The sequence below is a fragment of the Semicossyphus pulcher genome, unplaced genomic scaffold (genome assembly GCF_022749685.1).
Source record: "Semicossyphus pulcher isolate SPU_LCO1_2020_fin unplaced genomic scaffold, fSemPul1.0.p SCAF_12, whole genome shotgun sequence".
Classification (NCBI taxonomy): domain Eukaryota; kingdom Metazoa; phylum Chordata; class Actinopteri; order Labriformes; family Labridae; genus Semicossyphus; species Semicossyphus pulcher.
The window spans coordinates 10932013-11175805 of NW_027211626.1; the positions used below are offsets into that span (position 1 = coordinate 10932013).

The 243793-nt window shown below is 41.8% G+C and overlaps 7 protein-coding genes across 7 annotated transcripts; 5 read left to right on the forward strand and 2 right to left on the reverse strand.

Annotated features, from left to right (window-relative positions):
• Positions 1 to 36775: 36775 nt before the first annotated feature.
• Positions 36776 to 60698, forward strand: insyn2ab (inhibitory synaptic factor 2Ab). Its single transcript, XM_069659077.1, has 5 exons — positions 36776 to 36861; positions 44124 to 45294; positions 49492 to 49563; positions 59685 to 60126; positions 60269 to 60698. The coding sequence occupies exons 2-4, from the start codon at positions 44129 to 44131 to the stop codon at positions 59866 to 59868; spliced, it is 1422 nt and encodes a 473-aa protein (XP_069515178.1). The 5' UTR covers positions 36776 to 36861; positions 44124 to 44128; the 3' UTR covers positions 59869 to 60126; positions 60269 to 60698.
• A 3684-nt stretch (positions 60699 to 64382) lies between these two features.
• Positions 64383 to 68273, reverse strand: LOC138588796 (indoleamine 2,3-dioxygenase 2-like). Its single transcript, XM_069659048.1, has 10 exons — positions 68184 to 68273; positions 67496 to 67591; positions 67290 to 67409; positions 66072 to 66190; positions 65947 to 65961; positions 65727 to 65826; positions 65451 to 65568; positions 65283 to 65334; positions 64911 to 65059; positions 64383 to 64759 (listed from the first exon to the last, which is right to left on the reverse strand). Exons 1-10 carry the CDS (start codon positions 68271 to 68273, stop codon positions 64383 to 64385), a joined length of 1236 nt encoding a protein of 411 aa, XP_069515149.1.
• A 49786-nt stretch (positions 68274 to 118059) lies between these two features.
• Positions 118060 to 206281, forward strand: adam12b (ADAM metallopeptidase domain 12b). The gene is made up of 23 exons (XM_069658479.1): positions 118060 to 118452; positions 132803 to 132924; positions 135315 to 135388; positions 156787 to 156865; positions 159819 to 159895; positions 160621 to 160810; positions 162671 to 162736; positions 163465 to 163536; positions 163958 to 164127; positions 164846 to 164930; positions 167717 to 167865; positions 179325 to 179502; positions 183765 to 183854; positions 185820 to 186015; positions 186125 to 186233; positions 186682 to 186880; positions 189587 to 189664; positions 192213 to 192321; positions 192719 to 192857; positions 194453 to 194561; positions 196669 to 196920; positions 203582 to 203757; positions 204465 to 206281. The coding sequence occupies exons 1-23, from the start codon at positions 118338 to 118340 to the stop codon at positions 204514 to 204516; spliced, it is 2886 nt and encodes a 961-aa protein (XP_069514580.1). The 5' UTR covers positions 118060 to 118337; the 3' UTR covers positions 204517 to 206281.
• An 8553-nt stretch (positions 206282 to 214834) lies between these two features.
• Positions 214835 to 221787, forward strand: dhx32b (DEAH (Asp-Glu-Ala-His) box polypeptide 32b). Its single transcript, XM_069659022.1, has 11 exons — positions 214835 to 215116; positions 215329 to 215522; positions 215942 to 216317; positions 216402 to 216638; positions 217543 to 217636; positions 217725 to 217874; positions 218617 to 218808; positions 219643 to 219783; positions 220317 to 220507; positions 220795 to 220985; positions 221480 to 221787. The coding sequence occupies exons 1-11, from the start codon at positions 214835 to 214837 to the stop codon at positions 221643 to 221645; spliced, it is 2214 nt and encodes a 737-aa protein (XP_069515123.1). The 3' UTR covers positions 221646 to 221787.
• A 1836-nt stretch (positions 221788 to 223623) lies between these two features.
• edrf1 (erythroid differentiation regulatory factor 1) lies at positions 223624 to 231917 on the reverse strand. Its single transcript, XM_069658519.1, has 25 exons — positions 231818 to 231917; positions 231338 to 231546; positions 231113 to 231179; positions 230887 to 231012; positions 230667 to 230791; positions 230433 to 230580; positions 230211 to 230312; positions 229999 to 230120; positions 229608 to 229719; positions 229314 to 229461; positions 229090 to 229201; positions 228841 to 228952; positions 227990 to 228289; positions 227793 to 227864; positions 227556 to 227703; positions 227229 to 227420; positions 226840 to 227040; positions 226530 to 226748; positions 226212 to 226438; positions 225966 to 226124; positions 225592 to 225741; positions 225124 to 225277; positions 224905 to 225020; positions 224642 to 224814; positions 223624 to 224454 (listed from the first exon to the last, which is right to left on the reverse strand). Exons 1-25 carry the CDS (start codon positions 231914 to 231916, stop codon positions 224292 to 224294), a joined length of 3756 nt encoding a protein of 1251 aa, XP_069514620.1. The 5' UTR covers position 231917; the 3' UTR covers positions 223624 to 224291.
• Positions 231918 to 233224: 1307 nt separating this feature from the next.
• On the forward strand, positions 233225 to 237154 carry LOC138588799 (autophagy-related protein 16-1). Its single transcript, XM_069659050.1, has 6 exons — positions 233225 to 233312; positions 233404 to 233429; positions 234110 to 234183; positions 234851 to 235102; positions 235191 to 235315; positions 237081 to 237154. Exons 1-6 carry the CDS (start codon positions 233225 to 233227, stop codon positions 237152 to 237154), a joined length of 639 nt encoding a protein of 212 aa, XP_069515151.1.
• An 850-nt stretch (positions 237155 to 238004) lies between these two features.
• tex36 (testis expressed 36) lies at positions 238005 to 238888 on the forward strand. Its single transcript, XM_069658062.1, has 4 exons — positions 238005 to 238055; positions 238146 to 238286; positions 238416 to 238490; positions 238586 to 238888. Exons 1-4 carry the CDS (start codon positions 238005 to 238007, stop codon positions 238886 to 238888), a joined length of 570 nt encoding a protein of 189 aa, XP_069514163.1.
• Positions 238889 to 243793: the final 4905 nt, after the last annotated feature.

Sequence of the window (243793 nt, forward strand, 5' to 3'; positions counted from 1 at the left end):
TTTTGCGTGAGTGGGTTGCACAGTGCCCCCTGAAAGCTCACTGTTAGCTGCGCTAGTCTAGATCTTTATTTCAACCCACTTGTAAATCTATACAGACGTGCTGTAGTTCACTTGATCACTTTATAACTGCAAGAGGCTTTCCAAACCTCAGGGACTCATCCGTCTTTGTGCTCTTTTTGCACGTCGAATACATCCTAATGACAAAATGACTCATATCTAAATCATTTAGTCTGAAAACGACCTCAACTCAAATGAGCATCAGCTTCATCCTGACTCTAGATTACGCTGTGTATTTCACTGCCCTATTTGTTTGTGTGTACTTCTGTTAGAGCTGGCCAACTGACACAAGATTTAAAGGAAAACTGGCCTCATTTAGACATTACTAAATAAGAGCAAGGCTTCAGGGGAATTCATGATACACTATATGGAAATGTTCAGAGAAGTCCCTGAAAATCTAACCAGCTTTCTAACTAAACCCCTTGGCTGGTTCTAAAGTAAAACCTGGTGTTTGGAGTCACATTCTAAGTGTCTTGAAAAACCCATTCAGTGAAAATACCTTGTAAACATCTCCATGTGGTGTTCTTCATGTGCTACAAGACATATCAGGGTCAACATAAGCAGTCATCTCCATGGCTGGGCCTGTCTGCTTTTAAACTGCAGTGTACCAAGGACAGGCTGAACAACATGTTTTCAGATTGGCCGGGTTTGTGACGTCACAAACCTAAGGAACCAATCCCGTTAATGGACGAGGTGACGCTATGCATATCATTATGTGCAACCTATGGCAACCACTTTGGCGATGCGCGAGCCAGCTGTAACCGACATCCTAATTTTAGCAAACTCACTCCTGACTGCTGATGTTAACGTTTAATGACTACATTTTAAGCTAGCTAAGTTGGCACGAAACGATAGCAGAGACGTGTGTTTTTTTTCACGATGGAGTGGGGTGGTTGCAAACTTGCATAGTGGGCGGGGCCTATGCAGATTTAGGAATTTTTGATGAGGGGAGGAGGAGATGCTTTGGGAGGATTTTTACAAGGTAATTAAACGTATTTCGCAGAAAAAAAACACATCAGACACAATTTATTATTCCAAGCAGAGCATTTTATATGTATATTAAAACATGACTGGAGCCAACTCTTCCGAGAAAATATTGGATGCACAAGTAAAATGCATAGAGGGAAAAATTGGTAGCTATTTTTAATCTACTTTAAACACCTAAAGTTCAACTAAAGTTTCTCTTAGCCAGCATCCAAACACTGCAGCTGTGCATAATTACAGGCCATGTGCCCTGTCACAGTGCTCATCTTTCCCCTCAAACTGGGTTTTTTACATTGAGACGGCATTTCATACTTAATGTGATTTCACTTTGACATGACTCATACAAAACAAGCATACCTAACCTGCAGGGCATGTTTACGTATGAAAGTACCAGAAAAATCTAAAAAGGAAAATGTAGTGTATCATCTACATATTAAGATCTATTAAGAAAATGGATCATTTTAGGTTAAGATAGGGTAGGCAGTATTTTAGCAGCTTTTTGTATGTTGACATTCTCTTTACATCCCAAGAGCAATCACAAATCCAATACTCTGAGTAAAAGAAGATAAAAAAAAAACCCAAGGTGCATGATGAGGTGAAGGTGGGGCTTTTGAAACTGACAGCAATACTGGCAGCAGTGACACTGAGCAGCAGCATAGCTTTCAGGTGAGCAGTGTGGCAGCTTAAATTTACGACCATGATTGAAAAGGTGTGTTAGATATGTGTGGTGTGGTACTTGAGTTTGGCTGCTCAAACCGGCTTGCGTGATTGAGTTTGGTTCAGTCTGCCATCTGATGTGAAACATGTTCAGCATTAATGTTTGGCGTCTAGCCTCGACCTTGTCTATACTCAAGATGAAACATCAAGCCAACCACCATGATTGATCTACTTTTTTGATGTACTTAAGGTAGTCTTTTTTGCCGAAGATGAGCAGCATATTATAGAAAATGTGACTGGGCCAGGTTTACATTTCTCGAGCTACATGTACTAAATACTGCCAGTGTCATTAACTCTAACTGACCAAATCCAACACTCCAGGAAAAACCTAAGAGAAGAGCTGGTATAACCTTTTATTTGTTATTTTTAACTGGTGCAGATGCTCCTCTCCTCTGCACCCCCAGCTGGATGTTCATGACTCTCTTAACGATCGATAAAAAGGTGCCACTTAATAGCAGCTATGAGGTAGATGCCTGCTGAGAGAAGCGTAAGCAGAGGAAGTGGCACTATAAATGGAAAGTAATGAATTTTGCGATAGGAAGTTCAGACTCAGAGGAAGCTCTTTGGTCTGTGTGACCTGAGCGGTAGACTTTTGCCTCTTCATCTGTTATTATCTCTGCCACTCACTTTCTAATTCACTCACAGTTTTTAACATGGTTTGTAACATACATTAAGAAAGCAAAGGAAATAGTACAACACAGAGGCGTTAGTGTTGGTAGAGTAAAGCTTAAATTAATTTTGAACATGTTTTAACAGCAAGATTACCTAATCACTAATAATTCACTAATGTGGTGTACCTCAGGGGTCAAGTCATGGCCCACTGTTGTTTTCACTGTACTAGTTTCCTCTTACACACATAATTCAGAGGTGCTGTATGGTGTCTACAGCCAATATTATGTGGATGACACACAATTATACTACGTCGCTTTCCAACCCAATAGCTCTGGGAGTCTAGAAAATACCTTTGCCTCCCTTAGAGATTTGTAATGTTGTCAAAAAAACTTTTCATGATGAGGTCACAGACGTTGGTCCAAACAATTCTATCAGCCTTTTTAACAATATCTTGGTTTATATTTTTTATTATTAGTTTATATTTGAGTAACCTTGCTTGTTTCTAAAAGTCTGCTTTATTTTAGTCATTTTGATGCATAACTCTGTTTTGGGGTCCGGCTGAAGTATGTTTTCCGTTGAGGCTTCTTTCAGCTGAAGGAAATCTTTAGAAAAACAAACTCACTCTTGTCTCCTAAAGATTTACAGAAGGTCATACATGCATTTATTTTCCCCCTCCTGGACCACTCTAAAGCACTTAACTGTGGTATCACTCAGAGCTCCCTTCATCGACTCCAACTTGTGCAAAATGCTGCCTGAGAGACCAAGAGACACGAACACATAAGTCCTGTGCTAATTCACACTGGCTGCTTGTTATTTTAAATGTAGATTTGAAAACTCTACTGACCACTAAAGCTTTAAATGACGTCTCTCCAGATGTTATCAAGGATTAAATGATTCCTTATGTGTCTGTATGCCCCCTCAGATTGGTGAATGAGGTTCTGCTGGTTATTCCTAGACAAAGTCTTTTGAGCAAAGTGTCCGAGCCTTCCTTGCTAGAGACCCCAGATTGTGGAACACTTTGCCTTTCCTGCTGGACTCAGTAGGAACCTATGCCAGGATCCTGTTTATGGATTTCAGCTCTGCCTTCAACACGATCATCCCGGGATGACCCAGGACAAGCTCTCCCAGCTGCATGTGCCCGACTCCACCTGCAGGTGGATCACAGACTTCCTGTCCGACAGGAGGCAACACGTGAAGCTGGGGAAACACGTCTTTGACTCCAGGACCATCAGCACCGGCTCCCCTCAAGGCTGCGTTCTTTCCCCTCTGCTCTTCTCCCTGTACACCAACAGCTGCACCTCCAGTCATCAGTCCGTCAAGCTCCGGAGGATCGCGGACGACACCCCCCTCATTGGACTCATCACTGTGGAGCCTTTCCGCTTCCTGGGGACCATCATCAGCCAGGACCTCAAGTGGGAGCTGAACATCGGCTCCCTCATCAAAAAGGGACAGCAGAGGATGTACTTCCTGCGGCAGCTGAAGAAGTTCAACCTGCCAAAGACAATGATGGTGCACTTCTACACCGCCATCGTTGAGTCCACCATCACCATCAAGTCTATGTTCATTAGTGTCTTTTAAATCCTTTCTTAAAACTTTTAAAACTAAAATGTTATAGGAGAGTCTTTATGAATATTTAATATGTTTATGGACTTTATCATCCCACTTTTTAAACTCAAGTGTTTCATGATCCCTGTGTTGTGTTTAATTGTTATGTTTTGGTCTGCTATATTGTTTGTGAAGCACTTTTAAAATACATAGAAAGCCAGCGGTTTCCAACATTTTTGGCCTTTGACCTTTTGAAGAAAGCAGTGCCTGTGGGTGGGCCGCTTCTTATGTTCCACATACATATATGAGTTATCAGCAGCTTCACTAAAGAGACATTTAATGCAAAAAGTGGGTTTATTTAAGTAACTGTTTGACACTTAAAAAAGGTCAAATTATCCATCATTCTAAAAGCGCAAAGGTCAGAGACATTGATCCATTGCATTAACAAACTTATATATTAACAGTCACTGGAGGAATGTCTTTAGAGCAGTACTTCCCTTTTGATACTTTAAGCATCTCATATTCTTGTACTTTTACTTTGAATATAAGACTTGTGCTTTCTTTGAATATTTTCCCATTGTCTTATGGGTACTTCTAATTACAAAGCAGATCTTCATCCACCACTGACCGTCTGTAGGACAGGTTAATGAGATCTAAACTTAATCCCCCCCTCCACTGTTAGTTTAACAAAGGAGTTAAATGGTAAATGGACTGCTTTTATATAGCACTTTTCTCTTCAGACCACTCAAATCGCTTTCAGACTACATGTCACATTCACCCTTTTACACTCACACATTGATGGCAAAGACTACTATATGCCTGTAGCTGTCAGGGACTACTGTAGCAGTCAGGGATCGAACTCCTAACCTTCTGATTGAGAGACGACCAAGTCTACCACTGAGCCACATCTGTACTGTTGCTAAAACCCTGTATACCTGTAGCACCTAAAATTTAATATAGGCTTGGCATTGATCTTTTACAAAATTGAAACAGTTCAAGTTCGTCCTTTGACCCCTGACAACTAGAAACAAGCATTTATGTTATACATGGTAAACATTAACCCGTTTGAAACCACTGCATTATATTTAACACTTGTGGATGTACTATCATTTTATTTGTTAAACTGCTGCCTATTTGTACTTCAAGCCAGTAATCAGAACAACTGTTTTCGGTCTGTTATTAGAAACATGCACACACACACAGGCCATAAATACACACATGCACAAACAGGATCCTCTGGACGTGCATTGATGGAGAGATGTCAGAGTGAGGGGGCTGCACATGGACATGCGGATGCGGTGCCTCGCTTGTGCCCAGGAAATGACACGTCACCTCACCAGCTACCAGTCCCAATTTCCATCCTTGGTACTTGAACCGGCTATCCTCCGGTTCCCAAGCCAAGTCCCTACTGAGCTACTGTCAACCACTGATGGTATGGTTTGATATAAGAACACAACATATTGAAAGAGCAACACACACACATTTTTATATTGATGATGGAACATTAGCAGTACTTTACATGAAGGCAACAAACTTCCTCTGTGTGAACCAGAGCCTGCAGCCATGCCTGGCCGACTCCGTCAGAGTCCCTCATGCATCCACACAGGAACACATTGTATAATTCATCTGCTGTTGTCTTGATAGAGAAGCCCTTGAAGTTACAGTGAGTGATTTATGAATTGCAGCACAATCTCCGAGTCTTGTCAAACGCTATAATATATTACTCAGCGTTTGATTCAACCAAGAACTGTGAAGGTATGATAAGAACTCATCCTATCCGTCCTCTGGTGTGTCAACAGGAGAGAAACTGATCTAAAAATCATTAAATCATGCGATGGACTGATTTGAATATACTTGAAAAGGGCGTCCATATGTTAGGGTCTGTCGCGCAGAGGAAGCGATGAGTTGTCACTTCCTAGAAATACTATAGGAGGTGTAGGTATGTCTCCTGACACATAAAGAGGAGACAATGAGAATTAATTTCTAAATGTCAAGGGGAATTGAAAAGGCAAAGATGGTGTCTTCATGTATGAACTGAGAGAGAGGTGTGGCCCTCCGTTTCAAATATATGAGCTTTATATGAAATGACTCAGGAGGCAAAGTAAAGGCTGAAGTCTCTCTGCCTGTTGACATAATAATATAAGAACTGCTTCATGTTGTACGCTGCTGTGCTGCACTGTAAACAAGACCAACAGTCTCCAGCCACGCTAGTGCTTCTGTGATGTTGATACTTTATGAAGTTTACTATAATCACCATTTTTGGCTGACCGCCGGGGTCAGCCGTACACACAGGTCTGTATGTGAGTGAGTGAGTGAGTGAGTGAGTGAGTGAGTGACGGTACTTTCACAGCTGTAGAGAGAGAGAGTTGCCACATCGCAATGCCGGATCATGGCGCATATTGGACCTCCACTGACACGACTCTCTGTCGCTACGGCTCTGGATACTTTGTTCGGGGAGTCGGCGGAGCTGCTCGTCCGCTTTCCTCACCTACGTCTGCAGCGTGCACCTGCTTTCAAACACGTTGTCATCAGCCTCATAAGGACAGTCCTTGTAACACATTGCCCACAAAAGCGCACACTGACCTGATGCGGTCAGCCACATACCAGGTTTTGACCTAGTCTTGTTGTCAAAGGTGTTAGCACACCAACATACGCTAATTTGCTAGCTAACACGCTAATTAACAATAAACAATGAACAAAATGTGAACCTTATGATGGCGATACAGGCCCAATCCCAGTCTCCACACTCACAGACTTTGAAGCGCGATTGAGGGAAATGTGTGGGTGCTTACTGCTGTTGCACTGTCAAATCATCAAGTGCCTGAGGGCTCTGATGAGGACTTTTCAACGCCACTCGCTTTCAACGGCTTTCTGTGAGTCGGCATATCTGCAGACTTCCCGGCGGGACTTACCCAGAGTTCATAGCAAACTTTGTTGTCTTTTACAAACGTTATTGTTCAGCCCACTATATATAAATACTATACTATCTAATAATGCCTTTCTGACTTTTTAAGTTTGTTAAAATAGGTAAACCCTGTAATGTAAGACAAACAAATACATACTAGGGGTAGTTTTCTTTCTAATTAGATTTAATGGCGTCTTGTTTCCAGGCAACGTGTGAAGCCATGATAGTGTGTCCCATTCCTCAGTTTTATACAGTTCTCAAGCCCTCACTGCTAGCTCACTGCTAGCCTGACGTCATTGAAGTCCGTGAGGGGGGCATGCTGGTGAAGCTCAGTGGGTAGAGCAGGCACCCCAATATACAGAGGCTTCAGTCCTCAGTGCAGCGGCGGCAGGCTCGGCCCCCTTGCTGCATGCCATTCCCTACTCGCTTCTCCCCATATTTCCTGTCTCTCTTCAGCTGTCCTCTCAATAAAGGCAAAATGGTTTTAGATTGAGATTGAGATTGGGCCAGAGAAAAGGTCGGTGGGTTCAAAGGCATGAGGAGGAATCACATGGGGACCATAGAAGGTTTGGCTAGCAATTGTTGAGACACATCGCTCGGTAAGAGAGCAGCTTGACCTGCTGGTGGTGCTAGTGAAAAAGTCAGTCATCATCAAAGTCAGCAGAGTGTACCATGGAAATCTGTACCAAATTTCAAAGCAATCCATTTCAAAGTTGTGGATATAATTCACTTATACATGGGCTAAAGACCCAGCTCTTTCATGAACACCTCTGCAGTTAATGATGTTGATGATGATGACTTTGAGGATGTTGTTGATGTTGATTAGGATAGTCATGATGATGATGATGACTATATTGACCTTGTTGATGCTGCTGCTGATAATTATAAAAAAAAGAAACTGCACTGCTTGTCGGCAGCTGTGTCCGATCGCACTCGAAGCTGTTTGTTGGCCCTTACTGACTTCGCTCCCTCCTGTCTTGGTCGTTGCTTGTGTTGTATTAACTCTCAGATGTATGTCGCTTTGGACAAAGCGTCTGCTAAATGAAATTGTAACATTGTTGTGAATTAAAACAAATCAAAAAACCGGCTCAAGGAAAAGATAGTAGGGTTCTTCTTCTTAATTCTGCAGATATGGCAATATGTCCATGGCTGTTGAGACATTTCAGCCTGCACCGAAGTGGTGGACTAACTTGTCAAATTGTCAGGAAACTCTTTGAAGCATCTTTTGTGTTGTGTTTGTATCACAAACTGTAAAACTGCATCAAATGTCAAACCAAGCACGTCAACAAGGCACCCAGTTCCTGCAATCAAGTATCATGCTCTGAGTTTAGGGGCAATGAGGTATACTCCCTGTATACAGTGTTCACTGCTCGTCACATTTACACGATAAATAAAGAGACAAGTCGTTTCTGGATCGTTAACCATGTGGATACAGTGTTCGGTTTCTGCGTGTGGGTGTGTGCGCGAGCATGTGCTGTATATGACTGACTGACTGAAGAGTGAGGCATCTTGCAGCCAAGAAGAGGAGCTGCAGTGCTGCTTTCTGGTAAGCTCTGCTTTTGTTGCACTCAGAGAGAGCGTGTCTGGCTTAGGAGAGGGATCAGACTGTTGTGCAATTGATCTCTTTGACTGGATATCCAAAGCTGCAGCATCATCAGTAAAAAAGTCACAAAAAGATGGAGCACGGAAGGACAGAAAAATATATGAATGCTTCTAAAAAGATAGTCGGTGAGTAAGATCTTAAAGCAGCAGAAGATGGATGTGGTCAGAGGCAATTAAAGGAGGACCTACAGAGTCTCACGGTTGTAGCCCCCACCAACAAGTCAAGTTGCATTTACATCCACCCGTGTGTTACCACCTGAATGACTCGCTGTGGCTGGGACAGGAGACTTATTTGTATATTGAAAATATCAGAAAGACCACATTACCCTAAAAACAAAACAACGGCAAAAGTAGGCCTGGATTAGGGAGGGAGGCTGAAACACAATCCTTTAAAAGGAGGGACATAATACCAGAGAATCTCTCTCTCTTTCTGTTTCATAGTGAAGTATGTGATTGTCAGTAGACCCTTCTTGCAACTTCAGGACGAATGAAGCACCAGAAGTAGAGTGAGAGGGGAATGGGTTGGTGGCACATTGCTTTCATTTAAATGGGCCAAACCAGGGTGCAGCCCAGCGGTCATATACAGAGGCCACAGTCGTCCATGCGGCGTCCCCAGGGTTTGACTTCGGCCCTCTGTCATCCCCACTCTCTCTTCCCCGGTTTCCGACATTATCCACTGTCCTCTCTCTCTCTCCGTCAATAAAGGCATAAAAGGCCCCCTAAATAAATACATTTAAATGGGCCGAACCTTAAAGCCAACATGACTTGACCTTTGATAGTTGTTAGCATAAACTTATCAATTAATCGTGTAAGAATTGGACTGAAATAGTGGCCAGGACATGATGATGTCACAGTGCAGTTGACTTTTCACCTTCGGGGGAAATATGACAGGACTCACATTCCCGCTAGACATGTGTGTAAAATGGGCGCTAGTTTAGCTCAGCTGGTAGAGGTAGAGGTACAGAGGCTGCAGTCATGTCATCCCCCACTCTCTGCTCCCCACATTTCCTGTCTCTCTTCAGCTGTCCTATCAAATAAAGGAAAAGGCCAAAAAACTTCTTTTTTTTTTTAAGAAAAAGATGTGTGAAAAGTCTTATGGCCATAAAACGCACAGTGACCTTGACATTTGGCCACCACATTTTAATCAAGAGTTTTCCTCCAGGGGTTCCTGAGATATTGCGTACAAAAGAATGGGACATACGCAGGGAAGTATAGACTGATGGATGTACCACAAAAAAATAACCCCTCCTGCCAAGGCAAGAGATTGCATGGAGGCCTAAAAAACTTTGTCAGTAAAGAATGGGTTTAGATTTGTTTTCAAGCAAGACATTCTTGTGAATCTAGAGGATGAAGGAAGCGCAAAAACAAAGACTGCAAAGAAACCAGTGGAGCTGAGGTCTCCAAGCATCCACTATGATAGTCATTAAATGCAATGCATGTTAAAAACTTTTCTTTCAGCAGGCGATCAGAGAATCTCAGATTTGGAAGCGAAGCTGGTGAAGAGGCAACAAATATTCTGTTGGACATTTCAAAACACAGATTATCACGACCACAGGGTTGTGCAGTGTGAAATTGCCGAGTGGTGTAGTGTGAACGGCTCGGCAGCTGAAGAGACCCTCACTCTTATCCAGACGGTGAAAATAAAACGCCTGTAGTTGCTTCGGATGATAAAAGTTCTCAGAGATAGCAAACAGCAGTGATGTGCAACAGTAAACACAAACTCAGGACAACATCTGCCTCCCTTGTCTGCAGTCGCTGCTATTTTTCCCCACATGAAGGGTCATGCACACGGCTCACCAGAGACAATTCAAAAAAGCAGATAAAAATAACAAATGCCTAAACCTCTCCTCCATCTTTTAAGAGTGTTATTTTAAAATCAATAGAGGATCTCGGCAATGTAATATAAAAATGTATTATTTCAGACCTCATCAGAATGTGTGACACGCTACAATGAATCTTTCTCCTGCAACTGCATCACATTATGGGGAAGCAGAGTCGTCTTTGCTAAATGTTTTATTTTCTTGCTTGATTATTTGCTGAAAAGGAAAGGAAGAGCTTTATAAAACTTCACCCCCCCCAAAAAAAAACATTCCAGAGAGGCCAAGTTTTAAATTAAGACATTTAACTGAGGCCTGCCCAACCATGCTACCAGAGGGGTTTGCTATGAAGTTAGTTCAACACACACTGGCTTCCTTTCCTTTGGTTGCCAACTTTCTCTGTTAACCCAAGCTTTATAAAAGGGTGCGTCATTTGACCCTTGTTCCAGAAAAAGGATTGATTAAGTGCTAGTCAGTTGTTATAATGAAAATAAATGCAGGATATTAAAAAGTTATTACAGCAAAAACCAAAACTGCTGCTGCAAATGAAGGAACCCTGCAGACAATTATCAAGCTAATTCATTAACATTATACCACCTCCCATTAGCATAGCAGAGCTCTTAAACGTCAAACATGATACACATGTTTAGTCAAAAATTGCATTTAAGTCTGACACTGTCAACTAAGTGGTCAGTAGTTGTTTCAACTTTCATTATGTGTTAAGATGATCCACTGTGTGAAATTTAAAGGGTTAAAGGTGGGGTATTATGCTAATTTCAAGCTTCATATTTCACTCTGTGATACCTGTGGACTAGCTTAGCTAGAAAAAAACCTCCTAATTTTTCTCTCTCTCTCTGTGCAGGCCCTCATACAGCCTCTGCCTCAAACGACTCAGTGGGCTCTGTCCCTTTAAGAAACCCCGCCCCTACAAGCCCTGCCGCTGAAACCTGGCGTTCACAGCAGCCTGCAGACTGAGCTGAGAAGCCTGGGGATTACTCCAACATACTTTTACCTACAGATTTTAAACTTCACCCACGTTTAGTCTGGACATCCAACATTGTAAAATTATTTATATGTCTTAATATGTGAAACAGCATAATACCGCCTCTTTAAGATTACCTGAAGCAAAAAGTAAACAATGAGAGAAGGAAGACTGGGCACCAACTCGACGCATTGGTTCCTGCATTCATTTTATGTTGCTTTAATTGCATGGCTTCGTTTTGTGGCATTACTAATGTTAACTCTACAGAGAATCTCGCAAGGAGAAGAAATAGTAAGGACGGCGCTTTACAGCTGAATAAAATCCAAAAGTCTGAACAACACCTCCTCCCCACCAGGTTAGGATGGCAGCACAAGTAACCTTTGCAATCTAGCCAAGTTAAAAGAGAGCAAGACACTGGTGACTCTGGCTTTAGGCTCAACATACCACGCTTATCCATTAATCTCGCTTCTTAGTACACCCCTCAGGACACAGAAGCCTCTTTCTGTCCCTGTATTTTGATATATACACCTGCATCAGTGCTAATGCTATCAGTGCAGTGAACGACTAAAAGAGTAAACCAAACTTTAGCATCATTTCCACACTCTCTTCTTCCTCCTTTTGTTCCCCCCCCGTACAGTACTTTGTTCAATTTACTGCCTGTCTGCATTTGACAGAGAATCCAGCCTTGAACTTCAAAGATAAAGGGACAAATCTGATCTCCTATTGCTATGCCAGGCGAGGCTGTAAAACATTGGTTCCCTCTGAAGTGAAACACTCTCAGCTGCCACGATTTTGAAGTCTTGAGTAAAGGACTGATGGTTTATGAGAGCGCACACGCCTCCTTGTCTCATGTCAGAGGGAAAGTGTCACAGACTTACAGGTAAATGCTTTTCCTTCGGTGCGTCCGCCTGTTAACTGATGAAGTCATGGTGGTGACAGTCAGTTCTCCTGGGATACAGCCACACTTACCTTTGTAGAGGCTTATTGATCTTCATCCCTTGTGAAGTTAAAATCTATCAGTCCGTTGTTTTAAACTAGAAAAAACACAGACTAAGATATTTTTATTAGATTATGCATCTAAGCACAGACTGCACAAGAGCGCAGAATGAAAAAGAGCATTTCCATCTGCAGCCATACTTCATATAAACTGCAGATTCCTCCCTGACATTTGACAGAGTCCATCACCCTGGGCTATCACAGTCAACAGCAGAACCTCAAAGAAAAAAGGTCACAGTATCTAAATTCATTCACGTTCTTTAACACCAATCCACATCCGAAGTACTGAAGCCGTCCCCTCTGTGAGATAACCTTTATCTAGTAATGCTGAGTCAATGGCGTAGTATATTTATGTGCTCTGTTGAGATGGTGACTCCAGCTTGAGGCCGAGTCAGACGTTATAAACCATCAGCCCGCACGGCAGAAGCAGAGACAGTAGGCTTTAAGTGTGGGAAATTTTTAGACACGAGAATGTTAGAAATGTTACAGAAAGAGAAACCGTTTTCTTGTGATTTACTTTAATCAATGGGGCTTACCTTTGCTGAAATTCCAACATCATGATGCAGATTTGTAAGAAGTAAAAATTCTGGGGTCTGTCCTCAGGAGGGGAAGAAAACTTTTTAAATGCTTGTTTGTTTAACTGAGGTCGGATTGATCTGACGCATTCGAGGAAGTCGGGAAATCTGAATGGCTTTCGTGACACGGCATCAAGGGAATTCATCTTAAGTTAAATTTTAGATCTAGAATGGATTGTTAGCTGAATTTACATGTAGATTTCTGTTTATAGAGATTAATAAGAAGCTAAATCATCGTCAGATCACGCTGCTTTTGCTCTTCTCACGGACTGTTTTTCCTGCATACGCCGCAGCCTGCCGATACGTGATTGGACAATATTATTCAGACTACAAGCGTAGTTCAAACGGTAACCAGAACACATGCCTTCCTGGACATCCACGTCCCTGCCTAGAGATTATGCATGGAGAAATATCAATCTAAATGTATTTCAAATTTTTACAGAATTTTCCAGAAAACCTTCAATAGAAAATGGTGATGCAATATTCCATTCGATACACGATACAAAGATTAAGCGTGCTTTCACACCTGACAGCCTTGGTTTGGACTTTGCTCCAAAAGTGCGGTTCGTTTGGACAGGTGAGAACATGCACTCGAACTCTGGTGCGGTACCAAATGATCAAACGGTCCGGTTTGTTATAGGCGAGAACATAGTCGGACTTCAAATAGGACAGGAAGCAAACCAAAACACAGTGCATTCTGGGTTGATAACAGATGTTGACTCTTGCAGAGACAGCCTCGCAGCCAGGCAGCAAGATGAGAAGATCAAAACTTTTGCTCTGCTGGTAAAAGCTGCCACGTGAACACAAACCACACTCGAGGCAACATGCGACTTTTGGTGTGAAAGCACCCTAAGTAGTTAAAAGAGGGCCAGTTCACTCGTCAAATGACAGGAAGCATTGGAGAAAACGCCTGTTTCATGTATACATTTGAGGAAGGTTAAAGTCTCCTCCAAAGGTCCTATATGTGATGTTTTTTTCCGCTATCATTTTTAGTTCTTTGAAGAAAAAGTTTGAGTTTAAGTCACATGCTTCATGAGTGCCATTACTTATATTCTAGGTCCATTTCCTTTGCTTTTTGGTTTGATCAGCGTGCCAGCCGATCCACCTCAGCCAAGCATAAAAACTTGGTAAGTAAATACATAGAGACATTTTGTTTTGGAACTGTCCTAAAAAGTGCGGTTGAAGCAAAACGACTTATTTATGTAACAACATTTTTGGACTGAAGATTTTGTATCTGAGGGAAAACGCTTGTTTTTGGCGTTTGTTACATGTAACAGGCCTAACTTCACTTGACTCAGGACAGCTTAACACAAGACTGGCTAGCACACACACACACACACACACACATTAGCTTCAGTTAAACACATCCTAAACAACATGAAATGCAAAGCTCAGCCTCATTTTGTCTTTCTTGCCGGTGATTCTTATGTGTACGTGTGTATGTGTGTATGTGTGTGTGTGTGTTTGTGTTGATGTGTGTGTGCCTGCAGCTCCAGCCAAGAGAAAGCCTATTTATCAGGCTGCTATTTATCAGACTGCTAATCAACCTGATAACCTGCAGCTGTGCCGGCTGCCTGGCTGAGCCACCCTTCACTCCTCACCCGCAGCCAGTGTTCAACCGCAGCCCTCTGCAACACTCTCGTATTTCTTTTTCACAATTACACAGTAAATCCTCCAACAACCTCAAAGACTTAATATACTACCCGACAGTGAGAGGCAGATTAAAGCCTGACTTTTTGCAGATTACAGCAATAGAAAAGAGATATGTATCCTGATTCCTGTAATTAACCTGCTTAAATTACACCATAATATTCAGATTTGTGGCACAAGATCACAAAGTAGCTCCCACTTGGCTTTGGGCAGAGATTTGAATCCTAAACTAATGACTATGTTAGCTGACTATCGTGAACCACCTGTTATGTGAGGAATCACTGTGATCCCGCACCATTTTTAATGAGGTAAAACATTAAATTTACCAAACTTTTGGTGATTTTTTTTCACATAGATTGTGGCTTGTTGCGCTGTGAAAGCACCAAGTGCAAAAACAGGATCCTAAGACTGCAAGCAGCTCAATGGAAGTCAGCCGTCATTCATTTTGATATTACTGTGATTTGCTTCTCCTGCCGTGACATGTCAGCATGTCTTGTGTTTAAAAGGCCTTTTATATGTAGTTACTAACTGCACCAGGTGAAAAAACAAGATGTAAGTTGTCAAGAGTAAGCACGCTGTCAGTTACAGGAGGCCTGTGGAGATTTCTTGTTAACAAAAGTATTTAAAATTCAGTGTTACTTAAAACCCATCATGCGTATCCTTGAGGTTGTAACAAACATGGTGAGTGCATTTTCATCCTCATCAAACCAATTTAAACCCTGAATTGTTTACATCCATGTTTATTAGCTTGCAGTCTTCTTCTTCCCTGATTTTATTGCCGCATTAATGCAATTCTTGGCATGTAAGCACCACCTGCACATCAGCGAAATTCATCTGCGTACCTGCATGCATGTCCTTATGCACCTGAATGAGATAAACAAAACAGATACCCACTCAGAGAAAAACAGCTCCATGGCTCTCCTGAACTCCACAGGGGACCCACACACTCCTGCGAAGAGGTCTAATCAGCTACAAGTGAAAACACCTGTGGGGAGGCAGCGAGGGCAGAAGGGCCCAAAAACAAATGAATAAAGTTGACACAAAAAACAAGTCTGATCCCAGATGATGAACAGATGATTTAATATGATCTAAACAAAAATTGCCAATCTCGGCTTCTACACACAGCCAAATATGTCGGTTATCTTCATCTTAAAGGGGAAGTGCACCATTTTTTACAAGTCTGTATGTTTACAATTCTTAGGGGTGGACTTTTGCATATGTGAAAAAATTGTTGTATACTGGTCTTGTGGCTCCAGAGGGAACTGTATGACACCTGATGACAAATTGCCTCACGTGATGTCACTTGAGGCAGTGTTGGTTGGGGGTGAAGACTATAATGAAAGAAAAATAAATCAGTCAAAGGGTAGCGACTTGCTCAAAGCAAAATAAGCTTTCCTTTGCGTAACACGTTTATGTTTGCTAACAAGCATCAGTAGTTCAGTTGCATTGTGGGTAATGTAGGCCCCAGGTTCGGACAAATATGAATGTGAATAAAGACGATCGAATCTTTTCCACTGCTGTGTTGATTTATACTTATTCAATCAGAGCACAAGCCATCATTTGTGTCTGTCTAATTGTGTGTGTGTGTGTGTGTGTGCGTGCGTGCGTGCGTGCGTGTGTGTGCGTGTGTCTAAATACAAGTGATGTCACATGACACAGCGTTGGTTGGTGCTGAAGAAGTGGGCTCACCGCCAAATTAGCTCTCCCTAGCATAAACGTGTTTGCTATCAAGTATCAGCAGTGGAGTTGCATTGTGGGTAATGTAGGCCCCAGATTGAGACAAATATCCAAATAAAGATAATTATATCTTTTCCACTGCTGTATCGATTTCCACATTTTCGATCAGAGCACAAGCCATTGTTTGTGTATATGTGTGTGTCTGTGTGCGCGTGTGTCTAAATACAAGTGACGTCACTTGAGGCAGCGTTGGTTGGGGGTGAAAACCAATATATTGAAAAAGTACATTTAAAATCTGGAGGTGGTGAGTTACAAAGAAGTGGGCTCACTGCCTATGTGTATAACACATAAATGTTGGCAATGCAAGTATCAGCAGTTGAGTTGCATTCTGGGTAATGTAGGCCCCAGGTTTTGACAAGTATAAATAAAAAGGATATCTTTTCTTTGTTCTTTTTCGGTCAGAGCATGAGCCATCGTTTGTGTCCGTCTATTTTTGTGTGTGTTTGTGTGTGTGTGTGTGTGTGTGTGTGTGTGTGTTTGTCTAAATAAAAGTGACATCACTTGAGGCAGTGTTGGTTCGGGCTAAATAGCAACGAAAAAAAAATATTTCTTTATTATCTCCGAGGGGGCATCTGTTTTATAGCCAGCAGTACCACACAACAATCACACCAACAAGAAAGGGTTAAATAAGAAACACTTCAAAGGTTAAACAAAAAGGCAATGACAACAGATAAAAAACATCACTTTGAGCTATTTAAAAGGCTGATGGCAGCTGGGACAAAAGAGCGTTTCAGTCTGTTTGTCCTGCAAGGCGGTACAATGTAACGGCGGCCAGAAGGAAGCAGCAAGAACTCATTAAAAAGAGGATGGTCCGGATCATTCAGGATTGACTCAGCCTTTTAAGAGAGCCTGAGTTCAGACCTCAGTGAGGTCATTCAAAGTGGTGCCTGCAATTTTGCAGCAGGTCTTGACCATGCCCGCATCCTGTTTTTACTTTTTAAATTACGAGATCCATAAAAGCAGATAAAGGAGAATGTAAGAGCGTCTCCAATAGAACATTTTCATAAAAACACGTCAACATTAAAATTGCGCAGCTTGCGATAAACGTAAATTCTCTGGTGAACTTTTTTGCAAAGTGTCAACCTGAGGTTCAAAGGTCAGTTTATCGTTCCACAATGTTACTACGGTATTTATATTGCCTGTCAGACTGTACATTTTGACCACTAATGAAAGCTGGAGTGATGTCAGTGTTTTTTTTTCCTAAAATCCATGTTTGCTCACGAGTAGTTTTGTTGCATTGTGGGTAATGTAGGCCCCAGGTTATGGCAGATATGAATTTTTAATAAAGAGGATATATTTTCTTCTGCTGTGTCAGTGTACAGTTTTTCTGTCAGAGCATGAGCCAGCTTTTGTGCCTGCGTGTGTACGTGTGTGTGTGTGTCCACGTGCATTAGTGTTACATGGCTGATAATATTTACTTCAACCCATATTTTACAGCGTAATTGCAAAAAAGGGAACTAAAAGGAAAATACAACAAAGAATAATAGACTTGAATTCCATTAGTTGCTTCAACAATGCGCTGAACAATTTGATAGACACAAACACAATTAACCCTGTGCTATCCAGACAGCTCACTTCATTACAGAGTAATTGAGAATCAGTCCAACAGAGCTGTTTCCACACACTGTTTAATTAATGTCTATAGCGTCGGAGTAAAGCAAAAGTCATCAGGAAAAAGGCAAATTAAGTCGGACAAAAATCCTCACGGAGCAGTTTATTACAGCTGTATTACTGTGTGAGGATAACATCATGTGTCTGGTGTTGCATGAGTGCCCTGTCACACAACACTGAGAGGTCATTCAGTATTTATGAGAAATATTGCATTGCTGAATAAATAGCTTTTGTCAATGTGTCGCATGTTGCAGGATGCTATTGTGCTCCTTGAACGTCTCCATGAGGAGGATATTTATGTAACTTAATATTCAGGTGCTGCTTTGCACATGCATCCATCATTCCCCACATACATGCATTTGGCTGAGGGCCCTATAGATTCTAATGTCCTTGTGGGTACCCTTGTGGGTGCAGTCAAAAACAATATGGCAATCATCAATTCTGTGTTACCAGTGTGATGCCGAGAGACATATTTGAGTGGGTGCATTCATACCAGTACACACCATCTGGTGCCTTACATGGATGACGCGTCAAACCGCAGACAAACAGTCCATCAACAGATTGACAGGACTCACTGGCCAGCGTGATGACATTACATTCAACATGAGGCTAATCTCTATTTACAGATTCTGCATAGAAATGTAGAATCTGACGGCAGGGACGTGGATTTTAGGGATGGCAGGTGTTCTGGTTTCCGTTTGTACTATCCAAGTAGTATTGTCCAATCACGTATCAGCAGGTTTTTACAAATCTGCATCATGATGTTGAAATTTCAGCAAAGGTAAGCCCCGTTATTTAAAGTAAATCACAAGAAAAACTGTTTATTTTTCTGTAAACAATGCAGCACGCAGAAAAGGAAGTCGTTTATCACTAAGCGCTGGCTACACGCCCGGCATGTTCACCTTTGACCCCAGAGGCTATATCGTTGTCGGACTACAGCCGATGGGATCCCAGATGGACGTGAGGCAAACACATCCACAGGGAAGAAACATGAGCGAAGCTTCTGTTTTCAAAGAACAATCACAACTTTGTCAAACATCTAAGACTCTCAAAAGCAAGTTCTCGTGTCTCCGGCGTCTTTGATCGTTTGACAGAAACTACACATGACATTGTAATAGAATTTGCCTTTCATAAAAGATTAATTTACCTCCGCTTTAAAGTTCTATATGATAATGGGATGACCTTAAAGAACTTGCCGTGTCTATCTGCAGTATCAAAGACAAAGATGCATGATTAATGTCTGGAAGAATAAAGTGCAGTCACGAAGGATTCTTTAATAACGTCAGCCTTCCCTGCGTTTGTGTTGAGGTCATATTAAGTTTTTGTGATGAACGGCATTAAAAAGTGCTGCTCCTTCGAAAGGTCAAAATGAGTTTATACATAAACAGAACAGCACGATGGAAGTGGTACAAAGTGGTGCTTTATGTAATAAGTGTACACATTGATTTTAGCCTCTGAATAATGAAAACTCAGTCAAACATTCATCATAGTTTACTAAAGTGCAGCTAATATGTGCTACAGGATTTAACAGGTTTTTATGATATAGAATATCTGTCACATCCTGTTTATGCACATGCCGTTACAGTGCAGCCGTTATATACAACCTAATCATGGTATGGACCTGACAGAATTAAAGGCTGAATAACGAGCTTTAATGGCTGAGGAAGTAGATTTCCCCTGCTATTATTTCAAAGAAACGTATCTTTGTTCAGTCTTTGAAAAACTGCATTTTCCTCAGGACCTTTGTGACTTTGAAAAATGCCTGTGGTGTTAATCCACAGCAAAAATGATGTAAATACCTCCCAGGGGAAGTAATGAAAGGAGTCTCATAGTACCTCCATTGCTCTTAAGAGACCCCAGCGCCCCAGGCGGAAGCACTTTTTCTTATTCTTCAACTTTGTGAGCTTTATATTTCAGAATTTCAGACATACTGAGAGCAGAAAAGAAACATTACAATTAGTCGTATTTGAGCGCACCAGTCGAGGCCGAGTCTTAGTTTGTGTTTGCTTTTCCTGTAACTTCCCAATCAGTGATTAGTTTTAGCCCAGAAGCTAAAACACAAACCCACTGCAACATCATCAGCCCGGGCATGCGATAGCTTTCTCCACAATTGGCTCAAATGGACTCGAAATTGAGTCATTTGGCTCTCTCAGGCTGTCCAAGCACATGCCTGTCTCCAGGAGATGGCTTGAGGGGATTTTTAAGTCTGTCTTCCATTGGGCAAATAACGATAAAAAGTCAGCTCAATCTCAACTAAAAAAAAAATAAAAAAAAAAAAAGGAACACATTGAGAAAGGAAGCTGTAATGAGACGACTGGCAGATAGTGTAATCCATCGCGGTTGTCCAAACAAAAAGAGGTTAATAGCTTAAGTGTTTGGAGCTCTTAACAGGAGGAAAAAGGGACCTGTCACAAACCGTCTGGGGCAGGGAACGTACTAACGCAATTTCCTGGCGACTGATCAGGACGGGATTGCATCAACTTCACTTGATGTAGGTCAACAGAATAGCAATGTGGAGGCCGAGGGCGGGTCAGTTCATATTAGACCCCACCTGCAGACGCCTGTGTAGTGCTACTGTTTAAATCTTCTCATCAAATCCATAATTATTCTGAATGTGACATCCTGCTTCTTTCACCTTGCTGCAGATAGCCCCTGTCCCAGAGGCCGACTGTAGTACTCAAAGTGACTTTTCATGCAGATTGTCAGACATCCTGGTGATTTAGGAGAGAAATGAAACACTTAGCAAATATAATAAACTGTAAAACAGATATTTGGCTATAAATAATAAATGCACCTCTCATCATGCTGCTCGACTCTTATCTTTCTTCCCAAAGGGCATCAACACCATGGCCATGATGAAATGTCTCATTAATTAACTCAGATATTAGTTGGCTGAGTCACATAAAACCATGTCTTGGCAAAATGTGCTCCAGTGACTCAAAGATACAAACAGAAGTTTTTTGTTGCCGATTCAAGGACATACAGTGAGCCAACAAAGAAGTGAGGGGATGGAAGCAATCAGATCACCCTTATACTTGCAAAAGATTGAAGTTTCCAATCACTTCAAGTCAGTATAAGGCAGTGGAAGCTGTTCATACAATATACTTTAAGTGAAGTTGCCCTCTTTGTGAACTTAAGGTTTCACGTTAAGAACAGTCTGCGCGATGGTGGGAATGTTTATGGCACACAGACGCTGCCACTGACGGATATACACAAACTAAAAAAAGTCCCAGCCCCTGCAAGCAAAACTTCTCCCTCCTGTTTGATAGTGTTGCACCTAATAGGATTATACAAGAAGAGGCTGCGTGTGATGGAGAGGAGGGTAGACTACCATGATTTACAAGCCTGACAGGAACAATTAGGAGGGTACGCTCAGTGGGCTATTACTCAACGCAGACTAAATGAAAAGCCTGCCTTTCATTTACATCAATGCAGCCACGAGGGGAGCAAGTGGAAGAGGAGCTGCAAAGGGAGGCTCTTTGTTTCCATCTAGGGAGCCTATTAAAAGCTGAAATAGCCTCTGCCTTTATATTTTGCATGATACAGTCAAAGTTTTTTTTGGCACAGACATGACCGCTGCTCTTTTTCTCCCTTGGGAGCTATCCGGATGATGGACTCTTGGCAGAATGCATGCAACAATATGCTATAAATATTAAAGTTAATAGCAGTTGCACATGATTTGTGTAATTGCAATGCAAATTACTGTGCTCTATGAAAAATAGCAGAGTGCAGGACCGTCATTTTCTGTTCCCCACAGAAGAGTGTGTGCTTTAGGGATGGTATAGTCTGGACTTCAAAGTCTAAAAATAAGATGAGAGGATGGGTACTGATGCACAGCTACAGAATGATATTAGTGTAAGATGATCCTGTATCCACGTCCATTATCGTTCTGTCTATATAACATACTCAGGCTGTATTTATTTCTGTATGAGGGAGCGCAGGTAGATAAGAGCCTACAAACAGAACAGCACCACAAGAGGCAATTAGAGCAGCTGCAGTGTTTCTCGGCCGGCCTCGTGGGTCACGTGTAAATGCAGCAACGAGGGACTTCCCGCAGCTCCCCGTCCCCCACATCTGCTGAATAAATGAAGAGATCTCTGCTAAAAAAGCACAATATTCTATGACAGCTGATCAGAGGAGTGGGGGGTTGATGCTTCTTTATGTGTTTGTGTGTGTGTGTGTGTGTGTGTGTTTGCAAGTTGAACGGTTGGAAAGCCGAGTAGCATACTGATCATTTTGGAAACCTGTGTCTGCAAAGTAAGTACAAAGACCTGAGTATACTGATCAGGAGTCTGTGCACACTTTCATTTTTGTCATAGAGTAAGGAGAGGAGACAGAGTTTTAAGCAAGCCTTTTTTTGTTTAATCCCTCTCCCACTTGCTAATGCAGGATTTTGGGCTATTAGCTTCTGAAAAGCACCAGTCCCCCACGTTCCCCCTGAGCCACCTTCCACAAAGTTTTCTGGCTAAAATCTTTATACCATCTCCTACAACGGAGAGATGACAAATGTAGACTTGAATTTCATATTTGGAAGATATGAACTTTAAACTTGTAAATCTTAGCTGTGGTCCAGATTTTAAGGTTCAGTTGAGCGTTTGTCATACATTGATGTGTTTGTGGCAGCTAGGAGTCAGGAGTGTTTGATTTTTCCAGCAGAGACGACAGCGGGCCAAAGTGATGACAGGACCAGTTGTTACACAATTCGTGCTGTTCAACCGACCCTTGCTCTCCCTACAGTGATTCAGGCTAGTGAGTGACAGGTCTGACAGCTAATAAATAAACAGCTACAGCAGCTACCACTTCAAATAGTATCAGTTTTTTTGTTGGAAACAAAGTGGTTAACTAGCTTATTTGCCAGATAATGAATTACCCACGGGCTGCATGGTGGTGCAGTGGTCACCTCATAGCTAGAAGGTTCCTAGTTCAGATTCGACCTGTTTGCCTGTTCTCTTCGTGCATGCGTGGGTTCCCTCCGGGTACTCCGGCATCCTCCCACCGCCCAAAGACATGCTCATTAGGTTCACTGTTGACTCTAAATAACCCGTAGGTGTGAATGTGAGCATTAAAGGTTGTCTGTCTCTGTTACCCCGTTCCCACCAAAATTAGCGCTTTGACGCAGGTTTTTCAGACCCGGGAAGACCCGCTAATAAATGCCGATTGTCTCTTTTCCCATTGCCAGTGGAGTATACTGCTTTCGGTCTCGTTTCTGCTACGCAGCACGTCACAAACGTGCCAGAAACGGGGTTAGTAAACAGTGAAGATGTTACGGTGGTTAGGTCTTTATTGCATCTATTACTCATTCAGTCTCTATATCAAACTCGGTGCCGACAAATTTGGAATGATACTCAAGGGCTGCTGGGACGGAGATGGGCGAAATTTGCAGCTGAGATGACAAGGAGTCGCAGAAGTTACTGAAAGAGCTTAGCATCGTGAGATTAGCGTGTCGACACAGGTTTTGTTTTTCCCATCAATGCCGATCGGAGCCGAGGCGATAATTACCTGGGTCTACTGCAGAGTCATTTGACCAGGGTCTGAATGCCTTTTGTAACCTTTCCCACTAAGCAAAAAAGCCGGATGTTAGCAGGTTTTAGAGGGTTTTTTGGACCAGTGAGAAAATGGCTTATGTGTTAGCGCTGTGATTGACTGGTGATCAGTCCAGGGTGTACCCCGCCTCTTACCCAATGAGAGCTGGAATAAGCTCCAGCACCCACCCACCGCTGCGACCCTGAACAGGATAAGGGGTATAGTTAATAGATTGATGGATGAATTAGCCCCGCTGTAGACTGAATAGCTTTGATAAGCTTTTTTTGGCCATCGGGACCCAGCCCCGAATTAGCAGGAGATAATGGACGGGTGGAACTTTTGCGCCGCTCACTTCTGCCTCTATAAAACCAACATAGCGTTGGCAAAAGGGCTTCAAAGAGATATTCATGAAACCAATTGCGACGTCAAGGTGGCTTAGTCCAATATTTATAGTTATCTTGTTGTCAGTTCAACTGCACATTTCTTCCTTCTAAGAACTCTTCACTCAAAGTTGCTCGGTTGCAAACAACAAATTCCCTGCACGGCATGTAGACTTCGGTTTTTTGGGTGCAGGTTCATACTATAAATTATGTATTTGGTGCTTTTGTATTTGGTTTGTTTTGAATTGTATATCTAAAATATCTGGATGGAGACTATCTGGATCTGCATGCACAACAATCATCTTGACAGACGAGAAACATTTTTCAAAACGACCCAAGATTTTTTTAAAAAGAATGCCCTCGGGGGCGTCATGAATACAGTGGTTACATAATTTCTTCTTAATTCTGTTTTCCTTCCATTTTAAATGCTTGATGTTCTTACTCTGAGATATCATTATACTTCAGTAACACTCTGAATCACATGAACGAACATCCACAGATTTTAAATGACGTATAATGAACCGTTGCAAATAAATTAATATGAGCAACATGATTTGGAAAACTGTCCACTAAACTGTTTATTTATGGCCCTTATTTATGTGACACAAACTCCAAGAGAAACGCAATTACAGCAGGAAAGCAATTTATACAGAAATGTCATCATTGCTGAAGTAAAACTTTCAGAGACGGTATCATTAGTATGCAGGCTGAAGCTCAAATCTCTACGGATTTATGTCTGTTGGACCAAAGCTTAAGTGAAGCACCGTTTTAGTTAGCATGATGCCGGTGCTTTTTAAATTGGGAATCTTTAAACCACTGGAACAGTGTCTAAAGTTATGATTATTACGCCTTACTGTAAATACAATCCCTCTGTACAAAGGGGCAGGAGACACACGGCAAAGGCTGGGGAAAACACTGCTTTTATGGTTACATAATTGGAAACCTCCTGCTTCTCATGCCGGAACAGCCAATTTGCCTGCGACCTGTGTCGCACAGCTATAATTACCTCCAGCCAATTAGAGACAGATCTTTAGCTCAGCCTACAGCCGGTACCTTGAATTTGCTTTGGTAGGAATATTCCCCTTTTGATTTTAGATCTCTTTTCATCAGGATGATGCCTCCCATGCATATCATGGTCCCTGTCACCCAAAAATTAAAATGAGTTAGTATTCTGCTGAGTCACAGCAGCTGGACCAAAAATGTAAATGTGTATGTGGGTGAACATCTGTGGCAAGCCCTTTTCACATTTAATCAGCAGGGCTGCCTAGAAGCTGTTTAGTTGCACTGGTGGAAAATATATTTTAATGTTTAAATTTAATTTTCACTGTTAAGGGTTGAATATATTAAGATATATGTAAAATAGTCGAAACATGTTCCATATTTGTACATGTAAAAATTACATTTCAACCTGTGGAAACTTCTTACAGCTATCTTTATTTAAATGAGAGATATCCAAGGTATCAGTAGGGCTATAGCTTTGGTGGTCACAAAGGCAAGGACACGGTCGTGGGGAGGCTATGGAGAAGGACTTTCAGTAGTACTCAAGGAACTTCTGGCCAATACGTCCTCTGATACAAAGGCAGAGTTCGAAGATTCGGGGTAAGTGGCAGGTCAGTGGCAAAGTGCCAGGATGAGATGACATGCCTCTTCTGTTTCATATGAGGGTTTAAAGGGTGCCCAATAACAGGTGGACTGCAGGTTATGCTCCAATTATCTGTAAGAGTACTGGGGTACTAGGGTCTGTCCATCCAGTCTTTTTATAACCAAAGTGAGAGCTTCGTCTGTATCATTGGCACAAATGAGATCATGTTTCGGGTGGGTGTTGGCCTCCACCAGGGTTGTCCCTTGTCAAGGTTTCTGTTTGGGATTTTCATGTAGAGGATCTCCAGGCTCAACCAGGAGGATAATGTCTGATTTGGTTTGCATCTCTCCTTTTTTGCAGATGATGTGGTTCTACTGACTTTATCAGACTCAGACCTCAAACAGGCACTGGGCTGAGTCTCAGCTGAGTGTGAAGTGGTTGGGATGGGACCAGCACCTCCACGTTTAAGGCAATGGTTCTCTACTGGGAAAATGACAGATTGCTCCCTCTGGTGTCCAAGTATCTTTGGTTCTTGTTCATGAGCGAGGGTCAAATGGATCATGAGACAAATAGACGGATTGGTGCAGCGTCAGCAGTTACGCAAGCGTTGTACCAAACTGTCTGAGAGCCGAGCCGGAAGGCAAAGCTGTCGCATTACCTGTTGATCTATGCTCCAACCATCACCTGTGGCCACGAGCTTAGGGTAGAGACAGAAAGGATACAGAGTTTCCTTTACAAGGTATCTGGGCTGAGCCCGAGAGATCCGTAGGGAGCTGGGGGGTTGAGCTGCTTCTCCTTCTGATCAAAAGAAGCTGGCTCAAATAGTTTGGGCATCTTTATTAGGAAAACTTTGCTGCTCAGGGTGATGTCTCGACTCACTTGCTTACCTTGCTGCTACCGTGACCCCTGTTAATGGACGCACGGATGGACAATTGTATTGCTGCGATCTGAAATGCAACTGTAGATATCATGATTTACATTCTAACTAATAACGGTTGTACATTTTTAAAGCCTTCCCTAACCGTAACCATAACTTTAAAAAATTGAATTGTAGATATTTCTGCTTCTGATTAAATGTTATGGAGGCTTGCTGTAGTACATCTTTCTGGATTACGAGAGATTTGAGGCCAACATGAGATCTCATTGCCATTTGCCAATTTAAACAGGCTGCCTTTAAGAAACCTGCCAGCAAGACATAATTAGACATTAAAGCTACGATGCAGTGCACATATTTTGCAACAAAGATATCAATGGGCATTAGACTTAAAAATTTAATAAGTGGTGTCCGCGTGTCCAGTCTGTTGAGAGCCCAGCAATGGGTGTTCAAGAGCACACTGTGTAAACCCAGTGATGAGTAAGCACTTCCACTATTGCTCTTGACAGATCTGACAGCTTCTCTCCAGTAATGCCGCGCAGCAACTTCATCTCAAGGGTGTATGAATTTAGACAGATTATTTGGGGAGTGATTCAGACCTGTCATTATTAAGTCCTCAATGCAATCTGCTGCGATTCGATTGGGCTGTCTCGAACTGACGTTCTGCGAGACAAAGTCTGGAAACTAACCCAGCTAATGTAGCCAAAGCAAGGAGCATTTCTGAGTAAAAACCAATGTTCCTGTACATGTACATGAGCATTCGGGAAGTGGATGCAGATAGATGGAGGACAGGGGGGGGGGGGAATGAAGAGGTGGCAAGTGAGCTAGAAAGGTGGTGGGGGAAGTGGTTTCAACCCTAGAGCAGCTGATATATTCATGCAGCACCGTGATTAGAATTTCTATTCTGCTGCTGCAGCCCTGACAGCAATGTCTTCTGTTCCAGGTAATGTGTATTTGCAGGTCTGTGTATGCATATGAATCACAGAGGGCATGTGATATGATATTAAATACAGTCTGTGATGTGAATGTGGATATGTTTGTGTGCTGTTGGTGTGTGTGCCCAATGCTCACCACGTCTTAATGGCTGGCTGGCTGGCTGCAGGTCATCACGCATCATATTAAGTGTCTGGTTGAAACAGACTGCCATATGGTGAGCTAAATGTGATTATTATAACTGTGGAGACATCATTTTATTTATGTTTTTACCTCATTACAAATTACATTGAAAGTGTTTTCATGCATTTGTTCACTATTATTTTTGAGCACCAGCTGCTTGAAAGACTGCTGTACCACCCCTAACACACTCCATTGACTTAAGCTGTTTTCAATTTCACAAGAGACAACGGAGAAGCTAAGAAAACTTCCCTAACAGTGTAATTTAGCCCCCAAAATAATTGGCGCTCTATGTGGCTGAGTAGCACAACAGTAATGGCCATTTGTAACAAGAGCTTGAGGGGCTTAGCAAACAAAAAAGTTCAGATGCTTTGCCAGGATTTAATGGACAGGCAGTTGTAGATGATACAGTATGGTTTAGTGACCTGTAGGCCCTTTAAAAATAACATTAAGCATAAAACATCATCAAGAAAGGCAATTATATGGTACTTTGTTTAAACTTAGTGAAGAACAGTAGCCGTTAAAGTTGAAACAAATGAAAATATTGTAAGGCTGGGTATAAGTTACTGTTTATGTTGCTGTCGTTTATTGAGGGAGGTTTCCACCGTAGTGGGTAATAGGCTGAGAAGAGTTTCGTGTTCTGGGAAGAATAAGACGCATGTTGAGCGAGTGACAGCTAAGAGAGAAAAGCAGTAAGCCAACCTGTTTGTTGTTTTACCAGGGACACCTCAACCTCGGGTTAGCTGTTGCCTCGACAAGGAAATCAATCTGGGTTCTGTTGAGCTAGCAACGCACATTGCCTCTTCCTCATTCTTCCTCAATCCGTTTAGCTACAATATCTTAAAACAATAAAGATAAATTGAGTTTAAAGAAAGATATCAAATTAAACAAAAGCATAGGGCGCCGGTTTGGTTAGGTGGTGAGAGCATGTGCCCCAAGTACAGAGGCTAAAGTTCTTGACGGCACGGCTGGGGTACGACTTCGACCCTTTGCCCTTAGCTCCGTCATTGTCCCTCTTAAGCCGTCTTTTCAATCACGGTGAAAATGGACCAAAAATGTGGGGGGAAAAATTACTTGCATGGAAATTGCCAACATGTCTGAGTGACACACTAAATCTAATGTAAATATTCACCCATGCTTATGTGACCTACAAGGTTAAAAACACTTTATGTGGGAGTGGGAGTCATGACATATTGCATTCCTTGGCTAATAAAGCATCATAACTCATGGCTCAAAGATGCAGTGTCAAGGGGTTAATCCCCTGATATACCAGCACCATACAGTACAGTCTGTATGTCTGGTTCCCTAAATGGCCAGCGGGGTTAGTTACCACTGAGATAGCATATGAGCTGAAATGGAAAATCTGATGAGTAACAGTGATTTAATTTGGATGAGCAGAGATGACATCTTCACGCATGAGGAAACTTCAAAGCCATATTTGGTGACTCACAGATGAAGGCCCAGTGAGAGGGCTGTTCTGGAGTTCTTATATTAGCCAAAATATATCAAAGTCCAACCACACATGTGTGATTAACTTTTTCCCCATCTACCCTATTAAAGATTGTCCAGAGTTTGTGTCTTTTACGGAGCAGCACACATGGCATATCTTTTCACTAATTCCGCATAATATGCTCTGCTCTTCTGTGCTATTCCGAGAGGCATGCTTTCTTTTTGATGAGATAAAACCGCTGCAAAGCTAATTCATATCTGAAAATATCTGATTAGTCACAACAATATGGGCTGCCATGGAAACAAACATCTTCCAGTTTGAAGAAGTGTGTGCGAAGAGAAACGAGAGCCAAGCACATCCTGCATCACTGGGGCTCCGAGATCATTTCTCACTTTGAAGTGTGTTGTCGACCAGAGCCTGCAGTTGGTGTTGACACACACTGGGAGCAAACAAAATCTGGGCCATTATGTATTTAATGACGGAAAATGAAGAGGAGGTACACTCCTCCAACCATAACCCAAAACTCCCCATCCCCAAGCTGTTACTCCCTGGGCTCTGTGGACAGCCTGCTTGCACTGCTGCAGGGACTTAGAATAATTTGCCAGTATCCATACCAATATGTGCGGAATGTGCAAACATTGTAGTGGCTGCTATGCAGAAAAACTCAAACGCGACAAGACTTTGTGATTGGGCTGCAACATTGAGTATAACTTTGTGTTTTTTTGGCAATATTGTGATTTGGAGTGAATGAATTTAAATAGTTTTCTTGTTTGCCTCAAAGATTTTTTTATTCTGAAAGGATATCAAGCAAGAAAAACTCCAAATATTTAAAGAACCGAAATAGACTAGGAAACCTGTCATCAACTCAAAATGCTGGTAGATTTACAAGTAAAGTAAAAATGAAGAAACAAGATCCTAAGAGTAAGTATCTCAACTGCAATCAAATGTTCTACATTAATTCCTGGTCCCCAGAGGATAAAAATTACCTCCAAAAAACTCTGACCTTTCCTCTAGTGCCACCATTGCGTTGACCTTTGTCTTTCATTCTGAAATGTCTCTACAGCAATGTAGAAGTTGCCACAGATATTCAGGGTCTCTTATGAATTGCGATAAACAAACTACCGTAAAAACCAGAAAATACGTTGCACTGAAATATAAGACGCAGTTGGTTTCGGGGGGTATTTGGGGGTTTTGAGGGGTTTCTACAGCTATTTATTAATACATGTCTACAAGTTATTTCAACGCTATTTCAATTCATTTTAATTTAAAACACATTTAAAACACACATAAATTACAGCCCACCATCTGTTTTCGCCATGTCGAATTTAAAATCCTGCTAGCTAGTAGCGGTAGTTGAGCTCAGCCTACGGTAACGTTGATTGTGGCGGAAAAGGTGCTGGCTGCACTGGCGATCATGACGGCAATATGACGTGACGGATCATGATGGCGACGTGACAAAGCTTTAGCTAGATTATAACGTCATTGAGTAAAATACCGTACTACAATGAAATACCTCTCTCTGCATTTTATACTGGTATATTGGTCGCACCAGTATAGGATGCAGTACACTATGTAGATGAAAAAATATATATATCAGAGGTGTGTCATACACCGAATTGTACGTGTACTCAAGACATAAACTTATTGTCTATGAAATACTTCAACATCTACTGGATGTATTGGCACAAAATCTGGCACAAACGTCCATGCTTTGGATACATTGAATCCTACTGAGCTACGGTGAACCTTTCTATCACCATGACGCTGATATTTTGTAGTTGAATATCTAAAAATTGGATGGATTGCAGTGTAATTTGGCAAAGCCATTCATAGTCCTCAGAGGATACATTGTAAAAACTGTGGTTACACGCCACCATCAGGTCAGAATGTCTGTTTCTGTTAGACTTTTACCAACATTCCTGTGAAACAACATTCCCATGAGCCACAGCTGTCTGTTTTGTGCGATGTACAGTTCATATTTTACCTGTTAAAATGCTAGCTTTATCGCTGACAGCTTGTTAGCACGCTAACTTGGTCATTCGTGCTATACTACTAGCATAGCTGTAGTTTTCTTATGGTATTTTAACACTGAATGGAAAGGCAATCATTGTAAGTATCTCAAAGATGTATTCTCTGTATTCAGTCAGCTATTGCTAGCGTGCAAACATTATAACTCTCTGAGAAGAACATTGTTTAAAAATAACAGTTACTCATCTGTATCTGTCGTTTGTTGAACCAGTGAAAGCATGCAGCTCACATGCAGCTCTGAGTCCCCAACGCCAGATTAGCTGTGTTTGAATGTGGTCTCAGGAGGACTGGGCACACAGTGCATATGCAAATAGATTTACAGACAACCAATTACACTGAAAACTCTTCAAACAAGAGTGGGCCGCAGAGGAGAGACCTGTCATTTCTGGATGGAGATGGAAGTTAGAGAGAGCAAAGAGTCAAACAGGGACTGGGAGTCAGAGGCAAAGTGAATAGAGGTTTGGATTGTAGTGTGTTGGATGATGAATTATATTATATTCTGACTGAGTTGTGTCACTGGTATGAGTGAGAGGCACACTAAGAATACTATATGATGATGGATTTGTCATTATGTATATGCACATTAATAAAGAGTTACCCACTAATCATCTGCAGCCAAAAGGGAAATTATGTGCTGTATAAAAATTCTATATTGCATTGATTATTTGTTCCTTGTTTACGTGCCTGTGTTGTATAATGGAAATGAGTTAAGCAGCATTAGCGTTGGCTTCTCTGTGGGAGTTTTTACAGATAGTTAAGCCAATTTTCCAGAGACATTAATAGTGATTAACGGTGCCTTGTTTTTAATGCTATTTGTTGGGATAATACTGGAGTGGCAGTTTGATAAAAACACTCCTAAAATAGAGCAGGAGTCAATGCATTAAGACCCCTTATCTGCTAAACAAGGACAATATCATTTAACACTATGGCAGTTTGGAGAACGACCCCAATCTGTGTTCAACGAGCCGTGCAGGCGTGTGTGTATGTATGTTTTAGGAGTGGGAGGTGGATGATACATGTGCATGTGTGTGTCCATGACTGCCTGTGTTCCCATATAATACGATTACTCTGGACGGCCGAGTGTTCGGTGATCAGTAGAGATGGATCATCTGGCAGGACTAAAGGTCTAGAGCCTTGCTAGTGGCTTTGTGAGGCTGTAAGCTGTGTCGTAAGCAGTGCTTTGAGCTAAATGCTAACATCAGCAGGCTAACATTCATAATGGCAATGCTAACAATTCTTATATAGAGAGATCTTCCAAAACCATTTTTTTACATTTTGCTGGATTAGGCTAACGTTACTCTCTCTGCTAGCACCACACAGTTGTTGCTTGTTGTCGCCTCAAACCAGTTAATGTTTGGGAGCTAACTAATTATGGTATCGGATCACTAAAATAACTCGCACACTCACTGGTACCTGATACAACATTTTAGGCTGTATCGGAGGCCAATAATGACATCAACTTTAGTTTTACCCAGAGAGTTCACCAATGTCGTCCCCTTAGGGATACATTTAGCTAGCTTTGGCTAACATTACACTCTCTGCTAGCGTCACACTGTTGTTGTTTGTTAGTGTCACACGATAATTTAACTGAAACTAGTAGATTGTTTAGAGCTAACTGGCTATGGTATCAGATCACTGCAGTGACTGGCACACTCTCTGATACCCGACACTGATACTAATAACAGCTTTAGTTTTGGCCAATGTTTACCATGGTTAGCCCCTTAGGGACACATTTTGCTAGCTTAGGCTAACATTACACTCTCTGCTAGCATTACAATGTTGTTGTTAGTTATTGTCAGAAGATACCTGAAAAGAGTTGATATCTGGGGGGCTAATTGGTTATGTTTTGGCATCCCTACCGATTTTTAAGCAGCATTGGAGGCTGATACCAGTAACCCCGTAGGAACACATTTTCTCACCAGCATTGAACACAAAGTAACTACAGTTGATGGCAGTATTAGTTTGGCAGGTATTTGGTACTTAACAAGTATTTGAATCATCAACCTGATTAGAATTCTCTCTGACAGGGGCATTAATGTCTCAAGGACTAGGGTTAGATCAAAGCCTCATGGTGGCGTCGTAGAGGGAAAGTCGGGGGATCATCAGATACATCATCTGGCAGCCAAACAAAAGTTTGGGGCCAGCCTAGCCAGAAAATATTGAGATATTAGGAGACTTTAACCGCCTTGTTGCACAAAGGGAATGCAAGGGGGTCACTAAAGTCATAAGGATACATCCTGTGGGGCTGTCTGTACAAACACTCTGACAGTTGATCTAATTGTTTTTGATATATTTCAGGTTGTAACAAAGTGGTAGAATGACCAACTGACTGAGAAACTGACCTTGCCATCCTTAATACCTTTGAGGCGTAAATGTTTGTCCAATGCCTTGCAACTTGTCCCACAGGCTCTGAATCATTCCACACAAACTTTTTTTTCAGCAGGTGCAGTCACTACGTGTGGCGCCTCCTCTCATAGTGAGAAAGTCCTTGTTAATTCACGGCTATATCCAGTGATCTCACTTGTTCCGATCCCCATGTGTTTGCTGCATACAGTGGGAGAATACTCATGAATAATTTAGATAAAAGATAAAAATGTATGTTTACTGCTTTGGCTGTTTCATATGCTAATGCAAACATTCCTCTTTCACCGAGGGATGCCGTGCAGATCTGAGAGAATCACTTGACAGTGCACACTTCCCTCACCTTTGAGACTCGGAAGAAATCAGAAGAGATTGAGGAAATCAACCGAAAGAAATAGAATAGGGTTTGCAACATTTTCCCTAAATCTTTTATGCAACATCTGCTGTTTTCCGTTTCACACATTATCACTTTCCCGAGCTTTCATTCAAACACACACATCCCCACTTTCAATGAAGTATGACCGCTTTACAGTCTCTGCATGTACTGTGGCCCACAGGCTCAAGCTGTCCTCAGGGATCCCAGCATAATGGATGGTTAAGCTGACAGTCATCGGCGAGCAGTGAGGGCTTTTTTTGCATAAATCTGGACACTCCTAACGCAGCCTTTGGCAGGTCAATAAACGGCATAGTAGAGAAGGGATTGAGGAAGGCGGTGGAGGGGGGGGATTTTCCCCTGCTTGTCAACTCTGTGTTGTTCCACTCATTAAGCACAGTGAGATTACGCTGGTGTTGAGACTGAGGGGGAGCTGTGGCTAGTGGCGGGTTGGATCAGTATGCACGCAGTGGGCACAGTCAGAAGCTCGTCATAGAACTATGAGCAGGCAGGACCGGGAGGAGAACAGACAATTAAATCAATAACACAGCAGTCAGCAGATCACTGCGCTGGCTACCGCTCCCCCTTACTGTTCGAGAAGAAAAACTCATTTCTCCTGTTCAGCTTCAGGTTGCTAACATGGGCAAAGAAAGGTAAAACTTTGGTCCTGTGGTGGAGTCATCTTCAGCATATAAGTCTAAAGTTAAATAAAGTTTAATAGACTAAGACATAACACAGTGCTTGAAAATGTTAAATTGACTTTGTAACACTTGTAAAAGCAGCTCTATGATCTTCTTTCTGCAGTAAGTGACCCAAGCTGAAGCGGCTCTTGGATTAAGGGTACAATGGCAATAATTTGTCCATCACAGGCTTCAATTTCCAGCGCAAGTTTATGAAGAGTGCAAAACAATGAAACTCGGTATGACTTCTGCAGAAAGTATAAGTAAATGGTATAAATGGACTGCATTTATATAGCACTTTTCTACTCTTACATCCACTCAGAGCGCTTTTACACTACTTGTCCCATTCACCCGCACACACTAATCTCACACACACACATTCACACACTGATGGCTACACCTTTAGGAGCAGTTTAGGGTTCAGCGTCTTGCACAAGGACACTTTGACATGTAGACTGCAGGAGCCGGGAATCGAACCGCCAACCTTCCAAAAAGGGGATGACCCACTCCACCTCTGAGCCACAGCCGCCTCAAATTTTACTCAATTTATTGCCAGCTCTCTTACAGTTACTTCTTGACATATTCTACTTGTTTTTAAGTGCAAGTACTGAGATATACACATACACGGTTTATGCCAAATAAGGAATATACAGCCTGTTGACAGGATATCAATGGTGGAGGTGGAGGACAACTTTGGCTTAGATTTCAGGTTCAACTCCTGAGAATAACTTATTTGTTGAATGCAGATTTTCTTCACCAGCCAAAAACAGTAGAGGTCAGTTGGGATTTAACCAACAAATGTTCAATACTGAATTTCAGGGGAACTCCTATTTCACACTACTTTCTTGCTTTGTGGGGGGAAAAAAGTTCATGTTTAACTGCAAACAATCTTAGCTCAAAGCCCCCTTTGTGGTGTGTGTATGCCAACAACTTCAAATTATTCTAGTGGCATAGGTTTTTGTAGAAAAAACATTGGTAGAGTCTATGTTGCTTATTTCTAAGAAAAATAACAGCATTCATAGAAGAGCAAAGATTTAAACTAAAGAATGTTGGTTAAAGCTCAGCTAGTATCTCAATAAACTGACAGACCTAAATAAATAAATAAAAGCTTTCTTTATGCATTTTCACATAAAAAACTTGTTTGCATGTCAAGTTTGTCAACCCAGTGAACACAAACTCACATGGCTGAAAATTCGCCCCCACTCTTTCTGAACTGCAAGTGGCCGATCCGCTTCTCAAAGCATGCTGGGACATCTAGCAATGGGTAACAGGCAAGTGGCGCCACTTTCTAACAGCTTTGCTCCCTCATTATGTCATCATCATGCATTTAAAGAAAACTGTGATCTGTTATTTAGTAAATTAACCTTGTGGCGTGTTGGTTTGATTGAAAAGACTCCTCAATTCTCCCCGATGAGTGACCGGCGAGGCTGTGCGGACGTGAGTATAGGCGAATTGGTCGCATGCAGTGGGTTGTGATTGATTCTGATTGATTACTAGGTTCTTACATGTGATTTTTAAGCAATTTCCCCCTTAAAAAAATCCTTCATCTCACACTGTGGCTTTCATTTGAATGATATCAGTTCCCCGTAATAACAGGACTTTAAACATCATTCAGCCATGAACTTCTAAGTAATTTAGAAAAATCAAAGAAACTTAAGACGTTCCCAAAATCAATACCGCCGTTTTCCAGTGAAGTACATTCCTCTCTCCTCTCTCTCTCACTGTCTGCATTACTCCCTATCGTCATTTCATTTTCACTCCCGTCTCAGATTCTCATTAAAACTGCTGCCCTGTTGGCTCTTTCGCCTCCTCTCCCCCCCCCCCCCTCCCCTTTGTGCAGCCACACACCACTTCTCCTTTCCTTCGCTCCATTCAGCCCCCTTCATCACCTCTCATAAACAATGTGCGAGATGTATGAAAGTAACGGGGGGTAGGAGACATCCAATTAAAAGCACAATGCATTATTATTGCACAGCTCCCCCTCTCTGCCGTCTCCAGAAGCCCTTCAGATTATATAACAGCTCGGTGTCAACACAGCACGCCAGCCCGTGGAGGACAAGTTAAGGGGGTCTTCTTTCTCCGATGATGCAGCTCAGCGACTCTGGACTTTCCCCAGCAGCTTGCGTACTACCCCTCACTCCTCCTCCTCCTCCCTCTCCCTTTCCTCCTCCTCATCCTTCCTCCCTTTGCCATATCCACCCACCCATCCACCCACCAGCCCACCCTCTCCCTGCCTCTCTCTTACACACACATACACACATACACTCAATCACGAATGCACAGGGATTGCAGCAACAGCAGCAGCACCGCGAGATGGAGATCTCCCCTGCATGTGTGAGTGCCTATTCCCGGTGAGTGCGGGGACGAGAGCGAATGAGTGTCAGTAATGCTTTGAATGAGGTGTATGAGGGAGAAAAGGGGGGGACAAAGCAGGAGGGGGGGTATCAGTGAGGACCTTATGAGGTTATGAGGCAATGTCTTTCTCCTTTTTTCCCCCCATCCCGATAACCTGAATCTTTGCCGGATGTGTCACAACTCCTCCAGCTGTCACTGCACCGGCTGCCTCTCACTCTGTCCTCCCGCAGCCTGCGAGAGCTGCTCCAGCGGCTGGACGGTCCCCTGGCGCCCGCTGAATACATGGATGAACACCGGCTCTACAGGGGATCTGCGCTTTCTTGTCCTTTGCACCTCTGATCTGTTTCTCAAGGTAAGAAGTATGCTCCACGTCTTTTTTTTCTTTGGAGTTGCACACAGGTAACGCAGAAAGAGTGCGAGATCCGTCTCCTCTGAGCTCTAAAGCCTTAATTGAACGAAGAAAGATGCATTAATTATGATGAGATACTGTTAAAAGTCTTTGGGTAGTGATGCATGCATGTGTATGATCCCTGCATGCATAAGATAAATCAGGGAGGGGGCATCTCTGCATCCAAGCAATGAAAGGTTTAATGACTAATCAGGAGAACACGTCAAAGGTTTTTCTTTGCAGTTTAAAAAGAAAAGATGAATCGTGATGTAATTTGACTTTGATTTATACTCTTGATCATAATGCGTGCCTTTGCAGGCTGTGACAGACATGCAGGGTTTATCTGATGAGGCAGAGGGCTGATTTCTTTATTTATTTCTTTATTTTAAAGATTGCTGTACTTGTGAATTGTCTGGGTTTAACAGTGAGGAATATTGATGAGCGATCACTAATGGGCCCTCGCATATTGTGCTGTCGGAATCATGGGAATTTATTGGAAAACACCTCGCGCATTAAGTGGCGTAGACTATATGACGAATTCGTATGCGAGTGAGTGATGCGCTCCTCGACGCTGAATTTGACGAACGGCGGATTTTCGGACTTATCATGACTAATGACATGTGTGATATGGGAAGCTCTGGAGTACTGCATCACACAGAGGAGCTGCACTTATATCTGCTCTCTCTCTCCCCCTCCTCTCTCTCTCTCTGTCCCTCTATTTTCCACACGTCATTCCTTGACTCTCTGAATTTACAGGAAACACACACACACAGGGCACAGCTCTAAGGTGCCAAACACGCTTCAGCTTGTCCATCTCAGCATCTTTTTCACTTATATATCATCTCCTACATTACACCCCGGTTAATCATCAGTAAAAACCAGAGTACACATGTATGCCAGTAGCCCAACCCCTTATTAATCAATGAACTCATCAGGGTGATGCACTATAGATGTAATCTGGAAAGTGTTGAAGGCTGAGCCTGTCTCCTCCATTATTTGATACAAAAAAAAAGGAAAAAGACGCACACTCGCAGGACAGCATGTGATTAGAAAGAGAAAAACTGCCCTTCTGCATATCAGCCTCTCCAAACTTACTCATCCCAAAGATCCATTTCACAGCCACTGCTCTCGTGGAGGAGATACAGGGGATGGGAGCTTTTTAAAAACCTCAAACTATTCCACATAACAGGAAGTGCAGCTCTGTGATAAATCTTTTAAGCCAATGTCATAAAGCAAACTTTCACAGGTGTAGCCGGCAGCCTCGGATGGATACAGATAGCTGTGGACGACAGCTGGAATGAGGTGGTGTGTGTGTGTGTGAGTCAGAAATGCCTGGGATTGTTTTCAAAAATTGAAGAAAAGACAATATAAAAGTGGTGAAAAGGGGGGCTTAGAGTTGATGCAGGACGAAGGGGGTGATGGTGTAGGGAGCGAGTGTGTAGGGGCTGATGCTATACTGTACTATAGGAATGCAAATTGCTTTTAACGCACACAAACTCTCATTGGAAAAAGGCGGTGATATCTCGCACTTTACATCGTGCTTTTACATGCACACTTGCACCAATTATGGCAACAAAAAAAAAGGAGGGTACAATGCACATTAACAATGCATTAGACTACATAAGGGATGATGAGCACATGCAGCATCAGCCTGTGCATCTTCACCTTGTACTACACGCTTGTTTAAGCACATATTACCAAAATAATGAGCTTGTATTGAACAGCATCCCATGTTTATCGTGCAGTCAGTTTGTATTGATGGTGCAGAGGAGATAACTGTGTTTGAGGAGTGGGAGGACGCCATAATAACATTACTTAACCATTAATGAGAGTGGCTAGACAGTGTTATCCTATGTAAATATCCTGCAGATGCACTTCAGTAATTATGGCGTTGACGCGAGCTGACAAGGATGTAAGGCGATCCGAGCAGAGCCGTCTCTCTCCCTCTGCTATGCGAGGTGCATAAATCATGAGTCAGCAGTGTTGTAGAGCCGCTATCGCACTGGAAAAATAGATCCAACCACCCCCCATAAACATTCTTTACAAACAGGCACATTTCCACAACATTGTGGTCGTAATAAATCAATCATGATACTGTAGCTAACAGTGTTTTTTTTTTTCCTCATGCACGCAGCATTTTAGCGTGAAGAACTGAAGGGCAATTGGAACAGACAACGTGGTCTGCCAGGGTACATAAGGAGATTTCAGAGGATTACTTTTGCAATTTTAGAGTCAATGCATTATTCATAATCCTTTGGATAGCTGAGGCCAAATCAGGGAAGGACCTCAGGTCATTAGCAGAGATATAGCTCGCTTTGAGTAGAGAAGGAAGAGGAGGAAGACGACGACGAGGCGAAGGAGATTCTCGCTCAACTATCTGAATCTATCCGTGTGTCGCATCACACTCGCTCTCGCTCCCCGACTTCCAACAAGTCATTGAAGAGCTTTTCTTGCCTCCCCTTTGTGTGAATTACCGTTTAGCTGCTTTACATGCCTTACATGGCTGCTATAAGAAATTGCACGCGCATTGAGGAGACTTCCTGCAGATGTGATTACCTTTTCAGTGGTGTGAGATTGCTACTTCTGAGTGTGAAATAGTATGATCCCGTGTGAATCAGCCTGGAACAAATTCTTTTTTATCCGCCGAGCCGCTTCCGACAAACAACTTGCGCTAAATCAAAGTGCATACTAAGCTATGTTTCAGAACAAATACCAGCCCCCCAATAAAATTCTGCTGCTCCAAATTCTTAAACAACTGTGTGTAAATTCATGACACAGCACAGCATATTGTTTGCGTATAATGAGATTGAGCTAGTTGCTTGGGTTTTTTTCCCCCTCATCTGGCACCGAATGCAGTGCAGTGACTGAAGTGACACCAGAAGCTGTTGGCATGCAGTTTTGTTTTTCTTGTTTTTTTTTCTCCAAGCATTAATAGGATGCGGGATGAAACACAGCTGCCTGTAAATATATTCAGTTTTATCAACAGTTTGGGCCGAGGGTGAGGTAACTAACAGCGGACAGTCTGCAAGGTGAATCCAACAGGACTCCTGAAAAATACAACCTCATGATTTTTATTATCAGAGCTTGTCGGCTGTTGTGTTCGTGCACACGCTCTTTTAGAGGCTGGCAGAAGCCTCTCTTTCAGGTGTCAGCAAGGTGTACACACACTAATGCCAATACACACACCAAGATGACCCTCATACACACATAGAGATGTGTAAAAAGGCCCACAAGACAGTGTGCATCATTAAAAAGAGTGTACTCTTTCTCCCTTATTACGCATTTAATGATGACGTCACCATACACTGCAGATGTAGATCATATGCAGATCAGAAATTAACATTAATCTCATCTAGCCATGCTTTTCCTATTACAAATTTCTCGGGAGCACTGAAAGTGACAGTAAGGAAATGTCTCCTCAGTCTAAATTTCCCCACTAGAACAATTACATTGATGGATTTACAATGTCTCCGGCTGATAAAACATGATTACTTTCAGGGAAGCTGCGACACCATGAATAGCTCGCTTTTGTGTTCTAATAAATGATTCATTGGAGTTTATTTATCGTGTGGTGTCTTGTCATATGAAAATGATTAACCAGCTCTTTCTGATGTTTCCTTTCAACCGTATCAGACATCATTTCATTTCCTTGTGCTGCGTGATATATTTCATGCACCAGCTATGAAATTTGTTTCATCGCGGATGAGACGGAAAATGCAATATTTCTCATTTGATCATATGGACCTTAATTTCAAACTCTGCATGGGGACCGCCTATGAACCGGCCTTACTTTGTTGTAGTCATTTTTAGTTCCTTTCTGTGATCAGAGGAGTTTGTGATTTATTACATAATCAATCAAACGCTACCACTGGAACTTTGTAATAATGATAATAATAATTATGACATTGACAAAGATGAATTAACCATAAAAACATGTTACTAACTACAGGAGAAATATGTCTAAAAGATTGCTGTATCATCAGTTTGAGAGTGCTTCATTGAGCTGGGCTATTGATAAATGCTAGCTAAGCATAGCGCTACATTTACAAACACTACAAGTAATTTTGTTGATATTCTAGAAATTATTTGCGTATAAAAGGTTTGCTTGGAATGCGTCAAAGCAATTCTTGTCTTAGTCTATGACTAAAGTACTGCTAGAGTTGTTTCCATGCCGATACCAGATTTGGAAAATACCTCCGATACCACTAAAAACAGTAGCCTACCCAGCAAGCAGCGCTGTACTGCCACTGTGGAGGTAATATGGCTGCCACTGATAGATACTGTTTTAGAGAAGCAAAGAAGAACTGGATCATTTATCTCGTGACAACAACAAACAGCTAGGATAGTAGTAGTAGGCTAGTGCTAGTGCTAGCAGAGAATGCAACGTGAGCTTCACTCAAGTAAACAGTTAAATATTTCAAATCAACGTTTCTCTGACGCTTCAGCAAACGTGCCAGATCAGAGGGGCTGAAAGCCTAGCTGCTGCTAACGTTAGCTTAGCTTGTATGTAGCGATCTACCGGTCTTTAGATCAGGATTCCTTTACAGTGTGTCGTTTTTAAGGTTTGTAACGAGAGCAGTATTAACCGCAGAGGTCTTTCCCTCTCCAAAACAGACTTACCCGCTAATTAAAACCGGTAAAAACACTGAATAAAGCAGCTTCACGCAAATAATCCAGGACATTGCGATGCTTATTTATTCCTAGATTTATGTATTCATGTTTTTTCCCAGTTGTGACTGGCTGTCAAAGTACATGATTCAAAAAAGTTCTCTGTCATTCACTCTCTGAGCTATCGCTGAGCTCGTGTACCATCCATACATGGTTAGTGGTATACAGCGGCCATTTTTGTTAAGCCTAAGGAATTGAAATCGTTATCCGAAAGGAAACAATGGTACTGGTTCATCTCCAACTATTGCAATAACCCATGAATTGTAAACCACAGGCTAAAACAATTGATGAAAAATACCTTTAACATTAAACTTTCTTCTCTACAGTGAAAACTTTTTCTCGTTAACTGCTGTGTTTCGGTGATTTCACACCATTTTTGACACATTTAAAGTTTAAGGTCATATCAGTCTGCCGGCTCACCTGGAACAAATTTATGATGTGATTCCAGAGTAAACAGGGTTTATATTTGTTGTCTTTGCTCTGACCTCGTCAGTCCGCTCAGCTCAGCAGAGATTGGGGAGTGATGATAATAAATTCCCCTTAAGGGACTCAGAGTCTACAGGTGGAGGAGCACCAGCTATTATGTAGACTCTCGTATGTATGGTCCATCTTCTCTGCTAGGGGCCTGAGACCACAAGGGGAATATATTAAACAGTAAACACCTTCTACTTATTGGTAAACCACCAACCACCTAACAGCCACAGCAAAACACCTCCAACCATTGCGGGGAAAACACTGTCCAGCAACCAAAACACACAGAATGTTCCAAAATATATCTTATGAAATGTTGTGTAGCACTGATAAGGACCATAAGTGGGTGTTCATACAGTAAGCTTAAGGTTGGCAATGAGTGTGACTGAGTCTATCAGTGCTGAGCAGAGAACGGGAGCTCAGCAGTTCAGATGTAATTATGATATGAAGAACGGTAAAGCGAGCCGTCACATAAACCCATTTGCTTGAGTTGGAATGTTTCCCTGATGTACGGCTGAATATGATCTGTGTGGACCAAATGTAAATGTGTGCTACAAGGGACCTACCCATGTAGCTAAATTAATGAGCTGTGAGCAAGGCAGCAGTAGAGAGTAAATCACTGAAGCTACCCTGAGTTTGCAGTGGTCCAATAGGAAACCCCTCCAAGATGACGTCAATCAGCAACCCAACCAATTGAACACCATAATACTCAACATTAGACTTGCTATTTCAACACTACATTAATCAGTAACATAAAAGTGTCATCATTCCACCTATCATTCACATTCACACCTTTGGGAGAACAGCCAACTGCCTTGGCAAGTATTGTCAAGCATCTCTGTAACAAAGCAACATTACGTGATCAAGCGGTGATCAAAAATTGTATCAATAATGACACTAACATCTAAAAGTAAATCTGTGCTTCTAGCTAGAGGTGACAGCTGATAAAGGGAATAGTCTCTGAATATTAAAAGCAGCAGCAAGGCTTGTAGCACAAATGGTGTCCTGAGAAAAGTGATCAAACTCAGGGCAGGGCTTGCTTATAGAAAACTAATTTACATAACTTGCAAAATGTTGGCAGAGAAATGAGCAAGGAGAAACCCTGGCAGAAAAAAGTGGGCGAGGCGTAGAGCGGTGACCATACGTTGGAGGAGCTATTTCAGGCGCCGCCTGGTTCTGGAAGTAAGGAAACAGCTTAGAAGGAAGAAGTTCAAGAGAGAAGTTAGAAAGATTAAGACTCTTAACTCCTGAAGTTGAATCATTTGCACAAAAAAATCTGTATTCCTATTATGTGGTTCTTTGATTTCAAGTCGTGTGGTTGTTTCCTCACGAGAAACGTCCCACCACATAATCCAAAACTCTGTGATATGTACCATGAACGGTAGATGTAAGCTAATTATTCTTGCAGCTTAAAGGAATTCAGTTTTAGATTAATTCTACAACCATGGTGCAATGGTTTGTTCCTGCTAAATCATAAGTATTTTGAATTACTGCTCTCATTTGCCACTCTGACTGGTTGCTTCTCCATAGCCCTGCTGGACAAGGCTCATCAGTAATGTAGTACGGGGAGCCATCTGTACCGATAAACTAATGAACAAAATATGATTTGTCCGGAAAAAATAGAAGAGTAAGAGTCCAGGTTATATAAAATTCACGTTAAAGGTAGCTTTATTGTGCCAGAGGGCCCTGTGTTCCAATGCTACACCAAGCTGAGGATATCATTAAGAGCACAGAACAAGGAAAAACACTTCTGAAACATCCCAATCAATAATTTGTGCGACCAGAGAAAAATGTTCACAAACACAATGGGAGAGTTTGACTTGAAGATAAAATGATTATTTTTATCTTTGTTGTGTTGTGGTTTTCAGGACTGTGTACTTTCAATTTTGGATTTGGGATCACAGATTTGGACCTTAATAGAGGCTTATAATGTGTTAGCAGAATGTGAAAATATCGTCCCAGATGGGGTGGGAGAATCAGATCATCTTCTGTAGTAAATTACTGGAGTGCTTATTGATAAAATTCTTTCCCACTAGATAACAGACTAACACACAAACTCTGATTTCTTTCTCTTTTACCTTTTTCAGGAAATATGGTGAGCAAAGAGGACACCAAATGCGTTATTCTCTCAAACTCGGATGATTCAGATTCAGACACAGGCCAATCACACAGCCTTGACGCACAGTCTGGACAAGAATCCGGCAAGCAGCAGGTGAAGAAGAGAAACAAGGCCTTACAAGTGCGTTTTAAGGATATCTGCGACGCTCAGAATGAGTTTCGGGGCAGACGCTCCAGATCCATATCCTGTAAAGTGACACACCGAAAATACATGACCATGCCTGCCAGACGCTCTATTCCCAACGTCACCAAGAGTACCGGCGTCCAGACCTCGCCGGACCTCACTAAGAGATACAAGACTTTTCCTTTTGAGAGGAAAAAGGGACATACTTTTAAACATACTGCTTTGGTGGAAGATTACAAAGGACAAAACAATGGGTTTTTGAGTGATATAAAGGCAGGAGGAGAGGACGGACAATCTCTTGGGGAGTCCTCAAAGTACAAGGGAAAGATTGTGGGGCAGACAAAAGCACTGCTCCACCACACTGATGACAGCAGTGATACAGAGGATTTGCTTTCCAGTGCCAACTGTGTGGATGGACCCTCTTGTCCAGACTCCTCGCATTTCTCGGAAGAGTGCCATCCATGCAGCCCTCCTTCCAAAAGAGAACCGGAGTACCAGGTTTGTGGGACACGTACCAAACACAAAGGATTACCAAAAGAAGACATGGATGCTGGCACTTCCTCAAAGCGCCAGCTGGCTAACTCAGAGTTTTCACAGGACAAGTCAAAGGGCTCGGGCCCCATTGCGTGGAACTCTTTGACGCAGGTGGATTCGTTAGGAAGCCCGTCTGTGAGCTGCAAACGGAAAAAGGGTACGCAGCTAAGCGAACAGCAGTCACAGACACTTCCACATAGTGCCAAATGTTCTGCACAGTCACAAGGGCAATGTCGGACAAGGCATGTGTCAGCCTCCTCTAAACTCCAGCAAACAGTTGGGGGGGACGAGGGCTTTCCTCCAAGAGACACAGTAGCCCCAGGCATGGGGAGCAGCCAGCAGATAATGCCCTTATCTGGAGACAAGGATATCAAAGCACAGCTACAGGCCATGGAGACCCTTATAAACTCGAGCCAGGAGACCATCAAGGTCCTACTAGGAGTTATACAGGAGCTGGAGAAAGGTGAAGCACATAGAGAAGGGTGAGTACAGTGGGCCTTACAGTGCTGACCTTTAGACAGGCAACCAACGCATACATAATACATTGTTTGAATCCTATTTTTGGTGTCCTCATAATTTCTATTGGCCATGACAATGCTGTACCATCCAAAGTAATTGCTAAGATCTGGGAACATGGCAACATCAGCACAACAGAGTTCAGTGCCAAGAAATGCCTTACAAACTGGTTGAACACAAGCCAACAATTCAGCCATATTTTTCATCTGCTCCATCTAAAATTAAAACCAAAAGATAAAAAAGATGTTGAGAATTAAGCTTCAAAACTGCATTCACACAAATACAGGGAGCAGGGAATGAAATTTAAACCAGGAAGTTGGCCTTTTAACTATTACTGTGCCGTTTTTTATTACTTGTTCTACCTTTGGTTTCTCTAAAACATAACTTTGGCTATAACCTACAAGTTTCTTTTAAGCATGCAGGAATTTGTTTTCTGTCTCGTCCAATTTCTTTTTAGCAAAATCCCTTTTTTTTCCACATTTAGCAACATGCTTGGTAAGAGCAGTGATGTTATGAACAATTACAAAGATGGCCTTATCTACTAAACCCATGGATCTATCCTTAAACAAGACTCTCAACTTAAGCACAGCGACGCACTGTTTATGCTAGCATGCCCGCAATTAAACTGCTAGCTTGTTAATGTTTAGCAGCTGTAATGTTTACCATCTTCTTTTAGCGTCTTAGCTAGCTAACATCTTCTTAGTATCACCAAAGCGAAGCAAATCTGAGGCTGATTTTAATGCCATTAGCTTAGCATATAATCGGACATAATCGGAAGTATTGGGCAAACAAAAATGTAGACATCATGACGGAGCTAGATGAAAGGTCAGTGGTTTAATGTTTTTTTGCTCCTCCTCTGTATAAAATGAAGGTTTGTACCAAATTTCACAGATTTCCATCCAATATTTTTTTTAGACATTTTAATAAAACCAAGATAGTTTACACCAAAGAAGTTTGAACAAATATCAGGGGATCAAAAAAGTCAAAAGTGTCCGTCCTCTGGAAACCATGAATATCCATATAAACTTTGGTGCCAGCTAAATGAATGAAAACCTTGGCAAACCATGTTTCAAATTACAGAGCAACCCATGCATCCATATTTTTTGAGCTATATAAACTGGTGTTGGAGAAAAAGTCATGGTGCTACTATGATTAAGAATTATATTAGTGCTCTGATACGATAATCTCCCACTAAAGTCTAACTGGGCATTTCAAACACATGCTGCAATACATGTGAGTACTGGTTGTGTAATTTGAATACAGGACCGTGTGCCTTAACATATGTACCTCTTAAAAAAAGGAAAAGTATCAGCAAGCTTTTTTAAGTCCATAAGCCGTGTCTAGAGTCAGACTCTTTCAGCAGTGCAATTGTAAGACTCCGTACACTCCATCTCTAAAACCCACAGCCACTCAAAGCAAATTGTGTTTAAGTCCATATCCAGTAGAGAACAAGGCACCCTCGTGTGGCTCGGTGGAACTTTGTTTTAAAGGCCCAATTAGTGCAGCCTCATAACACTTTGCCTTTCATCTCTACAACACTGAGGCGGCTATAGTGCCTCCATTCTGTTGTGTTCCATCTGCATTATTAGAGAGGTGCCGATAAAGGATGCAAAGCCTGCTTTCTATAGTATGTTCCCTAATGCTCATCCCTTTTTACGAAAGCCTGGGTAGTCAGATAGCCTTCTTTAAAACCACACTTTGATACAATCAAGGAGCAGCTAAAAGCCTCCCTGTTCACACTGGGAATAAATACATGATTTCCGAGCTATTGGTGCAGCCAGGGTACAGGCACGATGTTTGTAGGAAGGCGTTTTATTCATGGGAGTTATCTTCACTGCACTGTTTACACTGTAAATAACATTATTACACATTATACAAACTTCTTTCTTTTTCTTTTCTTTTTCCTTATGTGTCCAATTCAAACGTGACAAAAAGGAAAAAGTCCAACAGGAACTCAAAAATAATGCATGTGTTTGTCAGCTTAAGTTTGACGAAGTCACACTGCATGTAAATTACTGGTCAATAACATCCTGCAAAGAGAAACTACAAGCTTAACTTCTTTTAAAGGGGGGATATTATGCTAACTTCAAGCTTCATATTTCACTGTGTGATACCTGTGGAGTAGCTTAGCATTATTCTCTCACTGGTGCTCTGTGCAGCCCCTCATTCAGCCTCTACCTGAAACGACTCAGTCAGCTCTGTCCCTTTAATAAACCCCGCCCCTACAGGCTCATACTTTGTGACGTCACAAAGTGCAGCGTGTAGAAAAAACTGTGTGAAACCTGGCACAGCAGCCTGCAGACTGAGCTGAGAAGCCTGGGGATTACTCCAACATACTTTTACCTACAGATTTGAAACTTCACCCACGTTTAGTGTGGACATCCAACATTGTAACGTTATGTCTTAATTAATATATCTGAAACCTTAGTGTGTGTGATTGTAATAGTAAAGCCAGACAACTGTTTGCAATCTCACTCAGAATATGAGGCTTTTGCTTGACTTCATATATAACAACAGTCCATACTGTGTTGCATTTTAACCCTAGGTCATCTTCCAGAACATCATAATATACAAATATGTATGCATGGTCGTCATGGCACTGTATCATATAATGTTACTTACAAGATGATGCGTGCAGATCTCTGCTGTGTCGATATACAAAACATGTGTATTACATAGGAGGATCTGACTGTAGCTGTAGTTCACAGGTCATCAATAAATAATACACAATATCATGCAGTGCTCAGGCAGGCAGAGCAATGGTCACGTAGGCAGGAGGGGGGTGTGGACAGTGAAACGGGAATGACGAGGGCAGGACATATCCCAGGACAGCTGACGTGGGCAAACAACACAGCGCTGAGTCTCTGCCAACAAACATTTAGCTGAGAGAACGTCTATTTGAAATGTTTAAACCCCTTGAAGACGAAATCGTGTCACGTTCTGTGCTTTAAAACAATGCCCTTATATCGGGTCAGGAACATTTCACCCTGTATGGGAAAAACATTCAGTACATTCAGTGATTATAAATTTAGGTTAATACGCTTTGATTATTAGAGCGAGGCTTTTTAAAGGTTGCACATGAAAAGCCAGGCAGCAGCACAGCACTAGCGCAGACCTTGTCTGTGCAGTGAGTTACCGTCCTTGCTCACAGCTGTTCAAAGAGACTTCATTTGAGAAGCGGGCAGGATGGATGAACTCGCCGACCTTGAGCTCCCATCAGCATTTTCGATCCGCACGGAGGCTGTTCTTTCCCCCCCCCCCCCCCCGCCCATGAGGTCACCTCTCATGTCACCGGCAACAGTTGAGGTCAGAGCCCTGCACATGTCATGGAACAGGGCGAGGGGGCTACCGTGACAGCAAGCAATTACATGTGTGCCTTTAACACGGCCCCTCCCATCATCATCATCATCCCCGTACTGCTGCAGTCTGCTACTGCATGCAGGGACATATAGCCTGCATAACAAAACGCAAACCTGCATGTTTATGTAAGCTGAATCAGGAAAAACGCATGAAGAACTGCAACACCAGAGTTTTACATCCAGCAAAAGGCGGTGTTTAATTAAGGTGTCCTCTTTGACATATGTACACATAAGCCTCTGTTTGGCCCCAAGAGGCCGCTTTAGTATCTTCTTTGGCGAGGTTTCCAACATAACAAATCACAACTCTTTTAAAGACGACAGACCCTTGTGGCTGTGTACCTATGATATAAACAGAGAAGCTGCAATTTGTCTTGTTTTGCTTTTTTCTTTTAGCCTTGATGCTCATTGTGTTTGCAGCAAATTGAGTCGAATGAGAAATATAAAGAGATGTACAGCGCAGGGCATAATGTAAAGGCATTGATTTTCCATTACACATGACTCATGCAGCATTTAGCTGCTACTTACTTCCCATTGCCTATAGAATAGAGACGCAGATCATATTTTAAACTAAGTCGCGGCAAAGCGAAGTAATCCTATTACGTAAAGTCAGCAAGTCTGCACACTTTATTAACCAAATCTGAGAGAACTGCAGGATCAGAGTTCCTGCTGCATTTTCAAACTGTGGGGAATAAACAACGTGGGGTAAAAAAAAAGAGAAGAGCTGAACAAATGTGGCTGATAGCTGATGCCCACAGGTGTTAAAGTATGAAGCTTACATGTATCTTTTCATCTCTCTGTTCTCAGGCTCTCCTACCGAACGGGGCAAGACACGGCGAACTGCGACACGTGTCGAAACAGCGCGTGCATCATTTACAGGTGGGCCCTTTACACAGCCGGTGTCATTAATGCTGCTTTAAATGCTGTTTTCTGTCTGATTGTTTTGTTCTGGGACGCTTATAGGAGGGGGTTGCTGCATTATACAGACTCAAGTAAGACGGCTAAATAAAATAATAATGTTGGATAAAGCCACAAAACAAAAGATTTTGTGTGCAGCAGTAAAGAGAAACCAGAAAAGAGTTGTAATAAAACAAGCTAAAGGGACGTGAGAAGAATATCCAAGAGATACAAATGTGCAGCTTCCAGCAGTACTGTATACAATATATAGGGTGGTGCACTATAGCATGTTCTTTTTTTTACAATGGATGGAGGAATAAATAATACCTCCTGTATCATTTGCAAGGGTTTCTGGGGGATGCACAGCCTCCCTCTCATGAATAAGTAATAACACACAGCGGAGGGAGGTGAATTAGATATGATAGGAAATAGAGCTGACCGTGTCACAGAGTGCACGAGGACCTGGAGTTTCATCATTTCATGCTTTATTTATACACATAAGGACAACGCACATTAATCACCATTTCTGCTAATGTGCCCCGCGTAAGCTAGCCGGTTAATTTTCAACGGCCTTGGGATGTTTTAAAAAGCAATTAAGCAGTTGGATTTCTTCGAAAAGAAAAAGTGGATTAACTCAGCATTGATGTGCCTCTCTTTAAGACACACTGGTTTTTATGTGGCGTAAGTGTTCTCGTATGGGCTGAGCTGAAAAACGGCTGAGAAGCAGGTGGGAAATCCACTCAAGCTGTAACCTTGTGTCATTTGTCACTTCAATCCAAAAGGCCTCTGCTGCTGAACCCCCTTGTTACCTTGTTCTCTAAAAGGCAGCTGTTTGGAAAATACTCTCAAGCCCAGAATATACACCTTGTACAGTGGGACTTCAGTTGTTTCCATGTGGGTAGAGTGAAAGAGGCTTAAAAAGCACAAATTCATAGATTATAAATGTCAATTTCTGTCCTCTCTGAATGTGAAAGCGTGCTGTAGTAAAGGGACCTTCTTCAGCGCTCCTCTTTTTAAACAATAGCAGCACTGTAATAAAAAAAAGGTCTTTTAACAGAAAGGTAATTAGGAATGTTGCTTTTGATGAAAGGTTTCAGTTGGACACATTTCTGTGAACATTTTTTACTGCAAAGGAGCAGGAAAGTGGCCTGAAAAACATGTCCAGGACAAGGACACAGTTTTTCAGGATTTTTGCTTTATATAACATTTCAAGAGGCCTCTCCCTCTCCTCCCTTGACAAGTGCATTGTGTCAAGCTGACCTAGATTGTGGTGTAAGACCATTGTGGAAAATGAAAAAGCAGGATCTACATTTCCTATCAGATACAAGGGGGATGAAAAATCACTGGGCCTCTTGTACAAACAGATTTGCTTGAGTGGCACGTACGAGTGCAGCATTCAGCTGTGTTTGTGATGGTTGGTTTTCTTAGATTCCCAAAGTCGACCAGGCCGTTCACATGAGTCATGTACATGAATTTATCCACAGGGCGATAAAATTGGTTTGACGTAGAAATTTTAATTCCTTAATCCGAATATGAAACCTCCTCTTGTACACCTGACAACAACAATTAGGAATTGTATTCTCTTCTTCATCTCCTTGTCGCATCCGCTTGACCCGGCTCCAATCTTAGTCATGGACTTCGTTGTTATGTAAGAAGACATTTTTGGCATCTAATTTCATGTCAAACCATTCTTTACTTCTGTCAATGCTGCTAAGATGATAGACTGTTGACAGCTAGAGCTATACTTTCTTATTTCTTGGTCTCCTAATGCCATTGCTGTTGTGTTAAAGCTCCTCCATTCTGCAGAATGATCAAAGTGGAGCTTCTCATGATCAGGTGATTTTTATTACAATGCACTTTGAAGCACTCGTACAAGGAAGCTTCCAGGTAAACACGAAAATGTTCTTGAATGAGGCCAATTGACTCATCATGTTCAAAGCATCATGTGCAATGGATGATGGGATACATTTTTATGACTTTTTGAGCAGCACGCTTATCAAGAAAAACTGGTTAATAAAAACACAACCGAACCAGACATGAGCTGCCGGTTACTTTTCAAGTTGTGCTGAACAGGGGCTTCGGTCTGCTGTATTTCCAGGTAGAAGCGAGAACAGAAACAAAAGTATGTCCTCCATCGATATCTCTCCAAAAACACAGCAGGACAACTGAGACATGATGCTATAGAGTGACAGCAGCTCTCACTCCTCCACACCGTTTCAAAACAGAGAGCAGCTGCAGAAATGAGCCTGAGTTGCCACCAGAGAATAAGATCACCATTGAAGAACTAGAAAAAGTCCTTAGTCAGGGAAATCAAACATACCAGATCTCAGCAACACCAAATTATTGGACCTTAATCTGATTCTGCACTCAGAGGCATTGACAGATGTCAGGCAATGGCTTTAAGGATGACCTGTTGTTTTACCTAACCTAAAAAGATCCTCCAAATCCTGACGGCCTACCAATCTGGAAAGACTACCGCTGTGCTAAATGATGTTATTAAAACAGATTGAGTTTAACCTCCAATAATCCTTCACCCAGCTGTCCCTGCCACAACTACGGAAGTAATCATGGTTTGTGATTAAAGAAGAATGGCTCCTGTCTCCTAGACAAATTACCGCCCTCTTCCATTTTCTTTGCTCCAACTTGACCAAATCTTGTCAAGTTGTCCGGATCAAAAACTATTACTATCTCCATAATAATGGTCTTCCCAGCATCAATTTTCCAAATGCTTTATTTTCTATCACGGCCTCAAGGACTTCACTGAGCCATAAAATCGGAGATGAGAAAGGAACTAAGGCAAAATATAGCTTTCTACAAACTAGCAAACTTCTTGTTCTTATTGCTGCATTTAGTAGAGTTGAGCTAACACTCCTTGGAATTGTCCTAATAATTCAATAGATCAATAGAATACTCCTTTGTTGCCCTTTTTCTTGCGGTGTGCCACAAGGTTCTGTTTCGGGCCCCATTCTATTCTGTTAGTAATTGCTACCATAATAAGCCTTATCTATAAACATAGTGCCTTTTTGCATTGCTACACTGATGACACAGTGCTCTATGTAACCCAAAATAATGTGAGGACAATCTTGGAAATATTATTCTTAAATAGGTTATTGGGTGCTTCAAAAATGTTACCAGTAATACAGGTTTTGGTTTAGACATTCTTGCCCGTGATTATCTGAGCATTACATCTCTAGCTAAGGATCTGGAGCTAATATTTAATATGGATTTAGATTTTGAGGTACAAATTTGAAACATTACAAAGTTTTCTTTTAATTCTGTAAAGAATATTGCCAAGGTCACTATTTATCTTACAAAACAACTTGTGAAAAAAGTATGAATTCACTTTGTTTTACTGCCTGTCTTAAAATAACAATCACTCTGATTTAAATGTATTTTCTTTCAATTAAAGAATACAAGCAAGTAGAAAAGAAGGTCATGTGGCAATGCTCAGATTAGATTGTAGACAAAGACCAGAACCTTTATTCTCCAGCTAGAGAAGTAATTTACATTAATGAACTTAATGAGCCCTACCTGGAAGTCGTGCAGTGTCTATTAGAGGCAACAAGATTGAATGGTTTATATTTTTTTGTGAAGCTGAATAGTCTAAAAAAAAAACATTAGCCCGCAACACACCTACAGTATCAACCCTGGGAATTTAGCGTGGGAAAGACCAGTTTTCAGTGCCAGGAAATAAATGATTATTTTTACAGCACAAGATTATGATGATCATAGATTATGTGAATCTTTAGATCACAAGTTATCTTACAAAACATACGAGGCAAGACTCTAGAACAGCATTCATTTTTTAGTGTCTTCATCCTCTCTTATTTGTGTACAGCACAATAAGGTGTTCTCTATGTTATAGCCAGAATACTTCAGCGTGTCCACTTGTGTCCTTATTGATCAAACAGGCCTTGCCATTGATTTCTTTTCATAGGTTTAGCCATTACTATAACTTAGTGCGGGAGTGGGTGAGAATATATAGAACTATGTAAATAAATGGTTACACGAGTCTGTGTAGGGTTTTATCTCTCATGCGATTTTGATTAGCGCTATTGTTAAATTATGTCTCACTGCAGATAAATGGGGGCAATGGAGTATATTTTTGTTTCATCTAACATCATAGATGTAACAGCAACATAATTTGTCTGACTGAAGCAAGAAGCCGACTGTCTTGATAAGACAAATTCTGCCAAATCTGTATGTCAGGGAAGCAGCTTGGCTTAATTAGCAAACTCTGAGGAATTTCTGATGGCAAAAGAAATGCTTTCAGTCTATTGTAACTAAACCGGAGCATGTGGTATGCTAATAAAAAGATGCACTCTGCAGAGTACTAATAATGTGGAAGATAATCATTTCGTCTGCGCTCTGTATCATTAAAAAGCCGTTTATTTCAGTTCATCCAACTGGTTCTTTACAGTCTTTGAATAGAGCAGAGCTGTATTTGGCAAGCAAGGTTGAAATCTATCAGAGTCCTATTTATCTCTGCCAAAGCAATTGTACTAAATATCTTAAAATCAGGAAGTGCTGTTTAATACTTTTCGGAAAAACCCAACTGCACAAACCCTCAAAGGCTCAATAACGTTTTTAAGAGGGAAAAACATGATTGTTTAAGTCTGCTCTCTTTTTCTGATACACTTTTACTGTCATATTAAACTCGCTACTCAGACTGCTGTATGATCCCACCGCAAGCATCCCTGTTGTTATAATAGTCTGTTAATCCAGTGAGTTAAACTGTTGACAGGGCAGCAGTAATCACCTTGCCAGACAAACCGCTCTGTGCGACACCTTGATGAGGAGGCCACGAGTACAGTGAAGCAAATTAAAGCGAGCAAATAAAAGCAAGGAGGGAACGGAAGACCAATTACCCTTCAAAGATAGACAACAACTGCATGTTGCAGCTGTAACCAAGATTAGCAGCCCCAGAGATGTAGCCCTTAATTTCAGAGCAGTCCAGCCTCTCCGGTGTGTCCGATAAATTCAGGACTCAGGCAGCTGCTGAGCTAAGGTAGTCAATCTATGGGTCTTATCCAGACTTCAGCTCTCCCCTGACTGTCTCCACCCACCCCCTGTATACTGCAGCATCTCATACATCACTGTAACAAATAGAAGAGAGGAAGAAAGGGGCCGGATGTATGGGCAATAAATTAGGGGAATAACTATATTGATGCTGTCCATCACGTACGAGGAGAGAGGGATTCTTTAAAGGGTTCATCCATATTATCACCTTCATACATACCTCTAATGGAGTCTGGCTTCAAGCCGTTTTTGGTTCATCCACATTGTTAGACTTGTTTTAGGGAACCATCTGTGAGAATTCTGCTTCAACCCCAATCAAAGAAAGGTCAAAGGGTCAACTTGCAAAGTGAGGGGAATCTTAAATTTCCCTATTCTGTATTTTCATTTCAATTTTTATTATTAAATAATCTAAAATATTACAAAGCATAGCAAATGGGCCTCTCCTCTGTGATTTAACAATCCTGTACGCATACTAAAGGCATCCGTAATCAGTTTTTAAGAAATCACGCTTTGTCTGTAACTTGGTACGGCTAACTCTAAACACTACAATTCCCATGAGCCTTAGTCACCACTGACGTTAAGAATATGCCATTAAAAGTGGTACAGAATTCAAAACGCTTCATCTTTACAGGTTAGAACAAAGGCCACCATCATTGTTGCTGAAGTCCCTGCCCAGGGACTACGAATTAACTGATGTGTAAACTGATATTTTAATTACTGTTTATTGCCCCTGGTTATGATTAAATAAGTAATTTAACCAAAATGTAACTAGAATTTAAATGTTTATTAATCCAAACCACAGCAGGTTGTGTTTTTAGTGTTCTAAATAGCGTTATCTTTACCTTCCGCTTGTTGTTAGCTTCGTACACAACAGAACTTTAAGCTAGGTGACGATGTTTTTTGCCGAACCGCACCTTGGTAGTCGTTAACTTCTACCTTGTTTTTTTTGTTCACAAGCTTGTACAAAGAGCCAGACATTTGGGTGGTATACATCTTATGAATGATGACTTAAGGAGAATTACAAGCCTAGTCAAGCAGCAGAAGTGCTTCAACTATGAGTCACATAACATACATGGGAACGATTAGCTCGTCCCGCTTGCTTTAGTATGAATTGAAATATTATGGGCCCGTCCTTATGGAGGTTTTCCGACTACGTCCAACTGGGAGGAGACCCCAGGTTAGACCCAGAGCCCGCCGGAGGGATTGTATATCCAACCTGGCCTGGGAATGCCTCAGGGTTCCCCAGGAGGAGCTGGAAAATGTTGCTAGGAAGAGGGACATCTGGGCTACCTTGCTTAGTCTGCTGCCATCGCAACCCAACCCCGGACAAGCAGAAGAAAATGGATGGATTTATGGTTATCACAGCACTGAGAATGCAAAACAAGCATAGCTTTTCATAAAGCTCTTTCTTTATCCTGAAAGAAATTAAAGAACCTATTGTCGCTTTTAAGCTATGCTGCATCTTAGCTAACTGAGTTAGCAATTTGGCTAGCTCAGAGAGTTTTTCTGACTTTATAACCCTTCAATGAATGAAATGCCAAGGGGTATACTGGTCATTTTTTATCAATATCACTATTGTAGTTTTTATTATTTAACAGAACCAACCTTCTTAGCTCACCAAAACAATCAATCGTCTTCTGCTCTTGCTCATTCTCTTCAATGCTTATCTACCTCGTGTAGAGCAAATGAAGATGAAAGCATTATTTGTAAATCACTGTATATGTGGCCTACCACTGAGTCCACCTAGGGTACAGCAGGTAGCCCAGTTAAAAACATGCTCAGATCAAAGCATGAGAGGAGTTTATTCCTGTCATGCTGTGTTGAATTAGAGCCAGAATTTTAATCAAAGACTACAAGGAGTGTTTCCAATTTGGAACAAACAATGACTTTGAAAAAACAGTTAAGTTCAGGGAAAGACAACTGCAAGGCAATATGATGAGACGCGAGCAGCTAATTAGCGCTTGTGTCCCACACTGGGATGGCGGAGCTGTGGTTGTTTTGGTGAACGATTGTCACGATTGCCTATTTTATTTTGTTCTCATTAATGAGATTGGGTTTTTCTCGGTGTGTCTGTGGAGCAGAAAGTCGTGTAATGGCTTTTATAACAGATATACATGACAGGGGAAGAATTTCTGCATCTGATTTACATAACCTGTGGGGAGTTTCCGCTTCAACTGCTTCCTGTCAGTGGAGGAAATAAGTGTCACTCTCTGGTGATTTAATCTACTGTGCTCCCTCATGTAGTTCTGAAAGATGTTACACTATTCTGGGCCTGAACCACTCATCTTGTCAAGCGCAGATCTTGAACTGTGAATGGCCAAAAGGGAAATTCACGGCAGATGGAACAATGACAAGTAGCGAGCAGGTATGCACGGTGGAAAGAATCGAGTATGCGGTGCTAAAGAGACATCTCACGGCAGCAGAATCCCTCCCAGGAGCTACAATCATTGAATGGCGTTCGGCGCACCACGACCGCAGACAAACAAACGGCTCGCCACTGATCACAGCAACAGCTACTCACACTGCATAGCTAAAGAGGTGATTAATCTGCTCTGCTGAATGCCCTAGAAAAGCCTCCCCGTCTCCAGCGGCTTCAATCTGTTTGTGTGCAGAGATGATCTTAGATATAGAGCTTTTGTTTGCTCAAGCACCTGCTGCCCAGTTGCCACCCGCATCGTACATCGCCGCCTCTGGCGTCCCACCGAGGCGTTTGTCCACAGCGTACAGTAATTGCTGTGATCTGCCAAGTGATTAATTGCTTAATAATTGCTGAGGCTATTCTGTGTTGCACCGGATTCTGCTCGCCGTTTTCTGTCAAGTCAACATTTTTTCAGCAGCAGTTGTACGAGCGCGAACGTATTTCAACATTAAACGAAAGATACAAATAGAGATAAAAGAGGGAGGAAATGAAACAATGGATGATATGAATAAGAGATGTTAAACAAGTGCTTCACGTACTGCAAGAAACAGCAGTTCTGTCAAGATAAAGGCTTCTGTCTTTGCTAAAAAAAAAATGAGCTCCTTATTGTCAGGCATTCAAAGAAGTGAGAGGGAAAAAAAGTGCCTATTTAGAGACAGAAGAATGTGCAAAGCGGTGTGCAACAGGAGGGTTTCTTCTGATAAAACGTGCCTGAACTCACTTTATACATCAAACATGATTGTTTCCAGAAGCCTTAAACCCACGCTCCTGTGCATTTCTGACTTGCTCTTCATTTAATCTAACATTGATTCATCGGGAGCCCCGGCCTGCCAAACTACTATCCAGCCCTCCATCCTGTTTCTGCCCTGAAGGCTTTAATAGAGCTCTGTTCTTAACTGACACTTATCTTAAGGGTGAGGACAGTTCCCAGGATTCATTATGTCACTTTGAGTATAGCATATCCTTCAGCGAACTAATTACACTGCCCATCAAAGCGGCTTCACTATCAGGCCGAGCTTTGTATCTCAACGTCTATTTGTGGAGAGGACCGGCGTGTTTGACCTTGACATGTCAGATGTCGCTTCTTTTTGGCAGCGTCGGTTCTCCCTTCTACCTTTTAATCCTCTTGACTTTGAATGGCAGGGATGAGGATTGTAAGACGTAGCGTTCTCTGTGCTTTTTTTAAATTCTGTGTTAAGTAATCTTGCTGTGGGAAAAAAAAAAATTCATGAGGATGAATAAAAACCGCCCGAAAACCAAAAGGCAACAGAAGGTTTCATTATCAGGTACGGTTTGTTGAGGAGCGTCACTTTGGCAGGCAAATAGCAGATGATTCATTCTCCTTTATTTCCTCTGTGATGCTCTCAAAATTTATCGAACCGCCCCAGGAATAAATACATTAACAGCGCACTGCAAATCAATAGTAATAAAGTGAAGGGAGATGGTTTATAATAATGCATTTATCCCTTGCTTGAATACAGGCAGTTAATCAGGGTCTGTTTGGCCTCTCGATGGTTTCATTTGGATGGGATTAAGCCCCACATTTCTCCCGGGCCTGAGAGATTTAATCGGAGAGAGAGTTCAACTACGGTGCCGGGACAAAATCAGACGATGACCAGCCTGGGATTATACTGGCGTTATGTGGTAGTCTGATGTCAGGAGCAACCCACATCCTGGCTCTTTTTTTTTTTTGGAGACGAATATAATCTATGCAGGAAAAGCCCTTTGACTGCATGGGAGAGAAATAAATACAGAGATGATGCAAAGGAACTCTATTACGCGGAGGAGTCTCTGAAATGTGCCGCGAGAGATATGTGCTGCCAGGGTGTCTGTCGGTGCATTTGAATCCTGTGCCTTCCTCCCAGCCTCCATCTGGACATCAGTGGTCTGTTAACATAAAAAATAAGGCAGAGACTGAGTCATAAATGTTAAGGCCACGCAAAAGACACAACTCTAAAAAGGCTCAGATTGATGCGGATGATGTTTTTAAAGGGCCGGTTCGCCGATTTTCAACCTCAGTCCTATCTTGCTATTATGGGGAGCTAATGGCATTATGGTAGAAAGAAAAATGCAATTTCGCTCTGTGACTTTGGAGGACGCTATCCGCTTCTCTAATGGGCCCTGAAAAACCTCCGCCAGACTACGTAAAACGCATCATCTGGCGGAGGCCAGAGAGCTCGCTAAACTACACTTCCTCAATCTAGACGCCCGCCTCCGGTGTCATGTCTCGTTCAAAATCGGCAGGTTTGAAATGTAGACTGCAGACCTGAAGATTTTTTAGACGATCCACCGGTATATTCTCGTCGTACTTCAGATTCTGTACCGCTCTGACCCATTGCCTGAAGCAATTAATGTCCTTGACTGGAAAACGGTAGTATTTCACTCCAGCGTCTCTTACTGGGCCGTTCCTTTCAGAGGGAGGGGCCCAATGCACGCTGGGTGTTGTAGGAATGAAGAATGGGCGAAACCACAAGCTGTTTGTACAACTTTCTCCACAGCTATGGCGCCAATTTCAGATATTATTGCTTCCATTGAGCTTTGACTGACAGTGGCTTTTTCCAGGGACGAATTGCTACTTTAAGTAATCTGAAATTCCTTTTAGGCACAACACTCAACTGAATAATCTCATCATTGTAACATTCTTCCTCCATTTTTTGTCTTACAGTGTCGAGCTGGATTTCAAGCAGCAGGAGGACAAGCTACAGCCCCTGATGAAGAGACTTTGCCCCCTGGACAGCCGACAATGCCCCGCTCTGCCTTACTCCAATGAAGTGTTCACATCCACCCCCAAACGCAAGTCCAAGACTGAGTCCAAAAAGCATGCACGCTGGAAACTCTGGTTCCTTTGAATTAAACAAAAGGGCTTTGGAAACGGCCATTTGTGTTGGGCGCATTAATACCCCGTTATCCCCAAAAATGGATAAAGGAGTATTCAGAGGGAGTAATCAACATAAGAGAATGGATGGCGACAGAAACCGGATCATACGGGGTTCTGAGTTGAGACTGCACGAGGGGAAAGCAGACACAAAAAAAAAACATTTTAAATTCTGTCAAACATTTTCTGGCATGTTTGCTGAAGAGGATCGACACACACCTGCAGAAACGAGGTGAGCTTTGGGGTACATTCTGTATTTTTAAAAGAAGGATGTGGTGATTTTTACACTGGATAAATGCACCTTTCACTTTATATTTATGTGGTTTTTATCGCATCCTCCAATGCAATGCACTTTTGGTCTTTTCCCCCCTTAGAGCATATTGCTTGGCAACAAGAGGAGGCGCCATGTGGAGGGCCCTTTTATGAGTGAAGCGATAATCTTTGAATGGACATCAGCCCCACCTGCGGCAAAGCACAAACATTTGACTTTTGAGAGGAACATGCGTAAAAAGACTGAACCACAGTACACGGCAGTGTGTCAGCACTGTTCTTATAACCCCGTCTATTCTCTCCCCTTCCTCCTTATCTGTTAACATCCTGCTCAGTTTGTCTGTGTGACTGAATGTCTGCCTGCCTTTGTTAATAACCCCCGTCTCCTCCTTCTCTTTGTAACTCCGTCCCTTTATCTCTCTCTCTCTCTCTCTCCATTTAGCTCACTGTGCAAGCGAACAACTAGCCAGCCAACTATGCCTCGGCCATCCTGTCCTTTTCTGTTGGCTACACTGACACACAATGTTCAGAATCTATATTTTAGAATATATCTGCATATTTTTAGCAGAGTACTGTGAAATGAACATTTAAAACATGTGTGTATGGGTGCCTCCTCTTGAAGCAGGTACAATTGTTGTAAATGGAGAACAAGTCCTCTGGGTTAGGCCGGATTTTTTAACAACCTATATAATGTTTTGACTACTTCTAAGGCAGAATATTTTCTATAATACAATGTTTGGTTTTGAATTTCCAACAAAAAGTAAAGGCTATTTTGACATTTCTCGTGGAGTCCATTAATAGTTTGCTTTGCTTCTCAGTCACTCCTTGTGTCACAGCAAAGCGCTTGAATCTATTTGTTTCGTGTTCGGTTAGCTAACATCGGAAATGATTACTTTGTCGTTTAACTAAAAGATCCATCTTGTAAATTCAACTACTTCTTTTTCTCTCAGAAGAAAATTACAGAACACCAAACATCTGTCTTTCTACCAACCCACACAAACAACTGTGCACTGAACTTGCAAGAGTAGAAGGGCTATATACAGTGCTAAAGGAGAATGGTAGCAATCTTACAGCAGAGATGACTTGTAGCCACCAGCTTTGGACAAGTGCAGGAAAAGATTATAAAGGACAAACATGATAATGTAGCAATGATACTGAACTTGCACGCTGTTACAAAGCAGGTATTTGCTGAATACTTGAAGTAATTTTATAGCAGTGGCTCTTATGTAGGTTATTGTACTGTTAAATGTTCAAGAAATGTCAGGAAGACTCATACCGGCCTCCCATCGTTAGACAGTAGATCACATTATTCAGGTCACCGATTTCCATGCAAAGATCTGTACCTTGAGAAAGTGCAATTTAGTGAAAATGTGCAATATTATGCATTTTTGTACTGTTTCTACATCACTATTAAAACATTTTCAACTGAAGGTGATCGAGTGAGTTCTGTTTCAAGTTTAATCATCAGTACAAAAGAATATAAGATGAAAAGAAAAGGTTAAAACGCACAGCTCACGGTAACCGACCATTCCCGTAGCGGCAATTTTCCTCTGACGTCTGCGTGGGAAGCTCAAATGCTGCTATAATGTAGCACTGCTGTGTTCCAGTTTGTAATCAGGGTATCTGACAAATCATTATCATTACACAGCCCTTCTATCAAGTTAAAACAACATATATGATAACCCCTTAGCTACAGTCCAACGACAGTTATCGTTAGCTACTTGCTAGTTAATATTAGCATTAGCATTAAGGAACCGGCTGAAAGCTAATATTGGTAGTGTTACGCAATAAAATAGGGAAAACAGAAATTCCTAGCTAACATATTGTTAGTGAGAAATGCACTTTCTAGCTAATGTCATGCTAGCTAATGTATTGTTAGCTAAGAAGTGGTTACATGCTAGCATTGGTTGTTTTCTAACAGTACTTAATGGATTACCAAATATGTCCCTCAAGATTTACACTTTCCATTGTCTTTATAGTTGCTTAACTGATTGTCAGATAACCTACATTTAACTTACAACACCGGTAGCTACATGCTAACTGTGAACTTTTACGTGCCTCTAGGTATGGGGTTATCAAGCATGTCGTTTTAACTTGATAACTCTTTTCCGCTGATGTGCCCATTGTAGGCGCTTTCCATGAAACCATTTTCCTGCACGTTTGTACCTTTACTTTCATAGCTCTTTTAAAAGTTATTTTGAAAATGCATGAAGCAAAATATAGGCTGCACGGTGGTGCAGTGGTTAGCACTGTCACCTCACAGCTAGAAGGTTCCTGGTTTGAATCCTGTTTTGGGCATGCATTTGCGGGTTCCCTTCAGGTCCTCTGGCTTCCTCCCACAGTCCAAAGACATGCTCTTTGCGTTTATAGGTGACTCTTAAATTGCCCGTAGGTGTTAATGTCAGCGTGACAGGTTGTCTGTCTCTATATGTCTGCCATGAGATTGACTTTTTGTTCATTGCCTTCTCAGATGTGTATTCATCTAGAGGTTGTGAAATGGTAATGATTGTCAGATAACCTACATTTACATCTTACACAAAGGAACACAGCAGTATGACCTTAACAGTGAGCGTGACATCAGAGGAAAAGCTGCCATATGAATCTGGTGAATGGGCGTTGTGATCGACTGCAACAACAAAGCATTTTTAATTCTCTGCTGATTGGTTTGCGTCGCTGAGTGACTTCTGCTCCGTAACAGAAGCTGATGCTCATGGATATTGTAGTATTTAGAAGTAATAAGTCATCTTTCATGCAGAAATAGTTGTTAAAAAGCATGATTGCCCTGAAGCAAAGTTGAGATATTTGGAAGAGGTGGTCTTATGATAAACTTCATTATCATTACATTCTCCAACACAGCTCTGCTTTCCTGTTTAGAAAAACTGCTTTTATCATCAAGACTTCTTTATAAACTAAAATGGGAATGCCTTCAAAATGAATTAAAACATTTCCAAAGCCATGACCCCTCCCACTTCCCCGACTCTATGCGACAGCAGACAACTACACCAGGACTGGCTGCAGTCACAGCCAGACCTGCATTCACCAGCTGTCAAAGAGCCCACATTTTACATCTTTTGTGCTTTAGTGAAGCCGGCTTGGACCATGACCAGGGCCCAGCAGCAGTGCGGTTCAGCTCCTTCTTCTCCTTTCTAATGTGATTAGTCCTCAATAGCGAGAAGAGACACAACCTTCAAGTCAAGACCGGGAAGCAAGCGGGGGTTCCAGCCCATCAAGATGAGTGACCTGATATTAGAGCCATCCCTCGACCCCGATTCCCCGTATACTGTGCCTGTCTCTTTCATTCTCCTCAGCTGATTCTCCTGTGCTTTATTTTACTAATGTCGTGTATCATCTGATTCCCTCAGCATTTCCTTCCTCTTTTTTTCCCACAGCTCTTTCTACATTTATCTCCCTCCTTCGCCATCTGCTTCTTACTGTGAGGCGCTGAGGAGATCCCATTTTCACTTTCAGTTTACCGAACCCAAATTAGGTTAGTCATCAGTATGCTTTTATTCTATTATAGGCTTTATTTGTTTCATTACATACATTCACGAGTCTGTCCTTAAAGTAGAAATGTGCAAAACGGGTTAAAAAAACATCATCATCAGGAAATGTAATAGTAATTGATATAAAATGTAAATAAAAATATATATTTTTACATGAAATATTTGCACAAACTGTATAAAATTCCTATATCTAAAATTATACAAATATTAAGTGGTGTACAGATTCATTTTGACTAATACAAAACGCTACAATAAATATATTCCCTCCCTGTAGCGTGGTCTGTAAACAGTCAAGTATTACGTCAAAGTATAATGCAGTTAAGGAGACAAGGACTTATGGAAGCCCATATGTGCCAGAAAAAGTAAAATAAAAGCATTAATTATTGATCATTTTTATTTGTATGTAAATATTTTAGCTGTAGTAAGTAAATATTTTTAATTCTTTCCATGTAGAACTTTTTTTGCCCTGGCAGAAATAGGCTTCAAATGTCGTCATTTTTAAGTAAAAAAACATGAAGAAGAAAGTCTGACCACACCCAACAGTGATGTCACAGTGTACTGACCACACCCTCAAGTACACTTTAACATCACTGCAGCAAAATAAGTTAAAATAAGAAGTTATAGCTTCATAATTTGTTAATTTGTTGTTCATGCTGCTTGTTTACCTCATAAATACAACCCGAAGAGCATGTCGCTTCAGAATTTGTTATAGAAATTAAATTTCAGCTTCCAGTGACACAGACGGCCTCTTTAAAATCAGAGCTTTCTGGGTTGTGTCGCGAACACTCTTAAGGAAGACCATGAGGACAGATCCGCCGGCCCCTGTGTTGTTCAGCGCAGTACCGACACCTCTGAACGGGCAGCCCATGGCGCGGGCTTGATTTCCTGGTATAACGATGTACTTGGTTACGGTGTTGAGGTGGTAGTTACGTAAATCCACCAGCGCTGAGACGCAGGATTTGTAGGCCTGGCAGAGGTCAGCGCTGGGGTGGGACAGGATGAAGTCTCGCAGAGACGGACCGACAGACAGAGTTTCTATCAGATGACGGTGGGCGGGAGGCATGCAATCCCTCATGCGTGTCAGGTAGGCATCTGAATTGGGTGAATCAATGGAGAGAAAGAAAGAAAATAACCTCTCCTGGAAACATTTTCTGTCAGAGCTATCAACTGACTGCACAAACAGGGTGATTCATTCATGAGAAACATCAGGGGGGGTCAAAGGTTGAGGCAAATGCATCTTTACCTGTCTCGTCCTCATGCTGGATGCACAGCAGAGCATCAAAGCACTGAATGGTTGAACTCTGGGCTGCACTTCCTCCTGACAAAAAAATGGGCTCATCGCTCACACCTTCATACAGCAGCCCTCTCGGAAGCAAAGGGTTGCCTTGCCACCTAAAACAGGTCAAACATGTTCATAGATGCACATTCAAAAACTATTAGAAGAACATGGCACCATTTAACATGCTACCCATACATACACAAAAAGGTACAATGCAAGCTGCATAGGAGAAGCAGAAGAGGACTTTGATGCCTTACAGTGACTCTATTCTGCACCTGATAAGATAAGTATGAAAATAATTAATGACTGGGACATTGTAGTGACCTTTAAACTCACCCTGAGAGAAAAATTCTCAATTTTCCATGAAACACAGTTGGATCCACATGATCTGCAAAGAGAACTAATTTCGTTACTCTAATCACCTTGATTTTCTCTGCCTTCGTAAAATGCACAGCATGTAAATTGATTAAAATTCAGATTGGCCTATGTTTCATTCAAACTCACTGTGCATGAGTTTGAAAGTTTCCTTCATCTTCCTCAAAGAATGAGTCACGTTGGCGAGACCTTTCTGTATGCCGATGAGGTCGGAGATTTTCATCGCATGTATCACCTCCAGAGCCCCCTGGAAATGGTTGAGAGATGAAAATTTAGCACTAAATTACGAGGTACAAAGGTAAACACATCATGTGGAGTGGCCCCAAAAAAGGCACAGATGGACAGGCTGAGGTCCAGAAAGAGTTAACATGAAAAAGAGGAAGAGTAACCGCAGCCAGTACTAACCGTTATGCCTGAATTGGCAGCCATCTCCACCAACTGTGACACTATGAAAAATCCTCTGCAACTCTCTCCACCAGGGAGGGAAAATATCAAGTCCATGTTCCTGTTTTCGAAAATAATGTTTTGAAAATATATGAGCTGAACGTCACGTGAAGATGAGACGACACAGATGATGTGAAAGTGCAAGTGATTCAAAACAGACTTTTGTTTTCCTTCTACTCACCCGATTTCCATTTCCCTAAAAGAAAAGAGTAACAACAGTTTTTAACAACAATAACAACACAGTCAGGTTGTAATGTTCTCCTATAATAATGAAGAAAGTCTAGGTAACAAAACAACCTTACTCACCCTGTTGGATCCCTTAACTTCCAGTTGGCTAAAACACAATCTGCGTAAGTCATGATGGGTGGAAGGCCAAGCCTGTGAGACACAAGCCACAGGGGCAAGGACAGCGCTTTCGGGAGAATCTGTCAAACAATCATAATAGTTAAGTTTCAACCTAGTGCTTCTGCTTTACTGACATTTCTGAGGCTTTTAGTCACTCTAAACGTATGCCTTCAGGGATAGCAATGCCTGCTGGTAGGTCACACTTTGGTCCAAACTGGCTTTTTCGCAAGCATCTCTAGCAGGTCGATGGTACGCAGAATGTCTTCATATCAACTTAAAGGGCCAGTACGCCGATATTGAAACTCAGTCCTAACATGCTATTATGGGGAGCTAATGCCATTATGGTAGAAAAAAATGCAATTTCGCTCTGTGCCTTCGGAGGACGCTATCCGCTTCTCCAATGGGCCCTGGAAAACCTCCACTACTACGTAAAACACGTCATCTGAGCTTGCTAAACTACACCACCTCAGTCTCGTTCAAAATCGTCAGGTCTGAAATGTAGACTGTAGACCTGAAGATTTTTTTGACAATCCACCGGTATGTTCTCGTCAGATGCAGTGATCAATGTCCTTGACTGGAAAACGGTAGCATTTCACTCCAGCGTCTCTCGCTGGGCCGTTCCTTTCAGAGGGAGGGGCGCAATGCACCCTGGGTGTTGTAGGAATGCAGAATGGGCGAAACCACGAGCTGTACAACTTTCTCCACAGCTATGGTGCCAGTTTCAAATATTATTGCTTCTATCGATTACAGTGAACACCAGCTTTGACTGACAATGGCTTTTTCCAGGGGTGATGTGCTCCTTTAATTGATTGGTGCAAAAGTTTGGACAGACATTCATGGTTCCCACTGAGATTAACATTTGTAGTTTTAATTAAAATTCTTTCAGCAACTGTTGGATTGATTGCCATTCAATTTTGGTTGAAAGCGTCATCTCTGACTTGGCTTACAAATTTAAATTATTCCTATACTTTCATTTTTGACCAAAACGTTAGCTGACTGCCTTAACGTTAGCGTGTTAGCATGTTTACATTAGCATGTAGCTTTAAGCAGTACTGCGCCTTAGTACAGCGTCACAGAGCTACTAGCATAGTTGTACTCGTAGTCTAGCAACACTGCCTATCCACCATTGACTGCAAGGTTTTTGTCATAATCCCTTCTTCCAATGAATGTGTGTTTTACCTCAGCAGGCGCATGTTGTCCTTCCTGCCATACATATCCCATGGTGATGAACCCCAGAGCTAGATGAGCTAGCCTGAGCTCCCGATGGGAAGTCAAGAGATTGGTACTCAAGATCGGCATCTGGATGGTGATCAGACATACTGTTAATATTTACGCTTCCATGTCCACATTCATATGCATGGATCCTTCAACACTTATGTTCTCACCTTATGAACCAGATCCCGTAGTTTATGCGAGTCGACCAGCTGTTCCAGATTATATGCCAGGTCCAACCACGGCCGATAATAGTCTGGAAGGTTAGTCTAGACGATAACAAGAACGCAATTACTTATTTATTTATTTATTTTGCATGGGGGGGGGGGGTTAATGTAGAGTATAATCAGTAACATCATCAGCTCATGTTTACGGTGGTGCCTGACCATGTCAGGGAATGACTGCAGCCATCAATCACAGACAGAAAGCAATTTAAAGGAGGAGGCAGTGGAAAAGTGAGAAAATTAGCCGAGCAGAAGACGGGGGATGCCCTGGAGTGAAATCACTGTATAAACAGAGACCAGGGCCGTGTTTAACATGGATTTTTAATTTTATAGAAACTTCATTATTAAAATCAAGGGTGAAATGTTAGCCTGGCAACATTTACATATTTATAATTCTGTCTCCAAATTTACAGTGTGAAAATTTACTGAGAAATCAGTGAGTAGGTCATGAAAAGCTGGGTCAATAACCCTTTATAACCGCAACAAGAATCATTATTTATCACAGCCAAGAGGCTCTATGGCTCTATAAAGATAAGAGTCCTTAACAGTATGTATAGTAATGTCTCACCTGTTTTGAAAAAATACTACACAGATGTGTAATTTCTGTTGTATAAGAGAAAAAATGAAAGAAACTTACCAGAGGTTCTTCAAGCAGAAATCCAAGCTCCTCCGAAATATCAAATGTTTGAAAGTCAGCCTGCAGTGCTTCTCTGCTGTTGGTATCCATATCTTCTGATCTAGTAGTAGCAGCATCTAACGCAGATATTCCTTGTTTGACTAAGCCGGTTTCCCCCTACCTTTATCTCATCCCTTCATGCCCCATCAAAAGCAAAGAGCCAATCAGATTGCTTATGTGTAATGACAGAGTTCACAGAGCCAAGTTGGCATGCCCTGTTCTGTATGCAATGGAAAAAAACATCTTGTCATTTCTGACAATTGGTAATAAACTGAAACAAAAGCTGCCAAATGACAATGGATGGATAATATTGTAACGATGTAAAGTTTGTACAAACCAGTGAAATCATGTTTGTAAGTTTGCATGATTCAGCCCACATGATTTGAAATAGTGATGATTATAGAGGAGTACGTCATTGAGGAAAAATGTCTAAATATGTTGTAATACACTATTCAAACACAATGTAGAGTGATGATTCATTGATGTAACGGTGCTTGAACGTGTTTCAAAATAAAAGTCTTTGTGGGAAAAGATTTAGATTATTCTCCGTTTGGCCCACCATGCTTACATGTTCAGCAACAAGACTAGACCTCATCAGGTCAATGTGCGCTTTTGTGGGCAATGTGTTACAAGGACTGTCCTTATGAGGCCAATGACAACGTGTTTGAAAGCGGGTGCGCACTGTGGACGTAGGTGAGGACAGCGGACGAGCAGCGGACGAGCAGCGGACAGGCCTACTCCCCGAACAAAGTATCCAGAGCCGTTTAGACAGAGAGTCGCGTCAGTGGAGGTCCAATATGCTCCATGATCCGCCACTGCGATGTCGAAACTCTCTCTCTCTGCAGCTCTGAAAGTACCGTCACTCACTCACTCAGTCAGGCAGTTACTCAGTCAGTCAGTCACTCCCATACAGACCCATGTGTAGGGCTGACCCCGGCGGTCAGCCAAAAATACTTCATACACACACCAACCTTTTTTACATAGGTCCCTCAATGGAACCAAAATCCTGCAAACGTAACCTAAATAAGTCCGAGTCATAACCATCCTTCCAGCTCATGAGGTGATGGAGTGCTTGTGTTCTGTTTTTCCTTGCTGCACTGGTGTTCAACAACCGGCATGACAGAGGGTGCGTGTCTGAGATCGGGTCAGGCAGTGTCATGCAGCAAAACACCCAAAACGTGACATCAGTGTAAATGTATGGCGTCAAATATGATAAGCAGGACCATGTTGAACTTTGCCACAGATTATAACGTTTTACTCGTGAGATCATATGAGGTGAGAAAAATCAATATCCGAGTGCAGACTAAAGATTCTGTCATTCATAGAGTGCAACACTGAGCTTGAGTCAACATGTGGGTGAGCTGTATATGATGAAATGAGCGGCACATTGAGCAGACTTTACCCGTGCAGCTCTATTTTACAATGTACATGTGTTTAAGCAGACTGGAATTTGGCTGGAAATTTTGTGACTGGGCATGTTGGTCATGTTGCTTTGTTATCTTCTCTGCGTGCCTGTTTTTTGTTGCACAAAAACATGTCATCATGTACCAGTTCTCCTCGGCTCCACCCAGGTGCCACTCCTTGCTTAAACCAGTTTTTTTCCAATGTAGGTCAGACTGCATCTGACACAATGTCCCGTTATGTGCTGCATATGTGAAAGGGCAACTCTGGCCAGAGTCTAGACCTGATTCTCCAGACAGTGTTTGCAGTTTAAAGAAGAAAATGACTCAAGAATAAGGCTTATGATATGGTAAGGCAAGAATGGTTCATAAACAGAACAGCAGCCCAATGCAGGTAAACAAATTAAGGCAGAACATCCAAAGTCCAAAAACAGGCACGTTCCAGAACAACAAGTACAAAAACACTGAATGAGCACAAGGAAAGGGAGGGAGCGCGTGACACACGTGGGGACAGGGAGAAAGACACAGCGCATCCATCTCAAGCCTCTTATTTTGCGTTTTCTCCATCCTTATTTTAAATGGAACTTGTCCCGGACCATCCATCCTGCAGGTTGTCCCAAATTTCACAAACCTGCACCAGGAAGCAAGGAGGGGTCTCTGAGGAGGCAAGAGGAGAGCAGCCTGCAGAAGTCATTTACTGGCAGACTCTCCCTCTTTATTGGATATTTGCAGATAAAACTCCGCAGGAAGACTGACTCATTTGACTCATTATGACGCAACTGTAGTCTCTTACAGGAAGACACTGACAATAAAACTAAACAGGAACTGCCGTAGGTATCTGTATGAAGACTGATAGTGTGAGGCTGATAATTCCTTTATGCAAGGTTTGATAAGAGTTACTCATCATTTCTCTTTTCCCTGAAAGATTAAGCCAAATAAATTACTCCCAGCATACGTAAGACGGCATAATCGTGTTCTGGGTTATAAAATAATGAATCAGAATTTCAATAGTAATATAAATGCATTGTGCCTGTAGAGGGTTTGTGTGCACTCGATACGCAGAACAAATACAGACCGCAGGTTGTTGCTTTTTACAGCTGATGTTTAACAGGTTACTTTTGCAAGAGAGACAACCCCACTGCTCTGCCTGCCACTCCTAACTGCGTGCCTTTATTGCTAATATAGAGTGACTTTTAGTATGAAAAGTGCACACACAGGCAGCTGCTAAAGCTGACCTGACAGCTGATCCAGCTGTGATCGTCTGAAAAAACAGACGCTTCAGAGGAAAGGACGTCTCATTTCTCCTAAAAACATGTCCACGTGCAAACCTGGTGGGAGGGACTTCGATGCGAAGAAAGTAAGTGAGGGAAAGATGGAAGCAATTTATGAGACTTGGGGATGAACCTGTTGACCTAATGCACTGGGGAGGTGAGGGTACTCAGGGACAGGTATAACCAATCAGGGCGGGGCACACAGTCGCATTTGTCCACTTATGAGGACGTCCCAGCAAAAAATCAGTATTGGTATTGATTGTACGCTATATTTGAATAATTGAATGAAGGAAAACATGTCCTCTGGTCTGCACCATGAACGGCACTGTCGTTTCCATAATATAGTATTTTCTTTAGTTTGTTGTCTCTTCTTCAAACCGCTGACACAGCTGATCCGACACAGTACGCTGCAGGCGTAGTAACACGTACGTGTTGCGGTCCACACAAAGTAGTCCCAATTGAAGAGCCGTACTGAAAAGTGAAATATTCAAATATAGCGTACAATTGACACCACAACTGATTTTTCGGTGGGACGTCCTCATGAGTCGATAAATCCCGTGTGGAATGGACCCTATCTGCAGCGGCATATAGCCAAGCTTCCGCACCGGTACTCCAGCCGGTTTCTCAATACAGAGGCCGTGCTGGCCGTATCTCATACAACCCCACTTCAAACAAACCGAACTATCCCTTTAAGACCAAAATCTGAGCTGCATCACAGCAATGTTAAGAAAGCACTCGCCTGCCCTCGCCTATCATGCAAGCCCCCACACCTCCCATTGTCGGCATGCTTTACTGCGGCTGCCAGCAATCTCTTAAAACCATTTAACCCTCTGAAGCAGCCGGAGAAGGAGACAGCAAGGAGAGAGGAGCAGGAGGGATGAAAGCGGTGGTGCTCAAATTAATTTCAAGACCACCTACCAAGTCATCAGACACAGGGGGCACACAGGGACAGTAAATTTACTCTGCAAAGGGGAGAAGTGGATAAATAGTGAGAGGGGGACTTGAAATCAGGACAGCACCGGTGCAGTGTTATACTTCATGGAGGGACAGTGAAGTACTAAGAGCAGCGCTGTTTGGAGCTGAGTCCATCTTGTAGATTTGTACACTGTCTCAGACCCTCCTCCTGCAGTCCATCATTTCTTTTTCCTCGCTCATCGTCTGCTGCTACAACACTTGTTTTATTTATCAGTCACATTGTCTAAAGAAAAGAATGATGTCCAGCTTCAGCTCAGAGAAATGCTCTCCTCTTTTGCACAACTTATGAGTGTTACATTTTCTTGAATGGGGGTCTGGGAAAAGCAAGCAGAAAACAGTACGAAGCCCCTTATTTCCATGCAATATCATCAACCTGGCTGCTGTAATTCCCCTTACATTGATCTATGGGCTCAAATGACTTTACACAAACTTTGTACTACTGACTGTTTAACATCTGGGTCAACTGATAAGGACATTTGCATTCTCACATAAGATCTTGTGGGTTATGTCAGGCTAAGTTCAGGGTTGCAGTCTATTTGTAAAAGGGACTATTGCCAACTAAATAGCAGGTAGTAGGAAGCATTAAATACCTTCTACATGTCACATTTTTAGATGGAATCAGACTGATGCATACTGTTTCATTAAACATTGTGGCAATGAGGTGGGCAAATTGTAAACCTGTCTTTAACAAGTTTAGGTATCATTTTTTTGTCTTTCATAAAGTGTCAAATTTATAATTATTTTTTACTCATTTGAACATGAACTCCTGTTTTTAATTAACAAAGAGGTCTTAAAGACTCTTTGGCTTTGCTATCGCATTTGGCTGGTTTTGCAAATTGCCCTTCCCTTTATTAATTCAAAATAATTCACCATACAAAGCTCTTTTGTCTTGAAGCAAGCTCAACAAAAAAAACCCTAAGGTTACGGTCTGGTCTAAATGTTGCCAATAAAATGAGTCAAAAGATGTCAGACATGAGCCTGGTTAAGTCTGACAGTGTTCTCTCCAAGCAGTTTTTATTAACCCACAGTACAGTTGGTCTATTTCACAGTAACTCACTCCTGCACACTGCTCCACTTGGCGTTTAACCATTTAAAGTGAATGTGGTATTGTACCTCAGAAAAGTCTCCTGTCCTTCTTGCACTGGGGCTCATTAAAAAAACGGACAAATGCTTCTGGACATACACAAGTTTTTCTGTAATCCGTCTAACTCCTCAGCTCCTGTCTTAATTGGCCAAGTTTAAAGACGTTCGTATTTTGAGAAAGCCTTTGAGAGCTATCCCAACCTGAGATTTAGAGCTTGACCTTTCCTGCCTGCAGAGGAACCGTTAATTGGGGCTAAACTGGGTCAAATAAGGGATTTTGTTCGGGCAAAGTATGAAGAGTTAAGATGTCAAAAAATGTGAAGTACGCTGATTGTAATGAGCTTCATATGACTTTGAAAAAGCTGGTAAATTTAAGTAACATATATTTTTTATTCAATAATTATTCTGTTTAATAAATTAATATAACTGGATATTAAACAATTTTGAAAATGTAAAAACCCCGTTTCCAGCCCTGTTCACACAGGACTATTTTGACCTTGGGACCTCATGGGACATAATGTTGTAAAATTCCTCACATCCAATAAAGAGTCAGACCAACCTAATGATGTCAGTCTGAACTGAAATAGAATCCAAGACCTTGTCCAACACATTGGAGGAAACCACACATCGGTCATTGGATAGGTTTCCAAATCGTGAACAAGACTAACAACCAAAAAACTGCAGTTCCTTAAATGGCCACTTGAGGCTGGCACCAAAAGTGAGTTATTGCCCATAGACCCCCATGTTAAATTCCATATCTATTCATATTTCAGATTTACAGCAATAAATGTTTCCGAATTCAAACAAAGGGGAGAGAGGCAGGACAGATTAGATCAAATTAAGGATTTAAAATATGTATATTTACAGGTGTAGTCGCTTTGAGTGACAGGTGTGTACCACAAGTTGTCAACTACACATCAACTCAGCTAATTCGAGCAAAACAAGTCTAACGTGACTTGTCTGCTATGTTTGTGATGTTACCTATTGGAGAACCCTCACTTCTCTCCTACTCCATTGCTGTGTTCGAAATGCCGTACTATACTAGCAGTACGTCCTGATTTGACATGTAGTATGTAGTTTGCAAACAAAAGCAAAATGTGCAGTATGCCAAAAATACCCAGATGTCGTACTGATTCTGAGAAAATCTCCGGTAGACTAGTCTAACTCACCTATCCCACAATGCAAAGCGCTGGAACGTCACAGCGGCAGTTGAAATGACAGACAGCAGCAGCATTCCAGCAGAAGCTATGGCTAAAGAAGCGGCGATTAATGTTTACTTCCGCCTGGCGTAGCATACTGCAAAATGTATCTGAAAAGTTCCTCCATACTTCACACGACTGCCAAACGCAGTATGCAGTATATAGCATGTAGTATATAGTATGTAGTATGTAGTATATAGTACAGCATTTCAAACACAGCCCATCATCTCCTAAAAAACAGGATGTTGACGGCCGAAATGACGAACTAAAAGCTGGGTGACATCCCTGTGCCTACATCCAATTTCTGAAGGGCAGTTTTCATAACCTGTAACCCCACAAACAACTGTGAATTAGTAATTAATGTGTTTCTTGGCATAAGAAGTAACACCGGAATAGGTAGTAAGCTAGTTAGCAGGACATGCTAACAATTTCAGCTTAGAATAGAGCAGACAAACACCATTTAATTTATTCCTTACACATTTCCGCTTGTGTATTTGGGTTTTGAAAGGCACGCTACTACAGAAGCTATGGCTGGATAAAAATGCAAAAGTGGTCTATAAACACGATGACAATAAGCAGGTGTCAGTTAGCTTGGAATGCTAACTCTTATAAGTCAGCTAATGATTTAGCCATGGGCTTATGTAGACTCAACTTTATATCTTGATAAGCAATTTTGCTAACCCCTGGCTTCTCTCCTACTCCATCATCTTGTCCCAAAAAACAAATTCTATATAAGGGGCAACATTTTTTCACAAAACAGTTACCCCACAAAAAAATGTTAATCAGTTTGTTGAAGATGTGTTCGCCGGCATGGAAGTAATACTTGGATTGGTAGTAAACTAGTTAGCCTGACATGCTAACTGAAGCAGCTAAGAATAGAGCAGACAAAAACTGGTTTATATATCCCCTACACTTTTGCTCTTGTGTTTTTAGAAGGCCCACTGCTGAGGAATCTATGATTGGGCAATCATGTCAACCTGGTCAATAAACAGCAGACCTTTACTTGTCCTTATAAAAGTAAAGTAGGCTTGCGTATCAAATCAGAGCATTTCTGGATCTTGTTTTTATGTACTGCATCAATAATGAATACTTTTTAAACATACTCTTTAAAGTAATTTAAGGCTCTAGGCCAAGCAGTCATTAAACATTTAGTATGTTGTTGCATTATTCAACACATATTGGTTAGTTTAGATTATTTTGTTGTAAGGCCTTTAAAATGGCATTATTCTGCATTTGGTGTCTTTTTCTCTCAGTTGTGGAAACTATGACTCTGCTGAGGAATGAGAGGTATCGCAAACTATGACAGCCGATTTATCAGTGTCCCTTGTAATCCAGTGTACCTGAAGATGTCACATAAGACAAGCACAGGAGCCACTGTGCTCCTGGTCATGCCTCTAACATATGGGACATGTCAACAGGGAGGGAAAACAAAGACTAAACGATTGGGATAAAAGACACGACCATTTGTAGTTCTTGTCATCCGACTTCGTATTTATAGTTTCAACATATCACCACACATGGATGGACACACACACACACACGCAGCCCCCACTAAACCACTCACTTGCTGTGTAAACGGACAGAGCACAGGGTGGGTCATCAGTCAAAGCTGGAGGATGAGTGGATGGGGGTGTGTGGTACCAATTCTGCAGCACAACAGGATGTCCTTCTGTATTAATCGAGAGCTGATGCCGGGACAGACAGAAGACTCAGTTTTTTTGTGCCTCTTGAACAAAATCCATATTTCAACTGAACTGTCAGAGAGCCAGGAGCTGAGGGAACTACTGGAAGCAAACCAGTCAGTCACAGAGAGAAGTTGCTGCTGCTTCTGTAACAATGGGTGTGGGAAATAACCACCGAGTGAGTTAAATAAAGACGGGGCAACTTCAATATTTAGAGCGTATAGTCGAAAATAAAAAGTGACATTTGATCCAAGTTAATAATTGATGAGTCTAGACAGAGTGAAGCCAGATTAGCTCCAGCGAGGTTAAGGTTACAGTTCTGGAGGTTACTGTAACTCGCACTGGGCCTCATTTATCAACATGCTCAGAAACATGTCTAAGTTTATTTGCAGCAAATGGTGTGATGGCTGCAGCAACACAAAAAAAACATTTACACTATCCTACCACAGCAGATTACTACTTTTACATGGTCATTTTATTTGCAGTTTGATGTGAATTGAACCAATTAGCATGTAACCATACAGTGTTTCATATGGAGTGCAAACATTTCAACACTGCTGGCCTTAAAAAGCTGCTTTCTCTTATCTTACTTGTTTGTGTCTTTGAGTTACCTTAGTTGTTGGGGTGAGCTCTCTTCCTGGTGGAACCAAAAGGCGGGGCCAAGGGTTGAGCACCCTTAAATCATTGGATCCAGCTAGTTGGACCGAACCATTTGCTGTCATGTCGTGGGGGAGATTGGTGTTAAGTAGATTTTTGCTTGATATTAAATTGTTGTTCATCTTGTTTAACACATGTGTTATTTGGTTTGGCCAAGCCACTCTATATGTTACCTAAAGTGTGTGTTGTGTTGGAAGAAAGCTTGAGAAGTCCAAGAGAAGGTAAGAACACAAGTAGGAAGCATGAGGAGTTCTGTTTCTGTAAGGAGGTGACCAAGTTCTGGCCTTTTTTTTTTACATTTGTGTTTGATTGTGCTGCTCTCTGAGAAAATAGAAATGATTGTTGATGCTGCAAAACAGTTTGGGAATTACTGGAAATGAAGTGCACAGGGTTGTTGAGAGAGGCCTTCAGGCCTTATCAAAGCCTTTGAGTAAGCTAGTTATTAGCTTACTCAAAGGCTTTATATGAAGTAGTCAAGAGCATTTAGGCTTATTTTTAGTCCAGTAGTTGGCAGATATGGAACACATGAATACTAAAGGCCACTAAAAACCAACGAAGAAGAAGATTATAAATGTGTTTGTGTTGTTTTTCTTCTTTTGGTTTGTATTGTCAAGAGGGTAGACGATGTGGATAATGCAGTGATGCACCGGTCGCCACCTGCCATAAGAGAGACATGAAAGGAGGAAGACTTTTGTGAGATAAGTTTTTACACTTTACATCTTATATAGTTATATTGAGTATATTCATCTTTGTTGACCTCTTTTATGGGCCTAGTTATTGGATTCTTGGTTCATAAAGTTTTTGTATTGTTTGGGTAAATTAAACCCCAGGTTTTTATCAGAAACGTCATCAGCAACTTCCTCACTGTAGGTGTTAAACACTTGGACAGCTTATGTAACCATTTACTTAGCACACAGGAACACATGCAAGAACTGCAAACGTAAAAACAATGAAACCATTTTGCTGCACGTTTGTATCTTTACTTTTATAGCTCTTTTAAAAGTTATTTTGAAAATGCATGAAGCAAAATATAGGCTGCACGGTGGTGCAGTGGTTAGCGCCGTCACCTCACAGCTAGAAGGTTCCTGGTTTGAATCCTGTTCTGGGGGCCTTTCTGTGTGCAGTTTGCATGTTCTCACCGTTCATTTGCGGGTTCCCTTCAGGTACTCTGGCATCCTCCCACAGTCCAAAGACATGCTCTTTGGGTTCATAGGTGACTCTTAAATTGCCCGTAGGTGTAAATGTCAGCGTGAAAGGTTGTCTGTCTTTATGTGTGTGCCATGTGATTGACAGGCGTGTCCAGGGTGTACCCCGCCTCTCAGCCAATGACAGCTGGGATAGGCTCCAGTCCCCCCTGTGACCCTGAACAGGATGAGCAGTATAGATAATAGATGGATGCATAAAGCAAAATGTATTGAGCAGCATTAAAATGTGAAATTTAATGCATTAATGTTGACCACAATAAATTGAACACAAAGAATATTAACAGAGGTTAAAATTTGTATCCTATTATTAATCAATACTGCATAATTTCAATAAAAGCAAGACTTAAAAGAGTGGCTTTCAATAGAGTATTAAATAACATACAGAGCTGGTTTGCTGCTTGCCGCATGGATCTCAGGCTTATTTCCTTTGAGGCCATCAGTCGTAAATTGAGAAATGAATGCTATATACGCCTTAAAGTGCTCATTAAAATCTTAAATAAACAACCAGGGTCAAAATGCATGGAGGACAGGAAATGTAGGGTCTAAGTGTTCCATTTAAACCTACACGTCCAGAGCCACGACACATTTCTGAATGGATAATCAGCTGCTCAGGGGGACACTGAGGCACGAGCCGCTGAAAAGGTTAAGTGTGTTTGTTTATATAGTCCTCTCGACAGCGCCATTAGCAGTGCGTGTGCTTTTTTTTTTTTTGTCTTGAATGTTTATGCTGCGTTAAGCTGTTATGATGCTAACCTTTGCATTATCAGAGTGGAGCCTTTCTCATAGTAACACTTGACCGTGATACATTGGAGAGGGTGGATCTGCACTGGGCAGGCCGACCTCACTGCTTACAGCAAAGGGGAGAGATTTTAACCTGAAGGTACTCATACCTGTCGTAAATGTCACTACTGACTTAGAGCATTTAATGTAGGTTAATAGATAGCCTGCAGTCATTACTGCCACGCCTAAATGTGAGGTTGTATGTAGATTAGTGGGTCAAAATGTTCTTAAAACAAATTTATGGTCATGATGCCTGTAGAGTGATACGTAGGGATGCACGATATTATTGTCACGTTCTCGGTGTCTGCAGATAAGGGCTTGTAAATGACATATCAGCATCGGCAGATAACAACATCAAACACACAGGAAATACACTTGCGGCCAAAGCTGACGTTCACAGAGTGTGACATAAACATCAGTGCAAAACTAACTTCCGTATCCATGGACGCACACACGATAAAAAAGAGTCAGTCTGCGATCACTGATGAGTCCTTAGTAGGTGCAGTGAACAAGTCCGGGCTTGTTTCCCTCACTGCCATGTTTCATGGGGGGATGCTGCATTCAGGTGCGCTCAGAAACGTGAGTGATCAGATATGTGGCCTTTTGTACAATGCCTCTTGAAGGGTGCAAGATGTCTGCGGTATGGCAGTTTTTGGCCACTACAATAAGCGTAGGCATGATATCAATTCCACTACAGGGGAGACTTGATGTTCTCTGCAATTAGGTGGAAAAAAACGGGCCTAATACATCGGTATCGAAATCAGCAAAAAGGGTTGGAAAACATCGGCATGTCGGGCATCCCTAATACAAAGTGTGTATCTTTCAAAACGTACAAGAAATAGAGCATCACAAAGATTAGTATAGCATGATCTTGGTAAAGATGATCTACTATTGAGCATAACATAACTGTGCTGAACATCCTTAATTTCCATAACTTTAATATTTAGATGTCCCATATTCTAACATAACTGCTAACTGGACAAATCCAAGTAAGTCCAGTATAGTTCGTATGCATGCATTTTAAAATCTGCTGGTGAGGCAAAAATCTCTGCATGCAGAAAACTAAAAACATGTTAATCATGCAAATTATACATGAGGGAAACAATGCCTACAGATTTTTGTCTATAAAGGCCTTATGTGTACAGTACACGTCCTAGACTTTGATATATAACAAATGCATCTGGACGGCCCAGATTCTGCAGCAGCTGATAAATGCAGACTTAATAGTTGCCCTTGAATAAACTCCCTGACGTGCTATAAGAGTGCGTGATTAATGCATCCAGAAGTCACAGTGTAGCATTGATTGTAATCCACTGTGTGAAAAATAAGTTTTCTTCTCTCAGTGCTTCAAAAGTGTTCTATCTAATGGCTGCCGGCTGTGATAAAGCAAACATCACACAACAAGATTTTTGGCTGACTTTCAAAAACATACATAGCTGCTGCAGCAAAACAGAAAATAACACAAAGCAAAGAGGAAGCATGTGTTGAAAAAAGCTCTTAGGGTAAAACATCTCTGGATGACCTTCAGGGAAAAGTAACACAGAAGCACATTTAAGGGGATCATAAGTTCCACCTTGAGTACGATCTGTTTATCCAGATTTCCAGATCTCATTAAAATGCAATCAGTATCATCTGGTCCGGGTCGCTCAACTTAGCAAAAGATTACATCTGACGACAGCAGTGCGTCTTTCCAAATTTAGTGACACCGTCACTTAATCCCCAGATTCTGTTAACAGGTTTAGCTTTCGACTTAATTGTGCTGTTTGTCTGTCTTCAGGCAGATGGAGAAAAAAACGCTCTTAAACAGAAAACAGCTACTTTACTGCAGCAAAACTAAGAGGAACTATTTGCATGGACAAATTGCACTCTGGCCGATAAGGCCAACAATCAATGTCATACGTACTAACTGGTAGTAATAATTGAACAGGTAGGCTGATCTTTGCTTCGTCTTTGGGGGAAACACCAGCTCCGAGCTGTTGCATAATGAAAGCTTGTTGTCTGCCAGCTCGCACAACTTTGACAAGAAGCCTTGTAGAGACTGAGTGACAGCAGACACAGTTGTCTGACTTTCATCAGAACTGCAGGTAACCTTATCAGTACTAACAGCTAAACTTATCAAGGAAAAAAAGACACATGAGAAATTTCAGGTTGACATTTATTCCCAAAGAAGCAGATGGTTAGCACTTCAGGTATGTGAAGCATTCTGGTTTCCATTTGTTGTATCGTCCACTATGGCAGCGTTTCAGCGAGCTTTGGCTCTAAGTCCGTGTGGAGAACAGAGGAGGCGGAACCATAGACTGATGGACGACATGACAGCTCCCTAAAAGTGAAGCCAAAACATTTCGAGCACCCCCTGCTGGCTTGCTGCAGTATAGCTCGTAAATCCTGCCTCCTCCATGTTAACAGATGGGACATGACACAAATCAAAAATACACGCCAAATACATTTTTCTCAAACATGGTTTCTGTCATTATAGTTAGTTCTTATCATGCTGATTTACATCCAAGTGTTCATTTTTCTGACAAGTTTAATTTTAATTAGTTATCTGATTCTGTAGAGAGGATGATTGACAGCTCTGTTGACCAATACGGCTCCTGCAGCCGATCTGTTCCAGACTAGCAGAGTAGAGGAGACGTAACTAAAACAAAAACTACAGTCAACGCAGGAAGCTGTAAGTCGAACTTTGCCTTTTTTCTGTCTGTTAAATCTGTGTTTTAGTTAGCAGAAGGGGTGGGTTACTTTGGCTTCATTTTTGTACAATGACAGTAGGTGGTGACATCATTAGGCGGAACGCAATCCATCTCCGGGCATCTGACAACTATTTAACATTTTATGAATCTCTTTAAACAGACATCTGCATGCAAGTGCAGCTAACAATCTGTTCTTAGACATCATATCTCAACTTTATCTCCATTCTCGTTCTCAAGTTGCTTGTTGGACTGTGAACAATGCAGCGCACGGAAAAGGAAGTATTTCCTGGACGTCCTTTTTCGCTAACATCTGGCTGCACCAGAAGAAAAGTTGTCCAATGCTCACAGAAGCTATATTGTTGTCAGACAATAAGCGATGGGTTCCAAGATTGGACAAGAAAAATCATCAGGATGAATAAAATCAAATGAGAAATAATGACAAGCATTAATACAACATAACACAAGTTGTGTTTTCAGTTTTAATTGGATCCTGGGAAGATTAAAATCCAGAACGTGGTTCTCATCTGGGAATCAATAACTCAAATTCATCCATGGAAGACGTGCAAGTAGATTTCTTGCACCTCATGCAGTCCAAACACTCGAATGAATTTATTCATACGTTCTGAGCCGACAGCAGGCTGTAAATAATCATTTGGCTCATACAAGTGGTGGAGGAATATTGTCTGAGGAATAGATTGCTGTCGGAGCTTCCTCAGCTGTCTTCCTGTTTTAATTCCCAGACAAATGAGACGTACGCAAGTTTTGACAGATTGTCTGTCATTTGCTATTTGATAGCTTTTGGTGCGTTCGGCTCTGTGGCGTGTTTGTGTGTGTGTGTGTGTGTATACTGGGACAATGTTGTCACTTCACAGCAACGTGTCGGAGAATATTCCCTCCAAACAAATCGAGTCGAGTGTTTTTAAAATGTTGGCAAAGAAATTGACCGCTTGCATCCTGGAAAAATCACCTTGAACAAGACGTGAGTCAGTTCCAACATGGCACGGGTCATCAATCACTTATCTTTATGGGCTGTTATCTGACCCAGCATACAATAAAAACTCCTTACAAGTGCTTACATAACAGCCTTTAACTGGAAATACATAAAGACTGTGTGATCAACATTCACGCTCCTGTAGTGCTTCCGTGTTCCTTTTCACATATTGACTTTTGTCATTACCTCACTTGAGCGATGTTAAATGGAAGCAAATGGTGCAGTGAAATGTAAAAGAATGATGGCCCCCCTGCAGGCCATGAATAACTCAGAGACCTTCACAGTCACTGAATCTATCTAAAGCGTTCTCGTGTATATTGCAGAATACATGGAGGGAATGTAACGTAGGGTAATGTGCTCACATATTCCACATTTACAGGCCTTCGCACACATGCACACAAATGTGTTTACGGCTGTTTTGTCCGTCCAGCTCTTACAAATTGATTCCAGTATGTTTAGACCCTGGCTCCGGCTCGAACCCCGTCTCCCTCACCGATTGTCTGCCACCGCGTTGGCCGCTGCTCTCTGACATGTGGGCTGCAGATGGCCGCTCAATGTAGCGCTGCCAGGACAGGGGCAACTGTTCCCCGTGCAAAACAATTGTCACAATTTGACACTTTCATTCTAAATAGTCTCATTCACTAGAATTAAAATGTCTTCCAAGGGTACATAAAAGGCCTTTCACGACATTAAACTCAGCAGCAGAAACAAATAATAAACTATCTGTGTGATGCGTTCAAAGGAAAGCAAGAAAATAGTAACAAATTAAACAGAGGCTAACTCAAACTCTGCTCTAGCACGGCTCTACCTACAGTTGATCTTCCTGTAAAGCACATTGACCACATGGGTCATTTACCTGTCATGCACAGTGTCTCTTTCTAATGCGCTCTCGTACTCCATCACCATTACAGAGCCTAAACTGTAATATAATTGCAGACCATATGGCCAGATGGTCCCTTAACTGCATGTTTATCATGTCACACTGCACATTCAGCGATCTTTTAATTTGCGAAACCTCTGTCTGCGTGACCTACATTATGGGGTTTAAGCAATCATGATTAGCCGGTTCCCATCATGGCTACGATTTGTGTTTTTTTTAATATGATGCCGAATGCAGCGAGAGCAATTACAGTAATGCCATTCTGAGTATCACAATGTCATCTGCTCCTCAACTTCGATCTTAACTCTCCAAATCCACCTGTATCTCATTTAGTTCAAGGCTCCATGTTTCGCATGAAGGAAGATGAAATTCATTCTTTAAACTCCAGAGAGAAATTGACGTTGAATATGGAAGAAAATTATTATCCACTTTGATTGACCTTCACAAGAGGGATTTTAAAGTGCCCATTGAATATACACCTGATGGTGAAGTGAACATTGATCATCTTGTTACAATGGCACCTGTCAGTGGGTGGGATATGTTAGGCAGCAAGTAAACATTTTCTCCTCGGAGCTGGCGATAGGGTCGTGGGCGGCAAAGGCTCATTGATGCGCGTGGGGACCGAAGGCTAGCCCGTGTGGTCAAATCCAGCTGAAGCTCAAATTGCTGAAAAAGTTAATGCTGGTTCTAATAGAAAGGTGTCCACACCACAGTTTGTTGTGTACAGGGCCGCGTAGCAGCAGGCCGGTCAGGGTGCCCTTGTTGACTCCTGTCCACCGCTGAAAGCGCCTACAATGGGCACATCAGAACTGGACCCGGGGGCAATGGAAGAAGGGGGCCTGGTCTGTTACATCATGTGACTGGCCGGGTGTGTGTGCATCTCGTAGCTGGTAAAGACGTCGCCCCAGGATGCACTATAGGCAGAAAGCAAGCTGGCTGAGGCATGATGCTTTAGGCAATGTTCTGCTTGGGTCCTGCCATTCATGTGGATGTTACTTTGACACGTACCTAAATATTGTTGCAGACAAAGTACACCCCTTCATGGAAACGGTATTCCCTAATGGCAGTGGCCTCTTTCAGCAGGATAGTGCTCCCTACCACACTGCAAACATGGCTCAGGAATGGTTTGAGGAACACGACAACGAGTTCAAGGTGTTGACTTGGCCTCCAAATTCCCCAGATCTCAATCCAATCGAGCATCTGTGGGATGTGCTAGACAAACAAGTCCGATCCACGGAGGCCCCACCTCGCAACTTACAGGACTTAAAGGATCTGCTGCCGACGTCTTGGTGCCAGATACCTCAGCACACCTTCAGAGGTCTAGTGTAGTCCATGCCTCGACGGTTCAGGGCTGTTTTAGTGGCAATAGGGGGACCTACATAATTTTAGGCAGGTGGTCATAATGTTATGGCGGTGTAAAATGTTGCCTAAATAATGCAGCTTTTAAATTGATTTAGGTCTGTGAAAGTATAACACAGCTCATTGTATCCTGGTGTCAGTCGATGCATCATAAATCATGTAAAGTGTTATAACATGACGGACTAACCGCCAGATTTATGACAGACACGCTCTGTACTTTAACCTCCGTGATCACCATAATAACACTGAGATAATGTACTGTATAATGTGATGGATTCACTGGCTTGGTGGTTTTATTTGGAGGTTCATCAGTCAAATCAGCTTCCAGTAGATTACTTCCTCTCAGCAGGCAGGAGGTCTTATTAAGGCCGACAAACTGATGAGGAGCTCTCCTGCCTCCCTTATGCCTTCAGTGTAATTACTTCTGCCACTGAGGTTATGTCTGCTGTAGCTTTGTGTTTGTCATTTTGCTCGTTGGAAGAGTATCTAGAAAATGTTAGATTACTGTCAAGTTTGGTGAGAAGGTAATGTTGGATGTGAATACAAATACAGATTTAATAATGCAAGACATTTTCTTCTTTATTGAACTTCCTGTGCATTTTCTATCATAGCAACAATATTCTGTGCAGCTTTGGCAGAGGTCAGTGTTACAATCAATCGATCAACTGTATCTATATAGCAGAAAATCATGACAAAAGTTATATTTATGCCTGTATTAGAGAGAGAGGACAGTGGATGGTGTCGGAAACGAGAGAGAGAGAGTGGGGATGACAAAGGGACGAGGGTGGGAGTGGAACCGCATCGAGGGCTGTAGCCTCTGTATATGGGACGTGCAATTTAACCACTGAGCTAAACCAGCGCCCCTAGACTGCACTTTGTGTTTTACTAGTTAGAGAGACTCAACATTAATCAACCATGAGAAAGTACTTTGCCGCGACCGGATGGGCCGAGAAAGTGGGTTAGAGGAAGAGGCAGAAAGAGAGATGTGACAGGGAGACAGGGGGGCGCACTCACAGCGACAAAAACAACGATACAGACTCATGGTTACACTTCTAGTATTTAGATAGTTTATGGAAAGCAGCTTGCTTGCACTGACTATTGAACATAACATAACAATATCACTAATGCAACTTATTGTAATTCCAGCATTTCGTGTATTTCACATTTGAAGACTATTCCTAGTTTGTTGGAATAAATATCAGGGAGTTTTACGTGTATGACACCAGCAATTACTGCTTGTTTCAGCTGAAGTCGATGATGCAAAGAACATAACAACAGGAAAACAAGAACAACAGATGCTTTACAATAAAAAAACAACCCTTTAACTACTCGCAAAAATGGAGCACCGCTGCAATACGAACATCAGAACTGCCAGGGTTGAGGTGTTTATAGCGCGAGAGCCTCCTGTAAACATGCTGTAGGTATGACTGTCACAGGTAAGCAGTGTAACAAGCAGCCTCCGTCTCTCCAATTTAAACACATGTACATGCCCTGTGATTTGAGCCGCCATGACAGCCAATCCTGTCAGCCGCTCGCAGCGCCACGCTTCTTATCTATGTTAACAACAGCCACTCACCCGCGCTGCAGAAGATGAAGAGGTGTAGCGTGTCTAATCTGCCGAGGTAAAGCCATTATGTAGCGCCAGCTAATGGGAGAATAGAATGGATAAAAACACTGTATATAATTGAAAAGGTCGATTGTGAAGTATAGGCACTGTGTCTGACTCTAGATCACTGTGGGATGCAAAATTGTGCAAACAATCTATGGTAGCTATAAATGACACAGTCTGTACATATATCAAATGACTGTGCCCATAAAAAGTGACACAACAGTCAATAACTTTGACCAAACAGTATTTTCTACAAAGGCTTGTTCGTGTGTAATGAGCTACTGGCTTAAATCAAAAAGCTGTCCGAATTATAGCCGTAATAATTTTTTTAGGGGCCTAAGCTGAAAGGAATTCATATCAATACTGCCTCTCCACTGATAAACAGTCGTGTATTTTTCAGTCGCCACTGTGTGTTTTCCTCCATGTGTTCCTAAATCTGCCTCTGCGTTGGTTGTCAGGCCAGCGAAGCCTCCTGCCATTCCTCCTTCCTGCCTGTCAGTCAAACAAAAGACACTTCTCGCTGCTCTGCTTTCCGCTGTGTGAATGCTGTTTTGTCAAGAATGCTGCACGATGGAGAGAAGATGATATCATTTACACCCCACACATCAGGTTGTATATTTAGGGAAGGTGTAGCAATGTAGAAAACCTACGAGCAATTCTTTGTGGTGCACGACCACGCCATCACACAGTCCCTGCAGGAGAAATTAGTTGTTGTAGTTTTCTCTTCTCCTGCAGTGGGTAACAATGCCAGCTATTATCCAAAGTTTTTATATTTTTTCCCCATTCTTTTTTATGATTTAAAGCTTGCTAAATATCCTCGATCAAGAGCAGTGATTTGTGTCTGAAGAGCCTCCTGAGACCACATCACACCTCCACGTTATACAAGAACCCCTAATGTTGCCATGTGCAAAGTGAGCAATCTATAGCATTGTCTTTCCTGGTAACCGAAGTACCCACAGACTGTATAAAAAGATAGGCAACATCACAGCTCCCTAAAAGTGAAGCCAAAACATCTGTATCGCCCCCTGCTGACTGGCTGCAGTATAGGTCATAAAGCCCGCCTCCTCCATGTTAACAGATGGGACATGAGTCAAATTATGAAATCAATACACGCAAAATACATTTCTCTCAACCATGGTTTCTGTCATTGTAGTTTTTTGAAGCTGATTTATTTAGTTTTACTTATTTGTTGCTACAAAAAGGGTCTAACAGCATGATTGACAGCTCTGTTGACAAATGCAGCTCCTGCAGCCGATCTCTTCCACATTAGCAGAGTGGCGAAGGAACGTCGAGAGGAAATGTAGCTAACGCTAACACTACAGTCATTTAAATTTCCATATCTATGAACGTCTGCTTTAGACCAACACAAGAAGCTGTTTTGCTGGTAAATACGCCGACTTATGCTTCTTTGCTGTTTGTTCGGTAAGTTCAATGTGTGTTGAACTTGGTTAGCAGAAGGGGGCAGGACATCGTTGCGGCTCCACCCGACAATCTCCACTGCGCAGTCTCTAGCTACAAATAACGTCACCTGCGCAAGATGGCAGCACCTGCAGTGGAAGTATTTTGGCTTTAAATAAGTAGAATGAGAGTAGATGCATCGTCCATACAGTCATTGGAAGCAACCCACACACGCAAGTTTTAACATATGATTCACGACAAAACATCCAACCAAGTTCTTCTAGGCGCAAATCCAACATACCAGCAACACCTTGATTCACGTCATAGCTCAAGAAAAGCAACAATTTTATTCAATTGTTCTCTCCTGGATTAACACATGCGTCACCATCACTACTTCTTTCCAGCGAGTCCGACAGTGCTACAGGTGTTAGTGGAGTTCGATTGCCAGCCGTTCTTAAGTGTAGAAGTAATTGTTTCTCCACATGGTTCCCTTTTGAAACCCAAGCGATCGTGTAGTATAGCATAGAAGAGAAAATTGGACAAAGAAGAAAAATGAGAGAGCTAAACAGCGATAACGTACCAGAAATCTGAAAGTGATCAACTATATATGGAGATATATTTTATCCGTTAATATATGGACACATGGTTTGTTGGTTAGTCTAAGTTTCAAGGATTTAATTGACTGTTTCATAGTATCTTTGTTATTTCATCCTGTTGATTGCCAGCCATATAACCACAGGAGTGCAGTGAGCCTCTACTACCCACAGTCGTGCAGTTGATGTACCGGCAAATACTCTCACTGGGTCGTGTAAGCAGAGCAACACTCAGGAAAGTAAAGCAATCTGTTTCGTTAATGAGTGTTGACCACCTTCATTCACATATGTGCATGTTCACAAATAAACAGAGATCCCAGGCGAATCATGACAAATGGTAGCGAGGGGATTTTAGGGGGCTACAAACTGCAAAGAAGCAGTTGCTCTAATCAATGTTTTGCTAGAGGGAGACAGAGTGCCAAACCAAATGTTGATTTCTGGAAAGCAACTGTTTCTCCAAAGCGTTCCCTGTTGACGCTCATTATCTGTTGGGCTAAAATAATCAATCCATACACAGATGGCTTCTCAAGTGCTACGGGATTCCTGCAGTATGTCATGCAGAAAGACCACTTAAGGAATGAGCTGTTTCTCATTATTGGTTAACTTCAAGGGAAAATCTGTTTTTCAGTAACATCACAACAGCAGCCCCAATGCCATCGGCCGTGACCGTTGAGCACACAGTGTAAGATGAGATAGAAATGTAAAACTTTTCACAGTTGATCAAAGTTCTTTCCTCTTTTCACCTGAAAAGTGGTTTCCAGTTTAATTTTTCATCACATCTTTCAAAGTACTTAAAAGACCTTTACTAACTGTTGTTATAATCTGGCTGTCAACCACACCACAACACTCACGGTGTTAAATGACATTCAACACCGATTGCGGCAAAATCTCACTTTTAGTGCATTGTGCTGCAATCAACCATAGTTACCAAACAGACTGGACAACAAAGTTTGATTTTGCAGGCCATAGTTCAAATCCTTAATCATAAACTCATCATCCATTCACCAAGTGTGTGATCTTTTGGTGTGGGTAACAGTTTAAAAGTCAGACCTCCCCTTTTAGGCCTAATGAAAATGGACAACAAATTCAGAAAACTCAGATCTACATTTTAATAGCCACATAATGACCGCTAATCCAACTAAGGCTCACATATCTGTGGAAATAAAATGACTCCACACTTTAAAATTGCATGCAGCGCATACATCAAAGTCCAAATTTGCAAGCCTTTAATTCACTTCTGTGTCGAGCAGATGCATCCAAATATCACACATCACTCTACCAACTTATAATGTCACCGGCTTGTCATTTAAAACGGTCACATTTTTTAGTTATGCACGATCAATAAAGGACGAGGTCATGTGACCTTTGTTAGATGATTTGTAGTCATGTAATCATATTTAGCAATACAATTGCAGTTAAACTGAATAAATTCTGTCCAATGTTTAGAAAGTTACAAGGACTCTCTCACACGTCACTCAGGCTTCCAAGTCCTTGCCCACTCACCTGTCTTTTGCCATTAAAGTGTGAAGAACCTACTTTCCAGTTTTATTACATTTATCTTGTTTACCTGTGGGTACATAGAATCAGCTCGCAAAACAAAAGGAGATTTGACCAAAATGTATAGCTCATGTCCTTCTGCTGTCAACAACCCTGCATGTGATGAGTTCAGGGTTTTGACATTGTCAGTGTTGCCCCATTTGTCACTGTTTCATCTAGTTTGTCACTTGTCCAATTTGTGTTTACACTGAAGCCCAGAGGCAAGGTGCAAGATGTTTTTAAAGATCAATATGACTGCGTGCAGCTCTGTGAATCTTCTCCAGGACATACTGTTTGAAGGTCTGTGATGCTTTCAGAACGAACAAGGTTATTCATATTAGCTTACAATGAAAAAGGATCTTGGAGTACCATCAGTTCCGGAGTTTGATTATATAGTCTAGACGTCAGGCCAGACTTTTTTTTTACTTTTTTTCATGTAATTTTTAGATTATTATTATTTTTTTAAATATGATGTCATTCCAATCACTACATAAAGTTCCTGTGAAATGGCTAGCGGAGTGAAGTGCTGTTTGAGTCCATATTTATATGGTTCCTTTAAAAGCAGGACACTAGGTAGGAACATGTCATATGCTTAATACTGAATGTGAGAACAATATGACACAATACAGTGATAACTGCTTGCTAGCTTATAGGTCTTCAATCAATCGATCAATTTTTGTTTGTATAGCACCAGTTCATAACAACTGTTATCTGAAGACACTCTGCATAAAGAGCAGGTCTAAGCTATACTCTGCTGCGACTGTGTTGGGCTCATGTGGGTCATGTGGGAGGGACATAAAAATTTAATAAATCATTTCACCGGATGCAAATTTAATATATGCCCTCGAGTGCAGGATGAGTCCTCAACATTATTTGGTGTTTTCCAGGAAATGATAAGAATACAGTACTTATATTGCTGCCTACTACTTAAATAGTAAGGCCTTCAGTGTTCAAGTAGTGAACTAGTGCTGTCAAAAGATGACGATATCAAGGATATTGAATAAATGTTCAAAGGCGTCTCCATAGTGTGGGCCTGAATGCGTCCTTTGTTTCATTCAGTGTGTTTACAACGTTACAGTTTCATTTCGCAGACGCTTTTGTCCAAAGCAACATACTGTGCATCTGAGAGTTAACACAACACAAGAAAGGAGGGAAGAAAGTTTTGTTTGTTTTTTGTTTTTATAATAATCAACAGCAGCATCAACAAGGTCAATATAGTCGTCATCATCATCATGAATAACCTAATCAACATCAACGACATCCTCAATGTCATCATCATCAACAGCATCAACAACATGAAGTGCAGAGGTGTTCCTGTTTGTATTTCCTGTGCAGGCTTTCCTACGTTTCAATGGCATCCTTTATTTTGTCAGTTCAGAGAATAAAATATGAATTATGAACAGAATATTTGAGCACTATTTAATACATGAGCAAACTCCAAATGAAAACACACACGAACAGTAAGTTCTGTACACTGATCGGCGCATGTAGGAAAATATTTATTCTTCTGGTGTACTCTGTCAAACAGTAGCCAGGGTCGTCCGAGGGGATTCTCGTTCAGAGATGACAGCATAATTACTGAGCTCCCGGGACACTGCAGGTTTTTGTAGCAACGCGTGACAAATTCCACTTGTTTTCCAGTAACTTGTTAAATCCTGTCGCCTTACTGTTGAATTTTGCGAGAACAATCAAATGATGACAGCCTCCTGTTGGAGAACATTTCACAGATGAATTAAAAGTAAAGTAACTGAAAGGCACAGACTAAACACATATTTAGTAAAAAGGAAAATGCATAAAAATTAAGTGACTCTTTTCGATGATTCAAGCTACTTTTTCAGGCTGGCTGTGCTTACACAGGAGTATTTTTTCCTATCAACCAAAAAGCAAAAAATCTAATGTACAAAATCTACTTCAAAGGGGACGAGATACTTTATTAATCCCCCGAGAGGAAATTCTGTTTTTCAGTCTGTTAGTACAAACATGCCACACACACAAAGGCCCGAAATACACACATGCACAAACGGGAACAAATGGACATGCATTAATGGAGAGGTGTCAGAGCTGCACACGGACATGCGCCCCGAGCAGTTGGGGCATTCGGTGCCTTGCTGAAGGACTCCTCGACAGTGCCCAGAAAAGGAACCGGCACCTCTCCAGCTACCAGCCCCAATTCCGTGCTTGGTCCGTAGCGGGACTTGAACCAGCCAGTTCCGATTCCCAAGCAGAGTCCCTACAGACTGAGCTACCATCTACCCCATTTGTCCAAGAAAAATGGCTTGGCCTAATATTCAGTTTTATTAAAACATCAAAGCTTTATATGTGATGCAAAACAAAAATCCAAAATGAGGGTTTTGAAGCTATCATTGATCATCAATCATTATCTTGTTGTTGGACACTTCATTAGAGCAGATGTTACCATCACCTCCTCGATCCAGGCCCGGCACATGACACACAGTCATGCAGCTCTGTGCCACTAAACTACTTCAGTATATATTCCAGCGTTATTGTAAAATCAGACAAACAATTGTAAAATCATGCTCATCAAAATCCAGCTGCCTCCTCTTCAGATTCTATCACAAAATCAACACAAAGGTTTTGAAGGAGACGCCTCGTCTTTTCTGTGATTGAGTCAGCAACTTTTTGGAAGATTAATTGATTTCTTTTTAGAAGTTTAAAATCTTGGTACAGAATACTTCTCAGCTACATTATTGTTGAGTTTAGAAGTGATGCAAAAAGTTGAGAAACCTACGTCTGCTCCCCTCCAGTGCTCTGCCTTAGGAAATTGTTTTCAGAACCACTGATGGAGAATGTCTTTAGTTCACAAATAATTATACCATAATTATGATGGAACTGAACCACGCTTGAAAATGAAAATGGCATGCTAACTTTTTACAAATGAAGATAGCCAAAGTCATGATGGGCTATGAGTAGGCTATTACAAAACGCATGGAATCACGGTAAATATTCCTCATATGGACATATGATAATACATCTAATAATTTCGGCTTGTCCTTCCCTGTCAATTTCTATCCTCTGAACACACATGCAAGTAACATAGGCATCTATATACGATGAGGGCGCTTCCTGTTGGCGAAAAATGATCCAATGATCTCATGCTAATTGTTAGCCTAGCATTAGCAGCGCCAGGGAGTTGTGATTGAGGAGATATGGGGGGGGCTCAATTGTTTGGCGCAGGTGCTAAAGATGAACAAAACGATAGCATATGGCACTACTAAAGAAAAACAAAGACTCAATTAACCTGGGTATATGATTTTAATGCACTTAAAGTGTATTATAAAGTGTACAACACAAGCACAATTCATTCTACGATTAAACAAAAATGCATACAAAGGTATACAAAAGCAATCCTTCACCTGTGAGTAATAAGACTGAAGCACTGGCTAGAGTTGAATACTTTATGGTAAGGCAAATTCGTCTTGCGTTTCTATTGAACAGCAATATACAACTCCTGCTAGCTAGCTGCTGCTTGCCAGTTGTAGCTAACGTTAGCCTGACGCACACAGCACAGAATTAGCTTAACTTAAGCTCACGTGGCAAACTAACAGTATTAATGCGGCTCGTTCAGAAGGTCCTCTTCTTCACCGTCCTCCTCATCCTTCTGTGGCAAAACAATGTCTCCACCACGCTAGCATCACAGCTGGGATTAGCAGTCTGTGATAATCGCCTCCGACATCATCCTGTCTCCCTCCTTTTTTATTGACAACAAACTAGCGCGGCCCATAATCAGTTGATTAGCACTAACGTACAGTAATATATTTCACTGAATCTGTTCTACTATTGTAGTAACTCCTAGACTGGAGACTGCTGAAGTAAAGTAAAACATCCATTCAGACGTGGAATGATAGAAACCCACCACTCAAACTGCAGAATAAACGGCAAAGGTCAAAGGTCATCAACACTTGTGTCACTGGAAGGCCATAACGTAAATGAAAATATGAATAAACTTTCTTTTTATTTTTATTATACTGTCAATCAAATGATGTACTTAAGGCTAATGAATAGGCGCCGTTCCTGTGATTAAAGGCTGACTTATGATTAAATGAAGTTTCCTTTTGTCTGTACCTTAGATACAGATTTGTATTATGAACGGTCTTAAACTATGTGTCATTCACAACTATTCATAACTGCTTTGCACTTACACTTGAACTCGCCACATAATGGTTCTGATGAGGGCTTTGGAACAGTCACGGCCTATGAGCACAATACACTCACAGTGTTTCTGATGTAGGTAAAAGGATCCTTTAGAGGAAGAGAGAAGAGAAAGAGCTTCGACTTTGTGTAATGAACATACTTCACTGTAGAGCACACTATTGATTGAACAAATCCCCCATGAAACTTGAAACAGTGGCAGTCAAATGAAAAGTGACATTGCTGGAAGACTTGAGGTGGACACACCGTACAACGTGAGAATTTTAATAAGATTTGCTCAGGATGGACTCCCTAACACTTATCTGGAGGCAGTGAGAAAACCCCATATCACTGTTTTTCTCAGGTACTCTCTCAGAGCTCTTAAACTAGAATATTTCACTAAAACCGCAGTGGTTTTTTTGTTGTTTACTTTAAGAGATCTTGTGGGGTGCGTCCTCCCATAGCAAATAGGAATAAAAAAGGTCTAAAAGGTTGAGGTGGGAGGAGGTGCATGGATGATTTAAACAGAGTTGGCTCAGCTTAATGCACTGAAGCTGAAACAACAGACACAGTGGTTATGCAGTAGAACAAACTGATCGATTTATTAAGAGAACGTATGAAGCAAGAAAATCTTTAAAGCTAATTTCAGATGTCAATTTTCATAAGTCAATCTTTACAAATCTATATGTCAACACTGAACTGTCAAAATAAAATGTATCATTACCAGTGTTGGGTAACGTTACATTTAAAAGCAACTTGTTACATCACTGCGTTACCTACTGAGAAAAGCAGCGTTACATTTTGGGCTACCAAAACTGAAACCCCTTTTCACATATTGTTTGTATTGTCAGGACGGCGTGTAGCCTACTGTAGTCAACCTTTGGATGTATTGACTCTACCGTCATTCAGTGTTGCCGGACTGAAAATACAGCAATATCATACTGCAGCTTTAAGAATGATTGTATTTTACCAAAATGTATCATACATATGAAAAAAGCGAGAGGGTCAAAATACCACACTGAATTGCAAAACTATGCCCTGCGCATAATGTAACTACAAGGAGATCCGGTTCTTTGAACAAGATGGCAACTGTATGCTTCACACAACAGAGTCAATTGCAGCCCATTACACAATCATTCGATCCGTTATTATCCGTCAATCAAATGCACCATATCTACTAAATCCTCGCACATCCGGGGGAGCTGCTTGCAAGCCGCGCTCGTGCAGAGATGCACTGAATGACAGATGCATCGCTGAACTGTTATTGTGGGTTTCTTTGGGCAAAATTATTGTACATTCAGCCTTTTTTGGCATTATTGATCCTATATCATACAGAGGGAAAAAAATTCGTACAAATACGATAGTTATCATACATCAGGTAACACTGCTGTCATTGCATAGCCTAGTTTACGGCCCAAAATCTGTAACACTGCAGCCTAATAACAGCAATGACAGACGCAATATTGTTAGGGTCCTAGTCTGTCTTCCCCGTGTTTCCCCTCCCTTGTGTGCCTGTATGTTCTCTCTTTGTGTGTCAGTAGGAGCTGGGCGTGGCCTTGCTGACTTCATTCTCAGAACAAGCCTGCACACCTGCTGCTCATCAGCTAATCAAGCCACCTACACTCTGCTCTGTCTCCTGCCGTCTCCATCGTCTCCGCGCCCAGCTCCTGTCCTCAAGCACCTCTGGTCTGCCTTGCCCTGCTCAACTTCAGCCTGTCAGTTTGGAATAAATTACCTTTTGTCAACCTGCATTTCCAGTGTGTTTGCTGTTTGTACGTGGGTCCAACTTTGTGGTTACATTATAACAAATATAACCTTTACAGCTCTTTATTGTGCTAACAATCTGACAGTGAACTGGGCAGAGGCAAACAGTATTAGCCTAGGCTGTTTCAATGAAAACAACACAGGCTCTTAGTCGCCACCAGTGTTGTGGAGCTGTGTTTAGCTTCAGATGCTTCTTCAAGTTTGAGGCAGAGCTCTTCACAGCTGACACGCACTTATCCTCCAGGTACAACTTAGTCATGTTGTTCTTGTCCCTTTGGCCCAAAAAATCCCAAAAATGGGAACATTTCCACGAAGTAAATGCTGTCCTCTGTGCCATCTCGCTAGTTGAATTAGCTAGCTATGTATGCACACTGACACAACTGTAGGTTTACCTTCCGCTGGTGGGCAGCTTCCTGCCGAGAAGTAGGAGAGAAACAGAAACGGGGCTCCGGGGATTTTCAGTTTTTGGTGGCGACAAAAGGAAAAAAGAAATACTGCATTTGTTTCAGTAACTATGTAACGGATTACTTGAATTGCAGGACTTGCGCATTACGCTACTCGTTACAACAAAAAAGTCATCCAAGTAAGCTAACAGATTACTTTGTACCTCGTTACCCCCAACACTGATCATAACATGTAAAGACCAGATCCCTCATAAACTAATCAATGAGTGACACAGCTAATCACTTGATTTTTTGGCAAATTGATTAATAAAACTGCAAAATAAAAGCACCTTAAAAGAAATGTGTTTGAGATTTATAATATATTGTCACGCCATGTTTTCTGCAATAACACAGAATGATTACTGTGTACACCCACTATATACCCAACAATTTATAAGCGTTATAAGATGAATAGCTTGAGATATACTGTAAGTCATTGAGCTTCACCTCGCTACATTCAGTATCAGCATAACCACCGGGTCTTGAGTCGTGACACGAGTGAAATATACCTCAATGTTTTTACTGTTTTACTTGACTAACTGGGTAATTTATCATCCAGAAAGTGTAAACTTACTGTGAATGTTAATGCTGCACTACTTTTTCTGGGTTTAGGAAACAGTAAGTTGAATTTTCAGCATATCTAGACATATATTTATAGTTGTACCTTCACTTTCTCTTTTCTTTTGTCCACATCCAGGTCGACCTATCCCGAGAAGATGTATGTGACTTTTCAAAGAAGCTTTGGGGAGAAAAGTGTTGGTTGGAGTAAGCAGCGGAAAGAGTAAAAGTAGCAGCAAACTGCCTTACACTTATTTTATCTGGATATTTTTTGTCATTGCTGCGTCAGTAAGGAAACCGCAGGAGCTGTGGGGAGCCTCTGAATCCATTAATAACTTCTGTAGACGGTACCTATTATGCATGCAGTGAAACCTGAGAGCCAGTCACCTGTTCTGCTACCTGAGCCCGGGCTCTGGGGATGGAGGAGGAGGAGAGAAGAGGGGTAGACAGTGCCTGCCTGGAGGAACCAACTGAAACGGAGAAGGCCTTGGGTGCTGCTGGAAGCTCCAGGGATCCCTGTTGGGTGTTTTTTAACCAGAATAGCTAAACCAGTCCAGAGGCACATGTGTGTGTGTGTGTGTGTGTGTGTTTGGGGAATGAATTAACTAAGAAATTCTAAGACCTACTGAAGTGTTTCCACCAAGGCAATCACTGTTAAAATTCTACCAAGGACACCGGCTCGCCTTCTTTCTTTCACTTGCAGAGTAGATTCAGCGCTCAGCCTTCAGACGGCTAACATAAGCTCGCAGGGTCATTTGTATCAACATATTGACTCGGCTGTGCCTTGCTCCTTGATCCCCCCCGCCGTCAGCTGAGAGGAGTTTACACGGGGGGCTTGAGGAAATACCACAGAGCATTCTCGGTTACTTGGGGACTACATGGATTTTCTTTACACCGGCAAATTGCAGGAGAGTTTGCAGTGTGGCTTTGTTCAAAGAAGTGGATATAAAAGAGGAGCAACAGCTGATGTCTCGGCCTTGACATTCTTTATCAGGTAAGAAAGCTCGTAACGGTTAACTCGTGTTACTTTAGCAAAAAAATAATAAATACATGTGTATAGCTCAAATGGAGGTGAGAGCGCGCTGACCTCCTCCAAGGCGTCTTTGGAAGTCTGCAGGCACAACCACTGTTTATGTCTGGATAGATTCCCAAAACTGTTGATACAAGCTGATACATAAACTTTATCTTCACAAGAAAGACATTTTATTATTGTCTCCGAGACAGATCCAAAGTTCAACGGGTCCTTCCATCGCATATGCGTCACCCTTCCAGAAAGGTTCATAAAATAGCACCAGTAGTTGTTATGTAATCCTGCTGAGAAACAGACAAACAACAGCGCCAAGAATGTGACCTCTAAGCACAAGGTGATACAAATAATAGATGACTTATAGGGTAAAATGCCAGGACAGTAATTGCCGGTGTTACAGCTAAGGTGCATGATTAAAGAAAAAAAGGAGTACCGATATAACACACCAAATCCCAGCAGACTTTTAAGCACTTTTAGATGTCCGTTGCTGAAAAGCATTCATAGATTGTTTTGCCTCCTTGAGTGGACTAAAATGTTCAATATCTACCACTGTATGTTTTCATCCTGTGAGTTCAGACAGATTATGTCCCATGTGACTAAATTCCAGTGACCCACAGTCAGGACATTTACAGCACGCCTGACTCAGTCTGACGAACCTCTCTAATACAGAAGCTGCAGATGGTTAAAAAGGAGCATGTATTCTATATGTGTTATCTTTGTAACCCGTTATTCTCAACCTTATATAATAATATTCTGAGCGGAAAGTATACGTGCAGGATAATAAGACCACTGAATGACAAAAATAACCTGAACATGACACATCTGAATCGCAGCATTTTGTCCCCCAGCTTCCTCGGTGAGCGTCATTTCAATGCTGGCTGTGCTGATGGGTTTATCACTCAGATACCCGCAGCTCTGCACAGCCTGTCTGCTTCCTAACCAGCTGTGGGTCCCATGGCCTCCCTCTCTGTTCCTGGCACTGTCAGGAGCACAAAGGTTTACTCAATCACTCGTTTCTATGCATGCGACAATAGGCATATGGTCACACCAGCCAAGTACAAACCCTCCTCGCTCTCTGTGTTGCTGTCACTCGATCTGTCTCCGTCGCAAACACACGCTCTGTTTCTATTTTTTGGCTCCTGCACGTCTTGCATTTATTTCTCTGCCGCTCCCAGGCACATTTGTTGTTGCATATGGTTTATTTTTAATGGATAAATCTGACTATATCCTACATTTTTATGTCAACAAATCTCATGACAACAACAACGGCAATGATGCATTTGTCTCTCAACACTTTAGGGAGTTGTGCAGCCTGTCTTTGGCCCATTTGTTCCTTACAATGTGACATGAATCTTTCAAGAATGCTAACAAATTTACATCAAGTAATTCTTAAAACACGTTCACTGTAAATTTTAGTACATGTCAACTCTAACACAACTCAAAAAGGAGTCAATATTTCCTTAAATTGTGGACAACTTTTGGCAACGTATGCTAGCCAGTGTGCAAGTTAGCCGAAGCTAATAGGAATTTCCTGTAGCAGGACGTTGTATGTGGGATTTTCTCAAAATCCTACAACGCCCACATAAGTCGTAATGATGGAACAAGTCACCCAGTGCATCCCAGTGTAGTTCTTTCATGTGCTTCACTAGTTTTTGGACAGAGGAGTGAGCTAAATCTGGCGGCAGTAGCTCTGTTCGTTGGGACCTTTCTTGGGATTCAGAGGGTGGCTGGTTCAAGTCCAGCGTGGAGCAGTCGGTAGCAGAGGTGCCAGTTCATCTCAGCCTTGACAAAACAACTGAACCCCCTAACTGCTTTGGGCATCTGACTATGTGGCAACTTCCTTTGACATCTCAAATATTGAAGCATGTGTGTATGTCAGGTCTTTGTGTGTAACAGAGTCAAAAAAAGTCTGTAGTAGGAGCAATTCATTCTTGATTTTCTGTATTTATTGGAGACAAGAAGAAGACTATTCTTCTACATGAAATATTATATATAAAGTACCCAGAACACATCTCGAGTCCCTGAACTCGCCTGCATTATCCCGAAAGATATTCCCCATAGTTGTGTGGAGATCTGTCTTCCACGTCCTCTCAAATGTCTTCATTTGAGATCTGATGACTGTGAAGGCCGTACAGTCGCATAAGACTTGCATCATTTCCATACTTAAACAATTCAGAGTCCTCATTCCCTGTGGAAGCATCTGCATGCGTTATGTTTCCCTACTCATTTACTCTGGTTCGTCCTTGGAATTGTCTTCCATCTGTAACGAAATAGACAAACCTAAATGTAGCTGTATTTGCATTTTCTTTCCTACACTGGACGTTATACAGTACGCTCGATGTTTGACGTTTAAAATATCCATCTGTAGTTGAAATACTCGGCACCTTTTGTTTTTGTGTCGAGATTCTCTGTTTAATTCCCCATTTTAGGCCCAAAGTTTCCTTCAGGGTCGCTGCTCACAGCCCCTTTCTCTCGCACAAATAAATTCCCATCCACCCCTCTTTTACAGAGTGCAACATTATAAAAATGTTGTTGTTCCTCCAATTACACTTTCAGTCTGAGTAGAAAAAAAGAAATCAAAGGAAAAACAGGGTGAAACTGTGAATGTATAAATTTCTATTTCAGTGTTGTTGTTCGAGCCTGCGTTCCCGTCCCATGTGACTCACCTCGAAGTGGAGCACACGGGGTAAACATAATTACTTTTCATGTATTATAGTCACTGCGCCATTAATGTAAACATCTTAACAGGCCAAAGACATGACTTCAATTTGCAAGGTCTCACTGTGACATTGTGTGAATGCGCTCCATTCCTGGCTAGTTTATTTAGAGAGTAAATAGTGCCTCCATTTGTAATGATGCCAGTATTATTGACTGTATTGGGCTTCATACCAGCTGAACTGAGAGCAGAGCAGAAGGTGTATCATGATTGAAAAACTGAATTATGCTGAGCGGTGAATAAAAGCAGTCTTCCTTCGCCCTTCAGAGACAATAGGCCTAAACATTTAAGCTGTTGTTTGTGGTTAAGGAATCATCTAGAAATGTGCCACGTAAGCAAGCAGATAACCACGTTAGGAGAGTCATCATCAGCTGAGCAGGGAGAGAGAGCCGTGTTTATTCCCACCTATCAGCCCCCGAAAGGAGCGTGGAATAAATGATGGCGTGATAAAGTGAATGATGCGATATTGAAGTATTAGCAGAAAGACAAGATAGCAGTGCTTTTGTGATGAGTCGGTAAATCTGATAATAGTGTTCCCAGCCTTTGAAGTGCTCTTCAGTTTTAATGTCATCATGTGTTTGCAACCAAGCCAAAATCAGAAGCTGCGGCGCTCTAATGCACAATATATTCCTCTCTCTCTGTTGTGAATTGACAGATGAAAAAATAAAGAACATCTCGTCGATGGCAGTGGGCTTACGCAGGACATCCCCGAGCCTATCGACGCCTAACATCAATGAGGTAAACAGCTCTGGGTGTAATTTACCCAACGTGTTATAACCTGGAGAGTTGCGAAACACTGTTTCTGCATATACATCATGAATACGTTGCTTCAATGTGTGATTAGGTACTGTGCACTTCTGCTATGTGTTAACTGAAAGATGTATATGGATTTGCCTGAAGACAAATTCTGAAATTCAAATCAAAACATTTTCTGCAAATGCTTGTTGAACAAAAGCATTGATGAGGCCTAACATGATGTCACCTACTTGTTTGAGGTTTTTAAGCTGTCGCCATGCTGGTTTTTTGGAGCAATCATATTTGGGTGAGAGGTCCAAAGAGGTCAAGTTCAGTGACACAAGTTATGCCTGGCAGACAGCCAGCAGCACCCATCAGTTTAACTTTTGCCCTTAACTGGACCCATAACTGCCTACCCTGCCCTTTAATATTTCACATCTGCCTTTTTATTGTTGCACATTTGCACATGTCGGACCTTAGTACCTTGCTGTTTCTTTGTTTTAAATGTGTCTTACTGCTGCTTTTACGTATTTATTGTTGCATTGATGGCCAGTTGCACATTCAATGTCATTGTACCTGGTGCTATGACAATAAAGATATTCTATTCTGTTCTAACTTTAAACCCTAATATAATTTGAATTATATAAAAATGTAACCCCTTATAATTGTCATGAATTGGAAGATGACCTATATAGACCAAAATCGTCACTAGTATCAGTCAGTAAACATGTTTAATGTTGCTGTAAAGTTGGACGTTTTAACATGGGGCTCTATGGGGAATGACTCACTTTTGGAAGCAGCCTCAAGTGGTCATTTGAGGAACTGCAGTTTTTGCACTCATTTTCCAGGGCTGGAGGTTGCTGTTGAACATAAAGTATCTTAAAATGATTGTTATTATAGATGTTTGAGCAGGAAATCTATTTCACTGTGACCGCTGTCAAATAAGAATAAATATTGTCGTAATTACTGTCGGAATATTAAACAAAATACTTTACATTGCATAATTCTATGATGTTTGGGATCAAATTACTCATCAAGCCAAATTAGTTGTGAAGAACTCTCCTGATATTTGGGTCTTAGGAATGAGAGCCAACACAACAGCTGCTTGAGAAAGATTTGTTTGCCCTTCAAACAGAGTGGGGGAAAAAAAGAAAGTCGGTATCGTGTGTACAAAAGCAGCAGGATGGGAGGAATAACTCAAGTATCTGCTGTGTGTTCAAAGTTTGTTTGCTTTTATGTAACTGAATTGAAATATAAAAATAAGTTGTTCGTTTTTGAAGTTTTTCATTAGAAAATAAAACCGGATTGTCCATTATGATAATTCACTTCGTGTTGCGCATCAAATTACACATTGTCATTGCTCAACAACAGATCAAGAAGCAAGTCAAAGAGAGGTGAGCAGATTATTAGTCCCGACAAACACATCACAGCGACTAATATCTTTGTATTTGTAGTTTTTCTAGGTTTCATTTTGAGTTGAGTATCTTTCAGTTTGCAGAGTACTCAGTTGCATAACTCTGATATGAAGCTTTTTCTTTTCTGTCTTTTTCCTAGGCCTCAAGTAAGGATATTGCTGCTTCACTGCACAAGAATGTGCTGTCATGGGGTGTGTGGAGGGGGCCAAAACAGAAGGAGAGTGTGTCTCTCAGAGCAATAACACACTCTGCTCACTCTCAGACTGCAGATAGAGGATCGTGCAGTCGTGTTTCCAACTTGTTCAGGACTGCAAGTGTCCCAGATGTGGTGGGAAGGAGTCCAAAGACTGCATTCTCTTCTATTACCATCGCAGCCCGGAAGATTCTGCCATTGTTCTCCACCTCGCGGGACCCTGTGTACCCATCCACTTCAACACGGCCTGCGAAGGTACAGTCCACTGCACCACAGGAAACTGATGGAAGACGGATCTTATCCCTACCTATGAGAGTCCCAAACTTGCAGACAGACATTTGCAGACAGAATCCTACCATTGTGACCTCAAAAGACTTCAGACAGGCCTTCTCATCCACGGATGCACTGGCAATGAGAGATCCAGGACGGAGGAAAGTGCAACTTGTTCAACGCAGACTTAGCTTCGAAGAGGGTGACAGGAAGCAGGAAGTGATGGGTGGCTCACTGATGGACCTGTCCTCGCAGCTTTCCTACCGGTCTTGCGCCCATCTTGACGTGCCTCCGAGGTCGGCTAGCTCTTTCGTGTTTTTGGACAAATCACTTTGCATTTCCCTTGTGGAACTGGAGGGAAGAGGAGCAGGTCAACCCACTTTGTTTAGGTCCACCTTTTCGGTTCGCCTTTGTGGCTCATCCTGCCGCCGATCCTCTACGGATAAAAAACCAGCCAAAACAAATTTGGGCAACGGGAGACCCAGAACAGGCAAATTGGGTCGCTCCAAAGGCAATAACCCAGAGAGTTATCTGGGCTGCTGCGGAGGTCGTTTAACGAGGCACCAGGGCAACAAGGTCGAGCAAATAGCACCTGCTCGAGGTGTTAACAGCAAGGCTGATGATTCAGACACACAACGCTATAGCGCTACTTCAGGATTATTGTCATTCAGAGGGCCAAGCCACGCAAACACAAAGGCTGGAAGGCAGAAGGGGAATGCTGATGAGGCAGCTTTCCCTGTCCGGAGCAATTTCAGGCACAGGCAGCCCACTTTCAATATCGTCCCAGGTATGCATTTCCCAGAATCACCTTGCTTCAAGATTGAAAATCTAAAGCACCCTCACCGATTGATCTCTATATTCCTCTCAGTCGCCTGTATATTCCAAAGCTTTTGTAGATAAGATTGACAGGCGTAACAGCAAGTTGAATGAGGAACCACAGCTGTGTTAGAGGATCTAAAGTTTCATCGTTTCGCTCGGCCTCTCATGCATTGTAAACAGTACCACACCGACCCTCCGCACTCCTCTTACTGTACATCCACACGTTTTATGATAAATCCCATCTGGTACACACGCAGTCAGAACAACTGCAGACTCAAATAAAGACTTTAATTTATTCTCCTAAGTTAGCAACTGCTACTGTATATATTAACAGCGGGTTGCAAAATCTAAAGATAGACTGAATTTGCATGACTTTAAATAATCTCTCTCTGGGTCTCTCGGTACACAAATCAGGATAACATCAAGGTTATATGAGAGCTGTATTAAAAAATGTAATTTGGTTTATACCACAGAGGAGCCTCCTGTTTAGTGTTAGTGCCAGAGTCTCTTCAGGGTGATATAAAGGATAACATAGCTATAAAAATGCTGGGCCCTGTGCATGTGTCCCTTTTTAACCCTGATCCAACGCCCCTGCAGATAACTACAAATTACTCGTCCCAAAGTAACAGAACTGGTTAATACACTGCATGTTTGGTCTTCTAAAATGTAGTTTCAATTGTATCATCTTAAAGTATTAGTTTTTGTCATTTTGGGAAGTACTCTTAAGCGCTTTCTTGCCAAGATGAGAAGATAAACATGTCTGCACATTGCATTTGACTTACAGCTGGCATCAGTTACCTCAGCTTTGCATAGCATTACAACTGGATACAGGACAAACAGCTTCTCTGTCTCTGTTGACTGATCCTGATTCTGACTGAGATATAATAAATAAATCAACCCGACTCTAAAGCAGTGGTTCCCAACTTTTTTCCTTGGAGCCCCCCCCCATGCATGTATCTAAGAAAGTAAAAAAATAACACCAATCAGGCTTTAGTTCACAGAGGTGTGGCCTACAAAGTAGCTTCTATATTTGATTATATATTATATATATTGAATTTTTCAATAGTTGAACAGACTTTATCAAGTAAGTGCTTTTTTAAATGATTTTATTTAACGTGCAAATCTAATCTGGAGAATCTCATGCATTGATCTTTGGCTGTGCTAACAAAATAAGGCTAGCATTCTTTCCCCAAAAGAACTCAAATAATGGTATCAAGCTTTTTCTTTAATATTAGAGTGTAATGTAGCAGCAAGGGTAAGCTAAATGACTTGATATTGGTACTATGGTTAGCCATAAGATGGCATATGTACAGTATATCTACTGAACCTTTGGTGCAGTGAGTCGCACTGTGCCATAGTGGTACTGGCAGTACATTTGACAGGCAAAGGGACTCAAAAAATGTGATGTCACCGCCTGAAGCGGTTTCACAGTCTTACCTGCCTGCCTTCTCTGTTACATGCGCTGTCTGAGGAAAACAACTGCAACACTTTTTAATTATTAAACCACTCTCTCTTCTCATTACCACATTTATTTCCTGCACCATTCCACACCTTTTTTTCATCTTTAAACGTTTGTTTTTCTCTACTGGATACTTCATTTATTCCAACGCCTACAGGGCGAGAAATATCCCGTGGCAACAACTTGACCGGGGACATTACATCTTTGGTGTGCGCTTTTCAGAGCATGCTGTGATGCTTTATCTACATGCCACATGGTCATGGCAGCGTATTCAGTGGAGATATACATTCTTCAGAAGGTAGAGGAATGGGGTTAAGAGGGCAGAGTGAACGCACTGTCATCTTTTACATTATTCATAGGCCACACTCATGTTGCCTCTGAGTCTTTTTTTCTCTCGTAGGAAAGGGTCAGTTCGAGGTCTGTTTGTTTTCTTTCTTGTCCAGATCATAAAAGCCCAGCCCAGGGGAGAACATACACTCCTTTCTGTTGCATTGGAGGAATATTAACAAACTTCAAAACACCCGACTATTTCACATTTTTTTCACTGGGAAAATGATCTTGCTCTTTGCCTCCCAATCAACATTCTTTCTTTTTGTTTGTTTTTTTGTAGCGGGGAAAGATGTGATGTGCCAAATTTAATTACACAGTCATTTCACTTCTCTCCGTGTCTCTTCAGTGGACTCCAGAACCTGCAGCGAGCAAACGGGAAGTGACAAGACAGAGGAACGACAAGAACAAGACGGTTCCACAGAGCCTCCAAAAGTCGACGTTTTAGAGGAGGCCTCTTCCGAACTACAGGTCGATTCTCTGGAAGACACATCCGAGATCCTCAGCCTCAAGGTAGGAGCCGCTTTTAACCTTCTTTTAAATAATAATCTTTTAGGAAACAAAAGGAACTTCTCTTTAGCTGCTGTAGCTTTAAGGCCAATATCGCGGCCTTCATCAACAGACTGAAGATGTCATGAAGATGGATCAGCCGTTATCACGTGACCTCAGTTGAGAACATGGCTCATGCGATAACAAGTGTGGAGGTCGTAACTTGTCTCTCTTAAGTGATGGCATCAATAACAACTGAACCATCTCCCTGATGAAGGCCACACCATGTGACTGAAAGCTCCATAAAATTTCCATTAAAAACCTGTTTGGTGCAACATTGTATTGACCCGCAATGGGCTTTATATAAAGGATCAAAATTGATGCAGCAGAACCAGAGAGATTATCTTTTTTACGGCAGGCATTCCTCAGACTGTGTAAATGATGGACGTTGCCATAGTGACGTCAGCCATTGGTTTCTCGACTGCATAAATAAAGCCTTGAGTTCGGGTTATGGCTGCCGCCATGTTGGATTCTGGAGCAAGAAGTGAACATATTTGGGTGAGAGGTCGGTGCCGCATAACCGGTCTTCTCATCACTACGGTCCCCCATAATCTCTCATGTGAAATAATAATAATGAAAATAAATTATAATGATAACTTTACTTGTATAGCACCTTTTAAAACACATGCACATGTAAAATCCTGCACAGACAGGCAGAAATACAACATACATTCATATGCCTGAAACAAGCACACCAGCATACATTCAAATGCACCTACAAGCATGATGCACAGACAGACAGAGTTCATGAAAACAATAACCTAAAGAAACAAGTTTTTAGCAGCCGTTTAAGACACCACAGATTCGGCAGACTATCTGGGGTAAACTGTCCCAGAGTTTAGGGGCCAGCCACTGCGAATGCACGATCACCTTTGGATTTGAAGTGTGATCGAGGAACTGATAAAAGGCGCTGATCAGAAGATTGGAGAGGATGGCTGCTAAAAAAAGAGGACCATTTGGAGACCTGCTATTGAGGACTGAGTAAACAACTCCTGACTCCTATGCACTGGCCAACGATTACATAAATGTTGATAAACACTAAACAGGCTAACAAGCCAATTATGGCAAGCACATTTAACCTACTACTTAGTGCAAAAAATATATCAACACAATAATACTAGCATTTAACTCTCTGAAAAGCTGGAGCACAGACTTCATGCACCGCCAGATAGTTCCATAAATCACACAGCAAGACAGATTATGTCCAATTTTTGAATGAAAAAATCTCCAAAAGGCTCCAACAACACAAACACAGTCGAGAGGCTAAGTTCAGTAACTGTGTGACCGTGTTGACGTCAGACAGCAGTATCCACCTTTCAGTCACGTGACCTGGCCCCTAAAATTTCAGGCTTAATAGTTATATAAGAATTCACCCCGCGGACAGTCATCTTCACTGGTAAAAATATCTATTCATAATAAAGCAGATTTTTGTAACAGGCTGTAAACATGTTTATTTCTGCTGTAGGAGTATAAAGTGGCCACTTGAGGCACTGCAGTTTTTTGATATTATTTTAAGATTTCAACTAAAAATGTTCGCAAGCTCCCTGTTGAATTCAAAAGTTCTACTTATTCCGCTGCATCTAAAATTTCAAAGAACTATTGCAGAATCAATGAGCGGCTGAGGATGCAAAATTGGCAACCTAAAGGTCAAATATGAGGTCAAGAACATCATAAACGCAGTTTGAAATTGTACACAGTGCGACCACAAAAGTTTTACGATCAGATATGGAAAAGTTCAGTTTACAGGCCACTAGGGACCTTTAAAACTATAGGAGTGATAGACTATTTCAATTAAAGTTCCCCCCACACACAAACAGAATCTTGATGTGTTTACTCGTGGAATAAACATCACAACAGCCGCGGCGTCTCTGGAGGGCCGATTTTTACACTTGGAGGGATTTTTGCTTTAGTTGGTGTTTGTCACAGCCTCTGCCAAGTCGCAGAGAAATGAAAGAAAATATTTAATAATTACACGATTTACTTTTTATTCCTTCCGTCTTTTTTTTTTTGATCTGGTTTTTCTTTCAACCAAGTTAATGTAACGTGTTTTATCTCGGCCTGGCGAGGGGTGCAGATCCGGCGAGGTTTGTATGGCTTTCTAAAGGATTCAGAGTCCCCCCTGTGAGAAAAGCTCTCTTACCTTTATCCCCACTAAAGCTGAGCATAATATTACCATGTTGCCTGCACCTCCTAGCTATTACAAGGCTGTGAAGAGGATTCTCCAAGGTTAAGGAATAGATTAAGGATATTTCAGAATAGATTCCAACCCAGTGAAGTTTTTTTCCCCTCTCGTTCGACAGGATTAGTGTCTATGAGTTGTACTGTACAACAAGGAGCTTACTGTATCCACCCCTCTCTCATCCTCAGGAGGCTTTGGAGCTCTTCAGGCCAGACTTCATCTGCCGATCTCAAGGTCGGGTGAGGAGGTTGGAGCAGAGGGCTATGAGAAGGAGAACGCTGCAGGACTCTAACCCAGACCTGGTGCGGGACCTGAGGGAGGACGTGTGCAGACAAAGGAGGAAGTGCACCACACCAGATCCACTTAGTGGTAAGAGCAGCCGAATAACCCGGCTGAGGAGAAGCAACCCCTTAAATAAAATATGATTTCGTGCCTCCTGGTGACCAGGCAGCCAATCGGACGGTTTCAGTTCTGCTCTCAGACATGGTGGACAGCAACATACTAACAGTTGTAGGTCATATGATGGAAGATTTAGGGAGTTTTGGAAGTGGAAGTGTGGCATTTACCCGTACTGTAATGAGTCAGTCAGGTCCTCATCTTCCAAATCAATCTTTTCCTGTCTTTAATTTAGTCATTACATCAACTTGAAAAAACCTTGGACTGCTGGGATGAATGCTTCTGCAGTGGGTATATGATTTTCTGGAGAGGAACCAACATTTAAAAATATGATGAGAAATAAGAAAATAAAGAATTCAGAATCATGATAAACTGATTTATGTTGGTTTTAAAAAGAAGTGCGGCCTGTTTCTCAGATTATTCATCTGAACCTCAATGACCTCAGCTGGTCTGGAGGAAAAAGGGAGGATTTTACATATCATACTGCTTTATAGTGTTGTGGCAATTATCCAACTTTGCTCTCTGGTGGCCGTTATGTGGTACTGCAGATCAGTGGAATCATTTTTCTCCAAAGCTCTCTCTCTCTCTCTGTATGCAGGGAAAACACTCAGGTTGAGACTAGAATGAAATGATCTCTGAGATGTTATTTCTTCCAATTTGTATATACTAAACAAAATAAAACTTTGTGGCAGCGAGAAGGTGCGCGAGGCCAGAATACAGCAAACAAACATTTGTCATATAGGAGAGAGAGAAGGCATTATAAATGGGCGGTACCTATATAGCGCTTTTAAACTACATGTCACATACATGTTAACACACTGATTACAGAGGTGGCTATGTAAAGAGCCCAGCTGTCAATCAGTCATTCACATTCACACACTGGGAGCAATTTGGGGTTCAGTGTCTTGCCCAAGGGCACTGAGGGAGCTGGGGATCAAACCACCAACCTTCCTTTTGAAAGACGACCGACTCTAACCCTGAGCCACAGCTGCCTCTACACATACGTATAAATAATTGTAGAATGATATCAAACAGCACAAAGGCCTAAATGAATAATGAAGTGAATATGAGAAACACCTGTGATTCTATAATTGTAGTATAGAGGTAATAGAAAACAAGCAAGTCATAGGTCTGTATGTGTGGTAATGCATCCTGGAACTTTGAGTTTTCAAGGCTGTTGTAATATTTTTCAACATTCATAAGGTGCAGATTTTGATGTGTGCGCAGGGGAGCTGTTGTTTATTCAGTGTAAACATCTTTCACAGTTGTTCTATCTTTTACTGAGACTGCAGCTGCCAGACTTATAAAAGTGAGAACACACACAAACAGCATTTCTGCCAGCACTTTTAAGTTTGATTCTCTGTCTGGATTTAAGATATTTATTAGCGGCGGGACAAAATGTCGATATCGCAATATATTTCGCTGTCCCGTCTGGTGTGCTACACTTATCGTACCCCTGGCGCCAAATATCGATATTTACATTTTTTCAAAATTCAGCGCTCTAAACGGATCATCCTGCCAATTTGAGTCACCGCATCATTGTTTATCTCAGTTTGTGTCAAAATCAGTGAAACTGACACCCAATTGCGGTGAATAATACATTAATTCCACACTTCACCTTTTTAGGGGCATTTTGTGTTCTACAGTGAATCAGATATCGTGATGTATCATTAAATGATTGTCTTGCAATGTATCAATTATGGCAGAATCGCTGTATCGTATATTATCATGGGCCAAGTGTAGCGTATCGTATCAAATCGTATCATGTCGTATCGCGACACCGCGATTCCCACCCCTAATATTTATTGTCACTCCGGTTATATAAGTCCAACTGTGTGAAATTATTTTGCCGGGAGGCTCCAATTAAATATAAAAGACATAAAATATAATAAAATAAAAAATATATATAACAAAATAAGGAAGTAGTAAAATCAAATAAGAAAATGTAAAGGTGAAAAATGTAAACTTAGAGCTAAATATATACATAAGGCAAAAAATATACACATTTAAGGCTGAGGCAGAAATATAAAAACAAACATATACATTCAAGAGTCACGTGTGTATTGCACAAAGGCACTGGATTGCACTGTGTGTTAACCTCAGTCTGCTGGTGTGTGCTTTGAGGGACCCGTACCTCCGACCTGAGGGCAGCAGGGAGAACAGACTGTGTGGCCATGATGAGTCCTTGATGACCCTCTGCTTTGGGAAAATAAGGGATTATCAGAGCTACGCAGAGAATCTGATTCTGATTGCATAGCATCTTATAATAATACTAATAATATAATGCAGCGATTCCACCAGTTCCAGACACCGAACAGCTCCACAATTTAGTAAAACATTTATTAAATAGAGCGGCACATTACTTCAGGTAATTAGAAGGCTCCAGCTTAGTTTTGGAAGGTCATGGAGGAGTCATGGAATGACTGTAGGAGCCTTGAACAGCTCACAGTGCCGTCTGAGTGAAGTCTGAAGTCTGATTATGAACAAAGAGTGTTGGGGCTGTTGACCTGAGCCGAAGCACTCTGCCAATTCAATCTGAGAGAGACAGAAGAGTCAGACTTAATAGGACTGGATATGGCTTTTATAAGTGTCTATGTGTGAGTGTAAGTGTGTGTTTATGCTCAAACGTGTATCTGTCTGGGAAAGAGAGATCACACACACAGCCCTCAGTGTTCATTAACATATTCAAGATTCATTTACATATTAATACTGATTTGTTATTCTTATGTGTGTGTGTATATGTGTGTGTTTGTGTTTGTGCGTGCGTGTCCTAGATAACCTTTTCAAGCCTAGAGAGAGGTCTATATCAGGCAGAGAGATGCAGCTGAGGTCCAGACGGTGAGTTCTCCAGACGATGACACTCTGTCTCTCCCCTCCCCTCTTTGTTTTTTTTTTCTCTTCAGCACAATCCGTCACGCGTGTTTGTCATATCTGTCATGCACGCAGGCCTGTGCACAAACACAAAGCACATTCACACACATACATACTGTATGGATACAATAGATTTTTTTGACGGCCAAATGTCTTGACAGGAGATTTGAGCTCCCCTTTGTACACCTTATCTCTGTCGCTCTCTTTTTTCTTGCCTTATCGGGGAAAGGCACACCTGATCAGATGATGGCCGCCCATTGTAATTTTTTTTACCTCAAACGGGGACGCTATCTGACTCGGAGGATCTCTTAACAAATTGGCTGTAGTTGTGCAAGTGAAAAAGGAGTCTGTGTGCGACCTGTTTATCAGTGCATCCAGGTTTCTGCCGGCTATGGTCTCACTAGATAATACCTTGTCTCTCGTATGCCAATCCGTTGGCAAAGCTCAGCCACCCTCACACTTCTGATACCGTATTCCCCTTGCCCCTGCATGAATTTGCCTTTCTTGCGTCTGTAGGATTTACAACAAGCTGCCAGAGGTGACAAAGAAGAAGGAGGAGGAGAAAAAGAGGGCAGTATCACAAAGCAACAGACTGCGGGCAGAGGTCTTTAAAAAGGTACAATTTGGAAGTATTTCTGATCCCATTGTAACACTCACAAAAATAAGGAGCAAACACAATCTTGCAGCAAAATAAACTCAATTTATAACCCTGCTTTTTAACTATGTTCTGAAGGTGCTTCATGCTGTTTAACTCTGCAGCAGGGTCTCATTTTAACATCTGAATGCATCATGCAGGAATTCTTTATACGTAGGTGTTGATGTTATTCACTGCAGGATAGTCACACTCATTTGTCACCCAGCAGGTGAGCCGTGGTTAGGTTTAACATTTTATTTTCTTTTTCATTCCTTTTTAGTGTTGAAAAACAATATTACAGTAATCTCAGACTTTTTACCTTAAAACTAAACTCGGCTAACCGGAGCAAACTTAACTTTTTTCCCAGTGAACTATTTTATGGCAACAACATTTGAACATATCTAATCTGTCAAGAGTTTTTGATTTGATGCATGAAACACACCATTTAAAGGAATAATATATTAAAGGCGGAAAATGTACCCATACAAAAACGACACAAGAAAAAACACAACAGTGAAAACAATAAATATCCACATTTATACACTCAAACGTGGCAAAAGCATAGAGCAAATTTTGTCATATTTTTGTGTTATTCAAGTTCTTCTTGAGCTTCATTTTCTGAATAACAATTTTATTTACAATGATCCCTCAATAATATTGAATTAGGGGGCGCTGGTTTAGCTCAGTTGGAAGAGCAGGCCAGGGGCCCCATGTACAGAGGCTACAGTCCTAAAGTGTAGAGGCTACAGCAGGCCTGTGATGATTTGGTGCAAGTCATCCCCCACTCGCTTGCTGTCTCTCTTCAGCTATTCTATCTGATAAAGGCAAAAGTTAAAAAAAACAATCTTTAAAAATAAAAAAAAATTAAACCTAATTTGGACATACTCCAAGTGCAAAACGTAAGTCAAAGGGGAGTTTCTATAGGAGCATCGATTAAGGGGATAAAATGAAAGATGGTTTAATGATTGTCCAGCAGAGGTCACTGTTCTCCTGCTAAAGCAGATCTTCTGCCAGTCATCCCTTCAGACTGTTGTTCAAATAAACATGCGTTCAACTTTTAAGTCTGATGGTCTCCCTCATGTAAAATATGTTATTTCAAATTACAAGTATTTTCTACAAAGAAGCTGTAATGTCAGAACTGCACCCTTTGTGCATCACAACTCAGCCCCTCTTTTTACTTTGGCTTTCAGCACTGTAGAAACCAAAGCTCGCACATAATTACTTACAATATATATTACTTATTCTGGGCCCTGCTGATAATTTGCATAGTTCCTGCTTTAACAGGCACCAACCAAGTCCTCTAACAGTGAGGGGCATGAGGCAAATGAATGATATATTTGGGACATGCTGTGTTAGACAGATTCACTCAGCTTCACCTGCAGAGCGCCTTCACTCACCCTCCCATTATAACCTAACTACAGCAATGAGCTCGCTGTCAGTGATGTGAGAGTGAAGTCTCCGATCTCGCACAGATAATCACACAACCATGGCAGCTTTAGAGATCATGTGTGTGAGAGAGAAAATGTATGTGAGTAAATGTGTAATTTTTTGCTTATATTTCATTTAAGATGATCTCTTGCTAATGTCGAGGTAGACGAGGAACTATTTTGCCTCAGGCCTCCAACAATTTTCCTTCTTGAGGAGGCAGTGAATCCACAGGAAATCCGTGTTGTGAGGTTTTCTGACACAGCCAGCAACTATAGAGCCGAGGCTGTTGTCAACTGGCTTTTTGTGCGAATATTTTCTTTCCTGGGGGAAATAGAGCAGGCACAACCGGTGACCTTGCCACCCCTCAAATGAAGCTATTAGCCTGGCTCAACCACGGAGAGATTGGGAGAAAAAGAGTGTGTTCCTCTGCGATAAACACCGAGTCGTGTGTGTGCTTTTAAGGCTGAAAATCTCCCACACACACACAGCCCAGAGAGGTGTCACAGTAGGGTCTGATAGTGTCGGAGCAGAGGGGTGGGTGTGTTTTGAATTCTGGCTGAAATTAGATTCCAGCTGTTGGGTGGTACTGTAAGAGGAGGGTGATTGCACAGTATGGTGTTTGGTCAGATAGCAAAGTTAAAATTATTCCACCCCACCTGGGCTGGGACACCTCGGGAGCCAGGCTGATGGAAGTGGAAGCCAATTTAGCCGCGGGAGTAGCTCCTGTGTGATGCAGAGCTGCTCTTAAGAGATTGAAGGAGGGGACGTGTGAGCGCAGATAGATGTGTTTTTTTTAATGTTTGTTTTGGAGGGAATTTAACGGCACCATTGTTGTTGTTTTGTTGTCTTGCAGAGACTTCTGGATCAGATCCTGCAGAGATGAATGAAACACTAACCATTCTCCATGTGAAATAAATGTGACTATGCTTTTAATTCAGTTAATCTTCTATGCAAATTGCCATGACTGCTTTTATATTCATTTTATGAAGGCTTTCTTCCTGTTAAATGTCTTGTTATATTTGCCTTACAGTGCAAAGAATTGCACCAACAATGAAGGGCATTTATGAAATGAAAGTTGCATATGATCTTCAATACAAATATATGCTGTTAAGTTAATTAGTATTATGTGCAGATATTGGCAAAGCCTATCGATTCGTCCACAATTATAGAATGACAGGCGTTTGATGGTTGAAATATTAAAGCAATGAAATCGTCATCTGTCTTCCCTGCTTAAATGTACAACCACATATAAATGCATTCCACATTTATCATGTGATTCTTCTCATTTCTTTCCTAATGATTTGATCTGTGATATCATTTTCCTCTAATGTACCCCAAAATGAAATAAAAGCATTCCAAGGACATTCTGCGCACAAGTGGTATCATTTTCTAGGAAATTGAGTCCCAGTGCTTTGAGCAAAGCACCTTGACTCTGACATTGGTACACTACTAAAGGTGTTTTAAAAGCGGGACGGGGGAGAACCGCATTTCGTCATTGACTTCACGTCTGCCTCGAGGCCTCGGGAGCCTCCCATCCGGAACAGTGGAATTCCAAACTAATCGAACTCAGGAGACACGCAGCGCCTTGTGAAAGGGGGCCTTTGTCACTGCGCTCCAAACCAGAGATGACATTGTAATAAGAGAGGAGACTTGTGAGGACAGCCTGGGACCGTAGTCCACATTTAGCCTGTAAAGGTGACTGACATCTCGGTGGCATTTAAACAGAGCCTGCTGGGATGAGGAGAGAACAGGGGAAGGACATGCGCTGCAGGACTCAGACAAACAGACTGTATAAATACACACTGTTTTGGCTGACTTTTGGCGTGTGGGTTGTTCTGGAGTAAATACCGACTGTGTTTTTAATCCTGAACAATATGCAAAGTTGAATACAGGTTGATCCAGGATAATGGATTGCAGCCAACAGCAAGCAACACGTGTGGAAAAAAGAATTGTTTACAGGGGCCAGCGAGGCCATTGAAAAGACTAATCCACATGGGAGAACTGCTCTCCTGCCATGTCGGCTGGTTCCAGACGATGAGCACAGACTGACAGGCAGTTATATACAAGGCGAAAGGCTGCTGTCAGTCAGCCTCTCTCTCTCTGTGAGGCATCATGTGCCTGTATGTCACATTGCTATCTCCACATAATGTGGACTATGTCTTCTGAGGCCCCACGACAGGCTTCCAAATGGCCTTGACCGACTCAGATGCTCTGAGGGCAGAGCTGATATGTCTGGCTAAGAAAGGTGAACACTTCCTGAGATTACAGGGCTAATTGTGAACATTGAAGCAGAGCGACTTCTTACAAATGTTTAGTAGTTGGTCATATCCCTGGCGGCTATATTATCTAAGCATCAGGCCCTTCTCTTTCAAGCAATGGCCCTGTGTTCAAGGATTGAGACAGCAATACAAATTTAATAATAAAATATTGATGTGTATGTGCACCGGGGAGGCTGTGGCTCAGAGGTTGAGTGGGTTGCCCTCCAATGGGAAGGTCGACGGATCAATCCCTAACTGAACCCCCAATAGCTCCTGAAGCACAGCCATTGGGTATGAATGTGTGAATGTATTAATAATGATGATGTGCCTTGCATGCCACTGACATTAGTGAATGTATGTGTGTGAGGGTGAATAATAATTTAAAGTGCCTTGAGTGGTCTGAAGACTAGAGAGGCATATAAGAGTAGTCTGTACCATTTAACTTCACATTGGTAGAACTGAGGAATTTTAAGGTTAGCAATAAAGTAGAAAAGCAAGGTGGTCACTCACAAACACTGATGAAACACAACAGCTGTACACAGATACACTAATGCTCTGTACAAAACACAATCAAAGTCAGCTCAGGTAATAGTGCAGTATCTCCTTTTCATTGCAGTTTGTAGCCTTAGTTGAGGTGTGAAGCTAACTGACGCCTGTGCAGGGACATCTGTGACTTTTCTGCCCGCAGCGTACACACACCTAAAAAAGATTAGACTAAACCAGACCAGGTAGTCTGTGCACAGATGGGGCCATGGTGAAGACAGTTTGTTAGTGTATGTGTGTGTGAGTGTGTCTGGACAGACAGATAGCGAGAAAGAGGAGAGAATCCCCTCAGGGGTTTTTCAAAATGAGGGGTGAATCATCAGCTTTGAACACTTTTTTAAAGTAATAATATTCACTCTGGAATTGAATCATGAAGTGTTTTAATTTCATGTCAACATCACAAACCACAGTCATGATAAATAAAGTGTAAACCAATTTGAAATTGTTGGATAAAGTAATCAAAAGAAACTTCTAGTAAGAACTTACTGTTCAACAGGTTAAAAGCTTGACATTTTTCAAAATGTCAAAATAAATTAGCGTACATGCATAGACATAATTTGACTATTACTTATTATAGTCTTTCACTCTAAACTTACAGCAAATTACATCCCAAGCAGTGCAGCAGTCAGACGAGGTAACTGTCAAGGGAGGTGCCCTTTTCAAAGCTTTTTTTATATATCTTACTTGGTTGTGTCTCTACGGCTGTCAGTCATATCAAGGAAAGTGTGAGTTAAAGAGCGAGTCGAGCCTCTTAATCTACTGAGGGCTCACTTTATCAAAAACAAGGAGACACTTCAAATTTCTTATGCGTGTAGGGCTGTAATATGTTCGGCATCGTTGTACAATAGGCTACATACATTTTTTATGTAAATCAATTTACATTTATTAGGCTATAATTCTTTTAATTTTAATAAATATTAATTTAAATATTTTACACATTTTCCCCTGTAGCTAAACCCTGTTCAGTTGCTTGTAATTCAATCTCTTTCAATAAAGTTGTTTCAAATGTTTAGCTAGCTCTCAACTGACTGGCTACTAATTTTGTTCCAATTCTTGTATTATTTATGTCCTGATAAACCGGAAATGTATCAAATAAAGTGCCCCATATTCTTTTTTTCCCAGGCTTCTGTAGCTGTTGAATTTCACACGACCCGGGTGGATGTGGTTTCCATAGGAACCCCGTCGTCAAGGCTTCCGTGATACGAAAGTGGTTGTGGCGCCGTCTAAAGTAAATTGGAAAAAACGATAGACGGCGAAATGCGGCCTACAAGCATAACAAATAGGATATACGAGCTGGCGCCCTCTGTAAACTTAAAAATGCTCTTAACAGTTTTCAAGTAGTAAGTTTAATGTTTAACGGCTTTTTGTTGTCACACAGATATGCCCTGTTCTTCACGGTAGACCTGCGTTGGTGTCAAGCTAGCTAGCTGTGGCAGGTCCATCCTAAATGCGTTTCGTATGCATTTAGACTCGAGCATTTCAGTACAAAGTAGATATTTTGTCCTCTTAACACGCATTAAATGGGTAAATGGGCGAAGCTATATCTGAGAAAGACCCCAATAATGAATTTGACCACCACGGTAATTGGGTCTATAACCTGTCTGACTTTAGGACCCAGCGGAGTCTGAAGCGCACATGGCACAGTGTAGCCGCTCCGGTACGAGAAGGGATGGCAAGTCCGCTTCTGTACTCTCCAATACCCGTCATTCTGTCTTTCCTACTGCTCCTTGCCGTATCCTTATCACATGAGCAACTCATTCACACACTAACATTAGCAAACACATGCGGTGGTACGTTTTTTCCCCGGAGCGTTGCCCGTCAAACGTCTGTTCAAGGGAGGAAAAGTTTTTGACAGCTTCTTTTTTTGAAATGACAGCCTGTCGAATCTTGTTGGAGTCTTATCGTTGAAGCTTCTTTTAATTTTGTTGTCCACCCCGGTCATTCCCTACCAATCAACTGCTTTGATCTGCATTTCCATCCTGTCCCCTGTGAGAAGTGTCTGGTCGTGCTGCATAAATAAAGCAGTCTGACCGGAGAGCCTTACCCCAGCTTCACCCAACCGAGCCCGGGCATCATGAGAACCTGGAGGCGGCGGAAGAACTTTGCATTTCTGATCTTCGCTCTCCACGTCTGGTGCCTCTCCACAGCGACAGAAAATGCTGACAACACGGTTTACAATATGCAGGAAGGTGAGTAGGAAAAATAACTATTAAAATGTCTGTCATTTTTCAGATATTTGGCTCATTTTCATGACATGCTGCAGATTTTGCTCACATGAACATGATTTTTTGAGTGTTTGGACTGGATTTCCTTCATGTTTCATCAGGATACTTATAGTGTGCATTGCTCTGTGTTAACAACTGGGTTACCCTTTGCAATATGTTAAAAGAAAAATTTCCCTAGTTTTCATAGATGTACTTGATGGACCACTTAAAATAACCTTTCAATTACATCTTCTCATTGTCTTGCTGTTTATTATAAATTTGGGAAATGCAGATGGGGAAAGTCTGTTGTTTTTTTTTTACATCCATATTTCTGTCCAGCTTGAACAATACAGGGAAGTGTTGGGATGGATAGATGAGTTTAACATCCAGGAGGATACAGCCTTATCTCTAGGTTGTAAACATAAACCAAACAGGATGTTATTATTATTCAGCAGCTAAACTTAAACTCCTGAATGAATAAGCCAGTGATAACCGGGTATTGTGTGAATGGGACAAAGCATGTGCATGTTGTACCACGTCAACATGGCAAAGATAAACAGAAAAAAAATGCATCCTTACAGATTCACCACCTTGTAAATCTCAATGTCAAACTGGTTTCTGTTTTGAATAGATATTGATGAGTTTGCAAGTCAGAATACAGCATCCTACAGTTATAAAGGTGGTTAAAAATACTCAAAATAACATTTTTAAAAGCTAATTATCACCTGTACACAAGGCTCACAAGTCCTGAGAAGGAATGATTTCAAAAAAAGTCTATGATTTTAAGCTTTTCATCCCCCTTTCCTCCTTTGCACATACTGCTCATTGTTGCTTATGCCATGCTAACCATCAAGCCTGAGGGTGCATCATTAATAGCACCTCAAAAATCATAGCAAAGCTTTCCTGAAAATTACCCCTGTGACAGAGAAAAAGAAAGATGCAATTCAGGAGACACACACATCATCTCAGTATGAGGTCATAAGAACTCTCGCTCAAAGGGTTAGCTGATGTGTGAATGTAGGAGGTAAAAATAGTTTTAAGGGGCAGTGTGAGTATTGAAATAGGGCACTACCTACCACCTCTTTGATGTCAGCAGGATATTGACTCCAGCTTCCCTCTCATATGTTTTCATGGCCTCCCTTCACCTCGATAGAGGCTGTGCTACAATGTCCTTATCATGCTGTATTTTGCGAGCTAAAATGAATCAAGAGAGCTTTTCCTCAAGGCAGCCTCTGCCTAAGCTGTCCTACAACATTGCTTGGATCAGTTCATCTTAATGGAAAGTGATTAAGAAATTAGGCCTGTCACAATAATTACGTTATCAACCTATCATATGATAAATGCACATGACATCAGTCCTTTTCCTGGCCTGGATAATGTCGTGTTGTGTTTACATGCCTGTTTTCAAGAATATCACTTTAGTCATCTTGATTCCAGATTAACACCACGGTTTCTCCTACTGTTGTAAGACTTTGGTGCTGCGCCTAAGCCCAATGAACAAAAAAGTACCAAGACATGTTTCGCTGTCATTTCCCATCATGCTGCTTCTATCCTCGTCTGTTCTCTGCCTCAGAATATCACCGTGGGCAGGGCTTAGGCTGTTCCTCCACACAAACACATACACACACATGCACACACAGCAAACCAGGTGAAGTGAAGATAATGTGTTACTTGAGGCTAATAGATGTTTTTCCAGACAAGTACATCATTCCAGCCAGAAACTTTGGAAGAATAACTCCTAATGGGCTTGTTCTCTCTACAGCTCCGGTGCAGGAACATTTGAGGTTTTAGCCAACTGAGACAGGAGAGGCCACTGACAAGAACGAGCCTGTATTGATTGGCTTTGTGTAAAAAAAATTGTCATGATGAAAATATGATCACAGTGAGGAAATGTCATGACTCGTGACTGGTGTCATTCTCTGTAGATATATTATTAGATATATTGCTGCATTCAGATGGCAACAGTAAATGGAGATGCTAATGTTATAGAACATGAGAATATTTTTAACTTAAAGTAAAAATCTATTTCATTGAAATAAATGTCTGTTAAGTTACTTTCTATCGCTAAATGAGGTCAGAAAAAAATCACAAGCGCTGCCCAGTAAGTGACACGTTTTCCATCACCCAGCAGTGGTTGGTCTGGTAGAACGGGTAGGCGGAGCTAAGCTGATTCATTTCCCGTCTCTGCAAGCGTTGCGAGTAAACAGTAATCTACTATGGCCAAACAAAGAAAAGATCGATGACTACAGATACAACTTCAAAAATAAGTGAAAATCCAAAGAAAAAGGAACAAATCCGACTCTCAGATGAAGGCAAACAGTCTAAAAAGGAAAGCGACTGTCAGCGAGGAAAATCAAGAGTTACAACCGGAGCCAACCGTGGACGTCACACATGCGACACTGTCTCAATATCTGGGAAGTGTGTTCCCGCAATTACCGTTTTTCGCCATAGGTGCCGCCAAAGAGAACGAAACTGAAATCTTCGAGATTACCATTTTAAGCCGTTCTCGGCCACAGAACTTACAACCTAATATTAGGTAGCTTTCCGGTTAACAAGTTTAAAGTAATGTAATCGGTGTATGCCTGAATACCATTTTAACACCGGTAACACAGACTACTGTGGAGAGCCCACTGATAGTAACATTGATTTATTTGAACCATATACATTAATACAGCAGAGCAAAGTATCAGATATTCATCAGCAGTAAAAACAAGTTATCTTGGAGTAAAGAGCAGCTCAGGATGGATGTTGAGGGTAGAGTGGTTGCCAATGTTTCCATAAAGCCAAAACGGCTTGGCTCAACAGAAGCCTAAATCCGGCACAACTGGTAGCCTGACTTAAGCCAGATTTGTGATGAGTGTCCTGCCAGAATCTGCCAAACCTGGGCTGTTGCCATGAGTTGACGCTTGTCCAACTAAAACAGATTTTCAGCCTAGATCAGCCGGAGTCCGCACCCCCCGAAAAAACCAAGTGTGCCAACTCTCAGCTGCAATCAGAAACCTGGAGAGGGTTCAAAAACTGTGTAAGGACTTTTTCTGGAGGGATTTTGAAAGTGTCGTGTTGAGTATATTCTGACTTTAGTCAAATCACTATAGAGTTAACAGTTTTCATGGAGGAAATCCTTACCAAAGCCTCTCAAATACAACTTCCCCAAAAAAACACATAAGAAAAAAAAGTGGTGTTATCATTAATCAGTGGTTGGATTGGCAGTCCTCTCCTTTACTTTCAGAAAGGGTAAAAGCAAAATACATCCCTTTGGGGTAAGAATCAAGCAGCCAGTGTTTACACATCTTTGATAAACCTCTTTCTCAGTGCCTCTCTGTCTCTGTCTTTCTCTTTGTCGCTCCTCTGCATATCAACTGGTTTTCCGACTTCTGATCTTTTTTTTCCTGTGCAAGGGAGAAGCTCAATAAATAATTAGAGACAGAACGAAATGACCTGGATTAGATTTGAGGATATGATCTGGTCAGGGCGCAGCATCAGACAGAATTAATTAGAAAGATTAGAATGTCTGTGTTGTCTAAACAAACTGGCGGAGAGAAGAATTAAACCTGCCCCGAGCACCCTGAAACACACAGAAGTACACACACACACACTCCCTTTTGGTCTTTAAGATGCATAGCTCACATTTCAGCACAGTTTCCTGGGATGTAACTCACACCCATCATTCAGTCTGAGGTGGAACGCTGATGTATGGCTGCCATTTAGGAAATAACCTCACCCTGGTCTGTCTTTCAAACCCTTGGGGTGGCTGTCGCTTGACATTTTGAGGGCAGGCTGGCATTGATTTGTCGGCCACGAGGGAAGGGCCGACAAAGTCAGAAACGTTTCCCCCCTGTTAAGCATCATTGGTCATTACGGCCATCAGAGTGATTTAGCTCCCCGCGTGCCGCTCTGCCCGAGGATGACGGGATCGCAACATAAGGCACAACGCAAAAAACCAGTGGTGTGCATGGCTTAGAGATGCTTACTGCTGTGTGATAATCTGAGAAACCAACATGCACACATGGAATAATGTTCTGAGCAAATCCAGATGAGACATGACTGAGAAAAGGAGAGGGAGGGAAGAGGAATGGAAGATGTGAAAGGTGTTTTGTGAAACTGTGAGAAATCTGGGTGTCAGACAACAACAGAGCTGCAGACCATCACCTGACAGACACAAGTCAGTCTTGAGTTTGATAGATGAGGGTGGCCTCATTTCCCCCCCTATCTGTATCAGCCTTCAGAGAACTTTTCAGAGAGGCAGGTGCGAAGGGAGCCACCTACCTCTCTTTTATCCATTAACCGCGCTGATTGAATGTGTCATGCTTCCTGTAAAGCTCAGACAATTTTCTCTGATATTTCACGAAGCGGAATAAAAAGAATGAATGAATAGATGTAGAGTAGGAGGGGAACCGTGCATCTTTGAACATCAAGCTGTATTTTCGTAGAATGAACACCTGAACTTGTCAGTTCACATATTTCCAATTGATGTGAGAGTAGAGGTGTAGCAGGAGAAATAGGTAATTCTTTTGGCTTGTGCAGTAGAGCCGGTGAGTTTTAAAGACTAGTAGTCGCTTGTTTTGTTTGTCTTTGACACCCTGCCGAAGAAATATCAGGTTCTCCTTGGATGAGAGTTAGGACAGAACAAGAAGTGGACTGATGCAGAAACTTAACTCGAGTTTTAGACTCACGCTGTTCCATATTGGGCTGAATCACCAGGTCAAACTACCTCAGTATTTTCACAACAGACAGGTCATCACACCTCCGCGTCAGTGTATGTACTCGGAAAAATCGCTGATTAGAGCCCAGCCATGCTCTTTAGCCTTCAGCCATTATACTGTGTAAGCTTTTCATAGAGGGAATCGAGGCTGATTTGAGAGAGTATTACACGAAGTGAAGACCTTTGTGCAGAAAGGCCCTGAAGGTAGCGGTTCTTTGTGCTTTGCCCACTGCAATTTGTGACCTCTTGATCCTGATATGTGTTGGTGTGCATGCGTATGTATTCCTGTATTCATGCTATGGGGAATCGCACTTGAATTTTCTTCCTTGCATGGATGCGAAGTCACGACAAAAACATAATGTTTTGTCGTTTACAAATGATGTATTGAACATGTTTCTTGCATACTGTGATGTTGGCAGACGTGGAGGAGGAGAATGTAGATTTAAATACAGAAAGTAGATACTTAAAGCATCCATTATAATATTACTGTTTTGAGCATTATGAATTATCGATTGAGATGAAGTCTAGATTATTTTAAACCTATTTTTAATTATGACTGTAAAATGGTGTATACCGTTACAATGATACAGAACTACAAAAAACCTTTGTACATATCCTTCACCTATTTTTTGTATGAATATAATGACATAAAGATACTTAGGCACAGCAGCGCTATGAGCTAAATGCTAAAGCAAGTATACTAACATTCGTTACATTAACGTTCAGAATACCAATGCTAACGTTTAGCACAGAGGTCTCTAGCCCTGCTCCTGGTGAGCTACCTTCCTACATGTTTGAGGTTTCTCCGTACTCCCAACACACCTGATTCAAATGTTTTGCTCGTTACCAATCCCCTGGGAAGCTTCAGTTGGTTTATAACGAGCAGATCATTAAAATCAGGTGTGTTAGAGTACGGAGAAACCTAAACCATACAGGAAGGTAGCCCTCCAGGAGCAGGGTTGGAGACCCCTGGTTTAGCAGGTATGTTTATCTGAATGTAATGTGAATGTTAACGGTCATTATCACACAGCATTATTGGAAAAATTTGACCACATTGTGACGCTAGATAAAAGTCAGAGGATCACCAAAGTCACCACAATGCATCCTTGAGGGGGGCATGAATGTCGGTACCTTGTAGTAGCCAGTCCCAGGCAGTCTGTCGAATAGTTACAGAGATATTTCAAATGTCTATCTCAGGATAACAATAGAGGAAAAAGAAGGGCGTTACCAAAGTCAATAGGATTCATCAATTGGAGACCATGTCTGTAGATAATCCCAGTCCATCCAAAAGGTGTTGGGATAGGACCAAAGTGGTTGACCAACAAAGCTGCAGGTCAGACTGACTGACTGGCATCGCCCTCCGGAGAGTCGTGTCACTAGCATGACTGAAAATCTGTATTCGTCGGCGCCCCGTCTCCCCCACAAATGGCTGCTAGGTGACCCAGCATGTGTGATAAGTTTCTGTTAATCCCCAAATCCTCCCAGTTGAAATCCCCATAGCTCTGAGGCGTAATACTCAAATCTGTGCAGGACAAGATGGGAATTGGCTTTTCCACTGTTGGTCCCACAGGACGGGGAGTGGGACACACAAGCAAATCCCACTAAACCACCCTGAGAAGTCTCTTATTACCATTATTTCACTGTGAGCCGATGACTTCGTAGTTTACTCTATCAAGCCAATAATGGGCTGGGTCTGTTTGGAATGGATCCGGGGGGTCCCACATCCAGGATTAACACCTTCTCAGATTCAGCGCTAATTGCTCCAGTGTGTCATCGAGGGGGAAAGTGGGCGATGAGGGAGTGGATAGAGGGAGGGATTGTTGAAATGAGGCAATGAGGGACCTCTCAAATTCTCAGCTCCTGCCAAAGGCTTTGGGACTCTTTGTTTCTCTCTGTGCCTCTCAGCCCTCTTTTCAGTCTGCCTCTCTGCCTGGCCTCTCCCACTGTCAATAAGAGGCTCATAATGGTGGTTGCTCATGTAAAGCCTCATTTTTTCTCTCTGTATCTATGTATATAATTCTAGTTATAAGAATTTAGCATGTCAGAGAGATCCTTTTGTACCTTTAAAGTTTTACGTCATCTCCTAAAAGAAATATATGTATGAACTGATTTTTAGAGGTTTTAAAGGGTTATAAATATACTTTAATTTCCATCTTGTGCTGTAGAAAATGAACTAACATAGTTAAGTAAACCAGTAAGTCCCTAATGCTGCTCAAGATGAAACGCCAGGGTGAAAAAAGCAACATACATTAACTCTCTACGGAAAAAAGAAGCATACGTATGTTCCACTGGACGACTTATTTTGTCAGTTGAAAGAGTCCTTTCATTTAAGTTGCTTCGAGCTTCAATTGATATATGCAGCAAAGTAGCAAGCACTTCAGAGAGCCACAGCTGCACTACTTTTTTTTTTTAGACAAAGCATATTGAAGATGAGCTATGTCAGCAGCCGGGCTTTTTTCCTGTTTATAGAAAAGGATTTATCAGGAGCCTTTTAACAGGAGGAACTGTAAAAATGCTCTCTTTGATGTGCTTCAAGGATGAGTTTTGCAGGGAAACCCAGCCTTTATTTTGCTGCTGGGTTTCACACTGTGACAAGTCTCATTATGACAACCTGTAATATTGCCTAAAAGATTAAGGTGATGTCTCTGAGTGAAACTGACGTCCCGCTAATCTGATAAATGTCAGGACATCCTCACAGGTATCACTGTCTAGTTTGGTGTTGCAGTAGATGCATTTTTACTTCCAAGATCGACTCTGTTAAGATCGTCATGAGCTGTTTCAAAGCAGCCTCATTCACCATTCTCCTTGATAAGGTCTCTTTATTTCCAGGGGCCAAATGTAGGTGTAGCATCTGTTTCTGTCAGTGGTGTTTTCATACGGAATCAGTGATTAGATGTATGCAGAAAGCTCTGTTTGTGTGTTGCTGAGCTTCTTTGTTTCACTTTGACCTAAAAGATGAAAACATTTTAGCATCTTTAATCTGCAGATTTCATTTATAAGAGAAAAAGAACCTGAAGCGTCTAGATTAGAACTTAAAAAACACCAAAGACACTAAACACTTCTCTGAATCAGAGCACGAAACACCACTTTACTTTCTTTCCTCTCTTTCTGTGATTTTATCCCTTGTGTAACCCTGTGACGATGTGTGATGTAAAGCCTGTTATTTGTCTCACTGGTACGCACGAGTTCTTTGCCTCATACGCACATCCATTGTGAGCTTCCTTGAAAGGTGCTGGCCTGACAATTGTAAGTATAGTTTTTCCCAAGGACATTTCAACATGTGAAAAGGTGCAGCGTGGGATAGAACCACCAACCCTTTGGTTAGTACACAACCCGCATACAAAACTTGAAACCCACTGCAGCTTAAATGCTTTCTTGCCGTCAGTTAAATAAGATCAATACCACTCTCATGTATTGATCTGAAAAGTTGCCTGGGTACCTCTCAGTAACAACAAAACTACAAGAAGAAACAGGCACACACATAACCTCTCCTGAAACCGTTATTTGTCTTCTAAATTGTTTGATTGGTTCAAATCACAAGATATTACGTTTGGGCTGATGCGACTCATTGCTGACGATTTTCATAAAGTGTGTTGGCTGTCACAATAGCTTAGCCCGTTTGAAGCACGGGCCTCCACAGAGAACAAACTGCAGCTTCAAAACAACACGTCGGGGTCCTGCTCACCTTGTCGGGGCTCCATTCCACGATCAACTGCTCCACTTTTAAAAATAGTCTGTTACACTCAGTGAGAGCTGCATCCATAGCAACGGTTACCTCAGTAGCCTTCTTAAAATGAGCTAACCGAGCTGTTATTACTCGCATGAAATTGAAACATTTCCACCGATGGTGAAGAAGTGGAACCTGACTGCAGGAATCAGCGTAGCACCTGATCAAGGTTTTCTCTCTCGTCACTGTCGCGAGTTTGTTGACATTTTGTTTTCCATTCACCGTCTTTAAACAGCGCCGTATCCCATACTGTGTTCCCTTTAAAGTCGAGGTGAAATGAAAAATGTCATTTTAATCATTTTAGATCACATCCCTGATAATATTGTGCATCTATTTGACAATATAGGCAAAAAAAAAATACAGAAAATCAATTTCTTGTATTCTTATATCAAAATCCGGTATTTTTTTATTCTGGTAAAACTAAATTTCACACGTGCTTACGTAAGTTAGCACCAAAGAATTTCAACCAATCAATCCTCAACATTTAGCCGCAGAGCACCAAGAACATCGGTCAGTTAGCTAGCTACTGCGCTGTGGAGAACGCCTGTCTACGACCACTTCTCAACAATCAAATCAAATCCCTCTAATGATATGTCCCGCCTGCACGTCCTGGTTCACTCGGAAATACGTCACGATACGGAAGCTAGATACTCTCGAAATGCCGTTTCAGCTCGACTTTAATGTTTATTTCATTGACTTCATTGTTTTCCCTCTGTAAACAGACTGACATCAAATTTACCAGATTTCTGTCAGCGGATTGATACGATTACAGTTTGTCCTCCGGATTGTGATCATAACAACGGTCTGTTATTGAAAAATAACAGACTCCTGTAACCAATCAGAATCAAGTATTTAACACAGCCATAAAATAATATTGGATAATTAACAAATGTAATGCTTTTCTGTTAATATTTACTCAAAATTGATTTTTGATGCAAAATTTAATTTGTCAAGGATTATCATAAATGTGTATTCGGTGATTAAATTAATCCATGTTATAAAAAATAATATTAGGAATTATTAATAAATTTGTTAGATAAATCCATCAGTGGAAGAAAAACTAAAATTAAATGATAAAAAAATAATAGGTGCAGACCTAATAATGTATGACTTAGTGAGCCTTAGAATGCAGACAGACAGTCTAGCTTTTTCCTCTTCATGCTAGGCTAAGCTAGACATTTGGCTGTAGCTTCATATTGAGCAGAAAGATATGAGAGTATTGACCTTCTGTTCAAGCAAAAAAGTGTATACGTGTATTTTCCCAGAATGTAAAAATATTTCTTCAGTACTTCTGTAAATGTAAAACCTTTCTATATTGGTGGTTACAATTTTTGGCACATCAAATAAGCTTCAACAATCAATGCGTCTACAATAAACACCAGTGTGAAGCCTGTAATGATTCTATATTCCATGTATTTGTGAACATTACAAAAAGGAGAGAATAAAAGAGAGAACAAACATGCGCACACTGATAATAACACCTATCTCATGTCTCTGCAATCATTTGAGCTTGGTTTAATACATCGCCACTTCATGATCAATATGTATGATCAATGCAGCAGGCACTCTCAGAAATGGTTCTGGAACAGAGCCAGATTTCCGTCGAATCCAATTCCAACAGTTCAACTTTCCCCTGCTGTGTTTTGCTTAGTTGTCAGCGTTTTGGCACAGAATGGTTTTTAGAAAGACAGTCGTCCTTGTGTATAATCGCAGAACCTTCATCTTCCTTTTCTCTGCTTAAAAAGTGTCCTCCAGTGAGTCACTGCTGGCTGAGATTCTCCTTTTCAGGGCATTCACAGACATATCACGGGGGTTTGATTGGAGGCTTGGAGGGCTGGTTATGCAGCTGCCATGCAGATATTGAACATTAAATCTTCGCCATTATTAAATCCATAATCAGAGTTCTTATCTGCTGATCCGCTGTTATTATAAAAGTCACGTCTCTGGGGCCCATTGTGTTTTCTCACATCTAATGTTTGACGTAAGTTGAAGCTTGTGAGTTCAGGCCTGTGTTTAGAGCAGCTTCGGCAAAAGGTTATACAGGAAAATGCCAAGAATCAATAAGGTCTTGGATCATAGGATAAACATCTTATTAAATCCGCTGTAGGGAAATGTAATTGATATTTTTCAGTATGTTTTTTTATTTTATTATTTTATAATAGAAATGATCAGTCATAGTTCACATAATTACTTTATCTGAACTGTCAACCCAAGAAAATCTCACCTTAAGGTCCATTTTGAAGCTGTCCTGGAGCTTTGGATCATAATTCATAATCTTCATCAGCAATCTTCATGACTTTGCCCAGTTAAGTATTACGTTTTTAGCTGATCCCCTTCTCATCCATTTTGGCTTCAAAGTGAAGTGTTAAAATTCATTCTTGACTTTGGAAACAGCTGTTGACAAAATATTTTAACACAAATGCATCCATTAGTACCTGTGGTGACAATATTTTTTGCAACTGCTGCTCCCAATGTCAAATGTAAACTTTTGCGCTCAATTAAAAAAGTTATGTTTTTACTCCGGTGCTAAAATTGGCAGGGTGCTGTATTTTCATGAAATTCACAGTATGCTGTGCATAATTTGTATGCAAATGTTACTTTAGGCTAATCAGATTGCAGGAGGTCTCTGAAGTCCCACTGTGATGTACGGTCTGTCTTCTACTTTCCTCCAACACCTTGCTTTTAGATTATCACATGTCCTTCATCCTCCTGTTTCGACCTTTCTTACTTTATTTATTCTCTTGTTTATCTCAAGACAGGGACTCCATTTTAACATTGCAGACAAAGTATAAGCTGTGTTCCAATTCAGGGGCTGCATCCTTCAAAGGACATGGTTTATGGAGGATGAGTCATTTTTAGCCTGCGTAGACCGCGAAGGCCGAACTGAAATGAGACGGTCTGGTCTACGGAGGACTTCCTGTTTGCGTCACCGGCTGTTCCCGCCCTTACCCTTGCGTCACCAAACGCTGCTCCTGTCGCCTAGTAACAGGTAGCTAGCAGGCTAACTAGCTATCATAACTACAATCACGTGATTTAACCTGTTATTTGAAGAGAATTTATTTCAAGGCCCCTTTTGTGACGCAGCTCTCGACTAAATTGGAATGCAGATAATGCTGCACATATACATTTTCACCTCATTATTTATGCATGTACAGTTGCCTTGCTTTAATAAACCCCACAATATGCATATAAACCATTCTCCTCAACATATAATGCTACAAACAAATGTGGAAGTTGTCAGAAAATGTCTCTGCTGCAGAAAGTAACAAATAAATGGTACAAAATGAGGTGGGTTTTGTCTCGTGTCCAGCAGCGCCCTCCATTTGACTGAAGTAATTGCGGCTCATTGTGTTCCTTTTTCATTGTTGGTTGTGTTACCTCCCTGCTGAGTAAAGTGGACACCAGCATCTGTTTGAATTCACATTATACCTACCAGAGAGTACAGAACAACACTGCTGCTTAGAGCAGGCTGTAAAATAGCAAGAATGATTCTTGTTAGATTATCAAAAGGGAGTTGGCTTAAAAACAGATCTGGTTTTTGTGAGTGTGGGTGGAAGGATGTTTTTGGCTTCCAAACAGACCCATGTTTTTGAGTTGTGTGACCCGCAGCTGATTGTCCCTCGTGTCCAATATGGGGATACAACTGTGGTTGGCTTAGCAATCAAGATACTCTCCAGAAAACATATGGGATTAACCCAGTTTGAATTTCAAAGGTTCCCAAAGAGGATAAAGCCCATGAGAATGATCATGAATGCCATATTTCTTTGCCGTTTGAAGGGAGTGCTCCTTTTTTGGGGAGCAATGACAGATGTTGCCTATAAAGCCTAATCTTCATCCAGCTTGTACTGAAAGTTCGTACACAAACTCACATACAGCCTGCAGCTCAGCACACATGCACATTAATTCAGGCATTAAAAGGGTCAGTGTGCTTCAAACAAAGTGCTTGTTGGGCCGTTGAACAGTTTTTAAATCCCCCGATTTGGGGGTGCTACAACATTTTTTGGAATAATCCTCTGAAACCAACAATCTAACGAGCATCCTCGATCACGCTTGAAATGTGCAGAAGTGAGACAGTCGGCATGATTTGAAATCCTTTTTGCGACACCACTGAATGAGGAAAGATCGTTGTAAAGTGTGTAATTTATTGTGTCTCGCCCGGCCCGCCCGCTCTATGCTGGCCTGCTTTTCGCCAAGTGTGACCACTCAGAACTATAAATACTTTAGCCCTCAGCTGTGGTCTGAAAAAACATGACGTTATTCAGACTAGTTTGTTTCCATTGTACACCTGCTTTAGTTTACTCTCTGCATTGGTATCTCACCAGCAAAACTCAGTCAGTATTTGAGTTCTAAATGAATTGCGAGAGACACCAGTGGAAGTGTAAATGCCTTTTTATTAACAAGACGTCTACTTGACTCTCCTTTTATAGCTCCTTTTTAATGGCACTCAAGCCGCAGCCTGTGGTCTTAGTCATGCTGCTCCGTCTGTCTACTGTGGTTTTCATGCACCACTAAAACCAACAAACTACCATCGGCACATGTTCAAATCCCCCAGTAATTACAGGAGGTCTTGTTTTATGCCCTTGTTAGCTTATTATCCACTGTGGATAAATGGCGAGCCTGGGCCACACTGAGAGCTCAGGGCGACCGCCGTCACACACTGTTTGAAGTTGTAAGAAGGCAGTTGTGGCAGCGCAGGAGCTGCATTTTGTCTTCAAAGAAAGAGAAACGTTGGACTTTGAAGAGCTTGAAAATGAAGACATCTCCATCTGTGAGAGGCAAACAAAATATGTCAGACAGACTGCATCCTCGCTGCTCTTTGTACTACTGAACCCTTGTTGTACCCTGCATGACGCTACACACGCAGACAAACAGATGCTTTATGTGTGTATCTCAGGGGATTAGAGAACAGGACTAGACCTTAGACGTACAGTAAATACACACGCAGCATGCTCTCTCTCAGTCTTCCTTTGGTGATAGCAGGAGTGTGAAACCTCAAACAACCTCTCCCCTCCCCTCCCCGCGCTCCGTCTCATCTCCGCAGCTCCTCTCTGGGTTTGTAACATTTATTGGGCTTCACAGGAAGCCTGCTGGGCCCGCTACAATACAGACATGCTCAGTGAGGCCGTGGGAGCATTAGGGACAGCCTCAGAAAAAGAGAGGAGAGCTGAGAGAGCGGAGGGAATTGTGACTCTTGATTCCCACATTCTGCTTGAAGCGAGTGATCCGGTTTGTTGTATTTCATCCTATGCTATATATACAGTACATCCCACGCCGTTTGCCTCCCAAATGAGCAGGCTTTTAAGAGCTAATCAGCATAATTGGCTCCCAACTTTGCTAATTTCACTTCAGTAACAGTTTAAAAGAGGAGTAAAGTGATACATTAGAGAAAGTTTAAACGACGAGTAAACAGTAAAGTAGCAGACTTTAGTTTCTAAACATGAAGAGAAAGAAGAAAGTCAAAAGGACAATTTCTTTAACTCCATTCCTGTTCGGATGCATCGTAAAGAAAGACTTTCTCATAACTGTGGGAGAGCATCTATTATTGATGCTCTGTCTGTGGCTCTGGTCCTATTGCACAAGCCCTCTTGGGGACAGAACATCTCCTCACAAGAACAAGAGAGAGCTTTTACCCTTTCTCAACAGCGCAACCCACAATCTTAAGTAGTCCCGCGTATTGTGTCTGAGGCGTCCCTGCCTCTGTTACAGATTTTTTCTGTCTGAAACATTCCTGGTGTGCTTCAATTATTGACGACATTACAGAGGTGCTGAGATATCCCTGACCCGCTTATCGGCATGCCAAAATCACCTGGATGAACATTGTGTGGTGTTTGTTGTGTGATGTTAAATTGCATCAATCAAGTCTTTAGCCTGTTCTGATTTTCTTTTCTTTTTTTTTTTTTTTACAGAACATAGCCATGACGAGGCTAAAAAGCAAGGGGAAGCAACCAAACCAGAACGCTACAGGACCACCGTACCTCTGCTGCTGAAGGGCAAGGAGCGGAGACCTGTCTGCCAGCTCACAGCCGGGGTACGTGCTTAAAAGGGCCTCTTAGCCGCAGTAGTTTCATGCTAATAAGCTGGCTTCTAAAGTTGCTTTCAATAGCTCAGCCAAGTACAGATGTCTGGCTTTTTGTTTGACATAAACACTGTATGATTCCCTCCCTTGTTGCCTGTTTTCCTGCTTGCTTGATTTTCTTCAGCAGAAAGCCCCTCCTTTAGCTCTGTTTATCCTCTGTCGGTTTCCTATTGAGGTTTCTTTCTTGCCTGCTCCCTCTCCCTCTTTCAAGTGTGTCCCTGTTTGTTGAATATGACTTTGCGTGGTTGGCAATGGGACTGTGAAATTATTACAGAAACTTGTCAGCATGTCAGCAGTTTCTCAAGTCAGCAGTGCACAAACCTGAAGCTGTGGAAGAGATGCAGGAGTGTGATTTAGCCTTGCGACACTTTGGGTCATTTGTTTTCTGCACCATAGGATATATGTTAGATTAAAGGGCCAGTTTGGTTTTCAACCTCAGTCCTATCATGCTATCATGGGGAGCTAATGCCATTATGGTAGGAAAAATATGCAATTTGGCTCTGTGCCTTTGGAGGACGCTATCCGCTTCTCCAATGGGCCCTGGAAAACCTCCGCCAGACTACGTAAAATGTGTCATCTGATGGAGGCCAGGGAGCTCGCTAAACTACACTTCCTCAATCTTGGACGCCCGCCTCTGATGTCACGTCTCGTTCAAAATTGTCAGGTTTGAAATGTAGATTTTTTAGACGATCCACCCGTATATTCTCGTCGCATTTCGGATTCTGTACCACTCAGCGAAACGGTAGTATTTCACTCCAGTGTCTCTCGCTGGACCATTCCTTTCAGAGGGACGGGCGCAATGCACGCTGGGTGTTGTAGGAATGTAGAATGGGCAAAACCTCAAGCTGTTTGTACAACTTTCTCCACAGCTATGGCGCCAATTTCAAATATTATTGCTTCTATCGATTACAGAGAACACCAGCTTTGACTGACAGTGGCTTTTTCTAGGGTCTCCATCCTTACATATGTATAGTCACACTGTCCCTCTCTGGATTCTCTAGACTTGTGATTTAAGGCAGGTAATGCAAAGCTGTTGAGACCACCCTGAGCAATCAGACTTTATTTTGGTACTATCTAAGAGTCTTGTTTTTTTCACCTTTTTAGTCTATCTGAAAGTCAGTCAAAAGGAAAAGGGCTGGAGTTAATTAAGCATCCCCCTTTTACAACTACATCAGATATACTCAAACAGCAGCTACTGCTGACATATGGCATTATTGCAGAGGAAATACAGTGAGTTGACAATGGGCTATCTACAAGCTGACCCTTCCCAAATTAAACTGACCGCCAGGGCAGCTGGTGATTGTCTTATTGCACTTAAACCTTCCCGGGTAACAGATTTATATAGCTGCTCCTTGTGCCAATAGAAGGTTATCAAGCAGTCGTAAAGAATTGCAGAGTCATTACTTAGAGTGACATCCACTCTCCACACACAGATATACTTGCAGCCACACACACATGGACACACCGACTCCCAGGCAGAGCTGCAGACTGAAAAGGACCACATTACATCTGAAATACCGACTGATTATAAATAAGTCTTTGTCTCTCCCTCGCTGCGCACATGTTGACAGTTTCTGGGTTTTTGTATGTTTATGTTGTAAGAATGGTCTAATGACAGCTCGAGCCTCGGGCATAAATACACTTTACCTCCTTCCTGCTGCCCTTGGCGTTTTTTTCCCCCCCTTCTGATAACTGTTTTTCTGAAAAGCGTCGAGACATCCTCGAGCGGTTTGTTGGAAAATTGCCACTTTGAGATTTGATTTAGGATCAAATCTTCCCAGTTTCTTGCAGCCATAAATCAGTAGCAGCAAAACATTCACATCACATAGTCATCACAGCCGTCCCTGCACAAAAAAGACATTCTTCTCTGTCTGAGAAAGCAAGATTTACCATTTGCACACCATTAATACAGCTATGTAAAGAGAGTAATCAAGGCTTTTATTGATGAGATAAAGTTATGCTGAATTATATGCATGTATTATTTCCTCATGAAAACCATTTAAAGAAAGGTTATCATTAATTTTTAATTTGATTTCATACAGTTGATGAGGATTGTAACTTTTAGTGACAGTTTGAATAGAAAACTTAAGTTAGTTGGGTAAGTTTCCAAACAAGTTCAATGTACCTCCTTTTGTGCCATGCACAGACTTGGGAAGTGTAGGATGTGGAAGCTGTCTTCCTGCTCCTCTGACACTATTGTGCTTTGCCACATCCTGCCTTGTATAGAGCCTGTGTGTCAAAGTAAGGTGAAGCTTCAAGCAAACGCTGATCCACAGGCAGGATGGGTGAGATCCGGGCACCACCTCAACACTCCCATCATCTTTTTTTTTTTTGTCTTTCAGAGTTATCCTGCGTCACTGCAGCTGCTGGTACGTGCGGAAGGTGAACAGCTGATCCTGTCGCTGGAGAAAAATGAGTGAGTTTTCCTCTGATTCATTAAAACCCCTCTTACCATTCTCGTCGTCAGCACAAGGGCAGAGGAAACATCATATCTGTTATATAAATCACACACACAGCCAAAAGATGAACCCAAGCTCTCATCTATGAATGGCTGGACTTGTATATGCAAGAGAAAGAGAAGTTGTATGAGCCTGGGCTAATATATAGAGTATTCAAAATAATATATCCCCTAGTGATTGGACTCTTTTATGGTTCAGTCTCTCTAAAGGGCAGAGAGATGAAAGCTGATAAAGAATAAGGCAGAAGAGCACTCGGAGGACATGCTAGTCCTCCCCTCCTTTGCTTTCCCTCCACTCCCCTCCAGACTGCGGAAAATAACACAGTATACTGCGAAACAAGGGATGGGGATCATTTGGAGTTCATAAATATTTAGATACAAACACGGACTGGTGCACAAACTTTTTCATAAAGATAGGGGAAGATTGCAGTGAGGCAGGTTTCATGTCCGAGGGAATTTGCAATCTCACAGGAATGATGACATCGCCGTCTCAGGTCGAGTTTGGACCAATTCTTTTTATTCAAACAGGAGTGTGGACATAATATTTTACCCTGCTGCTTTGGGATACAGATGTTGACACTAGCGTGATGGACTTGGTCGGCGACTGGTCAGAACAAATTTCTTTTTACTCTAAAACAAACAGGAGTCAGACGGCTTTGATTTTCTGGCTGCTTCCTCTCTTTAAACTGCAGAACCTCAGTGGGAGTGTGAGAATGAAAAACAACTATATTTATCCAGAAATGAAACTAATAGTCATCCCAATTTTCACTCTCTTTTGAAGGTCGGACATTTAGCCGCTAACAACTTTATATTCCAAATCTAAAACCACTGTTAGAAAGATTTAGAGGCTATTTCAACTGATAATGAATAACTCCCACTTTGCCCACTGCCAATAACTCAATGCACACTGCCAACCCACACGAATACAATTCAAATTACTTGCCAGACAAAGTTAAAAATCCTTGAATATAAAGTCCCTGTCCAGAAATGACACACGCCTTAAAAAAAGCAAAACGCTGTCCCGACTGACCCCTGTGTTCCCCGTTCGGCATGCAACCTATTGTGACCTCAGCATCAGCTGTGAGTCATCCGTCACCAGCCTGAAGCCCGGGAGCAGGCTGCCATTCCCATCCGGCCTGTTCCCTGTCAGGCCAGATGTGTCCTCTATCGCTTCACCAGTTCAGCCAACCCAAAACAGGTGGTCTCTGACCTCAGCATGGTTCGGTTTTGTCGAGGCTTTGACCGTTCAGTCTGGGGAGGAAGGGAAGATTAGGATGCAAGGAAAGGAAAATGCCAAAGACGTAGGGATGGCTGGAAGTTTTTCTGAATTATTTTAGCAATATTTTGTACCGGAGTCCTGCCCAGATAAACTTTATATATTTTCCTTTATTAAACTTATGCACCTTGGGCACTTCAGATGGAGTAAAGTTTTCAGAGAGAAAGGACAGTGGAAAGTGTCCAAAGGCTGAAGGTGCTGCTTCGAGGACTGTAGCCGCTGTAAACGGGGTGCCCATTTAACCGCTGAGCTAAACCAGCGCCCCGCACATGCAGTTAAGTCAGTTAAACCAGTGCGGTGTCTCTGGGATATGTTCAATAGATGCTCAGCTTTAAGAAAATAGTTAAAGTTAAAAGTTACTTTTCAAAATAAGAGCACTTTAGAGACGCTAATTTATTTTCTTTCCTCAAAGCTGCCCTCCTGGATTCACTGGCTGATGCACGCTGTCACTCTGAATTTCACCCTCATAGAAGCATCTTTTATTTCCAGGCCACTCATAATGTTATATTTACACTACAGGGCTGCATGGAAGAGGTTTGTGTGTTTCAGTGCTCAATAGGTAGCACAGTGGTCAGGTTTTACTTGTTTGGACAGTGGAGTTTAGCTATTTGATGTCCCCAAGGCAACCAACAAAATCACATCATATATGAAAAAATATTTTGGCTATTGTAATAAAACAAAATAATAAACAGCAGATGTTAGGGTCATATTATAAAGGCATTTTGAACAGTGAAGCAGGCTTCAGACCCATAAAACCTTCTTGTTAAGTCTAGTCAGAGACTAATTCAGCATTAATAAGGTATGGGGGCGGCTGTGGCTCAGTGGTAGAGTTGGTCATCTCTAAATTGAAAGGTTGGGGGTTCGATTCCTGACTGCCACAGTCACATGTATAAATACAGTCTATTTACTATATGTGTGAAACTTTGTCCAACAAAGCTGCGATTTTCTATTTAAACTTTTGGGCAAGACACTGAACTCCAGACTGCTCCTGAAGGCATAGCCATTGGGTATGAATGTGCATAGATACTCATGGGAGATTGGCAGTTAGGCCTCTGCCATCAGTGTGTGAATGAGTGTGTGAATGGGTGAGTGTGATATAGTGTAAAAGCGCTTTGAGTGGTCTGAAGACTAGAAAAGCGCTATAAAAGTGCAGCCATTTTACCATATGTGTAGAACTCTGTCCAACAAAGCTGCAATTTTCTATTTAATGTTTTAGTCCAAAAATGATCTACTGTTTGAATTTATGACTCATGTTGTAATTTTTCAAAGAATCCTTGAAGCAGCTCAGAAACACAGGACCAAAACAGTGTGGAAAGTACCGAACTTTAATGCTCCTTAAGGAGATCTAAATGCAGAGAGCTTAGTCAGTGGTGCTTCTTTTTGCTGAGTTATGGCAGCTTTTCTGTGAAGGCTCATCCGTTTTTACTTAAATCTGCTGAGGCTGCGCAGTTTGCTCATTTGGCAGCGCTGCTGAGCGCACCTGTTCCAAGGCCAGTGTGAAATGATCTCAGTCCTCACCAATATAAACACGCTACCGGATCCAATTAATAAACTGCTGTTTGTTAGCCGCTTGGCCCTGTCCCAGGAAAACTTGGCTACTGCAGGACAAGTACAGATCTACTGAGGAGAGAAATCAGTGGGGTCCACTGTCTGAGTGTGAGTGTGCAGAGTATCTGTCAGGACTAAGTGTGTGTTTAAGAGAGTCAGTCTGTTTGTATTTTTTACACCTTGTACGCCTTAACTTTGACTGGATTTGTTCTCCCTTGTTGGTACAAGCCGCTTCGTGTGTGTACTTTCCGGCCACTGCGATCACACAGTCGGAATAAAAATGATAAATAAAAGACTCTGTACTTAACAGAACTTGTGTCAGTTATACGCCACTACATGTTATTTTTTCCCCCCACATGGTTTGAAAGGAAGAAGATATGTTTTCCCACTAGTCTGTCATGTTTTTTAAACATTACAGCAGTGGGAGCAGTCGTGTCATATACAATATTTAAGGCTTGACGTGTTGTACTGTGCAAACAGAGCTGGACAGACATGCAGACTTGCGCCTGCAGCGGCTGCTTTGATGTATAGCATTGATCAATGGCACAGTTGGCGAGCTTGAAATGATTAATGGTGGCCGTATGGGACATTCCACATTAGTCTTGATTAAAGACTTCAATAGGACTGTCTGTGGGACCAAGGTGCTCGTGTAAGAGAGAGAGAGGGAAATCAAAGATGTACAACTTGACCCATTTATTTTCTACAATAAGTATTATGATTACTGGTTTCAAAGACACATTATTGATAATAATGTCTGATATTAGGTCTAATAGGCTATCAATTTTTTCCATTCAGTGACATCATATGTTCGCTTTCCTTTTTTAATTTGTTTCTTTTTCTTTGGATTTTCACTTATTTTTGAAGTTGTACCTGTATTTATCGATCTTTCTTACTTACTTACTGTTTACTCGCAACACTTGCAGAGACCGGAAAAGCAGCCGCTTAGCTCCGCCTACCCTCTCTGGCAGACCAACCACTGCTGGCTGATGGAAAACACGTCACTAACTGGGCGCCACTTGAGATTTTTTCTGCAAAAGTCACCAAAGACACTCATTCCATAATACTGCAAATGCAAAGGCTTTCATAAGTAGGTCATAGGCTCACCATTGTGTTACCTCATTCAGCAATAGAGAGTGACTTAACAGACATTTATTTAAATGAAAACCTTCGAGATTATCTTTATCTCTTATCTTTAAAACAGGCAGCTGATTAGATTGAGGTAGATCCTACTGCATATGTTACAGTCAAACAGCAATTCTAACGTTTGCTAACATTTATTAGTATTTGCTACCATTGCCTACAAAACCAATTTTGTCTATCTTGTCTGTCTAAAAGCCAGGGTACTCAAATGTTACACGTTGTCTTTAAAGAATCAGTTACCCTTATAAAATTGTCATTTTGATCAATGATTCAAATCCTGACGCGACATTTGGTGCCAGCTTTAGTTACTGTTTTCAGCAGTTGTGCTACGGAGACATTTTTGTCTCTATCAGAAACATTGTTTCAGTTTTTGCATTGCACAGCCCCCTTCAATTCCAAAGAGAAGAGTTTAACAGTAAAATGCAAGCTCTACACTTCAGGAAATAAATACATGAATAGAAAAACTTCACTATTATTATTATTATTACTATTCAGAGTTCAAGTTTGCACAAAAAATTATCGACTGTATGACAATTAAGCATTTAGCTATTATAGGTATGTGAATCTCAACTGTATGTTTAGGCTTAGCATTATTTCTTAGCTTTATTTTGCCCAATAAGCTGATCGCCTTACAGTTTCTTCCTACAAGTGTAACACTAAAGGTATGCAATGCTTCTGTCTTCACAAATCTGCATCTGCTCTTTTAAATCTACGTCTGTGTGCTCCGCATTGCTCAAATTTCTTATGTTCTTGTCAGATCTATCGTCTCTATCCCCCCGTAACTCGCTAGATTGAAGATATACAAGATGTGCTGTCGCTGTGAATTACTTCAACTCTGATCAAATTTGCTGTTTCTGTTAAAATATGTATTTTGTAGCTTTTCTCCTTGAAACACAATGAGCTGGACGTGCTCATAGTCTCACTGGCTCTCTGCACAGGACCATGTGTTTCCCAGTGAGAACATTTCCTTTCATTCTTCTGCGGAAGGAAAGAAAAGAGGAAAGAGCACTTTTGGAACACATGGCCACATCCAAACAACGCCATTATGCACTCGACAAAAAAAAAACCCTATAGCAACATCCTTGTGTTTTCTATGGGAAAGAAGATGCACTCCGTTTCAATAACACAGCTGACAATGCCAAGATCTCTGCTGATGTGAGGTGCACACACAGGAGGTATAATATTACCAAGTCTGTTCCATGATGAGGAGCTGAAGCCAGACAAAGAGAGATTCCAGGTTTTTGTTTCACTTTAATTGGATCTGTCAAGAGTGTGTGATAAGTTGAACTGTATGCGACTCTGTCATTCAGCAGCACTATTTATATGGAAACGAATTGGTTGCTAGCTTGTCTGCCTGTCAACTCGAAAGCCTTTTATACAGTATGTGTACCTCCTCAATAACGATGTGTTTCCGTGCAGTCTATCCAAACCTGTGCTGACCTAATGACCTGGCCGGGAAATAGATAGATTCTGGATGTTGAGCAGCCGCCAACTTCATAAGCAATCCTTCCCCCTTTCCTTCTACCAACTCTCCCATCACTCCCACTTCCTCTGTTCCTGCATGTCTGTGATCAAGTTGTTGTTATGCTCTCTTCCTGTCACGTCACAGTTTCTCTGTCTACCCCCACTATCTATCCTTGTCTCTTCCTACCGCTTCCTCCCACACTCGCCACATGCATGCTTGTGTTTTCGCTGAGCAGCTCTTCTGTCACCCTGCAACCTGAGACCCTGTCAAAGCCACCGGTGGGGAACGTTGGACCTCGGGCTGCTGTTTGGTGCCAACACATGTGTACTTGGGCTTTGGTGCCAAGTCTCTGTGAGACTTCACTTTGGATGCCAAGGCATTTTGTTCTGCCTGTCACAATTAATTCACTCATTATTACGAGGTTAAGCACCAGTCACCTACAAGCAATTAGCCTCATTGTGTATGTCAGCCATTCTCTGACTTCTCTTTACAACACTGTATAGAAGATAAAACATATGTTTTCAGAATAAGCACACTGCCAGCATCAAGTTAGCAAATGTGCTGCTTTACCGGGGCTGGGCTATATGTCGGATGCAACTGATGACTGCCAGGAGTCTCTGCTTGTTGCATTGAGACTGTTAAGAACAAACTAATAGTCCAGCACGTAACCCCTTGTTAAACTGAGAGTTGCCGAGAGAGTCTCTTCATAAAAGAGGCATCTGGTAAGAAGCTGATCCAATCCATTTGTTCAGGAAACATGCTGCATTGTCTGGTCAAATATATATAATACGTGTGCATTTTCCTAGTACATTTTTGTAACTTGAGCCGAATATTTCGGTTGACTGCGCAATTTTTCAACAGGATATAATGGTTGCAGCTCTAATTAATATTAAATCTTAAGCTCTAATTAATTAATTAACTAATTAATATAACCGTAAAATCCAGAATATAAAATCCAGAATATAAGTCGCGCCGGAATATAAGACGCAGTCTGTTTTTGGGAGTATCCCAGAGGGAAAAAGCTTTTCCATAGCTATTTATTAATAAAAACATGTCTAAGTTACTTCAACACTATTTCAATTTATTTTCATTTAAAACACATTCAAAACATACTCAAATTACAGCCTACCATCTGTTTTCCCCATGTCGAGTTTAGCTACCGGTGCTGCAGCTAGCGGTAGCTGGCCCCCTACGGTAACGTTGATTGTGTGGCGGTGCATGTCCGTGATGAAGCGATCGAGCAATCGAGTGAGTTTAAAACAGAGAGGAAAACACAAAACAGCACTGCGGCATGTTGTAAATAGGAGACGTTGTAGCGGCTTAGACCCGGAAACCGTTTAATGCGGAGGTGTTAAATACCCTAACACAATAACACACCTCTCTGCATTTTATACAGGTATATTGGACGCACCGGTATATAGGACGCAGCCACTTCTTAGATGAAAAAAAAGTGCGTCTTATACACCGAATTTTACGGTAAATCTCCGTGCAGGGTTTTGGTGTCTGATAGTCCTTCAAAGTTGCATCTGTCACTCAAATCGTCTTTCCTGGATCATATTTAATAGTCTTGCTGGTACCTGAAAGATCACTCCGCACCACTGTAATACAAGGATTTCATGCAGGTTCATTGTAGTGGCTGTAAGTCCTTTTCCTGCTGTTGGCTCAGTGTCATGTTAAGAAACAAAATACTTTGGCTGTCATATCTCCTCCAGCTCCCCTTTAACACTGTGTGCATGTGTGCAGAGACCATAAGCACACATCTTGTACGGTAAGATGAGCACACGTCTCTAGCATGAGCTTTTAACGCGTCCTCTCTATTTGAGTATTGATCCTTTTTCCCCCGTTGACATTGCAGTTGTAGTTTTTGTTAAGCTGAGAGCACACAGTAATCGCATTTTGCCTCTTGCCATCTTTAATTAGCCGGCTAAAGAGTATGTGGATAACGCAGAGTGCCCTTGGGGAAAGTTGCCTGCTCTTGAAGGACAATAAGAAAAAACGCAGAGGGAGAGGAGTCTCAGGTGTTTCAGGGGGAAAAGATTAGAGTGGTAGTTTCTGACTGGTGGGATCAGAGCCAAGCATCAGAGCCAAGCTTTCTCAAAGTCTCTTATAGTCCTCGTTTTTTTCTCTTTAAGTCTCTCCCTATCTGAGGTTCACTTTCTCTCTTTGCCTTCCTCATTCCCTAAAAGTGTGATTGATTTTCCAGACTCGGAGCTCTCTGGGGAAGATCCCTGTTAAGCCTTTTTTTTTCTTTTATACCAAGCTATAGTTTAAATTGATTTGGCTATAAAGAAAATATACTTCTGAAAGTGTGTACCTGACATTATTTACATGTTTATGTTAACACTGGATTGCAGCAGACAGATTCAAGAATTTTGAGGAATCTTAAGCTGCTTTCCCACTGGTCAACAAACCCACTAACACCCGCTAACACCCGGCTTTTTTGCTTAATGGGAAAAATTACAATCGGCATTCAGAGCCAGGTCCAATGACTCTGCAAAACCTGTGTCAACACGCTAATCTCCGCCCCCTTTCCGGCGCGATGCTATGCTCTGTCGATAACTTCTGCGACTCCTTGTCATCTCAGCTACAAATTCTGCCCGTCTCCTTCTGAGCAGCGACCGAACATCATTACAAATTTATCGGCGCCGAGTTTGACAAACAGAGTGAATGAGTAATAGATGCAATAAACATCTTCACTGTTTACTAACCCTGTTTCTGGCGCGTTTGTGACGTCAGACGGTGATGCAGCAGAAAAAAGACAGACAGGAGTATACTTCACTGGCAATGGGATAACAGACAATCGGCATCTATAAGAAGGTCTTCCCGGGTCTGAAAAACCTGCATCAACGCGCTAATTTCGGTGGGAAACTGGTATTTGTATGTGCTCCAGTTGTTGCTCTAATTTTGCTTTCATTGAAACATTTAAATACATGAACGCACTGAAGCAGTAGGTCAGCATATGGTATCATCCATTTGTTCACTGCTACAGACCTATTATTAAGGCGCCTGCAGGAGTATAGAGAAAATAGGGCATTGTTGCAGCTGTAAGACAATATGGTTAGCTTGTGCTTTGTATGTCTCTCTCCCTCTCACTATGTATATTTAAAATTCTTAGTCATGCGAGGAAACATTGAGTGGAACATCTCCCAAATTTAACTGCTTTTAACCTTACATATGCTGCACAGAGAGACGGGTCACCAGTTAAGGGTGCTTGCTAACAGAACAATTAGGATCCTGGGATTTTCTGTTTCATTCGAGTGCACAGAGGTGATGCATTTACAGCCTTAAAGGGGCTCCGGCTCTTTTTTGTTTTAAATTAGACTCTGTGACATAATCAGTGTGGCGTAGGTGAGTAGAAAATCTATTTTCCTGCGTTGCAGTTTTTTGATACAGTGGAGTGTAGCTACAGATGTTGATGGTGCATAATATCCGTATGTATCCTGAGCGTCATTTATCTGCATCAGCAGGAAACAGTCCTCCAAAATACCGGAGTGCACAGTACATGAGTGATTACATTACCTCGCTGTACATAGACAGATCTCTCAAGATAATAAAATGCATTGCTGTAGCTCAACATTATAATGCAATTTCACGCATTCGTCTGTGACAGGATACAGCCATTAGTGTACAGTTTGTCATCAAATTACATTTCCAAGGCCGGGGCATCGGCTGCAGCGGAGTGTATCATAATAACATTTCACACACAACCTCTAAAAACCCTCTGCCATAAAAGCTCTATATAAAAGCTTTAATGAGAACTACTTTTCAAAGTAGAAATTGCTTTGTGTGTGATTCACATCCTCTATATCTCAGCATGACACAGAGAACGGGTCATTTGTAGTGGACCCATGAGAAATAAGGACTGTTCTGCCTGAGACGGCCCTCCCAGCAGCTGCTTCACACTCTCGCTGCTGTTTATCTGATTTGGTTAATGCCAGCAGTATCACTCAGAGCTCTATCAGCCCGTACAGGTGATATGAGGTGTAGATTATGGGCATTATAAAGATTGCTTCTGCTTCCGAGCTTAGGCTACTGGTCGGTAGCATTTTAAAGGGCGTTAGCATGTTTGTTAAAGATCCTTTCAGCTGAGATTGCCTCTATTAAATGTATGTTTCATCCTAACATGATAAAAACATATCACCGCGCCAGTGTAACATGCATTTTAGCACGCATATAGGACAGTATGGCATATAATATGGCCAACAGCTTTATCAGTGAACAGAAGGCTTGCATTCGTCAGCTATAAAGGTCAGGGGTGTTTATATACAGCACACACGCACACAGAAACACGTAGCTACATGCACACATGTGCATGAGAGGAAGCGTGCGTGTTCACAATAAATCCAGATGTGCCTTGGAAAACAAGGTAGAGAGGAAGTGCACCATGTGACATCACAGAGGGGAAGTTTTTGCTGAGCTGGGTCCATGTTGGACTTGACAACAGCAGCAGCAAAATGAGTCCACAGGCTGTGTGTTTATAAACACAGGAGCCAGCGGGATACATACAGCAGCATGCGGCGATGATACATTTAGTTTAATTTTTCTTCTGGAACAGGAACAGGAAATGGATGATAAAAACTTACATTTATGGTTCATATTGTTGAATATGGTTGAATTTGTGAGAGAATTGTGGCTGTTTTGGTCTTATTTTTATAGCGCATCATCAGATTTTACTCCCACCGAAAAATGCTGGGATCTTGGAACACAGTGATGTTGTTTCAAGTATGTTTGGCAGTGAAAAAAACATGAGCAGGCAAATAACAAGCAACAAAACAAGTTTATTCGGAGGTGAAACCTAAAATATTTACAGCTAAAATGTAATAATCCCTAATTGCATTGGGAAAGTGTGTGAATGCAGGTATATTAGGTCACAGGCGAAACAGAATTCAGTCTGTAAACTGGATGTTTTCAGTCTTAAGGTTTATCCCTCTTTGTCTCAATTTTTTCCTTGTTTTATTTAATTTGATTACAAATTCGGACCCATCGGCTATCATCTAACGACAATGTATCCTCTGGGAGCAACGGCGAACATGTCGGGCATTCCGGTGTAGCCAGCGTTTAGCAATAAGGACTTCCAGCCAAGACTTCCTTTTCCGTTGGAGAGTCCGATCCAGCTTAAGAAGCGACCGTGTATTCAGATCAAAAGTGAGGCGAAATACACCTCCTCCAGATATGTCAGCAAAATACGGTATACACCTTAATTTCTTGGTTCATTACAGCCCCCGGAGGAGCTAAAAACAGCGAGGAAAACACAAAACAGCGCTGGGACATATTGTAAACGGGAGTCGCTGTAGCGACCCGGAAACAGTTTAATGCGGAGATGTGACATCACAACTTAACCGACAACTAAAGCTAGATTATAGCGCCATCGTCTGGGTAAAATACCGTAAGATAATAACATACGACTCCCTGCATTTTATACTGGTATATTGATCGCACTGCATAGGACGCAGCCCACTCTTAGATGAAAACAAATGTATTAAAAGTGCGCCTAAATTTTACGTTAAGTCACTGTTTCCCCCAACCTTAGATACCTAAGATATCCTTGAAAATATATTAGACAGTTATGGCTGCGGCACAAACTTTCTAAACTCTTGGGATCAGTGACATTTTATAAATCATTTAATCGACCATATTTAGAGACCACTTACTTTATGATTATGTATTCTGTGGTCAGAGGGTAGATAAATATGTTAAGGTACTGTATTTTAAACAGTGCTTACACTTGCCATAGCTATCAGAGAAATGCCAAGTGTCTTCCAGCTAGAAACCCAAAACCTGCCCTCTGATTAACTAAAAGCATTTTGTTGTTCTCCCACCCGTAGTCGCTCCTATAATTGACATCTCCTGCTCAATATCCTGCAGCCATGACGACTCATGTTACTCTGCATCAGCGTCAGCGACGGATCGCTCACCCTGATCCTCATGTTAAAATGATACATCAGCGCCAAGTGAAAGTTTCTATCTCCGACATGTTTTCAGGGTAATGGGGTGGAGAATGACAGATTGCGTGCTATTATCTTATTGGAGAATCAGCGCAGCATCCATGAAGGTGTAAAGAGAGGGTTTAATGACGTGAGGCGTTTTTTAAGAGGACGGGGAGAATGCTCTGTGGGGTCTGGGACTGCAGAGCTGATGGTGTGGGATGTGTGCAGCCAGCGGAGTGTTGACGTGTTATATTAAAGCATCGTCTCATGCAAGTGCTCCTTACAGCTTGAAGTCTATCTTTGTGTCGATTTTGAGGATTTCAAAAGGAACGAACGTGTCGAAAGGCTTGGATCAGGGTTAACGTGGGATAGCAGGAAATCATTCACATTGATACACACCAGTTACTTCATGTTTTCACAGCAACAAAGATATAATAAAGTAAGACAGGGAAAAAAAAGGAAAAGGGAACAAAAATGAAAGACATCTTTAATATTTTTCCTGCTCGGCTCTTAATTGCACATTTCCCCTGAAGACCTAAAAAATATGGCTGCACGATGAGGCTGCCCAGGGGAGGCACCATTAGTTAATTGGACAGATACGAACCCTCTGACATTAACATTTATGCCATTTGTTTACTCTTTTTCAATGAATAATAATAGGCCACCTCCCTTGAAGATCCCAAGTCACTCATTAGTTCCGGTGTGCAGCTTGTTGTGGATGGGAATGAAAAACAGTTCATCTCGGTACAAGGCTGGCATACAGAAACTCTTTCCAGAGGTTGTTTAGAATACTTCTCTCTCATGAACTTTTAATGAAGATGTGCACACACTTGTTCTCCATATATCAGCTGCGGTGTGCAGAAAATCATTAGAGGAGGTTTAACAGCTGTTTGTATTCTGATTGGCGCGCATGCAAATAATCCAATTGTGTAATGAAATCAATTTACTGTAGAAGATGTTTTCAGTATTTCCTTTGATTTATCAACTGGATGATTTTCAGGCTTGTGTGCTAGTTTTTTATTCGCTTTAAGGCGTTTTTAACTGGGTTAAATAAAAACAGTGACGGTATCAGATGCTTTTTTTTTCTTATATGACGCCAGTTTTTGTTACATAAACTCTCTGAGAAGGGTGTCTCCAGTTTGACTTTTACTGGCATGTAGGCGAGCTGAAAATAGCACCAAGGAAAAATATACAACTTGCTGTGTATTGATAAAATAAATCAATGCAGAATAAGGGGATTCAATAATAATGCTGTGAACATACTATAGTATTGTTCCACCCATAGACTGTATAAAAAGATGGACGACATGACAGCTCCCTAAAAGTGAAGCCAAAACATCTCTATCGCCCCCTGCTGACTGGCTGCAGTATAGGTCATAAAGCCCGCCTCCTCCATGTTAAGAGATGGGACATGAGTCAAACTATAAAATCAAAATACACGCCAAATAAATGTTTCTCAAACATGGTTTCTGTCATTATAGTTAGTTCTTATCATGCTGATAAACATCCAAGTGTTCATTTTTCGGACAAGTGTAATTAGTTATTTGATGCTGTAAAAAGGATGATTGACAGCTCTGTTGACAAATACGGCTCCTGCAGCCGATCTGTTCCGGATTAGCAGAGTAGAGGAAGAGCGGCGAGAGGAAACGGTAACTAAAACAATCACTACAGTCATCGAAGTTTCCATACCTGTGAGCGAAGCTGTTTTGCTGTTAAACACGCGGACGTGCGGGATCTTTGCTGTTTTTTCAGTAAGTTAAGTCTGTGTTTTGGTTAGCTGGAGTGGCTATGGCAGCTCCACTCGCCGATCTCTACTGCGCAACTCTGGCTCCAAATAATGTCACCATCGCTATCAATGGGGCCTTTCAAAGTAAATTTATTACAGAACATCAGATGCTCAGCTAGGATGAGGTTTGGGATGGTTTGGACGTTTCCCGTGATTGGTGATTAAATTTAATGAAAACAAGATTGCCTTGAACTTGAAGCTGTTTGCATCAGTTACCACAATAAATTGATCAAGCATGTAATCATTGCTCTGCTATGAAGAGCATATTTTTCTTACCATATAAAGAGTTTACAGTTCACTGCTTGTTAGTGGTGGTGATGTTGCCTCAGGGCATTTTGAGCTCATACCATCATCATCCAGTGCCCAGACATATTCTCCGCTGCTCTGTTAGTCATGAAGAAGGATTTCAAACGCTCCCTTTGACACACATTTTACATTCATGATCTAATGTTAAGCTGTTAAAGCAAAAAGTGATGCTAATTATATGCAAGTTGAGCCTGTGTTGTAGCAGATCGACAATTGGCCAGGATACGTCTCCCTTCTGTAGATGAACGCATTTTCTCTCCCGCTGATTTGACGTATTATTCCCTTTAAAGGGAGCAGAGGGAATATGACATCAAGCTTTTTATACAGTTCTGAGGAAAAATATGTCGTAGTGTGGGAATCGTTTTATGGTGTTAAATATTCCGGACGTGTAGGCCAGGAGCTATGAAACACTTCATTCTTAGACAGCTGTGGTGGTTGCCATTTAGTTCACAACAGAAGGAAATGTTGACATTGATATGTGCTTTCTTTGGAATTATTAATGGGATTGGAGGTTTACACCACCACTTTTATTCTCCTTGTTTTGCACCTGCAGCTTTGTATTTTTCTCAAATTCTTTTAGACTTTTTAAGACTGTATAGTAATAAAAAATAATGGGTTGTAAAAGGAAGAAATATCTGGAAGCATAAAAGATAAGGTTACCATTGCCATGCTGTGAAATGAAAATAAAACCCTTTGGGGGAGGGCATATCCAGAGGAAAGACATTGACTCCCGTGATCCGTAAATTCCAGACATTCACGCGACAAAAATGTCTGACAATCGGTGCACTTTCCCTTCTCTATTGATTCGTCTTATATGTATGCACTGTGTCTTATACAGTAATAAAAACAGTCACTTTCAGTTGTGCTTGTAAAGGAGGAAGTGAAAAGAAAGTAATTTTGCACAACCATCAGAAGCTCTGCATTTCTGCTCCATTCATAAATTCAGTCCCCTGTCGTTTTCGAGCATACTCGGGGAAAATTGGAAGCAACATTTGGAGAATTCACACTGGGTTTGTGGATGGGAACTGAGGGTGTTTTCAGACCAAATCTCATACAAATTTTGGAGTGTGATTCGCTCCAAATTGCACTTGATTGTTGGCCTGTTCCTCTTTACTAAAATAGGGACTATAAAATCAAATAAAAACCTTTCTGAGGTGGATGCAAAATGCTTCTCTGCTGGTTCCTTTGGATCAATATGGATGTATTGTCAACAGATTTATAGAATGTCGAACTTTCGTGAGGTTGCTGGTGTTCCCCCCTTTAGACGCAACTCCCTTTTAACATAAATTGCACAAAGATGCACCATTGAAAGGTTTGCTCTGTCCGTCATATAGACCTACACAACTTCCTCCAGCAGGAGACCACAACAACAGCAACATCATTGCCTGATGCGCGCTTCATCATGACTAGGGGACGGATGCCGGCAACGTTAGAATAAAATGAAATTAATAAGAGGGAATGTTAACGTTAAAAAAAATAGGCGCTTATTGGTACTTTCGCTACTGACCAATCACGTACTGGTACCAGAAAATACTGGTTCCCAATACCGTCCCTAATGGTCCAATCCAATATGGGTAACTGTGTTACAGCAGCATAATCACTATGTCTCCTTTTATAGGGATGCTGTCTGTTTGTCTAACAGTCCCCGACCATCAGAAGCCCCCAAGGAGAATAATCACATGACCTCGCTGTCTCATGCGATCATTTCCCCTTCTTACTTCCTGTCAACACCTTTATATTATCTTTCATAGGCCTGCAGTCTACATCGGTAACAAGTCAAGCTGACATAAGGGAGATCATATGGTCAGTGATGTTCATACAGAGAAAAGAAGTCATTTGAATACAGTAGTAGCACTTCCCATGAATGCTTGTGATTCTGTTCATTTTAAAGAGAGCGTCCGTTAACTGTATCACTATACCATGATTCATCATTCGCTGCTGCTTTCTAGTGCTGAGAGGCTTGTTTCCCTCTCTGCGGTTTGTTTCACTGATGTGATGACTTCACCCGCCTCGGGCACCACATCACACACGGCGCTTTGAGGCCTGAGGTTAGGGACACAGACAGAGTGCTGTTTAAATGAGTTTACCCTCTTGATGATTGAACAACACAAAGGCAGGTTTCTATTTGGTTCTTGATGCAAAATGTCAACTATAGAGCAAGATGCCTTACCCGTCTCTGTAGCTTGTAAGTCGTGTGCCTTCCTGACGAGTCATTGACTGAGTCATTGGTACATTTGTGTCTGCAGGGCCTTTCTGGGTCTTTAATCTCAAAAAAACAACGGGTAGAAATGACTGTTTTTGTCTCTTTCTTTCCTTTCTTTATGATGAAGTTTCATCACCCAGGCCTGATGTGAACTCAGCTTGCAGGATGATTCAAAGTGAAAAGCCTCTGCGACTTGTTTCCAAGCAAAGAGGGATCTTGACTCATTAAGGAGCTATCTTTGCTTTGGTCAGTCAATATTTAAATAGGATTGGCCCATTAGCCTTCTTGTTTGATATTGGTCTCCTGTCTGCTGGAGCGTTTACATCGGAACATTTTATTCTGCTCTTTCATTAATGGGACTTTTTAGTCACGCTAGCGAGACTCAGACGCTCCATCTAATCACCACTTTGGTCCAGACTGAAGAATCTTGACAGGATTGCTCTGAACTGCCATCAATTGTATGTCCTCAGGGAAGAATCCATATCATCTCCTGACATGATTCTCCAGCCACAAGCTTACTTTCAAATTTTTCATGGAAATAAGGCCACATCTGCTTGATTGATTCCAGTTGGTGCAGACATTGATTGTTTCAAGAATATAAACCTCTTACTTTAGTAATCCCTTGATTTTTCTCTTGACTTGCCTTGGCTCAGCGTGAAATATCTCCACAACTAAAGCACCATTTTGTCCACCTATTCATTTTCCACAAAGGATGAAATGTAATGATGTTGGAGTTTTACCTGACTTATCTTTTCATGCTATACATAGTTCAAATTTTAAATCTCACTTATAATGGGACGACGCCTGCGAGCCAGTTCAGGCAGGCAATTCAAGCTGCACTGATTTCACCCTTGACATGGGGCTGCTGTGGCTCAGTGCTAGAGTCAACAGTTACATGTTGAAGTGACCTTGGGCAAACACAGCACCCTGAATTGCTCCCGGTGATTGCTCATCGGGTATGAATGGGCATAGATCTGATTGGAGATTGGCACTTGTGACTGTGAGTGTGAAAGGGTGATTGTCACACATAGTGTAAAAGCGGTATATAAGTACGGTCCATTTACCATTTGCATGCGTCATCCCCCACAGTCACCTGACAAACACTTCCTCTATTTAAGCTGCAACATCTCCCTCTGCTCTGTCATTGCCACCGCTGCACCAGTACTGCGCTCATACTTCCAGCCCCACCACTACCACTCCAGCATCCACCTGCAGGCTCCAGCTTGGAGGGCTTTAAGATATTATCCCATCACTCTCATCACACGCCAAACACAAGCTATGTTCTGCTGCTGCAATAAACATTTCAAACTATTGAGTTGTTTGACTGAGCTTTGGTTTATTTCCATCAGCCTGAACAGTGTCTTGTGTTTAGTGCTAATTAGGACGTTTTAAAAATGCTGACAGTGCTGACTTTGTTGTTGTGGGAATGTTAGCTTGACCTTAGCATTTAGTTCAAGTATATTTGTAGCCTTAATACCGTACAATCTCACAGACCTACTGGCTTGGCTAGACACCTTAAAGGGGCCATATCTTTTGAAAGTATATTCTCATATTTTTCATTTTGGGGTGTTTATTGTTCACAGTTAAAAAGTGAAAACTGCTTAATTCCGTGTATTTCCAAAGTTACATTTTTAAAAAGGTCGCCTCTGAAACGGGCCGTTCAGAACAGCTGCAGGTTTCTACGTAGAACCTTGCTTTCGCTGAAATCGACCAATCGTCATTCACCTCAGGCTGCCTACTTGCACGAGCTTGTAGTCACGTCGTTGTCAAGATTTTAACTTACCATTCTGATACCTCCTGGCGATTATGGCTCGTACATATAAGGCCGAATAAATGATCCTAGAACAGCCATGTTTTCTACAACTTTGGAGTGACGGTGCAGTGCGGACGCAAACTTTACGCGATTCAAAAACACATTTGAATAATAGAAAATTGATTGCATAGCCTTTTAAATGTCAGTGGGACAACCTAGTTCTACACTTTTAGATTATACTATATTCTGGGAAACATGCTGACAAAATGGTAATATAAAGTTAAGATAAAATTGATTCATTTAAAGTTACAGTAGTTACCAAAAGAAGAGTCAGAGACGTAAACTGGGAGAAAAACGTTCTAATTCTGCAGTTTGGGGGATTTTTCATTTTCCCTCCCTCTTCTCTCGCTCCCTCATCTCTCTCTGGTTTCCTCTGGCTTTACTGGCTTTGTACACTCTAGTGCACCCGCTTCAGCCTATCCTAAGCTGAAGGGACATTGAGCTGTATGTAAATCAATTTGGAACGCATCCGTATGTGGAAATAGAATTAGACTTGTCAACCACACCTCTTTAGTTCCTCCTCTCCTCTTCATCTCCCTCTCTTTCTGTAGTAGTCGGCTCTTTTTAAAGCGAGGCGTACAGGACCATAAGTAGCAGCTATAGGAAGGCTTAGGGTTAGGCTTGTGGGGTAGAGGGGATTAAAAGAAATCACTGAAGTTAGCAGTCTTCAAAGGAAGTGGAGAGACTGCGAGAGGAGCCACATTTCGCTCAAATGGTTTCAAGCTTGAGGGGCTTTGCGTAATGGTGAATTATTACATGAAGCATGGAGTAACAGATATGTAAATGAGCCTCCATGCTGCACATTTGTACAGAACATTGTACTCTCTGGATGCCTCAGAAAAGGATGATATAAAAAACAGTGATTCATGTAAACAGCATGCGACACATCCAGTCGGGCTTTATAGATCGCTGTTGCGAGTCTGTGTCTGCAAGGTTTGATTTGTTCTTTCACATAAACCTCATCAAAACACGTGTGGTCCAACGACAGTTCTATCTGCCATAAATTTCAGATACGACAGAAAGTCATATCTGACCGTTTTTTATGCAGCGGAAAAAGACGAGGATTTTCTATGGTCCGCTGTAATGAGTTTTTCTGCTGTGTCCTTGTCTGCGTGGCCCCTGCATTGTGCTCCATATCTCTTGCAGGCATTCGTTGATTGCAGCGTTTGATAAAACGTATGTCAGCAATCCACCTATGTCAAGATATGGAAAGGAAACAGGGACATATGTTCATGTAAGACGTCAGGGAGCAGAGGTTGAAAGTCTTAAACACATTTTCAAATAGTTAACTGCTCTTCTAATTATGCTCAAACAACACAGGAGAGTGTCCCCACCTGGCTATCAATAATTTAATTTTCAGAGATGTTAAATTATTCCAAAGAGCAGTTTGTAAGTTGCCGAGGAAAAGAGATTATTTTTAAGACAAATAACAGAACCGCCTGCCTCCCGGAGGTGTTATTAAAGAGCCCCTCATTCATCACAATTAACCTGGGCGACCATTAGTGAATCTTTAATTAGTTGTTAGGCTGTGTCTAATGGATCGCAACACACACTAAGGAGCATGGGATCAATGGTTATTGGCTCAAGCAATTAGAGATTTTTGAAACGATTCAAATATTTCTATGAGAGAAGTTTAGAATAATGAGCAGTATAATAGCAAAGATGAACACCTTCAGTTCACAGAAAGCTTTACAAAACAAGCTGCCGCTTATCTAACAATTACACTCAGAATGAAGACCATCATGTTATTCATGCCAATTCAAAAGAAAGTACTTATGCACACCCATCAGCAGCTCTGCGTGTCCGCTCCATTCATAAATTCCGTCACCTGTCGTTTCTAATGTTCTCAAGGAAAATTGAAAGCAGCATTTGGAGAATTCACACTGGGTTTGTGGCGAGAAATGAGCCGATTTTAAGACCAATTCTAATCCAAATGTTGGCGTGTGATTTCATCTAAATTGCACTTGATTGGCGGCATGTTCCTCTTTGCAAAAATAGGGATGAAAGTGGGTAGTGCAGTTGCAAAGAAAGGAGGTATAATCACATGGAAGTCTTGTGGTATTCAGAAAGAAAGTCGCTTGTGGAAAAACACCAGACTCGTCTGAGGTGCAGTGGGGATAAAAATCTTTATCGGCTCTCAATGAAAATGTCAAATTTTAATCTGTTTTTGAATGTGCTCAAGAGAAAATAAAAACAAGGTTTTAACAGGGCAGTCCAACCGCTCAGATTTATTTCCGTGACAGTAAAAAAGGCAAAGAGGGAAACATTAAAAGCAGTACAGGACTGATCATCAGCAGGGTCATTTTCAGCTGTGTAGGATACACAAACCCTCACTGCAGGGGCTTAAAGGTAACCAGCGAGGGCGGGGGGAAACTCTCCTCAAACACACAGTAAACATTCACGGCCCACATAAACTCTGTGTGATCTTGCCAAAAAGTTGATTACAGGCAGAGTACATCATGTTAAAACCCGCAGCTTTAATACAGTATGTGTCGCAGCACCAGGGGCCAAGCTGGCTCTCCCGAACATGCCCCGGAAAAAATACGGCACGAGAGCATTTGCTTGGAATTACCGCTCACATGACACAAATCCCTTCTCTGCCGCGAACACATCCTGAATTAGAGGAATTTGTATTTGCCCTCCTTTCAACTAAAACATCGCAGTAATTGTGTTGTGAAGTGTGTAAGTGTCATTTTTTAGTATAAAGATCCACATTTGAGGATTTTCCTTTAAGCATATGCTTCCCTTCTTATGTGTCATCCATTTTTAATGAGACATACCGGGCTCTTTAAAGTGATTACTCGCCGCCGGCTTATCAGATTTGGTTTGGAGCTCGCTAATGGCATGATAAGGCACATTAAAGCGATAATAAGTGTTAAATGAAGTTAAGATTGAGAGATTGAAGATTGAACTTTAAACATGCAGATAAGATATTAAAATAGCCCTAAAGTATAGAAAAAAGTACATTATTGGTTTGATTCATGCTCATTTTATTCTGGTTTTTGGTCGGTGCAAGCTGTGTGAGATTGCAGAGCACTGTGGGATATAAATAATTCCCACTGTGCCTTCCAGTTTTGAAGTCCCTCTCCATCCCCCCCTCTGTCTTTATGAGCCTCATGTTTCCTTTTTTTGCAGAACAAACTTTGCAAACCTTTTCTTAAACTTTCTGTTTTGACAGTTTGTTTTGTTTCGGAGCAGTTATATACTTATCCCGTCGACTTAAAGTGACTGTTTTCTATTCAGTTCACCTTTTGACCGAGGTACGGTGAGCTTCTTCAATATTTTAGACAGAATCTTAAATCCTGTCACACACAACGTTGCAGAAAAACTGTCACTTTTCTTCATTTTTCACCCGCTGCTACCCCGAGACTTTCTGTTCCGCACACACACACACATTCAAACACATCCTGAGATCATCCCGCCTGATGTCAGTGTGATTATGCAGCTGCAAAAGATGGGTGTTCCTGCTGCTCCTTTGCCAGCGCTCGGGGTGGGGCTCACTGTGTCCATCTGCTCACGGCCTTAAGAGGAAAATGCACACACACTGACACTCGGTTTAAAATATCTCCACCCACACACACAAATGCACAGAAACACACGTGCACTAAATAATTACCTCAGCAGGGACCCTACTCAGTCATGCAGAATGCCAGGGGATTCAAGGACATGTACAAATCACGTAATGAATTCACAAAAATCAAGTCCCTCCTAGCCTCAGACGCTAAGCATGTCATCCCTCAAATCCTTATGAGCAAATCAGATTCTACACTAACGAGCTGACGAAGGATCAAGTTTTCTTATGAGACTTTTCTAATCAATTCAGATTCGTATTGTTGAGGAATATATCTGGATGTTATATCTAATGTTTGTTTTGTCGTTGTTCTCCCTATAGGGGTCTGTTTGCAAGCCACTACACGGAGACGCATTACCAGGAGGATGGAAGTGCAGTCACCGGCGCTCACAACATCACGGTATGACGGTACTCAAATGCTTTTCTGGTCCAGTTCACGTGCAGCCGTGCTCTGCTGTCACACTGCAAAAAGTGACCCTTTAGAAATGCACACAATTGTGTTACTTACAGAGGATCATTATCAGAGTATGCTTTATTTTATGCATCAGTTAAAACATATATTTTTGATTAAAATTGTTTTACTACAATCTGACCCAGTGCGTATTTGACACCCTGTGGCTGTCGCTGAATAGGACGTCTACCCTGTGGCCTACTTGATGATAAGCTGTGTTTAGGCTGGATGTTTTTCAGCCAACGCTGCCATCAGGGTTTAATTTTGAAATCCCTTTTTAGCAGCTGATCTATTCCAGACTATTTTGTCCTCTGTGTATGCCACCCGTGTAAAGCAAAGTGTCTGCTTCTCTCGGAGAAAGAAGAAAAGTTTGATATTCATTTAGAATTTCATGTACTGATCGAGACCACATACGGTGGCACTTGACTTGTTGAAACCAGCTTTTATGACTCAAAAGTAAATCCAGTTCTTACCTTCAACCTATGAATGTTTCCCTGCATGACAACAGGTTAACACTTTTAGCAGCCATTGTAGAAGTAGCAAAAACTCCAATGTAACGTAAATTCTCTCACTTTTTTTCATTCTTAACAGTTCCTTCTCCTATTGTGGCTAAGTTGGATTGAAATCACAGTTTAATTGAACTTCGGTGAGGACAGTTTGACAGGTCTCTTACAGCTAGGAGGGGAAATGTTTGGTAATTCTGCCATGACTGACAGGTCCATTTAGTCCAAAGTTATGCAAACAGCGTTTTCCACTCTCTCTCTCGCCATCTCACCTTTTAATTCCGAGTGGGAGGAAGTTACAAGCGTTGCATCAGGCTGTCAGATAGATGTACTGTATTGTCTTAGATAAGCCTCACACAGCTGTACGCTGACAGTACCTGCTGTCACTGAACTCGGCAATCAGCCACGTGTTAATCAGCGATCTGCGAGAAGACAAGTGCTGTAAATACACTCTCTCCTCTGAGTTATCTGTTAAGAGAACAGAGTCAGGGAAATTAAATTAATTTGCTGCTCTATGAGACAATTCAACAGTTAGATAAACCAAAGCAGCAACTGTAAAACTAGAGATAAATTAACTTGTATACAAGTAGGTGTTATGAGGGGGGTCAGCTGCTTTATGCATTTTTTTTAAAGCATAAACCTTATTTTAAAGGGGGGTGTTATGCTAATTTCAAGGTTCATATTTCACTCTGTGATACCTGTGTAGTACCATAGCATAATTTACAGTTCCTCATTTTTCTCACTCCGGTGCTCTGCTCAGGCCCTCATACACTCTCTGCCTGACAGGACTATGTCAGCTCTGTCTCTTTAAGAAACCCCACCCCTACAAGCCCGCTTTCTTCTGATTGACCAGCTCTCCGAAGCCTGTCGAGGGGCAGAACTCAGTGTTTCAGGCGCGCCTCCTACCCTGTGGCTATGTTAGTTGTCAGCAAAGATTAAACTTCACTTTTTCGATTTGAAATGACTGTCTGGTGCTCTTGTCCTTTGAAGAGTAAACACTGATGTCTTTCCTTCACCACCAAAGAAACACTTTCTCCAAGACATTCTTCACCAACTTGACGAGCAGAGTGGTGGAGTGAAAAAAACTTCCGAGGCAGACTGAGCTGTTGGGTGGGCGTGTCCTTGAACTGTGGCAGGGGCAGGAAGTTCTGCTGTGTCTTGGGCAGATGTCCAATTATAGAGTTCCTCCACTTTGTGACATCACAAAGTGAAGCGTCTGGAGAAAGTCTGCCTGAAACCTGGTGTTCACAGCAGCCTGCAGACTGAGACTTTTTTTTGCAGGGGATTACTCCAACATACTTTTGCCTACAGGTCTGAAACTTCACCCACGTTTAGTATGGGCATCCAACATTGTAACATTGTATGTATGTCCTAAAGTCTGAAACAGTATAATACCCCCTCTTTAATTGTTACAGATCCTAAAGTCAAAAGTAGCCAAATCTGATTAAGCTTCAATACTCAGCCAGGACAAGCCGTTGCAAAATATGTATCATATAGTCAAAACACGTGAAAAAAAGATGAATTTTCCGACCTTAAAGCCACTTAAGGGAAAATAAAAAAGAAAAACTACATGTTAAGATGATTTCTTCTCTGCTTTGATTCTTGTAGCTTCTGGGATTTTCTTACTACTAAATATTTCACTTTGAATGTATTTAGTTTCTTTAAAAACACAGACACATCGAGGATAACTAAGGAAGGCAATCATTCTTGCCGCCTGATGTTTTCTTGTATGAAAGGTGAAGTAATCTAGGTCAGGCATAGCCCCAGCACAGAGCCTTTGTAGCTGCTCTATTTTTAAACATAATGTAATGAATCACCACCTGGCTCAGTCATTTGCACTGTACTCGTCAAGCAGAAGTCGTTAAAATTAAAACGACTGTTTTATGTAGAAGTCTCACCCAAAAGTATTTCCTCCTTCAGCTCAATATTGGGGATGAGAAATATTCTGCTTAGTGATTAATGACAGCTGATTTAAGAGGAATGAAGTGCTGCTTGACAGCTAATGGGGGTCTGTGTTCCCTCTTAAAGACAGTCACTTCCTCTGTTCTCCCTGTGCTCAGACAACAGTGTTTTCATTGTGTCAGAGTAGCCTTATATGTCCTGTTTTTCTTTCTTCTCGACCCCTCTGGTGGAATGATGAAGGAAAAACAATAACCATATTACTGTCAACTCCCATCCGAGTCAGTTTTCCTGCTTCTCTTTTCAACCATATAGGTTTCATAGAGGCTGAGCTGTAAGAAGAGGGATTGGAGGAAAGACAATTCCACTGCATTTTATCCTCTTTTGCTCTTTTGTTAGATAAGAGCAAGGACGCTCATTTTAGTTAGTTTTTTTAATATAATACATTATTAATTATCTTATCTATTGTGTAAAGCTTTCATCTACCATTATCTCCTCAGAACAACTGCTACTACCACGGCGAAGTGCAGGCGCATCCAAACTCCGATGTCACCCTCAGCACCTGCTCCGGCCTTCGGTAAGAAGCATGACCATCGTTTTGTATTCAAGCAGCATCTTAGCGCTGCCCTTTAAGTGCTATTTGCCGCTGCAATGTTTATATTTACTTATAGTCTCTCCACACAGCAGCCCATCCCTCTTAAGCCCCTTCAGCGCGCTGTCAGTAAGTTGGTATAGTCTCGCAGGGATAGGAGAAAATGTCATACCTCATTGTCTTTGTCCACAGAGGCATCTAGTAAATATCTGCACTCGCTTTGGCAGTAATTGGCATCTTGCTGTTGCTAATGGCCGACAACAAGTGGAGGATTTGAGATTTGGACAAGTCTTGACATACACATTATCATCCCCTGCTTAATTAAACAGCACTTTTATATATTTTGCCATGATGACCTTTTAATCAACGCAATAGCAGCTAATAAAAAAGAACATAAATGCTATTAACAATCTGGCTTAAATAGTATCAATCAAAAGGAAAGCTTATGCAGACAAATATCTGAACTTACTGGGGAGTGTTTGTGCATAGAGCCATGAGTTTTAACCCTAACAAGGCTGGAGTATAAAGCTCTGTAAGGCTCGGCCCCAGTTTATTGTTACATTTCGGTAAAAGTGTGCATGTAGAATAAAGCCGCTTCCTCAGTTGTCACGTATTCCATTAGAGAAAGCCACATTCGATCACATTCTGCATTGGAGAGATTGGTTACGCTTTGAGGCTTTGTTTTCAGATTTGCGCTGCTGTCTCCGCAGAGGCTTCATCGCACTTGAGAACAGAACATTCATCATTGAGCCGGTGTCTGGCAATGACAACTGTTCCCACTTCATCTACCGAGTGGAAGAACTCAGACTGACCCCAGGAGCCTGCGGCCACGGCTTCAATATGTCCTCTGTTGCCCCTGAAAACCACATCAAAAGCCCTTTCCAATCCTTCCACTCGAGGGTAAGATCGGTATTGTGTTGGTTTTTTATAGCACAGATTGTATTAAAGCAAAAGGATGTCACAGTTCACACCTATATTGTTGTATATTTGTAATATTCAATTGTCGGACGTTTCTGAGGGCTAACATTCACATGATGAAAGACAAATGGGCGTTTGACCAAAGATCAGAAAATTGGCACGCTGACCAGATTGGATAAGTTCCCAGAGGGTGTTGCCTTGGACTTGACACATTTTATCTGCGTTTGAGCCCAAAGTCGAGAGCCCATGCAGGTTTGGCCAATCATTTACATGGAACAGGTGCAGCATCCATCTGCCACTATTCCCAAGCATTAAAAAACTCCATATGAGTCAGGAAGTTCAAGTGACCAGCATACAGTACTTAATGAACCCTGAGTAATACCTGGGCTTTGCATTTTTAGAAGAGCATTAGTTCTGCCTCAGTAGACAGGACACTGAGGTAGAAAAGATAAATGAATGGAGGTTTACAGGCTGATATGCTTTTGTATGGATATCCTGGCTTTTCTCATCTTACACTGTTAAAAGCGAAATGAGACAGAATTAAAGTTCTAATCTCGAAAATTTTCATTTAAATAAATGTCTGTTCGGTCACTATCTTTCACGGAATGAGGTAACACAATGGTGATTGAGCCTGTGGCCCACTGATGAAAGCAATTTGCAGTATTACGGGCTGGGTGTCTGGTGTGACTTTCCCAGAAAAAAACACAAGCGGTGCCTAGTTAGTGCTGCGCTTTCCATCACCCAGCAGTGATTGGTCTGCCAGAGAGGGTAGGCGAAGCTAACGCAACGTAAAGCGTTGGTCTCTGCAAGTGTTGCGAGTAAACAGTAATCTACTATGGCTGAACAAACAAAGAAAAGATTGATGACTACAGATACAAAGATAACTACAAATTTGCCGCTCAGACGAAGGCAAACAGTCTAAAAAGGAAAGCAACCATCAGCGGGGAAAATCAAGAGTTAACAACCGGAGCCAACCGTGGACGTCACAAATGCGACACTGTCTGGATATCTGAGATGTGTGCTCCCGCAAGTTCCGTCTATCGCCACAGGTGCCGCCAAAGAGAACGAAACTGAGATCTTCGAGATTCTAACTTGAAAACAAAATTGAAACAGATTTCAAAATGTTTTTTCAGACTAAGCACTGGATGAAATGATTGATACCTCTTTTATACAGTATCTGTGTGCTACATATGAATCCACAGCTAGCAGTGAAAAGCTAATCCTAGCAGAAAGAGTAGAATTGGGCAGAGACAGATAGCCGGGCTTTGCTCAAAGGTACAAACATTTACCTACCGGCACTGTTAAAGTTCAACAATCGACATTTCAAATATTCTCTGTTTATTGAATAAAAAAACTCAAGTGTCAGAACGTCAATTAGTGGTTTTACAAGGGGCAATGTGACTCCAGAAAGCCCAGCACTAAATTGTCCGGTACAAGCCTGTTTTTGCACAGTTTCAACAAAGGATATAAAAAGCTTAATCTGTACGCTTTGGAGGCACTGATGGGTGAATTTTGTTTTCTATGGACTGTTTATGATAGTGTTTATGCTGAGCTAAGCTAAACAGCTGCTAGCTGTAGCTTCAACATATAACTGTTCTAACTGGATTCTGATATTAGTTTTCTCATCCAGTTCTAATCAAGAGACCAAAAATGTATTAAAGAGTTTTCAGGTATTGCAGGCTTGATGAAGTTTATCTAAGAGCATTCAGTGCAGACCCACAGGAAATGAAACAGTTGTTTGTCTGCAATAGCTGCAGTTATCTTTAGGAGAATCAAGATGATAAGTCCTTTTAATAAACATTTTCTTGCCAATCTAACTTGCATTATCTGTTTTTAATTCAGCATAAAAGGCATGCCCAGAAGACAACAAAGTACGTCGAGCTGATCATCGTCGCGGACAACAGAGAGGTAATGCACCTACCCAGCTTCAATTCACAAAAGCACTGATCGGACAACAGAAACCACACACTCAAAACACAGACATGGTATAGCGGGGTAAGCTGTTGTAACAGTAGAATAGGTCCCGCCGGAGCTGCAGAATTAGGTCAGTGTGCAACAAGCAGTGTGGTCTTATGGCAGAGGCTCCGTTCTTACAGGAAGTGCTGAACGATTCCCCTGCGGACCAGACAGGAAACAGGAAAAAGCCGTGTGGATACAGAAGAGTCTCCTGTAAGCACTGACGAGCTCATTGTGGGGTTTCCTCCTGGCAGCGCTCTGCTAACACCGCCGACCTGAATGGAAAAAAGAGGAAGTGGTGGGGAAGAAAAGGATAAGGGATTCAATATGTTGTAAGGCTCCAGCACCAATGCAGGTGGATACACAGGAGGGTGGAAATAGAAGGTCTGACTTTGCTGCAGTTTGGATCCAAAGCTTTACAGGCTGTCAGATCTGCCAATATAGATTCTTCCTGCGGCCGTGCCATTTGTCTCTCCAACAGTAGGAATCTACATCCAGATGGTCACAGCTTGACAAGCTGCCTAACACACAGTAAAATGTATTGCCCTTGTGGGTGTTCTTTGTTGTTTCATGCTTTTTAGTCCTGAAAAACACTGTAACTACAATATCCTTCGTCTTCATTCAACACATGTCAGCGTGTTCCCGTCTCTACCACTGATAACATTTCATTTTCTTCTCAGTTCCAGAAACAAGGGAGGGATGTGGAGAAGGTGAAACAGAGACTGGCAGAGATAGCCAATTATGTGGACAAGGTAAAACAGCCTCTCCCCTTAACGCAGGAGGGATAAATCACTTTTTAAAATAGAAATATAGCTGGCAGCAGAGATTAATGGGATGACTGTGTGATATATTAACGTCCTACTGAAACAGCTGCTTTTAGTCTGTCTAAAACCTCTGGCAGGGCTGAGGATCTATTGCTAGCAGATACATGGGCATATGGATTTATTCAAGGAAAGCATGGATGGAGACATGGAAAACACATGCTCTGATCATGTGAAAAACATGATTCCTGAGCGCACGAGAGAGGATTTAGGCCTGCCATACTACAGTGTAATGTTATTCAGAAAATGAAGCAACCAAGGGAAAAAGGCTACAACAGTGCCTGTTTGATCATTCTTGTAATCTTATCTCTATAAATCCTCTTTATCCTCTTGACTCTGTGCTCCTCTTCAGTTCTACAGGGCCCTGGACATCCGGGTGGCCCTGGTGGGTCTGGAGGTGTGGAGTGACTCTGATAAATGTCCCGTCACCCAGGATCCCTTCACCACCCTGCACGAGTTCCTGGACTGGAGGAAAGTCAAACTGCTACCCCAGAGACCTCACGACAACGCTCAGCTCATAAGGTGGAAATTTAAGTAAACAGAAGAGAAATTAACCCAAAATTAACATATAAATGTGCACGAAAACGACCGTTACCGACAAAGTAGTAAAAGGATACCATTGGTTTACACAAGTTCATGCACTGCGTCTTAAAGGAGCAGTTGGCCCCTGGAAAAAGCCACTGTCAGTCAAAGCTGGTGTTTTCTGTAATTGATAGATATTTGAAATTGGCGCCATAGCTGTGGAGAAAGTTGTACAAACAGCTCGTGGTTTTGCCCATTCTACATTCCTACAACACCCAGCGTGCATTGCTCCCCTCTCTCTTAAATGAGTGACCCAGCGAGAAAATCTTCAGGTCTGCAGTCTACATTTCAAACCTGACGATTTTGAACGAGACATGACATCAGCGTCTAGATTGAGGAAGTGTAGTTTAGCAAGCTCCCTGGCCTCCGCCAGATGATGCTTGTGATGTACTCTGGCGGAGGTTTTCCAGGGGCCATTGGAGAAGCGGATAGCGTCCATAATGGCATTAGCTCCCCATAATAGCATGATAGGACTGAGGTTGAAAATCGGCGAACTGGCTCTTTAAACGTGTAGGAAAGTAGGTGTGGAAAACCAGCTGCAATAATCAGTTCACACCTAGCATGATCAACAACAACTGTACATTTTTCTCTGTAGGTCTGTTGCACATTTCTTCCATAACACTTTATCCCCTCTTTACCCTCCTTCTGTCCTCTGCAGCGGGGTGTACTTCCAGGGCACCACCATTGGCATGGCGCCAATTATGAGCATGTGCACAGTTGAGCAGTCTGGAGGCATTGTCATGGTGAGTATAAAACCTTCATGCCGCTCCCACAGCGCCTCCACCCTCCTCTTTCCTCCGTGTAGCTTGATCGTATCAGTGCAGACATTGTTCTGATTAGGCCGGCTAACACAATCCAGGCATGATTTACACAGAAAAGGTGTTCGTTGTTTGCTGGAAGGGCATTTACCGACAGGTCTGGCAGGAAGTCATGCTCTTAAACATAATGATATTTGTGCAGGCGCTCCTCTTACATTCATGCCCTAAAAATATACACTCAGAAGGCTTGGACTGCGGATACACACACCTTGGTAGGCTCACTTGTAGTTGTTTACTCAGGCTATCCTTTGATCTCTTAAAAGGTTGGTAGGTTGCGAGGTAAATCAAAGGCCACATTTACTCAAAACCACATTTACATTTTTATGACATGATAAATAGTTTTTTCCTTTTAAATCAAAACGCCCAAAACTCTGCATCACCGCTGGCCTTCTAAATTATTACACATTGTAAATTAGCCGCCTGCTGGGCTTCTCCGCCTGCTTGACACCCATGCCAAATCGCAAAGTGGTTATCAGCCCAATGCCATTACGCCCTGGCCCAGATGTGCATCCGCATTAACAGATATGTATTCTGCTGGCTGTGCCGAGGCTTCTCCAGATGTTTGTCTTCCCCATTATTCACAGATGGCAGATGGTTTGGCCCGAGATTAAAGGGCCGTGTAACCAGTTAGAGGGCAGCCATATGACATGAACCATTTCTCAAACCAGACAGTACCATGTGTGTTAATCAACCTCCAATCCTTTATGTGGTCCATTTGTTTTTTTTCTGTTTCTACATCATCATGTTTCTTTTTCAAAGAAACTCACACGAGACTTTATCTGAGACTTTATTTAAACTCTGACAGCAAACTTTATTATAAGGTATTCTCTGTCGGAGTTATTTCCTCACATGGCTGGAAATGATATCAGAAAGACTATCGGAGCATTTCTTGTAACCAACACTATCAACTTCTCGCCATCACGGCGATGCTTCATAGCTTCTTCAAAGTGATGACTGTGGCTTCCAACAGTTTCATCCATTTCTGCTGACTCTTCATATTACTTTGTTGTGTGGAAGCGCTCAACCAAACATGTACACACACACACACACACACATAGAGACACACACTGATAAACATGACAGCAGAAGAGGGGAGTTTTCCCATCTTTCTTGTTAAAAGGAGGGGTGCAGCTCCCCCCGATGCTGCTCTGTAATCAGAGCAGAAAATAACTTGGCTCGCCCTCAGCTTCGACTTATGACCCCGCCTTCAAAGGGAGCATGTGATTCTCTCATGTACATGACAGAGAATATTCGAAAGACCACAGTAGGATATACAAAAGCTACGTGGGTGACCTCTTGCCAGATTTCAGATGCTGAATCATTCACTTTACAAAACAAGAATTTTCAATCAGCTTTTGTATTTATTTTAGCAAATTGCTGCCTGTTATGCAGCATTTATAAGTCTCAAGGCTGGAACAGGATTCTCTGAGCTGCACTTAGGCAAATGTGCATGGTGGCCATTCACAGTCACATAATTTTTTGTGTGTTTGTGTTTTTGAGTGCTCCTTTATGGCCTCCAGTTACCCATTACACTGTTCTCTGCGTAAACCTGCAGAGGTGTTTAAGTTTATCTTCAGAGAACTATACTCCAGGGTTGGTAATACACTCAGACAGACATGTAGTGAATAAGGAAGCTATAATCAAACTCAGAGTTGGGCAAAATGTCTGTTGTTAAAGAAAGATTTTCGGAAATGTGCTTGTTTCCTTTCTGGGGAAAAGCTAGAGTAGAATATAAAGCCAGCAGCCGAATAACAGCGAGCCTGGCTCTGTGCAAAGGTATCCACCTCGCCTCTTAAATTCTATATAGTTAAATTTGTACAAGGTGTGAAAATGTTGAATTTAATTGCTGCACTTTTTCTTGCTGGGACTTGTAACCTCCACTTATTACCAGCAACTTCTCCCTGCCAAAAGGCAGTGACAGACCCCCTTTAAAATTGAGATCTGACCTTTTTAAGCTTTTCTTTTTGCACTTCCATCCATCCATCCATTCATTCATCCATTATCTATACCGCTTATCCTGTTCAGGGCCACAGGGGGCCGGAGCCGAGAGGCGGGGTACACCCTGGACTGATGGCCAGTCAATCATCAGGGCTGACACACAGAGGCAGACAACCATTCACGCTCACATTCACACCTACGGACAATTTTAGAGTCACCAATGAACCTAACGAGCCTGTCTTTGCAAGATTTGTGAAAAATGAACATATCCTCACAACATGACTCAACTGGAAGTCATTCTTTCAGTCCCTCCCAGCCTCCCTCTCAAACTCTCTATCTAAAAAAAATGAGGGGAAACTGAATCTTCCCCCTCTCTCTCGCGTCAGTCTCCATCTCTGTCTGCCTTGTGAAGGGCAGGTGTCTCGCTTATCAATGCAGTAGCGAGTCATACAGCAGTAGCTTTATGGAGCTTTACTGCAGAAGCTGTTTCCACTACCAGCGGGTATGATTGGGTCTGCAGGGGTAATAGAATGGCAGATGAATTCAGGCCTCCATGAGGAGAATGAGTAATAGGAGAAGGATGAGGGAGCAGATTGGACAGTTACTGAACTGTTATGGGAATTTGCAGTTTAAATATCATCCTTTCTTTTTGGCACTTCAACACGGCGTAGCTTTCTATCCAAGTTTGCTTTGATTGAACTTAGAAAATAAAAGACTACACATAAATTACATGTTTTGATTTTCTGGGATTCCCATTTTTTTTCCCATGGCAGGATCACTCTGAGAACCCACTGGGTGCTGCTGTGACTTTGGCACACGAGCTGGGACACAATTTTGGGATGAACCACGACACCCCGGAGCGTGGCTGTGGCTGCAGGATGACTGTTGACCGTGGAGGCTGCATCATGACCCCCTCTACAGGGTGAGATTCTGATAGTCTTTTCACACAAAGCAATATCCAGGCATATAAACTCCATAACTTTATATTAAAAATTGGTTAAGACTTCTGTCCACCTAACCTATAGATGACAAGGCCTATTCAACTTTCTAGGAGGTAGAGTAGAACTCTTCTACCTTATATCTAAGCTGCGGATTGCGACCCATTACATCCATCTCATCTCATTAATACATTAACTAGGTCATAGGTTTGAAATGAGACTTTCCATTGTGGTTGCATTAGAGCTGTTAAAAAGTCACAATTAACTGTGCCTTTTACCACACAGATGCAGCTTAACTTTTCTAAATTAAACTTCTTTTTATATCTAAACAATAAAGTTTGGTTTAGTTTGGGTAATTTTCGCCGGTGCACGACGCCCTATTGTTCATGTGTTGTTGTATGGGAGGTAGCTGAAAACACTCCCACACTTTGGCCTGAGACTAAAGCAGCTGCTTTAGCATTCTACTCGTGTCGCCTGAGTCGCTGAGATAACAGCGCTGCTGCAAATGATGGACTCTTTGACTGTTAGTAAACAGCAGGCAGATAAGGCGAGCACAGAGCGCAATACCAGACTTCACCCTTGGTCCAGTGCCAGCCTGGTTTGTCTGATGGTCGGTCTCGCAAGCCAAAGATGAATGCGGTCAGGATAGATTTCACAACACTGTGAAGAGACAAAAGGCTGAAAGACTGAGTCACATGTTGTAACTGTTTCAAAGTAGAAATAGACGAAGAATCTGCTCACTCAGACGCCCTCACCACACATCAAACCTAGTCTTCATGAGTCCCACTCATTAATGATATCAATAGGAGTTCAATCATGCATGTTTATTGGGATTTCTCTGACTTTGAGAGTATAGCAGGAAAGGTTGCCACATGTTATAAAGCTTTCTGCTTGAGCCAAGAGTTTGGGGTGTGCCATTACATCTTCCAGCCAGTGTTTATGAGATGGTGGTAAAGTCTTTTCCACTTGAAGAGAATCCGTCACCGAGCAGAGTGTAGAGAAGGCCACAACTGTAACTTGGTTAGTGGTGAGTTCGGTTGTCAGAGGGTTGGGATCAAAAAACTCGGCCCATAAATCCTTCTGCAGACAAGACAAAAACATGTGGCTGTGGCTTCCTTGATCATGCCCGCATTTTGCGCAGTTCTCATCTACTCAGGGGAAAAAAATGACAATCTGCTGCTGGTCGGATGGAGCCTGTGAAGTACTTTAAACTGTTGTACCCCTCGCCTGATGCATATTTATGAGGAATGAGCGATGAGCAGGAAGATGACATTGCAAGGACTTTTCGAACATCTGTGACTTGAGCTCTTCTTTTGTATCGCACCGTAATGTTTTCTAAAGATGGAGACGCGGCTGCACGGAGGAAACTGTTATTTAGTTTAACAAACAGATTCATGCACAGAAAAGTAGAATGTACAAGAAATATAGAAGCACATAAACAGTTATTTGCAGCACAGCTAAGAAACTAAGCGTCTGACTTTAGAGCAGTAACATTAGAATCTGCAGAAAGTCCCTGTGGATGTGTGATTTAAGTGGCTCCTTTTGTGCCTATTGTTGTTAAACACTGACATTAAAAGTAGATAAAAGCCCCAATTATGCTCAAAAGATCAGCAGAGACTCCGAAAAAAGGAAAACTCGCTCGTGGCTTATGGGAACATGATTCAAAAATGCCACAAAATTCTGCAAAAAGAAAAACATTAATAATATAACTTGTGTACCAGAATTGTCCCAGAAAAACTTGAATGACCTTTTACTGTACAAATATAAAAGAGGAGGAAGAAGAGGAGGCTGTTAAAAAAACTGTGCTTGTTTGTGTAGCCGTTTGCAACAGTGAGCTCATCCTGCTGCTCTCGTACTACAACATTTATTTCAGAGGGAGAAAGTACAACACACTGGATTTATGCAGTGCAGTTTTTAAATATGCAGTCAGCGTACTAACGTGACAGCGTAGCTCGTCACCGGCCAAAGATATCTAATGATGTCATGCGGAGAGTTTAGAAGCATGGCCGTTATGATCTAAATGAGTTCAAATGACTCACTGTGTTACTGAATGCTTTGATAGGCATTTAACGAGGCCCGGTCTGACTGTTCAGCACCTTCCGCGACATAATAATGAGATAAGACAAATTAATAGTTGAGAGAGGAGATCAGTGACCTTTCATTCTGAAATTGCTGCTCTGTTTGCTAAATGTGCAGGATACATCCATAAACAGTGGTAAAGATCAATGACAGCAGAAACAAATTCTAAAATAAGTGAAAATCCAAAGAAAAAGAAACAAATTCGATGCTCAGATTAAGTCAAAGTCTACAAATGAAAGTGAGGAAAATGAAGAGTTACGACAGAGGGAGCCAGCCGTAGACGTCTGGTTAAATTGGGAAGTGTGCTCCCATTATTGCAGATTATCGACTGTCCGTAGCTCTCGAGCACAAAACAAAAATATTCAAGATTGTAAATTTAAAGATCAATATTTAAATTGCATCATTGTTCACTGCACACTGCATCTTTGTACTCAGTTAAGAAGAGAACAACACTTAATGGATTTTATTGATCTTTATGACGTTGCTGATCAGTCAAAAGATGTTAGTTCATGAGCAATGTGCCCAGATGACAAGTTTATTAGGAACAACTCTACAATCTATTGGAGTTGAGTAAAACAGAATAAGCTCATCATACTGAATTTTTCATTGATACTGTGTCAGGAAGTTACAGGGAATATGCCTCATAGTGACAAACTGACCTGTATCACCCAGCTCAATAGTTCCCCTCAGCTCTCATTTCAATTCAAGTTCAAGCTTATTTGTCAGAAGATATAATCATAGTGAAATGTCCACCGATCAGCCATAACATAATAACCACCTGCCTAATATTGTGTAGGTCCCCCTTTTGCCACCAAAACAGCCCTGACCCTTTGAGTCATGGACTCCACTCCACTAGACCTCTGAAGGTGTGCTGAGGTATCTGGCTCCAATACGTCAGCAGCAGATCCTTTAAGTCCTGTAAGTTGCGAGGTGGGGCCTCCGTGGATCAGACTTGTTTGTCCAGCACATCCAACAGATGCTCGATTGGATTGAGAACTGGTGAATTTGGAGGCCAAGTCAACACCTTGAACTCGTTGTCATGTTCCTCAAACCTTTCCTGAACCATGTTTGCAGTGTGGCAGGGTGCTTTATCCTGCTGAAAGAATCCACTGCCATTAGGGAATACCGTTTCCATGAAGGGGTGTACTTGGTCTGCAACAATGTTTAGGGAGGTGGTACGTGTAACTTGCACATAAATGGCAGGACCCCAACGTTTCCCAGCAGAACATTGCTCAAAGCATCATACAGCCTCCACCGGCTCACCTTCTTCCCATATTGCATCCTGCTTCCAACATATCAACTTTGACGACAAAATGTCGACCTGTCAGATAGCATAATGTTATGGCTGATCGGTGTTTGTTTCTTTATTTACAAGTGCAACACATTTTAATAGATATTCAATGTAAAAAAATATGAAATATGAATATGAAATCTTAGAGTCCTTCAGTTCATTAGTTTTACGATGAGAACGTGCTTTGGTTTGATCTTGAGCTTTTCTCAACATCGTTTCTGTCAGTAGCAGTTTGCTGCTTAACTCTAGAAAAAACATAAAGGTTAACAAGTAGGCAGTGAACTTATTGTGGCATTTGGCAGCCATGAACCATATCTTTCCCTTACTGGTCGGTGTAAATTGAAAACAGAGGTGTGTAAATAGACATTTTGCTAACATGTTCACCATCTGTGTTTTGTCAACAGTTTATTCTGCACTGATTTAATTTGCTGATAATTTACACTGCCTTTAACTCATAATCATTTTCTCTTATGTACTGTATTTGTTTTGACAGTAAGGGTGATAGATGAACTGAGTCGAGATGAGATCAGTTGTGTGTCTCAGACTGAGAGGCTCGCTGCTCGTAGTCTGAAGTTTGTCATGGGAAACATTTCAGAGTTTCTTAGCGAGCTTAAAAGATGAAAAATATGAACTTACCCAAGTTCAAGCTCGACTTACCCAGTTATCTAGCACATTAAATTCCCTGAACTCTCAGCTTGAATTCACCGTTTCCTGTTGACAAAAGGAATAATTTCACAAACCAATCTGGAACTCATTTCCCTCCCCGCGGATCTAGTTTCTTTTTTTTTCATACATTAACAACCTACTTGAATGTTAAACACATTGTTAAAGCAGTGTAGCTTGTTTGCCTGTGTGTTTGGGATTCTCTCAGCTTAGACTTGCTAATGGAGGAGAGGACAGCCTGCATCTAAATGACGTGATTATCGGTGACGCTGCCAGCTGTAATCAGGGCCAGGGCGCACAGAGAGAGATCTGCAGAGAGGTGCTTTATGCCTGGATAGACAGGCAGAGCGAGGAAGCAGTGCTTTTATTTGTCTTTTATCTCCCTTAGCAGTAGAGCAGAAAGAGAAACAAAGAGAGAGATAGAAGTAAGAGTGAGTGACAAGCGCGGGAGATCGCCACAATGAAGGAAGTATTTGGCTGCACATAAACGTCTATGACAGGCATGTGAGCCATGAACACTGGCCAAGAGAGATTTGTGTCATAACAATGAGTCGGAATTTGAGGGACGGAGAGGAACAGAGGTTTGCATGGACATTTTGAAGTGCGGATTTCTTTTAGAAGTTCAGCTTGCATCATGTGAACGTGGGGAGAAAGCTCAGTGAGAGTACTTTCAAAGTGCTTTCCTGTGTCTCCGTGTAATACTAGGCAAAAAGATGAAGCCCAGCATGCAGCTATGGCTGCACTTGAAGGCCAAGAGGTCAACAAAATGTGCGGCAGCTTGAGAGTCTTGTTATTTTCTTGTCAAAATGACAGAGTGCAAGTGAGGTGAGAGGGTGCAAAAATGTCATTATCTAAAAACATTCTGCGGAGACGAGGAGGGCCAAAGCTAGTTAGACTGCTAGTGGGTAAATGTTTGCAGTAAATTCAACGTGTGCTGCGTTTCCTCCTGATATTTAATTACCAAAGGCTTCTGCCAGCGATGCAGCCTAACATTTCCCCCAAAGGTCAGACATGTCTGTCCTGCTTAGCTTGGACTAAGTGCATGTCAGTTCGTAGAGCAGCTCGGAGAGCAGCAGAGACAGCTCGATGTCAGTCTGAGGGCCCACAAAAGGGAGATCGCTTTATGGATATCATGTGACCAATGGCTCTACTGTTTCCAGACCCATTTCGCTCTCCCTCCAGACTGACGTTTCCTCCTCCTCTGACCCTGCCGGCCTCACATGCTGAGATGATCAAACTGACGGGAATCATCTGCACTGTCTGCGCATATGGGCTGTAGATGCAGGAAAGAGACATGTGTATCTCTGCTTATCAGTACATTGCAACGGCTCGGTTAAATGCTACAAGATCATTTAACGAGACCCGAAGAAAAGCTACGTGTTTGGCTTCTTTACCAGTCCCTGATTCCCACCATTAGTAAGGTTTTTTTGTGTATTAAGGGCAATCTCACCGATTTTAAACGTATTGATTTAACTTGCCAAAAGGAGAAGTACTTAACCTATTCAAATAGCTTTTAATTCTCTGCTGTAGCTCTGGAGGAGACTTATTGTATTCAAACTGAAAACTTGCATAATAGGGAAGTTCAGGGTTTTCAGAGAAAAGAAAGATGCTTTATAATAGCATGATGGGTAATGTAGGATTTAGTGTTTTCTGCTTTGTGCTACTCTGTCTCTTGGGAAACGTGCGTCCGTCTGCCATGAGGGGGATGGAAGGATGAAACCTTATTGAAGGAGTTGAACTCGTGTGGGCAAATATGTGCCTGTAGATAAAATGGTGTTGTCAGCAGTGACTGAAAAAGCTTCATTTATGCTTTTTTCCTTTATTCTTTGACGGCTTTGTTCTGGTCTCGCTGACCCTGCACTTACCTGAACAGATGGTTTGTTCTGACAAAGAAAGAGAAGTCAGTGGTTTATTGTAGCAGGAGAGTTTCTGGCGTCTCACTGTGAGTTTGAATTGCTTTGTTACATTGTTTGGAAATTTATTTTTAATGGATTCCTTTAAAGCTATCCAATGCCAAGACATTTACCGTCCATTAGCTTCCATTACAGGAAGTGCAGTCATCATCATGAACATATAGGCAGCTCAGGCAACAGATGGTTAAACCCAGTGAAGCGTGTGTCGGCTGAGATTTCCCAATAGATTTTTAATGCATAGTAGACATGGCAGCATATAGGAGGGGGTAAATACCTTTAAACATTATTGAATGAAAGTTAAATTACTAAATTAAAATTTAATTACTGAATAGAGAGACTATAAACGTTCCATTTTTCTCCTCTGTGTGATACGGCAGCGACACTAACTGTGTTCACAGTTAGTTAGTGAGACAGACACTGTCAGCGTCAGAGCTTTGTATGACATTGATGAGATTATGATCTTTGATAGCGAGCGTCATTTGCCTTTCAAACCTCATCAACAGCCAGAAAGGAGCTGACTGATTAAATTTTGTTTAACGGTTGCGCACAGCCAAATTAGTTCCACTCCAGCTAACTACACCTGGAGAGGGTGCAGCAGAGCTTTATGCTAATATTATCCAGGGAAAACTACACTCTCTGCTCGGCTAATTTCCTGGACGGCGGAGCAGCCGTGTGGTCTCAGCTGTGATAATACACACCTTCAGTGTTGCTGTGTTGCAGCGGGGATCTGGTATATTTGAGCTGTTCCTACAATATTTACTGCAGGAGTCCATATGTTCATCCAAAACTGTGACTTCTCTATCTGGTGTTGTGAACATGGATGTTGACTATAAGCCTTTTAATTACTTTTAGGGTGGCAAACAAGCCTGCATTAAAGGCCCTGAAAATCTATTTTCCAATTAGTATCTTGTTACTCTAAAGGCATGCGTGAAGATAGCATTTTCTTCCAAGTATAGCTTTTATTATTTCATATGGAAGTTTGCTGTATTTTTGTTTAAGCTGAGCTCTTCTTACTGGCTTGCAGAGGGTGAGATCTGATAACCCACAGCCCCAAAGAAGTCAATTAGCTCAGTTTTAGTCGTGATAGATGGTAACTCTAGAGGTTTTTTGCTTATATAGTCATACATATTTGTTTTTTTTAAATCATTTGAAGCCAGACTTTCAGGTATTTTAAATACGTCTTGTGACATTTCATAGTGCGGTTCAGTTCAACAGCAAGCCAATGTCCAGTTGCATTCCTACTTGCTCTTGAACATTCACCAGACCACAGTCAACGTCTGCATCTCATACCAAGAGACAGTAATTTAATCATGTCTTTTCCTGTTCCTGTTCCTATCAATTCAATTCTTCCAAGGACATCCAGTTGATGACACACAAAAACATTTCGAAAGCAACATCCTTTTTATCAACATCCACAACGTCCTTTTATGGGGATTTTGCGCATCCATGTACAGGCAGAAAACTCTGCTGTTTATCTGCTCGTTGTTAATATTGCACCAGGCAGTGTGTGACGGTGAAGTAAAAATATTCCTGCAGCATCCCTGGACACGCACCTAGGCTGACACTGCATCTGTTACCAGGATGGAGTGGGCACCTGTTACCTGCAGGGATGGCAGCTGCAAATTAAAGGCTACAGCTCAATTATCAAGGCCCTCATTCATACACAATCTCTGGCCACTTTGGACATCAGTTAGAAGTAAATCATTTAGAATGATGTCTTGGTTCCCGTTATGGCTGCTTGAGGTGCCCTCTACTTTAAATAGTTGGGCATATAAATGACAGAGCACGTCTTAATTGCTCACTTGTGGAGAGCTGCTTTTAATTGGCTTTAAAGGTCATTTCGTGTATTAAAAATCCAACAGTAATATTGCAGTACTTTTTGTTTTATTGGAAGGTCGCTCATCTTTGGTGGACAATTATGGGTATACATCATTTTTATTGAACGTCATGAATCTAATGGGACGGTTGTACAATTTATTAGTGGTCATAGTGGAGACATGCCTGGACACTTAACCCGACTATGAAGTGTGTTTTTGGTTTATGCTGTAAGACTGTCAAAGTTTTAGAAGATAAATCAGCTGCAGAAGGATGTAACCTTTCAAAACATACACTCATCAGCCATAACATAATACCACTGACAGGTCGAGTGAATACCATTGATTATCTTGTTACATTTGCACCTGGCAGTAGGTGGGATATGTTGGGCAGCAAATGAACACTTTGTCCTTGAAGTTGATGTGTTGGAATGGGCTATTCGAGCGACTTTGACAAGGGCCAAATTGCGATGGCTAGACGCCTAGGTCAGAGCATCTCCAAAACTGCAGCTTTTGTGGGGGTGTTGTTCCTGGTCTGCAGTGGTCAGCACCTACCAAAATGGTCCAAGGAAGGAAAACCTGTGTGCCGGTGACAGGGTCAGTGATGTGCGCGGGGAGCGAAGGCAAGCCGGCGGAGGCAGTGTGATGCTTTGGGCAATGTTCTGCTGGGAAACCTCGGGTCTTGCCAATCATGTGGGGGTTAATTTGACACGTACCACCTACCTAAACATTGTTGCAGACTAAGTACACCCCTGCGTGGAAATGGTATTCCCAATGGCAGTGGCCTCTTATAGCAGGATAATGCGCCCTGCCACACTGCAAACATGGGTCAGGAATGGTTTTAGAAGGTGTTGGTTTGGCCTCCAAATTCCCCAGATCTCATCCAATTAAGCATATGTGGGCTGTTTTAGACAAACAAGTCCGATCCATGGAGGCCCCACCTCGCAACTTACAGGACTTAGAGGATCTGCTGCTGACGTCTTGGTGCCAGATACCACAGCACACCTTCAGAGGTCTAGTGGAGTCCATGCCTCAATGGGTCAAAGCTGGTGGTCATTATGTTATGGCTGATTGGCGTATGCTCCCTTCACAAACCTAAAATGTCCTTTTCAAGCTGTATCTGCATAAACTTGCTGATACTCTCCATGTGGATCCAGTTTGATCCAGATTTTCCTCGGTAAAGAAATCACAAGCGTACCAACTTTTCCTATTAATGCATGTTTATTGAGAACAGATGCTGTTTACCCCTCCTGCAGACCCCAAAACTTGTCTGTGTTCTGTTATCGGTGGCGGTCCATGCTGTTTACGAAGAGCATGCTCTTATTCTTGCCATAGTTTGATCTGCAAAGTCCACCTATCCTTGATTCTGTGCGCGGGTCTGCACACACAGGGCAGAAAAGCTCTGATTCTCTGTGTGATGGTGGTAAAAAGCCTCTCACAAGTGGACTATGGGTGCAGACAAGGGCAAACAGAGACAGGTAGATTAGCTTTTGGTCAGCGAGGGATAAAAGCAGCCAACACTCAAAGGTGAACTGAGTGAAGTGGACGCACTGGTTTCACCCTTGGGTGGCCGTTAGAGGATGTTTTTGTGTTGTTGGAAAAATCTGTGTTGTCTGATTTCTGGTTTCTTTCCCATTGAATGCCTCCACCATGATGTCCCCTCAGAGCAGTGAAATATCCATGCAGTTGCAGCAGCCAAATCCCCCTTAGGCAAAGGCAGAACATCACCCCCAACACGCACGCACACACACACAACTCTGTCCAACGCCAGGCTTCACAGACATTACTCTGTGTACTGTTGAATTTTCACAAATGTGCCCTGTCAAGCAGCAAGCTTTGCAGGCAGTCTCCACGCCCTGCTGCGTTTGAAGACCCCAGTCAGTCTATTGCCGCATAAGTACGTGTGTGACATGTTTCTGTCTGAAGTCAAGCTTTTCCAGCATCCAATGCCAGCTGCCTCTCTCTGCGCCGCGTCTGCCAATCCTTTCTGCTAGCCATTGCTCCCTTCCACCCTACATCCTCCACGTCCTCTCTTTGAAGCGAGACTGTGAGTCCCACTATGACTCTTTGAGCTGTAAGCAACTCATTTTACACCCCAAAGCCTGCTTTTCTGTGTCAGTCCCTTTGTGAGGGGTGTTCTTGTTTGTTAGCTGGCAGGAGGCATGAGGAGGAGGCCTGGTTATGTTACTATCAAACACTGTGAAGTAGTAGTTGTGGCCTGCGGTATGTTTTTGTAACAATTCAAAGTAGGAGCAGAGTGTTATTCAGTTTGTCGTGTTAAGAAGACTTAATATTTAAAGCCCTTTTTCTCACCGGTAATGAACTGTACATCAGTAGTTGCTACTTTGTTCAATCAGAGTTGTAAATGAATGTCAAATGAACAACTTCAAATAGTCTAATACAAAATAACATCAATAAATAACGATAATCTGCCCATTGATTTATGGGCCCATTGATGCCCATTGATAATCTGCCCATTGATTTATGGGCAGATTATGTGACAAGAGGCCACAGACATGTAAAAGCCCCCGACCCTGTTACACTGTTGTTCACTTTCAATGGATTCACTCTGTACAACACATATAGTATGGGATATCACGCCCCTGCGTGGCCTGCCATCTCATACTATATGTGTTCATACCTCCTTCCTTTCCTTCAGGGAACAGAAGTTACAGTCATAACATTTTGTTTTGGGGCCTCCAGCCCCAAATTAAATAGCAAGATTTCTGCTTTTCTTTTGTCTGGTCTCATTCTATTCCTTCCTTTCTGTCCTTTTGTTGTTGCTTTGTATCATTTTATGTTTCTTTATAGTTGTTTTGCACCTTTTTGAAGTAGTTTTGCATCACTTCCTGGTTGCCTCCTGCCTCTTTGTGGTTGTTGTGCAGCCTGTCTGACCCTTTGCCACCCGTAACTCCTGCCCCTGTTAAAGCAGAATATTGCATTTTTTTATTTTTACAATAAATCAATTTCATTTCTTCTTTTCCTCTCTATCCTGCTTATCTATCTCCCCCTTTTTTCCGGGTTCTTAGACTCCTGACTCTCACTCTTGCAGGAGGACTGCTCCCTCAGGCTTCACAGCTGTTTCTGGCATATCACAGTTTCATCTTTAAGTCATAACATTTTCTCTTTTTAATACGAATTCCAATTTCTTTCCCTACTAAATTAGACATTAGTGTGCCCTTCAGGTACACGATACCAGGGAGTGAAATTAAGGCTGTAGAAATTATGTGGTTTTCAGGCTTCCTATTTTATCAAGGTTTCACATACACGCGTCATCCATGAACAACACAGCAACCCTTATACTGATGCTTGAATTGCCCTGGTGTAACTGGGATGTGCCTCTTGAAACTTCCAGAGAAATTGTTTCTATGGATATTTGATGGTGCTTATGTATCGAGTGAGACTGAAAATCAGTCTAACTGCAGCTCTTACAGTGTCAGCAGACCGTTAAATTTGTGTGAAAAGGCCTCTTCATTGAACAAAGCTTCCAGTCAACGCTCTGTCTGTGTCCTGGATCAGCAAGATGATTGAATCCACTTTCCTCCAGATCATTGTGCTTTCTGAACAATACAGGCGCACTTGAAGCAGGAGTTGTCGGGCAAATTTGTGGAATTTTTCATATCATATCATGTCTTCTTATTCACACATTTCAGTCATTCTTGTTCTCTCTTTTTTTCTTGTAGGTATCCATTCCCGACAGTGTTCAGTACATGCAGTAAGAAGGACCTTGCTGCTAGTCTGGAGAAAGGTGTGGGCATGTGTTTGTACAACATGCCAGAGGTCAAGGTTCTTTATGGAGGTCAGAAGTGCGGCAACGGCTATGTGGAGGAGGGAGAAGAGTGTGACTGCGGGGAGCCAGAGGTAAGGTCCTCAGCAAAGGCCTTTACTTTCCTTATAGTGAATCAGGCTCCAACTTTGTGGTTGTACTGCACAGTTCAGTTCTGAAACACTGCGTAAAAGAAACAGTGTCTTTGCCTTAACTTTCTTATATTAAATATGATACTCAAAAGTAAGGACATGTAAGGTAAAAATAAACCATGTAACAAAACTACAAATCCCAGAGAAAAACAATGTTAAATGTGAAGAATCTTCCAGAAGTCTTATTGGGTCATTCAGCCCCCCCAACAAATCACAACAAACTTCATGTTAAACTTAACATTGTTGTTGCTATCTGGACTTAAAAGTGCCGAATGCTGCTGTCTGAAAAATAATAAATAAAAGCTCAGCAAACCGCCAGAGGCCTCCTGTGTAGGAGTTATATTTACGTAACACCGTCTGTCCCACATGTGCTGAACAGTGCTCTGACAGGCTGCCACGATGATGTCATATCCGTGTTGAAGGCCCATTAATCAAACCGCTGTCCAGCCGTGTGACAAAGGAAACAAACAAAAGTCTAATCGGGTCGAGGCTGAAACAGGCTTATTTTGGCTGTGCGACCCAAACAACAGGGCACGCACACACATGCACACACACACAAACAAACACGAGGCTCTTTGGGTTGCAACGCGAGAATTGCATGTGGGAAGAATGTACGAATTTCATTATGAATGTATCATTCAAAACTCTCAAGGTTTCTCCGAGAATGTCAGATGGAGAAAAGGCCCCGAACAAATCTTCAAATTGCTTGTTTTTCCAGCCAACATCTGAAAGCAACAAATGTTCAATTTATAATGGTACAAAAAAATCCTCTCTTTTGACAAATTCCACACATACCGTATGTCTTCAACAAATGATAAATTATTGAAATCTGTCACAAGAAAGGTCAACTTCTTAATGACGTCACAATGTGTTAGAAAATTACTTTTCTGGCCGTTATAAAGCAAGGTGAGCACTTCACCTTGCACATGTGGGGATTTGTATAGATCTTCTGGGCTGCCAGGTTGAAGATGTGTGACTCATCCAATCCAGGTATACTTATAAAACATATTTAAAAACAACAAAAGGTGACCAAAGTGCTGTACATTCAAACATAAGAACCATAAAAGCAATACAGTAAAACTCCAAGACCAATTTAAAGACAACAGGACAATACAATCCACATTTAAGAGTTTGTAGATTTTTGCAGCAATGGTTATATTGGAACAATTTCTTTCTGCCATTGCTGCAACTTCATGATCTATCAATCAAGTCGAGGTGAAATGAGAAATGTAATTTTAATCCTTTTAGATCACATCCCTGGTAATATTGTGCATCTATTTGACAATATAGGCAAAAAACCCCCAGAAAATCCATTTCTTCGTATTCTTATATCAAAATCTTATCATTTTTTTCTTCCGGTAAAACTAAATTTCACACGTGCTTACGTAAGTTAGCACCAAACAATTTCAACCAATCAATCTGCAACATTTAGCCGCAGAGCACCAAGAACGCTCGGTCAGTTAGCTAGCTACCGCGCTGTGGAGAACGTCTGTCTACGGCCACTTCTCAACAATCAAATCAAATCCCTCCAATGATATGTCCCGCCTGCACGTCCTGTTTCACTCGGAAATACGTTACGATACGGAAGCTAGATACTCTCAAAATGCCGTTTCAGCTCGACTTTGAATTGCGAAACATGTGAACACATACAAGGACTGCGGAGTGTTTTATGTGTCTCTGAATACTCTTACACAATAGTGTAACAGTAAAACAAGAATAACAAACCTTAACAAAGTCAAACAGATCTGTTTATTTATATGATCTGTTTATTTTTGTCTCTGTTTGTTACAAATGAAAAGTTGAATTAAGGTGCTTCACAGTCTACACAGCAAAATACATCCTCTACCCTTATCATGGAGGCATAAAACCATAAGGCAGTTATTGTAGTTGCTCCAACATTTACTTGTTTATGAAAACAGCTGCTCAATATAATGATCATTTTAATTGAATTTAAATTGAATTAAGTGACTTGTTTCAGCTCGTCTCACACTGGTCCTGTCAAATCTGAATCATTTTAAATCCCTTTTCATATATAATAAAGTTTATTTTGTAATATTTGCAGGTAACTTGGCTTATAAATAAGTAAAACTCGCAGATTAAGATCAGTGATTACCTCTTTGAGATGAAGCAGATTTATTATTCATAATCTGTGGCTCTGACCTGAAAATAAGATCAGCAGGAGATATGAAATGTTGATTAAATATGTATTTGATAGATTGAAATAACATTTGTGGCCCGCTGAATTTTAAAACTTATTTTTCACAAGCTATTAACTCAGAACACTCGAGGTCTTGATGCCAAGATATTATTCTGATGAGCTTAAATTATTGATATGATAAGCATAAAAGTGTAACTAGGAGTATTTCCTGAAATTGATGTGATGCCATCAGCAAGATAATTCCTCTAGAGAGGCGTCTGCACTCTGTTGAGCTACGCAACACACACAGTCGGCTCGCAGGCCAAGAGTGGTGTGATGGAGAGATGTTTCAAAAAGACACCGACTTGCATGTAAGTCAGACAACAAGCTAAATTAATTTAAAGAGGGGGTATTACGCTGTTTCATATTTTAAGACATAATGTTACAATGTTGGATGTTCATACTAAACGTGGGTGAAGTTTCAAATCTGTAGGTAAAAGTATGTTGGAGTAATCAGCTCAGTCTGCAGGCTGCTGTGAACGCCAGGTTTCAGACAGTTTTTTCTACACGCTGCGCTTTGTGACATCACAAAGTGCTGGCCAATCAGAAGAAAGTGGGCTTGTAGGGGCGGGGTTTCTTAAAGGGGCAGAGCTGACTGAGTCAATTCAGGCAGAGGCTGTATGAGGGCCTGCACAGGGCATTAGTGTGAGAAAAATGAAGCTTGAAATTAGCATAATACCCCTGCTTTAAGCCATGTTACCAAACTAACTGAAATAAGTTACAGCTAAGATCTTGCGCTGGTGATGTTTGTCATTAAAGTGGCAGTAAAATGAGCCTCCTTACACTATCTGAGTAAACAAAGAGAAAAAATGATCATTAAGACAGAAAAGGTTTGATTTTTAAGCAGCTGAACCGGGTATCAGATCCAACATGGAACCAGCCACCGCAGTCCATCCCTACCCCTGATTAACTGGGAGGATTGTCTCTGGAAAAAAAGACTTGTTGAGATTGTTTTCAGTTAATATCTCTCTTACCAAACAATACTGACCACATACTCCACATCATTTAGAGAAAACAGTAGGCAGTATTTAAGTGGAGTCATTGTGTTTGACCACCAAGGAACCTCCTGTACTATTTACATTCTTAACTCCATCTCTGCAAGCTTGACCCTCCATAACCTCCAAGACATCACCACAAATGGCCTGCTTGTTTTATCTGCCAGCCCACGTAGACCGAGTGATTAAAGCAACCTTTTCTCCCCTCTCTAAACAATGACTTTATGTCAAGGCTAAGAGGTAAACAGCCAGACTCACAAAACCACACATCAACTGAAAATTAGACATCCAAGAACCCCGACTGCCTCCGGTTCCCAGCCTTCATCACAGCTCGTCATACCTCAGAGCCCCACAGGAGAAACAGCCACGTTGAGAGAAGATAAATGCTGGTGGGAGTTGTTTTCTGCGCAAAAGTGCGGTGCGAGACGCAACTTGGAAAACAAGGCTGATGTGTTTTGGCATCAAATGAAAGATAAATATCTCAAAGTCTCCCTGAAGTCTTTTAAAGCATTACTCCCCTTTCGTCTTCGCCTTATGTATCCTCTCTCTTCTCAGCGCTGTCTGCCGGCAGACAGCTGATCTTGTCATTGTGGGGTGAAGTGGCTACAATCTTCACCTCTTAAGGGCTTTCAAATCCCACTCCTGCCCCTGTCCGCTCTGCCCCGATAGCCAACTCTGCCACTTTACCTTCATCAAATCATGGTTGAAGATCTTAACATGCAGCCTCCCAGCTGCTACATCTGATTTTGATCTTCTACTTCCCTTTTTTATGCATCATCGCACTGAACACACTCCTCTTTACATATGTCTCGTAAACTCCCAAATACAGAACATAAGAGCTTCAGTTCATATGCCTCCACTCAAAGGTCTATAGGTCAGGCTAAGCAAGGCAGGAATCCCTGGACAGGAAGTGCGCTCCTCTGACCTGGAAGTCTCAATCTGACAGCGAGCAGCGGCAGTGATCAGGTCCACATGTTGTTAACTGCTTTGCTTTCTTTTCCTTCTATTCACAGGAATGTATGAACCCATGCTGCAACGCCACCACATGCACGCTCAAGGGAGACGCAGTGTGCGCCCACGGACAGTGCTGTGAAGACTGCAGGGTACGACTTCTCATTCAGGCCTGCGTTACCCAATTTAAATTCCTTTCTTCACTTCTCAATACCAGAAAAGTTCTGAAACTGTATTTGCTTTGTTCCTCTATCATTTTCCATTTCCAAACTCAAGTGCAAACTTTCACAAACTCTGTTAATTTTCTCCAGAAGGTTATAAAGAGACTCATAATAGTTTGGCCTTGTGTATAATTTATCATCTCAGGTCAGTTCATTCAACCTTTGCAGACTTTACCTCAATAGGAAGGTTTCAATTGAGGACAAGTTCTCAAGTTGGATTGCATGACGTCCCCCGAGTTATTAGTGGTTTTAGCTTTGACATGGAAATCTTCTTTCTTAGATCCCAGATGTGTCCTCGCTTTGAAAGGGAACATTTGTTAAGATGATTCATAACTATAAGTCAGCTCGTTGTGTTCTTACACCTGTTTCTGTATAGACCTTCATTTTAAGGCAAATGAGTCATTGGCTCTGCTCCACACAAAAGTATGCGTGACCTCTTGGCAGGAGACATCAGTATTGTACAACGCTTTGAATGGAGCATAAAGGTGTTTGCTCTGTGTTTGAGGCTTATATTGAACTTAAAGTGGTCATATCTTTGGGATGGATTTTCTCAACTATTGATGGATTTCACATTTTTGGGTGTTTATTGTTCACAGTGAAAAAGTTAAAACTGCATAATTCAAAAAAAGTTTTTCCAGAATCACATTTTTAAAAAGAAATGGGCCGTTCAGAACAGCTGCAGATTTCTACGTAGAACCTTGCTTTCGCTGAAATCGACCAATCGTCATTCCCCGTCATTCACCTCAGGCTGCCTTCTTGCACGAGCTTGTCGTCAAGTTGTTGTCAAGATTTCAACTTACCATTCCGACACCTCCTGGCGATACTGGCTCGTACATATTAGGCCGAATAACTGATCCTAGAGCAGCCATGTTTTCTACAACTTTAGAGCGACAGTGCATTGCAGCCGCTCCCCCTTGTGGGATCGCACACGTGGGGGAGGGGCTACGCGGTCACTCCAAATACTGTCAGCCAATCGTGGCTAAGGTCTAACCTTTGAATGGCAAAACGGCTTGTTCGTTTCAGGAGGAAGGAGAGGCTCCGAAAAATGATTAAATTAAAATATGTATACAATTTTTTAACTAAACAAACTTTACCAACGTGATTCAAAAACACATTAGCATAATAGAAAACTGATTGCATAGCTAAAATATGTCACCTTTAAAAGGAGCTGAGCATTTTGCATTACGTTGTCTGTTTTGAATGAGCCCTGTTTTACAAGTGAGATCTAGTTCCTACATATCTTAAGAGTTGGTTAACTTAAAGGCCAGACCAACACAATGTTGAGAGTTCCTCTCTGCACAAAGAAGATCATCTGAGTTTACATTTTCAAAGATATTCTTCTCTTCTCTTGCGATGCAAAGAAAAAGAGAAACATTTGTTATCATAATAAACACAATTTTAGAGTTATATCCAGCTAACGTGAGCAACCAGAAATTGTCCTACATGCTTAAGGTGGTTGAGTCTTGAGCAGAATCCATTTTAAATCCATCACTGAAGCAGCCTGTACACAACTGAGAACTTTTTTTCTTCCTTGATACCATTTTCAAACAAGCAAGCATCAGCAATTATTGAATGTGCGTCTAGAAATGTGGTAGGCAAATTCTTTTCCCTCATTTCTTAAATTATTTTTAGTTTCTCTTCAATACCTTCCCTGCTTGCATTAGTCGCTTAAAACGATCACATACAGATGTTTTCTCATTGGTTGCATTTTCTAAGGTCAGTAGCAACCAAGGTTAAAATATTTTGAATCAGTGTTGTCCAAAAGTGCTATCACTCCTTCTAGCATACCAAGTTACAAATATTGCATTACTGCTCCATTTATAACAGTCCTGTCAAGTACTATGTAAGGTACTGTGTATGTAAGGTCTTACTTGACAGCTCTGTATGTGTTTACAGCTGAAACCTGCTGGCACCCTGTGCCGCGAGTCTGGTAACTCCTGCGACCTGCCAGAGTTCTGCACCGGTGCCAACCCTCACTGCCCAGCCAACGTCTATCTGCATGACGGGCACGCCTGTCACAACGTCGAAGGCTACTGCTACAACGGCATCTGCCAGACTCATGAACAACAATGCATCACCCTGTGGGGACCAGGTAAATCAATAGCTACTTAAATGTTGAACTGTGTGCTAAATCTTTATTTTTATAAGGGAATATTTATGTGATTATACTTTGTAAATTCCTTGTGTGTCTTTACATGCAGGAGCCAAGCCGGCCCCTGGGATATGCTTCCAGCGAGTCAACTCAGCAGGGGATCCTTATGGGAATTGTGGGAAGGACTCCAAAGGCTCCTTCGCCAAATGTGATGCGAGGTAAGACTCAGCAGCTGCAGTGATGCGGTAGAGGTACAGTGAAAATCGCTGTGCAAAACACAACTGATTAGCTTAAGTGGCGTCATTAGCAATCATCATTACTTTGTGGTATCTGACATGTGATCTTCAAACAAAGGTTTAGAAGGGTGAAAAATGTCATTTGAGAAAGATAGCAGCTAATTATGTTCTGAGAAATGAATCATTTGGTGCTTTTCTTGTTGGCTAATTGTTCTGAAGATCTGCTCCCTTTGGGTGAATTCCGTAATCAAGCTCTTTGTTAATTGACGTAATTGCTCTAATGGCCACAGGACTGAAGCGCTTGGCTCTCTTCAGCAGCCTTTTATCCGACTCTAACGTTACCTATCTTCGTCTGTGACTGACAGGCTGTTTTAATTAAGTCTTTTACTATGTGTTTTTTTAATGTATGTGTGTTTCTGATTGTGTGCAGGGATGCGAAGTGCGGTAAAATTCAATGCCAGGGAGGAGCCAACAGACCAGTGATCGGAACAAACGCTGTTTCCATTGAAACCAACATCCCGCTACAAGAAGGAGGACGCATTCTGTGTCGGGGAACACACGTGTACCTGGGTGATGACATGCCAGATCCTGGGCTGGTTCTGTCTGGTACGAAGTGTGGAGACGGCATGGTGAGGGATTAAATCATTTAATTGTGTGTGCTAGACTGTTCATACTTCTTTTATAGTAGCAGCAACAATGCTCAATAATTAGTGTTATAATCAGCTCTTAATTATATTCAAGTGGAGTAATTATACATTATATCATCCTATTGCATTATTTTCTATAGTGTTAATGGTCATGTTCTTTTAAATGCTTTCTAAGTAGCTGTTAGCTTGTTGTTCAATATAATCAAAAGATGCAGCTATATCATTTGTCCTCTAGATGCCCCGAGGGGCGGATAACTGTATGAGCCTACTGTAGTATTCCTTTAGGAGCTGAGCAAATAGCACTGCATTATAGAGGTATGGAAGAGACAGATGGGCCGCCTCCTCAGTAAAAGAAAGGGCTAATAAAGTTAACTGAGTGAATCCAGTGATCCATATGTACAGAGCACATCCTGCCTCAGGCTGGACAAATGGACAAGAACCTTATAGCATCCAGTTATGTTATTACATTTTCCTCTCTACTCTTCTTCTTCTGAGTGCTGCCGTCAGAACACCAGTGACATCACTGCATTTTTGTGGCAGGCAAGAGGCCTTTAGCTTTGAACTGGAGTACGTATATGCGTCTCTGCATGAGGTTATAAGATCTGTTTTCAGTCAGAAAATAAACACAAACTTATGAGAGGATGTGATTTGGTGCCCATATGGGCAGTGTCAGTATCATCTCCTGCTGCTTGCTAACCTAATAGATGATGTCTTTGAAAGCAGCCCTGCATCAGTAATGCAGCTACCACACTTTCCCTTCATTTGCTGTGTCCACTGGCCTTTGTGCTCTTTATATGGTGACAGGTGAAATGTTTTTCAGGTGTATTTGCCACAAGGCAGTTAGAGTTAATAATGTGTGCCTGAGGAGTCATTCAAAAACTGGACCTTTTGAAATTCGCTGATGGAAATGTTAAATGATCCAACTCTCAGGACATTATGCTTCCTCATTATTTCCGGTAATACTGAGAATCAGGGCTGCACGATTACGGCCAAAATGATGATCTTGATTGTTTTTTACATTTTAGAAGGACATTTTTTATTGTACTTTAACTTTTTAAATAAAAAGAGCAACACTTCCAGTAGAATTTTGTGCTACATTCAGACTCATAAACACATTTTACATCAAACTAAGACTTTAAATTAAGTTCTTTACCTGAATTTGGTGCATCTTCTCATCTTCTCTAAATAATTGCGTAACATATCTTTTGTCAAGTTTGTTCACCAACTTCCTGAAGCCCTCATTACCCATAGTCTTAATAGGACACATGTCTTTGGCCAGTGGAATGTGATTGCAGTAGTAATTTTGGACTGTCTGACTTCACGTTGGACAAGGACACTCTCAGCGGCACAGACAGGTTTCATGCACTCTTTTCATATTATTTTTTCTTGCTTAACATCACTCGCGCTAAACCCGAAATACCTCCAAACAACTACTGACGAGCCGTTTCGGGGGACCAGCACTTCGTCTTCTATTCCAAGATATTTGACATTTGACTCTTCCACTCTAAACTGCTGCTGCAAGGGCTCATGACATGACATGCCAGCACCCCCAAACGTGTAGCCAAAACCTCTTGATCGCCCCCTCAAGGGAGCACTGATTTTACACGCGAATAACGCCATCAATCATGTTGGTTTAATCGTTTAATGTGCAGCCCTACTGATAATGTTACACAACTACATGATCAAATCTGCCAAACCTTCTGCAGCTGTGGATTTTGCTTGTGAAAGGCCAGAGCTTTGCCTATGTGGCTGAGATTGGCGCCATATATTTGAAGGCAGAATTATGCTAGAAAACAACAGGTAAGTATGAAGTGCTGTCCGACATTGTCACACATCAAATGTGTTTATAGTTGTGTTGTGGAGTGTGAAGCTGGCAAAAACAGCACGAATCTTCAGACAGTTTCTCCTAGAAGGCTTTTGTCCTGTTGCCCTCAGTTGTTGTTCAAATGAAAAGTGACAGGAATAGTTGTGTTATGGGGAAGCCTACTGGCAGGTGTAGAGTGTGGAACCAAACTGTAGCGTCCTACAAGTCCTCATGAGCTCTTTCAGTTACCTCAGGGGACTCGCCCTTGGCGCTACGAGGCCTTTGAGGTGTGTGTGCAAACTGGCAGTCTGCCAGGTTAGCTTGTCTCCTGGCTGTTGGCTCCACAGAGCTTGATTTAGCTCCACTCATTATCTGGAAACTGTGATGTCCTGAAGGTGGGTCTTTGTCATTGGCCTTTGTTCCCTCTCAAAAAGGTTTTCTGTTTTCCATGCCAATCGGGGTATTAAGTTGGCAGAACACGGCGCGCACAAAAGTAGCAATTTGGGGAAGATGAGAGCAGAGAACTGCTCTGCCTAATGTAAGCCTGATCTGCTACATAAAAGCCACAGCTGGCTTTTTTCAGCCTGATAATTGTGTTTGTTGTCGAGGATACAAAGCCTAATGTCTTCTGCATATTCACCTGATGTACTGCAGTCAGGGTTGTTGAATGTGTGGTGTAGCCTGGTCGACATGGCCACCAAACATCACCTCAGTTTTTCACTTTATGTTGTTAATCTTTAAAGAAATATAAAACGTATAATTATATATTCATTTTCCATTTTAATTCCACACTAATTTTGTAATTCCAGTCTTTGCGCTCATCCTCATTGCCCTTTGATTTCTATACCTCTGAAAAACACTTAATGGATGTTCTTTCTTTATAGGTGTGCCTGAATCGGCAGTGCCAGAATGTCAGCGTGTTTGGTGTGCATGAGTGCTCTGGGAAGTGCAGTGGACGTGGGGTGAGTACAAAGTGCCTACAAGCTCAATATTTACTTTTAAATTATGCACCGTAGCCTGTGCAACAGTGAACCTGTCCTGTTAGTACTCAGTATCCATTTTTGATCATTTGAACAACATTAAGACTCTCTCATCGCTCTATAATTAGACAATAGAAGAGTAACAGTGCGGTCTTCGAGTTATAACAGCTGCTACTCTTTTGTATGATCAATCTTCATTGTCTCACTGAGGGTAAATCAATCCCTTCTAACAGCGTCATTTATGGTTTACTTATAGTCATCTATATGTCATATATCATCCTCTGATTGTGCAGCGAGATGAGATACAGTGCAGCGCTGCAGGAAGAGAACCGCAGCAGACGTTCTGCTGCGTTATAAAGGAAATGATCACCTTTCTCTCTCAGCAGTTGTTATCAATAATTCAAAAGAGGGTACTTGTTATGTTTTATTTACTTTGTTGTTTAGTTTTTGGATGCAAACACTCACCCGGGGCTAAATTACCGTGCAGTTACCTCCAAACTTCACAGCCAATTATGGCAATTTATGGCTCAGGGATTATTTACAATGAGAAATCTGTAATTCTTAAGCTGTATATCCCTCAAACTGTTAAATGTTGTTACTGAGAATCACACCTGAAACCAATTAGCCATCGATAAACACTATGAACAACAAATACATCGTCCAAGCTGCCAGCTGCTTGGCTCCCTACAATACATGAAAAAAAAAGACATTTATATTCTTTGCAAGCGAATTGAAGTGAAGAGAAATCCCATTAAGGGTTCAGACTTGAGATGCAGCTTCCCTCCTGCAGAAATCTGCTAAATCAATTTGTCTGTTATTTTCCTCAAGCCCTTCACACAGTATGAGTGTTGACAGGAAAAATATTAATTCTCTGAATTTTCTGCAGGAGAAAATCCTGGAAGCCAACTCACTTTATCTTATAAGGCAATTATTGACTGTGTTCAGGTACATTCGCTTCTTTATTTGTTAGTTAATAAGCAGTTAGGAAGTCCCTTTTAGCTTTTTTAAACCTTACGTACCCTTAATAGAAAGAAATCTTCAAGAAGAGGTCAAAATCTGAAGGGTGATCTTTTCTGATATAACTAATACAGAGAAACTTAAGCTAGAGTTGGATTGTTGAGTTTGCATCTTATGCAGCATTCAGCCAATGAGTGCAGTTCTATCCTCGACTAAAAAGGACTTATTTAAGAATAAAGTTGCCACTTGCATATTACTTTTTTAGTTAAAGCTGCTGTGAGGAACTTTCGGTTTGCATCGATTTTGGTGACCCCTATGGACGAAGCCCTACCCCTTTCTCTTTGCTAATTTAGTCCTGTACATGCTTTAACTGACTATCTCGAAAAGGTCAGTTTCGTTCTCTTGAACCCCCTAATGGCGATATACAGTCATTGCAGGAGGACACTTCCTAATTTAACCAGACAGCTACAGCTGGCTCCCTTCGTCACGGCTGAAACTCTTGATTTTCCTCGCTGACGGTCGCTTTCCTTGTTCCTGTTTGCTTCATCTGAGCATCCAATTTGTTTCTTTTTCACTTATTTTTGAAGTTGTATCTGTAGTCATCGATCATTTCTTTGTTTGTTCAGCCGTAGTAGATTACTGTTTACAGAGACCGAAAAAGCAGCCGCTTAGCTCTGCCTACCCTCTCTGGCAGACCAACCACTGCGGTGACTTTTTCTTATAACAGACATATTTATCTCATTGTGAATCTTTGTTCTGGAAAGTGTAAACAAAGGCAGCGTGCAGTTAATAACTTGGTCTGACACCTACCCCCCGACAGCAGTCTCAGGCATTAAAAACAACTAGATAGAAATAATCAGTCTTGTCGCTGATGGTCTGGTTTGCTTTTGTAGGATGCATAGAGTCAGTGGTTTCGAAACCAGCAAAAAACTCCTCACAGGAGCTTGAATTTAGACAGATAATTTTAGCCTCTCCTTGTGACAGAATTAAGAGATTCTGTTTGCTTCAGTTACCCTTCACACTCCCATAAAACTCCCCTATCACACCTCCCCCTGAGCCCCCAAGTGCCTCTTAACCCCCTCACCCGGTGGGAAGGAGTGTCCGTGGCCTGGAGGCAGGGAAAGCACTTGACTGTACGTCTGGTCTAAATTTAATTCCCCCACAGCTGCACAACTCCCTCTGCACCTCTCTCCCTCCTCCTCCTCCATCCTCCCTCCAACTGACAGCTGGACCGCGTTACCTCGCAAGGGAATCCTCCTGGATCAAACTTCTGCTCTGGAAACTTAAGGCTTTACGGGATGGACTCTCCCTCACACATGTTTTATCTATTAAAGCTACACACACATGCACAGCCAGTGTCCTCTTATGTTGAAAGTCTCTCCAACTAACTGAATGAGAGTGTTTTATTTATAAAAAATAAACCAATTCACTTTTCATCTTGTTATTTGGGGATAGACCGATGCATTATTTATAGCTGGAGTTTAGCTGGCAGGAATACAAATGTCTTTTGGTGCTATTGGATGCAGAAGAAACAAATAGCGTGCACGACTCAGTGAAAGTATCTTGTTTGCAGGTGTGCAACAACAAGAAGAACTGCCACTGCGAAGCACACTGGGCCCCTCCGTTCTGTGAGAAAGCAGGCTTCGGCGGGAGCATTGACAGCGGGCCAATGCGACTGGCAGGTAGTGTGGACGGTTTAATTTCTACCCTCACAAATCAAGACACACGCAGACAACAGTGCTAACTCAGAAATAAGCAACAACACGAAGCCGCCCCAGATGCATCTTGTACATCTCTTTTTTTTTGCAAAGTCAGTACTGGATTGATGTGCGGTTTAGGACAGGAATTCAACTTTCCAAGAACACAACTCCCATTTCACCTCAGCAATACATTACACAGCACAGTCTGCAGGTTTTACAGAGAAATGAGTTTTAGTCCTCAGAGAGAAATGTGACTCACAAACTGTGCTGCTGACCGTGGCCTAGCTGTAACGGTCTCTGCGTCATGTCCTGTCATTGTTCTGTGCGCTAGATGTGCGTGTGTGTGTATTAATGTGCGTGTTGTCGTATATGGCATCAGCCGACAGCGTGGTCATTACTGTGGCGATCCTGGTCACCCTGATCAGCCTCCTGGTAACCTGCGTGATCATCTTTGTGAAGAGGAAGACTCTGCTGCGCCTGCTCTTCACCAATAAGAAGAGCACCCTGGAGAAACTCAGGTGACATGTCTCTCCACTAAACAACACAAAGAGCCTGAGAAGTTCTTGCTCCTGTTATCTTATGTCAAAGTGCAATTGTTACGCAAGTTTCTGTTAGTTGCCTTTTATTAAATTGAAATCTTTATACATTAAGAGACACCTTTCAGTTTGCTCCACATTTCTAAAAACCTTAATTACCTGGCTGGCTGTTCCAAAACTTCCAAACTTCCAAAACTCATTTTCCAACAATCAAATATGCTGCTTATCTTAAAGGTAGTATTTATAGCCACAGATAAAATAAGACTACTTTTCCCCTACATTTTCTTATATTGCAGGAACATTTTCAAGCGGTTTCCTGGAAAAAAATCATGTTATTCGGATGTAATTGTAGGGAAAATAGTCATTTTGTTCAATTGGTACTGTTATTTTCATTCCTTTTGATTAGTGCACAGCACGTCATGCCAAAAATGTAATATCGTTGCACAGGTAGGCAAACAAATCATTATTGCTATTTTTACAATCTCTATCCCTGGTTACATTTTTTGTTGATTATCCCCTTAATTAGATTGAAATGATGTTGCTCTTTCCAGTAAAAATAAACCTTAATAGAACCTGTTTTCAGTCCCTTACTCACTCAAATAAATTGATGGTCAAAACTGAACTTTGAGACTTAGTAAGTTAACGGTTTATCGAAAGATGTTTTAGTTTATATGAGAAAATTGTGCAACAGCAAAAAAAGGGTATATTATTAATTGAGTTCAACTTGTAAACAAAAATACAGTTTAACAGTCATACACAATATATGAATATACCTGAAATACATTGTCAATATATCACAACAATACCATATATGATTAAAACAAACTTTTGGCACTTAAAGGGCCAGTTCTCTCTTCCAACCTCAGTCCTATTATGCTATTGTGGGGAGCTAATGCCATCGTGGGAGGGCCGTTCATTTCAGAGGTAGAGGCGCAATGCACGCTGGGTGTTGTAGGAATGTAGAATGGGCGAAACACAAGCTGTTTGTACAACTTTGTCCACAGCTATGGCGCCAATTTCAAATATTATTGCTTCTATCGATTACAGAGAACACTAGCTTTGGCTGACAGCGGCTTTTTCCAGGGGAGAATTGCTCCTTTAAAGCCCCTGAAACATGAGCCCCCTGAGTATTTAAGTGTATTTATGTATTATTAATTATTCATGACCAAACAAACATTAATCAGAGTTAAAGGATAAACACCCTTATTATTTATGAAGAGTTTAACACTGAAAAACTAATGGGCTTCATTGGGACCATGTGGATGTGGTTTGATTGTGTCTGGCAACACAAACAAGCAACGCAACAACAGTCATCACTATTCTACTTAAATGTTGCAAAACCGTGATTTATTTTCTGAAGCTGTTAAATTCTTAATCATATGAATAAAATCTAAAAACACAGGATAAAAGCAGGCGTATAATGAAACAAACATGTTCTATTTATATCTGCACTTTAACAATTTAACTATAAAGAAATGCATGTGTGGAAAATACATACATTTAAACTGACTCCACCTGTGCATAGTCAAAGAAGGAACTCCATACTGGACCTGTAACTACTTCTGTTTTGCTTACAGATCCATGGAGGCAAACAGGCCCATCAGCCCCATCAGGACTCAGTCCTTGTACAGGCCCACACCACAGCGCAAGCCCCCACCCAAACCCTCTGCAGCCAACATTTATAAGGTGAGTCACTCACGCCTGTACGTCTGTCACTGCATCTATCAAACAGCTCAGCATACGCGTGTCAGCACACACTGTGTGTTCATATGGCCCTTCTTATTTACCTTATACGTCTGTTTGTGTTTTCATTTCTATCACGGCCTATTTGAATTGATTTCTTTTGTAATCACACTCTATTAGAGCCTTTCACTAACCTGCAGCCAGTTTAGAGTCGTCATGCTTTCAGGCTTGTTGACAAAACAAGATGACGGCGTGCCGGGTAATTGATTCAGCCTCGCTATATCTCGCTCAGAGAAATAATAATTACAGTGCCATTGTTGTCAAGAGGCAGAGAAACATAAATTGAGAGATTGCTCTCTTTAAATCAGAGTCGGGACGTTGTTATTGGAGCCCGTTTTATAATTTGTTTTATGACAAAGGAGCAGCTTTGATTGATTCAGGCGCAGAGAAGGTGTTGATGTGTTTGTTGGGAAAAAACAAGTAGAAAGAAATCGCCTCTGATCGCGCTGGCCTGTTAGAGAACTTCATCCTCTATTGTTTAGTAGTATTTAGTCCACTAGCGTTACTATCTGACACAGCCTGTCTGCTCTTATTACGGTCACCACTTCAGCTGTCCGCCGATGTCCAGATGTCAGTCAGCATCACAGCAGCCCTTTTGAATACATCTGCGTGTGTGTGTCTGTGTCTGTGTGTGTGTGTGTGTGTGTGTGTGTGTGTACGCGTTGTCCAGCAGCCAAATCCTTTCTGGCCATTTGAGGTGTTATTAGTTTGTTCTGGAGCGGAGGGATAACAGCTGGTCAGGACATGTGGTCAGACTCTGGCTTTCACCATTTCACAACGTCATATTTAATAATGTTGTTTTCCACTTTCATGACCGAGTCTGACATCAGCTATTTAACTGTAATGACAGCTTCACGACTTGGGTGGATTGTTTTTAAGAAGTGTTTTTGGTAATTATTGCAGAATACCAGAGCTGCAGCTAATAATTTTTTAAATGATCATTAAATTATTTTATTATTTATTTAATTTAACTAATGGAAGATTCAGATAATTGTGAGAAATGCTCCCCAGTGGTGCGTTAGAAATCGTCAGAGTAGAGGTCTTCACAGATTTAGATCCGAGATGGGTGGAAAACCTACTAGGGATGGATTTGTTTAAAAATATACATATTTATTTTTCATTTTAATCCAAAAACGACTGTCAGACTTTCTCAGACACATGAATAGAACAGAATCATCGTTATTATTAAGACCTGTGCTCTTCTTCGTGTTGGATGTAAAAATGGCCGCTGTGAAAAAAGCCCATAGAGAGATGACGGCAAATGTTTTTAAGAGAATCCAGAAATTCCTCAAATTTGAGAAGCTGGAAGCAGCAAATCTGTGACATTTTTCTTGTTAAAAGACAAATAAACAACAATCAAAATAGTTTATGAATTTAATTAATCACAAAATATTTCAGCATCACACAAGAGTAAATTGGGCTGCACGGTGGTGCAGTGGTTAGTCGCCTCACAGCTAGAAGGTTCCAAGTTGAACCCCGGCTCGGATGAAGTGGGCCTTTCTGTGTGGAGTTTGCATGTTTTCCCCGTACATGCGTGGGTTCCCTCCGGGTACTTCGGCTTCCTCCCACAGTCAAAAGACATGCTTATTCGGTTAATTAGTGACTCTAAAATGGCCCGTAGGTGTGAGAGTGAAAGGTTGTCTGTCTCTGTGTGTCAGCCCCGTGATTGACCAGGGTGTGCCCCGCCTCTCGCCCAACGACAGCTGAGATAGGCGCAGTATAGATAATGGATGGATGGATGGAAAAGAGTACATTTAAGGGAATACAACATTATCCAGGGTAGTGAAAGTGGAAGATGGCTGAGCTACATTAAGCTTCTTCAGTTTCAGGGTCCTCGTGTTGTGCATGCTGTCTCACTGTCACATTGTCATGACTTATTGAGACACTTGAATAGAACAGAGATAGTTCCTGTTATTTGCAAATTCTGAGCTTTTTCTGCGATAACAAGTCAAAACATCTGCTGTGACAAAGGCCCGCACACTACTGCTATAACAGATGACACATAAATGCTGCGAACACTGAAAATAACTTCCTCTCATCCTCTTCTCAGCCGTCTCTCCTGAGTGCCGAGCCTCTTCTCCCTCCACACAACTTCCACTCTCACAGCCTTCGCCGACTGCCCCTCTACCAGCCCCTGCAAATCAGCAACCCCATGCCATTGTGTCTGAGCGTGGGACAGCCCACACTGCCTCCGCTCCCGGCCCACCACAGGGTGCTGCCTGCACACGCGTCCCTGTCACCTCCTCGAGTGCAACCGTTCCTCAGTCTGCCACGCAAGCAGTCATCGTACATAAGAGACCAGGTTTGTTTTAATGCACTAATTCTGTAACAATATGATTTTGTTTTGATCTCCAGGGCATGTTTACTAAAGAATACATAACTTTAGTTTATAGCTTTGCCTTTGTTGTAAATTATCTTGTTTTAAAATGGGAGCTTTAATGGACCATATATACAGCATAGCCCATTACATTCACGTTGCGTATATTTTACTGTACATTACTCCTCATTGTTTTCTAAACCATAGCATAGTTCTGCACAGTGGTATATATTCCAGGCGCCATCAATTTTATTTTATTTAAATAAAGTATGAAAATAAACCTGCTGAAACTTAAAACAGTCTGAAACAGATCACAGTGAACTTTTAGTCCTTTTTGGTGATAGTTACCTTCTAATGTAACGTTATTAAATCCTTGATGGTGCATTTAAAGTCGACATATTTTAGCTATTTTAGGCTGACAGTGTTTGGAGTCCATGGGATCGCACATGTGGGGGAACAGCCACACTGCACTGTCACTCCAAAGTTGTAGAAAACATGGCTGCTCTAGGGTCAGCTATTCGGCCTTATATGTACGAGCCAGAATCGCCAGAAGGTATCGGAATTAAATTGAAATCTTGACAACGACTTGACTACAAGCAAGTGCAAGAAGGCAGCCTGAGATGAATGACGATTGGTCGATTTCAGTGAGAGCAAGGTTCTATGTAGAAACCTGCAGCTGTTCTGAACGGCCCGTTTCAGAGGCGACCTTTTTAAAAAGGTAATTCTGGAAAAATGTATGCAGTTTTCACTTTTTCACTGTGAACAATAAACACCCAAAAATATGAAACCCATGCAAAACATGAGAATATCCATTTAAAAGATACGGCCCCTTTAAGGACAATCTGACATTTGAAATTTGTCTTAGCGGATAGAACTTTGGTGAAATCTCACAGGTCTGGATCTTATCGCATTTTCATCTTCAGCAGATGAAATTTTTAGGAATACATTTTTGACTTGTAGATTTTCTTATTACTTCAAGAGCTTATTGTCCATGTTTGCCTTAATGTTAAAATTTAAGATTGTTTTGGGGCCTTTTAGGGGAAGAGAAATTGGGGGATGGCACACGGCAAGGGGCCGGGGGTGGGAGTCGAGCCTGGGGCTGCCGCATCGAGGACTGTCGTCTCTGCACAGGGGCTGCTGATTTAACAGCTGAGCTAAACTGGCACCTTATGTTGAAATTTAAAGTTTAGACTTGATTCCAGGGGCAGTCTTGGAGAAAACAATCTCAGCAAAAGTTTGAAAGAACTTGAACAACTGCATTTCTATCATTACTTTGCGAACTCCATCTGCTGAGGAAGATCAGGATTATAGTGGTGAGGTAAATTTGTCAACTATTGGTTTCAGGGGCAAGAATTTACGCAAGATGTTGGAAAATCAGACCTATGAAATAAACTAGGTTTCACAGCTGCCGCGTACGCACAGATGAAGAGTGTTAAAATCAGTCGCTACTTAAACTGCATGGTGAAGTGACAGTAATATAGCTTAAGAATAAATGTGATGGATTACCTGTGTTCAGTACATTTTAAATCTCCTTTTCATACTGTACTGAAATTAACAGACAACATTGGAAACAGAAGGTTGGAAATGAATCTTAAAAATCTTCAAAAAGGCCTGAAGTACTGTAAAATATGCACAGCGACGTGTAACTTAGTTTGTAAATGTTGTAGCAAAGTGTTGGATGTCCAAACTCGTGCCTTTCACTGCACTTAGCTCTCTGGCCCACATATCGACTGTAAAATTCAATGCATCTCCCTCCCTGTGATCTTGAGTAAGGTGCTGCTTTCTGCTGAGTCTGCAGTATCGGATTCAGAGTAGATAGTAAATCCATCTGTCTGCTGGATTCAGTGCTGGATCCAAATCCGGATGCTCTCCCGCACAAGGGCAGCAAGGACAGTTGTGTTGGATGTTGGCACTCCAGGAGCCGCAAGGAGGGCGCACGGGGAATTTAATGATGTGTGACATTAACTTTGTGATGTGATACTTTCTCTTTGTTGGATTAGGAACATCACATTATCCCAGATGTAACGCCCGAGCATAAAGAACTTAGAGGGAGGTGCGCAGAATTCAAATTTTTTTATACCTCCAAGGTTATATAATTCAGGAGAGCAGCAGCAATGATGAAAAGTAACTAAGTACATTTACTCAAGTGCTTATGTACATTTTTGTACTTTAATTTACTTGTATAAGTATTTAAATTTTCTGCTACTTAATGCTTTTAGTCCACTACATTTTGAGACAAATACTGTACTTTTAACTCCACAATTAACCCTTCGCTAACCAAGTCCAGCCCCCCTTGGTTACTGTTGCTACGCCTGTTAAGCTTTTGCACCAACATGTAAATATTATGCCGTTTTCAACTCTAACAGTGAGAGATGTTCCAGAGGAAATAATAGCACATTTCTGGAAAAATAGTTCCCAAATATCAGAGAGAAGAAGACAGAAAGGAACACAATACACATTTGAAAGCTACACCAGAATATAATTTGTCAGCGGAGTGTTGGGAATGAAGAGGACATGAAAATAGACGCTCACCGGTCCCAATGCAAGCGTCAGGCAAACCCACGTCTTTACAATTCACTTTAGTGACAATCATATACAGGAATAACAATGTTCCTGCACAGCAGGTTACAGCTTAAATTGATATTTGACTGTCTTTCTTTGCTAACATGCTTACCTAGCCAAGTTAGTTAGCGTCTTACCTTGGAGTAAATTAGTTTTTGTTGATCTTCGATGGATTAAGCTGCGAGTGAGATCTTCTACAATTTATAATCCATGTCCGACATCTCTCCTCTTGAGTTTTTGGATTTGGAAAAGTGAAAATTATGACACGCCCCTAAACTTTGAGTCTGCTGTCGGACTTGCAGATTCCACATGCACACCATTTCGGCATTTCTCCTTGTTCTGAAAGTTTGACAGGCCTCCCGCTCTTAGTTACCGTTGTTAATGTAGGATTGGACAGTGGCCGTTCAAAGGACGGGCTTAGAACGGTCAATAAGTTGAAGTTAGAATTTACTTTTCAGAATAATACTTCACGTTTTGCCGAGTGTAATGTGTCAGATGTCTGAGTTGTTCACAGTTCCATCAAACCGACGTTTATCCTCTTAACTTCTCAGATAATTTCATTTAAATAATAGTTTTAGGCATAAATCAAATCTGGTAAAAATTTCACAAACAGGCAAAGAAAAGTTTTAGTTTCATAGACAAACTTTGTCTTTCCTCTTCCATGAATCATCTCAAAACCCCTCCGATTTATCTTGTCACCCCCCGGAGGGCCCTGAAATACCGAACTGTAAGTAAAGTAGTTAAAGAAAGGTCAATCTCTACAGCAGCAGGAAAGTGCTGCTTATACACTGAAGGAATCCAGATGAATGAACCTGTTATGTGTGTTTATAAAGCTACAAAAGCTACTTTTCTGCAGAACAAGAACTTTTACTCTACATTTTCTTGCTTTAAATGCAGCGCTTTGACTCATAAACTAGTGCTTTTACATTGTTGTATCTGTACTTTTACATCATTAAAAAATTTGAGTATTTATTCTACCTTTTAACAACCACCATCATGTCCAGCACTGCAGCACACCACCCCTGATTGATATGAACGTGTGCCAACTAGAAATGCACTTTAGCTGAAAAGCCGGCGTTTGCTTTATAAATAGGCTGCTCGCTGCTCTGCCAAAACAATGAAACCCTGCTACCTGCTAATATCTACGAGCTCATTCTGCTGTAATGAGACAGATGGAGCGAGCAGAGACGGCACGCGGGCTTGCAGGTCAGAAACAGCAGAGAGGATTCGGCTGGCATTCAATAAGAGGCCAGCAAGGACGTACAGGACATCAATCCTTCAGTAGAAAGTGTATTACAGGCTTATTGTAATACTTGACACAACCTCCCCTGCTGTCTGTGCCAATATGTCTTATTTTAAAACACTTTTTCTTATGCCTGCGTGCAGACTGCTCCCCATTTATGTTAAGGTGTTTCCTGGGGAATAAGGCCCATCCTGCATTTAATGCAACGAGACAACACATGAAAGGGAGGCAGTGCGGAGGCTGAGAATTTCCAACGGACCTGCTTGTTCTAATCGTGTTAGGATGATGAAAAAACACATATTAGATACCTGTTGAGTCAAAAAAATGTGAGGCAAATAGTCTCAGACTCTATTCAGGCGCACTGCAACAGCACACTGCAGTATCTCACCGCTGAGGAGTAAAAATCGTGTTTTTTCCAAAATGTCATCTTTTCAGGAACCTTAAAAAATATCTTTGTTTTTTGGCAAGACGACAAAACATTTCTCAAGTCCTCCGATGGGTTTTGAAAGGTGCCAGTAAGCCCAAGGCCCATAGATCTTTCTCCAGCCACAGAGGACGGTGCAATCCTTCATTTTGAATTAAGACATGCGAACACCAGCAAGACTCCAGTTACAGAGTGATGTTTGCTGCCAAGAGCGGCATTAGAATGCACATGGGTCCTGGATTATTCTTGCATTTGAGTGGATGCATCTGTCGATGTACGTCTTTGTTTTCTCCTGTACACTCCCTGCAAAAGTGTCCTGATTTTATGTTTCTCAAGGACTTATTCCTCCCTTAAACTACATTGTTTATAAGTTACACATGTAGGAGTTTGTCAGGGATTAAAGTGCAGATCAAGATCACAGTGGGTGTTACTCTGCGTTTGTTAGTTCCACTTAATATTCACACAAATTCATCTAATGGGATAACAGGAGTCCCCTACTGTGTACGTTTTATTACCCCCACATTCTCACCGAGTACGAGCAGCATCCACTTGGGACTGTAGCACAGACTCAGAGTAAAACAGCCCTGCTGTGCTGGTAACAGCTCAGTTTGATTAAAGCGTCCAAAATGTCAACCTCTGTGGGGCACCTTGTGTTGTTAACTGCAGCTGAGGAGCTTTGGGCTCTTGTATTCAAAGAGCTTTTTTCCTAGCTCAGAGGCTACTACAGTGCACCTAAGCTAATAAAAATAATACGGCATGAATTATTCTAATAGCTTCCTACTGGCTTCTCAAATAGGAAACTATTTTGATCATGAATAACATTAAAGTCGAATACTTTTAAAGACCCCCTTCAGTGTAAATCAAGTGTTTAACCTTGTAAACATCTCCATGTGGGGTTCTTCATGTGCTACAAGACATATCAGGGACAACATAAGCAGTCATCTCCATGGCTGGGCCTGTCTGCTTTTAAACTGCAGTGTGCCAAGGACAGGCTGAACAGCACGTTTTCAGATTGGCAGGTTTGTGACGTCACAAATGTTAATGGACATTTCAAGCTAGTTAAGTTTCAACAAGTTGCCACTAAACGATGGCAGAGACTTGTTTCTGTCTTCAGCTGTAATTTTACGAAAGGAGAAATGTAGTACATAGTGGGCGGGACTATGCAGATTGGGGAATGTTTAATGAGGTAGATGGAGGAGATGCCTTGGGAGGATTCTTACAAGGTAATTAAACATAGTTTGTATATCAGACACAATGTATTCTTTCAAGCAGAGCATTTTATGTCTTGAAACATGACTGGAGCTGGTATTTAAGCAAAAAATTGCTTAAGTTATAACAGCTTTAATGTCAATATTTACTGTACTTCTTCGTCCTCTTTGATAATTATTTGCATATATTTGTTTTAGGACTGTTGGTCAGACAGTATAAGCATTTTGATTATGTTAGCTTTTGTTGCAGCCCTAATTTCCATATATCCCTCTTATATTTTAACCTGCAAAACAAACTTAACGTACACAACATGGCCAGAAGTGTTGATCCTTGAACTGAAAAGACCCACGCACTGCCACTGTATATGGTTATTGATCGTGCAGTATCTGCTATAGCAGCCTCCACCTCTCTAGGTAGGCTTTCAACAAGATTTTGGAGCCTGGCTGCAGGGAAAGGCTCCCTTTCGCCCCACAGAGCATCAGCGATGTTGGGCCATAAGACACGTTGTGTTAGGTTCAAGTGTTTGAGTCTTGTTGGTCACAAAGCACTGCACACGTCTGTAGCTGTAAGTCTGTGTTGATATGACAAACTTAGTAATCTCTCTAAGTCTTAGCCATGCATAATGTGAAAGACTTTTTTCCTCTCTGCATATAAGTTAGTCCATGTAGTCCTCTTAAGTGTGTGTGGCATGTGTGTGTGAGGGGAGGTTTTATGCATGTACGTGTGTGTGTGTGTGATGGTAGCTGTGGTGCTGGTAGCAGATGTTTATCACCGCTCGCCTCCTCCTCGCTGTAGATTAGTAACACATGATGGCACCTCATTCAGATAACCTTCTACACACACACACACACACACACACACACACACAGCACTGCCACAGAGGTGGTGGAGATGAGGAGGAAGAGGAGGAGGAGGTTTAGGATTCATCTCATGTTAGCTGTGGGAATTCAGAGAGATACTGATAACACAGTGCCCTCTAGTGAAACGTGTCTGCTTTTGTCTCCACATGGCAGCTAAACAGCTGATGCATATTTAGAGGGAGGTAGAAAGTGCTGGGAAATTCAGGTTTCTGTATACGGCAGCTCATGATAAGAGTAATATGCTGCGTGGCGTTTTTTAATTAATTTCATGTAGCAAATGCTTTAGTAGTAGTCTTAGTAAAATGAACACATAAACAGTATTGACCTTTCTTTTCTTTTCTTCTTCAGGACTTTGACAAACCCAGTCCACCCCAGAAACCCCTACCTGCAGACCCACTAGGGCGGAGCTCTCGGCTGGGTCACCGTGCCTCAGCAACAGGGATCCACTTCCCCGGGACCGGACCCCTCCCGATACCAATTCCCACTGTGCCCAGGCCTCCTCCCACCATCCCTTTACCCAGCAGGTCGGTGCATCGTGACAGGAATTGGCTTGTCTTCCTAACCCTATCAGACAAATTATTGCAGGCTCTATTCAGTCATGATACAACTGTTACAGTAAAAGCCACAATGCTTACATAATGTTTAGAAGCAGTTGAAGAAAAACAAGTTATTTTTTCAATCAGAGCCTTAGTTAATATTATCTTGATCTTGAGGGTCACAGGCTCCTCTTCTTACCAGGGAATCCTTCTATTATCTTTACTTATCCTATTAGTTTACTTATTGTGGATTTATGAGAGTTTCTTTTAACCTTATTTGGAAAAAAAAAACACTTTTAGACTTACATAAAAAAAAAAAAATCCTTGAAATGTGTTTTATGTGGGAGTTTAAGGACATACCTCCCGGACTCTCCCTTCTGTGGTGCTGTATGCAGTTTTATCATTAAATAACATGTCTCTTAGTTGTTTAGTTAACCGATTGGTTTCATCTGACTTCATTGATAACTGTAATTGAGTTTAGAAAGATTTATGTAGTGTTTTTTTTATGATATTACCCAGAGGAAGCGTATAAAAGGTAAACAGAATCGGTCTAAACACGGAACCTTGTGGAACTCCATGACTAACTAAGCTAATGACCTGTCACAATGACTAAGAAAAGGCTTTATATTAAGGGGAGAGATTTAATGCTCCTCTTCAAAATGCATCAGGCATTCATTCTTCTGTTTACTTTGCAGACCTGTGCCGGTGTTGCCCTACAGACCACCAAAGATTCAGAAGGACTGCTGAGCTCCTGACGTCATGGACGAGTAGATCTATCGCCAACAGATGGAGACTTTCTTGATTTGCACTAACTACTGAGACTCTGAAGACATTTTGGACAGTTAGAAGTATCAGAGTCTCCAGTGAAAGGGGGCTAACTGCACACCTTGATGCTACACCTCTAAAAGGTGCTTTGTTGTCCTCGCTCAGGTACCAATGAACTATTTATCTATTTAAATATTTAACTTTGATTTTGACAATTTGTGCACAGAGCACTCAGATCAAGAGTGACTCTCCCAGAAGAAAAGTTAAGAAAAGAAGAACACGTGGCGTGTTTTAGAAGATTGCTTTGGATTTTTTGGTGATTTTTATACTTTTTTCTCAAACGAAATGCTGAAATATTTGATGTTTTTATAACCACTGAAGTTGCTTGAGTAATGAGGCGGCAAAAAAAGTTTGTTTTTGGACTAAAGTGAAGATAAAGGGAAATGGAGCACAACTCAGCGAGTTGTCAGCGTAGCTTGTGGGCCGGAGAGAAGAGTTTGTTCAGTTTTTATATCATGTATTTAATACCAAATACATATTTTCTATTCATGTTGCCACGGTGCTACAAACTATATATCACTCAAATACTTTTATTTGATTTAAATACAGCTGACTCATTAAAAACTTGGACTACATCTCTATTGTGGGGTTACTCTGAGCAGCTCGTTTTACAGTCTCTCAGTCAGGCTCTTTTATTTCCTTATAAGTTCACTTTCGCAGTACAAGAAAAGTATTTTTCACACATTTCAGACTGGCTCTGACACACCGCTCGGGGCATGTGTTGGACGCTCAACATGCTCTCCTGATAACTGGCAGACGCTGCAGAGTCTCCACGGACTTGACAGACTGATTGTGTTCCAGAGAATTACAGCAACACCAAATAATTCAACATTAACTCTGGTGTTTGTATGTTTTACATTCACACGCACTTCGTCCTTGATTGTGCGAGCCAAGAAGAATGACTTCAGCCCTGCGAGCTTTGCCAAGCTCCCCCTGACTGTGCGTCTTACATGATGTTTCACTGTGTCTGTCCTGTCTTCTTTGTTTTTGCCTTTATAACATTCCATTTGGATTTTGTGTGGCTAGTGCTGATACATCCACTGCAATGTTTATTACATTCAGACTTCAATCTAACAGGTTGCACTTTGAATGAGGCAGTTTCCTTGATTGTAAATTGTTGTTGACATGCTGTTCTAAAAGGAGGAATTCAACTCTAAAACATTGCAGCACAGTTCTTTTTTCCCATGTCAGTGTTCACTTTGGATAGTATTTTTTATATTTGCTTTGTATCCCAAATGCAGCTCTCGTCCTGTCACAACTGTACAACGATTTACGTCGGCACAATCTGCACACCTGTGTTGCATTCAGGAGCAGTAGAGTGCATGTAATTTTGGGAAATCGTCTGACCTGTTCAACGGTTGGAGTTACTTCTCTCTGATGGAAATATTTGTCAGTGCTGTGTTGATTAGTTGTTAAATGTTTATTCCATCTGTAAATCCTAAACGTGCTGTGTTTATTTCCATAACTGTAACATGTTTAAAAGCCATTGTAAAGTGTAAATATTGTACGTCAATTATCATTTCTCTTTTTTTGTTCTTTTTTTACGAGCACAGTAAGAGCTGCTTTGAGGCTGTGCCCCATTGAAACTCGGAGGTGGAAACGTGATTTTGAATGTTTCAACTTTTAGCTCGAAACTTTCAGAGAGAAGTGTTTAAGGATAACATTTAGAGATTTTATGGATGACATCAGAGCCAAATAAAGATCCTTTATGACTGTTTATAACAAGCTGTTTTCATTTCATTCTCACTTTGTTTTTTTGACGTAAGAGAGAGATGAGATGAGATGAGAGAAACGTTTTCAAAACACGACTGGCTGTTAAAGAGATCAATAACAGTTCATAAGGATACAAACTATGTGTCGTTTGATGTGTATGAATAAATAAGTCACTTTGTTGTTGTTTGTTGGCCTTTGAGAGGATGAGTGTGCCTTAAGCTAAAAAATGCTCACCCCATAACAAAGCCACCAAACGAGGACTTTGATCACTTAGAGTTTAATTTGACAACTTTTAAATCCTATTGCAGACAAACAACTAGAAACATATGATACTTCAAAGTTGGAGGAATGCAAGAAACTTTGGAAAAACAAAAATACAACCAAAGTGCTTTACTTATCCTTTCATTAAATGCAACAACCAATTAAACACACAAATAAGTTAGGTGTCCTTTTCCGAATTACCGTAAAATCCATAATATAAGTCGCACCGGAAAATAAGATGCAGTGTGTTTTCGGGCGGTATTCCAGAGCGAAACACCGTTTTCTATAGCTATTTATTAATAAAAACGTCTGTAGGTACAAGTTATTTCAACACTATTTCAATTTATTTTATCTGGACAAATTGTAGCCAACCAACTTTTCTCGCCATGTTGAGTTCTAAATCCTGCAAGCTAGCGGCTAGTAGTTGAGCTCAGCTGGCGGCTGCACTGGTGATCATGACTGCGCATGTCCGTGACGAAGCGTTAGCTAGATTATAGTGCCATCGTCTGGTTAAAATACCGTTACACAATAAAATACCTCTGCATTTTATACTGGTATATTGGTATTACCGGTATATAGGACGCAGCTCACTTTTTAGATGGAAAAAAAGTGCATCTTCTACACCAAATTTTACGGTACTTACTGTAAGTCCCTGAACACACCTGGTATTAACATGTGTTATTCTTGATCGGATCACAAGTGGACAGCCTTAACTACAGGTGTGAACACTCCCAGGACAGATTGAGGACGCATTCAGATCTGATCACTCAGGCCTGGGACGCATTTATCCACACACGTCTGACAGCGTATACGCACCAATGAATGTATATGGTACGCGCATGTGTCCTTGGACACATTAAGCACCGCCCACTCTCTCCATATCCACGGCAATGTTCACGTGGATACGGGGTTCACTCTCCTCTCTTTCCCATCTAGCTTAACTTTTCTCTGCTGTGTCTCTTATAAATCTTATTTTCATTTATTTTTCATGTCACTCCAGCATGTGTATTCGTAGTTTATGCATTAGAGCGGAGTGTGTACAGTAATACAGACAGATCGTGTCTGTATTTATTCAGTAAGGAGCATTTAAGTATTTATTACGGGACATCCTGAAATCGACGAGGGGGAGAGACAGCACGGGTCGGAGATATGATCCACGAGCATTTTATCACAGTTTAAAGCTGTAGTGGGTAACTTTATTAACACTAAACTCATATTTGCTCAAACTGTCACTTTAAACATGCAGTAGTACATGAGAGAGATAGCCTTTGAAAAAAATCCTGTTCCTCTGGCTCCTCCTACTGCTCCTAATGGCATTTGCAAGAATCCAACGCGCCTGAAACACAACAACCAATCATAGCCGAGCAGTCTGTCGAGGCTGCTGTCAATCACACGCTGCGCAGCGCCACTCCTCCGCGCATGCTCACAAGCTCGAGCTACATTTCTTCAGTGTGCGCAGTCAGTCGGTTTGTGTCGCAAAGGCTGAAAAACAACCACCGGGAATGAAAAAACTGCCCATCCCTCCACTGCCAACTACGGCTTACACTACAGGACCGTTAAACCGAAGAAGAGAAATGAGGAAAAGGCAAGCTAAAAAGAAAGAGTTGGACCGAGACTGAAATGAAATGGGATTAAACATTGGAGCGGCATTTCTGAGGTGGAGAGAGCTACGGGACCTGAAAGGATTATAAAGTGATGCTGAGTTGGACAGTTCTGCTTGGTAAGGTAATTACCTCAGCTTAAGTTATGCTGTATTTGTTTTAAAAATAAATGTCTCCACATTGCTAAGATGTCTGCGGTTACTGTGATGTTACGTTGGTGTTGCAGTCAAGCTAACATTAGCTTGTTCCCACCGCTGCTGCTGTTTAGCGTTGTATCATGGCAGAGTGGCTGAAAATATCTTTGTGAAGTGCCCAGGCAGTGTGACAGTTTCGGACTTTCTCCTCATAGTTCTGTGTGCCTGTGCTCTCACGGCTAAATGTTCACAACATCAGTGTGTTACTGTTGTTTTTTCCACAGCCTCTGTTAGCAAACTAAGTGCTGTTGGTTTTGCCACTTAGAATTAGCTGTAGATTACCATTCACAGTTAAAACATTGATTTCCGCTGGTTTGTTGCGTACCTGCTTCGACAGTGTTGGTGGTGTAATACAACGGCTGCGATCTGGCGGTTGTGATCTTTAAAATATTGAAGCAAAGTCCACTCTCTTCTCCATCTTACCTACTGCAGCTTTAATACCAGGTGTGTTAAGGGCCTAAGTGTCCCACAGATCTGTTAACTCTGCTGTTCAACCACCGTCATAGCAGCCTATCAAGGTTGTTCAACACTGCCACCTGTCAGACTAAACTGGTCATCACACAAACCCAACTGCTCACCTTCATGCTACCTTGTTTGAACTCAGCTCCCTCTGAACATGTGGACTTTAAGTCATTAATGATAAAAACAAGAAGAGTCGTTGAATTAATATAAATGAAAAAAGCCTACACCTCATCCGCAACTGTGGATACATTCCTGCGACTACGGAGCAGAGCCCGTACTGCAGCAGGAACAGCAGCTTGTGGAGCAGGTTGTCTTGTTTAAAGACCTGCAGCGCCACCCAGTGGCCACATGTTATAATAGTTGGTGACCAGGATAAATGGGGTCAGATATGTGTTCCTGTTTTATTTACAAGCTACAGGAATATTAATGCAGAGTAAGAAAAGAGGAATGTGGAAAAATACTGATGAACTCTAAAGAAAATATTGAGGTAAAATGAAGTGTTTTTTTAGATGTTTTAAAACGTTTGTTTTTTTAAATCCTGACTATGATACTGGGTATGATTGTGTACGGTCGCTTATTATTCAGTATTTTTATTTCAAGAAGAAGTTTGTGTTTTTCTTGTTTTCTTTTCAGTTGAAAAAATAATCAGGTGTCTGCCTGATGTTATAATGTCCTTTGGGGATCAATAAAGTTATTGTTATTGTTATTGTTACTATAGAACTAATCAAATAAAAATAATTTAAAAAAATAACAAAGAGGTATCCATAGCAACAGTCAACAGACAGAATGAAATAGAATCAATCAAATACCATGTAGATCAAAGATCAAAATGATTCTGATATGAGACTATAAAAGCTCAGACCCAAGTTTGGTTCAGAGTTCACTGAGACATTGGAAGTTCCATATTATCAGAGAAACCCCAGTCAGGTCAACAGAAGACAAACAATGGAGAACAACTACTTAGAAGTAGAACCTTCAATTAATTTCTACCTCAGCTCTCCTAAAGCTCGAGCGAGGAGCGAGCTAAAGGACAGCGAGGCCAGGCTCACCCAGAGCACATCCGAGGGTAGAGTCCTCTTAGAAATCCAAGAAGACTACCTGGCCAATCTACTCGATCAGCTCCAAGAGCAGTGAGAGAACCAGCAGTGGAGCTGTGAGAGAGAGCAGCCGCAGAAAGAGATCTGCAGCCTGAAAGCCCAGCTGGAAGAGGCTCAGCCCAAACATGTCCGCACTGCTCAGAGAGAAGATGAAGGAAGACAGCGAGGCCCTTCAAAATGAAAAGAGAGAGGCAATGAAGAAAGAGGTCTTCCTTGTTAAACAGCAATAAGTGATGGCTGAGAACGACGCCAAGACACCAATTGATCATCGCCAGAAGGAGCGGTTTGCTAGAAAGGAAGCAGCAGAGGTGGAGGCTCGCTCAAAGGCAGAACAACTGGAGAGCGATATTCACTTAGAGCGGGCTGAAGCTCAGAAGCTGCGGAAAGAACTGAGTGAGATGGAGGAAGCTCTTCTAAAGCTAAAGGAAGACGCTGAACAGGCTGTGGAGAAATCCCAGCTTTCCCATCGAGCTCAGCTGGAGGAACTTAGTGCAGAGAACACAAGGATGTTATCGGATGGAGAGAGAAGGCATCAAGTGGCAGAAGGAGAAGTTGTCCCTCATTGAGGCCACAGAAGGCCTCAAGAAGACTCTGCAGGAGCAGGAGAATAGCCACCACCAGGAGGAGATGGAGAAGTCAAGAGCCTCCTTTCTCACCAAACTGGATTACCAGAAACATAAGAACAAAAAGCTCACGTCTGCTCTGAAGGAGGCTGAGAAGGAGCTGGAGAGAGGCCTTAAGGAGACCCTACAGGAGAAGGAGCAGCAGGAGAAGAAGGAGAGCTCCATGAGGTTCCAGCTGACAGACCCCAAAGACAGAACAGCGCAAAGAGGTGGAAGCAAACCTTCCTCGGCTGCCTCGATGTCCTTTACAGTGGGCTGCTGCTGACGTGCTCCAAATAAATGCGCTGAACTTACCTGAGCTCCTTGTTTATCACTTGTTACCATTTGAACCTGTTTACACTATTAGAACTTCTTAAGTTAATAAATCACTGTCTCTAAATTCATTGTTATGCTCACCGTGTCCTCATACTTCTTGTTTGGTCCTTTAAAAATCACTTTGACCTTTGACCCAGGGTGTCATTATAACACAGATGCAATACTGGCTTAACCTGACCCAGGACCTGTGGGCTGTTTAGGTTTAATTTTCTTTGTATATTCAAGATTTTGACACTTTTTTGAATATTAATGTCAAGATTTTTCAACACCTCATATTTTTTAAATAATTAATATCACATAACACCTATCGGATATACAATTTTATTGTTTTATCACTTAAATCACACACATTAGAAATTATATATTACTCTATTTCTTTCCTAATTTACATATAAAATCCAAACAAAGTCAAAGAGACAGCTGGATTTAATGATGATCATCCATCATTTATACAATCATTAAGTTATCAAGTTCACTGTAACAAATGGGATGTCAAAAGTGGGTCAAATACTGTTTATAAGCAACATGGCCTTTGGTTGTGTGCTGCCCTCTAGGGGTCTATTATATACCCTATCGCTCAGCACAACTCAATCTTAAGAGTCAGACTTTAATACACTGCTCAAAAAAATAGAGGGAACACAGGCTGATCCCACTCCTGTGGAAATTCCTCAAGACAATTCAAAATGAGGCTCAGTAGTGTGTCTGGCCTCCTCGTGCCTGTATGCACTCCCGACAACGTCTGGGCATGCTCCTGATGAGACGACAGATGTTCTCCTGAGGGATCTCCTCCCAAACCTGGATCAGGGCATCAGTCAACTCCTGGACAGTCTGTGGTGCGACGTGGCGTCGGTAGATGGAACGAGACATGATGTCCCAGAGGTGCTCGATTGGATTCAGCTCTGGGGAACGGGCAGGCCAGTCCATAGCATCAATGCCCTCGTCATGCAGGAACTGCTGACACACTCCAGCCACATGAGGCCGAGCATTGTCATGCATCAGAAGGAACCCAGGGCCCACTGCACCAGCATATGGTCTGACAATGGGTCTGAGGATCTCATCCTGGTACCTAATCCTGGCAGTCAGGGTACCTCTGGCTAGCACATGGAGGTCTGTGCGGCCCTCCAAGGATATGCCTCCCCAGACCATCACTGACCCTCTGCCAAACCGGTCATGCTGAAGGATGTTGCAGCCAGCAGAACGTTCTCCATGGTGTCTCCAGACTCTGTCACGTCTGTGACATGTGCTCAGTGTGAACCTGCTCTCATCCGTGAAGAGCACAGGGCGCCAATGGCGAATCTGCCAATCCTGGTGTTCTCTGGCAAATCGGGCTGCACGGTGCTGGGCTGTGAGCACAGGCCCCGCTTGTGGACGTCAGGCCCTCATACATCCCTCATGGAGTCTGTTTCTGACAGTTTGAGCAGAAACATGCACATTAGCGGCCTGCTGGAGGTCTTTTTGTAGGGCTCTGGCAGCGCTCCTCCTGTTCCTCCTTGCACAAAGGAGCAGATAGCGGTCCTGCTGCTGGGTTGTTGTCCTCCTACGGCCCCCTCCACGCCTCCTGGTGTACTGGCCTGTCTCCTGGTATCTCCTCCATGCTCTTGACACTGTGCTGGGAGACACAGCAAACCTTCTTGCCACAGCGCACATTGATGTGCCATCCTGGATGAGTTGCACTACCTGAGCAACTTCTGTGGGTTGCAGACGCCGCCTCATGCTACCTCTAGTGGTGAGGGCGCTGGCAAAATGCAGAAGTGACCAAAAATCAGCCAGAAAGGACGAGGACAGGGAAACGGTCTGTGGCCACCACCTGCAGAACCATTCCTTTATAGGGGTTGTCTTGCTAATTGCCTCTCATGTCCAGCTGTTGTATGTTCCATTTGCACAACAGCAGGTGAAATTGATTCACAATCAGTGTTGCTTCCTAACTGGACAGGTTGATATCCCAGAAGTGTGATTGACTTGGAGTTACATTGTCATGTTTATGTGTTCCCTTTATTTTTTTGAGCAGTGTATTTAACTGCTATACCACTGTCATGTCGGTGCAGTAAATACAGTTTATGTTAACCTTAGTTTGTCATAAAGACACAAAACAAACGGACGGAGCTAGCATGTGCTGCACTACTTCCTGGCTGGGACCAGTTGCCAGGTATTTACACTCCAGCTAAGGAATAAAATTTCCGGTAAAATATTATTCAGAAACATATTAAGTCTCCCACAGCCACCCTTTGTAGTAGCATCATAAGCTCCAAAAATGCTAAAACACAGAAAGATATACATGTATTTAGCTAACTGTGGGTAAGTGAGCTACATCACAGAGCTATGATTTAGCTAGCAAAGCATAATAACGTGGTGAGCCTGCTCAGCGAATCAATATCATCACAAAAGTGTTTCGGAGATTCTCTCAGACACACCAAGAGGATGAAAGGCACTTTAACCTAGAAAACGAACTTATTTTAATTTATTTGTTTTAAGAATTTAATTGTATTTTAGCACAGCTTATTACATAGGCTACTCACACAACATGGGACGCATCCTTCATGTCTGCAGGGGCTCCAGCAGAGGGCGCTCATGTTACACATTAAATGCCAGTGTAACGCTATAAGAATACTTTATAAGCATTATTTACACTGTTAAATTAGTAAATTACTGGCAAAACAGAGGCAAATAATGACAAATGGTGGCAGGTGGAATCATTTACAAGGCTATATTTGCACAATGTAATAACGTTTAATTATCTTGCGCACAAGTTTGAGACTTCAGGGCCTCCATAGCATACCCGAAAAAGAAGAGTGAGTAAAAAGAATCTATCCATCTATTTTCAAGTCTGGTGTTGATTTTTTTTTTTCTCAAAATTATTTGGTTAAAACTCTTGCTGTCATAGATTTGAACATACATTGTCATAATTGAAATTAGCATGTAACATAACTTGCATGTTACATGAAATGTAGAAATTAAACAAAGGTTCTACTAACATAACACTTTATACAGATACTTACCTATTTTTTTATAGAGCATTCGTTAATGTAAACACCTGGGAGAAAACATGAATGCTTTTACATGGAAAAGTGCTGTACTTAGGCCTACACCCTCTTGTGGCCAAAATGAGTATTACAACAAAATAATCTTTTTTTCCCCACCTTACTGTTTAAGGGGGAGAAAATAAGAAAAACACATTTTTATTAAGATAGAAAAAAATATTTTCTTTATTAGGATTTCAGAAAGGTTATGATGGCCAAAAACGTATTTTCTTAGATCATTAAAACAAGAGAGAATTCCGAGCTGGATCACCAGAATCTTTTTGACTTGTTTTCTCCCATGTTTTCCTCGTTGCAGTGTTGCACTCCAGCCCATTGTGTCTGAGTATTACCAAAAAATAATCCTAAATCCTTATAATCCCATTTTCACCAGTTTCAAAGACTGAAAATAAACACATATTTTTCACCTGTTCTTACCTCAAGATAGGAGAGAAAATAACAAAGATCTTAATTGTGTTAAATGGATCACTCCGTTTTTTTTAAATGGTCTACTTTTTCTGGCAAAACAGTTTGTTCCAGGAAGTTGACATGGATAAGTGGATTGTCCACCACTGAGATAACTAATGTGCAAATCACTTAATTAAATCACAGTTAATAAATAAATGTGCTTTACACTCGGTGCAGCTTGTGGCCTCAGTGTGGAGCCAGTTCTCATTGTAAACAGCAGCCCCCCTCTGTTGTTGCTGCCTATCTATCCCTGTTCTCACATCAGTGTGTGTGTGTGTGTGTGAGTCATCTGTTGATGACCACACTTCTATGGGATTAGCGGCCACATGACAACACTGGGCTGGCCGCCTAGTGAGCCTTTCATTTGGCTTCAGTTGCAGAGGCGGTCTGTGCGCCGTCCAACAGTTTACTGAGAGCTGGAGATTTCCTCACTTCACTTGTGTGGAATCTGTAAATGAAGTCTAAACCGGACGGAGTGGGAGCTGACTTGAGATGGCGCAGGACGTTACCAGTTTAAACGAGGAGGACTTTTTTGAGGAGAAATCGTCCTGCTGTTCAGAGACAGACGCTTTGACTCAGGGGGACAAAGAATACGATGACATTTTGGAGCTTAATCAGTTTGATGGACTGCCCTATTCCTCCAGGTTTTACAAACTGCTCAGGGAAAGGAAGGAGCTGCCGGTGTGGAAGGCAAAGTGCGACTTCATGGACACTTTGGCCAAGGGACAGTTTGTGGTTGTGAGCGGCTCTGCTGGAACCGGGAGGAGTTCTCAAGTAAGTACCGTGCGTCATTTGACAGTTTAAACTTCACATGTGAAACATTGCACAGTTTGGGGATTTTACACTATCAAAAAAAAGTGAGAAACTTACAGCTTTATTTTTACAACAGGTACAAGAAGTCTTGATATTTGCAAACTAAATATAAAGTTAAAGTCGGGATGTATCTGTGATCTGAAACAACTTATCCCACTCTTATTCTGAAACAGATCCCTCAGTGGTGTGCCGAGTTCTGCCTGTCAGTCCAGTTCCAGCACGGCATGGTGGTTTGTACCCAGATTCACGCCCAGCAGGCGGTCGATCTCTCCTTAAGAGTGTCTGATGAGATGGATGTCAACATCGGCCATGAGGTCGGGTACAACATCCCTTTGGAGACGTGCTGCGCCAACGACACAGTCCTCAGGTATGCGGACAAAAGTAGAACTTCCAAACTCTGTGATTTTTTGTAGTGTTTCAATAAAGCACAGTCACGACACACGCTGCTAAATCACCCCGCCTTTTTTCACTCTCAAGAGAGAAGTGAACAATAGGCTTGTGGGGCTCTTTTCAGGGGGCTGCTCCACAGCTGCCCGGCTCCCTGTCTGCCCATATGTCTCCCTCCCTCATGTGGGTGCCTCATAAGTCAGCTGGGGAACAAAGAAACTCAGCACATTGAGGGGAGGGAGATAAGATGAATGGGTAGCCGGGTAGCAGGAAAGGACCCACTCCCATCACTAATTATCAGAGTAAATTACACTTAAAGGGGCAAAGCTGATGTGTGGACAAAGGTGACATTTTGAGCTATTATGAGAGTGTGTGTTGGTAAGCATGTCCATGTTTTAGGTTCTGCACAGACGACATGCTCCTGCGAGAGATGATGTCAGACCCTCTGCTCGAGCGTTACGGCGTCGTCGTCGTGGATCAGGCCCACCAGAGGACTGTAGCCACCGATGTTCTCCAGGGTCTGCTGAAGGACATCGCCCTGCAGAGACCGGAGCTCCGCGTGGTCCTCCTCGCAGCCGTGGAACCAGGCCCCAAGCAGCTGAAGCACTTCACTGGCTCAGCAGCGCCGCTGATCCGCCTGGAGAGCCCAGGTGCAGGGGAGGTGGTGTACAGCAGCACGGGGGACAGCTACTTCTACGCCGCTCTCCGTCTGGTGCTGGAGATCCACCGCTCGGAGGAGGAAGGGGACGTGGTTGTGTTTCTGGTGACGGCACAGGTACAAAAAGCAGCACTTTTTCAGCAGCCTGAAAACACGTCCCTCCCTCTGACCTCTGACTGTCCTCTTTTTTAACTCCACCAGGAGATAAATCTGGCTCATGACATCCTGTGTCATGAGGGGCACAGTTTACCCCCTGATCTGGGCGAGCTCCTGCCCGTTGCTGTGCACCCTGGTCAGCCTGGGACTCTACCGATACGAGGGGAGGAGGAGGCAGGCCGGACCCGCAGAGTGTTCCTCACATTTAGCCCTAATGAGGACTTCTTCTGGGCTGTTAGCTCGATAAGCTTTGTTATTGATGCAGGGCTCGAGAAAAGATATGTAAGTTTATAGTTATTGTGTTATTTGTTAAAGTGAAAACATGAAGACCCTTAAATTTGATTACTTTTTATATTTTATTGCTGCCAGAAAGTGGCCTGTACATTTTAGGGTTTAGGCCTACTATAATACAATGTATAGATATTTATACGGATGTACATTATCCTATTATTCAATTGCATTGCAGTAGAGAGTCACAGTGTTTTTGTTTCATATCTTTTCTCTTGCTGAGATTGTATCTCATGTTTTTGTAAACTGCATCTGGCCCCTTTTTATTATTCAAAAGTGGTGATTCAGGAAATGCTCAAAAATACTGGTTACAATATTAAAGAAATTGTTTTCATTTTTTAAATATTATTTTAAATGAAAAGGAAAGGCCATTGTTAACATTCATTGAATAAGTGGGGGAAGAACTATTCAGATACTTTGACAAAAGGTCCTACATCAGGCAGTGGTCTTTCGTCTCTCAATAGGAAGGTCGGGGGTCAATCCCTGACTGCTACAATCACATCTTTCCTTGGGCAAAACACTGAACCCCAAATTATGAATGTGCATAGATCCTAGTTGGAGATTGGCAGTCCATTTACATTCAAAATATTGCCGTGAATAAGAGTTACTAGCTAAACTGACAAAAGCAAAAGTTAAATTTTGATGTAGAAAAGTGGCTCATTTGAGTCTCATATTATTGCATAGATAATCAGACTTTTTAAAGCATTAATATGTAAGTAGCATTTTAATTCAGCTAGTCGAGATGGAACTATTTTTTTGCACTGTGTTCTCATCTGTACAGTAAATGTAGTTCTAATGTAATTGTAATAAGGAAAAGTGCCTCTGAAATATAGAGTAGTTCATACTCTTAATTCATGCTCTGTGTATAATCAGGAAATACACTGTGATGCTGTTTCAGGTTTACAACCCCAGGATCAGGACAAACTCAGTCATCATTCAGCCAATCAGCACAGGTCAGGCACAGAGCCGCAAACAGCTGGCGGGTCCAACAGGTGAGAAGTCAAACTGTTACTTTTAAATCAACTTTTCAAATAGTTCTCTGGCTGACAATTTTCTTTCGTTTCCCTTTCTACCCTGCAGGGAAGTGTTTTTGTCTGTACCCAGAGGACAGACAGCTTCCTACCGAGATCCGGCCTCATATTCTGGAGTCAGACATCAGCTCCACTGTGCTCTTCCTGAAGAGGATGGAGATCGCTGGACTGCACCAGTGCGACTTCATCGACAGGCCGGGTGAGATTTACATAAAATAAACACTGAAACAAGCAGCAGTTTGTATCGGCCCGTCCTCTGTGACTACGAGATGAATTTTGGGTTCAGTCAGTCCGTTCGATTGTCTTCCAACAGACATGACGTTTTCTTATTGGAGGGTAGTGAGCCGTGCCTCAGCTGAACTGACAGCTCCTGTTCTGCCAGCATCCTTTTAGAGCTGACCTGCTTCCGTGTGCTTTTGTTTCCCCGGATTTATTCACCCCCACTTACACAAACACACACACACACTGAGCCTCCCATTAGTCGATCAGAGCATAAACATAGTGTTGGTGTATGGGACTGCCCATGTCTCTTTGTTTCATCGAAAAACATGTTTGCTGCAAAAACAAATCAGAAAATCTAACAGGAACCACGAGAGGCTCTTCATTTTGCATAGTGATGCATGGCAGATGTTGGAGAGGATTATAAAATCCTAATCTTCTGCTGCCTTTTTACTCAGAGCATGCCCACCAGGGTGCCAGTGTACTGTAGGGGGGATTGTACCAGTCGGTCATCACTTTGGATTACAGTTTAAACAGCATGAAAAATAATCCAAAACAGTGTAGTCAAAGTGTCTTGATGTAATTAATAATCGCGTTTAAATACTAGACAGTCATAAAGCTGAATGTTCGGATCTCTGCAGATTTGGTATCCTGTTTTGTACCCAGATTTTTATCCATTATCTTTAGGAAAAACGTGTTATCTTAAAACCTTTCTAACACAGATCCTGAAGGCCTCATGCAGGCTTTGGAGGAGCTGGATTACCTGGCAGCTCTGGATAATGACGGGAACCTGTCTGAGATGGGCATCATCATGTCGGAGTTCCCCCTGGAGCCCCAAATGGCCAAAACTCTGCTCGCCTCCTGTGAGTTTGACTGCGTCAGCGAGGTGGTCATCATCGCTGCCATGCTAACAGGTAACATGCTAGCCTGACATTTAAACACAAAATATTTTAGAATGAATACACAAAAAATTCTTACTTAAACTTAAACATGAACAAAACCACATTTTCTTTTTTATTATGTAGGCTTTTTTTTGCCATTTTTTTACATTTAAACATTGTACCGTTCTGAAACTTAAAGGTATAATAAGCAGGATTTTTCCTTGCATCACCAGAAGCTCACTCTCATTCTCTCGTGCGAGAACACGCCCACCACACCGAGCTAACACCGACAGCATCACAGTAACCTTTGCGCTAGCTTGCCGGTTAGCTTGTCCTACCCACCATGTTCGCCCGTCTGAATGGGGCCCAGTTGCTAATTTGAACCACTCCCACACTCACCTATACGCTGTGATTGGCTCAGGGAACCACAACAGCGCTCCTCCTGAAAACGTCCCGTGCGAAGCAAAACAACAGAATAGATGCAGAGGGAAGGGTCTCACAAGGGTCTGCACACACACTCACCAACACACATGTATAGAGGCCCATAAGTGATGATTTATATTATATTATATTTGTAAAAGTCTATATATTTTTCTAGGAAAATTCTTCTTATTATACCTTTAACCTAAATAATAATAAGTTATAAGAAAGAAGTAATAATTAATAATATATGACTTAAAGAAATCTGATATTATCCGTGTTTAAAGATATAATATTGCCACCTGTCAGTCTGTATATGGAAAAGTTGTTAATTTAAGGCAACCTTTCTGACTTCTATGACCACTCCCCTCAGAACCATGATGTCTGTGTATGTGTCTGATCATGCAAACACTTCTAATCGTCATATTTGTCATGTGGATTTCTTAGCACCGCATTGCTTCCTGGTTCCCTCTGTGGACCTGAAGCCAGAGGCGACACAGTGCCACATGAAGTTCCAGCACCCAGAGGGAGACCACTTCACCCTCATCAATATCTACAAAGCCTTTAAACAGTTCCAGCAGGATCCATGTGAGTAAAGAGAGCATCATCTTCATGCTATGGATACCACTGATTTAAACAGTTAGTTCAAGAGGCATTCCATGAGTGCTAGGACTTTTCACTCTGTGTATCACTCCGCCTCAGCCATGTACTCTGAATACTGTTAGTTAACGTTACAGCAGACCGTGTATGTCTACATTGATCAAGCTGGTTCCTCTGAATCACACAGCAGACTCTTATTCAACTGGTTGATGGTAAATTAAAACAAACAGATAAATGTGCATGATTAAAACAGCGGCTCTGTGGTGACCTGTAAACACAGAGAGCAGTGGAATGTTTGGGTTGCTTGGCAACAAACGTAAATTTTCAGTTAAGTTGTGGAACTAATTGAGTTGGTGGAGTAAAAAATAATCTGTTGTCGATCAATACTTTTTACTACTGTTTGCCGCTTGTATCACTGTTTAAAATAGTATAAAAGCAATATTACTGCTTAATATTGCTTAAATATCATATAGTTACATTAACTATTGATTATATTGCTCTCTGTCCTCCTCTCTCGTTAGACTGCGATGTGGAGAAGTGGTGTCAGGACTTCTACCTGAACCACTCCGCTCTGCTGATGGCTGACGCTCTTCGCACGGAGCTCACCGACACTCTGAAGAGGATCGAGCTGCCCGTCTCGGTGCCCACCTTCGGTTCCCGTAGCAACACCCTCAACATTAAGAGAGCCCTGCTGGCAGGTTTCTTTATGCAGGTCAGGGAACAAAACTGTTTTATACAACTCAGCAGAAAAAACACAATAGAATAATCCGATCAGCGGCTTTTAACAGTCCAGCTTACAAGAACACCAGCCGTTTAACTCCTCTAAGTGGCACACATGCAACAATGTGGAGTGTGTGACTCATAGATATTGGCATATTTATGAATTAATTTCTGTTTAGTTGAAATGTAGGTGGTTGAAATATGCAGAAACAATTAATTGTCTTTACTACAACACCTCTAGAAACCCAGCTGATTGATTCTCGCTGTGATGTCATTCAGGTGGCGCGGGATGTGGATGGATCGGGGAACTACTTCATTCTGACCCATAAGCATGTGGCACAGATCCATCCTCTGTCCGGCTACGGAGCCAAGAGTCCCAAACTGGGCCTCCCGGAGTGGGTGCTTTTCCATGAACACTCCTTCTCTAAGGACAACTGCCTCCGCACCGCATCCCACATAACACCGGGGCAGTAAGTCTCCTTTGCTCTCAAATAGTACCCTTGTTTTCGGACCACATACAGCCTTTTTATCCTGACTGATGAAGCCTAAAAGTAATCAGACAGACACATTCCCTCTCTCATTTGGACCAGATGTAAAGTCCCAGTTCACGCTGGTTGTGAGGGGAGGTATCATAATCCTGTCTGCAAGTATCAGCTGGTGGGAGAGGGGATTACGGATTGCACAGATCCCTGGGAATGCGGGAGCTGCAGATTATAGGAGGAAGAGAAAGCTCTGCAGACTTTGTCATGCTCTCTTAGCTTCCACATGCTAAACCGTGGGACTCCATTTATTGCAATTCACATAATGTAAGCAGCAGATACTGTAAGTCTCTTTAAATACTGTAAGTCTTCTCTCGAACAAAAGTGTCTGTCACTCAAAACACAAACCCCCGATTGAAAACAAGGTCGCTCTTTGTTTTTTCACTCCTCTTTATAACCAACCACATTGTTCTCTCTCTAACCAGATTCATTGAGATGGCGCCACAGTATTTTTTCTACAACCTGCCGCCTAGTGAGAGCAAAGACATCCTCCAGAACGTTCTGAACCACGGAGCAGCTCAGTACAAAGAGGAGAAACCTGCTGAAGAAGCCCGGGAGGACCAGACTTATGACCGCTGTGTTGTACAATGACTGACTGAACCGCTGTTCCCAGTAGTGCTGGTGAAACGACCACATGATTGAGCACTACATTTCCCACAATCACACTGTCTGGATAGATTTATAACTGATCATAATATTTCATGTTTTTCGGAGTCATTTCCTTCTATCTGCCCGTCATCCCTCTTTTATAGTATCATAACATATCTTGTATTTATATTTGAATAAAGTGCACTATTGTATTTCCAGCCTACAATTATTGCTGACAATAATTTACTCTTTTTAATTCTACTCCAGTGAGGGTAATAATTCAGTTTCACACTCCCTGCTGTGTGTTTAAATGATTGTGCTGCTCCTGCTCCTCTTTCTAACACCTCACCCTCAGTCACTGTCCAACAGTCAGTCACCCACAGCACAGAGGCTCCGGCCTGATTAATGAGGTGCAGTTTGTGCCCTGCCTGCAGCTCCATCTGGCGTGGATACAGTTCAGTAACAGTAGGCTGACCCAGTTCACCGCCGCCGCATTGAAAACATCATGTCCTCTCTTCAGTGAGCCGCCAGAACAGTGCAGTGAGTACCAATGCCAGGACACACAGGGTACAGTTGCCTAACCCACTTCAGATGGAAAATTTAATCTAAATTTAATAGAAGAAAAAGAAACATAAAATAAAAAACAGGGCACATTGTTGGGGCCGATAGCTTAACAAAAACCTTGTGTCAAAACTCAATTATCCTCCAAAAAAAGTCACCAGAAGGTAGCATGCTCGTCTACTGTAATAAAGGCAGTCCATCAGGGATGCGGGGCACTGGAGCCTATCCCAGCTGTCATTGGCTGAGAGGTGGGGTACACCCTGGACTGATAGCCAGTCAATCACAGGGCTGACACAAATAGACAGCCAACTTATCACGCTCACAGCTACGGGCAATTTAGAGTCACCATTTAACCTAACAAGCATGTCTTTGGACTGTGGGATGAAGCCAAGGAGTACCCAAAGGGAACCCACGCATGCACGGAAGGAACATGCAAACTCCACACAGAAAGGCCCGCTACGTCTGAACCAGGACTTGAAACAACCACCTTCAAGGTGTGAGGCAAGAGTGCTAACCACTGCACCGCCGTGCACTTTGTGGTGTCACAAAGTGCAGCCTCAGCAGGCGTCAGAGAGCTGGCCAATCAGAAGAAAGTAGGCTTGTAGGGGCGGGGTTTCTTAAAGGGACAGAGCTAACTGAGTCATTTCAGGTAGAGGCTGTATGAGGGCCTGCACAGAGCACCAGTGTGAGAAAAGAGTTCTTTTTAACTGTAAATTATGCTAAGCTACTCCACAGGTGTCAAAGAGTGAAATATAAAGTTTGAAATTAGCACAATACCCCCCTTTTAAAAACATCCTTTCCATTGCAAAATTGCTTTAACTAAGTCCATCCATTCCCCGAGGTTTGGAGTGTCAGGTTTGTTGCAGTTCTTTGTAATAGTACTTCACACTTTAAGTATTTTACTATGAATTGTCTTTATAAGGTAAACAAGCTGCACACAAAATGTACATTTAATTTATGTTTAAAAGTCCAAATTAATAAATATTAGTCCTGTTTGTTTTCATCTTGGCTGCACGGTGGTGCAGTGGTTAGCACTGTAGAAGGTTCCTAGTTCGAATCCCGGTTCGGACGAAGTGGGCCTTTCTGTGTGCATGTTCTCCCTGTGCATGAGTGGGTTCCCTCCCACAGTCTAAAGACATGCTTGTTTGGTTAATTGGCGTGAATGTGAGTGTGACTGGTTGTCTGTCTCTGTGTGTCAGCTCTATGATCTACTGGCAATCAGTCCAGGGTGTAACCCCACCTCTCACTCAACGACAGCTGGGATAGGCTCCAGCCCCCCTGTGACCTTGAACAAGCAGTATAGATAATGCATGGATGTTTTTATCTTACTGTATATTTAACCAAACTAAAATTGTAGACGGGGTGCAGATGTGTGTGACGCAGAAACATCCAGAGCGCATAAAATTTAAAAACCTTTTATTTTCATGTCACAGCAAACCATGCTGATATAAACTCACATCAACACATACAGCAGTGTGGACGCACTAGCCTCTGAGTTTGCATTGAGTGTTGCCAAACTATTGCACGTTGTTGTTTCGGAAAGCAAATACGGTGTTTGAGCTTATTTGAACTTGTCAGCCCTCAACCCCACTTGAGTCTGTTTTATTCACAGCATCATTGATGTTATTGAATATCAAAAACACCAATTATTAAATTAAACCGACTCATTCATCCAAGCATATGCTAAATGATTTATGTTTCCAGCCCCTGTGTGTAGAACATATATGTGATTTTACCGTTTTTCCTCTGCTGTATGTTTTGCTTGTAGAAAAATGAGGCAACCCAGGTGATGTTTAGAACCGTAAACAACAAATCCTGCACATAGGAGAACCCAGAACTTCTTTAGCAATAAGAAAATTAAATAATACCTTCTGAATATACAAGTCTTTAAACAAAAATGTACAAGTCAAAACCTGTGATGCAAATGTTAGAAAATGGTTAAGTCATTGAAAAGGCGCAAAAGGTGAATTAGCTTTGAAACTGTAATTCAGAGAGTTGCCTGAGCATGTGCCTGTCCATAATGATGTCCTCCAAGTGTCCCCAGAGTTAAAGCCTCGAACGCATTCCTTGCTGCTGTATATATCGTTTTCACGAATGTGCCCCCGTGTCGTCACTTCCTGTTTGAGGAGTCAGCTGCTGCAGGAGCTCGAGGTGGAGGACGACGCGGCTGAGGAGGGGTGCGTTTTTCTCAGCTCGCAGCAGCTTGGAGTAAACGTTCTTATAGGTTTTCAACAGCTCATCGTCCTTATTGCTGTAAGTTGAAAAGGGAGAAAATTGTCATAGTTAAAAGGATAATAAACACATACTTTATAAAGTTAAATACACCACAAAGAAGGCTTCCAGAGTTGAATAAGTGAGGTGCCAAGGGGCCGAACGTATTCCACTCATGGGCTGCCAATTGAACAGGTCTGCAATCAAAGTTTTAGACTCTTGCTCACCTTGGTTTCCGTTTCATTGTCGTCATCAGTTTGATCACCTGCAAAAGCAGGAAGGAGAAACTCGGCTCAAACACGCCGATCAACTTCATCACTTCCTGGAGATTCAGTCCTGAGGATGGGCCACCGGTCACATCAGGAGACTCGGCTGATTCAGCGGGGTCTGGTTCACTCAGCTGAAGGGCAAGAAGTGAGAGGAGAGGATGTTTAAGTGACCGAGAAAGGGCAAAGCTTTGCAAAGGTGAGTAGGCATGAGAGATAGTTACCTCCATCTGTTCCTCCAGCAGCTCTTTATGAATCATCTGGAAAGCAAAGCGAGTCTCTGTCATGATCTCTATCGCTCCGGTCAGGCTCTTCAGCTTCGCCGCGCTGCTGCTCTGACCTGTGGAGACACGATATGAATCATTACGTGTTCTCAAATATAACCCTTCTTCTTAAGACAAAACCAAACATGACATTATAAACCTTGACAAACAGTTCCTCACCTGCCATAGTAAACTCAGCAAAGGCCACCCTCTCCAGCAGCGTGCGGAGCAGCTCACAGGGAGCGTCTTTGAGGCTGAGGAACAGACAGACGGCCTTACTGTAGTGCAGCTCTGCGAGGCTGCGATGCTGCTTCCTCAAGTGTTCATCCCCCACCTGTCAAACAAAAGGAGCCACGCACACAGAGATCCAATGAGTAAGTATTATAATGCTACAAATATGAAAAGCAGATACCCAAGAATGAGTGGTTCCATTAAAGTCAGTGTGGTTCTTAACCAAAGATAACCCAAAGGAAGGGCGGATAGCGTCCTCCAAAGGCACGGAGCGAAACTGCATTTTTTTCCTACCATCATGGCATTAGCTCCACATGATAGCATGATAGGACTGAGCTTGAAAATCGGCAAACTGGCCCTTTAAGAACAAAAGTAAGAAGTTTTTCTTTTCTTTTAGACTTTGACATAATTTCCCACCTGGTTGCGGAAGCAGCTGTGGTACATGGAGGCCAGGCGGTGGTGGATGGTGGCAGCTCTGTACTGGTAGAGCGGCTGGCGGGCTGAGTCGGTCTGCAGGTCACAGTACCTCAGGGACTTCATCATCGCCTCAGTCACCTCACGCTCGATCTGGGAAAACACACACAGGGATGGACGGTTTTAGAGTTTGATCACATGACTAGGGGTTACTGAGGCAAAATAACTGATAGTGCACCTTTGTGTAGTCACCGCTGAAATAAGGGAAATATCAATGATCTTGTGGTTGACATTAAGGTTGCTTTGTTTTAGTAAACAACAACAAGCTGATGAGTCCAGAGTTCATTATAATGTAAAACAGAACTGGTGAAACCCACCTGCTCCTGGGCCTTCCTGGACAGCGGGGCGTAGTCCTGCAGAAGTGTCGCCAGGGTGAAATAGGTGGTGGAGAGCTCCCAGTTTACACTGTCCCACACTGCTGGGTGGCTCTCTCGGCTTGCCAGTGACTTCATAGCTCGCAGGTAGTAATCTATTGCCTGGTGTGATAAATTAAGGATATAGATTAAGGATAGAGATCATTCAAACTGAGGAAAGAATAAGACATAAAGGATTCAACATGGCACCTTGTTGTAGTAGAGCGCCTCCTCAGGTGAGAACTCCCCTCTGCTCTGGTCGGCAGAGACGGCACAGTGGGCCTGAGCACAGATTCTCATCAGCCTGCCGGTGTTGCACAGCAGCAGGGCCGTGTTGGTTTGGTCTCTGATGGCTTCAAAGTCCTTCATGCCTTTCTCAAAGAAGGCAAAACTCTTTTTCCACATCTCCTGCTCTGCTATCGACACGGACTTCTTCACTAGAGGGCGAGAATGAGGGGAGAGAAGACACATTGTAGTGAATGACATGGTCAAAAAAGGCACTCCAAGTTCCATGTGTTCATTCATCACCTTCTTTCTCCGTCTGCATGGCTGCTGCCTGGTTCATGTAATAGACCCCCATCTCGTTGCGGATGTTTCCCAGCCTCTTGAGCACCTGAGCCAGCTGATCCGAGTCATGATCTGTCAAGGCCTCGGAGACGAGTAGCTCGTACGCCGCCTCGTAGCACTTACTGCTAACAAACAGCTGGTACTCCGGGTCCATGGCCAGGTCTGTTGCCATGTGAAAGGCTGGTGAGAAGAGAGATTGAAGGATTGAATTATCTAAAACTGAAATCAACTGTCTTTAGGTTAACTAAGATCTCTCTCTTTATTGGCTGACCCTGGCAGCTGCTCTCTCTGTGCAGGCTGTGCAGGATCTCCTGGTCCTCTTTGGTCTGGTAGCTGTACTCCTCCTGGTAAGCTGCTCTGTTGTTTGCATTCTGGGCCAACATCAGCTGGATGTCCCCACACAGAGAGAGGCACTGGCTGTGAAACTGCAGCACCTGTGGGTGCAGAGTGCCGCTTACTGAACAGTAGGCATCTGTGAAAACATGGGAAGATGAAATAAGTGTTGAGTTACTGTGTTGCCTCTTAAAATATTTAAGTTTTTAATCCATATCAAGGCGAAAGTTTCACGCACAAAGCAATGTAGTTTCAGCTGCAGCATGAGTTCTAATATTATATTGTTGGGTATAGATATATATGTATTACAGGGTTAAATGACCGTACCGTAACTCTGCAGAGAAAGCTTGATGTAGCGCAGGGCTCGCCCGTACTTGAGCAGGTTAGTGGCTGCGTCAGACAGGACGAAGTAGGCCTTGGAGGCTTTGAGGAAGAGCTGCAGCTTCATACGATGCTGCCACGAGCCGGGGATCATCCCTGAGCGTGTGGGGTGCTTCTGATCCGCCTGCAACGGCCCGGCTGGTGACACAAACACACACACATGTTGGAAGACCAGGAGAGAGGGACACATGCAAATTTGAGAGATGAAGAATGTCCCGGTAAAAGCAGTTAATTATGTGCTATTATCGCTTAAATTGAGGAAAGCAGACTGACCTCTTTCAAGAAGAAGAGAGATGCCCGTCTCAGCCGCGCAGGCTCCGGCTGCACTTCTGTCCTCATATTTGAGAGGAATGGGCGTGTTTGGATCAGCAGCTGGGAGATCACTCTCCTTCTTGATGCTGCCATCCACTGCCTTCAGCCCCTGTGTAGTTAATTACAGCAATTATGAATACAGAAGATAGCATCACGCATTATATGAACTATAAACATGCACATCACGCCGAGACTCACTTTTAGTACGCAGCTCAGAACGTGTCTGCATCTCTCCTCCTTGTCTTGAGAAACAGGGAAAGGGCCACTTGGCTGCAGGGACAAAGACAGATGATGGATTATTCTTTAATGTTTACATACAACATATTTCAGCTGTATATTCCCCACTGTGGCCTTAAGTCTGTGTAGAGGTAGAGCATTTATAGAGAGGCACTCACTCTGATCTGGTGTGTGGATTTGTATTTCTCCGGGACCGACAGCTCCCCTACTGAGCGGATCACTGCCACAGCTTTACTGTCATCCTGTGATCTGGAGCAAGAACTGTAAGAGCTGTTTTCGTCGCTGTCCTCCGTCAGCTCTGCCTCCTCCTCTTCATCCTCCTCCTCCTCTTCCTCCCTGTCTTCGTCGCTGTAGCTGTCCTCGGAGCCGCCGGCCCGAAGTGACTCCCCTCCGTCTTCTTGGGGAGGCTCGTCGAGCTGGAACAGCTCCGACAGCATGTAGTGGGCTGAGGCGATGATCTGAGCAGACAGGAGAGGGACTGGAGTCAGGATCAATCAAATCTGAACTACATCATTCTATGATTTAGTTGGATGGTTTTAATCTGTACGTCTGTGCAGTCTAAATAAAGATTGAAAACACTACTCTCCTTTGACGGGAAAGATTGAAAGATTCATCATCTCCTCTCTGTCAAACCTCCTCTTCCTCTATCATCTAATTGTTACTTGTACTGTTACGGCTGTATGTGTTCCCTGCTATGGTTGTCCCTTTGCCCGTTCTGTTGTGTCTTCCCAGCTCTTCCCTGGTGATTGCACAACAAGGTTCACCAGGTCTTAGATGCTTAAACGCCCCAGTTATGAGATCTGAAGAGAGAAACATCTGGAGTGGGGACTGCTGTGGTTCTGCCTCTTGTGTTCTGTTAATTTTGTTAGTCTTCACTTCATGATTTGGTTGTTTGATTATCCTTTAATACGTCCCATATATTTAAGTGTTTTAAGGTGTTTCACTTTGTTATTTCTGGGTCAGATTGTGGACAGGGTGGGTTGTAACAGTACATAACAGTGGTTCTTACCTGGGGATGCCTCTCTTGATCTAGAAGTTTGACGCAATTTAAGAGCAGAGTTCTGATTGTGCCGTAGTGCTTTCTGTTTTGCCTCGCTTTCAGCATCAAGTTGCTGGCAACTCTGCAGCAACAAACAGAAAATAGACAACAAGGTGTTACAGTTTGAACTTTTGAGTTAATTATGTTGCATTTAAGCTACTACTGACTCCCTCTTCAAGGATTGCTGAAGCACAAACAGGCTCCTGTCCTGACACTCACTTGTACAGTAACACAGCCACAGGAAGAGTGAAGGGATTCTGACATTTTTCTTCTTCAGCCTCTTCACACAGCGTTGTAAGATCATAAAGCTTCACAATGTCACTCCCACTAGCTGTGGATACAAAAACAAAACATCAGTATAGACAAGTGCATAGCGTACACCACAAGCACAGACTGACTTACTACGAAGACATGACACTACACACTTGTTAATTAAATCCCACCTTTGAAAAGCCAGTAGGTGTGACCCTCTTTGGTGCAGTTGGACTTGAGGAAGGAGAGGATATTTTGCGCGATGTCTTTCACCACCCTCGTTGAGAAAGTTGAATTCTGAAGGTGTGGGATGTCCTCCGTTTTTATCATCTCATACTTCTGCAGGGAAATCCATGAAGGTAAGAAACATGGACGGTTTCGAGAAAATTCATATATAGTTCAATTGTAAATTACTACATTTAAATTATAGCATATGTTATACTGTGAAATTAAAACAGTTACTGGAGTTACTAAATGTAATTTACCTGAACGATGCCATTGACGTGAAAGCACATGACAAGCTCTGGGACGTTACACATCAGATTGTCGAGCCAGTAGTCGATACCCGTCAGGATGTTGATTGGTTTATTGTTGTCCCTGAAAATGCACAGTAAGAAAGTCAGTTAGAACCAATGTGTGATTCTGATGGGTAAGAGCATCCAAAGCAAAATCTCTGGTTTATTTTCTGAAGTCAAATTAAAGTTGATTAAGAACAGACCCTCCAAGGAGAATTGTGCCCTTTATATTCCAAAGACACGCTCTATTTTACCATATAGATGCAAAAAATTAAGTCACAGGATTACAATGTTCAATTTTCCCTCTGATTAAGAGTTAATTTCACATTCTGAAAGGGACAAACTGTGTTAAAATTCCAACCTGAGTCTCAGACTGACGGCAGGATAGCGACCTCCTCCGAAAATAGGCATGTTGGATCCAACCAGCATGTGGATATCCTCAAACGTCCACATGATGTTGCGCACAAAGTCGTTCCTTAAACCCTGTCAAACACGTGACATCAAAGCGTATAAAACAGTGCATACAACGAGACACAACTGTAGTAGTGAATAATTAAGGAAGGACTGTTTTACCTGACTGTTCTCCCCTTCGTTGAACAGCATAGGCAGATTTTGCTCTTTAGGTATAGATGTCACCTGGCCCAAAGCGAACTTGCTGTCCATAGAAACACTTTCCTGCACATTTAATAGGAGCAGTAGTGTCAGTGCATGCGGTGCAAACCCGAAACGCTAACACAAAGAAGCCTAGAACCTAATCTACTACTAATTAACTGTCCAAAAGCCAAGACGCTGTACCTGTTTGGGAGCGTCTGATTCTTCTGCATCAGACGATGTGCTGGTGAAGGCGGTCGGCCATGAAGAACTGAACTCCCCCGTCTCATTCTCCTCCTCGCCTTCATTTAGGTTGTCTGGTACAGGCTCCGCAGCCCCGTCACCATTTATACTAGAAATAACACATAAGTTGTTATGTGATAAGACTGGAAAAAGATGCACCTTACATCCCATGAGGAACCAACGCCAAGTACTCACCTGTAGTAGAGGAACTTTGAGAGGATTGCTTTCTGATACCAGTGCTCTTTACTCTTCTTTTTTCTCTGCCACTTCTGATCTATTAGCCGCTGGTAAAACTCTTTTAGCCATGTCCAATCTCCTGTCTGCGACACACAAACAGCAGGGAGACTTAAATCACTTAAACCACATCCTTAAAAAGTTACTTTCAGGAAAATAGTCTGGAAATGTCCTCCTGTACCTGAGAGGATCTCATGAAGAGCTCTTGAATATCCAGCTCGTCCAAAAGCAACGTCCTCCCAACGCGGTGAACGGCCATACTGACGTGGGATTTGCTGTAGGGAATTTTCAAAAGCTTCTTGATGTTCTGAATGTGACAGAAAACAGGGTTAACATCAGGTGTTTATTGCCGTTTCAGAGTCAAAGGAAGAATGTTTGAAAGCGTTGCAACAATGAGCTCCACGAACCTCTGAGTCCGATACCACGTCAACATCGTCCCCGATGCAGTCAATGAAGTCATACGCCATCCCAAAACTACAGAAGAAGAAAAAGGAACTTCATCACTATTGTATGTTTGCAGATCTGTATATGTAGGGACAATGTACTCCAAACAATTTTACTTATTAATAGAGACCACCGGAGATTCACAAGAGTTCAATAAATATCAGAAGCAGTAATGGTGTTTCCCATACCTGGAAAAAGGTTTGCTCTTGCTGCTAGACCCTAGTATAGTGGTGCCAGCGCTGCCCAGCTGGGGGTTTTCTCTCAGCCAGTTAGCGGGCGGCAGCTTCAGGTCTGTCTTCTCCTGCAGTAGGGCATAGCTAGTAGGAGGAGGGGCGGCTGAGTACTTGACCACAGCACGACTCTTTATTTCGGTGCTGCCTGTGCATACTGCAGAGTCCTGCAGGATAGCAAAGAAAGCATCATAAGTAAATTACTACATCCAGGACTCACTGAATTAGGTTACACTTTAATCTATCTGGTCCTTTTAGAAAACTTTAAGCAAGTTAAAAGCTGTCATGGTAAGTTTGTACAGCTGAGAGTGTCTGGTGAGTCTGATAATTAACTTATCACTGAAACAGATAAACTGAAACTGAAACTGATCATCTTACATTGTAAAAAATACAAAAATAACAAGCCTAAGTTGTTTTCTGCTCAGTCTAGTTACTTACATGTTTGCTGTTCTCTCCTGTGCAGGTAGGGCCACCGATTTCTTCCTTTGGATTATCCAAGGGGATCCCAGGCTCTCTGTCCCCAGCTGATGCGCTCATACTGGACACACGACTGTTCAACCCACCAGCGCTGGCGATTTCTGAACAACCAGACTACCTATTCATGGCGTTGACAACTCATTGACCATCTAAATATTATCTACACAACGCACGAGACACGTCGAATATGTAAATGAAGTTAGTTCTGTCTTTAGTTTGCTAGCTTGACAGGCTAGCTCCTCGAAAGAGCAACGCTGACTCGTAGAGCTATAAAAACTGCACTGAAACAAGAACGTTGTTTTATTAAAGCTGAACAAAACTCACAATAAAGCTTGGTATTGATTTGTTACCCTTAGTAATGTAGTAAGTAAATAAGCCTGAAGCTTCTTCTCTTCCCATCAGCAACCAGCCTGTATGTTGTTGTTAGAGCACACGTTAGTTCGAGCAGTAAGCCACCTAGAACTTCCGGTTTCACGGTAAGAGCAACTCCTAAATTCATCTTCTTTTAGTATTTTGACGATCAGAATTTCTCCAAAAAATTTTTTTCAATGTATAATGTAGCTTTAAAAGTGTATAACTTAGAAATGAGCTCATGTCACAGAAATATTTCTGCTATCGTCATCTATTTAGAAAAATTTGTAAACCGGAAGTACTTTCAGAGGAGCGCAGATCGTGTTTCTAGAAAAATTGAGCATGTTCTATTTCATTCTAGTGTACTTTATTTTGAAATTTACTCGTGCCTTACACTTGTTCAAAGTATTTCGACTAGTATAAAGCATAAACTGTGTAATAAAAATACACTAAATAGTATAAACTCTTTAATAGCTCTTTAATCTTTAATTTTATATGGAAGCCAAATGCATGGATACATTTTAAAAAAGGGTTCAAAAATTGTTAAATTATCATTTGAGATGGGAAGATATTTTATAGAAAAGTGTACAAATCGAGTTCAATATTGCAGGAAGAGAAAAGGCAGGTATCAAAAGTAATTAATTATATTATATTATAATGTTATAATTATAATAATATATTGTAATTATTAATAGTATAATTATATTATTAAGTATATTATATGATACAAAAACAATTTTATGAAAAAAATAGGGGGCGCCTTTAGGGCATAGAAGGGCAGGATCATAGCCGGAGGTATTTGCAGCAAGGGAATGTAAAGCAGCTGACTGACTGAACAGGGAGGAGTTGTGAAACTTTGTTACGGGCTGCTAATTATTTTGCGCATGGCATCATTTTAACAATAATTTCATCTTCGACTAAAAACAAGTGCGAGCGGGAAACCGATAACTCACGCCGGCGGCTTTGGACATATTGGATAGCATTAAGGCGAAACGAATCAGTGATTAGCCTACTACAATGTCAAGCTGGAGGAATCACGTGCGCACAAGCCTGCAACAGAGAGACAAAATTGAGAAAATCCCGTACGCCGGCGTTTTCACATGCTGTAAGATAAATGTTTATATATCTCAGTCTCTGCAATGATGGTGCGTTCACTGTTCCAGCCTGAGTACACTTGTCTGCTTTCTTTCTTGCAGTATCTCAGCTGGAAGAGCGTTTCGAAGTTCGCAAAGAAATTTTGGATGATGTCCTTTGTAAGAGGTTAGAATTTCAGCAAACCTTAAGATGTGACCATGCCTTTTTTTATTTTTAAATTTGTACACTGGCTTTGATTTACAGTTTAGGACGAGGTGCAGTTGAAGTTGGGAAAGACAGCAGACTCCTTCAACTCCAACTGAGAGAGAGCGAACACTTGCAAGAAAAGGTGCGTCAATTAAGGACAAACCCAGCGATAAACATGATAAGAGCCATCACTGAGCTAGAAGCCGCAACATCTAGGCTACACAAACAACTGAATACAAGAATAGACGCCACCTAGTTTACTTGCTTGTTTTCACCCAATTCTTGCACGCTTAAAGGATTATGATTATTTGAGGCCTTTGAAACTCAAACAATGAACCAAGTTAGCTACTGCAGTTGGACACAACTTCAAACTTTACCAAACATCTAGAAAAGATCTGTTGTAAGCTAATAATTTGTTTCTGATTTTAAGAAACTTGTAAAAACAGTAAAACCCCCCAAAACATAACTAAAACAATAACTAATATTTGATTCCCGTCCATTCACTGAGCCTCCCCTGACACTTTCTCCCACTTTGAAAACCTCTGCATCAACAGATTGGTGCCATTAACCTTGTAAAATCATCATTACTGTCCATTCATCCTTTACTTTTTGTCTCCCCAGCTGTCTCAGACCGTCTCCGACCTGACCAGCGTCTTGTATCTAAAAGAGTCTGAACTGCAGTACAGACAGGCACGGTAAAGTATGCCTCCCTGCATCTTCTGACAAAACTGACTGGGAGTTAGGCCTATATAAAATAATTGGGGCTCTATTTTTCTCAAAAGTAGGCTGGATTTAGCCTGATTATTTTTTTGTTTACCATTTGCTTTCATTTACCATAAAAATACTGTCTTGAGAGTATTGCATTTTTTCAGTCAGGAAGTGGGTCAAGGAAAGATTAGCAAGGAAAGACCTTGCTTTATATTCAAATGAAGTGAAGATTCTGCCTCCTTTTCCAATCCAATAGTTGTCACACAGTGCCTTATATAAACCCACTTACAAGGCATTTAAATCAGCATATATTTTGTGATATAGCAAAGTTATTTTCAAAGTAAACAAACACATAATCTCCATGTGTATGTCATAAAGTAAATACAATTTGGTTAATATGGTTCCTTAGGGCTTGTAAGGAACAAACGACTAAATATAGAATGACACATCCATCTAGAAGTGCTACTCTGTGACAATTAATATGGTTCAATCATAATCAGATTCACATATCAGATTCTGCACTTGTAGCAACTGTTGAATAATGGGAATCAACTTCATGAAGAAATAAAATGGCTTTCTTCAGTATCTTTGAAATAACTTTAACCTAAAGTCCAACATCCAAAAGTTTGCCAGTATTATCTTTGTTTTTTTCAGTGTGTCCCTCTACCGACAAGAGGCTCTCACTCTGGCGAGAAGAAGTAACACCCAAAGGGCGGCCCTGTCAGAATTAGAGCACACCATAGAGTGCCAATCCAAAGAGTTGACGGATCTGCACGCAGAAGTGAGAGGACTTAAGAAAGCGTTGGTACAGGCTCAGAGGGAGAAAGACGAACTCTTACAACGCTGGATGGAGGAGAAGAGGGTGGAGGCGGACCGGTTGAATAAGTACAACGCCACACAGGAAAGGTAAGAGAAGTGAAAGTGCGATCTCTGCTTTGAATGATAACATAAACACAGAATTGGTAAGCTATTGGTGATTAATTTGTTTCACTAGGTGGCAGCGTTTGGCAAAACGGTTGAAGAAGAAGAAACTTCATATCGAAATTGGAAAAGAGTATGTTCCAGTAGTGATGAATTCTTGGAGTGGTCCAACAGAAATGCCTCCTGCAGCCATTCACTGTAAGCATCTCTTCAAAATATCAATGCATAATGCAGTAGGTGCAAACAAATAGCTGCCTGTTACTTTAATACCATTACTTCCCTTTAATACTGGAACCACAAACCCTTGTAGGAACCAATAGCCTTCATCAAGCCATCCTAAATAAACATCTTGTTGATAAGATCAAGACAAAAGGGCTTTTTAACTGTGAATTGCAATCGTAATCAACCAAGCACTTATAGCACTGATGAAGGCTCATTAAGACTTCATCAAACTCAAATTACAACCAGTCAAGCTGCAGTTTATAGCCATCAGCAGAACTGTGAAAAAATTAAAAATACATCAGATTTAATGTAGCTCTGTCCAGGCATTGCTGAGGGTTTTTCATTCACAGTGCCCTTGACTTTTGACCAAGTGGCTATCTCCAGGGCTAAGAAATGTAGCCAACGTGCAAGTTCCCAAAACAGCAGTTCCTCGAGTGGCCACTTGAGGCTGGCTACAAAAGCGAGTCAATCCCCATTAGGCCCCATATTAAAATGCACAATTTAACAGTAGGATTAAACATGTTTACGGCGTGGTACGTAAAGCGAATTGGGTCTATACTGCTAATTTCTCTATTCATGACAGCGGTATGGGTTGTGAATTTTTATAAAACTCACCTGTTAAAATTATATTAAGGTTAAAAGTTATGCCTTTCTGTGTGGTTTAGTGTACTTACAGGCCGTCCAAGAAGTATGTGCTCTATTTTTTATTTTTGTTGATTGAACTTCTAGTATAATTTTCTTGACATTTTAGCATTAATTAGCAGGCATTGGTGTCTGCAATATGTATTTGTGCTTAGCAGTCAGGATTGTTGTTGGTTCGTGCGATTCACCCAACAATAGCTTTCCATATGGTGACGTGACTGAGGTAGCTGCAAGTCTGCTAGGTTCCACAAAGTCCTTAGCTTCTTTATCTGATAAATAAAAAACTTTGGTCAGCTACCACCACAAATAGAATCTCATTGGTGTGAAACATGATGGTTAACTAGCTTATGTGCCAGCCTTCGAACACGGATTGTTCTGCTTTGATAACCCATCTCCAGAGATCCAACATGGCTACTACAGAAAAGCCAAACTTGAGGACTAATGCCAAAGTCGGTCGTCAGTCCATTGGCTAACGTCTCTATTCAAAGATTTTAATACTTGATGCTGCTGATCCAGTGTTGCCAACTTAGCGACTTTCTTGCTAGATTCGGCAACTTTTTTTCTCAAAAGCGACTAGCGACAAATTTAGTGACTTTTTCAGACCAGTGAAATATATTAAATTGTAATTCATTCCCATGTATGCACCACAAAGTAATCACAGTTCACCGTCCTCTGTCAACAGCTCTGAGTTGCTCTCTCGCCTCTCTCCTCGTCCCGTGCACAGCAACACTGCGCAGGCAGTCAGGGGCGGGCAGGGCTGGTCTCACAGCCTCACAGTGACGTCACCAGTATGCAAATTAATGTATGACGCTATCTGACAACTTCTAGCTACTTTTGGAGCTAGTGCTAACTACTTTCAACACTGTGCTGATCAATTTCAGTAACATTTACAAAAGCATTGTTTGGTAGTCATCCCTTTTTAGAGACAAAATTATTTTGATTGCAGTTTGAATAAGGTTTCTAAGAACCTGGCTTAATCTCCTGTCAAAAACCAAAGTAGTATTGTGTTACAGGAAGGGATTGTAACCCTTTTAGCTGTGTGTTGACTGTAACCTTAAGCATGTATTACAACCTATTTGTATGCTCCTCTTGTCCTCAGGGATCAATAATACAACAGAGATGAAGCGGGCACAATCGGACAGCAACCATGTTCCAACTGTGACACGAGTCTGATATTCCCTCGGGAGTGGGAAATCGGCTTTTAGCACAAGGATTACCTCTCTGTCCATTTCCCCGGTGCTGGTAGTTAAAAAACTAATTGCTCATATGATTCGACAGAATGATGACCAAGTAGGGAGTCTGACTGTTTGTTTGCAAAGAAATGAATGTGAATTATTTTACATCCTAGTTCAGAAAGTATATTTAAAATGTTTGAATAATCTGTAAAAGTTTACCTTAAAACAAATTTTTCTTTGATAGTTAACACTTCTTATTATAATGGGGGAAACAATGATTGTGATTATATCCAAGACAGATAAAAGTGGTTATGTAGATAAGTAGTTTAATTGTCTTTCTATATTATGTGCTGTGAAAAATAAAGTCGCTCATAAAGTAATTTTGTTTGTAAGTAAATTTCTACTAAATGTGGAAAAAACATTTTAAAATTGAAAACAAAGATGCTCTCCTTGTTTGTAATGTTCAAACAATTGACAAAACAGGTGGGAGAAGAGCAATTTAATGGTATTTTGGCTCTAAATCTGTATTTTGTTGCTGAACTGCAGAGCTACTAACCAACAATTTTTAGGATTATAGCTCCAAGTAAATAAGCAAACACAAAGTCCACATTCTGTATAATAACTTGCAGTAAATACATGTGAAACAAAACATGTTTTTTTTTGTGCTTTTATTTGATAAGTAGTTTAAGTCACTGTTTTTCTTTAACAGTCTGAATTCTAGTTCCCCATCTCACATTTCAGGCTGTTTGTTTACTGCATGTTTCCATAGTCACCAGTGTTAGCTGTAGTTGTTAAGTTTCACAGTGTGTGTTGTGTACTTGTAAAACCACTCAGTGAACTGTATCACTATGGTAAAAGGTGGAAAGCGATGCTCTTCAATGAGCAATGATGGCAAATGGGTAAGAAATGAATCACATTATCAAATTATTACAAATCACAGCTTTTAAACCTGGCTTTGTAATACGCTTTTTCTTCCTTTTTCTTCTCAGTTTGCTCATCCAGCTCTACCAGAGAGTGAGCCAAGGAATAGAGAGACTTGTACAAGCACTGGGATCATGCTGAGTCAGGTTAAATCATCGCTGCCTCAGGCTTTGAACTTGGAGCGCTTTCCTAAATGGAAAACTCAGGAGGTGAGTATGCACAGTAGATAATATAGTGTTCGGCATGACCTGTTTTTTCACTGTGAAGTCATAGCCCAGGGCTTTGAAAGACTGTATTTTATTTCTAAGCTAGACTGTACTGTCCTGTCTTCTTTACAGGAATCCAGAGAGTTTCCATACTCAGGCCATGATAACAAGCATGCGTTAAAAGACAACATCTCTGTTTTCACTCATGTGAGTATGAAGAGAAATTCAGTGTTTTAGGAAATCTTAAGATTCATCACATCTACTGCATCACCTCTTGTCTGTGTCATCCTTGTATACTCCAGGGTGTGGGACGCAGAAGGTGTCCAGATGATCTCAGACAGAACAACTCCCACTTCTGCCTGTGCCATGATGGAGCTGACAGCAGCACTGAAGGGACTGAGAGGAAGATCACAGTCTACAAGACTGACTTTATGGTGAAGCAGGCTGATTATAGTCCAATCGGCACCAGACGGTTCCCACGAAACCACAAGCAGAAGTCTGCAGAGGCAGCTTTGGCACAAGCAGGGGAGAAGTTCATGTGGTTTGGAAGACACGACTCTATCCCCTCAGAGACTCTGCAAGTGCTGGGAGCAACGAACACTTAATGCTCTAGATGGTATCATTTAGAGGACATAGCACAAAAAGGGACAAGTGAACTTTCTGGAGGGAAATAAAGGACTAAATTAGAAACGTATATGATTTTGTCTTGTTTTGAGAATTCTGTTTTGAGTATTTTGAGAGCTGTTAATCCAGACTTTATTACACAACAACCCTAATTACACTTTAAAGCAGACTATTTATATCCATTTAATGTTCTAATGTAAAATTAGATCCCCTTTATCATCTTGCCAACTACGAAGTGTGCTCGAGGATGCAATTTTGAGACATATAATTAAGTTGTATTCAATTGTATTTTGATATACATTTATGCACATCATTTATACATCATTTTAATTTAGGTTAAGTGTAATCAAACTACTAAGTTATTGGGCAATACACTTATCGAGTAAGGGGACTCACAAAAGACAGTTTATTAAAGAAAAAAACAGTGTATGTCAAACTCCAAAAGCACTGCTTTTATATTTCCCATAATGCAGGCATGGTCTTCTGTTAGACAGTAGGCCTACCTGTCTGATAAATGCTGATCTTTCAAACTGATGTTCTAAAATCTCATAGATCATAATGGTTTTTTTTTTTTTTTAAACATTTCTAGTAAAATACACACTAGTTGTAGGAGTAAAATGTTCTATGTAAAGTAGTCTAGTTACGTAGTTGTCCTGAAATAGTTCCATGACACCCAAAATACATTTGTAAAAGTCTGGCATTTGTACAAAAAAAGGAAAACAACTACATAAAAAGTACTCCACTGATTTAGTACTGCACTTATGTGAAATTTTAAGACTCAAAATGGACAACTTTATAAAAGTATCAGCACCAGTGCAGAAATAAATGAGACACATTTCAGTCCACACATTCGGCTTCCTTCATCCTGGTACCTTAATTACCCACAACTAACTGTCAACGGTCGCAGATAGTGGTTTGCTAGTAGCCGTTATGCTATTAGTTGTTATGCTAGTAGCCGTTATGCTAGTAGCAGCTAAGCAGCCTCGGCCAAGCAGAGATGGGCAGCAGGCCACAGTTTTGTTTACCACAGAGTTGTGGTAAGCTTACATCTTGCTCATTTAAAACCCTAAAAATGTAATTTTTCTATCTTTTAGTGTTCAGATTACGCTGACTTCAAGTGACATTCTTTGAGGCAAATGTTTTGACTTCTTACAAGTTTATTCACTTTTTCACGAGGTGACTTATTAACGCCTCCCCTTTAATTGTGTCCCACAGTAGCATGGCCGGGTGCACTTTGGAGGAGTCAATATCACATTTTACTTATTATAATGTAGATTGAGCACAATGTTAATATGTCAAAAATTGCATGTTAAGACCATTAATCACGAGTGCAGGAAGTGACGTTATTAATAGTGTACTTTTTTTTTAAAAACAGGGGTTCACCATGCTGCGGCTTTTCTTAGGTGAGAAAATATAACCAGTAAAGTACTAAGTAATGGAAGCATCTAAAATCAACCATGAATCGTTGGGATTTTATTGATATCAAGAGTGTAGGCGCACTGTGAGGCCTATTGGTAGTTCAAAGTTTTGCCAGCAGAGGGCAGCAGGTCTGCATGAGTTACCACTTCGCCTAATGATTCACTGAGTTGCCCAATTGCCAAGTTGTATTAGAAATTTAAAACCAGGTTGTAATGTGCATGTTCTGGAAAAAATGTAGTGGGACGTAATTAGATGAAGAATCCAGCTATCTATTTATTAAATGTCTTTTAACATTAAACTGGAGCATGTGAAATAAATTAAGCTAGATTTGAGTCATATTGCATGGATATGTTTCACCCCTGGGGATGACAGGGGTGGATATGTGTGTGTGCTGCCTGTACAAGAGAGGACAAAGCGTGGGAGCGAATAACAAGAGAACACTGCTCAGAGAAAGGCACTTAAGAGAAGAGTATCCCCAACCACTCTCCAATAGCTGATGATTTCTCCAGAGTACGTTCTGACCAGCTGCTTTCTTCCTTAAGTACCCACCGGGGAGATGGGTTTTTCTCACAAGCTTTCTTTCAGCTGTAGTAATTAGCTGATCCACATAGAGCGCTAACCTTGTAGGAGTTTGTTTCACTTTTAAAAGGTGACGTACATCTCACTGTTTTTATAAAGCAAGACGAGAAAGCTGTGAGACATCCATCTGGAACGGCTGCCCTTTGTGATTTCACTTAGATTATCTCACACATTGCTGCCTGCAGGTGCACGACTGACACCAAGCTGCAGGGGGGACGGGTTTGTAATGACCATACCTTTGATGAGATTGAAAAAAAGCATGTGTAAACAAACATGTTACCAGCTCTGTCTAACTAAACAATTTAAGTGGGTTTTTTGGGGAGGGGGGACCAAAATAAATGTAAAAGACTTTTTAAAAAAGAGGTGCAGTGGTGTTGACAAGTTGAAGGGAGGTGTTTATTAATAAAAAACACCTGTGCTTGTGTTTGACAGTTGGTTCTGTCTGGTCTGGACCGGTTGTCTGCCACCTCTGTCCCTGTGGTTGCAGTTTGCAGACTACAATTTCCTTTGGATTCGCCACGACTTGAACAACAACTCCGCACGTAAGCCACTAACACTTCACAATCACCAAGTCGCATTAGATCTGTCAGAATAGCAGCGCAGCTTTTAATACCTCACAGGGGAGCGAGAACCATAGGGAAGCATATTGAAATAGAGCGTCAATCATTGCTCTGTATGTATTTTATGCGCCATGTAAAGTGAGATATGTGTGATATATCATGTAGAGGTAAAACCACAAGCATATGTAAATCGAGTCACTTGGTGGAGTATCAAACCTTCTCCCAAGGACAAAAGACACATCTCAGTAAACAAGCATTCAACCACCAAAGCCCTGCACTTCATGAATATTAAATCAGACACTTTGAATCCTACCTCTTTGGTGTTAGGAGGCCCCTAGTCTGGATTCTTACCATTTGCTGTGATTTATTCGCAGGTGCATGTGTCTCTTTGATGTGTTGTGTTGAGAGGTTTTGCACCTGTTAGAGGGAAAAAAATGCTTTGAAAACAAGAGGTGGATTTGCCAGACAGTCAAAATGACAGCAACAGAAGGAAGATTTGTGTTGTGCTGGTACATTGTATGTGCTTGTGTTTGATGGTGTGTGTGTGTGTGTGTTCTCCTTTCAAAAAGGCTGCTGTGCTGTTTTGACACACTCTGTTATGTGAACAGAAAACACACTGTTAGTCAAACAAAATCTACCTGTTTTTTTTCCCTCTTGTCAGCTTTGGCATCTGTTCTGACGTTATGAAGTTGTGCATCTTGCATTTAGTCCATTACCTATTCATTAAAGCTGTGACTTGAAAACAGAGTTGCCATGGAGATGCTGCGGTTAAAATATATATCTCGACGTTTATTTTTTCTTTCTGTTTATTCTTTTGCCAATTATAACTAATTCCACCGTTTTATTCAGTGTTTTTTTCCCCCTCTCTGCTTATATGCTTTCTAATAAGGCGTCAAGGCTCACAGCATGACTTCTCCTCATGTTAAGTATTTTATCTTGTTTAAATATTAGGCATCCTCTCTAAAGAACAACTCTAGAGTCCAAACTGCCTTCAAGACCTAGCTGGGTTAATACTGTTAGACTCTGTCCAATCTCCTGTCAGTCATTCCACCTGCAGTACTTACACCTCCCTGGCAGCCAGTTGCTTAGTGTCCCCTGGCAGACTAGTGGTCCTTGTTCCAGTAATGGTCAGTGGCCCTCCAGAGTCTGAGCGTGGTGATAAAGGTGCCTGGCTATCTCATTTCCACAGAGGACAAGATAACATCCTGAGAACATTCCCCATCACTCGAGGAGTTTGTTCAGTGGAGATAAGAGCTCCCATGCTAAAGCTCAGCTACACGCAGCTCTGTGGGTGTGTATTTGTGTGCTTTTTCCCTGCACATGTGTGTCTAAATGGAGTAGTTTTGAGCCGCTCGGGCTGCCATGTCAGTCGGCCTGGCATCGTGGCATTGAGCGAGCAGTACACTGCAGAGACACTGCCTCAGAAGATCAGACCTATCCTTGCTCTAAATCACATTCCTCCCAGTGTTTTTCAAACCTCCGACACAGTTTGCATGCTAATTTGTGTGTAGGTGGCGAGTATAATTACATTAGGCTGCTTCTAAACAAAGACCTACAAGCAGCAGTCTGTTCAAGTATCCCACCCGAGAGAGAACGAGAAAATAGTTTATACAAGGATGGATGGATTTAGCATTCAGAGTTTATATGAAGAAAATTGCAATCCAGACGGTGTCAGTTTGAAAGCAAAGCTGTTGTAGCTGTGATTAAATAGCATTGCGCTAAATAGGAGTAACAAAAAGATTGATTGGTTCCATTCATTTCCTCTGCCTTTAGTATGTTTAATTAGATATCTGCCTTATGGATTCCTAACCTTGTGTTTTGTTATATTTGCATCAATCCTGAGATGACAAGAACGGACACTTCTAGCCTCCTCTCAGGAGCACACATCTTAGTTTCGCTCTCAAACTGTGGCTCAGCTCGGCTCGCCACATTTGTACAAGATTACCAAGTATTTCATCACTACTTAAGAAGCTCCACCTCTTAGTGTCATCTAGTCTCATCCTTCATAACCAGAGCATCAGAGCATTTTAATCTCATTAGGTAAAGGAGATAAATCTATTCCAATTTGCAGATCAGGAGCTGGACCACACATCCTACATAATCTGCTTATTTATGCTGTCATTCTTATTTGACTAAATGGGGGTTGTAAATTCAGGACGCTGATGAAAAATATATCAACATGCGAAGTTAATCAAACTTTACATCGCTCTCTAATTGGAAGAGACAAAGTGACACTTTTCCTTAATTCAATTTCCATTGGTTTAGCGATGTGTCTTGTTTTAAGATGTGAATGTATAACGTAAAGATCTCTGCTCCATTACATACCGT

Excerpts from the sequence above, each read along its gene's own strand:
- insyn2ab (XM_069659077.1), top strand. The coding sequence starts at position 44,129 with ATGGTGAGCAAAGAGGACACCAAATGCGTTATTCTCTCAAACTCGGAT. Across the intron at positions 45,295-49,491 it reads GGTGAAGCACATAGAGAAGG|GCTCTCCTACCGAACGGGGC; the intron begins GTGAGTACAGTG and ends CTCTGTTCTCAG. Across the intron at positions 49,564-59,684 it reads AGCGCGTGCATCATTTACAG|TGTCGAGCTGGATTTCAAGC; the intron begins GTGGGCCCTTTA and ends TTTGTCTTACAG.
- LOC138588796 (XM_069659048.1), bottom strand. The coding sequence starts at position 68,273 with ATGGATACCAACAGCAGAGAAGCACTGCAGGCTGACTTTCAAACATTT. Across the intron at positions 66,191-67,289 it reads GACAACATGCGCCTGCTGAG|ATTCTCCCGAAAGCGCTGTC; the intron begins GTAAAACACACA and ends ATTGTTTGACAG. Across the intron at positions 65,569-65,726 it reads CTGCCAATTCAGGCATAACG|GGGGCTCTGGAGGTGATACA; the intron begins GTTAGTACTGGC and ends AACCATTTCCAG.
- edrf1 (XM_069658519.1), bottom strand. The coding sequence starts at position 231,916 with ATGAGCGCATCAGCTGGGGACAGAGAGCCTGGGATCCCCTTGGATAAT. Across the intron at positions 230,121-230,210 it reads ACGAAGGGGAGAACAGTCAG|GGTTTAAGGAACGACTTTGT; the intron begins GTAAAACAGTCC and ends CGTGTTTGACAG. Across the intron at positions 227,041-227,228 it reads GCTTTCTCTGCAGAGTTACG|ATGCCTACTGTTCAGTAAGC; the intron begins GTACGGTCATTT and ends ATGTTTTCACAG.
- adam12b (XM_069658479.1), top strand. The coding sequence starts at position 118,338 with ATGAGAACCTGGAGGCGGCGGAAGAACTTTGCATTTCTGATCTTCGCT. Across the intron at positions 132,925-135,314 it reads TCTGCCAGCTCACAGCCGGG|AGTTATCCTGCGTCACTGCA; the intron begins GTACGTGCTTAA and ends TTTGTCTTTCAG. Across the intron at positions 164,931-167,716 it reads AGTCTGGAGGCATTGTCATG|GATCACTCTGAGAACCCACT; the intron begins GTGAGTATAAAA and ends TTCCCATGGCAG.
- tex36 (XM_069658062.1), top strand. The coding sequence starts at position 238,005 with ATGGTAAAAGGTGGAAAGCGATGCTCTTCAATGAGCAATGATGGCAAA. Across the intron at positions 238,056-238,145 it reads TGAGCAATGATGGCAAATGG|TTTGCTCATCCAGCTCTACC; the intron begins GTAAGAAATGAA and ends TTTTCTTCTCAG. Across the intron at positions 238,287-238,415 it reads CTAAATGGAAAACTCAGGAG|GAATCCAGAGAGTTTCCATA; the intron begins GTGAGTATGCAC and ends TCTTCTTTACAG.
- LOC138588799 (XM_069659050.1), top strand. The coding sequence starts at position 233,225 with ATGTCAAGCTGGAGGAATCACGTGCGCACAAGCCTGCAACAGAGAGAC. Across the intron at positions 233,313-233,403 it reads CGCCGGCGTTTTCACATGCT|TATCTCAGCTGGAAGAGCGT; the intron begins GTAAGATAAATG and ends TCTTTCTTGCAG. Across the intron at positions 235,316-237,080 it reads GCCTCCTGCAGCCATTCACT|GGATCAATAATACAACAGAG; the intron begins GTAAGCATCTCT and ends TCTTGTCCTCAG.
- dhx32b (XM_069659022.1), top strand. The coding sequence starts at position 214,835 with ATGGCGCAGGACGTTACCAGTTTAAACGAGGAGGACTTTTTTGAGGAG. Across the intron at positions 215,117-215,328 it reads GAACCGGGAGGAGTTCTCAA|ATCCCTCAGTGGTGTGCCGA; the intron begins GTAAGTACCGTG and ends ATTCTGAAACAG. Across the intron at positions 218,809-219,642 it reads CATCGCTGCCATGCTAACAG|CACCGCATTGCTTCCTGGTT; the intron begins GTAACATGCTAG and ends TGGATTTCTTAG.